This window comes from Sorex araneus, chromosome 1 (assembly GCF_027595985.1).
Source record: "Sorex araneus isolate mSorAra2 chromosome 1, mSorAra2.pri, whole genome shotgun sequence".
Classification (NCBI taxonomy): Eukaryota; Metazoa; Chordata; class Mammalia; order Eulipotyphla; family Soricidae; genus Sorex; species Sorex araneus.
Window position 1 is genome coordinate 49,058,795 of NC_073302.1, and position 288,358 is coordinate 49,347,152.

General features: G+C 38.5%; 1 protein-coding gene across 20 annotated transcripts; it reads left to right on the forward strand.

Moving 5' to 3' along the window:
- Positions 1 to 19,203: 19,203 nt before the first annotated feature.
- ELAVL2 (ELAV like RNA binding protein 2) lies at positions 19,204 to 195,749 on the forward strand. Of its 20 annotated transcripts, XM_055137408.1 has the most exons (9): positions 19,204 to 19,325; positions 19,537 to 19,879; positions 20,167 to 20,264; positions 109,849 to 110,092; positions 149,150 to 149,253; positions 179,893 to 180,046; positions 183,241 to 183,466; positions 192,418 to 192,456; positions 192,979 to 195,749. In XM_055137408.1, exons 3-9 carry the CDS (start codon positions 20,238 to 20,240, stop codon positions 193,307 to 193,309), a joined length of 1,125 nt encoding a protein of 374 aa, XP_054993383.1. In that variant the 5' UTR covers positions 19,204 to 19,325; positions 19,537 to 19,879; positions 20,167 to 20,237; the 3' UTR covers positions 193,310 to 195,749. The 20 variants fall into 20 exon arrangements, with proteins under 20 accessions (XP_054993383.1, XP_054993355.1, XP_054993359.1 ...); XM_055137380.1 differs by lacking the exons at positions 19,204 to 19,325; positions 19,537 to 19,879 and adding an exon at positions 106,997 to 107,087 and having other exon boundaries at positions 20,244 to 20,264; XM_055137384.1 differs by lacking the exons at positions 19,204 to 19,325; positions 19,537 to 19,879; positions 20,167 to 20,264 and adding exons at positions 46,081 to 46,745; positions 106,997 to 107,087 and having other exon boundaries at positions 109,852 to 110,092.
- The last annotated feature ends 92,609 nt before the right edge of the window (positions 195,750 to 288,358 follow it).

The window sequence follows — 288,358 nt, forward strand, 5'->3', positions numbered from 1 at the left end:
GGGAAATGTACAATGGTGAAGGGAAGGGTGTTGGAACATTGTATGACAGAAACCCAAACATGAATAGCTTTATAACTGTATTTCTCAAGGTGATTCAATGTAAAAAAAAAAAAAAAACACCCTGTCTTCCCACCAGTTGACTATACCTAAAGTCTCATTTTGCCCAATATGTTTCATACCTTTGTAAACTCACATAAATATATCCAGCGGGTACAATGACTGCTGTCCTGAAATTAGAAATATCTCAAAATTAGGAATCTTTTACTTGGAATATCTCTTCTATTTCACAATAACTTAAGGTCATAAAACAAGCAATAATAACCTATACTAATTTTTTTTTTTAATTTGGGAGTCAACCCCAACTAATGTTCAGGATTTACTCCTGGCTGAACGAACACTCAGGAATCACTCCTGGTGATGCTTGGAGGATCTTATGGGATACTGGAGGTTGAACCCATGTGGACCACATGCAAGGCAAACAACCTCCCCATTTAGATCTAGCAGTATGGTTTATAGTAATTTTTTAAATTAACATTTTTTTCAGTATATTATATTACATTGCATTATATTTGCATAAATTTCTATATTAAAATATTTAATATTTTGTATCTTGACTATTCTGATATATATTTGTATATATATATTTGCTTTTTGGGTCACACCTAGCAATGCACAGGGGTTACTCCTGGCTCTGCACTCAGGATCCACTCCTGGCAGTGCTCAGGGGACTATATGGGATGCTGGGAATCGAACCCGGGTTGGCCATGTGCAAGGCAAATGCCCTTACCCGCTGTGCTGTCACTCTAGCCCCTATATTTTTAAATTTTAGTCCTATTGCTCTATAACTTAGAGTTAATAGAATTTTATATTTAAAATATATTATTTTAATAAATTTTCAGTTTCCAACCACCACAATTTTAGAACAATTTAATCACCTAAATCCAATGTTAGCAGTTACCCATCTTATACTTCAGCTCTAGATAACCAATGTTTTTAATGATATATGTAACATAAATAAAAAACATGTTGGCACAAAAACTTATACTGCTGTATTTTTCATAACTAAAGGACTCTTTGAAATTTTGCATTTCACCTACTCCTTACTGAGCAAAAGAAAAAAATCCTCATTCTTTCCCTTTCACTTTCTCCAAGATATAATTAGTTTACAAAATTCTTTTTCCCTATTTTCAATTATTTCTATATTATTTTATATCCATCCGTCTTGAAATCTTCACTTACTAAGTAATAGTTTGATTAGCATTTTGAGATACACACTGTAGAAATAAGATAATAGTCTACTTTGATATCTATAAATTTAAGTACTTGAGACATATATTACATGTCATTTTGTGACTGATTTTTTTAACGTAACATAATATTCTAAAGGTCCAAGCAAGGTAGAGCATGTGAAAGAAATTACTTATTTTTAAGGGATATGTACAATTTCAGGGGTCTGAGAGATAATACAATGGTCTTAGGCAAGACCAAACTTAATTTAATCCCCAGCACCACATGTATCTTCTGAGACAGCCAGAAGGACTCGGAATAACTGGGCTAAATACACAATTCACAGAGTTCTCCACACCCAAAAAATCAAACACATATTCTTCTCCAGTGCATATATTACATTTTCTGTTATTGTATATATACTCAAACACAAACAGGTGTCATATCTAAACTCATGAGATATAAACTATTTCCAGCATCTTTTCAGATCACAATATTTTTTTTAGTTGGCCACCTATTTTGTCCATTCTAAAGTTATATTCTAGTAATCTTAGTTGTCAGCAATACTGACATAAATGCTAATTTCTTTTTTTTATAAAAAATTTTGTTTTATTGAATCACCATGTGGAAAATTACAATGCTTTCAGGTTTAAGTCTCAGTTATAACAATGCTGAAACAACTATCCCTTCACCAGTGCCCATATTCCACCACCAAAAAAAAAAAACAAACCCCAGTACATCTCCCATCCCGCCCCCCTCTCCACCCCCATAACTGATAAATTTCACTTTACTTTCTCTTTACTTTGGTTACATTCAATATTTCAACAAAAATCTCACTATTATTGTTAGGAGTTCCCCACTAGAGTCAGACCTGCTGTGAAGAGCATGCGGTTTTGGATTTCTGTACTTTAGCAACTAAGTCCAGGGAGATTTCTTCCAGATCATTGGATCATTTCTTGGATCATTGCAAGCTTGTAACTCTCACCTGTGGTCATCATAATATGGTGGTCGCCACGCCCTTCACCCCTGGCAAGGAAAGAGGCAAGAGAGAGACATACCTTTTCCCTCCTGGGCAGACATGGGGCCCGCGGCTTAGTTCTCAGTCTGGAGACATTCTGCAAGGAGGTGCCCATACCAAAAGTAGTTTAGCTGGCCTCTGGAGTCATGCTCATGCAGCTGCAGAGGGGCCACATGGGCCTCCCAGGATCACATCTTGGCGGCAGGCGGGGCCCTCAGATCACAATACTTTGAAGGCAAAAAAATTATAACTATTAAAAAAATTGTAAAAAACACAAGAGGAGACTAATCAATGTTCTGATGAATAACTGATACATTAATAAGGAAATAAAAATATATAGTAATTTCTGAAAATAAAAATAAATGAAGACACAGATTATCATAACATATAGCATAGGACTGAAGAAAGAGTAGTACAGTGGATAAGGTGCTGTCTTGCTCATGACCCACCTAGGTGTGGACCTTGGCACCATATGTGGTCCCCCAAGTCCCACCAGGAGTGATCCCTGAGCAAAAGCCAGGGTAAGTCCTAAGCACCTCTCGGTGTGGCCCAAAACCCCAAAAATAAAATCCAGAACATATGGGATATGGTAAAAGCAGTAACATGAGGAAAGTTCATAGCAATAGCACTGTAGCACTGTCGTCCCATTGTTCATTGATTTGCTCGAGCAGGCACCAGTATAGTCTCCATTGTGAGACTTGTTGTTACTGTTTTTGGCATATAGACTATGCCATGGGTAGCTTGCCAGACTGTGCCATGTGGGTGGGATATTTTCGGTAGCTTGCCAGGCTCTCCAAGAGGAACAGAGGGATCGAACCCAGGTCAGCTGCATGCAAGGCAAACACCCTACACGCTGTGCTATCACTCCAGTCCTCATAGCAGTAGAAACATACCAATAAAGGGAGAATGGGAGCTCAAACAAACAAGATAATTTACAATTTAAGGAAACAAAAATGCAGCAGTAACAAATGCCACCCAAAGTCAGAAGAAAGGAGGAAATAATAAAACTCGGAATGGAAATAAGTGAACTAGAAATAAGAATATATGAAAGATCACTAGATGATTCTTTGAAAGAATAAACATGATTTACAACCCTTATCTCAAATTATAAAGAGATAGGTATTCCTTTTTTTTTTTTCTTTTTTGGGTCACACCCGGTGATGCACGGGGTTACTCCTGTCTTAGCACTCAGGAATCACCCCTGGCGTTGCTCAGGGGACCATATGGGATGCTGGGAATCGAACCCGGGTCGGCCGCGTGCAAGGCAAACGCCCTACCCGCTGTGCTATCACTCCAGCCCCGAGATAGGTATTCCTAATAAATAGGATTATAAATATCCACAATAAATGCTTCTCAGCTATGATAAAAGATGAAAACTTGCCTTTCCTACAGTAATGGGGAACTGAGGGCGTCACATTTAAAGAAATGCCAGAAGGAGAGGACTGGAGCAATAGTACTGTAGGTAGATCACTTGCCTTGCATGCAGCTAATTTGGGTTTGATCCCCAAGACCCCATATGTGCCCCAAGTCTGTCAGGAGTCATCCCTGAGTGCAGATCCCGGAATAAGCTATGAGCACTGCCAGATGTGGTCCCCCAAACAAATAAATACATATATATGTATATACATACATGTGTATATATATATATATATATATATATATATATATATTAAAGGGCTGAAGGATGGAGTCTGTTCAGGCCTTGTGGTAAAGGGAAAAATCCAGGCCATCTCGAGTAATACTTGAAAACTCCAGCGCTACACACAGCAATGCTTGGGAGATTATGTAGCACTGGGGCTTAAACCTGGTACACTGTGTGCAAGGCATGCAGCTTACACCTTGACCTATACGTCCAGCTCTGACCCTGATCAGCCCTTGTATTAAACCACTGGACTTTATAGTTGCAGAAGGGCCTGTGGCTCTAAGCCCAAGGGATCATACAAAATGATGCTCTGTCAACTGGGAGTCAAATCCAGACCCCCACAGGCAAAGTATCCATTCAGCCTCTTGAGGTTTGAGTTGGGTTTTTTTTTTCATTTGTTTGTTTTAGGGCCACACTGCACAGTGCGCAGGGCTTAGTCCTGTCTCTGTGCTTGGAGATCACATCTGGGGAGGCTTAGGGAACCATATGGGGTGCTAGGTAACAAACCTGGGTTAGCCACGTGAAGGCAAGGGCCCTATCCACTGCACTATCTCTTTGCCTCCCCTCCCCCCTACCTACCCATTTTTATAAGATCTTTTATTTTTTCCCCATGATTTGAATTTATTATAACAAGCAAGGGTTATATTTATTAGATCAATTATGTGATTTTTCTTTGAAAAATGAGCAAGAAATATAAAAACTGTGGAGACATTTAATTTCTTTTAACAAACATGTTAAGCTCAATAAAAACAATATTAAAATTTAATTATTTGTTAGACTTAAGATTTTTTGTGCATTTGGATAAATCTCATCACCAAATTCCAGGTAAATGTTTTCTTTGGAAAATCTTTTGATTCTATAAACTGAATTTAGCATGCAGAATAAATCCTGGCACTTAAATTACTGATTTGGATGCCAAATCAAATCCATAAGTGGTATACAGGGTTGACACCAGAGGAAATGATGATGATTTAAGATTAGGATTATTGCATCTTGATAAGAGAAAAAAATCCTGTATATTTTAAGTTATATATTTATATATTTTTCTTTTTTTTATGTTTATCCTTCCACTCAGTTTAGTTGACCCTCAATTTTTGGAGGGGGTACAAATGGTTTATTCATAAAGATAGATATGTTTTCAGAAACTACAGAGGCTTGAGTGATAATACAGCTGGTAGGACATTTGCAAGACACACAACTGACATGGGTTTGATCCCTGCCATCTCATATGATCACTTAGAAGAAGCAGAAATAATTCTTGTACATAGAGCCGGGAGTAGCCTCTGGATATCACCAAGTATAGACCAAAAACAAATAAAGGAAGAAAATACAAAACTATGGAAATATGTTTTTTTAAATATGTATATTAATTATGGCAGTTGCCTTGCCATTTTTTTTCAATCTCCTTAAAATTTACATCAATTCCCTGAAGTCAAAAAGTCTGGAACATTAAAAAACAATAACAACAACAAACAAACAAAACCACAACACCCAAAAGGAGAGTAAAAGGGAATACGCCTGCCACGGGGTGGGGGCGGGGGGGCCGGGGGAAAGAGGGGGAAGGGATTCATAAGCACCAAAGTTTGTAAGTCTGTAACTGTACCTCACAGTGATTCACTAAAAAAATGAAAAATACATTTTTTTTAAAAGTCTGGCACATATTTTAAATCTTTTGTTTTCGTGGCTCCAGATACAGAATTCATTATTCTTTTTTTTGTCATGAGAAATTTGCTCATTACATAAATGTTAGGCAAAATAATGCCCCCTGCACTCTCCCACCCCACCAAAGATGCTCGTTTTCTAATTCCCAGAATTTTTAACTACCTCAAATATTTGAGTTTTAAGTGGAACTTAAAATAGCATTTGAACTGACCTTGAGATGGGGAAAGTAATCTGGAATATTCAGGTAGACCTTTGTTCTCTCCTGAACACATATCTATCTCTTTTTCTTCCTTCACACTTCTCTGAGTAAATTTCTTTCAATAAAACTAAAACAAAAATAAATGGAACCACTGTAATGAGTCTTTACACGTGGAAGAGAAAGTAAAGTCAGTTTCTGAAAGACACAGTGAAAGACCTGAGTCATCATCATGGGTTTTGAAGATACAACATGTCCAATGAAGGCATGCCACCGCTAAGAGAAGCTAAAAGGAAAGGAAACAGATTCTCCCCTAGAATAAAACTCTCACCAAACCTTCATTTAGCTCAGTCCCACTTTGAGACTGTGCCCCACTTGATCGTAAGACCCGTGTTGAACTTATAAACATCTCTTGATTTAAGTCACAAAATGTATATTTGTTACAGCATCATTAGACAAAACAGCAAAGATAAAAGTGTGACACAACTGCTCTTTAACCATACTTCTGGAATGTACGTGATGACAAAGTGGAATTTGGACAAAATACACAGTAGCTATCTTGCATAACATGTTCTCTGTCAATATCTTAATGATCTTTCTATTTACTTTTGCCTCATAGAAACAAAAAAAAATTAAATGAAAGACTTCTCCTCTAGAGAAATACGTGTGGTGCTTTATTTCTGGGACTAGGCTTAACATGAATTAAGTCATGTTTTAGTCACTTTTTCTGTCCCTCCCATTCATTTCCAAGACCTCTAAGATAGTTGATACAATTATACTACCTACATCACACAAAAATAGACTGTTGTCAACACAAAAGCAAGGCAAGAGTCTCTATATCCAAGAGTATCTATATCCTCTTGGGAAGGTAGATATCCAAAGGAAAGGTTTTCATCTGATTTTATTTTTCCTGGGGAGTCTTAAGGGGAGTGAAGTAAGGCCACACATAAAAAAGCAAGTAAATTCTATAGCAAAAAAGATAGTAGATGCTCAGACCTTGTTTTTTAAGATCGGGCAAATGTAAAATCACATATTAAGCACTGGGACAGGTGTTGAATAAGATTTCTCTGTGAGTATACAATGCCTTCTTGCAAAGAAAACAAGGAGGCAGTGGAACAAACCTGGCCATTTCTTACTAGAATACCTGGCTCAAAGTAGGAAATTAATTTGACTTAATCAATGTTAAGCTAAACACTTTAAACATAGAAGACAATATATTGCCATTATTCCCCTGTAGAAGTCATCTGATTGTAGGATTGGAGTTAAATACCCCATCAGAAAATGGTCTACAGCTCTGTGACAGCACCTAAGGTTTTTATGCTTTCTTGCATCAGGATAAATAATTTCTGAGTCCCACTTTTAGAGTCCTTCATGCATTATATTTCAGTGGGTTAGGGTAAATTTAACAAGATAAACTTAATCAAATCTGCATAACAATATAGCAATACCTATCAAACTTTGTGGTTGTTATCAAGCCCTATCCACCTGGGGACTGAAGATTACATAAACCCACCCATAACTGTAGTTTAATAGCAAAGGGTCCCATATGGAGAGAATGGTGATTAGTTCTGACTGAAAGGTGGTCTGAAAACGTCACTGAGGGTGATGTTGTTGTAAACCATCTCCTGCCCTCCCTGCACAAGCATGTAGGATCTCTCTCTGCTGAGATCTGTTGTGGTTTAAAGCCAACTTCAGGGTATCTGAAGATTTAATATATGTGTGCTGAGTCCACAAGTAATTCATTTTAGTATTCTTATAGAGTTCATGGCCCACTGCAAGATAAACATATTATACTCATTTAAAAATGAAAATTCCTAACCCAGGTCAAAACAGTTCTGAGACTGTTCAATCTCTCTCCTCTCTCTCATCTCTTTCTCTTGTTCTCTCTCTACCTGTCTCTCCCTCTCTCTCTTTCCCTCTCTCCTTTGCCTCTTCCTTTTCTCTCGCTTTATCATACTCTCCTCTTCATTCTCTGCATTCCTTTATCCCCACCCCTACCATATCTCCAATAAGAAGTGAACAATTTGTTTTATGAAGACTGAAAATTTTATGTTGTTAATCACTTTATTCATAGTATTACACTTTTTTAAAAACCAGAAAAGTAAGAAATTTAATCTGCAAAGAATTTTCTGTGATTTTCTGTGCAATAGTATGTAGATTAGCACATCCCACTCTATGTGTGAAAGACATATTATTGTAATTTCTTGTTTAGCATCTTTACATGGATGAAATTTTTATGATATCAAATTCTTTAAAAGGTGATAATATTTGCCTCATAAGGATCACTTATAGAAATAAAGAATGATTGTACTCTTTGAGGGAAATTTAAAAAATAAATTTTTTTATTTAAAAAAATTTATTTAATTTAATTTTCACATACTCAAACATAGTATGTGAATAATATCCAAAGACAGTAGAAACATGGACCAGAAAGACTGTTCCATTTATGAAATCTTGTCACAAAGGGAGAGGGTGAGTGCAGTTGTCACAGAGAAGGGGTCACTATGACAATGACAGTTGGAAAGGATCTCACTGGACACAAACTGAATACACAAACACAGCATTTTCTATGACTCATTCCTCCCATGTAGAAAAAGGAACTATAAGGTCTTTGGCACTAAAGGGGTATGAATCCCAATATCAACTCTATCACTTCTTGTGTGTCATTGAGTGAATCTTTCAAGCTGTACTATCCTCAGTTTTTTTTTTTCTGTTGATAAATCTCTTTTTTTGTGATTGTAAGAATTAGAAAAATAGATATAAATTATCTTTTAAAGTTTTAATTGAAGGAATGTGAGATGTATAGTTACAAAGATTGATGACTGAGCTTCAGCCGCACAGTGCTATAACATTCCTTCACAGTGCACATATGCAGCTACTTAGGTCTCCAGTTTCCTTCTCACACCCCCTCTTTCTCCTCCTTCCTCTTCCTCCTTTTCCTTCTTCTTTATACTCTTCTTTCTCTTTCTCCTCCTTCTTCTTCCTCTTCTTCTCTCTTACTCTCTCTTGTTTTTCTTTTAGGCACTGTGATTTGCAGTACTGTTACTGAAATGGTACCATTCATTTCACTTTACCTCCATTCAGCACTCACTTTGTGTCCAGTGAGTCCTTTCTAGCTGTCATTGTCATAGTGGCCCCTTCTCTTCCTAAATGCACTACCGCCTCTCCCTTTTGTGACAAGCTTTCTTAGCTGGTCCTTGTTTCTACTGTCTTTAGATATTATCCACATCCTATGTTTTGAGGGTTTTGTTTTTTTTAATTTCCCACAAAGAGTACAATCATTCTATGTTTCTAAAAGTGATCCTTATAAGGTAAATGTTATCACCTTTCAAAGAATTTGATACTTCATAAAAATTTTATCCATATAAAGATGCTAAATGAGAAATTACAATAATATGTATTCCATATATTGAGTGGGATGTGCTAATCTACATACTGCTGCACAGAAAATCACTGACCACTCAATGGCTAGAAACAGTAAATATTTATCATTGCACTTGTAGCTATGAATCTGCTGATATAGTTCAACTCTTGGATGACCTTATTAATGCAATAACTGTGGGTCCTATAGGCAGTACTGATTTTGGCTAGGCTATCTTATGTGTCAGGCATTAGTTTGAATGGCCTCATCTGGACAACTGGGCTCTCTGCCATGTGATCACTCATGTTTTATTAAGCTGTTATGTAGCAATTTACCTGTCAGTACAAGAGTACCAAGAGAGGAAAAGTACAATCTTGAAGCCAAGGAAGAGAAAAGGTTCACTGTCACCACTTTCACATTATGCTGGTCACAACTTCACAGAAATAATCCAGATTTCAAGGATTTGAATAGAGCCGTCTTCTCTTGGTAAAGGTACTGAAAAAAGTCACATTATAAAAGACATGTTCCCTTGTTAAGGCCTACAGTCATGGAGTTCAAATTTAAGTGCACGTTAAATCAGAATCTTTAGGAAGACTTGTTAAAAAAATTATTATAAAGCCCATCTGCATTTCTGGTCCAATAATGAAATAGGTTCACTTTTGGTATGAACTCAATAATTTGGAATTTTAATAATTCCCCACATAACAATGCTGTCTGCTGAACATACTCTGAGAGGCATTGATTTATAGTGTAGTATTTTCTATTTAAAAAATTAAATTTTCTGGGACTGGAGCAATAGCACAGCAGGTAGGGCATTTGCCTTGCACGCGGCCGACCCGGGTTCGATTCCCAACATCCCATATGGTCCCCTGAGCACCGCCAGGAGTAATTCCTGAGTGCAACGCCAGGAGTAACCCCTGAGCATCGCCAGGTGTGACCCAAAAAGCAAAAACAAAACAAAACAAAACAAAATTAAATTTTCTAAATATATGTAAATAGTTTCCTTTTCTTTCTAAATAAGATACTTATTCCTAAATTAATGCATATGTTTATTTTATTTATTTTATTAACGTGACTTTATATATTTTATATTTATTATAATATAATCTATTAATTATATTATAGTATATTACATATGATACATAATATGTTATATATAGTATCACTATATAGTTTATTAGCATATCATAATTATAATGTATTATATTTATAATTATATACATTTATAAATAAACATAAACATACAATATAGTAAGTATATTTATGAATTATAAAATATATTTATATGAAATAAACATGTTTGTTATATTTTATTAATATATTTTACATCATATTTTATTATAATATGACTCATGATATAGTTCTTTTTTGGTGAAATAATATAAATTTTAAAGTATAATTAATTTTAGAAGAGTATTATTTCCCTTTTTTTCTAAAAAATTAAAGTTTTTTGAGAACATCTCTAAAACATACCACTAGTGAATCAAAAACTACTGGAATACTTTATTTCCTTTGTGTTCTTGTCTATCTCCATCACTTGTACATTGACTGCCTGCAGGACTAATACAGTTAGGGCAGGAAAGGAAAGGTCTTGTTGTCAAATGAGGGAATTTTAGTTTCTATTTTGTTAAATTAACGAAGCAAATAATAGAAAATCCGCAAAGTATATTCATACTCCAATTCCTCATTGGATAGCAGAAGACACAGGTACAGAGGAGTTGTGTAACATATCCAAACACAGATTTTTGTTTAATCACCTCCGTTTGAAATGTCCTAAGTGAGTCTGATCTAATCAAAAGTCATCTATCTCCTATGTTCATTTTAGTTCTCTGAATAGTGAAATACTGCCAGAGAGCTGTTGTGAATTCCAATTGTGTCTTCCTGGTACCGGGAAAGTGTATGCCTTTCCTATTCTTTATTAACCTGAGAGAAAGAAGTAGACACAAGATAATAACCTATTTTTGAACTTCCTCCTGGGAAATAGGCATTAACTAAATTGTACTGAAGAAAACAAGACAGATAAGTTATGAGTTATCTAGGAACATATACTGGAGCCAGGATTGGCTTATCTAAAGGCCAAATTTCTGTCTGCCGAATCAAATAAAATAGTAGGTAATTATCTAGATTACCTTTATTAATTATCCATGATTAACTCATAATAAAGCTATTGTTCACTTCTTTATTCTGTTTTTCAAAGTGCCAAGAGAATAAAAACCCTGGATTCCATTGTTTATATATCTATTTCTTCTTCCACTTTTTCCTCTTTTAAAGGATGTTATTTTGGATAGGCACATAAAAACAGAAATCTGAGAAAAGAATCCTAGTAAAGTGTAAGTATTTTTCAGAATGTATTTAAAACTTTAAAAACTAGAGTAGAAAATAGTGGTTCTTGATAGCAGTGTCTATAGTCAACTTCTTTACATTTTAAGTACTTCAGATGTTTCTCTAGTTGGCTTACATAGTGCCAACTATGTAAGTAAAGTTTCTTGATCACCGACTCTATGTTAAATATTATATAGACAGCGTAGGTTTATTATCCTATTTAATATTAATAATTTCTCTTTAAAATAGATACTATTTTAACCTAATTTTCAAGTAAAAAATAGACTTAAATTCATAAATAATCACTCGAATCAAATAGCTAGTTATTATAAGGTTGGAGTTCAAATTGAAATTGATTCCAAATCTTACTATCTGTGAAAATACTTTATTTTGCTACTTTAAATTTTTTCTATTGAATCAACCACAGTGAAGTGATAGTACTACAAAAAATACATAGTTGGTTTCTGAATAAGGAATTTATGAAAGAGTGGGCAAAAGGTGAAAAAAAGAAGCATCTGACTTATTCAAAGAGATTATAACTGAACTTATGCATGAATCTGACAAGTTTAGCTAACCCCTGAGACCAAATACTGGAACTGTGGAGCAGTTGTCTTTTATTGGTTTGTTCTGCTTTGGGGCCACACCCAGTGGTGCTCAGGGAGTACTACTGGCTCTGCGCTCAGGGAATTACATGAGGTACCGGGAATTGAACCCAGGTCAGCCATGTGCAAGGCAAATCCCCTACCTATTGTACTCTCGCTCTGCCCCTCTTTATGCATTTTTTGGATGCACACCCAATTATATTATTTTAACAACAATAAATATATATATCTATTAGGCGGGCTGTTGTGATAGCACACCAGGTAGGGTATTTACCTTGCACACGGATGACCCAGGTTCAATTCCTCCGCTTCTCTCATAGAGCCCATCAAGCTACCGAGAGTATCTCTCCCACATGGCAGAGCTTGGCAAGCTACCTGTGGTGTATTCAATATGCCAAAAACAGTAACAACAAATCTCACAATGCAGACGTTACTGGTGCCCACTCGAGCAAATCAATGAGCAACAGGATGACAGTGATACAATGATACAGTGATCTATTATGCAGTTTGTAAGTGATTGCATAATTGACTGAAAATCTTTTTTGGATATTGTCCAAAACAAAATCAAATCTTCAAAGGACAAATTTGTTGAGATTGGCATTTTCTAACACTATAATTCAGAGTCTGAGTGTAACTGATAAAAAGAACATATTTAATTGTTTTGGCTATGACAGTGATTAAATGTGTCTAGGCTCACCAATTCATGAGGGTTAATAGTTCTCTGAGGCAAACATTCTGAAATATATTTATTATTTTTAAACTTTTAATGGATTAAAAGTAAAAGGTACATGACCATCACGAAGTTTTTCCTATCTTTCCAAACCAAATACTTTTACAAATTACATTCTTGTTAGAATTTGCTGGGGAAAAAAAAGTATGTCCTTATACACAGACAAAGACAAAGCCTGCCCAATATATACATGATCAACAATGGCATTTGATTTCAATGGAATGAATTTTACTTTTGCTTTTTAATTGAGGTATCATTTCCCTATAAGTTTTGATTATAGTACTTCAGTATAGCTGCATTCCAAGATAACTATGCCCAAATGTTTGTTTGAAACAAAAGCAGAGAAAATATATTATGAAAGAAAAGGAAAAGATAAACTTTAAGTTTAATCTACTGTTGGACAATTGTGGAACTTCCTCAGAAAAATTACTAGCTAAGGAAATTCTTTAAATGTATGGTCCTTTCCTTTTTTTTTTTTTTACTTTTTGGGTCACACCCGGTGATGTATAGGGATTACTCCTGGCTTTGCACTCGGGAATTACTCCTGGCAAGTGCTCAGGGGACCATATGGGATGCTGGGAATCGAACCTGGGTCAGCTGAGTGCAAGGCAAACGCCTCAACCGCTGTGCTATCATTCCAGCTCCATGCATGGTCCTTTTCAAATCCACTCCTAGCTCAATGATTTGAGCTGATTATCTAAGGTAGTACCAGTAATCTGGTTATGGATGCAGTCTCAAAGAAATCAGTTCCCTATAATTCTTTTAGATGATATCCAAGGTCATGTGAATAATCAAGGTAGATTTTATTTATATCTAGGAAATCACAACTGTATAAAAATTATGTCAGTTAGGAAAGCTTTATTACAGAATATTCAACTAAATATAGTTTAAATATAGAGCAGTTTAATTATTTATATTTTTGTTATTGTTTTTGTGTCACACATCTCTCTACACTCAGATTACTCCTAGCTGATTTGGGGGAATATTTGGGTGCCAGAGATTGAAGTCAGATAAGATCCATGAAAGGAAAGCATCCTACCCACTGTACTATTACTCTGGCCCTCTAATTACTGACATTTAAAATAATCTAATGGCAATGAAACCAGGAATACTTGAGTAACTCAAGGATGCCATGAGTAATCCAGGTTTTTTCCTTACTTTTGTCTTCACCATCTTTCCAGGATTAGCCTCTTACTTTATTGCTTTATAATTACAAGATGGGTGTTCCATTCCCATATATTTATAATTACAAGATGGGTGTTCCATTCCCATACATGCAGTATCTGAGGTGGGGAGACATGGTGACAGGTTTATCGCTTCATCTTGCATCAAGAAAGTGAGTTTCTCCAGAATCCCCTTGGGAAACATACCTATTTGCATGCATTTGCCAGAATTATGCCAAACTGCAAGGAAAACTGAGAAATCATGCAAGCAACTTTTCATTATTTAAATCAGAGTGATACAAGGAGGGAAGATTCCAAATTGCAATATCCATCTCAATGGGGTAGTTTACTCTTTTTAGTTTTTTTCCACTTTATATCATGAAATAATTGCAATCCAGTAGAAGTAGTTCCTTGTTCTATAAATTTTCATAAAGTCAAAGAGTAAGAGAATTATTCATTTATAAGCATTGGAATGAAATTTTATGACTCTTGGTACCCTGCTATCCACCATGAATGAAGAAAGCATAAAAGGACAAAATCTCTCTCTCTCTCTCTCTCTCTCTCTCTCACACACACACACACACACACACACACACACACACACAAGTGCATGGTGGCAGAGCTGGAGAATGGGTGGGGTGAATTCATAGCATTGCTTGGGGAGCTATGTTCCAGGGATCAAAACCAGGATCCTGTATGCAAAGAATGCCCTGCTCCATTTTGGAATTTTCCCATAATGATTCTGTTCTTACCATGTAACAAAACTTGCTTGCTAAGAAGTTCCTAAAAAGAGAGAATAAAAATCATTTGGGATTAACCACTACGGTTCACTAGTGACTGAAGCCTTACCATGACTCTCAACATTCACTCTCAAGCAGGTTGACAGAATTAGGTAAATTATCTTTTTAATGTTTAATACCTTATGCATTCCAATATTAAGTATTTGATTTGCTTTTCTTGATTATAAAGTGTCCTTTTTGTATGTCAAAAATGCTTTTTTTCCAATTTTTAAAAATTAAATCACAGTGAGATTTACAACATTTACAAAATTGTTCATGATTGGATCTCAGTCATATAATGCTCAACACCCATCCCTTCACTAGTCTACTTTTCCCACCACCAATGGTCCCAGTTTCCCTCCTGTGGCCCCCCTCCCACCACTGTGGCAGACACTTTCCTTCTCTGTCTCTGTCTGTGTCTCTCTTCGCACCCCCACCTTTCTCTCTTTCATTTTGGGCCTTATGGTTTGCAATATAGGTAATGAAAGGTCATTGCCTGTGCCCTTCACCCCCACACACTCAGTGACAAGCTTCTAACCATTGACCTGTTCTCCCGGCCCATGTTTACCCTCACCTTATATATTAGTCTCATCCCACAAATGAATGCAGTCATTCTATAGACCTGTTTCTCTCCTTCTGCCTCAATTCACTCAACATGATACTCTCCGTGTCAATCCATTTATAAGTAAATCTCATGACTTCATTCTTTCTAACAGCTGCATAGTATTCCATTACAAAGACACTATTTTGTCCTCTGGTTTTCCCTGCAACATAGATTTTTTTCTTTTTGGGGTCACACCCAGCATTTAACAAGGGTTACTCCTGGCCCATGCACTCAGGACTCAGGAATTACTCCTGACTGTGCTTGAGGGATCATATGGGATGATGGTAATCGAACCCGGGTCAGCCGCATGCAAGGCAAACGTCCTACCCACTGTGCTGTCACTCCAGCCCCTCCCTGCTACATAGAACATAGCCTGAATCAAGTCAATCCTACAGTCATATTAATAAAAAAAAGAATATAATATCTTCTTGAAATGCTAAATAAGTACCCTCTTTTCAAAGCAAATAACTCTATAATAAAGATTATTTAAAATTTTTGTAAGATAAACTTTTTTTCAGGATGGTAGATTGTTTTATAAACACACCTATAGAGAATAACAGGATGAGTCACTGTCACTGTCATCCAGTTGCCCATAGATTTGCTTGAGTGGGCACCAGTAACGTCTCCACTGTGAGACTTGTTACTGTTTTTGGCATATTGAATACACCACAGGCTGTGCTGTGCAGGTGAGATACTCTTAGTAGCTTGCCAGACTCTCCAGGAGGGGCAGAGGAATCAAACCTGGGTCAGCCATGTGCGAGGCGAACGCCCTACCCACTGTGCTATCGCTCTAGCCCACGGGGCGAGTAATATAAGGTATCTAAGTGAGGACACCTAGATTACCACTAACCCTAGATCATAAAAATAATGAGGGCAGGGAAGGAAATAAACCCAGGGGGAGGTAAGAAGAGCCAAATAGAGAGTAACAGGTATGGATGGGATCAGGGTCAGGTGCCTTGGACACATTGGTGGTACAGAGGGTGGTATAACTATACATATATATAAACCACAGAGCCTTAAAGCAGGAGATCAAAATTACAACAACCAAATTTGACAATTTTTCTGTCAAAAAGGCAGGTTGGGGGTGGGTGGAAAGTGGGGGAATCTACAGAGGGAAGTTAACTTCTGCAGAAGGATTGGTGCTGGAATACTATATGCCTGAAACTCAACTGTAAATAACTTTGTGAACCATGGTGCCTTAGTCAATATTTAATTTTAAAAATTTATACCTATATATTTGTTTTAGGCTTAATATATGCTTCCCTCAAAAGAAATATTACCTTTTTATTTAGGTTTTAGGCCATCCCCTGTTTAGGTTCAGGAGTTATTCCCTGTTCTTTTAGGGGCTAACAGGTAGCTCCTCGCAATACTCTGAAGATCATGCAGAGCTAGTTCATGTAAGCATGAACTCAGTCATTGAGCTTTTTTTCCAGGCTTCTCCCTGTAAAATTTTAATTTGCATTTAGGAATATAATTCTTGCCTATTCAGTACAAATGTGTTCCACACGAGGTTCAAGTTCTCCTCTTTAATGCTGAGTGAGTTGATGTGTCTTAATAATCTCCAACTGTGTTAACTTCTCCCAGGTGCAATCTTGTTCCATGAGGTTAATACATTTAATACACACACTTAGTGGAGTTGTTTTTATCACATCTTGAAAGTTTGATTTGTTAAAACACCCAGTTTCCAAATTTAAAAATTTTTTTCGTCTGTTTGTCACAGTTTTAGGTAAAGCAACTTTATCCCATAGTTGCCTTTCCTCCCCTTTTTATTTTTCCTCTCCTAATGGATGTAGTTCTGGTTTATAGGAACAGGACAAGTGATTAGAGAAAAGTGATCTTAATAAAAAGTTTATTTTCTAGAATACCTCACAACTGTTAAAAAATCTATAGGGGACTAAGGAAAAAAAATTTACTATGTCCGCTAATTTTGTTTTTATGTTTGTTATGAAAATTTTTAGCTAGCTGAGTATGTTAAGAACACAACAAGACACTTTAGTGTCTTGCTTAACTAAGTCTTGAGTCAATGGAGAGCTTTAGTAACAAGACAAACTTTTATTATTTTCTTATAGTTAGTAACCTACTGAAAAGTCATTCACTCTGTTTTCACTCACTTTTTCACGAACATTGTACATTATATAAAACTATTATAAAACAAGGCAATAGAAAATGTTTTTAAGCATTTAAAATACAGTTTCGTATCCTCTTTAAAAAGCCATTTAAATAGAAACAATTATTAATTATATCTTATTCTTACTCATTACAATATATCTCTAAGGATTTCTTATACACATGCTTTATTAAGTTGCTATCACTATAGTCAGTAAATTAATCAGTCAATTAGTTTATATTTTTCACTAATTCCAACTTGTCTCCCAACCCCCTTCTTCTATTTAATTATAGAAAATAAGTCAGGCACTGGCTTCAAGGAAATAAAGTTTTAAGAAGTAACTTGTTCTTGAAGGATTGTAAGATTGAAGGAACATATCAAGTGAACAACAAACACACCCTGTTGTCCTTATGTGGAGAATCTTCTGACAAGATCCCTTCTATCCACATGGAAAGTGGTAACTTACTAGAAGCAATTAAACTTTGGAGTTTTATTCCCTTTCCCTGGGATCAGAAGTTCCTTGAGTTATACCTTGAAAATCTTTAGTGCTCTCCTTTGGCCTAAAACAGGCTGCACCTATACAGACATTTCAAGAGACTAATAAATAAGTAGCTAACATAAAAAGAAAGAGATGCTTCATTTACACATAAATGTCCTGTTTTCACTCTGCTCCTTGCTCTCTCTTAGCTGTTCTATGGCACCAATGATGAAAATATAGAAGTTTGGTTACATAGCAGAGGGGAAGTGTGTTGATACATAAATTGCAATAAACATAAGTAAATTTCACCCACGCGGTTCGGGAGTTTGGAACAGGTGCTCAGTAGCCATAACACCAGTGCCCAGCATCTCAGTAAGTTAGTTGAAAGTGGAAAGTTGAATAGAAACTAAATGAAGTTGTGAAGTTGTCCACGTAGGGAACTAAAAAGTATTCAGGACGGCTTTCCTATACTTGAAAAACCCAGTGTCTGTGCAACTGGGTTTTCCCGACCATTAACAGAAGGAAAAAAAAAAAAAAAGCTGCGGGCTGATGGGCGGGGGGGGGGGGGGGGCAGGGTGGAGGGAGTACTCCAGGATTTCCCCTGGACAGTTGGGATCCGGGATGGAACGATGGAACGACACTGGGCTCTGTAGAGGAGACGGGGAGAGTCTTCACGTGCTTTCAGCTGGGGTGCAGCCGGGACCAACAGAGCAGGACCGAGTGGAGGGAGGGAGCGAGACTGCGGGAGGGTGTGCGGCTTGCAGGCAGGACCGTGGCGGAGGCGCGAGCCTGTCCGGGAAGGGAGGACCTGACTGCGCACCTGCCTGGGCTCGGCTCCCCGGGAGCGAGACAGCCCTGAACTGCTGTGCTGGGGATGTGGGCAGGAGAGGCGCCACTCGCGCGTCCCCGCTCTCACTGGGTCCCGCAACTCCGCCAACTCCCCCAACTCCCCGGCAGCCGTGCCCCCGCCCGGGAGAGGCTTAGGGGTAGGATTTGGATTCCTACCCCGACACCCTCCCGCCTTCTCCTCGCCGGCACGCCTCTTGCGTGAGATGCATTCCCGCCTTCGGGTGCTGCCGCCGCCGCCCCCAGACGGTCCGAGACCCCTGCAGGAACGCGGCCGCGCTCGGGGCAACGCGGTCCCGCGCCGCGCGCGCTGCCCGCCGAGGTGCAAGTGGCGGGGCGGGAGGGGGGGGGGGGGACGCACAGTTGCAAACTCTTGGCCCGTCCACGTGCCCCTCGCTTCCCCACCCGCACCCCCCGCGCTCTCCTCTGTCCTTTCCCCGTGTACGTTTTGATGGTAGGAGCTTCTCTTAAGTGCTAAATTCTCTTATCTATCGCCTATCCGTTGGAAGTGACCGATGGTTATCAGGCTCTTTTTGAACGCTGACAGCTGAGAACGCCATAGGGAGGTGGTGAAAGAGGAAGAAAAGTGTAAGTGTAGGTGTGTGCATGAGTGTGTGTGTGTGTGTGTGTGTGAGAGAGAGAGAGAGAGAGAGAGAGAGAGAGAGAGAGAGAGAGAGAGAGAGAGAGAGAGAGAGAGAGAGAGAGAGAGAGAGAGAGACCAGCGGGAGGGGGGAGGGCAGGGCAGGGGGCTCCCCTCTCTTTGGAGGACAGACAGAATGATACATATTGTCATTAACAGTTTTGACCCACCCAGACCCCACCCTTCGGTTGCATCCATCACACAGTCATTACAAAGGGGCTCCGCTGTCACACTGCTAGCCCTGCTCCCGGGGCTCTCGGGCTGGTTTAATGAGGTGCACCCAGCCGGGGCTATTGTGCCGCGCGAACCAGGCAGGAACGAGACGGTAACGATCCTAGCAGTTGCTCGGAGCAGCCCCGCAGCAGCAGCCCAGCCCAGACCTCAAGTGGATGGATGCCTCTGGAAGCGTTTTCCTGAACGATCCCGTCAGGCAGTGGAAGACTGTGGCGGGGCTAGTCAACTTAGACGGGGCATTCCTCTCCTGCAGTTGAGCTGGCTGGAGGCAAGTGCAGTCACTCGGGTAATCGCGGGGGTGCTAGGGGCGGCGGGGGGTGGCGAGAGATGGTGGTGGTGGTTTTAAGCCAGACCTCAGTCAAAAGGTGGCTTGGATCAATTTCCCCTCCAACCACTCAACTCTCCCTTTAACCTTTTGTTTTGTTAGCTCGGTTTTTTTCCATCCCCACCCCCTCCCTGGTGTGGTCTGAACCCTGCATCTTGCTCTTGGGGATTGTGCATTTAAATGTAATTCTGATGGGTGAATGTTCTTTCCTTTTTTGTTGTGATTACTAGAGATACTTTAGTCCTGCCTTACCAGTTCTGCGTCCTGCACAAGCAGTTTTGAAAAATTAAGTGCAAAAAGCATGACAAAGCAATATGAGGTTGCCGTGGTAAGTGAACTTTTAAAGCAAAAATTACCATTTCTTCTCATACGCTGGTCTTTGGGTGGTTTGAAGGGGAATCGTCACACACAAAGGACTGGGGGCTGGGAGGAGGGGGTGGTGAAACCAAAAACCTAAAGCAAAACAAAACCAAGAGAAAAAAAAAAAGCAAACACGGGAATTCTAATTTTATTTCTTTTCCTTAGTTTGGTCGGTGGACGAGCTCCGTGTCTATGTTTGATGCTCTTAGGATGGGCTTGATGCATTCATTTAAAAGTGATGCGAGTTGGCAGTCAGCAGGGTCGAGGTGGAGGGGAGGGAGAAGAGAACTAGGTTATTGTTTGGTTTCTAAAGACCCGAGCTGCTCTGACTTTCTGAACTCAGGAAGTCGGCACTGTAGCTGGACTATCCCTGAACAAAATCCTTAAGGAGAAAAAGCAACTGGGGTCACCCTCATTCATTCCAACCATGTCGGTCTCTCACCTGTCCTGAGAATCTCTATCTCTCACCTCTCTCAGGTAGCAATATTGGAAACCATCCTTCTTAGACAATCTTTTTTATGTTAAATGATGATCAAAGGACACATTTGGAAATGTGTGTTTTTAAAAGAGTTGAGACTGGAGAAGAATTGCCTACTGCTCTCTTTTCCTCCTCTCCCTTCTCTTCTCCATCCTAATTAAAATAAAGTGTACAAACTCATTTAAAAAGTCCTCCCCCAATTTCTTCTCTTTCCTTTATAAAATAGGAGGCAGGTTTCAGGGCAGTATTTCTGTGTTTTGGTCCTTAGTCGAGTTCATGTTCTGAAAATAGTTGTCCAGTTGAATATGTTGATGAAGTTGATTCTGAGTTTGGTATGAATCACTCTTCTGAAGATTTCCAGATTGTTTAGCCAGTCCTGCACTTAAAATATATAAACACTCAGTCATCCTAACATTTTTTTGCTTGTGGATCTAATTGCAAGAGCTGTTTCCATGGAGATGACTAGGTTGCCCTATATTGGACCTGTACCATTCTCTCATGAGGCAAGGCCCTCTTAAGTTTTTTCTCATGTGAATGATGGTATGGAAACAGCTCAAACTCCCCATAAAAGAAACTGGTGCCTTGTTTGGTTCAGCCCATTTATAACTTTCATTTATATTTGTGCAGGTACTATTACATGCTTTAAATTTCTATTCTGAAGAATTCCTAAATTTCTAAAATTCTACAGGAAACACAGAAAATAACTTTTAATTGACTGTATTGCAATAAAGATGAGTGTATTTTATTGGGCAAATATTCTGGCTCTATAACAATTGACATTTTTACTGTTTTATTTAACATTACTATAATTGATTACTAACTGCCATTGGACAGTGATGCCTTTTGCCTGTGGCTTACAAAGTCATCACTATTTCTTTCAGTCTTACTATTTGTAACCACCATCCTTAAAGAACAATTTCTTTGAGAAATTAAACACCAATTGGCTAACTGAACTATCAGTCTATTGGTATGAGACTAATCCATACAGATAAATCTTAAAGATGTATCTCAGAAGAGTTTAGCTTCAATATAGTATTTTATACATTTGTAGTAGCAAGAATTTCATTTGAGGAAGTTGTCTTTCTTCTGTATTGATATTTATGTAGCAAAGATATTCTAATGATAACAAGTGTTTTTAACTTTATAACTTACTTTAAACCAACATTTGTAGCTATATTTTTTTAGTTAATCTTGAACACTCTATGGGTTATTTTTAATAAGTATTTTGTTACATTTAAGAATACAATATAATAAAGAATTCACTGTCTTCTTTGCTGTACAGATATTTACAAATAAATTTATAGACTGTCATATGTAATTAGGTTACTTTTACACTTGGATGAAATTAAGCTTAACTAAAATGATTTTATCACATTCACAATCTCAAGCAAGTCCTTCACTCTACTGTGTCTATATACATATTGAAAATACTGTTTCAACTGGAGATATTTTTAAAATAAATTAGAACATTTGTTATTATAAATAATAATAATAATATTGGATATAGTTTAATTTCCTAGAAAAAGTACTTATACAATTAATGCTTTATATTCCTGACTCTTCCTTACAGGCAGGCTCAGATTTGCTAAATGTTCTCTATGTGGAAATTTCATGACAGAATGTAATATTGTAATAATTCATCTTTCCTCATTGTTCGAATCATATGTTATTAGCACATTAAAATATAGTAACCATGTTTTTCTTATTTCCCTAAATGTCATTCCATTAGAATAGATATTACAATAAATATTATAAATAGCAGGAAGCTTCTAATGTTCATAAGTTCAAGTTTTCAACTAAGCAAGTTTTCATAAAAATATTTATTGCTTCACTTAGCATAGACTAACTTTAAGCAAATAGATATCATAAACATAAGGACAAAATGAATGTGCTGTAAGAAGAGAGGATAGACAGTTGTAACCAGATTCATCTAACGCTATGTTGTAGTTTGTTTGTATCTTATCTAGAACATGAGAAGTGTCTGTGAGCAGAGGATTGGCTGAAATGATACTATGATTTAGAAAAAAAAACTCTTTATTTGCTATTTATAATTAGTAATTAATATATCTTATATCTGGGAAATGATCTAAAACAGCCAAGATGCTAATTTTAATAGTTAGCATTTGTGGTCTACTTGCAATGAACCAGTTGTGAATCAAGTTATATATGTAACTGCTTTACATATTTTACCTCAGTTGATCTTGAAAACACTCTAAGTTGTAGGTTTCATTCTGTCTAGTAATGAAATAGATAATATCAAGTAGCTTAGTGAGAACTTGGACTAATACTGGATTAGCTGACCATAAACTTGGATCCTAAACAAAAATAAAAATACAAAATGAGAATCAATAGAAAATCTGAGCTAATTTACTAATTTAAAGAACCATTTCATATAATAGCAACCTAATCAGCACAAACTCCAGAGAAAGGAATAATTATCTTAATACTTTCCTTGATAAAATGAGTTGTACTGTTTGATTTTTGTTTGGGGGCCATACCTTCAGGGATTGTTTCCGGGTCTGTACTCAGGAATCACACCTATCAGGGCTCAGGAGATCAAATGGGGTACCAGGAACCAAACCTAGGCTAGCTCTGTGCAAGGCAAAAGCCCTACCTATTGTACTATAGCTCCAGTCCCTGAGAAAACATTTTTTCATGGATATTCCAAACTGTATCTCAAATTTGATTTAGATCTATGGCACTGGTTTGGTGAGTTTTCTTTGGAGGCATTAGTTATAGAGAATAACTGCTTTGTGCATCTCACCCCAATGACACAGAGTTTGAGATTAAATCAGTTATAATGATAAAGGAAGCTTGAAGTAAATAGCAACAGTGCCTACTTAATTAAAGGAAAACCTAATTGTAAAGCCAGTTTTTCTTAAAAAGGGAGGAATGTAAAATCAAATAAGGTGCTTTTTAATTTTAGCAATCTAAGATTTTTGTTTTACATGCTTTAAAAGTTCAGTTATAATAGCATTTTATAAAATAATGAAGGTCTTACAAATTTATTAGATAAGTCATTTGATGATATTTTTTGTCATGCCTTTACTTTTCATGTTATAGAAACTATAAGGGAAAACTTAGACTCAATTTCTACTAAAAATTTCAGTCACTGCAGGCCCTTTTATATAATCTGCTTTTAGTTCATTAAATAGTTAATTTAGTTCCCTAAGCAGTTAAAGCTATATGGAGATACAGAAACTAAAAAATAATTCAAGGACCTTCTTTTATTATTCCATTTTAAAAAGTACTCAAATACTAAATAAGAAAATTTTAGCTATCTAAAACTCTAATTTTGCTACCTCTCATTTAGTTTATACAATTTTTGAGTGGGGAGATTGGGTCATAGGTATTATATCTACTGAGGTTTATTTTATTTATTTATTGAAACTTGTATTTGCAAAATGGAGATGTTATGACTGTATCAAGATAAATCTTTCGAGTCTCCTAAATACCAAGGGAAAAATATTAGGGGTATCATTTATGTACATTCAACAGAAACTGCTCAGTTTTGTACTTTGCCTTGCAAAGGAACGAAAGTATACAAAATATTTCCATCTGTACTTTTTTATAACAGATGCACTACTAACTCTAAGTTGTTTCGTGATAACCTTTTTTTAAAGAATTAGGTTACCTTTTTTAAGATGCAGAGAGCTCATATGTTGGGTGAAGAACTGCATTTGAATGCATGTGCTTGTTGAATAAGGAATTTTTTTTAATTTGATTTATTTGTTTCATAAGTGTCAGAGTTTAATAAAGTAAAATCACCCGAACCTCTTATGTTTAAATCCACGTACTATGAGAGTTCCCATTCATTTTAAAAAATACAATAATTTTCTGTTTTTAGGAGTCATGTCCTAAAAGGTCTGAGCCTTGTGAGCCTGGTGAGGCAAAAACTTCCCAACCCCACAGTGCCTGAGCATTCAACCTCACTTTGACCTTGGAGTGAGACCTTGTGAGACACTTGGAATTTTATCCTTCAAAAAGTAATTTTTGTTATTTGCTTCATTTTAAATAAAATTATGGCCTAGTATTTATCATGACTAATAATAAATTTGTACAATTTTCTAATAACAAATTTGTGTAACTTTCTCTTTCATCCTTTAGAAATGCACATTATAGTATATATTAAAATCACAGAAGGGTGCTCAATTTTACTTCCTATCAAATTTATCAGTTCTCAGATCTGTATCTATAATAATAAACATATAAAAATGCACATATAAAACGTTATGATTATGATAGTATGGAGCAAAAAATTTATTAAAGCTATATTTTGAAAAAAGGCTATATTTTGTTTTAAAGCTAAGGTATAATTTATGCCACAAAATATTTTTTCTATTGATAACAATTGCTGTTTTTATTGTTACCTAAAAATTTAAAATTATTTTAGGTTAGGTCTGTAGAATTTATTTTCCTCTACCTCTCCACTATTGTTTTCCTCTAACTTCATACAAAATTATATTGTGATATGAAAAATCCATGTAAAAATTTTTACTGTGTTTAAATTAGGAGGAAAATGAAAGAATCTCAATTAACTTTCTAACAGGCTCTGGAATCACTCAAACCATACACTTCCGTTAACCCTTTACATCCCTTAAAACATGAAATCTTTACATGTTACTTACAAAGTTCTGTATTAAAGATTTCTGTTGCCTCTCTGAACTTGAAAGGTTTACAGGAAAGTCCTTATACATCACCACACTTCACACTGAAAAGGACTGAGAAGGCAGTGTTAAAGGTTTCAATTTTTCAAAAATAGAAATGTCTAACTAATGAAACATGAGGTCACTATCATTAAGAGATCAGCTTTTAAAAAATGTTTCCAGTAAAAATAGGTAACCATGGAACACAATATAAGTATTTAATAAAATTTTGAAAATTACCATTATCCTCTATTTGAGAATGAAAACAAAAAACTGTTATAGAAATCAAGATTTTGAATTTTAATTTATAAGTGCTAAATTTACCTCCATTAAGTTTGATATTATTGGCAGAGAAGGTATTCAATATGTGTCTCGTTCTTATCATAGGCACCATAACATTTTGATATGTCATAGAATACAAATTAATGATATACTTCACTCAACAAACACTATTGCCTGCTTACTAGCCATGGAAACAATAATGTTACTGTCAAGCACTGCACAGTCTGTGTGGAAGGCAGATATGTCAAAAAGTGGCTATAATACGTTGGGATAATTGCTATCAGAGGTATGTGTAAAGTGATTTTAGGAGCATGAGAAAACTATAACCTATAAAACCTAAAGTTACTTTTAATGGGGATATTCAGGCAGGTTTTTCAACGTAGGAAAGTTTTACACATTGACATTTTCCCATTAAAGATGTAATTGGACATGCAAATAACATAAAGAAAGGGAACTATATACTTATTTCTAGATTTACACATTGATATGTCCCTATGATGAGGGAGAGCAAGTTTTCTGTGTAGAACGCCAAATTTTTGAGATTCATTAATGTAATTTCTCAGATACACTGCCTCTGACAAATGTGCACAGCCAGGAAAGCCTTTAATATATTGATTGTGTTAGTGTTTTCTTGCTTGTAGCATAATGGATAAAGCAAAGGCTTCATTTTTATTCTTCTATACTCTACAAAAAAAAAAGTGTCTTATAAACCACGGAAGACACACAAAAGCAAAAGTAATTAAATAACATAAATGGTTAGGGAGATTGCCTATGATCTGAGCTAGAATTAAAAAGGGAAATGTGAAAAAAGGGGTTATTTGAGAGAAAATGATATGAAAATGTTTTAAAATAGAAAACCAGTTTCTGCTTCATAACAATGGGGTATCAACTTAGGCAATTTTACTTTCCTTTGTATTGCTTTCAAATTTACAATGGAGAAGGGGAGGGAAAGTCCTATTAATCTAAAATTTTTCCCATTCATGATTAAGTTTCATCATAGATCAGGTTAAAACCACCCTATTTTCTTTTGAAATTCCCAAATGCATGAGAACTCTTCACTGCAGAGTGATTACTACTTCATGTGAATATCATTATGCATTTTGCTCTCTGATACCTTGACAATGCAGTTTAGCCCCATACCCACTGGGATTCTCTCCTGGCAACAGTTTTTTATTTCCTCGTGTTCATTTTTAGGAAAATCCTCTCAATATTGTTATATGTATTATTTTATAGGAAGGAAGCATGTAAAATACTCTTGAACTCATTTTACTTGTGAGTTTGAATAGCATTCAGATTAGAATGATTTCCCCAGAATTTTATAGGCTTGCCCAATCCAGCTGTATATTTTATATGCTAATGTAAATTCTATTTTTGTTCCCCTTGGGGGTTTAAGTGATTATAATTGTTGCTCTTCAAAAGCCAAACAGATGATGATTGCTGCTTCAGGAGTATACCAAAAGAAACTGGCTTTCATTAAACCTGCTCATCCACTTCATAATTATCTCCATTTTATCTAGCTAAGAAGCAGGAAAAAATGGCAAGTACAGTTCATTGAAGCCAGTTCAGTTATTTAAACATCGCTTTATTGAACTAGCAGGAGGTGTTAAAGTAGGGGGAATGTTTTCATTCTAACACTGATATGTAGCCAGTGGCCCAACTCAAGAGTTAGTTGAGCATCAAACGCCAGAGGCCACAGGGAATTGGAGTGGAGAGATTTTCAGCTAGTCTAAGAGGAGTCCTCTAGTGGATATAATAAATAGTACTGCAATGGCAGTTTTTTTTTTTTTTTTTTGAAACAGTCCTTTTTACTTGTTCTTCCAGTAAGCTCAAAAATGGAACTAACATGTGCACTGGTGGAGGCATGGGTGTTGGGGCACTGTATGACTGAAACCAAATTATGAACAGCTTGTAAAGATCTATCTCACAGCGATTCAATAATAAAATCCTTTTTTTTAGAGTTTAAAGGTGGAAAGAAGGTATTGATAAATTCTAAAAGAATGCTAAGACCTGAGACTGACTGACATCCAAAGTCCTTGAGGTAATCCTTTTTGATTACAAATGAACTTTGTGATGTGACTATGGATCAGAAAGCAGATTTTTATGGTGATTAGGTTTCCTCAACTAAAAAACTTTCTCTTCCATTCAGGTGACACAGAATCTTTCTGAGTTACCTATTCCCGGTCCAAGGGATGCTTGTGGTCTTGAGCTAGTTCAGACATTTATTTTTTTATAGATTGTTGTCTCTGGTACTAGAACACTTTAGGGGCCTTGAACTCTTACCCATGAGAATTAGAAAAGTTCTAAAGTCAACAGCTGTTCAAGTTTCCAGCTGTGGGAAAGCAATTCTCTGATGGTTAAATGAACAATTTCGAAAGGGATCTCTAACATTTCTAAAGATCCATGTTTTAGAAACCAATTGTCTAAGGCTAGACTTAAATAAAACATGACATTTATAAACAAAGACAATAGAAGTTCTCACATTTTCTACAGATCTTCATTTTCATGTTCTATGATAGCTCAGCAACTTTGGGGCAGTTTCACTTTTTGAAGTTTTGACATAAAATGCTTGTAATTCGATTCTGAAGTTTTGATGAATCATACTGAGAAAAGAATTTTTAAATATTTAAGTGAAAAAAAAGGGAGACATGATTCTCAGAGGCTTTTGAATAAACTGCAAAGTAGTTGTATTTTTTAACTAATAATTACCCTACGTTTCCTAAACCACAATTAAACAATTTTCTTGTTTTCATATGTATATATATATACACACACACATATATATAGGAACTTTTTGCTTCACCTTTTTACCTCATGAGTAAGAAAAGCAGTTACCGTTTTTTTCTTATAAAAATGGAAAAACAGAAATTTTTAAAACTTGAACTAGGCATACTCACTCCATCAATATCTTAAGCAACATCTTTATCTACTAATAGCTTCCCAATATTTGCAGATTGCTTGCCAATATTGAAGATATCTTTACTGCAGAGCCATTTTAAATCCCAAGAGGTAAAATATACTCAGATTATTTTACCAATTATCTCCTAACCAATATCATTTGTAGATTTATAGAGAGAATATATCAATTAGTTATTATTTTATAATTCTCGAAATTAGGGATGTGAGTAGAGGAGGTAGGGCAATTTTCTTGTATGTAGCAGGCCCTGATTTAAATCCCCAGAACTATGCATGTTCTCAGAGCACTGCTAGGGATACTTCCTGAGCACAGAGTTTGGAATAGCCCTTGGGAACCCTTTGGTCTGGCCTAACAGCACTTCCTGTGCAAAAGTTCTCTAAAATTTCTATCAGGTGGCATGGTATTCTTGGAATTGCCAAAGTATAATTGATTCACCTTTCGTACCAACAAAACCTATAAAATTTCTAAGTTTGAAACTACCCAACTGTACATAGATATCTTAGAGATTGTAGAAACTACATAGCTAGTTTTCTTAATCCCCATCTTCTATCTCTAGGGCCTGGCTGTTTTTTGTACCCCTAGGCTTGTGTTGTCCCCTTTAATGAAATGCTAAACCCCAAGGTCTACTAGGACAGTATCACTTTTCCTTTCAAGATGACAGACAATTGCTAATCTAATAAATTAATCTTCACTAATGGGAAGATATAAGGAGAGTACTTGTTTCAGTTAATATTTAAAAGTTGCTTTAAAAAATGGTTTCATTTTTGTTAACATGACCATTATAATGTGACTAGTATATTAGGTAAAAGAAAAATGTATATATTTTCTGGTAGCTGCTTTTCTTGAATGTGTTGCTTTCTTTACTGGTAGCATGCTTAGATTTTTATCACTGAGCTGATTGCATACTTATCTTAAAATAGGATAGGCTACTTAGAAATAAACTAGCTCAACAGGAAAACATAAGAGAAAAAGAAGAAACTGATTTGGTAGTATTGACTTACCTGCCAATGTTTATTAAATAGAATTATAAACCATAAGGAACCATAAACAGTAAAATATATTTATGCCAACAAAATGACATCATAATTTCTCAGGGTTATATCTTATATGTCCATTCTTTCATTTCACTAACAGGAAACTGTAGAAAATCATGCTTATTCTGTGACCTCAAAAACAAGTAAATGTAAATAAAATCTTTTAATTCTCCCAGTTAAATCTCTTTCAGCATAACATAGGGTACAAACTTGACAATTATCCAATTAATCTGCTCAACAGAAAAACCCCAACAAAATAGCTGAAGTCAGAGTTTAACTCCAAGTTAACTGAGAAACTGAAAATACTATTTTCTCTCTTTAAGCTAGTGATTTATCAGATTCATCTATATAGATTTTTCATTGTGTCTCTCTCCGGTCTCTCTGATTTTTGTTTATTTGTTTTGTTTCATTGTTTCTTGGCCAAACCGAAGCTCTCAGGACTTACTCCTACTTTGCACTCAGGTATCATTGCTGGCACTGTTGAGGGACCATTTTGGATGCCAGTGATGCAATCCAAGTTAGCCCCATGCAAGGCAAGAGCCCTACCACTGTTCTATTGTTCCAGCCTGTCTGTCTGTCTGCCTGTCTCTTTGCTCTCTTTCTCTCTCCCTCCCTGTCTTGCTCTGTCTCTCCTTTTCTCGTGTGTGTGTGTGTGTGTGTGTGTGTGCTCGAAATTTCATAGAAGGGATTGAACCCACAACCTCATAAAAAACATGGATTTGCTTTGCTATTGTCTGAGACACATCCCTAGCCCAAATGGAGGTGTTTATATGTATATATATATATATGTATATATATACTTAACTTCAGAATTCTTAGGAGATTTTTCTGGTTAGAGACCAGGAATTCTTACTTTAAATACAAAAACCTGAACAGCTGGGAGGTCTTTGATGCTCTATGAGAAGCACTGGGCTTTCTTCAATTATGCCATTTACTGAAGATGCACTCTGTGTCATGCATTCTCTAAGCACTTGAAAAAAAAAAATTTCCTCTCAATGCTCACTGTTTCCTTAAAAAGTAACTATTATTTTTATACTCATTTTGCTATTGAGGAAACTGAGACTTGAAACTATCAATGAATGACTCTAAAAATCATATACCAAGGTCACAGGAGAAACTGAACCAGATTTCCGGTCTAGTTGAAAACTTTGAATTACTAAAACCCTGAACTTGAAAAGGCCCTTTTAATACAGAGATTGAAAATGTACAGTTGTATTTTATAGCTGTAATTTCCAGCTTAAAAGCTTCCATTTTGCTGTTTTGATTACCCTAAGATTATCTGGAGCGTACAAGGATTGTTTCACTTTTATGGCCTTAAAGGAAAACCACTATATTAATGTGAAAGAAGATACAGTCCAATAGGTTAAGGATACTCTAAAATTAGAGGTAACATTTTTAGCTTTTATTTTTTTGTACAAATACCTTGAATGACTGTTTTAGTTCTTAAATCAGGAACTTAGGTGCTGCCCATAAACTACTTTTAATTCCATGACTAAAATTATTCATAAATGAGTATCACTGTATCACTGTAATCCTGTTGTTCATTGATTTACTCGAGCAGGCACCAGTAATGTCTCTATTACACTCAGCCCTGAGATTTTAGCAGCCTCTCCTTACTCGTCTTTCCCAATGATTGGAGGCCCTTTCAGGGTCAGGGGAATGAGACCTACTGTTACTGTTTTGTTACTGTATTGTTACTCATAAATGAGTAATGCTTGAAAATCATGATGTTTCCCCAGGTCAATTTATTATAAAGAATATTAGTAATTGTACAACATCGCTGCAGATAGGTGCAGTTTCATGTGTGTAGTATATGATTTTCGGGTTTGTTCTTTCTGATTTGAGGCTGACACCATTATTTAGAATAGTGATGATTCATGTCTAGCACTAAGATCTGTTTTCCGTGGGTTTATACATTTTTCCCCTTGAATTGCACCAAAAATGGTTTTTTAATTGGCCTTAACTCATGCCCAATAAATTGGACAAAAATTGATTGCTGCAGTCATGTTTGGTTTAAAATTATTCAAGATTGCGCCATGAGTCAAAGGATCTCAGGGACAAGGACAGGAGAGCTTTATACGATCTGTGACAACTTTGTTTCAAAATGGTCATAATTCATATCTAAAAGTTAGCATATGAATTCGACTTATAAAGCTTAAACGATGGTACCCGAGTGACATTAATACATCATACTAAAATGTAACTTTCTCTTATTTTGATAATGTTTTCTACTAACTTCTTTAGGTGTACTCATACCACACATTCATTTAGCCATGGTTTTTCATTAAAAATAAACAACGCCTCTACGTAGTTCTGATTAGATTATTGATCATAATAGTATCATCTTTCTAAATGGCAAAATTAAATAAGCGAGGATGTTCCAATTGTAGTATTGAAACATTCTGCAATTTCCCATTCTCTGAATAGTGATTTTTAAAGACAAAAATTAAACAGTATAAAAATTGAATTAACTCAGGTGACTGTTTAGGGCATTGAAATAGCAATTCACTAAGTGGTACCTGTCAGGAAGCCAATTTTTATTCAATCTCATTATAATTATTTACTGTACTATGGTATTTATTTATTTATTTATATTCCATAGAAATATAAGCAACTGACTTTAAACACTTTGCTAGTTGGAAATAAAGATTTGTTTTATGACATTCTCTCACAACCGTAAGAATGGGTGTAACAGGAAGAAAGAAATGATTAAAGAAAGGAAAAGGACATGATGTTCTTGCATATAATTAACATTAGTTACACTTGATATTGCAGTTTTCAAAGAAACAAATAGGGCAATTTTTGAGATTTTTTTGTCATTATGATCTATTGTGTTTATTTTCATATGTAAAAAATATTAAGGTTATTTTGTATGTAAATGATTTTGTTTATAAACTAAAGAGCTCAAGGGCTATTAATCTGACTCCCACCTGAGTCTGCTATCTTTTAGGAGGTCACTGGTTCTCACCACAAAGTATCTACCACCTGCTTCCACCTGGTTAGTGGTTACTTGGCTGAAGCTCAAGCAGCTGTAGAGTTGTTTTTCCTCAAACCCAAAATTATCTGTTTTTCTGATTTATAAAAAGGAGAGCTGCTTAGAATTTTGCGCAAAACATATAAACTCTAAGTTCACATTCTATTTCCTCAGTATAGTTATTGGTTAGTAATGTCCTTATATGACATTTAATACTCTCAACAATAGCACGGTAGCACTGTTGTCCCATTGTTCATCGATTTGCTCGAGCGAGCACCAGTAACAACTCCATTATGAGATTTGTTGTTACTGTTTTTGGCATATCAAATATGCCACGGGTAGCTTGCCAGGCTCTGCCGTGTAGACGCAATACTCTCGGTAACTTGCCAGGCTCTTTTAAAGGAATGGAGGAATTGAACCCAGATCAGCTGCGTGCAAGGCAAACGCCCTACCCGCTGTGCTATCACTCTCAACAATAGTTCATAAAAATTTTCATGTGCCATTAAATAAAGCATATATTATCCATATTATTTGTGTGTGTTATGAAGGATTGTACCCAAGGCTTCATGCATGCCTGGTATGATCTCAACCACTGAGCTATGTCACCAGTCTCCCTTTTAATAGTTTTGTAAGTGTTGACTATATGTTTATGAAAATTAAAATTTCCTCAGATCTCAAATGCTATACCTGGTAGAGAATCTAATATCTCTCAAAATCATATTATATTTTACTTTAGTAATTTAAAAGCTGGAGCAATAGCACAGCAGTAAGGCATTTGCCTTTCATGCAGCCAATCTGTGTTCCATTCCTCCACCCCTCTCGAAGAGCCCGGCAAGCTACCGAGAGTATCCTGCCCGCACGGCAGAGCCTGGCAAGCTACCCGTGGTGTATTCGATATGCCAAAAACAGGAACAATAAGTCTCACAATGAGAGACATTGCTGGTGCCCACTCAAACAAATCGATGAGTGACAGAATTTAAAAGAAACATCACTGTGCTATCACCTTTTTCTCTCTTCAATTTATGAAGACCCAGTAACATCCTAAAAGAGCAGAATTAGATGGGAATCAGGCTAATATCACTGGAGTTCTGTAGTTTATAAACAAAATAATTTACGTCCAAAATGAAATCTTAATATTTTATGCATGTGAAAATAGCTTATAAGGATATCACTAGTATTTTAATTTGAAAAATTGGAATTTTGTCATTCACTACTATTATTATTGGTATTTTCCTTATACTTTTTTCTCTTGTAAATATTAGTCATTTACAACTTCTCCTATATTTCTTTACTATTACCAGATTTAATATCTAGAAAGTAACTTAAAGTGCCTTTATTAAACAATGGTTAAAGGGGCTAGCAAGATAGTACAGTGGGTAGCATGCTTGCTTTACATGCAGAAAATCTGTGTACAGTCCCACACCCCATATGGTCCAGTATTGCCAGGAGTAACCCCTGAGCTTAGAGCCAGGAATAAAGTCTGAGCACCACTAAGTGTGCTCCCCAACTCCACAATACACAGTAAAGCAAAGTAAAACAAAAACAAAATTGCAGATAGAGACTTGGTTCCTAGAATCAGATTTCTTAAAGTCAAACTTCAATTCTGTATAGCATTGGGTAAACTATTTTGACATTCTCAGCTTCCTTGTCTTTTAAAATGTGAGGCTATTTGTGAGGACAGAATGATTAAATGCAGGCAAAATAGGAAATTAGCTAGCACAGACTATGTGCTCAATAGGTTGCCATAATCTTTAATATTCTAATCCAATCTTTTTGTGGAACTCATGAAGGCTTAGTCAGAATGGCTTGCTAAAGGGAATCAGCTTGGTAGAGGAAGAAATCACATGAGGATTCATAAAGGATTATCCACATCTGGAAATCTAGCTCAGTAGGACAACATATCCTTTCCTAGAAGCATTTTTAAAGCCCCTTCTTATGGACAAAGGGGTCTGAAATGCATTTCACGGGTGCAGGCAGGGTTCGAGACCTGACTGAGTCTGACTCCTGCTCTCACTCTCACAGCTTTCTTGGGCTTTTTGGCTCAAACATACTATTTGTTTAGAACCTGGTGTGAACTTTCCCAGTGACTGTTGCATTTTGTCCACCAAACACATTCATTATTTTCATCTAAATTTCTTTTCTGTCAGTCCTCTCACTCTGCCACCACATGGCAAGGAATCTTAGATTTGTAGAACAAAAAAAACTTTCTGCTTTAAGTCTTCATTTTGGTTCTGATATTGTTCTCTTCCTGACTGGCATATCGCAAATGTAGGTTTAGCAGCATTGATATGTTGCATTTCAGCACTTTTCTACCTGCACTTTCCTCAGTTGATTTTCAGAGTACCCCCTTGTCCCTGGCTTCACCCCCATTTATGTGACACAGAATACCTAACCAACCTGATTTTATATTGTCACAGCCCTCTTTTTTTCTTGTAATCTGCCTGGTCTCCACAAAAGTCTTGCAGTTATCTCTTCTGAACTGTACTGGGTTTTGGGTGTTTTGGGGGGGCCTCAATTGGTAGTGCTCAAGGGATCACTCCTGGTGGTACTTGGGCAATCATATGCAGTTTGTGCAGATCAAACATGTGCAATTATACAGATCAAACTGGGTAGGCCGCACATAAGGCCTTGACCCCTGTACTATCTCTGATCCCTGAACTGCACTAACTTTGAACACACACACACACACACACACACACACACTCACACTCACACATACCAGTTAAATCAGATTTACATTAATATCTGTAATGAATAATGATTAAGACATCATAATATTTTTCTTTTTTTTTATAAAATCCTAAGCAAGAGGCTCAAATTTTCATGTATCCTTTTTATATGACTAATGTGGAAACCACAGCTCTCCTTTAGTATTCATTTTACTTCTGGGAAATAGTAGTACTGTATAAAACATCAATGTTCAATGTGTTAAATAATGAGCACTGACATTAAAGAAAGGCTTTCATCTTATTGTCTGTACAAGGAATCTAAAAATATCAGTAAAAGAAAAAATAAATTTCACAGTAAATTGTGTCAAAATAATTCGAGGAAATGTCTATTTGTTACTCAAACAGCTTTAACCGTCTGTAATAACATTCATTTATGTTACTCTTCCAACTCATGTTTACAAAAACTGACATTTTAAACAACCATGTTCTCTAATTTTACATACCAGAATGACAATGACCAAAGAAGGGAACAACATCTCTATTACAGTAGTATTTTCAGTCTTCAAATATCCATACATATTGTCAATCAGAGAAGTAGATTTTCATTTGGTCAGACCAGCATAAAGGGTTAAAAAAACTGTTATAAATATAAATTGAGCAGGGTAGCTATTCTGTGAGTGTGCTTTTTATTTTTTTCTTTTGGATTTTGGAACACACCTGGCATTACTCAAAACTTACTCCAGTTTTGTGTTCAAGAATCACTCTGGTGGTGCTTCAGGGTCCATATGTGGAGTTGAGGATTTGAGTCCAGGTCAGCTGCATGTAAGGCAAACGCCTCAATCTTTGTACTATATGTCCGGCTCTTAAATTTTTTTTATTCTTGGTACTAATGAATTAGACTTCCTTAGAGAGGTCTGGCAGTCACATGGCTGTGTTTGACTTAAACTGGGTTGATCTTTTTAAATTATAAGATACATTTAAAATTGGATAGATGCATATAGAAATTTAGAATTAAAGGTTATCTCTCCACTGTAACTCTGAATTTAGATAGACAAAAATTTGCAATGAATTCATTAAGCTGCAAAAGTATTCTTTCCATTCATTTTGCTCTCACTGAAAGTTGACATCTGTAGCTGTATCTGTATTAATACGCAGAAAGTAAGCCCTGGAGAAAGCTCGGAAACTATATGCCATAAGCACATTTTAATACCTTTGATGTACTTTATGGTGTCACATGAACATTTCTGCATTCTGCTTTGTTCAAAACAAGCAAAAATGATTATTAAAAGAGATTTTCTTGCACACATTTGTTAATTAACTCTATACATTTTTTGGATGTTTCTTTTGAAAGATTTTTTTCATCATTTTGATTTTTAAAACATCCTGCTTCCCATTCTTGTTATTATTGTTGTGGTGACCAGGAGTTGCACATATGCTTACTTAAGTATAGTGCTCACACATCTTTAGCTGTGATGCTCACCAGGGCTCACACATTAGGTGACAGTACTTTAATACTCAGCCACAGTGCTCATTGGGATTTGTATACCTTCAGTTGCAGTACTTTCATATGCTCACTGGGGCTCATAACTTAAGTATTTGAATTATTGTTTTAATGTACACCAGAAGTTGCTGCAATGCTCACATATATGTTTGCCAGGAGTCATAGTTCCTTGTAATCATTGTGCTTTCATATATTTTTAGTTGCAATTTTTGATAGAGGTTGCATCATTCTATGGTGTTTGTGATATGGCCAAAAACCGCATGTGGTGAAGTATCACACATTGATTGCTGCATGTGAGAAGATGGGATCTTGAACTTGTGACCATACACTTGCAAAGCAGGTGCTCAAAGTCCCTTCACTATTCCTCCAGGCCCCTAGATGTTTTTTGAGTATAATATAAGAAACAGGAAATTAGATCAGAAAGTACTGTTAGCCTACATAAATGGAATAATCTAATAGCCTATAAAAATATATGTGGTGAGAGTGAATTAGTATGAGGAGCGGCAAGTGATAAAGAAATGGAAGCTGCTTTATTTCAAGGCCATAAATGACTACTTTTAAAATTGTTACCTTTAAAATCTTGCTTTGTGTTAAGACAGAATACAGTATATAAGAATGGGTAATGTATGTAATTCTGTGTATAATTGAATAATGGAAATATCTCCTCATAAAATCAAAATATTTTCATTTGATTAGACTATAATGGTATATATTCGACTCAACTTGATTTCAGTGAGTAATTAACTGAATTATAACCTATACTTAATGTCAAACACTAACATTTAGAGCCCAACTAAAGTAACAATGGTCATAATTAATGCTAAAGAGAGTACCGCATTGTTAAAAGAGTGACATTCAGGAAAACTGTTCTCTCTTCCTATTAATTTTAAAAACATTGCCTAAATTCCTAATGCTTCCATTATGTTCCTGAAAGTCAGAAATAATTTATGTCGCTGATTACCTCCTAGGTTATAGTGACAAATATGTAAAAGTGCATTCAGCTTCTTGTATTAACAGGTATAATAAAAAATAAGGATTTTTGTTTATTCTATCAATTAAATACAAACTAAGTTATTTTTGAACACCCACAACTTTTTAATGGATGAATCATGAAATTGTATTTGGAAATATACTGAAGTCGCATCACGGGGCAGACAGAAGAGTTTATGCACATGGGGGTCTTTTGAGCTTGGTTACAATTAGAAATGTGGCACTATAATGTGGATTGTATCAGTTCTGGCATTAATGAAAGAAAATAAAATATTGGGGGAACCTCCCAAGTAGAGCTCAGGGAACCTGAGGCCACTCCCAGGAATACTTTGCCAACTGGGTCAGAAGATTCAGTGCAAGATTCTCGGGTGCAACTTGGATTGCACAGTGCCAGGGAACAGCACTGTAACCCCAGCAGTCCCAGGGACCACCGAGGTCATACCCAGTGTGCTTGAGAGTCCACTCAATGTTAGGCACAGAACTGGGCCATAAACCCCTGTGCTGTCTTTCCAGCTCCCCAAATAAAAACATTTAAAAGACAGCGTATAAAAGCAGACATTTTAATTCTGGCTTTACTAAAGATCTGGTAAATTACCATTTCTTTTAGATAGTTATGTTTACCCCATAAGACTGCTTTTTCCATGCCAGGAAGTTAAAATAGTTTATAATTATGATTATATTTGACCTTACAGGTATCTAGTATTGGGCATTATTGTTGCTATTTTAAAGATCAGGAAATGGTGGATTAGAAAGACTAATCTGTTCAAGATTCCCCGGTGCTGTACTCACTTTCCAATCCTCTTGCTTCTGAACTGAAAATACAAGCTCTTAAAAATTTGAAAAATTGCAATAATATTACAATTTCTACTGAAATAAATAATTGTTGATAAGTCATACTACTAAAAACTTATAAATGAATACTATAACAGTTTAAGGATAAATAAAATGGAAGCTTATTATAAGATATTATACAATGTTTTATGCAACACATTGAGTTATTTTAATCACCCAAATTTCTCTTTCACTAGAATTCCCTAAAAAGTAATCTCATTTCCTTTTACCATTTATTGTCTGTAATTCTGTTACTCTGGCAGATGATGGGTACTTGAAAGATGCTTGAATTAAACTAAATTTTTTTTCTCTCAAAGATCAGGAATAAATACTTAGCAAAAAGGAGCTGATTATGTATCAGTCATTTGAGCCTCAATTGAGAATATGTATTTTCCAATTATATCTTGAAGGACACAATTTGTCATTTGATTATTTTTGGTAATAGAATTTTAATGCTTTAAAGATACTTCAACTTTTGGGTATTTCAGAGCATCTAATATTTTTGCCTTTAAATATAATAAAGTGACTACCTTAAACATCTACTACTACTATTTTTCACAGGGAGGAAATTGATCATGGAAAAATACCTTAGTTGACTTTGTGGTGCATTTTTTCATTTTTTAATTATTTCTCATCAATTCAAATGAATACTGTTGCTTTTAAAATGATATATGCCATATGCCATTTATTTATGATAAGTTAAAATCAGGTAGAAGATTGTACAATAATTTCATGCTGCAAACTTTTTCTGTTTATAGAATTTTATTCTAAAATTATTTTACTTTTGAAATGCTATGAATGAAATTTATGAATCTTCCCCTCCTATGTCAAACTTAATGAGAGTGTTTCTTGAAATACTTATGGAAAATTTTATCATTAAAAAGTCATATTATAATAAAAATGAATAAACATTCCATTGTGTACAAATATTAAATTGAATTAAGAAAATTAAAAATAAAAATCTTAGCTTAATGGGCTCATTAAGGCTGTCAGTTTAAACCTGAGAATTTGAAACAAGTAGAAAGATGTCTTATTATCTGATTATCTGAAGATAGTATACTAATATCTATAAGACCAAAGGAATACTTTATATAAAATGTATATAGATGCCATTAATAATATACATAAACATAAATTTATCTATTATTAAATAAAATATTTAGATCTTATTTCTCAGGTATAGACTATTCAACTTAAAAGTATTTGAGTTTCTATGCTTAATATTTACTTATATTACTCTGTGATTAGTCAGAAAATTTCAAAGTATAAAAGAATTGTTTTAATATATCTAAGTAGTTTAATAACTACTGAAATATATACTTGTACCTCGAAATTTTCCCATCACTATCCCTCACAAATTTATATTAAATTCATCTTTACTTTACTGTAGTTTAAGTATACCCTCTGACATAGATCCAAATTTTGGAGTTAGAGAAAGCAAAATCTGGTTTTATAAAGCCTTAATTATTCTGTTACTAGCAGAAGTTATCATTTTAGAAATGTTGCTAAAATTTAAATTATAAATGCTGTTGTGGAAAATGCAATGCATCCTCTTATACTTGGTCATGCTCACAACTGCACACCAGTGAATTTACAACCCACTCAATGACATAAAGAACAAAGTACAATGCAAAATCATTACTGAATCAAAAAACAATGTCACTGGCTATATTCGGATCATTGTACATTTAAAATTTTTGAGAAACATTTACTCAAATAGTATGTAGAATTACATGAGTTCAGATAGAAACTGTGTTTATTGGGACCAGGTGTTGTGAAGATACAAGGATAAGGTAGATTTTTTGGAGTTTCTTGAATTATTTCATACAAATGATCTGGTGAACGGTGGAGAGGTGAAGATTAACACCCATTCCTTTAAGTAACTTAGTAGATTCTTTTATGTGGTAGATAACTTCTGGGTCTATTGTAAAAGAAAAGAAAAGGAAAGAAAAATCATCTTGGGATCTTGATGGTGACTCTATCATTACTACAAAAATGTCAAGTTAACCTCAGTTTTTGGTAACTCCTTTGTATCTGGTTGGCCTGCTCTTCTTAAAATAAAAGAAGGTAAGAATGCAATTGGAATCTGTTTACAATACTCTAATTAGAGAGCTTCCTCTTCCCCATGCTCTGAAAAAGGCAGAACTCTATTTTATATCAGATTGGTCTGAAGTGTTCCTTAATCTCTACTACACCAAACTTTGCACAACTTTATACTTTTCAAATTGTTTTGGCATCATAGCTATGGCTAGGAATCCTAAGAAGCCGTGTCCTTTTGCTAATCCCCATCACAGCTTCCCCCAGCCCCCCTAATTATTTTTTGAAACCGGTGGACTTTTCTCCTTATTGGTCTCCCCCACCCCAATAACAGCAACAATATCTCATTCCAGCGGGACGCCCCCCCTCCCCTGCCTGCCTGCGGAATGCATTTTAATGACAGTTTACTTTAGCGGTCTATCAGCAGACTGCTGCCTCTGCCACCTGAATTTCAATTTCTTAATTTACAGCCCAGATAAAACAGAATGGAGCGGGGTCTGGACTGCTCTCTACATTGGGCTGGCCTTATCAAGCGTGAAGTTTGGCGCATTGCAAACCTATTCAAGTGATTATCTGTTGAGGACCTCTCGAGCCATCTCCATCTCTGCAGCGGGCTGATAAGACAGCTGTTTCTCTAGCCGCTGTGTCTCTCCGGGCCTCAGTCTTCTTCAGATACAAACTCCGCCTTTGTCACCGGGCCCCCGGTGCGGTCACTTGCTCTATGGGGCAAGGGTTTGATCTGAACACATATGTGGGGGAAAGTGTGAGTGTGGGAGAAAGCGAGGGAGGAAGGAGGACGGGGAGGCGGGGAGGAGGGGGAGAGGGTTAGAGACCGGAGGGAGGTGGGGGGCAGGGTTGGCGCCGAGCGCGGTTGATAGCTCTGATTGACTGGTTGCTCAGCCCGGCTTTATTATTTCAAATTAAACGTGCATCGCACACAAGTGGAAACATAAATCTTCAATAAGAGAAAGAGCCTCCGAGCGTCGGAAACAGAAAAACCGTTTCTTCCCAAGTCCGGGTAAAGGGGCCGGCGACAAGACTGCCACCAGCTGAGACAGATGGTTTCCTTTAACTTTGGAAACTGCTATTTTTAATTACTTGTATTAATTTTGCATGAGACGTATCGACTCCAGGAGGAAGCTTAGGGAAAGCTGTTAGCATCACTGAAAGAAACGGGCACAAAGCTCTGATTTGTCCTTTCTCACCTCCAGTTTTTCTAACAATCCCATCCTCGCCTGCTCGCCTCTCTTTGCATACTCAGGACAGATGTGAGTTTATCCTGATAAAAGTTGTTACTGAGTAGAAGAAGAACCGAAAAGAAATTCGAGGACGTTTGTGGGAGTGTTTACTTAAATGTTGATCGTCAACCCGAAGCTGCAAACATATTTTCTGAGACAGTCTGGCGCACATGCAACAGATCTCACCAGGCAAATCACCTACAGGAGAAGAAACCTCGTACAAATTTCATCCCAGGCAGAAAAACGTGGTGGTGGTGAGAATGAGGACAATCTAGGATTCTCTGCCGCGGTAGTCGATTACGTATACATTAAAATATTTTTTAAAAATAAATGCAAGCGTCTCTGAGTGTAAATAGTATAACCTTAATATTTAGGGGAAATTCTCGCTGAGTCTGTTCCCTTTACAGTACTTACGCTGGAACAGGAGTTTCAAGACAAAATGTAAAGAGAAAGGATGTTTGTGATCCAACTCTTTGCCGCCCCGGGCAGAATCCCTAATAGAAAGTGTTTGCAATATAAAGAGTCCTTTGCAAAATAGTGTCTAAGGTCACTCACCTTCGCATAAAAGCCTTGCCCCTTAGCCTGGAGATGGAGGGAACTCAGGGAATTGGGGGCGGGGAGCAAGGGTTGAGCCAGTGGGTTTTTTGTTGTAGTTGCGATTCCCGCTGGGAATTTTGAGGATTAAAAACTCAGAAGTAGCTTAGAGGACTTTTCGATGACTACCTGGATTTGCATGTATTTTGCCTGACTCCCTTGCCCTGAGAATATATGAGAAGAGGAGGAAAGTGGAGTGTGCGCGGTGAGTTCAGGGCTAACCTCTTGGCAGTTTGTGACGATAGCCAAGTCCTAGCAATAACTAACGTAATTCATCAAAACAAACGTTTGTCCATAGACTAGGTGAGCCTCTTCTTTAGTCTGTGAAACAAAACGCCTTCTCCAAGAATTGCAGTTTCCGTTTATCAGAGGGAGGGTAGAAAATACGCCTCTGCTTTGTGAAACCTCCTGTCAGGGTCGGGTCGTCTCTGTCCATGGTGCTAACTCCTGCTTCACTCTCTGGCCGGGTTGTCATGTGTAAAACTGAAGTTGCTGTCAATTTCCTTAAGAACTTTCTGCCATCCCTCCCCATCCCCCAAATCTGGTGTTTTAAACTGTGGATTGTAAGTTTATACACTTATTTCAAAAGTGAAAATAAAGGTGTAGCCATCATCAAGTTTTCTATTACCAACATTTCTTAGGCAGGCTTTAGCTTGCCACATTTCCTATACCATGAACCCCAGACCTCTCTCTCCAAGCAGCTTACCAGAGGACTATAATTGAGAAAACAAATCACATGAGGGATTATAATATTGGGAATCATGGTCAAGCATTTATCACAACTGATAAAAATCAATCGTATTCCTAAAATTAGTGTAAAGGGGTACCTCACCCTTAAACACAGTGCTCACAAAAAGTTTTCAGTACTCTTGTGAATACTATTTCTTTATAAAACTTTAGTAAAATAATCAGTTGAAATAATGACTTTTTTGACTTTGAGAAGCACTCCCTTTTCAATTGTCTTCACCTCAAACTTTTTCTCCAAGTTAAGATATCTCTCCCATCCGCATTGCAATTTACAATGCTGAGGACTTCTAAGGTGTATCAGAGTTACGACAACAATCATAGCTGAAAGTTAAAAAGGCTTCACTAATGCAAGATCTGTTGCTGTGGATAATTCTTTACCTAACTATGAGTGAAGAGAAATTACTTACAGTTGCTTGATGTGTGGAATGTGATATTACACATACTCCGTATTAAGTGTGAGATGGAATAAATTACCATTTCAGGCCATGGAAACAAGACTCAACGTGAAATCTTTATCCAAATATCATTTGTTTTAAAGTAGCTTTATTTTTTATTTTTTAAAAGCTGGAAAATTACATGTTACTATTTTAAAGCTCTTAGGTAAAAGCATCTAATGAAGAAACAAATAAGTATTTTAAGATATTTTCAATTAAAATAATGTAACACACTTATGCGAACTACACTGAAAAAGGACATGTTGGAGATGGCAACATTTTGAAACATCTTTATTCCTCTTCCCAAACTGAAAAAAAGAAAATATACCAAAGCCACAGAATATAACATTTTGCATTTGCATGTCTAATTTACTATTTTCTATGTAATTAAATACATAACACATATACTGTATTTGTATCATTCCACACTACACCCAGCTTTTAATATCTACCTTTCCACAACGCTTTAGGAAAACAAAATCATTGTAATTAATAAAATAGTTCTTGTGGATGTAAACAGGCACAAAACATAAAGCAAAATATTAAGTTTTCACCTAAGCAATCATAAATTTATGGTAAAAATACTCTCCACATGCAATTAATTCAATTGGAATTTAAGAGCATGCACACAAGACTTAAACATAATTTGCTTTATATATGTCTAATTAAAAGTATTATACTTTAACCCAAATTGTATATATTACTTTAAGAGTTATTTTTCCTGTAATGAGCTGGTGGTTAGGGGAGGGGTTGAAGGAAAATGATATCAAATCCAATCCAATCTTCTGTTTATTCATATAGTGATTAGTCTAGATGAGGTGGAGTCTCTCTATTTTTTTCCCTCAGAACCTTGACTCTATCTTCTAACTGTTTTTCTTTCTTCCCATCCATGGCACTCAGGTCTAGGGAACAATTTTAAGTAGGAATCAGTACCCACAAGCTTGTTATATAAAAAGCAAGGGTAGGGAGTAGGACACACTTCCTATAAATGTTAATTATAAGATAACACAGATTAGGGCCTTCTTTTCCAGAGTAACTTATTGTTGTGCAAAATAAAAAAAATCAGGCATATTACACTGGCTATATGAAAGATAAACAAGTTTTCTGTTTTATTCCATTAATCATTTATCAACACCCAAGGACACTCTCAAGGAACTCTGAGGAACTTCACCCTCACTTTTTAGCAATTTTACTTTGTGATTCCTTTTCCCTCCTTCCCCTACTCCACCCTCTGCTATCTTTAACTCTTATACATGCTCTTCCTTTTTGGTATTCTCCAAGATAGTGACTTGTAGTAAATAAACAGGTATAGGATTTTTTCTTTTTAAAGAAAAGGCCTGGAACTTTAAAGAAGGGATGTAATATTGTGTGAGAAAAGTCTAAAAAGTTGCAGTTCTTTACCAAGATTAAAAGAAGAAATTTAATCTGGAAAAGAAACTACATCAAAGAAAAATGTCCATCCCTGTATGTTAAGTTGATCCTTTCAGGTGCAGAAGAAATAAATACTACAAATTAAACTATTTCAATTTTCTAAGTGTTATTTAAATATGGTGTTTCCCCAAACAGTCTTCAACTGTATATAAAGCAGAATCATTGCAGTTGATTTTCTGATTAGACTTTCTAAATCCTCAAGAAAAAGAGCATTGATAAAGACTGGACTATATTTACTGTTAGCGATACATGTGCGGCCCAAGAACTGTGCTACCAGTAAGCGTATAGGAGTTGGTTGTTCTAATTATTTATACAGATGTTCTTTTCAAGAGTCATTATATGCCCCAAAGTGAAAGACCTTATCTCTGTTATACTCAGTATGTTTTTTTCCTGTACAAGACCTAACACTTTTCAATTTTTAATAAGAATTAGAAGCTAATTCAAACCTTAAGACTCTATTTAAAAGCATTTCTGACTTCATTTTTTCTTATAAAGATGCTTTAAAAAAGAAACAAGAGAACGCATTATGCATACATTAAAATTAGAGAAAGACATAAAATTGTCTAATATATAATACAGAATACTGGAACACAAATCGCAAAAGGCATGCGGGAAGTAATGGATGTACATTCATCCTTTTCACTCAGATCAAAGAGAGAGAGCTCTCAATGACTCATACATACATACCGGACTGAGTTTAATGTTATAAAGAAACGTGCCTTAGATGCGGCAGTGATGGCAAAAGAAAGGAGTCTTTCGGAAGCAGAAAGATTTAAGAGGAGAAGAGATCGTGCCTTTTCGCAAACTCTGATAGTACAGTTCCAACCCTCCCACGTTGCTCTCTCCCCATCTCTTTTTTGCTTCTTGCATTTCCCTTCGCCGCCAGTGTTAAGTGTGTACCTCCCCGCACAACTTACCTTGAAACGGGACTCCATTGAGCTCTCTAGAGTGACACAAGCCCACAACCAATCACATTGCGTAGTTTCTCCGGGGCGACCTCAATGGAAACGGATTGACCAATCAAAATCCCGGGGAGATGAGCAAGTTGCGTTGTGGCACGATTCGGCGTATACTTCCGCGCGTGCTGCCCGGGATAGGAGCCTGGCAGAGCAGCTGCACACACGGCAGTGCGGAGGCAGAGAAGGGGTTGGTGATACGGTGCTATAAATCTGTGGTCCAGTCCACCTCCCTTTTAAGACGTCCTCCCCCCTTATTTCTGTTCTCAGTTAGAGATGCAGCAGCTTACTTCTGTAGCGACCTACTAAAAAGCAACAAGGAGAAAGACATCGTCTTTTTGAAAAAACGTTCTTTCGTCTCTTTTCTTTGTTCCTTCGTTTGTTTTTCTTGCCCCTTTTTGTTTAGTTGAACGGCAATAGGAGGGTAGTCTCTCCGTCTTTTTAAACTCTGTTTTTTTTTTAAGTTTCCCCTCTCCTTTCATATAGATACAATTTTTTTTTTTTTGCCATTTCTTTTAGCGTTGGACTTTGGGGTCGAAAGCATTTCTTTTTATTTGCTTCTTTTAAGCCGAGCACAGTTTAGGTTTCGTGCTGTCTTAAGAGAACTATCCAGCAGCTTTTTGCTCATCCTTATTGGGAGAACTGCACCGTTACTTTAAAAACACACATACACAAAAACCTTAAGGGAGAAAGGTAAGTTTCGATTTGGTTTCTTTAATCATTAGTTGCAGCGATGCGCTGGCAAACCCAGAAAACCTGTAAGTGAGCGGAATACAGAATATGAAGTTAATTGCACATGTTTGTCTCATTTCAAAGCTACTGCTCTGCTTTTTTAATTCTAGAGAGCTAGACTAAAAGACAGTGGACGCATGCTTGACGTACTGAATATTCGCAAATGTCAATGGCAGAAACTTAAGTGGTAATGTGGCCAGGATAGAGCAGGGGTACAATAGGAATCTAGATGTTGAGTGAGCTTCGGGATTGAGGTTAGAAGTTCATTTTGTGGGACGAGAGGGATAACTTGGTTTGGGGAGGGGGGGGTATGCATGCCTCTACTTTATCAAAGCCACGAAGAACCAGAGAGGCTTTAGTACCATTAAGGGGAATCAAAGCTTGGACTTCCAGATCAGACCAGCAAAAACCCCAGACTTAATTGCATTAACCAGATAACATGTGTTGGGGAGATGGGATTGCCAGATGGAATTTAGATGCTGCACCAGGCAGCGAGTTATAGTTTACTGAAAAAAGTACATGCCGCCTGAGGGCTGGGGCTGGGCTGGGGTGGGTAGAAGCTGTCAAAACTCATCCTTGCTAGGTGTGCGGGCTCTAATCCACGGGTGCCAATTACTGTGATTTTTGGTATTTTTTTTTTTAAGAAAGATAGTTAATTTGAAGCCAAATTCTTAAGCCTGTGCTGGATATGAGATTCCCTTTGTTCGGAAAAGCGTAAATAAGATCTTGGAGCTGTGTCTGTGGAGTGGCGGCTGCCGGGAAGCCTGGCAGGGCTGGGGTGCTGGGAAGTGGATTCCGAGCCCTGTCCTTGGTCCTACGCGGCTGATTTCGCCTTCGGGGCGAGGGGGAGCCTCCTCGGAGCCGCGAGGCTTCGCAAGCACCCCGGGAACCAACTCGGCGACAGAGACCGCACTCCCTCCTTGCCGCCCTCCTCCCCTATCCCCCTCTCGCGAATAGCTATTGTTAAACTGACGCCGGGAGAAAGATGGTTGGGGATGAGACGCGGGCAGACACATGCTTCGCTTTAACTTTTGTGATTTCTCACGGCTCAGGAGAAACCAGCTGGTTTTCGACCGAGAAAGAGAGTCCAGGGTCGATGTGGGAAAGGGGTTAGGATGTTCCCGGGGCGGGGAGGACCGGGTGTGCGTGTAGGGGGGTGGGGGGAAGGAGGGCGCGGGGAGGGAGCATGAGGGGCGATGGTGGTGGTAAGTGAAGGAGGTGCAGTCTTTGCCTAGAGAAGTTTAAATTATTGGCACCAGGCAGTGTGGGTAAGTGTGCGTGAGAACCAGAGAGGGTGGGGAAAGGTACAAAGCCGCCTGGGCTTGTTAATTTCTCCAGGCTTTCCAAGGCCACCCACCCTCCGGGTTCGCAAGCGAGGCATGGCATGGCCACCTTTCCCCGGACGACCCTGCTTTCTCTCGGCTGGTGGGGGCTGGGAAGGACAAGGTGGCAGTGCCCACCACGGCAGCTCCGCAGAGAACACGACCTCGCGTGGCCATTGTTGCTTAATTTATGCCCAGCACGTTGCTACGTACCCACCTATTTCCACGTCTGTAAAGAATTAATATGAGAGCTATACAACTGTGGCAAATTGGAGGTTGGATACGTTCCCTGGTTTTCCATTTTCAAGTGCCGGTTAGTGAAACTGCTGTTGAGACCAGGTCTTTTCTTTGGTAATTACCAGCTGCAGAACTGGCTTTATTGTGGCGAGGGGGAGAGGAATAGTCAACCATTTAGTATTGACTCCTAACAATGCTGGACAGGGATGGGTGTTTCTGTACTTTCTTCCGGAAATGAACGGTTATCAACCCTCCCCCACTGGTGTACAAACACTCACTTCAAGGTTTTAACCCTTCAGCCCTCCCCCCACACACCCTATTGATTATACCCATCCTCTGGATGACCGGGGTGGGCGGGAGATAGAAATGGCTTACTTCTTCGGCCTACACCACAGCCTCTAAAAGGTGTGCGTAAGATGGGAAGGAGGGTAACAGAGCAGACAGTAGTAGCCAAAGACATTATTTTCCCCCCATTGAAAGTCAGTTCTTAAAGGTCAGGGGAAAGGCGTGCATATTTTAGGGACTAACTGATAGGACACTGATTTAGGTCCCTGCGATTTCTCTGGTAAGATGGCTTCTTAAATGGGACCTCTGAAAGATTTGTCCGGATCTGAATAAATGAGACTGCTGAAGAGGAGAAAACGTTGAATGTTTCAAAGTGCCTTTCTGGGGATTAAAATATATATATATATATATTTACATATATATACATACACATATATATCTGTTACTGCTGTCATTCCTTGAGTCTGTCTTACACCAGGCACCCTTCCTTTCCTTGAACCCGATTCTGGGCACCGCACTTCACGAAGTTAAACTGTCCTCGAGTTCACCAAAAGCACCAGGTTCGCAGGCAGAAGTGGTCCGCACGACTTGGGGAAGTCTGTTGGGAGAGATCTCTCCCACAACTTCAAGAACTCAGCCGCAGAAGTAGGCTCTAGGACGTTCCAAGAGTCTTAGGCTTGGCTTGGCAAATTTGGTAGGCCCGTTTTCAGCTAACGTCTGGAAAGGGCGCCCTAAACCGTCCTGCACGCTAGGGATGGGACAATGATAGGGAACTGGGTGAGAGAAGTCGCAGAGGCCCAGGCACTTTGACCGGTTTCCTCTGGAATCCGTACAAAGTCAATTAAGGTCATTTAATCGCAACTAGATTGAGGGTGACAGCAGAAAATGCCGCTATAGAATCACTTAGCGATTTAGTGCCTGGGGCCTCTCAAGTGAGGGCTGAAGTGTCTCCCTGCCGCTGGGAACCGAGCCCCCCCCACCCCCACCCCTTGCTTTGCTTTGCCCGACGCTAGGACCGGACCTCGAGGGCACACGGGCCTCCCCCGCCCCGCCCTGGGTGAGGAGGCCTCGCGCCTCTCCCCGCCCCGCCCGTCGCGTGGGGGCGGGGAGCGCCCGGCGCCCTTAGCGGACCTTGCTGCATCAAACCCGCATCATGCCCTTGAAGCTGTAACCTCGGTCACGTTCTTGCGGCGATTCCGTCGCCCACTGCTCAGTTCCTTTCTCTCACCTCTTGCGATTTCAGGTAGGTATGGCAGGTGATATTTTTCCCCCCACGTAGTTCTTTTCTTTTCTTTCTTTCTTTTCTCTTTTTTAAGGGGGGGAGGGTTAAAATGGAAGCCTTTGCAATTAAAAAAAAAAAAGCAACCCAACACGACAGGTGCTCTCCTTCTAATTAAGCGGCTCAGCAGGTGTAAAAACGTGCTCCCGCCGCGTGGCTCGGGGTCGTTTTTGACTCTCGGTCGTGGGGCAGGATTTGAGGCTCGGCACAGGTTTTTCTGGGCGAAAGTGATTGAGCCGGGCGAAGGGGCGGGCCAGGGCCTGGCGGGACACGGGACGCCCCCTCCGTGAAGAGTTGGCCTTTCCCCGGGGTCTGCGTGGGGACGTTGGAAGGATGCGGCGAGCGGCAGGCACTTGCCTACTCGAGTGCAGGATTTCCTACTTTGCCTTTGAAGCCGAGTCTAGCACCTCGCACAGGTACTCGGGGCTTATTTGACCGTCAGATGCCAGCCGCAGGCAGAGAAGGGCAGCAGCAGCAGCAGCAGCAACTAAAAAGTCTTTAGTTTTTGCGCCCGGGGTCAAGATCCTCCGGCCGTGAAGTAGGGAAGTGGGGGTTCGGGGCGGTGGGGGGTGTTGCGGGGAGAAGAACCTTCTCCCGTTTGCAGTCTGTGTGTCCGTTTCCGTACGTCTGTCGAGAGGGAGAGATACATGAGACCCAGATTTATCCAAGAAGCCCGACGCGAATCGCGCCGGCTTCCCGTTAGCGCCTGCGCCCCGAGCCTCGGGATTTGCAAACTTGCACCTGGAATCCGTCGCCCCTGGGCGCACGACGGCCTCGGGGCGGCCAGCCCGGGCGGGGGGCGGGGGTGGTGGTGGGGGGTGTGTGTGGCGCAACCCGGTGCGTGAGCTGGGCGGGCAGCGGGAGCCGAGAGGCGCGCAGCCGGCGGCCGCTGCCCCGCGCCGTCTTCGGGCAGGTACGGAGCCGCGGGGCGGCCCGCTCGGGGCACGCGCCGGCCGCAGCAGCCGCGGCGCCGCGAACTCGCCGCGGGCCCCGCCTCCTGGCGCTCTTCCAGCCCAGCCCCTCCTCCCCGCCCCGCTACAAACGGCGGGACCGCGGCGCCGGGGCGTCACTGAGGCAGCTGCCGGCCGGGGGGACGAGGCCGCTCGCCGGCGCGGCGCGGCTGGGGCGGGGGGGGTTCCGCCGGGTTCCAGTCCGCCTTCCCGCCACCGCCCGGACCGCGGACGCCGCCGCCGCCGTCACCGCCTCTCCGCGGAGCCCGTTCGGAGCGACGACTCCGCGCGGCTGTGCTGACGGCCGGCGGCGCGAGCCACGGTAGCTGCACCCACGAGTCGGAGCAGGCAAGTGCAGGGGGCGCGGGAGTGGTGGTGGTGATGGTGTGTGTGGGGGGGGGGGCGTGGGGGAGGGCGGCCGGCCGCGCCTCGCCCCCCCCCAGGTCTGTTCGGACCGCCCCGGACTCGCGGCTCTCGGGGCTGTGCGCGCCGCCGCGGCTCGGGCTCCGGCTGCGGCTCGGGGGGCGCCCGGCGTTGCTCTCTGCGTGCGGGCAGGAACGCGGGGTGGGGGGGCGCGGAGGCTGTGCACGCCAAGTTCCTAGAGCTCGGCCCCTTGGCGGCGGGCGGGCGTCGAGGGAATTGGGTGCCTCGGCGGGCGGCACCGCCCCTGGCGTGGGCACCGGCTGGCGGGGGGCGGCGGGAGCCGAGCGGGGCCGGTGGCGCTGGCCAGGCGGCGTGCACGGGCGTGGACGTGCCCGGCTACGGCCGCGTGTAGCGCGAGGAGAACTGCGCCGAGCCGCAGGTGAGTGGATTGGAGGGAAAGCTGCGGGGGTCTGTGTGTGTGTCGGGGTGGTGGTGGGGGGGACTCCGTTCGAAGGGCAGCATTCCTGGGGTGCCGGGCTCCCCCACCATGTGTGTGGCGGCCTCACCTCCCGAGCTGGGATGGATGGTGGGTGCCTGGCGGAGTGCTTACCCCCCTCCCCTTCCCCCTTCTCCAGCGCGATCCTGGGAGCTCCCGAGGCATCTCGAGACTCACCTCTGCCCCGGCTGCCTGTCTCCCCGGCGGGAAGGGGGCGGGGGGGGGGCGCGCATCTGGGGCGTCCGGGTTCGGGTTCGGGTTCGAGTGGCACGGAGGGAGGGCTTCGGGGCTGCGCCCGGGTGAGAGCGGCGCTAGTTAGGTGAGGCCGGGCGCAGCCGCGCGGGGTCGCAGCTCGCGCTCCCAGCCCCGGGGATGGCGCAACGAGGGGCGCGCTGGGCGGGAATCGGGGACCGGCTGGGCTGCTGGGTGGGCGAGGCTGGTGCGGGGCTGTGACTCGCCTGCCCGCCTGCCGGGGCTCGGGCACCGCCCGCCCCACTCGGAGGGCTGCTACCTGCGGCCCCCGTGCCGTGCCATGGACGGGGCGCTGGTGCCCTGGGGACACCGGCGGAGTCTCTCGCGCACTGGTCACCAGAAGGTGCTCCTCCAGTGGTGGTGACAGTGACCAGCAAGCTGCCTTCACACGGCGTTTCCTTCAAAGCCTTCTTGCTGTTGAAGAGGGCCAGGTTGGGAGCTCGAGTCTCTAGAGGTGACCTAGGAGCACGCAATTGTAGGTCCAGAGGGTCACTGAAGACGGCAGCTGCCCGAACCTACCTGATCTTGACCAGGAGCGGTTCAAGTGTGTTTACCATACATATCCTGAAAAAAAAAAAAAGTGAGACCAGGATTTGTCACCACGCTTCTGCTTCCTCTCCCCCAGAGAATGATGCTTAACAATTCTAAATGAAATACCTCCAGCAGGGACAAAGAGCATTTAAAAACTTATTTTGAGGAGGGGAGTGGTTCTATTTAAAAAATTGTCTTAAAGAGTAAATTCGGACCCCCAACTTAGGGCAAGTAAATTAAATTGGTCGAATACCACTTGGGGGTATAATTTTCCCATCCTCTTAAATCAAGGTGTTTCTTTGAAATTTTGTTCGCTTGCCTTTGAAGATAGTTTTCTCAGGAATGGTTTTTTTTTTTTTTTCTCCCAGAGTGGTTCGAAATTTTTATTTGTGCGAAAGTCTCTACTTACAGCGGAAGACCCGGGTTTTGGTGAACAGGTGGAAAAGCGTCTTTTTTCATATACACTCTCATCTTGGTTTTTAGGTTCAGATTTGTGACTGTTGTGCTGGGTGACTGGGATGCTTTATGTATGTGGACTGTTTTTAAAAAGTCTGCAGAAATGTTGATTGTCCCAGGTTGGGGGTGGTGTAGTTAAAGTTCCCTTGGAAATTGGGGAGGAGAGAGAAGAGGTGCCTGGAGAAGAACATCTGTAAGATGATGGCTAGGGTGAGAATGAAAAATTAGATTTCTCTGATTCTTCCGCTTTTTATTTTTCTCTCTAGAGGGACAATATATTTGTGTCTGTGATTTAAACTCACCCCTATTGCCTGTTAGGCTAACTTTGGACTGCCACTGCCTTCTGGGAAAGCAGTTTGTAAATTTCCCCTTCAAAAACAGCATCACAGACCTTTTAATACTCACCTCTCTCCTTGACTTTATGTGTTTCCCTCCTTGTGTAGCCTTTGCTCTTGGGAATGTTGCCAGGTCCGCTGTTATAAGCTACCTGTGTTCTCTCCCCAGAATTCAAAAGAATATATTAGGATATGCTCCTAGAAAAGAGCGAGTATTTCTCCGTGTTGGTTAGGCCTATGCCCGTTTCTTGACTCAGGATGCATTTTGTTACAGTTCCTTATTTGTTTTTTTGTTTTTAATTGGGTCTCCTTAAGGCGTCTTCGAAGAAACAAGGTTTTCGTCTGCAGGGTTTCTGTTCTTTTAATTTAGACTTATCTCCGGGTGTGTTGCAGAATAGTCCTCCAAGTGTCATTTTTACTCTCCCATTCCTCAATCTAGTGCTTTGGTTCTTTATACATAGAGGGTTGAATGAGTGTTACCATTTTCCCCCCACTTTCCTCCAAAAAAAAAGGATTATAATTTTTAAAATATTGTTGATCCCTTTTCTACTACTACAAGCATGTCCCAAGTTCTCTTTAAGGACACAACAAAATCATTCAGAATACTGTACTACTTTTGGGGGGGGGGGTTAGGAGGGAGGGACACTCCAGCAGTGCTCAGGGCTTTTCTTCTGGCTCTGCTTTGAAGCTGGGGGCTGAGACCATAGGGGAGCCTGGATCAAACCCGAGTCTGCAGCAGGAAGTCAAGTACTTGAAGGCCTGTCTTAATCTCTCCTGCCCCAGAATACCTTCTAAGATGAGATCGACCTTTTCTTTCTTTGAAAAAACAAACCTAAAAACAGTTATGGTGCTGTTTTCTTATGTTAGCACAGCTCAAGAGCACCACAGTGGCATATTACCCTTCATGTTCCTTTTCTCCAGAGAATTGTATACTCTGAAATAGCATCTTCTTGGGACTGACTTTACCATTCAATTTTTAAATCATTTGATCTGCTTGATAGTGTTTGTTCTTTTGCTCTTGACTAAAGTCTTGTTAACTCTAGCACAACTTCACATTCTTACTGCTGACTCTATCAACAGTAATTTTTGTTTGTTTGTTTTTTTTGGGGGGCCCACCTAGCGCTGCTCAGGGGTTGCTCCTGGCTCTACACTCAGCAATCTTTCCTGTTGGTGCTCAAGGGAACCATATGGGATGTTGGGATTGAACCTGGGTCAGTTGCGTCCAAAGTCTTGCTGTATTTTCTCTCTGGCCCAACAACAACGGTTTTTATGTGCAAGTGAAGAAGTCTTGAGAGCTGTGGAATTTTAGTCTGATTGGGTTATTTTAGATGGCATTTGGGATGAATTGTATAGATGAGGTGGTATGGACTCTGGGTGGTGTGCCACCCTGTGGAAAACCTGCCCATAGCAGTTCACCCTAGCTTTCTCATCCCTTGGTATTCTGCTGACCGGGACAATAATCATAGCCAGTGGCAACCTTTAAGGCATGTTTGCTTTTATGTTGTATTGTAGTTATGTGTTAGGTTCCTTTTATGGGCATGTGATTTGTGTAGCGATAACCTCTCATCTAAAGAGAGAATCCCATATTAAAAATGCTTTTGAGCCAAAAGCTACAGATCATGTAGTTCATTTTGCGTAGAGGCCTTCTTGGTTGATTATATTTAGCTGCCAGTATTTCTGCTTTATGGCGCTATATTTTAGAATTATTTAAAATGGAAGGCTTTACAGAGATGCCACACCCAAATCTGAGTTAGCTCTATGGACATAAAATATGTGGAAATAATCTGCTTGCTTTGAATAATTTTATTTTAAATGTATAAGCCTTCAGTAATCCTGTTACTTTCAGGAGCCACGTTATACTTTACTGCCACATCCCATTATTTTATATGTTTCTATTTTCGCATAATGTTGTCTCTGATTCTAAAGGATATTTTGCTGGGGAAAGTGATTTTTTCCCCTCAATTTCAAGTAAGACATTTACTAAGTTGCAACAGATCAGGTTTAAGCTTGAAAGGCAATAATTTGCCTTTAGGCTTTTGTATGTTCAAAGATACGAAGTTTGGTAGGGTTTAAATTGGATTGCTAACTTTTGGAGTAGAAGTCAGACAGAGTAAAATCTGATAGAGGTTTTATGGAGTATTTAAGAAAAACTTTCATCAGCATGAAGTAAGATTTTACTCTTAGCACATAGCATAAGTTTCATGATGGTGACTGTCACTGTCGTCCCGTTGCTCATCACTTTGTTTGAAAGGGCACCAGTAGCATCTCCACTGTGAGACTTGTTACTGTTTTTGGCATATCGAATACACCACGGGTAGCTTGCCAGGCTCTGCAGTGCGGGTGGGATACTCTAGGTAGCTTGCTGGGCTCTCCGAGAGAAACGGAAGAATCAAACCAGGGTCGGCCGAGTGTAAGGCAAACGCCCTACCGGCTGAGCTATCGCTAGAAGATGGTGAGTTAATTTTTTTTTCAGGGAAGATGACAAACTTTATATTTGATTGGCTGAAAAAAAATAAGGGAACTCTTGCATAACACTGTGCTTTGTGTGATTTCAGAGGCATCCTCCCTGTAATATCTATGTGTACTTTCCAGAGATAGGCCTACAGAAGTATATTTATTTTTGGTAAAGGTATTATTTTTTTCTTAGAGCTAAGAATGCTTAATGTAGCCTTTGAATGAATTAAATGCTTCCCCCCTGACCCCCCACACTGGTTGTTGGTTTTTTTTTTTTCTTTTTTTCTTTTTTTTTTTTTTTTTTTGAGCCACACCTGCCTGGTGTTACTCTTCGGTCTGCACTCAGGAATCACTCCTGGAGGTGCTCAGGGGACCATCTGGGATGCTGGGGATTGAATTGAACCCAGTCTTTTGCATGCCAGACAAGACTCTTAACTGTCTCTTGAAACCTCACGGATACTCTGTGTTCTCCTTTTTACTAGTTTTGTAGCACTGTAGCACTGTCATCCCTTAGTTTATCAATTTGCTCGAGCGGGCACCAGTAACGTCTCCATTATGAGACTTGTTACTATTCTTTTGGCATATCAAATACACCAACAGTAGCTTCCCAGGCTCTGCCGTGCAGGTGGGATACTTTCAGTAGCTTGCCGGGCTCTCTGAGAGTGACGCAGGAATCAAACCCAGGTCGGCCGCGTGCAAGGCAAACACCCTACCCGCTGTGCTATCGCTCCAGTCCAGTAGTTTGGTGTGATGACAAATTCCAGTTTTTCTTGTAAGAAATTTTCATGCAGAAAGGATCATTACTTTGGGGAACAGAAAAATGGAACACGTCACCGACAAGGTCATAGGAATAGATTGTCTGTGATTAAGACGAACCAATTTGGAGTGTCTCTGTTATTTGAAAGTAACTAAAAAAACCTTGCAGTTTCCTCCTGCATATCTATATTACTCATTTCTTACTGTCCATTTCTGACTAAAAGTGAATGGTAAATAAGGTCTGACAGACTCCCATCCCTTCAAAAATTTTATTCCTCTTACAGGAATTATTTATTTGAAAAACTTGTTTGTTTTTTTTTTTCCTCAGTCCACCAGACTATTGTGAGGTAGTTAAGGGTATATTTTTAAATTTTCAGCATGTTAGAAGTTTTTAGGGTCAGATAAGTTTTGAACCTTAGGTTAAGATTTCTGTATGCTTTTCCTTTGCCTTATTTGCTCAAGATAGGTTCATACCAATCTTTCCTCCCCCTTGACTTAAAAATTTTCCATAAAAAGGAAATTTTGTATGACTAGATTTTCTTTTCTTCAGGAATTTTTTGTTTTCCTCCACTTCTCCAGAAATTTGTTTTTTAATATCAGTTTGTGTCTCATCACTGGAGATTATTTTAGAAGTTTTAAAGAATATGTTGATTTACTATGACAAAATTTGTATTTTCGTAAATAAGAATGTTTTTTAAGAAGTGAAAGTTTTCATTTTATTTTATTTTGCTTTTTGTTAGTAGTCACCACACTCACTTTAAGGCTTCAGTGGAAACGTGTTTAATTTTATCTCTTGAAGAAAGGCAGTGGTGGGGCTGGAGCGATAGCACAGCAAGTAGGGCATTTGCCTTGCACTCAGCCGACCCGGGTTTGAATCCCAGCATCCCATATGATCCCCGAGTAATTCCTGAGTGTAGAACCAGGAGTAACCTCTGTGCATCGCCGGGTGTGACCCAAAAAGCAAAAAAAAAAAAAAAAAAAAAAAAAAAAAAAAAGGCAGTGGTTGCTTTAGAATTCTTAGCTGTTCTGTATTTTGTTATGATGGAGTCATTGTTAAAATAGAAATTTCTTATTAAAACTGAGTGTTCTGATTCTCTTTTGAAGAGATTTGTGGCCCTTCTCTCCCTAGAGGAATGCACATACACAGAAATTTGCATATAATTTTTGTTATCTTGCCTTCTGTAGTATTGAGGTTCTATTTAGGTTCTATCTGAGAAACAGGTTCTATTTGGGAAGTAGGACTTGGAAAATCAGAGCAGTCTTGTTACCTTGGCGAAAGGAGAGTAAAGCATTTCTCTACCTTTTTATGACTGGGGCCCCCTGTTCTACTGGTTGTCTCCCTAGTCTCACAACTTGGTCCCCCATTAAAGTGATTTATACCTGTGGTTCCCTTGGAAAATCCTGCAGCCCCAAGAGCCCATTTGGACACTGGTTGAGAAACTCAGGTTTTTATGAGGACTCATTTGCTGTAGTGTTAGCAATATGAGTCGTTAGCGTTCATAAGCAGCAGACTCTAGGCATCCTTGTCTCCTCGTAGTTTGTTTTAAAATCCATTTTGTTTTTGTAAACAAATATTACACATGTAAGGTCATCTTATGAGCACACTGCTGCCAGTTTAGCTGCTGAATTGTCTTGCCTCAGTAGGTTTTGTCACTTAGGTTGAAATTCTTAATTTAAGCAGAAGCAGGTGGAAAATATTAGGCTGGAAAGCTGAAGTTTCTTTCGTATGATTTTGACTCAGTTACATAATGTCCTCAGTTCCTTCACCTTTGAGTATAAAATCTCAATCCCCCCCCACCAAAGAACCAGGTTGAACGTCAGTATATAAAAGTATGAGATTTTTGATAGTGAAATTGACATTTATTTAATTGGAAAGGTATTATTAGTTGTTCCCATATAGACATATCTGGCCTTTTGTGTGTTTTTATGAACAGTTGTTTTAGTACTTCTTTTTAACATATTGTCAAATAGTGTATATTTCTACCATTGAATAAGTGAAAACTTCCAAATGCAAGGAGGTTTTGGGAGAATTGTGTCCTTGAGCATTTTAATAAGGAAACACATTTTGTCTCTGTAAACATATATTTGCATTTATTGATGCTTAGACACAATATTTATGATGGAAATCTCAAGATTTTTTTTTCTTAAAAATAGTAGTAAACAATTATTTGTGAGAGTTTCATAATTTACCTGTTCTATGAATATGATGTCTTAATTTTTCTGGTTTTTTAATGAGAAAATCTAACTTAAGCATTTTAATATTAAAATAACCACCCTCGCACCACTCCAAGTCAGAAGTCTTTGATGGATGCTCTGTCAAGTAAGGTATCGGAAATTGCTCACTTGTTCAGTTTTTAAAGGATGTGTAATGCCCTTTTTTTTTTTTATTCTTGAGACATAATTTGTGTTTATCAGAAGTACCAAAAGTATTTCTCAAAGAAAATAAATCATTGTATGTTTAAAAACTCAGTGAATTGAGTAAGGTGAGACAAAAGGTTCCTGGAGCTGATTGTATTTGGTCTTGCATTCTTTCTAAGTTACTTTTGGAAAGTAAGATTTTTCTGTTTCACCTATGCTGCATCTCTCCCGGAAGTACCTCTGGTAGCAAGAAGGTCTCACCTTTATTGCATAGCTATTGAGAATGTTTTAAATATACCAGGATTATTATAGGTTGAGCAAGGTTTTACAACCCATTTCCAGGTAAGGCCTGTTTCTATATGAGTTTCCTCAGTCCTCCAGTCTCCTGTAGTGCCACTTCCTAGTTGCTTGCTTATTTTGTTTAAATCCTTAGGGTCCATTCTAGCTTATGGCTATGAATGACTCATACTTTTCTTCCAAATAACCAGGTCATCAGTACATTTTAATTCTTCAAGGAACTTGAACTACCCACAGCGTTTCTTTTCTCTTGGTGATACCACCTGTGTAGCCCACTGTCATCTGCCTGAATGGTGGTTCTACTTCTGGTCTGGCAATTCTGGGTCATATGTAGTTTACTTATTTGTTCCTTTATCTTACTCTGCTGGAATGTTTGTGTTGACTCTGAAGCACTACATTTTTAACTCACTGAAGAACATCTTTTGTGTCCAAGCAAATTGCTATTAGAGGAAGGAAGGGGAAAATGGTGCCACTGAACAAAAGAATTTGTAGCTTCTAAATGATGGCCCTGTTCTTCATTTGTTTTGTAGATTTTTTTTTTTAACTTTCACTGTTCTTTTTTAAAAAAAATGGTGAATTAGGTGCCAAAGAGATAGTGCAGTGGTAAGGCCTTGCCTTGTACACAACCAACAACCTGGATTTGAACATTGATACCGCATATGGTCCCCTCTATGCAAAGCCACAAGTAAGTTCTGAGCATAGCTGGCTGTGACCCCAAATCAAACAAAACATAGTGAGTTATTGATGTAGGTATTGGAAATGTATAAAGATTTCTTGAGCAGGTCTTCTTAAGCTTATTTCATTTATGACCCCTTTTGCCCATGAAATTTTTATGTGCCTATGGGTAGCATATATGTATATAAATAGATACACAAAATATAAATGAAACAGTTACTGACAACAGGTCATAAAAATGTATTAAAAAAATTTTACAAAGTTTGCTGTCCCCCGAATGTGATCAAAAACCCACAATTTAAGAAGCGAGGGTTAGAAGCCATATTTCAAGTATCTTGAAAGTTAGAAGGGTGGGACAATATTGAGCTCTATCTGCCCTTTTATTTAAAAATATTGTTTAGTTGGCTGCACCTGGAAGTGTTCAGTGGTTACTCCTGAATCAGCTCTCAGAAATTAGCACTACTGGCAGTGCTTGTAGGACCGCATGGGATGCTAGGGATTGAGTCCAGGTCGACCGTATGCAAGGCAAGCATCTTCCCCATTGTACTATTACTTTATCCTGTTACATGAATTAAAAAAAAAGTACTGTTCGGGGAGCAGAGCGGTTACAAGGATACATAGTTACCCTGTTTTTATTGCTACACCAAGTATGGTATCTGGAGCATCGTCAGGAATGATCCCTGAACATGGTTGGGGACTACTCTTCTTTCCTCCCCCCAAATTCAAACACAGAATACATGACTGGGTGGACTTTGTGTATATCTGAGTTATTGAATTTATTGTTACTGAATTTCTAAAATAATGGGAATGAAAAAATATTCTCAAATACAAAAAAAAAATCCAAGCAAAACCCCAGTATTCTAAAGACTTCCCATTTTTTATTTTTTCCTTTATGTTAGAAAATAATGTTTGGCTGTGTTAGATCACTTCCTGTAAATTTAGATCTTGTAATTTGCTTTACTTTAGTTAGAAATGTCATCTCTTCGACTTCTCCTTAAAGCTCCTGCTTTTGAGAATGTTTCATCACCTTTCCCTATTTTCCCCTCGCTGCCTAGGACTTATCCCTGTTCTTCTCTACCTCTTAGTTGGGAGGAGCTTTTCCCCTCTTCATTCTGCAGGAGTGGGATACTCTTTCTCTTAGTTGTCTCTTCCATTCATCCAGATGATTTGAGACCAGCAGAAGTTACTTGGAGCTGGGAAAAGTGCGAGGAGGCTGTAAGCTTGCTGTCTCAAAGAGGACTGTGGCCCACCTGCCAACCTCATTGTTGATGGTGTCAGCTTAGAAAAGACATTTGCCACTCAGATTGTTATAAAGAGCCCATGCAAGAGGTTACCAGGTGTGAGGTTTCTATGTGTGGTTTTTCTCCTCTGTCCTTATTTTTTTCCCGTCTCCAGCCTTTTTTCCCCATCTATAGAATCAGCAGGGCAACTTTAGCAAAGCTTTCTCCCACATGTGCAGTGGAGCAAGCTGATGTGCCAGCAAGAAGTAGAAATAGGCTCCACATGTCATGTTTGGACCAATGCTGTAATTTTATTTTACAATAAGGAAGGTGGATATTATTAATCTACTCCTGAGAATAATAGCACACTTTGAATAGCAGAGAGCAACTTTGGTGTGTGTTAATGTCTAGTGAGATGAATACAGATGAATGCTAAGTAGGTAGGAAATATCAGTGTAGAGACTTCCTTTTGGTGATTTTAAGCACTTATATTTCTAGTTAACTTTTTGTTCACCCTGGCAAACAGATAGGAAGATTTATTTTATCAAACCAGAATTAATGTAGCTTCTGAGGATGGAACAATGCCTATAAAGCCCTGCTCTCCTGGCAGCCACTTGAGCTAGGACAGTCATAACGAGGAATTAGAATGTGTCCCTGTATTGAACATCTTATCTTAGCAAAACCCCTTCAGAATAATAGGAGCTTAATGCGTGCAGTTTTAAAAAAAATTGGCACAATCTCTGAGGGTTTTTTTTTTATTTGGGGTGAATAAAAGTGTATGCAATTTAAAAACTGTTTTAAAAATAACTACTAAATAATTATTATAGGTATATTTGGGAAGTAATTTTGAGAGGCACTTAAACAGATCTTGATACTAAAGATATTCCCTGATTATGATTCTTTTATATATATATTTTTCTTATTTTATTTTGCTTTTAGGGTTTTTTGTTGGTTGGTGTTGGAGAATTGAGAATTTTTTTTTAAATATGTTTTCTTTCTCAAATAATTTAGAATTGTCTTTGAGCTTCTATGTTGTGGTAATAAAGGCTTTGAGAGGCCAGATAACATAGTACAGAGGTTCAGGTGCTTGCCTTGCATGTCCCTGACTGGGTTTGATCTGGATTTTGCATATAATCTCCCAGCTCTGACAGCAGTGACCTCTGAGCACCACTGGGTATGGCTGCAAACCTTCATTTTCTCCAGAAAGGATAGGCCTTGATGCACATAGGGTGGGGAGTTCACTTGGAATCTGGTATATTTCACTGTTTATCTTAAAGGTTTTTCTTTTTTGTTTTATTGAAAACAGACGGAAACACTGAGGGTGTGTGTGTTGGGACTATACTCAGAATTCAGAAAGATTATATAGCTAAGTGCTAGGTCTTGAGAGAGTTTAGACAGTCTTATAAAGCATCCATGCCCTCATGTACCTTGGTCTGGGTCAGCATAAGGAAATGAGGCAGAAAACAGTAGTTTAAAATATTTCACACTCTCCCCTCCCTTAGTCTTTAGGGATAAGGCCAGATTGCTGCCTGCTGCTTGGGGATACGGGTGTGTGGGTTTTCTTGGTCAGTTTGTGTGTATATTTACTTACATAGGGATTTCTTTTTCCTTTTTTTTTTTTTTTTGTGGTATGAGTAACTTTTTTGGTTTGCCAAGAGTCTAGTCACAGGTGAAGAATATTTATGAAAAGCAGAACCTGCCAAGTTTTCAGTTGTGGCTGGAGAGAGATACAACTTCGACTGTCTTAATCCTGCTGTTTCCTTAGGAAGAATCGATTGTGTGTAGGTATAGAACCTCCCCGCCCCCCCAGTCTCTCCTTGTAGCTTTTTCTTCTCTGTAACTTGTTATGTTGTGCCAGCAGCCTTCTCTGCATATGACATTTCTTTTTCCAAACACCTAAGCAAAAGTCAGAAAACATGTAATATTTCTGGACTCTTTCCTCAAAATAGTTCAAACAGCAACACGCAAATAACAGGCCAGAAACTGGAATGCTTTTAAAGAGAATTGACCCATACCTTCTCCTCAGTGTCTTAATACCATGTCCGCTAGAACCTGGGCTCTCAGCTTTCTCGTGACAGCTCTTGGTGTTAGCAGAGTGTTCCCTCCTGCCCACTGTTGCTTTTTGCATTGATGTCATTACAGTATTTTTTTTCTTCTTCTGGAAGATGAACATTCTTTGTGCTGCTTCATCTCCTTGGTCGGCTAGAAATGTTTCTTCCTCCACGCCTTCAATTGGTTCTGGTTGCTAGAGAATAGTATGTGGTCTTTCTGCATTAAAAAGAAAAAGAAAGGTTTGGCTAATCTGTAGATATTAATGTTCAGTAAGGGGCAAGCTTTGAATTTATGATAAAAAACATAGTTTTTAGTCCAAGAAGAAAGTTAGTCCTCCTCCCCTTTAGTACACCACTAATATTGTGTCCAAATTATTGCCTTTTTATGCAATTAGAGTACAAAATTTTTATATTGGGCAAACAGATAATGTAAGGGAGCCACCAATCAGCTTCTTGATTTCAGTTGCTGACAAACCCAATGAATTAGACAAATGAATAGCCACCAGTAGTTAAATGATTTAAACCTCCCAAAATGATGGGTCTAGGAGATTGGAGCTTCTGTTCTTCTAGAAACTCACCACAGCTCCTTGGTGCAATCATTTTATAGATCAGCAAAATGAGACTCAGAGGTCAGGTGGTATGCCTTAAGGATTCAACTTACTGTTTAGGGTTGTAGGATCTAGCTAGGTATGTGACTTTCTTACTTCCTGACCTCCAGTTCTACCAGTTGTAATTTAAGGTGTCTGAGGCCAGAGCCACATCTTAAAAAGTAGCTCAGTAAATGCATCTCATCACCAGACCTTACTGTTTGACCCCACTCTGGTGGGGAAGTTCTTTTAAAAGCTGCACTCTGGGTCCTGTGGCCCTCTCAGCAGAATGTCCCTACTTGTTTCTCAGGACACGGATTCTGAGCTTGCATTATTTGAGGTCTGAGACTAAGGTAACTTTTGGAAGGATTCCATCACTGGCTCGTGTCTTCCTAATGCCAGCTGGCAGTCTTGAAATGAGAATTGCTTTTTTGGAACCATATGAAATATGGATTGGTATTTTCTTTAAGCGAGAGAATGAAGGGACTGTCTTCAGATTTATTTTTGGATGCTGTTAAGATCAAGAAAAATAATGAAATACTTTGATTGATTTTTTTGATGGAAAGTGACATTCAGATAACCTTAAGTCATTGTAATAGCCCATCTGTAGGGTGAATTCTTTAAGCTTGTTAAGTTTATGATACTAAGATGATGTGATTCTTTGGGTCTTTTGAAAACACCATTATTCTCAAGAAAACAGTTACAGTTCAAGTATACTGTGGAAATATGCCACCCAAACCTGAATCAACAAAATATCCAAGTAAATGTCTTGATTTTCTTACTTTAATGTCAGAAAAATTAATTTGAGCGTTGATTGGGGAAAGAATGGAGATTTAAGATGATTATTTTTTTAATTCCCTAGAAAGGGAATATCTTATTGTTTCATCTCTTGCATCTAGTGGTTTTTAAAAATTTTTTTAGTAGTTGAAATACAGAAAATATTCCTTTGGTTCACTTGAATTCAAAGTTTGGAATGAGATAATACTGTGGAAAAGTAAATGCAGTACTATCCATTGAGGGACGTACTTTTTATCTATAGGTATAGCATGAGTAATAAGTGAGTATATTACAGTTTAATCCATCTAGGGAAGTTTAGTGAAGATACTGCTTTAGCAGCACTGTCAAATTTTAGATGTGAGATTTTTAGTTTTTGAATTTGATAAATATGATCAATTAACATAGTGATTTTATTTTTCCCCAAACTTTAATGTTAGTGGTACATCTTTCAGTCTCTGCTGTTCTAGAATTGTGAAATTAAAATCGTTGTATATTAACATGTCCTTTCATTTCTATGACTGTATAAATTACTGCTTGTAGTCTATAAATAATTGTGCTCTGTGAAGCTTGTGTGTAAAACTAAAAAGTAAAAATCAACAAATCATCTACATACGTATTTTAAGCAGGTTGTCTCATGTAAAATTGTCCCAACAGCCCCTGTACACAGGTAAAGCAGCTGAGCAGGTCAGCGGGCTCTCAGAGACGGTCAGTAGTGTTCAGCCATGGTTGATGACCCACAGAATGAAGCCAGATTTAGTTGTTGACCTTTCAATTACGAACACATTTCATTTTCCATTATTTCACCTTATAAGATGCCGACATCTTAGACTTAAATGGATATGCACAACTTTAATTTCTTTGTTTTTCTTAGTTGCTCAGACTGTCAAAGATTTTGAATAAAGTACTTTCCTCCAAATTTTAGCAAAATATAGAGATCTAGAGACTTGTCAAGACTTAGGTGTCCTTACCTTATTTCAGAGTCTTTGTAAGAAGTTACATAGAACTTTATCCTTAAAGAACTTTTTTTTTATTTATAAATGACAGTTCTTTGTTATCCTCATCCCAAAGGATTATTTCTTGTTATTAAATAAAAGGGGCAAAGTTAGTGACAAGTGAAGGGAATGTTTGCTATCCCTTCTTCGAAAAGGGGCCTGGAGTGCATGACTTGTAAACAGAAAACCAGAATTCATTCCTCAGCCCCGCAAAAACAACGAAACTTAACCTTTTGGGAAAAATCTTTAGTTTTTAATCTTTTATTTTTTAATTCAGTTTTTTAGCTTTTAGTTTTAGGGCCACAACGGACAATGCTCAGCATTTATTCCTGGCAACGGACAATGCTCAGCGTTTACTCCTGGCTTTGTGCTCTGGGATCAGTCTAGCTGGACTCCAGAGACTGTATAGGCATTGGGGGATTGAATCCAGATCATCTGTGTGCAAGGCACACACTTTACCCACTATACTATCTTTCCGACCCCTCTGTTTCTATTTTATTGGTGGTTTACGTAAAACACCAACCTTTTATCTAGCTTTACTAGAACCTTTATAGAATTTAAAATTCTATGATTTTTGTTGTGCTGGTCCCTGACCTTAATAGTATTTTGTATTTTTTTTTAACTTAGTATTTGTGTTTATTCTGTTAGTCTTGTGAGTGTAAGTATTGAATATAGTATGAATGTGATTTAGTTCTTGCTGATAAAATTAAAGTTCATTGAAGAAGAGACACATGCTCACCTTCTAGAAGCTATGGGTTTTTGGTTGTGATTTGTGTTATGAAAGGAAGACTTTAAAAGGCTCCTTATTTAATGTGGGAAGGTCAGGGTAGTTCCTTCATAACTATATTTTCCTTCACTTCCATCTAACCTGCTTCCTGCCTTACATACACAAACTCAGCCTTTTTAATTTTTAATTTTACAGCTTTAGCATATTAGAAAGGATTTAAAAACTAAACTTTATTTCCCTGATACATTCATGGTAATCTTTGAATTCTGGATCAGATTCCTGCCACTTTGTTTGTATCCCAGTGTAGACTTTTCTTTTTTAACTAAGAAACTTTTTTGTGTGTGTTCTCCTAAGAACAATAATAATTTGCTTCTATGCCAAAAACTATACAATGAATGCAAAGTTCATCAAATCTTTATTATCTACAACATTTATTCTCTTCACTTATGTCTTTGAAAATGTGTTGTCTAATAGAAAGATTGCACTCATCTATGGTATATAGAATAACAGAGTGGGAGACTATCACCCAAGAACTGTAGAAATAAGTACCAGGAGGTTGACTCCATGGCTTCGAGGCTGGCCTCACGTTCCGGGGAAAGGTCAACTCAGAGAAGCGATCACCAACTACATTGTAGTCGAAGGCCATGTGGGGGAAGGGAGTTGCGGGCTGAATGAGGGCTAGAGACTGAGCACAGCGGCCACTGAACACCTTTATTGCAAACCACAACAGCTAATTAGAGAGAGAGAACAGAAGGGAATGCCTTGCCACAGTGGCAGGGTGGGGTGGGGGGGAGATGGGATTGGGGAGGGTGGGAGGGACGCTGGGTTTACGGGTGGTGGAGAATGGGCACTGGTGAAGGGATGGGTTCCCGAACTTTGTATGAGGGAAGTATAAGCACAAAAGTGTATAAATCTGTAACTGTACCCTCACGGTGATTCTCTAATTAAAAATAAATAAAATTAAAAAAAAAAAAAAAGAAAGAAAATGTGTTGTCTATCTGATTTGAAGTGTAATTTTTCCATTTCTAACACCTTTTCCCTTTTTAATAGCACTTTTTCAGTATATTGATTACGGTGGTAAAAAATAGAGAAATGTATGTTTTGCATCTCATTTGTCATAAAAGACTTCACCAGCTTAGCCAACACTGTAATTTTATTTTTAGTGAATTAGTTTGTTAGTTTATGAATAACCTTTTATTCAGCCCCTCTTTGCCAGATCTTGGCAACCCATCCCTCTGGTTTATAATACTATGTACATCCCAGTTTTCATTTAAATTTAAACTAAAAGCAAACATTGAGTTACTTTGAACTTGTTCTAAAAATATTTTTGTCTTTAAATTGCCATTAAAATGGGATGTGAGGGAAAGAAGTAAAGCAAGTTTTAGCTCTTTACCTTAATTCAGCAGTGTTACTTGCTGCATTATCAGGGATATGAGTAAGAGACTGATAAGGGAAGTTACAATTTTTTATTTTAACTCTTTTATCTTCTTTAAAAATCATCACATTTATTTCTTTACGATATTTCGGCAAAAACACGCTTCTTGGTAATTAAGGTAAATAACTGCATATAATTAAAAAACAGGCACTTGGCTTTGGAAATCTGGTCAGTAAAGCTGTGATGGGGAAGATATTTAACAAAGTGGAGTTAAAATTCTTGATGTTTTAAATGAACATTTTGACATTTCTTTTGAACATTAATAGGAACTATATAGTAATTACTGGAGCAAGGAAATTTAATATTTCAAGTCTTTTTCCCCTCCCCTCTTCAATGGCCTCCTCCCCTTGAGTTTTTTTTTTTAAACTATGACAACCCTATATGAGTTTAAGGATGAGTTGCAGTCTAATGGAAAATGACGATTGTGTCTTGAATTCATTGCTTTCCTAATAGTGATATCCCAAGCCTGTGGTCAAGTTTAGAGTAGAACTGTAATTTTACTACATCTCAAAATAACTTCTCTGTTCGTGCTATTTTCTCTCCACACCACTCTTGTAAGACTAAAATTTTACAATATTTCCCCAGCTTTGGTATAGCATTAGTGGGAAGTGTGGCACTGCAAGGCCCGAATGGTACCACATTGCCAAGTCAGAATTGAGCCATTTAACCTGGTTGAGTATTGCTGACGTGCCCCTGGGGAATCCTGATCACTTTTTAGGAGTACCCTCAGTCCCCAGAGATTTATTATACGTATTTATCGTCTCCTTTTTGGTGATTATATCAGTATTGGAAAATATCTGATGTCATGGTTCAGCCATATCCAGTAACTCAAGACTGTTCCTTTTACATGTGTTCATTGCTTGTTTCTACAGCTTCAGAACATATATATATATATATATATAAAATTATTGCTTCGGGACTAAACTGAAGTTGAAGTGTCTGCTAGGATTGAGGAAGCAGGCTGGCTGCAGCGATGGCACTTGGGCCAGTCATTTAGTAGCAGTGTGAAGTCTCTTTTTGACTATCAGAAGTGACCGCTTTCTGCTCCGAGGTCTTTCTGGGACCAGATGGAGAGGTTGAGTTCTGTGGTGAAAGGGTTGTTGGGCTAAGGATTCCTGCAGCCTGTGCTTGGGGCTCTCCACTTCATGGCCTTTCCTCCCTGCCCTCTTGCCTTCCTCTCTCCCCTCCTCCCTCCTCTCCTCTCTCTTTCTCTTTTCAGAGTTCAGCAGCAGATCCATTGGTATGTAGAAGGCCTATGGTGACATGACACTGTTTATTCTAAGGCAACTCGTTTTTAAAGTGGCAGTATGTTAAATGGGCATTTCTCCATTGAAGGCCTTGAGTATGTTGGCAGTTTATCAGCAACAAGGTTGTGATCCTGTCACTTCTTGTTAATGAAGGCTTTTATTTAGTTTAGCAAATCATATCTCCTGTTAATATCTATTCCTGCTAATGGTAAACTTGAGAAAGATATTTGACTTTTTATTAATTAATAGTCATCAGGGTGCTTGGGTCCTTGCTTGTGATAGCCATTTTAATTATATATGTTCGAGATATATTTTTTTCTTGGCCTAGGGGAAAAAGACCCTAAGTGATTTAATAATCCATGTAGGTAGTAGTTTTTAATGTCTCAACTTCACTTACACTTTTACATTTTTACAAGGTATTTATCAGAGTGTTTACTTTCCCAGTGTAGCGTTTTGAGTTACCAACCTTTTATTTCTGGGCAGCCAAAGATAATTAAATATTTGTCTTCCTATTTAATGTGTTTTCTTATACATAGTGGATTTATGGGGATACAGGCAAATGTTAGAGCTTTTAGAGTCCTTGATAGTGTTGATCAATAATCTCATTCTTTTGGTGGTGATGATGGGGTGTTGATTTCCATTTTTGCTTTGTTTTGAGGCCACACCTGGTAGTGTTCAAGGCTTAAACCTGATTTGGATCAGGAATCACTCCTGGCAGCGCTACGGGGGCCATATGTAATGCTGGGAATTAAACCTCATTTCAGCTTATTGCAGGGCAAGAGCCTTACCTACTGTACTATTTTTTTGGCCCAATATTTTATTTTTATACACAAGGAATAGATGCTAAAGATTTGTTTCCTTGGAACCAGAGCGATAGTACAGCTGGTAGGGCATTTGCCTTGCATGCGGCCTACCCGGGTTCTATCCCCAGCATCCCATATGATCCCCAGAGCACAGCCAGGGAGTAACCCCTGAGCATAGCTGGGTGTGACCCAAAAAGCAAAAAGAAAAAAAAATTGCTTCCTGATGTCTAATAGTGATAGCAGTGGTGATTCTAGACTCAGTGGTTCTGACTTGCCTTTCCTTCCTCTAAGCCTTCTCCTACCACCTTCACTGCACAATTTTGTTAATATGTGAGGAACCCTTGGTGATACTGTAAATTGCTATGATTTTAGATAACTATTTAACAATCACTGGCATAAAAAGTATAAATAAACAGTAAACCTGAATTTTCTACTTTAAATTTTAGTTTTGCTTTTCTGTGTAAATAATTTTTGTGAGCATTATTTGAATGATCAAAGTCCTAGAATGTGTATCAGTAGGAATTGGTTAAATTAATTTGGAAGTACCTCTATCGTTTTGATATCTGAAGAATTCTCTACATGCTAGTATTTGCACATAAAAAGCAAGGTTTAAGAAGAATTATAAAAAGGATCTTCGTGTATTAAAGTATTTCCCCTTTTTACTTGTGCTTATATAGGTTTTATTCAATTAAAAATGTCAGATTGGGAGCTGCACTGTCAAGCACAGTGGGCAGGGCACTTACCTGTCTTGCGTGTGACAACCTGGGTTCTATCCCCAGCACCCCAAATGGTCCCCTGAGCACCACCAGAGTGATCTGTGAGCTTAGAGCCTGGAGTAAGCTCTGAGCACCACCAGGTGTGACCCCTAAATATACAAAAATGTCATATTAAGGCTTGAGAGATAGTTCAATTGTCTGAGCACATCTTTTATATGTGGAACATGTGGGGTCTATTCCTTGCACCACATGACCCCCACTAAGTACTGCTGGAAGTAACTTCTGAGCACAGAGCCTGAAGTAGCCCCCGAGTGTCATGGGTATGTCTTCTCCACCAAAAGAGTAATATTGTTAATGAAATTGTTGATCTGGGGTGTGGGGTGGAAGAATTAAAAAGCTTTTATTTCATACAGTTTTAACAGTTGTGATGTTTTGCATCACTATGTTCATTTGCAGAAACATTACCAAAAGACCTTGGGTATGTTGGAAAAATGATAATATCCTATTAATTTTTCAGAGCATTAACATATATTTTCTGTTTTAATCTATATTTAAAGGATTATAGGCTTATAAGTGTAACATGTCTATATTGGTTTGAGTTCTATGCCAGGTCTGTGGGATATGGATACTATCATGAAAACATCTGTCCAATTTACAATCCATGCCTAGGAAATGGGATGAGTTGATTTAGTGAAGGATGCTGTACTAGTTGTGGGAAGATTTATGAAATTAGACCTGAGTGGAACTTGGGGTGATGTTTAATATAGGTAGGGAGGAGTTTTTTCCCTAGAACAGGGGAACTAAGCATGCTGAACCCCACATGTTGAGGAAATGTTCTAGATTTTTTTGGTCACATTCAGCAGCACTTGGGGGTTACTTCTGGCTCTGCACTCAGAGATCACTCCCTGTGGGGCATTGAGGGGGGATCATACAGGGTGCTGATGGCCTTGTGCAAGGCAAACACTGTACCCACCATACTGTCCCTCTGGCCTTGAGGAAATAGTTTTTATTAGTAAAAGGTTATTAGTCTTTGGGAGCCTTGAAACCCAGGAGTATTTCCATTTCTGCATGATAGGATTTGTAAAGCCTTGCAAATATGTGTTGTAGGATGAAAACTGGAGAGAAACAGATTGGGTGCAGACTAGAGTTTTTTTGGTAGGCTGGCTTGGTGTGAGGAAAACTGAAGTAAAAGATACAGATTGATATGGCAAAAACAGCTCTAGGAAGGAAAGAGAAAGGCTCTAAGAGGAAAAAGGAACATGATTTTTGTTCCTCACTGGTGGAATTCACAAAATGAAAAAAATACTTCTTGGCTTTCTGTCTTTTTTTTTTTTTTTTTTTTTGCAGAAGCTCATAAGATTTCTCAAGCATTTTCTAAGCCAAATATGTAGGCAGCACAAAATACAAGTAATAGGATGCTTTACAAAGTGTTTTTTTTTTTTCTGAAAATCAGAATGTAAAGTTATGTTTATGATTCTACGTTGAAGCGATTCAGATAATTATTAGGACATAAGTGTTTCATATCAATTTTTAAAGGCAAATAAGAGTTAATAGGAAGCCATTCTAAGGCTTACACATATGTGCCAAAGGAATTAATCATAAAACAAAACTTATTTAATAATAGTTGGGCTTCCCATTCTGAAATGTTTCTTGATCTTTGATATTTGACACTTTTAAAAAATAATCTGAAATTATTGAGAACTCCATAGATCTTTTGTATTATGCTTATTGATATTTATCATATTGGAAATTCACTGTATCACTGTCATCTTGTTGTTTGTCAATTTACTCAATTGGGCACCAGTAACTTTTTTTTACACTCAGCCCTGAGATTTTAGCAGCCTCTCCTTATATTGGAAATTAAGATGGAAAAATAAAATTTAGGTTATTTAAAAGATATACACTAGTAAAATAATATTTTTAAAAAGTTATCACTTTGTTTTAGAAAAATAACATAGTTTTTTATGTTTCATTTCTGCCTTAGTAGGAGTTGACTATTCTTATATTCTTGAAATGCAGATAAAATATCTCATAAATTTTGGAAGTTCTGCAGTATTTATGAGAGAATAAGAGTGGTCAGATATCAGAGGTCAATTTGTTTTTGACCTCTGATATCTGAAAATTTATCAAGAATCATCAGGGCTTTTCACATAACTGCTTTCACCCCCAGTGATTGGTTGGCCCCACGATTTCCTGGAGAAATAGTTGGTCCAATTGATCTTTTGAACCTTAATGGAAATTCAGAATTCTGTAGTATGCACTACTGTATAGACAGTAGTGCATAGTAATCTTTTCTGGGAAGTCATACGTAGAAGAAGGCATAAAAGTTAAGATTAATTGGAAATCAGGTGACAATGAAGATTCCAGTACTGTGACCAGGTCTGTCACTAGCATTTATTACCATGATCCAAGCTTCTATCTTATTTTCCTTATCTATTACTGAGAATGTGGGTTAGTTCTCAAAAGTCTCTTCTAGCACTAACATTAAATGATTTATTCATGTATTTTTTACAGTGCTCTCAACACTTTCTATAAATAAACACATGCCCACACATCCACATCCACATATTTGGAGCACTTTGGAAAGTCACATGAGCTAAAAATGTACCTTGGAGTAGTTCACCTAAGCATTTTTATCCTACATGGTTTTATTGTTCCAGTATTTTTTTAAATAGAAATCGACTAAATGGTATTGTGGGTGTATCTAGAATCTTAATCTCTTTTGTCAGCTGTTGAACACATCTGCACTTAAAAAAAAACACAATAAAAAAATCGTCCTCAACCTTTGCCTCCCCCCCACCACCCAACTCCCCTTAATATTAGTCATAGGATTTAGGTGAATAAAGAGAAAGGTGAGATAATTCAAACCACCTTTGTAAGACAGAGCAGTGCTTGTCAGTCCAGGTTGCTGAGTTTGTTAGAAGGTAATTCTCAGGTAGTCCTTCTTTAAATGCAAATTTATTGTCAGTGCTGAGGAGGGTGCCTCAATTTTTCTGGGTATGATTCCACATTTAATATTCTAATAATTCATTAGCTCACTAGAAGTTTCCTGCAGTATAATTTTGCTAGCAGATTCTTGTCATATATTGAGGCCTTTGTATGATATAGCCTGATCACAAAAATATACATACTGCTGCATTTAGCATTTTTAACATTGATTTCTATTAAAAACTAAGGGTTTTTTTTTTTTCACTAGGATACCACTAATCCATCATTGTGAAGATCATTGATATTTTGGTATGTCAGGTTACAAGAAACTTCTCATTCTGAAATCCTTGAGGGCAAAACGATATGTCTGTAGTTTGATAGTTCTGATAGCTCCCGTATGCACAGTTTAATGTGTTAGTAAAACGTTCTTAAGTATCATTGGTAAGATATTAATATTTTTTCAAATACAGATTTTAAGAAACATTATTCAGGGCCTGCCTTGTAGGTGGCTGGCCCAAGTTCTACGCCTGCACCACGGATGGTCCTTCGAGAACTATCAGTTATGATGCCTGAGCACAGAGCCAGGTGCACAGCTGGGTATGTCCACCCCCCACCCCCAGTAGAGTAACAAAAAAAGGATAATAATTTTTATTTTGGAAATACATTGTTGTATCAATGACGTATTTACAACTTGAGAGCATTTCTCCCATGTTTATAAGAAATAAGGCAGCAGTTTTTAAAAAAGTCTGTATTTAAGACTGCTTGTAGTCGTGCTGTTTGTATATGTCTTTTGGCCATTTATATTTGAACTTTCAGGTGTCTCCAGGTAAGTCTGTATCTAATTGGTAGAAGGGGCTGATTTGAGAAACTGGTTTGAGGGCAGCTCTATCTGTGGTACCCAGCTCCACAGTGAGATGAAAAGGAAAAATGTAAGGAAGTTCACACTATTTCATCTTGAAACTAGGCCCAGCTTTAAGTTTTATTCATCCACAATGTGTTCTTGATCTGAAAAACCCAAATGAATCACTCTTGGATAGGAAGAGCAGGAAGAGACTGTTACTCTTTTTAGTGACTTAGTGATAGTGGGATGAGGTTTAAAGTGTCTACTGTTGTAAAAGAATATCTAAATAATAATTTTAGTTTTAACTTTCATTTTAACTTCAAGTTGAGCTTTAATTTTTAATTAACATTTTTTTTTGGGGGGGATGGAGGCTCACCTGGCAAGTCATGCCCAGAGGCTACCCTGGGCTCACTGCTTGGACTTTACTCCTGGTTTGATGGTAAGGGAATTATATGTAGTGTGGTGATGAAACCCAGCCAATATGTAGGTAATTGCCCTAGTTCTTACTGATGTTCATAACCGTAAAGAAAAGCTACTTTAGATATTACAGTAAATTCTCACTGTCGGTTCTGTCATTAGGTTTTTGGAAACAGCTTTTAGAAAAGGAGTGTCTTCATATAACTGTTTTCTTTTTAATGTTGGCCTGACTTACTTACCCAAAGACTTGCTGCATTCGGTTTCAGTGAATATCAATTTAGAACATACTCATGTACTAATACAGTCAGTATAAAATACACAGCAAATTTATCCACAAATTTTAGGAAAACTCAAGTTAGGGTGTACTTATCAGGCTGGACTCTCAGGTTCCTTTAATGCTACTTTACCGGCCCCTTACCATGCCTGGAGTGGTTGCCGAACACCACGAACACCACCACGTGCCGCTCCCAAAGAGCTGCAGTCACCTTAGGCGCTGAATGAATCCAGTCTTTATTTGCTTTTCCCCATTGAGCCAGGCTTCTTGCTTTCTTACTGGCTGTGCTGTTTTCAGGTTCTGAAATGGTTCACTTGGGGTTCTGTAATCTAGCAGACAACTTGGTGACACCCAGCAGTGTTGAGTAAACTGATAGTAAGAAATAGGAAAACTGCTTTGAAACTTGTAACACATGAAGTTAAAAGCTTCTGTAGTTAACCTGTCTGTCCCAGCCTAAAAGTTTCTGATATATAAAATTAGAAAAATTGTTACCTTTATTGAAAAGCTGAGTGGGATGTTACAATAAAGCCGTCAAAAACGGCAACTATTTTCTTATTCCTGAGCTGAAATTTGTTGAAAGGCTGAATTCTCACTGTCGGTCCTATTTGGTAATGCTAATTTCAAGAAATAACTTGATTTCAAGGGTGTGTTTCTACAGTATTTGGAATTCTTTAAATATTGCATATAGACCAGATCTGCACCATGGAACCCTCAGATTACTAAATTTAAAAACAGAAAAGGCAAGAAGGACTTGTTTTGAATTTGTTGGGAAACCTTTCATCCTTTTATAGTTTTATTATTATTATTATTATTATTATTATTATTATTATTATTATTATTTTTGAAAGAGAAAGGAGGACTAAAGAGCTTAGATTTCTCTTTTTAGTGATAAATAGAATGCTTTCAGAGGTCTCTAATTCTTAATAGATTTCTTGCCCAAACTGTGTATCTCTTTTTTGGTGCATTAGGTCTACAAAGGAGCTTAGTCTAGCCAGAGGGACTTGGGTGTGGCAATGCAATTACAGACTCTCAATAGATGATCCACTAATTAGTGATCTGCATCCCTCTCAACTAGGGTGTTGGCTGCTGAGAGTAGCAAGACTTACTATTAAGCATCAGTGACTAAGAATTAATCTTACTTAGCTGGAAATGGGGATAGATATTGTAATTAGATGTGAGAGACACAGTGATCAGAATTGAAAATGAAGGTCCTCAAAATTACTTTTCCCCTATCCACATGCATGACTTGGTAAGAGTAGAACGTTTCTTTTTCTAACAGAAAAAAAAAAATCTGAGTTCAAGTGGCAGTTTAACTCATGAGTGTCACTTCTCGGGGACTCTCTAATAATTATAATGTGGGATTCACAAAAATTATCAGGTTACTATTCTCGTTAGTGATATGATTTGTTACTGTTAGAACCAGGCAAAAGAAAGGCTGGATGCTGTTACCTCTGACTTTGTGTTTTTGTTTAGAAGTAGCAGGTGAGAGTTAAATGCTGCCTTCTATTCTGTGCCTTTTTTGTGGGCAGTTATTTGGAGGCTGAGGTGAAAAAAAAATTTAAAAGCTGCTGTGAGATTGTTTTGGGTTGTGTTAGGCTCTCTGCTCTGATTATGTCTGTCATAATTGGGTAATAATTAGCACTTTAGAAGGTTATAACGATAGGGTTTTAATAGTTCTTCCGCCCTTCACTTTACATGGCCACCACCTGGGAGAAAATCTTGTGCACCTATCAAGGAAAAAAATGATCAAGTTTTGGATTTAAGAACCTAATTGTTAAGCCTTGATTAAATGGTGCCTATTAGAGTGTAATTATATCTATCCATAAAAAAGGATGATAGCAATTTTGATTGCCGAGTTTCCTAAAGCAGTCTTTTAAGATAATGAATTTTAATTGCATACATGTGCTTGGGAGCCATTTTAAGCCACTGAGAAGTAAGTGTGTGTGTGTGTGTGTGTGTGGGTTGGTTGGTTGGTTGTAGTGGTGGTGAGATGGACAAAACATTGAAAAAGAAAAATTGTTCTTGGTAGATAGATTTTAGCTTGGAAAGAGAAATAGAAAAGTCTGACCCCTTTCCCATCTCCCTTTCCACACACAGGCGTCTGCTTCTTCTTAGGCTCCAGAATCAGCAGTCCTTCATTTTATAACCTTGATCATATGGCAAAGGATTATGGCATAGAAGTGGCTGTGTCAAGCATCACATGGAAGCTTCCTTTGTTCCAGGCATGTTCTAAGCAATCTACATCTCCCCCGCCCCCCGCCACCCCCATTTCACAGATGAGAAACTGCAGGGGAGAGAGACTTATGCACATCACTCAATGTTTCAGTCAGTGATTGAACTATAATTTGTATTAATGCAATCTGGTATCAGAGTTCATGATTTTTACCTCTGAGAATTCTCTGTGCCCAGATTATACCTAAATTGTGGCTCAATTAGTGTATTATTTTGCTTTTGCAACCTTTGCTTAACATGGATTTTTAACCATCTTCTCAGATTAAAAGTAACTATTAAATTTAAACACTTAATTTAAAAGTGTATATAGGAGACAGCTAAAGAACAGTTGTCTCTTCTGCCTCTGAAACTTTGGAGACTTCCTGTGACTTGCTAATTCCTAGCACTTCCAGACATTCTACACCTGTCTGTTCAGTCTCAAATGTAATGCTCACTTTATGAAATAGTTGAATAATTTTTTCCTTCGAACATATTATGAATTTTTTATTCCCTCATATCTCATTATAGCAACCCTAAATCAACCTTTAAAAAGAAAGTCTCTGCCCTTCTTTTGTTATGAAATTAACTCCCTTCATCCCTATACTTTAATTTTGTTTTCAATTCCTAGTACCTTCCTTTGGGGGGCCACACTTAAGTCTGTATTATATGAGCATTTTGTCTTATATCATGGAAATTATTTGCACATTACTTTGTTTTCGTATTGAAACTATATTTGTAAAAATAAAGGGCTTCAAGATCATGTATTTGATTTTGGGCTGCTTGTGTTTTTAAAATTCTGTTTAGTGATTTTTAGAAAATAGTTCAGAGTATTTTTGTTGGTTGCATTTTTGGAAAACACTTTTGTCCTTTTAGTAGATGCCAGGATTCACATTGAAGTTTAAACAGGATATAGGATTCATTTGGATTTTGGTACATATTTTGTCTCAAAATCTTAAGCTATTCATACCTTATTGTTAACAGCTTCAGGACTCAGCTGGGCAGATAGTGTCCTTTGTAAAAATTAGAACATTGAAGCATAAAGATCAGGTTAATTTAACTTGTGTCCACTTAGCTAAATTGACTGCTGTCATGCTTATAGGCTGGACTCTACATCAGCCTCTTTTGCTTTCCGTAATTGCATTCCTCATTCTTTAATGGATTGCAGATGCAGTTTTACTATCTGCAATAAGGAGACCGGGAATAAAGTGAGTGGTTATATGCAAACCTAAATTCACTTCCCTTTTGTATTTCATCATCCTGTTTCAATAGAACAACCTATACAAAGACACAATCAAGTGCAGTTGTTTTCAGAATACCAATTGCATATCTGGAACATTAATCTTTGTTTTGAAGAAATTTAATGATATAACTGATAGAACACCTCCTTGCATAGGGAACCACATCTGTACATAGAGTTACAATGATAAAGTGTCAGGGCTTTCTTTACAGATGGCGAATCCTGAATAGCTAACGTATAGAAAATCATTGCTCTGTGAGGGAAATCATAGGTCTTGGACTATAATGGCTATACAAGCAGAATTATAATCTAGCAACTTTGTGGGTTTACCACTGGAGGGTGAAGTTGTTTCTGCCTTTTAGCAGTATTGTGCTTTCATCAAGATGATCTCAGCTTTCATTAAGTTTTCATCTAATTGAAAAGATTGATTTTTTTTGAGTAGGTGAGAGTCCTTTTATGTAATGTCTCAAAGGACAAAGTATGGGTCAAATCACTCTTCAAATGGATGGTAATTGTGTGGAAGAGGCTTTTAAAATGGGGATAGCAAGTTATCCAGATCTTATTGAAACTAAGAGCTTTTATATGTAATAAGTTTTCACATTTGTAAACAACTGGAACTTCGATAACCCAGTGAAAGCCCCTCAAACCAAGATCTGAACTGAAATTATGCTTTCACTTTCATCAGCCTTCTAATATTCTCATGTGGTAGACACTCCTTTTTTAGTAGATGTAGTACATCATTATTTCATGGATTGTAGTAGAAGTCTTGTATTTAATTCTTAAATAACTTTTGTTTCTTTAAAATGTAAAATCAAACAGTAGAAATCTAAGGATAAACAAATACATTTGTTTTTGGTATGATGTTCTATAGCCTGGTTGGGGAAAAAAAATATTGGATTAAGTAAGTCATTGAAGCATCCATTTTAGCGTTTTGCATTTTGTAGGGAGGTGGTAGTGCCACAGAGCAGGTTGTGGAGAGCAGTTTACATTAAAGCTATTGCTTAACTCTTGGGAATACTTTCCTGGAAACATTAAATAGCAAAATATCAGCTTTCAGGGAGGAGACACATTGCCAATAAGTGTCTTACTTTTTTGTCATCTTTGTAATGAATGAAGCACTATTCTTTGTCAAACATATGGAATCTGGAGATGCTCGATTTTAGCATAATACTAGCAATTTAAAGATTTTCTTCTATGTAAGATGTCTTGTATTTTATGAGTCTTGCTTTCTTTGAATTCGTATTCTATAAATTCAGTGGACATACTGTCCAGTGTTGTAAATGCTGTCTTTGTGCCTTTTTGGTCACTGGTAGAATATTGAACTTTTAGAGTCCACTTTGTAAAATACAAATTACATATGTAATCACAGCTTATTACTCCTGAGTTATGGAGGTAGGACCTTAATTTGTTTTCAAATTGGTTGTTTTTGAAAATACTGCTTAATTATGTGTTTTAATGTCAAGAGAGCAGTGTTATTACTCCTATGGTTTATTTTAAAGACTGTTGATTTGTATTCATATGTGTCTTTTCTCTATATATGTAAGAAAGAGAAGGAAAATTTAAAGAGAAATGTTAATTTTGGGGGGATGTTTTTTGGAGAGGGAAGTTGGTGTATGTATTTCCAGCTGTTCTTAGGACTTATTTCTGGCTCTGTGTGAGGCATCACTTCTGGTGGTGTTTGTAGTGCCAAGATTGAATTGGGGTCTGCTGCATGCAAAACAGGCACCTTAACCCCTATACCATCTCTCTGTTTTTTAGCTTTGGGGATGTTTTTAGGTCTTATTTTTCTATAAACTGTATAAGTATAATACATAGTCCTGGGTTCTTGCCTGTCATTGTAGAGGGTGGAAACATTGCTTACTCGGTTATATATACATATATATATATATATATATATATATATATATATTTTCCTGTATCCATTAATCAAGAAATCTTCCCCAGTTTTAGAGGGCACTGCAAAGTGGTTGGCGTACTGTCTCTGAAATGATCAGGTTGTTGTTTAGTCACTTGAATTAAAAAAAAAAACTTGAATTTCAAAAAGTTTTTTTTTTTTTTGGTGAACATCAGGGATTAATTATATAAGCATAGTATATTTTTAAAATAATATTTGATCCAAAAAAGGTTCTTATTTTGTAATTCTCCAATTCTTGGAATTAAAAAAAAAAAACACACAACTGAAAACCCTGAAAGGTGTCTGTCTATCTTAAGTTTTCAGTTAAGAAAGGAGGCTATTCAGAATGGATTAGAATGTATCTTTACCTCAAAAAAAAAATGTCCACAGAAGCTTTTAAAAACTCTGCAAGGACAGCTTGCTTTTTTTCTTGCAAGAGACCTGCTGTACATGTGTTTAACAGTCAATCTGTCTTAGAAGTGGGTGGTTCTTTACCCCCTTCAATGGGAAACTGATGGCCCAGCCCTATTGGGCACTTGGTGTTCCAGGATATGAAAAAAAATGGAACAGTCACTGAGGGGCTTGAATGTAATACTATTAGTTTGTTTTTGATTTTGGCCTCGATAATAGATTTACTTGTAATAAATTACTTGTGATATTTTTTCCTGTCCTTTCCTTCTGCTAAGTTAGGATGAGAAAGATAAGCACATTTTGCAATTACAGTATTCTTAGTGTGCCAGTCAGTGACAATGAATGTTTTAGAAACTACTGATTATAGTGTACTATGGTTTGGGTTGGAACATTAGAGGTATTTCTTTTAGATTTGAAATTCTTTTGTTACATTTTTTGGGTTTTGGACCATACCTGGCTGACCCTCAGGGTTTAGTGCCTTTGCACTCAGGATTCACTGCAACTATTGTTGCACTGTAGACCATGTGGGATGCTGGGAACCAAACCCAGATCAGCTGTCTACAAGGTTGACCTAACAGCTGACTCTCCCTCCAGCCCCTCTTCTAGTTTTGTAATTTTAATCTGTACTCCAGTAAGGTGAGATGACTGTTGATGAGGTCTGAAGGGATTTCCCGTGATATAGTGATGCCAAGTTTTTCAGGAAAATGTTTGAGAAGACTATTGGGAGTGGTGAGGGGAGACGGTTTGGACCACAACCAGAAGTACCCCAGACTTACTTTTGACTTGGTGCTCAGGGGTTATGTTGGTGGTGCTCAGGGTACAATATGTAATACTGTAAATCAAAGAAGACAAGCACTTCACCTGCTGCACTATTTGTGTGGCCTTTAGAGGGCTGTATTTAAAAGAGAAGGTATTATTTGAATGAAAGTTAAGTTTTTCTAGTGGTGAGCATGTGTGTGAATTGGAACTAGGAAAGGGAAGATGCCAAATGGAGAAGAAAATAGCAGTTAGGAAAGGGTGGAGACTGGAAAGGCCAGCAAGTGGGATGGAGTCTGTTTTGGAGGCATATCAAATTTAGAGGCAATTTGTGAAATCCTTTTATGTTACTTTTTTTGGGTCACCTTAATGATACAAAATCAGTTGGGACCATTGTGTAGATTGTGAAACATAGCTGTATCCTCACAAAGACAAAGTTGTTAAGGTGATAAAGTTCTTCGGAGGGCTGCTAAGAAGAAAATTGGGAAATCATGAGGCTTAGAAATTTTGCTGCAGGAGCTGCCTACGTAAACATGTTCACTCATCATCTCTTTTTTGCCTGAGAAATTATTGTACAATTCTGGGTATAAAAGTATGTAATATAGAGGGTTGGAGAGATAATACAGTGGATAAAGTGCTTGCCTTGCATACAACCCTGAGTTTGATTCCTGGTCGTGCCTCTGTTCCCCCAAGCTCTTCCGAAGGGAATGGTACCTGAGTGCGGAGCTGTAAGTTAATCCTAAGCACAGCCATGTGACTCAACATCAAAGCAAAAACAACAGCAGTGGACAATGTAAAATAGATTATCAATCAAATAATTACTCAATAAATCACAAATGTATTTTGAACTCCTTCCGTATTGTTTTACGATCACTTAATGGGGTCAGGACCCAAAGCTTAAGAAGCTAGGTCCTAGTGTCTGAGTTGTGGCTTTGGAAATAAAGGAGTAGATATCTCTAAGGAAACTAAACCCCTGACCTCTAGACTGTCCCTGAAGATAAGATATGGGGAGGGAGGGTAAGAGACTGAAACATTCTGAATTTTATTTACGTATTTATGCCCTCTGCTTCCTGTTTATAAGGGACTAAAGAATTTCTGTTCTGATAATTTCAATATTTTTTATATTTATTTATTTTTTTGCTGCTAGCCATACTTGGCCGTGCTCAGGGCTTAATCCTGGCTTTGCTCAGCAATGTTCTCTGCCAGGGGTTGGGGGACCATATGGGGTACTTGGGATTGAATCTGTGTTGGTCATGTGCTAGTCATGTGACCTACCTGCTGTATTCTCTCTCCAGATCCTCTCTTTGACTTATTGAAACTGTTGTCTGTCTTTAACACTAGTCAAAAAAGCCTTTCAGATTTTCTCCCCTCCACCATCAGAACAGATACTCTGAACATGTTTGAAATTTGTGATTTCTGTGTTTTTTTTTTTCTCTTAGCAGGTGAAATCATCTTTTGAGTTCTGTAAGAACCTGGTATGATTCTTTGGTGATGCTGAAAGCTTGAGTTAAATAGTGTGGCAATGGCATTTTGAAGTAGAAGATTTTGCTGTAGCTCCTTGTAATTGTGTAGCTTCTTCAGTAATTTCTGTCAGCTGCCAAATTGGAAAGAGGAAATGCAGCAGAAAGGATGCTGTAAATTGTTTGAATACAGTGAAAATTAAAGGGATCAGGAAAAATTCAAGAGATTCACACGATGGACATGGTTTATTTTATTTGGGGACAGTTTTTGCATAAGAAGCTGGGAGAAAAATTGAAAAGGTCCTTGGATGCAGATGTGTATGCAATTTATGGTATCAATAACGGTAAATGTTCTTGGGAATCTGAAGCTAGTAAGATAAGATTGAAGTGTATGTAGTTATTTGGGGAGACAACAGAAGGCAGTGGATATGAGTTTGCTGCCGTGAGAGGGAAACTGAAGAAAGGAGGGTGGATGCTAGTGATAGTGAAGGAAAAATGAACAGTTATGGATTCCTAAGTGACAAGATACATGATTTGGAAGAAAGATATCCCGGATTCCGATCCCAGGTGTCTGTGAAAGTTGATTACAGCATTAGAAAGAAAAGGAATACTGAGAGAAAGAATTGGTTTGGGGTTGGACGAGCCTGCTCAAGCTGCTATGAGTTGTTTAAACAAAAGAAATTTATTTCCTCACTTTTTGTGGGGGCTCGAAGTCAAGATCAAGTTGCTGATAGTTAAGTTTCTCTGGTCAGGCCTCCTTTGGGCTTGAAGATTGACTCCTCACTATGTCCTCATGTACCCTTTCCTCTGTGTGCGTGCTCCTGTGTCTCTTTCTTTATTATTGCCTTGTTGATTAGTAACCATTATGATCTCATTACGATCTCATTAATGTTAATTATCTCTTTATAGGACCTAGCTCCAAATACTGTCACGTTGGGGGTCAGGACTTCAACACGAATTTGAAGAAACACGCTCAGTTTATAGCAGAGATAGAGACATTTAATTCCTCCAGGGAAGAACAGAAATTAGCTCCTTTTTCCTGAATGTCATATATATATTTTGACATATATATGTGCATAGATATGTCATATATATATATTTCATTTTCTCTGTGTAAAAGGGAGATGCTTTTTGATCTTTACAATTTGCCCAATCTCCTCGCTCCCACTCCAGGTATTGGACATTTTCAATGTGGAGATTTTCTCTCTTTTCGTCCCATACAATGGCTTCTGACCAACTCTACCTTTTATTTATTTTTCCAACTCTACCTTTTCAAGTCGGTTTATGACAGTCGTGAAAATCAAATTATGGAATTGATTTCTTCTCTTACCACTTCAATTTTATATTTTGACCTTTTGTTACAAACAGCTTTTAAAGGCAGCTGTGCTTATGCTTTAAAAGCCACTTTAAAGAACATATATTTAGAATACACCATGCTTCTGCCCCAGTTGTCAAGAGGGTCTTCACAGTGTTTTCTTTAAATGTCTGTTGAAGAGCCCTAGCTCTCAGACCTTCTAGGCTCCTTTACCTTGGAAAGAAGAAGAAGCGAAGAGTTAATTATGGAACTCTTGATTTTTGTGTTGGAAGTGCTAAGAGATATGAGGTTCGGGTTATTTTTTGTGTCTTTTGCTTTATGTGCCTACCCAGAACACACATCTGCAAGTCACAGTTTCTTAATGATGTCCTGGTTTTTAAGAGAAAATAAGCAGTGAGTCTCAAATGCATGAAGTAAAAATTCACACTCTGACATAAATATCACCCGGTTATATTAGGTACTCAGTATGTACCTACTATATTAAGGGACTCAGTTTATACTGGCCCTGAACCTAGATTAACTCTTGTTTTTCTCTCTCTCTCTCTCTCCCCAGAGAAACCATAAGAGAGATACATGTCTTTAACTTTGTGCTCTTGGGGAAATACAGGAGATTTTTATGTGCTGAGGTTTATAGGTGGTTGTGAGAATGGGATAGCGCCTCAGATGAGTATTATTCTATCTCCTTTCATCAGGTGTTTGATGTGGCCTCATTTTGTCTGAAACTGAACTCCCAGGGCAGCTGATATGCCTGTAATTAAACCTAAGTAGAAAATGCATTCCACAGCCAAAAATTCATTTTTGATTCACCCGTGTAGACAGAATGGGGAAGAAGATGGGTGAAACTGAGAATGTGGATTCAAATGATTTGATATAAAACATCCACTCTCCATCCTTTTATGTAAACAATCATTTCTGTATGTTTTTGTACTTTCTCTTTAACTGAGAGTTGTCAGTTTCAGTATTTCTTCTGTGACCTCTCCCATATACTCATTAACATGTTAGATCTATTTTTGTTTCCAGTGTAAAACAAGAGAATAGCAGTAGGACCTTTCACTTCTTTTAGGAGAGTTTCTATAGCCTTAGCCAAAGAATCAATCATTTCTCAGTTGTTGAAAGGCTTTTTACAGCAGTTGTCATTTTTGTGTCTCATTCAAACTATTATAGCACTTTCCTTTTGAAAACTTTCATGTACTAGGATTAATAGAATTAGTTCAATCTAGAAATTTACCTCTGATACATCACCACTACAGTAAGGAGAGGGTTAAAAAAAAACAGAACTCTTTCAACAATTTAAATACTGTACTCATTTGAAAGGTTTAGTAAATATTTGAAAACTTCAGGTTAATTAAGCTTCTTTGAAACTGCAACTATTTTTATCTTGTGTTGTCCCCTTTGCCCTTTCAGCAGCATGAAATATGGTTTGTTTTTTGTTTGTTTATTTGTTCATTTATTTTGTGGAGGGAGAATGAACCTTATCATTAACTCAGGATTCCAAAAATTCTATCATGGTGTCAGATTTTAAGTTGTGTAGATTATTTTGTACAATAAAAATTCAGTGAATTATAGTGTTAAATTTGTTTCCTCAATGATACTTGATTTCAGTAATTCAGTTATGCATACGTAATGTATGATTTGGATAACATTAATTATAATGTTGACCAGTGTGAAACAACACACTTGGGGGGAGTACAGTTCACATGTAGTTTAGCAGAAATCTCTACTTTTTTCATGGCTCCATCTACTTGTGGATACTAACCTCGATTGATTTAGAGAGTAACTGAAAAGAGACTGAACAGAAAGGCCAAGCTTCATTCTACTTTTACTAGATCTTCTTAAACAAGGATATCTAATGCTATAATGGTAACAAAACAGAGTACTATTTTCTTTTCTTTTTTCTTTTTTTCTTGAATCACCATGAAATACAGTTATAAAGCTTTCATTTTTGAGTTTCAATCATACAATGATTAAACACTATCTCTCCATCAGTGCACATTTTCCACCACCAGTGTCCCCAGTATCCCCTCCATCCCACCCCTCCCCCTGCCTCTATGGCAGATAATTTCCCCCATACTCTCTCTCTCTACTTTGGGGCATTATGGTTTCCAATATAGATACTTAGAGACTATTACATTTGGTCCTTTATCTACTTTCAGCACACATCTCCCATCTCGAATGATCCCTTATTGACTTAGTGATCCCTTCTCTATTCCAGCTGTCTTCTTTCCCAGCTCATGAGGCAGACTTCCAACCGTGGAGCAATATTTCTGGCCCTTAAAACAGGATACTATTTGCATAAACTGTTCTCTTTTAGAATACAAAAGTTCTGAGTCTCTTTGACTTTTCTCTCTTATTCCTTACAATAAATCAATGATGTGATTTCTGGGGGCCGGAGTGATAGCACAGCGGGTAAGGCGTTTGCCTTGCACACGGCGGACCCGGGTTTGATCCCTGGCATCCCATATGGTCCCCCAAACACCACCAGGAGTAATTCCTGAGTGCAGAGCCAGGAGTAAACCTTGAGCATCGCTGGGTGTGACCCAAAAAGCAAAAAAAAAAAAAAAAAAAGAAGTGATTTCTCCATTTTACTTGAATTAAATAATGTCCATAACATGATTATAGCTATTAACATTTATGATATTGATGTATAAAAATTACTGTACCCCACAACCACCAAAGTACCCAAGATGCCACACTACTGTGCTTGTTTCACCTCAGTTCATTTTCTTGATGTAGAAATCAAAGCTTAGAATACTGAAAACTGGGGAGGAACACCCAGAGCTTCTGGTTGGAAGCACCGCTTCATTTGATTGTTTAACCATGCTGTTTGTTCCTTCTGCTGCTTGGCTTCAGTCAACCGTTATTCCTTTTTATCTACCTAAAAAATATTCTTTTAGTCACATCCATCATAAAAAGTCTTTTATGCTCCCATTTTTCTTAAGAATTTTAATTAGTTTTTTTTGTTTGTTTTGATTTGGGGCCATACTCGGCAGTGCTCAGGGCTTACTCTGGCACTGTGCTTAGGGATTGCTTCTGACAGGGCTCGGGGGACCATAGGGGTGTTGGGAGTTGAATATGGGTAGGCTCCGTGAAAGGTAAAAGCCCTGCCTGCTATACTATTTTTCCCCCATATAGACTCCTGATTGCCTCTGTCTCTTAAATATCCCCTCATAAATGCAGATTTTTTAACCCCAAAAGACTATTGATTGCCTATTGCCTGTCCTGTATGTCCCACTTGCTATTCCACTTGTGTTATGAAGGTCTTAGTAGTGACTTTAAGCTTTGGCTGAAATTCAGATCACATGGGCTACCTTTAAAATTCCACTGCCTAGGCCCTTTTATGAGAGAGATTATTCAAATTGGTGGGGGTGAAGTCAAGCATTGGATGTTTTTTTTTTTTTTTCAAAACCAATTGCACTTTATTTTTCACAAACAAATTTTCTCCAAACCTGTTAAGAAAGGGTCATATTTTTTGTTGTTGATTTAAATTTTAAAGACATTATCTTTATACAGGTTTATTTCATAAATTATAAGTATTTTATTTTATTTTTTTTTCGTTCATAATTCATTCACATACTTTATTATTGCAAGCATAGCATTGGATGTTTTAACTGCTTTACTGACATGGTACAAGGAGCATGCTCTCTAAGGCCTGTTAGATCTAGGAAGTTGCAAGTTTTGAGATTCTGGTACAGTTAATCTCTTCTAAGTCCATATTTTCATCTGAAAAATAAGGGTAAACTGATCTATTTGTGATTCGAAATGCATGTGGGTAGAGCCTTATCAAAGTTTCAGAGCAGTGGTTCCCAAACTTATTTGATTCTTGAAAATCTACCTTTAAGTGAAGAAAGTGGCCCCCACTTGTATTTGCAGTGCTGCTGATGGTGGGAGTTGTATAGCCCTTTTTGGGAAACACTAGTTTAGAGCAACACCTCATCTACCCAAAGTTAAACTAATAATCACTGTTGTCTTTATAGTCCCATCAAACACTGTCGTTGTTTTCCAGATGCCTGTTTCTTTGTCACATTGACTGTTAAAATATTGCTTTAAGGCTAGAGTGATAGTGTCAAGGATAGGGCATTTGCCTGGCACCCAGACTATCTGGGTTCAATCCCTGACAGCACACGTTGTCTCTCAAGTCTGCCAAGACTGATCCCTGAGCAATGCTGGATGTAGCCCCCCAAAAAAACAAAAAAATTACATATTGTCTTCTCTCATATTCTAACTTACATTTCCAATTGAAATTTGTTTAAAGGTCTAAGTTTTGTGATGTTTTAATCTGTTTGCTTAAGTTTAAAAGCATACCTTTTGCTGCTTAAAATATATTACACATGAAAAGAAACTTCCAAAGAAAAATGGCTATGAAGCATCAAAATTCTTAGAATAGAAAAGTAAACTGGGGCATGTGGGTGTCCTTTAAAAATTACAATGGCTTAAATATTTTAATTTTTTTCATCCACTACTTATTGAAAGCACTGAATGTTTTTTTCTATTTTACTTTCTTCATACTTATGACATATTTTTTGCTTGAAAAGGCTCCTAATTCTATCTTGCCCCCATCCTGTAGCTTCCTGTAGTTTCAGGATGATTCTTTGAGGAATACATTCTGTATCCTGTGAGAGAGGGCAGGTCAACACCAGTTGAGAAGGATAATATTTTTCTATTTTTAAAAGATGAGCTTTTTTAGAGTTGTATATTTTTTGAGAGAAATTCTTTCTCTTTAGAATTTCCATTCTTGTGCTTCTGATATGTGAGTTATAGCCCTTTGCATCTTATAATTTTAATAAGGTTCCTCTATGTATATGTTTTTTTCAATTCTCTGCATGAAGTAAATATTTTAAGTATTTTCCTAAAATATAGGTTGTTTAAATGTGTTGTTTTTTTTATAATCTTGGTGATATAAGGTACTAGAGTTTTAATTTTTATTAAGTATCCCCTTGATTTTTCTGGTGTGTAAAAGAAGCATGTTTTAAAACTACATTTTGTCTGTTTCATTATTAGTGCACATGCTGTGGACTTTCATGGCAGTTCTGGAAGGTGACTTTTCAGTAACAGAGATAAATGCTTTGGTATAGACAAAAATATTTCTGAGGTCCTTGGAAAGATTTAGAAATCTCTTAAGTCAGCTACCTTGAGACAGTGTCCAAAATAGAGTGAAGCGCCAGTGAGGAGCAGCTAGACGAGGCTATTCTTCAGTAAATCAGTCTGCGTCCAGGAGAATCCTCCTCAGGCTTACCTCATCTGGTGACCTTCACAACAAAAGGTCTGTAATTCACTGTTTCTTTTCAGGGACTGCAATTAAGTGAAAAGATGATTTCCAGTGTCTTACCAAATCTGTAGAATTCCATAAACTAAAGAACAACTTTCCCCTTTATGTGACTTTTCTAGTTTTAATCTAGAATGTAATAAATGTAAATGTTATTTTTTACATTTATCTACATTACATTTACTTACATAGTAATATTCATCTATATTGTTTTTTGGACAGATCTGGCAGTGCTCGAGCTTATTCCTGGCTCTGTGCTCAGGGATTACTCCTGGTAATGCTTGTGGTCTCAGGGATCGAACCTGGGTTGGCCATGTGCAAAGCAAGAGCCGTACCCACTGTACTATTCGTTTGGCCCATGTTTCCACATATTTTCTTTTTAAAGAGGTGTAAGACGCAATGTAGAAAATCTGTTATTTATTTTTTTTCTGGTTTGTAAGAGCCACTGCAGTGATTTAGAAGATTGTAAATCCTTTTTAGCACTCACAGAAATTGGTCGAACTTAACATTTTATGATATTCTTAGGCTATTTCTGGGTGCACATGTGCCCACTGTGCTACTGAAAAATACTGCTTTGTGATTCTCTGATTATCCTCATGTATTTTAAATTCATATTTCTTGATAAACATTAGTCATAACAGTGCTGCTACCTCATGGTGGTTCTCTGCATTCTTCCCATCCTCTCTGTCACAGTTATTTCTTGATGTTTGTATTTCTCAGCCTAGTAGGATAACAAAGTGTATTTGGCTGGGAGGGGACTGAAAGGTTTGCCAACTCTGTTTTGCCAAGGAAAGGCATTTACAAAAATCTGACAGTCTCTATTATCACCATCATTTCCAGGATGCATAGACACCCAGAAATAGGCTGAACATAATTTTGAAGAGAAATTGAATACATTTCACTTTATGAAAAATGCACTACACTTTTCATTTTGTGCTAAACCAGAAAAGATTATTTCACAATATCTAGTGAAGTACTTGGCACTTAAGCCCAAGTCTGCTTATTTTCTCCACAGATATTAGATGTTCTTTATACAGTATTTATTGAGTTCTGATTTTTCCAAATTTCATGATTAAAAAGTCATAAGTGGGCAATACAGAATAATGGAAATTAAAAAGGCTCAAGGTTCCACCCCTACCCCTACCTAGTTCAATGACCCTGGACCAATCTCATGGACTTCAGTTCTTCATATGTAAAAAGGAGTGTTTGAGCCAGATAGCATTCAAGAATCTTAGAGATAATGGATCTATTTTGATTATTGTGTTCCTACATTTTGCGTGTGACTGCTTTTAAAGAATGAAATACCTTGAGGTATATTTTACCTCACTCCACTCCACTATCATGTTGCATGGAATGCATATCCCTCCAAAGACCATATTAAAGATATCCAAACATATTTCTTTCTTTGGTTCTCAGTTTAAGTGTCACTAGTTTAGAACTGGACTTCTTAAATATTTTCCACTTTTGACCCTTGTTTGCATTAGAAATTTTCTCAAACCCTGGTAAAATACATATATATAATTGACACAAAATAATTTACTTAAAATAAAATACTTAAAAAATTATTTTAAACTACCCCTATATTCAGTTTAATAAGCTAGACTCTAGAGAAGCATTTTCTGATTATTTTCTCCATTTTATTTTTCTAGAGCCTCTTTTATGAGTGGCACAGCATGCAATTGTAAGCAATGTTTTTATCCTTTTTGTTTAATTTCTCTCTTCAAGTTCCCTGACTTCCTGTCTTACGGATTCATAGTAGGCATTTATTGATGGTTGATACCCTGCCTACTTCATCGCCCATTAAGTATGGCAATGTATGCTTTTAGTCTCTCCTTTGAATCTTTCTACTCCCCCGTCCACCTCCCCCATCCTCTAGGTATGAGCTCTCCTTACACTCACTGTGCTTTATGTATGTTACATTCTTCGCAAGAGTGAGTTATCTTGGGTATACATTGTATGGAATACAGCACAGTTCCCTGCCTGTTACAGGATTTGCTTATTAGAATGAATGTGGATGTCTTTGTTCTGCAAATTGTTGATATTGGAGCACATCTCTTTCTTTCATTTTTTGTTGTTGTTGTTGTTTGGGCCACACCCTTTGATGCTGTGATGCTTAGGATACTCCTGACTTTGTGCTCAGCAATTAACCCAGATGTTACTTGGGAACTATACAGGACGCTAGGAATTAAACCTAGGTCAGCCATGTGCAAAGCATATGCCCTACCTGCTGTATTATCATAGAGCTCCCCCACCCCATCCTTTTTAAAAGTGTTTTTTTCAGTTGTGACTTAAGTGCCATTTAGATATACTTACTCAAAGGATTCCTTCTGCCTGTTATTTGGTACTGAACCTCCTTCCTAACTGGTACTCCGGGACTGTGGTGCCAGAGATCTTAGGTTGTCTACATGCAAGCAAGAGCATCAACTCTGTATTCTCTCTCTCTACCCCAGCCTATTTCTGTGTCTTTTGCTGAAGCCTTTGTTTTCACATAAAGAGATTTGTTTTGTTCTGATATCTTTGATAAGGGAAAAGATGAGGCTTGGAATATATAGTTTATATATGATAAGTTTGAGTTTAGACCAATACAGTGCACTTATTTCTATGTAACCATGAAAAATTAAAAAGCTAATTTAAAAGACCAGTATAATTACTGAGTTGAGCTAATGTCTCTTCTCTGATATTTATGCATTCTACAGTTTGACTTATACAAGGGCATAGTAAGTCGACAGAATGAAAAGTGATTACACATATATATATTTCAGTCAAATTGGAGTTATTTAATGCATGGGAAGACTTTTAACAAGTTTGTCTGTCTAGAAATTTAGCTTAAGGGGTTAATTACATTTAGTTGTCCAGGGTTGTATGTAAATATTCGTATTTAAGTAAAACATGAGAATTTTTATATCTGTATTTAAAGTTTTGTTTTAGTTTTGTTTTTTGGGTCACACCCAGTGATGCTCAGGGGGTTACTCCTGGCTTTGCACTCAGGAATTACTCCTGGCAGTGCTTGGGGGACCATATGGGATGCCGGGGATCGAACCCGGGTCGGCCTCATGCAAGGCAAACACCCTACCCTCTGTGCTATCGCTCCGGCCCCTGTATTTAAAGTTTTGTTGTTGTTTTTGACCACACTCAGTGATGCTAAGGGGTTTTTCCTGACTCTTCAGTCAATAATTACTCCTGGCGGTGCTTAGGGGAACATATAGATGCCTGGTATTGACTTGGGTTGGTCGCATACATGGCATGCACCTTAGTTGCTGTTTAGCTCTGGCTCCTAAGTTCTGTATTTTGTGACCACTATATTTTTATTAAATTTTGTACATTGCATTAGTAAACATAAAATGATAACAGGCTGGAGTGATAGCACAGCGGTAGGGCATTCGCCTTTCACCGGCCGACCCGTGATCGATTCCCCTGCCCCTCTGGGAGAGCCCGGCAAGCTACCCAGAGTCTCTCACCTGCACAACAGAGCCTGGCAAGCTACCCGTGGCGTATTCAATATGCCAAAAACAGTAACAATAAGTCTCTCAATGAGAGACATTACTGGTGCCCGCTTGAGCAAATCCATGAGCAATGGGGTGATAGTGACAGTGAAAATAACAAATTGCTATTTAATGCCAAATGTTGGTCTTTGTCCATTTATTTATTTAATTTTTTGTAGTCTAGCCCTGGAAATGAAATAAAATTAGCCTAGGTTATGGCTGAGGTTTTTCAGAATAGTATACTCACTGCACATTTAGGAACCTGGATCTCTTTGACAAACTATTAGATATTGGCCTGTAAGTTAATGAGAATTTTACAAAGAAAAATATGCTATGGATTTTGGGAGGGAAATAAATAGCATTAAGGTAATACTCTGTAACTTTAAAGATTTGTATTTGATGGAGAAGAATTTAATATGGCCTATAGTACCCTCTGTTTTAAACTCTTCTAGCTTTTTATTTGCAATAGTTAATGAGAAGAGGTAAAAACTATTGTTTTCTCTTACTCAGCCTGGCATTACTAAAACTTTAAAAGCTGAAAGACAATTTTCAGGAGATTCTTGAAGAAACCATTTTTATGCAGTGAGTGGAAGTTTCCCTTGCTCTTTGTTCAGACTTCTATTTCTAGAAAATTTTATTTTCCTAGAGAATTGGGAAGAATGCTGATTTAATTATCTCAGAATTTGAGTTAATTATAATTGCTCTGATATTGCCAAATGGACTAACTAGCAGTATTGCATAACTTAGAAAACTTAAACTTGTATTTACTTACGTGTAATAAAATAGCATCTTTGGGGCATGCCTAGAACCCTAAACATTTTATCACCTTCCTCCCAGTTCCCAATTATCCTGCTATAAGTCAGGCACATCTTTAAGTAAAGCTGTGCTCTCTATCCTTCCTACTTTTAAAGACTTTGTATAGGCCATGGTCTCACCTTTTCCCAGTATGTAAATTTGAAAGAGATTTTCACGAGAATCCGTGTGTAAGCTGAAGACACAGGAAAACTAAGACCTCTTCTTTACATTCCTCTCCCATCTTACTTCTTCGCTTCCAAGATGTAGCTTATAGTTTTTTTTTCACAAGGCAATCTTTAGATTTTTGTCTTTGAAATTTTATATTCAAGGACTTCTGACATATTTCCCCCTCCAAAAGGAAAGGCGATTCTTAAAGCTTTGTTATTATTTTTTTTAATTATGAGGTTCCCCTGTAGTGCTTGGGGCCTAGTCCTTGCAGAACTCTGATAAGGTGTGCAGGCCTGATGCTTAATTGCTCAGAGTGGACAAACATTGCTGGATGCTACCAAGACCAAACCTGGAAGTGCTGTGGGTAGAGGCATGGAGGCTGCTGGACATCATATTCAGGTCCTTAAACTAGTATTGTATTTACTTTGCCCCTTTGAGTTTTATCCCTGATTTGGATAACTTAGTCTTTTATGGCCAAAATGGCTTTTGGTTTAGTTCCAGTCCAGAGTAATCTAACTTGCCCAAGTGGATGCTTATAGTAGGAATGTATGACTGTCATATTAGCAGAACAGTCCCCTGTCCCTCTCATCCCGTTGCTCATCAGTTTGCTCGAGCGGGCACCAGTAACGTGTCCAATGTGAGACTTGCTGTTACTGTTTTTGGCATATTGAATACGTGATGGGTAGCTTGCCAGGCTCTGCCATGGGGGAGCAGAACAGTAACAAAATTACCCCTTTTCTTTTGTGTCATTCTTACTCTTATTCATTGGCATATTTCATAGAGGATTAGGTCTAAACTTAAAGATTCTGAGTTTTGCATGAGCATAATATGTCAAAAGTAGTTAAGATTGAATTCACTGCTACTTCAGCTAGCATTACATAGACCTCTATGCTACATCTAGTGTGAAGTGTTCTAGCATTTCACGTTAGGGACATTTGTTTCTATCCCCTGTCCATATGCCAACCTTCTCTACCACCATGTAGAACAGCTTTCTCTTGGTGGAACCAGCAAGGGAGCAGTGCTGGTACTGGGAGAATTGCAGACAACATGACCTCTGTAGTCAAATTCTCTCTCCCTCTTGCTTCTCTCTCCTTCTTCCGCCCCACACCCGATTAAAAAAAATTTTTTTTTAATAAATGAAAAATGGGGCTGGAGTGATAGGATAGCGGGTAGGCATTTGCCTTGCATGAGGTTGATCCAGGTTTGATTCCTCCACCCCTCTCAGAGATCCTGGCAAGCTACCAAGAGTATCTCACCTACAAGGCAGAGCCTGGCAATCTCCCTGTGGCATATTCAATATGCAAAAAGCAGTAACAACAAGTTTCACAGTGGAGACGTTACTGGTGCCCGCTTGAGCAAATCGATGAGCAACAGGATGACAGTGACAGTGACAATAAATGAGAAACATATGAAAAGGTAATGTTTGAACTGTTGAACTCTAGGGTTTAAAAAAGAGTTTCAGACTACTAACTCTACTCTCTAGCTTTCATTTGGGATTGTTCTGGATATCTGTAGAAGCATTGTCACATACTGCTTCCTTTCCTTTCTGTTGGCTTCTTTCAGGATGCACACACATGCTCATATATGGTTAGCGATGCCTTGTGTGTGGGGGAAGGAGGGGGCACTTTTCTTTATCTTCTCGGCTTTATCTATTATTTCAAACGAGTCTATTGTATTCCCTCACTTCTCAGACCCTAACTATGGTCGTTGGACTTTGCTGTTCACGTTTATTTGAATGCATAATACTGGAATTAGGATGACTTTTGATTCCCTTCCTTCACTATATCCGGTGTCCTTTCCTCTCCCTGGCCTTTCTTCCTGCTAATTGGAGCTGCTGTTCAGCCTTGTTTACCAAGCATGAAGTTCAAGTGGCTACTTGATTGATCTTCTCTATTAGCCATATTTAATAGGGATTTTATTTTATTTTTTGTCTTTTGTTTATTTGGGTGTTACATCCTGCAGTGCTCAGGTATTACTCTGTGTTTAGTACTTGGGGGACTGCTGCACTGGGGAGCAAACCCAGGACTTCACATGCAAAGCATGAGTTCCAGCCTTTAAGCTACTTCCTTGATCTAATGTCATTGCTTTTGTGTAGCCAACCTTCATGGATAAATAAGAGGATTTCTTTGTATTTTTGTTCATATCTCAGTAGATGAGATCAACTATCTTTAGTTTTAGTACGTCAGAATGTGGGCTGTTTCCAGTTAGAATAGAAGTTGGGAGATTTCCACTATGTTTTGGCCAGTGACACATAGTCATTGTCTTTTCTTGGTCTGGTGCCAGTGAAATTTTGCCTCCAGTGCAGTAGAAATTTTCTTTAGTCTTAACTTACTGTCCCCTCTTCTACCTCATTGATTGCCCTTCTCAAAATAGAGCCTGAAACAGTTCCTGAACCTCTAACCTCCAGATCTTTGTTGAGACTTCTGATTTTAACTGATGTAAGGGCTAGAAAGGCATGCTCAGTTGGGCTTAGGTTATAGAAAATTATAAATGAGTTTACTTCCCTAATAGCGGTCACTTTCAAACAGAGATTGGCAGTCAAAATCAAGTCAAGGATGTTTTTAAAATTTGTCTGAAAAAGAATATGCTTTAGCAAATCTTCATTTTTTTTACGGAAAAAGGATAAACTCTGATGTGGCCGTGCCCTCAGAATAGCTTGAGGATCCCTTTTTCCCCCTTTGAACCTGGGTTAGGAGCTGCAGAGAGATGCAGTGGGTAAGGTGCTTGCCTTCCCTGCAGTTGACCGAGGTTCTCAGCACCCTGAACCTTCTGGGAGTTACCCCCGGAGTGAAGAGATGGGCTCAACCCTGAGCACTGCCAGATGTTGCCCAAAAACAAAAACAAAAGTATCCTGAGATTAAATTAGTAGATGGTACTGAAAATTGTTTTCCTTTTAGACTGTTTAAGAGAGGTTGCGGTCACAGCTGCTCTACGCTGGCATATTGCCTATTACCTACTAGTAGGTCACAGTAGGTACTTCTTTAATGTTTTGTCAAGGGTAAAGTCCTGGGTATTTACTGCCAAGAAATTTTTTGGAGTATAGTGAGGGTTATTTTGTTTTTTTAAAGAAGTTGGCTGTTTATTCTTTTTTTAAAAAAAATTAAAGTCACAACATTGTTCATGATAGGATTTCAGTCATATAATGTTCTAGCACCTGTTCCTTCACCAGTGTACGTTTCCCACCACCAGTGTCCTTAGTTTCTCTCCTCCCCCCTCCCCTCCATTGCTTTCCTCCACCCCTCTCTTTGGCAGGTTGGCTGTTATGTGGGATAAAAGTATAGTAGAAAATGAGTACCAAAAATTTCTTAGCAAGTCTTAAAAAAAAAAAAAAAACCCTGGTGTGTGCTGGGGGGTGGGGGTGGATTTCTGTCTTATAATGAGGCAGAAATTCAGTTTAAACAGTAGAGACTGTGCACTCGGTACTGTTACTCTTTAGCATTTTAAACATTAGGGGAGAAATGTTTTGTTTCTGCCCCAGTACATGTCTAAGCTTAGATGTTTAAGTTAGATCTGGCAGTTTCTATAGCAGCAACGACTCTGCACTTTTTTCTTTTTCTTGGATAGTACAACACTTAGCATAGGTCATCCAGATAGATTACTCTTCTATTTTTGGCTGTGAGTTCTTAAAGACTGCCTTTGGAGCCTTTGACTTCTCTGGGTGATAGGTATGTTCAGAGGAAGTTCCTGTAGAGACAAGAAAGCTTTCTCTTTCTGCCCTCCTTCTGGAGATTTACACTGCTTTAACAAAGGTTTGAAGCTAGAAATTAAAATAAAATAAATCAAGGCACCTGAACTAGGTGTTCAGAGTTTGGGGTCAAGGTTAGTTCAATTTGAAGCTTCAGTTTATATGAATTAGTAGGTATACATGGAAAGGACTATGTTTGTGTGTCGGTGGTGGCACATGACTGCTTATTGTAAACTTACCTTCTTCTTTATTCCCAATCTGAGGTGACTTTTCCAGGTTCCTCCTTGTATATACTGTTGTAATGGAACGTTTTCCACTTGGCAGGGCATATAAAACACATGAGAAATACTGTTCTCTCTCCCCCCACCCCCATCACCTTGAATTGCACTTAACAGCATTGAGGCTCTATGTTTCTGTTTATATTATTGCTAAAATACAAAAATGACTGTGTGGACTTAAAGGAGGAACATTGAAGAGTGGAGTAGCTAGTCCAGCCTAGCAGTTATCAGAATCCGCCCTGTAGGCAGCATTTTTCCTTCTTGTGTACTGGCAATGTTTCTGTTACAAGGATGGAAAGGCAGCTAGTTTGTTGCAGCTAGAGAAAGAAGTGTAGCATAGGATAGCCAGAATGTGGGAAGAGCCATTGGGCATTGCTTAGAATAGTGTTTGCAGTGTTGGTGGACATGTTCATGGAGCAGTTAGGTATAAACCTGGTCAGATCAATGCTGCTTCTCACCAACACTTGGAAAGATATAGGCACATACATAAATATTTTTTAAACAGAAATATCTGGGGCTAAGAAAGGCCATACTGGTCTTTTATATTAGTAATTTACTCCCTCCGGCCATCTCTGCTTCTCTCACGGTCATTTTTTTTTTTAAGCATTAACTCAATGCATTTTTTAGACAGGCAGTTAACCAGAAATTTTCTAGTGTTTCTCAAACTCGCCTCATTCTAGTCGGGAGTTCTAGGACTAAAAGTAAGTAACTCCTGTCTTGAATGCCAGTTCTTGCTCCCACATTTCATCCATTTACCTCTTTGAAATATACTAAATAACTTGGAGTTTAAATATCGAAAGACATTGCTATTAAACTTAGTGGTTTTTTTGTTTTTGTTTTTTCCTGACTGGGATATAGCTCTTAGAGGTTACATTTGGGGAGGAAGAGGAAGATGCGGACTAAAGAAACTCGGGTATCTGTTAGTGTAATTCTTGTTTTCTAAGGAGCTTCATATTAAATAACTTAGTTATTTAATATGAAGTTATTTAATAGTTATTTAATTTCCATATTAAATAACTCATTTTCCATATTAACTCATAATCATATTTCTAAATCTAAAGTCTTCTGGGACTCATAGTACCTTAAAATTAACCAAAAACTAAAATATATTTTATTGATGTATACTAGTGGGATGATGTGCATTTCAAAGGGAAGATGACCTTCTGTATTGATCAAACTCTATGTATACTTATACTCTTAGAGTCTGAAAGTAGAGTCCATCATTAATATCTACAATACAATGATACATTCTAAAATTATAAATGCTTGAAGCTAAATAAACCTATTTACAGTTTCTCTGACTTTGAATGGAAATATTTGTAACCACTTAATATTAAGGAAATACACACTGATTTATGTATATTGGTTTGTTATCTATAAATCCTGCTGAATGACAGTGAAGAATAAAATGTTAGCCTTAGAGGGCAGCTGGAGTATTCTCTCTCTTTCTAATACTTGTGAGTTAAAAATGGTATTTATAACTGTAAATTTTTCTTGTCTTTTATATTTCCTTTAAGACTAGACATACTTTGTTATGGATCTTGAATATGACAGTATTTTAGTGTCTGAATCCTATAGAGGAACAGTGTTTTTAACCTACTTACTGAAAACACACCACTACTGGGATTAATTTGAGGATTTCCAATCAGCCTTTCACAATTTGTTCTACCCTGAGGGGGTTCTGGTTAACTGTGACTTTTGTTGAAGAATGTGAAGTTAATCCAATTTCTAGGTTGATTACTGTGTTGACTGTCTTAATTTAGCAGTTCAGATTTATCTTTCTATACCAAATGAAAACTCGCCTTAAAACTGTGGGAGTATTTTATTTTATTCTTACTATACTCATATCTCTTTTCTAGGTCTATAACAAAATAATAGTATGGAAATTAATTAGGCCCACTGAGGTTGAAATGAAAGAATGAGGTTGGAATGATTCATAAATAGAAGGTAGTGTATTCCAGCCTATAACTCAGATTGAGTTAACCTATGTCTTTGCTATGGGGGTGTATTAATGGCCCCGTTGACAAATAAAGATTTTGTCTTCTCAACTATTTTGTTTTTAAACTTTTTTTTTTGGGAACTTGTGATTTTGAATTCTGACACTCTTAAGAGGATTTTCATAGGTTACCAATTTCTGACATACTGCACTCCATTGAGTAGCTACTATTCTTTCCTTGTAATTGACAGTTTATTGAATCATCTATAAAGAATCCATATATAAAATGAATAATAATATTTACAAGTTCCTATTTTCACATGTTGGAATTCCTTCAGGAGGTTTTCTTTTGTGTGTGTGTGTGTGTGTGTTTGCTTTTGTAAAGCAGCTTTGTCTAGAAGATATTCCAGTGCTTTTTATTTTTTTTTCATCTTGTATTTTTAGTGCTTGGAATTTAAATAAATGAATTGGTGATTTGTTTGAATGTGTGGGCTGGAGCGATAGCACAGTGGGTAGGGCATTCGCCTTGCACGCGGCCGACCCGGGTTCGATTCCTCCGTCCCTCTCGGAGAGCCTGGCATGCTACTGAGAGTATCCCACTTGCACTGCAGAGCCTGGCAAGCTACCCGTGTTGTATTTGATTTGCCAAAAACTCACAATGGAGACGTTACTGGTGCCTATTCGAGCAAATCGATGAGCAATGACATGACAGTAACAATGACAGTGACAGGAGTTAGAACATAAACCCATTTTTCAAGTAATGAATTTAAGAAGTTTGTTGAAGTAGTTAAAGCTGTATATTAGTAACATGTTTCCTTTTGAGTTTATCCTCTGATAGCACCTAGGTTAGAGTGACTGTTACTCCTAGACCTTGGTTATTGCGGTGGTCTCTTAAATGGTCTTCCTGTTTCCAGAGTTGTGGAGTACATTAACCACACGTGATTTATTTTCATGCTATCCAGATGCAATTCTTTTGCTGATTTTTTTTTAGGTGGGCTCTGATGGGCATTAGAACAAACTTGGTACTTTGACATGTTGGCTGTCTGAAGCCAGAGGAGTCTGGGGAAAGGGTTCCTTTTGAAACAGGAAGATCACTTTCATCTGTTTCCTTCCGCTTCACTGAAACAGACATAACACTTCCATTTGAAAGCTCTCCTCTTCCTCGTAGGAGGAAATCCTTCTTACTGAACAAACCAACCCATGAAACTGTCTTTATCTTCTTAGTTGTTTCTTCATTTACTTACTCTGAGGTAGAGCACCTTTATCTTGTGAAATTATCATAAACGTACCATTTCTTTGTCAAACTCATTAAACGGTAGCTTTGTGTAAGTTGCCTGCTTTGTACACATATTTCTGGGTGGAGGGTGCCTCCCAAGCTGGCTCAGGAGGCCCAGTGTTATCCCCTCCTGGTTATTCTTTATTACCCAGGCTGGCAGTTCATTGCAAGGTCCTGAGGATATAGTAGACGAGGGTGCTGCAGTGCTGGGGATTATGGAGTTCATTCACCCTGTGGTGCTGAGCAGCCTCCAACACTACACTGTGGCTCTCCAGGGACCAAATAGAGCTTGGTACTATCCTTTTATTTTCATTTTTCATTCTCTTTCTGGCCCCTTGTACCACTTCATTATCTTGTGAAGATGCCCAATTTCATGTGAAGCTACAGTGATATTTCTAAGCTTTTCTCCTATTAATTTTTACTGTTTAGCTTTTCAAAGCTAGCCAGGGACCCTCAGAGTTTCTTTTCCTACCATTACACCAACAAGACTCTCATGTGGTCTTGCTTTGGAACCTCCCACTTAATGTACAGCTTTGTCCTAGCTGGTTTGTCTGGAATATTCCTCTTATACAAGAATATCCTGGGGTATGTTTGTTTACTATTTCACCTATAATAAATTACCATAAACTAGCTCTGACTCAAAAGAACACCTTTCAGAAGTTAGAGTTCTGACAGTTAGAGTGCCCTAAAGTGAGCCTCACGTGTCTCAGATCCTAGGTGTTGGCCAGGCTGCAGTCCTCTGGGGCTCTAGTGCAGAATCTGTTTCCTTGACTTTTCCAGTTTCTGTAGTCTGTCAACATTCCCTTTACTTAGGTCTCCTCCTTTCTTCAAAATCAATGATGGTGGAATGTGCACATTACATTGACAGACTCTTTAGTTTTACTCTTTTAACAATAAAAGTCATAGGCTCACGTGGGTAATCCAGAATCATTTAGTCTCAACAGTTTATTGGCAATTTATAATCCCATTTATAATTTTAAATTGCCTTATACGTAGTACCGTGTTCAGATGTCAGGATTAGGGCGTGGATATGTAGGGCAGTAGGTATTCTACTTAGTAACTAACTCATTTCTCCTTGGTTTCACCAGTTAATGAAGCTTACTGTTGAATAATGGAAGCTATGTATCTACGCATTCCTAACCTTTTTAATTGTGCCCTGAATTTTCTTATTTCTACAGCACCATTTATTTCCAAAGTTACATTTTACTTCTTATCTATGTTTATCCTTGGTCTGCTGTATGTCCCATCCAAGACAAGTATACGCTCAGAATATTTATTTGTTGCTTGTATCTCAGGACCTAGAACAGTTTAGTCCATGTTAGTTGGAAATAACTTATGAATGAATGGATGAATGAACAGTCTATGTTAACTAAAGCATGTCTTTATCACCAGCTTTTTACTGTCTTCTTGCGCACATGGATGCCAGAAATAGACCTAGAGTGAAGAGAAGAATTTAGAACTCTTAAGCTCACTAACTTCATAACCTCACGTTTTTAATTCTACCAGTTTTACAACTGCAAAATCTCAGGAAGAATGGAGAAGGAAACACTGTTGTTTGTAGGAGCCATTGAAGGGCGAAGAGACAGAAATATTTGTTTCTGTTGTCAAGAATATTTCTCTTTGTGACTTCTGTTGTTGCATGACCTGTCTGTAGCAGCCTTTGGACCTTTGCTGGCCTCAAGGCTAGCCCTGAGCTGGGCTATGCTGCAGAGTCTTTAGAACGGAGTAGCTACAGTGCTGTGGAGTGAGGGTTGACAGAGATTGGGTTTTTGAATTGAGGAAATGCATGAAGTTGAAAAGCACTATTTTAGAAGCAACAATGCAGAGAAAAGAGGTTTAAAAAAATTAATGGCTCTTTGTAGCTTACACATTAGCCTGTCATTTTAGTACTCCAATAACAGTTATTGCTACAAATTTAGTAATGCTGCAAAGTATCCAGGAACTGCCATTTTAGTGATTTGAATGGGGCCCATAAAACTTTCTTTATGAATGGTGTATGCTAGATAGATGACCTCTTATTTGCTTGCCCAAGTTTTATGTAAGATCTCAGTACTCCCTTCACAGATTATTTTGAGTGTTTTAACTTTTTGACCAATGTTCCAGAAAGGTGTAAGATGCTTTGGCCAAGGTTGCAGTCTTTATTTTGATAGGTGGTGTTTGTAGGCTTTAGAGGCAAGCGGCTTCTGTTCACCTCTGTGACTTAGAATTTCGAGACTAGGCTTGATGTGGGTTGAGGACGAGTTTACACTACACTTAACTCTTTTCTGACATTTTGCTACTTCAGGTATTTGAGAACCCTCTAGCTGCAGTGTAGTATCTAGACTAAAGTCCTTCTTATTCAGAAGGTAGTTTTGTCACTATCTTTTGAATGAATACTGTCTTCCCCTAGCCACACATTCGTTTTTAGAAATTACACCTTTTAATGTTTGCTTGGACCGGAGCGATAGCACAGTGGGTAGGGCATTTGCCTTGCATGCGCCCAATGTTGGTTTGATTCTTCCGTCCCTCTCGGAGAGCCCGGCAAGCTACTGAGAGTATCCCGCCCACATGGCAGAGCCTGGCAAGCTACCCATGGCATATTTGATATGCCAAAAACAGTAATAACAAGTCTCACAATGGAGATGTTACTGGTGCCTGTTTGAGCAAATCGATGAACAGTGGCATGACAGTGCTACAGTGCTACAGTGCTTACTTAAATCTTCAGGTTACCAAATGAGAAGTCTGTCCCCCCCACCCCTTCTTCCCAGCCCCACCTGCATATGAGCACAGTTTACCTTTGCTTCTGCTTATTTTTCCCCCTAAAGGTTAGCTTCAGATTACAAACTCTACCTCTTTATAACTTTGACAGAGGTTTGTCAGGGATTTAGAATGTATCTGTACCATGCTGTCGAGTTCATCTGTACCATGTCGTCGAGCTTTTTTTTTTTTTTTTTTTAGTGTCAAGCTGGACATGTTAGGCTCTTGAAATAAAAATACACAACTGATCACACAAAATAATTTTTTAATTTAAGTGCATGAGGATAGCTTGTGGAGTACACACAAAATTGAAAATTTCCTTTTAAAAATTAATTTTTGCAATACTTAGATATACTTAGGTGGGATAGGAAAAATCCTGCATGCATTAAAGATAAATGAATGCCCTTTCTTGTTGCAGTTTTAAAAAGGAAATTTTCTTGTGCTTGCACTCATTTTTAGATACTTATTAATAGTTCTAAGATGGAGATATGGGGTAGATAGGGAACCTTTCAGGCTGATGCAATTGTATGTTAAAATTCTAGAAGAATGTATAGCTTTGACTGTACTGTGACTGAATTAGAAAATATGGTTCAGATTTGTCGGTGCTTGAATAAGTAGGGTGGTGAAACAATTTGTTACTGTTTATACTGAATTGTTTCCACTTAAGTTTATAAGAAGCAGGGGCTTACTGAGTATTGAAAAGGTTGTCTGAAGATAGTGTTAATGTGGATCAGAGTGAGGAGGAGATTTTGGGAGGTTGTAATTTAGTGATCTAGATAAACAGTGAAAACCAGGTCTGGATGGTGGCTGTTGTGGGAAAAAGGCTGGTACAGTCAGATGAATTTCATCAAGGGTTAATTCTTGTTATGACACTAACCTTACAGAGGTATGGTTTCCGTGCCAGGTGCATTATAAGTCTTACAAATGGGTTCCCCTGCATTTTTGGTTTTGTACTTAATGAGCACTCTCAGAATATACTTAAACTGGTTTAGTAGTTCATCTTGTGTGGTAGCTGTCTACAAACATTTGAAAATTGGAAAGATGATCTTTGTTTTTAGAATTTTATTTTTAGGAAGTTTGGAAGACATGGACTTTTTCTTTTTACATGTCACCAGAAAACTGCTTGTCTCAGTTGTGACAAATCAGGTAGTAGCAATGACTTCCTAAGATACTGTCTTAATTAACAACTTTATTAATTATAGAGGATCATGTAAATGATAAGGAAAGACAAGTCTGGAAATAAACTGAGAAAATGTAGAGGCCCATCCTATCCTTAGGAATCTCCATATGTTCTTCAAAAGATCATCTTATCTCTTGAAGTCCAGGGAAAGTTTTGACTATTACAGCTCTATGTAAAAGTTCATTTTTATAAATTATTTACATGTGAGAAAAAACAATTGATCTCTAAATTGAGATGAATATACATTTAAATAGTTCTTAGGCCTTAAAATTTATGGTTCTGTATAGTTGAAATATGGTCCTTTTTCCTTCTAAAGAGTTTAGAGCCAATGGAATCTATAAATAGTGCACAGTCCTGTTGTCTGGTAGATTGAGTAGAGCAGAATCTCCTGTCCTTAAGTGAAGGGGAAGTAGCTCTACATTTTTAGTAACTGAATTGTTGGCCAGCATAAAGGTAAGGGCCTTGTGAGCAACTTATTTTTAACTTCCATAAAGGTATGTGTCTGCCTCAAGCAGAGAAACTGTCTGGGGTGCTTAAAATGTAAAAGTGCGGCAGAATCATTTTCTGTATACATTCTTTCCTAGCTAGTTGGTGCAATAAAGTGATTGTTTGAATCCCCAGGGGCTTTTTGAAGAGGGGTGTCGATAGATTAGTTCATTATTGCCTGCCTCCTATATATGGAACTGAGTCCATTAAATTTAATCTATCAAATCATGTAGTGAAAATATTGAACTTCTGAGGGTTTTTAGGACACAGATAAACTGGGTTTATCCTGTTGGGTGTGTTCTTCTTACCTGTTGTTCCCATTTAGTCTAATCACAATTAGATTTTTGTCAAGATAACTTTTGGGTATTAAAATCACTTTACTTTTTTACAGATTCAGATCAACTATCAGGTTTCTTGTTTAAATGAAGAACTTATACTCAGATGGAATTATCTGGTTATAGTGGGAGAAGGGAAGAAGAATTAAGCATGTTCATGGCATCCTGTAAAGAGTATGTTAAACCTTTTTGATAGATGCCAGAAAATGGAATCCATACATTAATGCCATCACTCACATCTAAAGTTTAAATCAAAAGAAAAGACTTTTATAAGTACACAAAAGATGCTTACAGCCTTTTTTTGTTAATAATTATTTTCAAGTTTAAAAATTTTTGTTGACCATTTAAGGCACTGCATATATGGCTGAGTGTAAACTTTGGCTTTTGCCAATATCAGCTCTGTTTATTATTCAGGCAGTGGTAATAAGTGGTAAATGGGCCATTTAACTGTATTGGAGGCCTCATAGCAGCACTAATTTCAAATCGTGCTGGGTTTACAATTTACATATTAAAAAATGTTCACTTGACTTGTTCAGGGACAAAGCTGACATTCTATATAAGCAATCCTCCAAACAATCCTATTTATTGGTCCAATTATTTCAATTGAAAGATGCTGGTTTACTGCCTCTTAGTATATGTGAACAATTCTCAGTGAAACTGTTAGAGATCAGTTTGACTATAGTGGCAGAATAGCCTCATAGGGTTTCAATTCACTTTTAATTTTAAGTCCCAGAATTAAGGAACATTTCTAGTATAAGGTAACAGAGTGGGCAAATACAACTTCTCTGAATGCTCTCTGATATTTTCAGGAAAGTATACTTTTATGCAAAGTATGAACTTGTGAATTGCTTGATTGCCTTCTCTCACTATTAAATTTCATTCACATTTCCTCCCTTCTCCCACATTCTTAATAGACAGGACAGCATGCAGAGTTTTGCTTTATTTTATTATTACTTTTTTTTTTTTTGAGATGTGATTTAAAGTAGTTCTTTAGGATAGATGCCAAGGTAACTAGCTTATACTGTTTTAAAATCAGGCTCTTAATTAAAAATGCTTAATTTGTGCAAGAAAACTACATGTTAAAATGAATTTGGAAAGATTAGATTGGAATTGCCTCAAATTCAATTAAGCCACACTGCATGGACGTGCTGGGAATATCAATACAATCACTGTAAATTTTGTACAAACTGATTTGTTGCATTATCTTGCTCATCTAACATACGATACTTTTTGTGTCCATATTGCAGACGGCAACTCCAAACTAACATGGCAGTCAGACTGTGTGATGTGGCTTCTCTGCTTAGAAGTGGTTCGTGGGCAGCAGAGCCTTGGACTGGGGTCTGTGGGATTTTTATTAAATTCTGTAGGCTACCTTTTTTAGCATGTTGCAGGAGTGCTGAGGCCATACCAAACACTTGAACTTTTAATTTGGCAAACCAATTATTCTTCCATTTAGCCTCATGAGGTATGGCCATCATTAGGACATAAAGCACATTGCAATTTTAACGCTAGTGGTATATTAGCATCAGAACCATGCTTTTGTTTGTAATTTTTTATAACTTAAATTAGGATTTAGTGCAGTCTCAAAGAAAAGAGTGACACGCTTTTTTTTTGAAAAAAACAAAAGTTTTGGTATGGTCTGAATATTAAGTTTCCATAATTCTTTGCATTCTGTTTGCTATGTATTTTTTTGGTTACTAAATTTTGATGTTATTTACATTTCTTGATGCTCCAAAAAATTGTTGGAATTTTAAATCTGGCTGAAAATTATTTGCCCAGTAACTGTTGAAAGAGTTTGCATTCTGTGAACAGTTGTGTTGAGCCTATCAATGGAATATGCATTATTTGTAAAATATAGCACATTAGTATCATTTTATTCTGAGCAGATGGTCCTATGGCTGAGAGATGCTGTAATTTTCAGCACACACAGCCTACTGCAGCTGTTCACTTGAATGTTGGCTTAGGAACTCATTCTTGCCACCTGAACATGAAAATAAATGTGCAATTAAGTGAGGAGTGTTTGTTGTCCTTGCTAAATTCTGCTAATTTCAGTCAATGAACATTTTATATTTCAAATGTCGTCCCAATGAGCTTTAGTCCAAATCTTTTATATTTGGGGCCTATAAAACTTCAACACATACCCTAACTTTTGAGCAGCAGTTTGGCTTAATTAGCCTTTGACTATTGTCATCTCGCTGCTCATTATCTTCCTAATTCCTGGGCAAAGGTTAATTCGACAAGAATCTTGCTGTGGACAGAGTGACCAACAGCTAATGTTCTGCAAACTGTAACGGTTATGCCTTATTAGAGATCTGAAATCATTTTTCTCAGTTCCAGATAAATTTGTTAATTGTAATATTAAATGCATATTTCGAGTTTCAGATTTTTTCATAATTTTTGAAAGTTTTTTTTTCTTAACCCCCTTGAGTATATCCCGAGAACATTTACCTAAGAGAGGTAGCTTGTAGAATAAATACTGATTTGTTTAAAAGTAAATGGAATCTTGGAGGGGGTTAAAAGTTGTCAACATTTCATAGGAGTCTGGGTTTTGTCTCCTGGTTTTTTTGTTGTTGTTGTTGTTTTAAATCATGTTAGTGTAGATGCTTCAGGCTGACCACTCTCAATCTGGCTAATAGACCAATCACATTCTGTCCCATGCTGTCACCTTTATGAATATCTCTTGGCAGCAGAAATTTCTTTCAGTACACTTATCCACCGTGGGCCTTTTTAATTTTCTTAGGCAAGATGCTTTATAAAAGACTTTTTTCCCTCTTGCAACATTCTTTCCATCTGGTTTGTTTTTAAAAATCTTAATTTTACCTCAGTTCTTTACTTTTTATATGTTAAAACTTCCCTAAGCCTAGTATCCCATCAATTCAGAATTGTCAGTTTTGAGATTTGGTTCTTTGTAATGATGAGAGATGTATTGGATGAAATCGGAAGGATAATCCTTAAGTGGTGCTTTGATTTTTGGGCTTTCCCACAATATTTGCTGTTCAAAATAATAACTGTTTATGAAAGATGGTATTAGAAAATTTGGGGCTGTGGTTTGTGACTTTCTTGATCACAGAGCATTGCAGTATTGATTTTTAGGAAACTAAACCCAAATTTGCTTAAATAACGTGATTTTTAGGGTAGTCTAACAGTTTGAGACTCTTTTCCCCAACTATGTATTCTGAATTTAGAGGCTTATGTGCTCAAATGAAATCTTGCTCTGGTCTGTTTGCAAAAGTTCTTATATTTATATTTTTGTTTGGATGGACTGGATAGAGTATTTTTTCCTTAAAATTTGAATCAGGATCAAATACCATATTGAATTATTTGGGGATTTTATTTTGATGGTGTGTATCAGTTGCTTTGTTGGTGATTTTCATTTGCCAAGGCTGACAAGAATGGCTTATTAGAATCTACAAGGTACACAGTGTACTACTAGCTTCTTTTCCAACTTACCTATGAAATCTTTTTATTCCCTAACATACAATCTGATAATTTTCTTCTTTCCAATGGTCGAAGTATAAGATACTGTCAATTCAAACCATTTTCAATATGTAACCAAAACAGTACATGTTGACAATTTATATTTTTAAAAGTACTCTTGCTCCTTGATTTGAAATTAATGGATGTTTGTCAGTTTTAGAATATTGAACATCTTAGATTAACTGAAAATCTCTTTAGAGTTAGGTTTTCTATCTGTTTTTGTTTGTTTGCTTTTGGTAGCATGTTAAGCACTTTTATTTTCTAGTTAAATTTTCAGTTGGGGTTTAATTCTGTGCCTTTTGGTACTAAATTTGCTCATTTGTGGACATCTCAGGTGAGTAGGGTGTGAGCAGACCCAAAATACAATGTTTAAAATTTAAATTGTATATACATGCATGTATGGAAAATATCTATAAAAGTGTAATTGTTATCTTAAACTGAAGAATTTAAAATGAAGTAAAAAAAATTAGTGTTGGCATTGTACTTCTTATTGAAGCTTTATTGTAATTTCAGCAGAAATTTCACTAGTCTTGTGTTTAATGACAAGTGTTTAAATTATTGGATAGAATATAATAGTTTATGAAATATGAATTCTGACATTTCTTATTTTCTCTGTTTTTAGCAGGTAATTGCTGCCATGGAAACACAACTGTCTAATGGGCCAACTTGCAATAACACAGCCAATGGTCCAACCACCATAAACAACAACTGCTCATCACCAGTTGACTCTGGAAACACAGAAGATAGCAAGACCAACTTAATAGTCAATTACCTTCCTCAGAACATGACACAGGAAGAACTAAAGAGTCTTTTTGGAAGCATTGGTGAGATAGAGTCCTGTAAGCTTGTAAGAGACAAAATCACAGGTACGCAGTTTTATATAGGTTGCTGATATTTCAGTGGTTATACTTAAATTGTAAGAAAATTGGTTTGCCACTAGTAAATTATTTAATCCACTAGTTTTACACATATATATATTTCTTACTACCTAAGTTGTTTGAAGGTAATTTTTTGTTTTGATGTATAAAATATTTTTTATGGACAACATATATGTTATTGGATACTCTGAACTGTATAATAAAATGTTTGAAAATGTTTCAAATATGTGTTTATTTCAGGGATATCAAGTGTCATGTTAAATCTAGTTTTTAGTTGCCTATGCTTATTATATGACTTTTACTTAAACAATTTAATATAAGAAATATTCTGAGTTTTGAAGAGGGGGAAAAAACTGACAATGCCCTTTTCCTATCTCTCTGTAGTTCTCTATGCACACAATACATGTGACAGGATAAATGGTCATAGTCACATAGTTAGTGAGCGTTGCAATATCTTAAGTTTCATTAACAAGGGAAGGGAAAAGTGGTTTGGGTTTGTGACATTCTTGTTCAAAGAGCATACAACTGAATTTTGAGTATGAGTTATTTTCACTGCTTAAGAAAGGACAGGTTTTTAAGTCAGTTGGAAGACCACATATCGAATATGTGGGAGTCCGTGATTAATTGCTGATAACATACATATCCCCTCCAAGTCCTGCAGGTGTATTCTCTAAAAGAAAGATAAGAATAGAAGAATGGCAAGTTGGGCTTTAATGATGATATGTTTTGCATACTAGATAGTGGAAAACTCTCATGAGTTCGTTAGCGTTAAGTAAATTTTTACAGCAAGTCAAACTTAATTTGGGATTTATAGAAAGGTTAATGCTTCCTGCAGGAACTGTTTTCAAGTACTAAAATTTATAAAGTGTAGACAAAACTCTGTTGTGTTTTTATGTTAGTATTTAATTTGAATGATGGCATTTATTAAAAGTGGTTTTATTAAATGGTTCATAATGAGAAATACAAAACTACATGTTGAATGTGGGTTAAAGATACTGTGGGCTAAAGCTACAGTAAAGTAGCTGTGCAGAACCAGGACTAGTAGTAGTCATGTGGCCTTGGACAAGTAAATTCTTTGTTCCAGATTTTCCTTGGTGAAATGAGGTGGCATGTCATAGGGAAGGGATCACACTTGATCAATATTTTTTTCCTTTATCTGACTTTTACCTGTTTTTTCTCAAGAAAACAGGACTATTCTCTTTAAGGTGAGTGGAGTCTTAGATCTATCACTTGGTGTGAGCCCTAACATCATTGGCCTCTTACTTCATTTAGCTACAGATTCAGGTTTATAGACCTTGAAACAAAACCTGGTTGTTACCAATCCATAGTGAATATTTACATTGTAATATTTTTTACTGGAGCAATAGCACAGCGGGTAGGGCGTTTTCCTTGCGCCAGACTGGCTGAGGTTCGATTCCTCCTCCCCTCTTGGAGAGCCCGACAAGCTACCAAGAGTATCTCACCCGCACGGCAGAGCCTGGCAAGCTACCCGTGGCATATTCGAAATGCTAAAAACAGTAACAAGTCTCACAATGGAGACATTACTGGTGCCTGCTTGAGCCACTCGATGAGCAACGGTGATACAGTAATATAGTGAATTTTTTTACTTATATGTTCATAATGATATTAGGGAGATTTTTCTTTTGTTTTGGAATAATGATGAAAGGATGAATTTTTTGCTTTGTTTTTGGTTTTTGGGCCACAGCTGGCAATGCTCAGGACTTGCTCCTAACTCTGTGCTCAGAAATCAGTTCTCGTGTGCTGTGGGAGACCAGATGGGGTGCCAGGGATTGAACTCCATTGAAGCCCCATGTTGGCTGCATGCAAGGCAAATGCCCTACCCACTGTACCATCTCTACAGCCTACAAATGGATGAAGATTTTCCAGTTTTTTTTTCTAAAATCAGTGTCACTAGCAATTGTGAAATTTATAAAGAAAGAGTTTTTGAGGGACTGGAGCGATAGTACAGCGGGTAGGGCATTTGCCTTGCACACAGCCAACCCAGGTTTGATTCCCAGCATCTCATATATTCCCCCGAGCACTGCCAGGAGTAATTTCTGAGTGCAAAGCCAGGAGTAACCCCTGAGCATGGCTGTGTGTGGCCCAAAAAGCAAAAAAAAAAAAGTTTTAAAAGTTGGATAGGAAGAGTGCAGATTTATCCTAAATGTATCTGTCTTGAATCTGAATTATTAATTAAACAGAATCTTTTATATGTGAAGTTTATAGCTTCTTCATTACAAATTACAGTGGTAATAAGTGTCTTGTTTAATTAGAGCTATTCCTACCTTGGAAATGAAAATAATGTGAACAAAGCATAAAAGTTAAGTTTTTTTAGGAGAGACTAAACTATTGAGCTTGGTTTGTTTATATATTTGCAGTACTTGTGTTACTGGGTTTAGTGTGCACCACAGGGGGTGAGTAATCTGAAATACATGGCTATATACTAGCACACATTAATAATAATAGTAATAATAATATGCCCTTAGTTACTCGCCTCATGCCATTGTCTTTTCAGTGAGGGGAGATAAGCAAGTAAAGTGCCCAAGAAAATCCATGGTGAGTACGGTGGTCATAAGATGGTTTATAATCTTTGCTTCCTGAGATACAATCTTAACTATTCCTCAAAACAGCTGTTTTTGTTTGTTTGGGGGCCATATCTTTGCTGTGCTTATTCCTGTCTTTCTGCTCAGGGGACATTCCTGACAGGACTTGGGGAACCATATATACGGTGCTGGTGATCAAGCCTGCTTGTAAGGCGAGCACTATCGCTATGGCCCTATAGAAAAATTTTTAAGGAATGTTGCACCTCACAGTTTCCATTTAAGATCTAAAAAACCTGCAATAAAAGTCTTTGTAAAGTACCCAATTGAGTTATAATTCCCTAGCCTTATTTGATCACAGGTCTTATTGATGAGATATTTCCTCAGCACTACTGAACATGTTGCTATAAACACTTCTGAAGTCATACAGATTATTAGGTGATCTGATATTAAGTGATCTCTGCAACTTGTTCATATCAATAAGATACTTGAAATTTTATAAAATGAAAATACATGATAGTGATCTGTACATTAAAATCTGAATAAATTTTAATACTAAGGACTGTTGCATGTAGCTCTGTTTTTATTTGGTCCTATGCAATCTTAGTATGGGTGAAAATGACATTCAAAAATGGATTTAATCTTTTAGCTTCAAACATCAAACACCTTAAAGAATATTGAATCACTGTATCACTGTCATCCTGTTGCTCATCAATTTGCTCGAGCGGGAACCAGTAACGTCTCCATGTGAGACTTGTTACTGTTTTTGACACATTGGATACACCACGGGTAGCTTGCTAGGCTCTGCTGTGTGGGCGAGATACTCTTGGTAGCTTGCAGGGCTCTCCGAGAGGGGCAGAAGAATCGAACCCAGGTCGTCTGCATGCAAGGCAAATAAATGCCCTACCTGCTGTGCTATCGCTCTAGCCCAATGTTGAATAGGAAATCCTATTTCAGCTACTAGATAGATGATCTAGTTAGCAAAGTACTTCTTTTATAGTCCTAAGACTATATGAATTTTTGGTTGTATCAGCGTTAGCAAATAGTTGCCACAGTTTTGTTTGATGGCTAGGGAAATTCATCAATAAATTTCTTCAGGTAACAAACATAACATTCTCTTTAGCCAGGAATCTGTTTATGTTTGTCAGGCCCTTTTTTTGAACTGGTGCCCACGAAAAGGGCTCTTTGTGCTTCACCCTGTTTCCTATCTAAAACCATTCCATGTAAGGAGCTATTGGCTGCCTGTACAGTTTAACTAATATAAAATAATACCTTCAAGTTCTTATAGGAACTTCAGAATTCTTCAAACATGCTGATGCTATATCTTAGAGGAGAGAAATAAATTTTATAATGCAAGGAATAAAAAATAGAAGAGGACCAAGTGATAAATTAGAAAAATAATTTAGGGTCATTGATATATTCATAATATGTATCAGAACATCCACGATTCTCTAGACACTTTATAATTTATGTTTATATTTATAGTTACAGATTGTCTAACCCAAATTCGACTGCATATCTTTTCCAAAGAATTTTTTTCTTTTTGTATCACATCCAGCGATGCTCAGGGGTTACTCCTGGCTTTGCACTCAGGAATTACTCCTGGCAGTGCTCAGCAGACCATATGGGATGCTGGGAATCGAACCTGGGTTGGCCACATGCAAGGCAAACGCCCTACCGACTATGCTATCGCTCCAGCCACTTTTCCAAAGAATTTAAAATTTTTTTTAAAAAATTAAGTCTGAAGTCCTTACCAGTATGTTGTTAGGCTATTTGCCAGGTGGTTTTGAAACCGTAACAAGCAATTTTGGATTTATTGTAGTTTGAAATATGATTAGTAAGGTATCTATGTTGGGTCACTTGCGGTAACTGCCAGAAGTGTAGGTTTCTAAGCTTCCTGACCATAACACTGAATCACAGTTCCTGCAAGTAGAACCCAGAATTTCTAGGTATGTATGAATTGTCCATTCTTCCCTGAACATTTTGCAGGAAAAGGACCCTGGCATTTACAACTTGGCCTGAATTCTGTCTGGAAAGGGGTGAAAGAGGCATCAATAACTATAGTACCTAGTTCTGTGGCAAACTGAGTGTCTAATTTTTTACTTCGAAGTGTTTGTCTCCTGGTATTGGTCTGTGATGAGTTAGTCCTTGGGTTTCAGAGCTAGAGACATCAGGTTAAAAAGTCACTAGACTGTTTGTGCTTTGAGGGCCCTGCCTGTCTCTGAAAAGTATGTGTATGTGTAAGCATGTATGTGTAAGCTTTTTGAACTCTAGAATTGCTTATTCTGATAGTGGCACTTTTTTCTTTTAAAAGGACTAGAGAATTAAAGAAAGATCTCAGGAAATTTATTACTCTTTTATGCAGTGTGGCAGTTTTCCTGTTTCTAGGAATTTTTTGAGCTGTTTCCTATGCTCATACCATCAGCTGCAACTTGAAACTTTTAGATGAAAACAAAATACACAAATTTCAGGAAACTGGTGAATAAACTTTGTAAATGTTGATTAGTTGTGCACAGGTCCCTACCCCATTCTTAAAAACACAGAACACATGCAGTAAAACCATTTTATATGAGAATTTTTAGATTTTACTTAAGTCTGTTGTTTCCTGAAATTTTGAAGTCAGTTTTGATCCTGATGTTTGATTAGAATATAGTTATGTTTTTATTAATTTGTGGTATGTAAAATTACATGTCCAGGGAAATGGTAGATCACGAAGGTGGACAGATCACTGTTTCTGTAGATCACAGAAACAGTGCAAAGAAAAGAGAAATGGAAGGTGGGGAGAAAGCAAGACTTCTGTTTTTTTGTTTGTTTGTTTGTTTTTTACTTTTTTGGTCACACCCAGCAATGCTCAGGGATTACTCCTGGCTCTACATTCAGGAATTACTCCTGGCAGTGCTTGGGGGACCATATGGGATGATGGGGATTGAACCTGGGTGAGCTGCGTGTGAGGCAAATGCCCTACCTGCTGTACTATCGCTCCGACCCAAAGACTTAGTAATGTATTTGAAGCAATGTTCAGGCCATGTATGAGTCCTTTATGGAACAGAGGTGAAATATCTAAACTACTGTACACAACTTACTGCATTTATGGGACCAAGACTATAAGAGTTAGACTTCAAAGGGTAATAGTAAAGGAGTCAAGTTGGGGGTTGGGTGGTGGTGGGGGGTGGGAATCTGGAGTAAGCAATGGAGGAATAGGAACCCAGGGCAGTGGGATTGAAGGTGAGAAAAGTATTTGCCTGAATACCTTTCATAAACAACGATATAAATCATGATATTTAATTCAAAAAAAAAATGATATTTAATTCAAATTTAATTCAAATTAAAAAACAATTTTAATAGTATGGTAGTCTCTCCTTTTGTACTCTGGATAACATGATTGCAATAGTATTAACTTTTATGGTTTGACGTACAGAGTTACAGCACCTCTACCACTACTGAAGTACCCAAGGCCTTCCATTACTTTCTATTACTTCTACTCTATTCCATTCCTCTCCCTAAGCACTCCTGTCCCTTGGTGATCTTGGTTTTGCGAGACCAAGGGTTTGTCATCATTTGATATTGTTTATTCCCTTGTCTTGTTTCTCTTTGTAGCAAAGATGAATGACATCATCTGATATTGTTCTCCCTCTGACTTCATGTAACAGGATGCCCTCTAGTTCTGTATAAATTGCAGCAAACTGCAAGTTTTAATCTTCTCTTATGGCTGTGTATGTACACTTAACGATGTATGTGTATATACACACTCACAATTCTTTATTCATTGTATTGGACATTTGGGTTGTATTCATATCATGACCATTGTATTTTGTACTGCGTGAACATAGGTGTGTTCTGTTTTTGAATTAATATTTTTGTATTCTTGGGCTATATTGAGAAGTGGAGAATTGGGATTCCTGGATCATATGGAAAATCTTAAGGTTTTATCTAAGTAGTCTCTGTATTTCCCAATAAGGAGCTGAATTGGAAAACATTCTCATCAGTGGTGAAAGAGGGTTCCTTTTTCACTACACGCTTGTGTACACTGGTTATTTCCAGTTTTTTTTTTGATATGTTATTCTCATTGTGTGATTTCTCATTGTTTTGACTTGCTTTTCCTTGATAATGATGATAAACAGTTTTATATGCTTACTAGTCTCTTCTGGGAAGTGCATGTTTGTCATTTCTTCTTGGTTTTGGATGGGATTGTTACTGAATTATTGGATCATATGAAAAGTCAAGTACTAGTTTTTTGAGAAATGATTGTATTGATTTCCCCAAGGCTGGACCAGTTGATATTCCTACCAGCAGTGGAGTGAGCCCCACTTCCCCGAACCCTCCCCCCACACCCACACTGACACTCTTTTTCATTTTTGATGTGTGCCAGTGTCTGTTGTGAGATGATATCTCATTGTTTTGATTTGTATTTCCCTGATGCTTAGTGATGCAGAGCATTTTTTACACGCCTTTTGATCATTTGTATGTTGTATTTGAGGAAAAATCTGTTTATTTCTTCTCCCCATTTTTTATGGGGCTGGATAATATTTTCATATACATTTCTACCATTGCTTTATTAGGATATTAACTGTTTATCAGATAAGTAGTTAGAAAATATTTTCTTTCAGATTGTGGGGAGTTATTATATTCTGGGCATCATTTACTTTGGAGTGCAGATGCTTCTTAATTTAATGTAGTCTGTTTATTTATCTTTATTTTTGCTTGCTTTGCCAGTAGTGTTGATCCCTTAATGATGCCTCTAGCTTCAGTGTCATTGAAATTTTGGCGGACAGGGTTAGCTGTCTATACACCTGAGGATATTTCTCTAGATTCTCAATTCTATTTTATTGGTCTGAGAGTCCTTTCTTACTCCAATACCATGCTCTTTTGATTCTTATGGCTTTATAGTATAGTTTGAAGTTGGGGAAAGCAGTGTTTCCCATCTTTAACAAAAAAAAAAAAACTGGCAGAAATTTATTTGTGCATTAAAAATTCTTGCCTAAAGGCATATAACTATCAGTTTTAGAAACAGAAACATCTGTGTACCTGCCAGCTTTTTGACTTTAGAATTCCCCTTACTCCCATGGGCAATTCTCTCTGGAATAAGGACTTCTAAATGTAACCTCTTCACCTAGGTGTTTAATTTTAGCTTGCTCTTATTATGAGTATTTGAGAGGGGTGGTATTTTTTTTTTTTTGCTTTTTGGGTCACACCTGGTGATGCACAGGGGTCACTCCTGGCTCATGCACTCAGGAATCACCCCTGGCAGTGCTCAGGGGACCATATGGGATGCTGGGATTCAAACCCCGGTTGGCCGCGTGCAAGACAAACGCCCTACCTGCTGTGCTATCACTCCAGCCACCAGGGGTGGTAATTTTTTTAAAAATTATTTTTAAAATTGAATTTCCATGAGATACATAGTTAGAAGATTTCATAGTGTTCTAATACTATCCCTTCACCAGTGTACATTTCCCACCACCAGTGTCCCAGTTTCTATCCTGCCATCATCCCCTTTTCTCCCCTACAACTCCCTCCCCCTCCCAGTCTGCCTCAATGGCAGGCACTTTTTCTTTTTTCTCTCTTTCCTTCTGGGTATTATGGTTTGCAATATGGGTACAGAGCTTATTATGTATATTCCTTTGCTGACTTTCCGCACTCAATTCTTCTCCAAATTATTTCCAATTATCATTGTCTCACTGGTCCCTTCTATATCCTAACTGCCTTCTCCCTGCCCTTCCACTTGTTGCAAGCTTCCACCCGTGGACCAGTCCTCCTGACCTATTTTTCCTGTCTGTGGATATTAGTCTCATATTATGCTTTCTTCTATTCCACAAATGAGTGCAATCATTATCTATCTCTTTTGACTCATTTCACTCATCATGATACTCTCCATGTCCATCCATTTATAAGCAAATTTCATTAGTTCATTTTTCCTGGTGTCTACATTGTATTCCATTGTGTAGATGTACTTGTCTGTCTGTCTTGTTCTTGGGCACTCAGTTATTTCCAGATTCTGGCTATTGTAAATAGTCCTGCAATGAACATAGAAGTGCAGATGGTGTTTCTGCTGTTTATGTGTGGATCAGTGCTCTCATTATATTGTCCTTGGACTTTTGTTGCTACTTTGCTATTTTATCTTTAGGTCCCACATAGGAGAGAGATAATTTGTCATGTTTCCTTATGACTGACTTGCTCACATGGTATCCCCTGGTTCCATATATGTTGCAGTATACTGCATGAGTTTTATTCTTAGAGCTGCCTAGTAGTCCATTCTGTGTATGTAACACAACTTCTTGATCCATTCGTCCATATTTGGGTACTTGGGTTGTTTTTATATATTCGCTATTCTAAGTGTGGTAACGAACGTAGGTTTGCATATATCCTTTCAAATGAATGTGCATTTTTGGGTTAGATGCTGAGAAGTGGTATGGCCAGGTCAGATGGCAGTTACATTCCTGTATTTTGGATAGATCTCTAGATTACTTTCCATAAAGACTAAACCAGGGGACATTCCCATGAACAGTGGATGAGTGTTCGTTTCTCACCACAACCCTGCCAACACTGGCTATTTCCAGGCATTTTGGTATGTGCTATTCTTATCAGCATGAGATTATAAGTATGATCCTTTTAATATGTTGTTGGATCCAATTCATTAGTATTTTGTTGAGGGATTTTTGCATCTGTGTTTGTCAGGGACATGGGTCTATAGTTTTCCTTTTTGGGGTATCCTCTCTGGTTTTGGTGTCAGGATGTTTGCCTCATGGAAACTATACGGGAGTATTTCTGTTTCTTCAGCTTCCCCAAAGGTACTGAAAAGAATTGGCCATATTTTCACTAATAAAGATTTGGAAGAACTCACTAGTGAATCCATCTGGACCTGGGCTTTAATTTTGGGGGAGACTTCTAATTACACTTTTGATTTCTTCTATGGTAGTTGGTTTGTTCAGGTGTTCTATTTTGTGCAAGTGGTGCTCAACGGTCCTGGGGATTTTGGGGTCCAGCATGAGGTTCAGCCAACTGGACTGGCAGGTCAGTGCTAGTGCATGGGATGTACTGTGATATGGTGTACAGGCCCTGCCATGCCAGGGACCCCAGGGGACACCCTGCTCTCCAGAAGCAGGTATGGCCAGGAATTTTTATTCTGTGCTTTCTTGGCTCTTGTCACTGTGCCTTCTGGAATGACCATAATTTTTTTGACTCAGGAAAATACTGTTTAGTGCTTTTGAGTTTACTATTAGTGTGATACAAAAATGTTAAATTTTGTATCAAAATATATCACTAATTTTGTTAGTACATTCAAATTCATAATAAAATACAGTTCAAATTTTCCTGAAAGATTTCTTCCCTTGAAATCTAGCTGGTAAGGTATGAGTTCTTGGCTACTTTTTGTTATTCCAAACCTTTGGGTCATTCCAGTCTTTTCTGTATCTCATATCAGAAGATTTGTGGAAATGGTTCCTGAAATATCTTAGAAAATTTGTCATTTATTATCTAGTGGTTTTCATGTAATAATGGAAAAATTATCTAGTGGTTGTCACGTAATAATGAAAAATGTAGGGGCTGGAGCAATAGCACAGTGGGTAGGGCGTTTGCCTTGCACGCGGCCGACCCGGGTTCGATTCCCAGCCTCCTATATGGTCCCCTGAGCACCGCCAGGGGTAATTCCTGAGTGTAGAGCCAGGAGTAACCCCTGTGTATCGCCGGGTGTGATCCAAAAAGCAAAAAAAAAAAAATGAAAAACGTAGGTTGAAAAAAGGTGATATACTGAGTGGGAAAACATAAAGAACAAATAAGATCTGGTTATTTTATGATTAATAAAATGTTAATTTCTAGTTTTCCAAAAGTGTGAACTTGATGTCTTCAGTATGAAAATCCTCCCTTCTCATGAAGTAGTATAAACTGGGAAAACCCAGAGGTGCTCAGGGCTTACTCCAAGTTCTGTGCTTAGGGGTTACTCCAGATGGTGCTTGGGGGACGTTATGTTTTGCTGCAGTGGATTGAACTACAGTGCAGTGCACAGCCCTTCCTGCTTATGCTGTCTGTCTCTGGCACAACCTGATTTCCTTTTGGTAGTTTTTATTCTATTTCATTACCTTTGATCAGTCTATATTTTGTTTGCTTTGGGTGCTAACCTTGGCAGTGCTCAGGACCTACTCCTGACTTGTTACTCGGGAGTTGTTTCAGGCATTTCTCAGATTGTCATATAGTGTAAGAGATTGAGAAGGGTCTCCTGCATACAAAACTTGCACTCAAGCCACCTCAGCGGTCCTTACTTTTGTATTTAAATGTTTTTTCAAAATGAATAAATAGAGAAAACCATTTTTGCCTTACACCCATTGGAACATTTTCTTCTAGGTTCTTTTGAACAGAATTGATCATTGAAGCTAAAGCTGTGCTTCAGAATTTACCACTTTCTTTTGAGCTTCTTCTGAGTTAATTGACTTCTAGTGTAGTAAGTACCGGTTGTGCTACTGAAGTTTGAGAGTTGTGGAAATCCTCAGAGCATGCCTTTCCAACTATGAAAGGTCAACTTTTAAAAATATTTTCTGGCATTTCACGTGTGAGTGTCATTTGATTTGTCAGACCTATATTCAGTAGCTTATTTTGCACATTTAGCTCCTTAAATGTATTTGGTTTCACTTTTTAAAGTTTCAGAATGTCAATATTTTGACACCAGCGGGTGTCCGTTTTATTGGTGATGGTATCAGTCCTTAAATATTTTTTGAGGGACTTTAAGCTGTAAAGCAGCATTGGCAGTTCTTCCATTTATTGTGAAGAAACGGATCCTCAGTTGAAAGTATCTTTTTGAGATCAAACAGCTTTGTAATCTCTAACATCACACATCACCTTTAGCTCTTTGAAGGGTGATTGTTCCACATAGTTCTAAAGTAGAATAAAGGTTCTCACTCTGCCTCCTTCAATGAACAGAAAATGCAAGATGGCGGTATTTAATTGAAATCGTGTTTGAGCATTTCTTCACAACTCTCCATGTTAAATGGATTTATATACAGTTGAAATAGGATTGTCAAACCCCAAGGTTGACAAGAGTAATTTGCCTACCTTGGAATCAAGTATTTGGATAATCACTGAAACACAGTATCTGCTACCTTCTAGTTCCTACTACAGAGGTAACCTAATGAATATAAGTAATAGATATTCAAAGCCTAGAAAACATTATAGTTCAATAAAAATCTTGACTGAGCCACTTATGTGCAATATATTCGTGAGATATTTTACTGCAGACTTCTGTTTCTTCTATAAAGTTCCTCTTCTGTTTACTTCTTACCACTTAAGTACACGTACATTTTCAGAAACAGTTGCAGATGACTGTTATTCCCCATAGGTAAGCCAACATTTGAAAAAAAGAGTCCACATAGACCTGTTATCTTAGATTTCTTGTAATATCTCATGATGTTGGAAGAATGAAAGCGTCTTTGTTCCAGCAGTGCTCAGGGTCTCCTTTTGGCTTTGAGTTCAGGGATCACCAACTACTGGCTATGTTTGGCACATGCAGTGCCAGGGACGGAAGCAGGATAGACTGTGATCAAGTCAGCCTCCTTAACCCCTCTACTATCTCTCAGGCCTTAAGACCTATTTTCCTTTGCTTTAAGATGATGAATCAACATAATTGATTTGCTAGGAGTGACAAAGTGGGACTTGGTAATAGAAGGCAGGACTCAGGCTCCCAGAAAAATGTTTAATAATACTACCCTAGTCTCTGTGAATGAGAGCTTTTGGTGTGTGGGGCTCCTGCATTGTGGTATTGTATGAAAGCTATCCAGAGTGAATTAGCTTGATTTGAAAGATAAAAGGATTCTGAAGCTGTGCTTCCTCAACAGACAATTGGGCTGGAATGTCTGAGAGTTGTTAAATTGAGCCATAGGCATAGGTTAAGATAAAAAGTATCTAAGACTTGTTTTCGCCTTTATTGCCATCTTCTGTAAGATTAATAGCACTTTTATACAAATCGTAAATACTATTACTAAATATTTTGATTTCATCATACAAAAGTTTCAAGTTGAGAAATACAAAGATCTTTGTGTTTGGATGCTAAGAAATCCAATATTCCTGCAGTGTTAGCAGATCAGAGGATTTAGGGGTGGAAAAAGTGCTATCCTTTTGTTTTTTCTCTGTTGAAATATTCATTGAAAACATTTAAAGCACTGCTTTGTTCAGTCATCACAGACTTTACAGATTTCAGTTTGTGTAGGGGGGGTGGCAATTTCCATAAGGGTATGGTTAACTTAGCAGATGCAGTTTTACATCTTGTTTTCCTTTTATTTTGTAAAATCCGCACACATATTGTGAATTGGAATTTATTTTTAGCTTGTAATGAGTTCTTTTCTAATCATTGTACTTCTTGTTGGAATTTTGTTTTCTACATAATGCTTTGAATTTGAAGGGGGAGTGTATATGGCTCACAAATCATTGTATTGCTGCACTCTCGCACTCTTTTCCCTCTACATCTCTAGCTCCCTGAAAATTAGTTTTTTTTTTTTTTTTGGTTTGAGGTGATATATTGGCTTATCGATCAGCTTGCAGAGTAGATGTGGTGATGTCCTTGAGTCATCAAAACCTGTTTGACCTCTGGACTTTATTCTGAAAAAGTCAAATTCTCCCTATAAAGTAAGGTGTAAAGGAGAACATAGCTTCATATCATCAGGTAAATCAGAATTATTTCATTGGATTCCTAGTCATTGGAATCTGCGGAAACAGTTTGATGCTTTAAATCCAGGCCTCAGGGGTCAAGGGATCATTATTGCACAGTGGCCTGACAGGCACCGTCTTCAGGATACTATCAAGCCTGATGCTGTGAGCTTTCATCATGTTACAAAAATGAAGTATAATTTATTCCTTGCCCATTTTAAAGTGTGTCTAAATAGACTGGTAATGGGATATCAGGTCAGTTGACACCTCTCTTTCTAAAAGATGATTTCCTAAATAATCTCCAAAGAAAATAATCTCCAAAGACTTATTTACATCTAGAATTCTGTAACTCCTTTCTTTTGTGAACCTCACTAAGTTATCACTTCTTCATAACGTGCCATGAGATCCTAGTTTAACGATGTATACAGAATATTAATTTCTTGAGCAGAGTTATTTGAAATCTATCTCTAACTGCAACAGTTAAACCAGGATTGCATTTTTCTCATCAGTTCTTGGACCCCATATTTCAGAGGTAAATCCTCCATTCATGTTCCAGTTGGATTAAAATGCAGTAGACCTGCTTGATCCAGAGGAGTTGTGTTCCAACACCCCTAGTGGATGCTTCAGATCATAGACAGTAGTAAACCCTTTTAATTCCTCAAGTTGATTCCTCAAGTTAAATTTTAATTTATAAGTTAAAATTTGAGCAAAAATAACAGAAATCATATGAATATGGCCTCTTATTCAAATCAAGTATCACATGTAATACTTGGTGTGGGGCCACTCCAGGTGGTGCTGGGTATGGGATACTTGTCTGTGCAGAGAGGCAGAAAGAGTTGCCTTCGTAGTTCTTGTGGACCATGGCGCACTTGGAGTCAAACCTGCTGCTCAGCCCATTGAGCTATCACTCCACACCCTACACAATATTTTTGGACTCTGGTTGTCTGCTGGTAGCCAAACTTCGGAAAATAGAACTGTGGCATGGGTCTACTCTACACATGACAATGATTTTATCTTTTTACTTGATTTTTAAATTTTATCTTTTTTATTTTTTATTTTATTTTATCTTTTTTATTTTTTAATCTTTTATATTTTTATTTTTTTTATTTTATGTGTCTTTTATCATTTGATTTCATTTTAAATGCCAGAAATCTTTGCAAAAAATGAGGCATGATAACTGAAGTATTATAACTCCAGTTTCAAAATCTAAAGCTTTAAGAATAAGACCTATTTGACACTTTAAATAATGAGCTATTTAAAAGCAGAAATCTGGAATTGGTCTTAGCAAATATAGGGGAGCAAAGATCTGTTACCCTAAAATAGTCTTTGGCAAAAGACTATTTTGCTAAGTAACTATTTTGCCAAAAGACTATTTTTTCCCCTCCAAGACTATTCATGGAGGGGACATTGAGAGGAGAATGAAAGTTTTTCATGAAAAAGTTGTTTGTGAACTGTCTGTATTTAAGGACATCTTCCTTATGGGGAAGACTTTCTAGTGGAGAAGATTGTGTTAAAGTTTTTATTTTTATATTTCCCAGCCCTACCCTGACAATTACTCAAACTGATCTTTTTTTTTTTTTCAGTAGTTCCTATTCTAGCTAAGTTATTTAAAGATAGCCAGGTGGGTGAGACACTTCGCTTTTATGGATCTCTTTTATGTATACATGTTTTTAATATTCTTTTTACTTTTTGTGTCTTAACAATATACTGATGCTTGTTGGATTTTATCTCCAGCCATTCAACTCTCTAAGGGGTATAGGATGATTTCTTTTGCATTGGAGCATCCTTTTCTCTCTGTTATTTGAGATTTCAGATTAGAATGTTTAAGGAAAAACACAGAGGTTATCATCCATGTGTGAAAACTAATACTCTTTCCTGATTTCTAGAGCTGAACAAGTGTTTGTGTGTGTGTGTGCGTGTGTGTGTGTGTGTGTGTGTTTTGGCCATAGGTGGTGGTGTTCAGGGCTTACTCCTGGTTTTATGTTAAGGGATCATTCCTGGCAGAGTTTGGGGGATGCTGTGTGGTGCCTGGGTCAGTATAAGGCAGTGCTTACTCACTGTACTATCTCCCCACCCCATCTTATTGTAATATGAACAACCACAAATGGTGTATGTATATATTAGTACATAACAGTTCCTAGGTAATTTTGAATAGATGAAAGTAGATACTGAGGAGGGAGGAGTGCTATTTAGCTGCTATTCAAGACCATATTGTGCATTTGTACATTTAGAAGTAGGCCAAAGTGAATCCTAACAAAACTCTTCATATAAAGCTTCAAACATGCTGATGTGAAAGGTTCACATTGAGTCTCACAGCGTTGTAGAGACAGGGAATCTATACCTTCTGCATCTTGTAAAAAATAAAAAAAAATAAAAATCAATGCTTGGAATCCAAGCATTTCATATATAGGAATTTTGTCGATTTTTTTAAAAGTTTTCTCAGCCACACCAGGTGGTGTTTAGGGCTTACTACTTGTTCTGTGGTTCGGGGGTCACTCTTGGTGATACTTTAGGGAACCATAGATAGTGCCAGGGGTGGAATTGAGGTTGCATGCTTGCAAGGCAAATACCTTAATACCTGTGCTCTCTCACTGAGTCCTAGAATTTACTTATTTATTTTCATCGAATCACTAAGATACACAGTTACGAAGTTGTTCATGTTTGGGTTTCAGTCATACACTGTTCCAACACTGTTCCCTTCACCAGAGTATATTTCCCACTACCACTGTGTCCATTTCCCTCCCACCACACCCCTGCCCCACGAAATTCTATGGCAGGCATGTTTCTTTTTCTCCTTCCCCTCCCTCTCCTCCCCCTCTCTCCCCCTCTCCCTCCCCCTCTCCTTCCTCCTCCCCCTTCTCCCACTCCATTTTCCTCCTGCCCTGCTTCTGACCATTATGATTTTCAGTAAAGGTGGTTTGGAAGAACTTGACAGGCTGGGGTGGAGTGGGGGCTGGGGATGGAGAGGGAATCTGGGAACACTGGTGGAAGGAAGTTGACATTGGTGGAGGGGTGGTATGGAATTATTGTGTGCCTAAAACTTAACTATCAATAACTTTGTATATCCTTCACCACAATTATTTTTGTAGTGTGTAAAATAAATTGCATTTTCCCCAGTAGGTTTTTGTTTGTCTTTAGCTGGCTGGTTACTTTTGGTGGATGGGTGGAAGGAGTGTTGTGGAAGCAGGAGACAAAGGAAAACTAAAATCATGCACTGGAAAACTGATGCTTATGTAGGTCGAATTTAGAGGGTGGTGGTCTCTGACTTATTTCTGCCTTTACGTTACTTCAGACTCTGTGTTACTCCAGAAGACTTTTAAATTTTAGGTCTTGTATCTTGGGCCTTTCTTTTTTTTTTGGCATCAGTTGAATGTCTGCTGGTTGCAAGGAGCATCATTTCAAGTGTAGTGACTATTTATTCTCAAATGTCTATCAACATCTGAAGAACAATTCTGTGAGTTGAGTCTTAGTATAAAGTCTCTCCCAGATTGGGAGAAATAAAAACATGAAGAAGGTAACTAATGCTAATAAAGATTTAAGATCTTAATTCGAGCTTCCTATAAAAGTTTTTCTTGCTCTCTTTTTCCTACTTTGCACTTTTCTTTGTGGAGACCTGAAGGCTTCTTATTGGGGTAAGGAAGATTTCTCTCTGGAGTTGTAAAGTTTTTCTTTGGTGGTCAAGTGGATGTGACACAAGCACAAAACAGTTTTCATTCTTAGTCATGCTGGATAACATCATCAGCCAGTTGCTGGGTACTTGATTTCAAGGCGATAAACATCGACCCGGATTCAATTCCTCTGCCCCTCTCGAAGAGCCCGGCAAGCTACTGAGAGTATCTAGCCTGCACGGCTGAGCCTGGCAAGCTACCCGTGGCGTATTCAATATGCGAAAATCAGTAACAACAAGTCTCACAATGGAGATGTTACTGGTGCCTCTGCTCAAGCAAATCAATGAGCAACGGGATGACAGTAACAGTGAAACATCTCTTGAAAGAGACACTAAGTCTTGAAGTACTCTAATAGTGTTAACTTCTTATAGTACATTTTGTTGTTGTTGTTGAAGGGAATTGAGGTGGAAGATAGTGGTCATATTTTGGAGGGGTAGAGGATGCAGATTTATCTAAGCAGAAGACTGTTGAGCTAGGATGAAGAAGCAGTGTTATACATATGTAGGAATGGTTTAGCCTATTAAGATCTGCCCATTAATTCTATTTGATAGTTAATCTTTTATGCCATGTTTCTTTTGAACAAAAATGGGAGAGGTATTTTTCAGTGTATCTAAGAAATTGCAAGGGCCTTCAGTAATCCAAGAGAAAATTGTCTCTTTCATTTTTAAAATACGATGGAAAGGTGAGGTAGTAGCCTATTTCATCAAGCTCTATCTGCTAGTTCTGTGATGGTGGTAGTTCTTCCTACTTTTTCCGCCATTGAAGCCAGGTTCCTAGCTTAGTTTATTGATTTTTGAGAACCATTTTTGCCACTGTCATCAAATTCCCTTCATAGAATTGTCTAGAGTTTTGTTTGTTTGGGTCATACCTAGCAATGCTCTAGGCTTATTCCTGCCTCTGCACTCACACCACACCTGGCAGGTGTGAGAGGTCACATGGAATTCTGGGATCAAATCTGGAAGAGCTACCTGTGAAAAGAAAGCACCCTACCTGTAGTACTATTACTCTGGCCCCGAAGAGTCAATTTGTATGAGTGGTAATTTGGAATTACAGTGAAACAGTTTCTGTAGAATTCACATTTTTCTCTTTGTGTCAGAACTTTTAGCATCTCAAAAATAAACCTACTGACTTGAGAACAATATTTTGATCTACAAAAGAGTAACTTTTGTAATTGTTTAATTTTTAGGTTGTCTTCGTTCTAGCCAGAGTTGTCAGCTAGCGTTGGCAGTCTCTGGTTTAGAGTTTTCCACTAGGATGGTTACTTGAATCAGGATATTGTATTGAGATCTTTATTGGTTTGTGGATACTCTTTTTTCCACATATTTATCATTCTAATCTCAACTTTTAGATGCTTAAAATTTATCTTGTATACTTAACTGGGCTGGAGTGATAGCACAGCAGGTAGGCATTTGCCTTGCACGCAGCCAACCCAGGTTCGATTCCTCCATCCTCTCAGAGAGCCTGCCAAGCTACCAAGAGTATCCCTCCCGCACGGCAGAACCTGGCAGACTACCTGTGGCATATTCGATATGCCAAAAACAGTAACAACAAGTCTCACAATGGAGACATTATTGGTGCCCCCTCGAGCAAATCGATGGACGACAGTGTTACAGTGCTACATACTTAACTGATTCTCTAAAACAGTGGTTTTCTTTTTCTTTAAATTTTTATTAAAGAGCCATTATTTGCAAAGTTATTGATAGTTTTAGGCATATAATAATTCCACACCAATCCCTTCACCAGTGTCAACTTCCTTCCGCCAGTGTTCCCAGATTCCCTCTCCATCCAGCCCCCTGTCCACCCCTGGCAGTCAACCTGACAAACACATTACAGAGTTTCAGCATTTGCTGCTTAAATCTCATTGTTTAGCTCTATTGAATCTGTGTTTTGGATATATGGCCATAGCCCTCACTCATATCACGGTATAATTGAAGCCCTGATGCCTGGTCACCCATTAATTTGCATTGATTTCTTTTCTTTTTTGTTCATCTCATTTCTAAGCACTGGTGTCAGTGGTGATCTAGGCACCCCCTTTGTATGTATTTTACGAGAATACATTACCTCATCCAGTATTATATATTCCACAGATAATTGAGATCATCCTCTGATTTTCATTCTTCTTTTGGCTTACTTCACTCAACATGATGTCTTCCAGTTCCGACCAGTGTTGCTGCAGATTGGATTTCATTGTTTCTTGCAGCTGCATTGTATTCTATTGAATATATATATCATTGGGTCATTGGACACCTAGATTGATTCCATATCTTAGCTATTGTACTGAGTTCAGCAATGAATATTGGTGTGCATATGGCCTTTTGAGAGAGGTGTTTTTTTAATTAATATATACATATGTCTTGCAGATAGATGCCCCAAAGTGGAATTGCTGGTTCCTATGGTAGTTCAGTTTTAAATTTTCTGATACCATTTTCTGCAGGGGTTGCACCAGACAACATTCCCACTGGTAGTTGATGAGAGTTCCTTTTTCACCACATCTCCACCAATATAGATTAAAACAATGGTTTTCGGTCAGTGGTCCACGAATTGGTGCAGTCTGCAGAAATTGCCTGCTATTCCTCAAAAAAGTTTTTGCCACGTAACTAACAGTGGTTTTCAGTGCTGGTCAAGTCAGCAGTTATAGAAAGGTTAAAATTCACTGCTCCACAGTATCTATCTTATGAAAGAAGTTAAAGTGCAATTTCGAATCATCAGATTATTAGATATATAACTGCATGTTAGGGAAAGGTGTGCTTTTTGTTTGAAATAGTCTTTAACTTCTACTGATGTAATCTAAGGGTGTTTAAGGATCCAACATTTATCACAAAACTCTCATCTCTTTTGTACTTTTCATTTCAAGTCTCCAAGATGGGAATAATTCTGGCCATTTTCCCAGAGTCTGTAGGGTCATAGACTTTCCTCTTTTGAACCTGTTATGTTTGTCATAGTTGTAATAGAAGAACTGCCTGGGCAGGTTACTCATTTGCCCTGAGAATTTTAGCTTTGAGAAAAACTGAGCTAGTGGTAAAAGAGTTTGTCTCCTTTATGTATGTGTCAGTGTGTGATAGTCATTTGTTTCTTCTGAATAACTGATTCATATTTGATTCTCATTGTCAGTGTGTTTGGGAGGGATCAAGAATTGGATGCAGTTATGCAAATACAGCTGCTATGAGGATTCCAATATTCCTTTCTGAGACTAACATCTTAGAAAATTTCCCCCGTTACTCTGTTTTCCTGACACTGCTTTTCTCTCTGAGTAAGTTTTTTCTTTCAATCCAGAATCAACCAGAAGAAAGGTTGAGATGATCAGCAAAAGTGGCATGGTCTGTGCTCAATCACAACTCTTTTCATCTCTTTTGGATATTTTCATTTCTAGTTTTTGATGCTCAGAGGTCAATAAATCAGGTGACTCTAGTGCTTACAGCAGCTGATGACAGACTTTAAATGTAGAAAAAGTCTTGCTTGTGAATGAACTTTATACTCTCTGCCTTCTTAGCCATCATCATTTAATTAAAATCTTTTGGTGTACAGCTCTGTATACATAGGTATACTTATAGGCACTATATTGTCAGTGACTTAGTTTGTTTTCTTCATTTCTTTTTTCTTGTTGGGTCACACCGAGCAATGCACAGGGGTTACTCCTGGCTCATGCACTCAGGAATTACTCCTAGTGGTGCACGGGGGACGATGTGGGATGCCGGGAAGCAAAGCCTGTTCGGCCGTGTGCAAGGCAAATGCCCTACCCACTGTGCTATCACTCCAGCCCCTTGTTTTCTTCATTTTATCTTTGAAAAGAGAAAATTTAGTTCTATGTTTACGGTACTTTTATTCCTACCCAAAATCACTGATAGAATCATAACTAAATTTGTTTTTTTGGAGAACTAAAAGAGTTTTAAAATGAGTGCCTATATTTGTGTGTGTACCTGTCTATATATACAAAATCTTAAGTGAGTAGAATAAGATATCAGCTCATATAGCTAAATAAGTTCATATATTTGTATTCTGGATATTTAAAAACATCTATATGCCTTCTGTTTAGGGTTAATGTTACAGCTCAGTAGTAGAGTGGTTGCTTTACATATACTAGAGTGCTTGCTTTGCATATGCATGAAAGGCTGTGTTTGATCCTTTGTATCCTACAGACAGACAGAGACACACACACACACAAACACACACACACAATAACTGTTTAGTATTTATGATACTCAAGAAAAGAAATACATAGGTTTAGGGGAGAGGTGTATAACCAGGATTCCCACAAGATCTAAAGATAAAGAAAGCCATTGAGCAAAAATTTAATTAAGATTAAGATGATTCCTTTGGGAATTGTAAAAATCTACTTAGTTCTTGGTCATTTTATTTGAGTTACTTTAGAAACCCTGCTTTTTAAAAATCCTAGATAGAAATGACACTGATTGAAAATGAAGGAACAAGTTAACTTTATAAGAAGTAATTGGCTCTAAGGGTTTTAGGGGCAGTAATTGAGGTAGGGTAGTACTGAAGGTCCTAATTATGTTTTGTTCAGCATCATTTCCTTGTCAATTTGATAAGGAAATAAGAATACCAGATGACCTTAAAATAAAAAATTATTTGAAGGCTTGATAGATTTTTTTATGTTGGCTTCCCTAAAGTCACAGATTTGAAAAGCATCAGAACTTTTTGTAATTTTTAAAACTTATTTTAAAATATTAGTTAACTAATATAGTCATGACTGAGATCTATTTAAGTTTTTTTTTTCCTTTGAATTTTCAGCTGACATTATCCAGGAAAAGAATTCTGGGTCAATTTTATATTTCAAGAGTGGTAGGACTGAAATTAGAATAGCAAATAGCATAGAATAGTTACTCTAATTTTAAAATCATACATTTAATTTACATTTAACGTAGTACTTAAAAATACCTACATCACTGCTGTTTTGTGTTGGGGTAAATAGTTTAGTAGAATGCTTGCTTTGCATATACGTAAAAGGCTGGATTTGTTCCTTAGCGCTACACACACACACACACACACACACACACACACACACACACACACACACACACACACACACACACACACACACACACACACACCACACACATTTTTGCTATTAAACCCAAGAAAATAACCTAATAACCCTTTAGGATTATTGAACAAACAAACTTTGGTATTAATATAATGAGTGCTTCTTAACTACAGAATTTTGCCATTTGTAACAACATGGATGAAGCATTGAGGTGATTTTGCTGAATGAAATGATATTGTTAGAAAGTGAGAATTAATACAGTTTCTAATGTAAAATATAAATTAAGCAAATAGGTCACAGCAAAAATAACAGATTCTTTAGAAAATCCCTTTCTTTTCTGAAAGTATAGCGTGGCAGTCTATACTACCATCAGTCAGACTTTGATGGTAGTTTAGTGAAATATGAGGCTGTTTTTCTGAAATTTGTATGGTATTCCAAACCAGTAGTTAACCAATAAAATTGATTTTAAGTTTTTTATACATATGACAGGTTCTGCTTCCTTTAGTCTTGGGTCTAATTATTTCCACAGGGAATTCAAGAGTCCAAATATAGAAAATTAGGCTCCTGGGTTAAGAAGATGCATTTCTGTATATAATTGTTTCCTTGCTGTGAAATACTCTTGCTAGGGGAAAATAAGATGGGTGATCTAGGTATAAATGGAATACCATGCTGTTATTTATTAGGAAAACCAGAGAAGCAACTGATTTATAGATTGTTTCATATTTGTGGGAATAGGGTTTGACCAGTAGGTGATCTGGAAGTATTCCTAACTTCTTAAGGTGGTTTTCTCAAAAGTGAAGGATATTTATTTGTAATATATAGCTGTTCAGTCCCCTGCTACTTTATAAGTGGCAAGAAATTGCTAGCAACAAAATAAAAAATAATTTTATGACCCTAAAGTCTATAGGAATAAGAAGAAAGACTATTGTTAGTGAAATCTTCCTTTATGTGGTGTGTTTAAAATTCAGTAGCATTTTATATAACACCCCACAGTCTAGGAGGCTCTTTAATGTGATTTATTCTAGTGCACAGGTCTGCATTTATTTGTGAAAATGACAAGGGCAAAGAGGCTAGATAGTGGAGTCATAGGGCCAAGTATTATAGAGTATCTTTCCCCCAGCTTTTTTCACACATGAGTTGTCCTTGAACAGATCTAGGTCTTAGGGTCATAAGGCTGCTTCGCAGGAAGCCGTAAACTCCTTATCTTCTTTTCTTTAGGCAACATTGTGGTAAAAGGATGAGTTTTTTCTCAATGAGAGATCTACTTCAGTTGTCTTTGCCCTAATTTTGAAGTGTTGTCAAAGTTGTAACATGGCTTTCATTAGATACTTTTATCAATAGAACTTAGTTCCCATTGTCAGATAATGATCTTTAATATCATTTGGTGAGTGATACTTGGATATATACATTATGGCATCATTTAAAAGATTAAATTATATATATAGTTTTACTTGAAATTTTTTCCTGATTTGATGCATAATATACATTATGAATTTGCTTCTGGACCTGCAGATAAAAATAATCATTTAAAAAGTTTTAAAAATGAAAAGTTTTAAAAATAAAAAGTTTAGGATGCCTTTCTTGGATAAGATTATTTTACTTTCATCATGCTGTATGATCATCACGTTTTTGAGATGGTAAAAGGATAAATATAAAAGATGCTTGTGTATTTCTTTTTCTCTTTTTCTGTTTTTAAGTCTGGGGAAAACTGTCCAGAGTTAGCAGTGGCAGTCAAGATATACTCCCTTGTGGAGTATATGATTTGAATATTTATTTTTTTGAGGTACTTTCTAGTCTGTAGTAAGATTAGCCTCAGTGCTTTTCTGGTTAGTTCTGATGCCACATTTACTCAGTGCTTCTGTGGACAGCCATTGTGCGCTAATGAAATATTGTCTAGTCAGATCTTGAGGATTTGTCTCTTAATCAAGGTGTATATGTGAATTTTAGCTTTAGAGAATTACAGTGACTCATATCTTCAGCTTTTCAACTGGATTATTTTGGAAGAAAAGCTCAAATGTGATATAAATGTGATAATCCTGGAGCTAGACAATTTTGTATTTTTCTTTAGAAGACATCTGTTAATTAGTGGGCAAATAATAGCCTTGTGGTTTCAGCATGATTTGTTATAACATAGCTTTCCCTTAGCAAAAACATAATGGGTATTTATTCTGTCCGGCTGCCACTTTGATGTAATTTGTAGCCAGGGTTCCCGTTTGACCCACAGTCTTTAAATTTTAGCATGTATATACCTTGGCTTCTGTTGTAGATTGTGTTCCATTGGGATTCTTTCTTTATTTCTTTAGAGGCTTTCTTTATGTCCTTGAAGCTGTGTCTGCAGTATTTAAATAGGTTTCTTTCATAGTCAGCATTTGTGCCCTAACCTGCCTGAACACAATTGGTCCATGTGGGTATTTCTCTTAAGTTTAAAAATCAGTGCTTTTGTGCAACTATTTTAAATTTTGGGAGAGGGATAAAAACAACTTTCATACACTCTTTGGAAAACGTAATGACTTTTCTTTTACTATAAACTAGAGAAAATGTACTGTGCTAAGAGAAGAAAAGCCACATGTTATTTATACCTAAATTTTGGTATCACTTGGGAATAATAAATGTTCTCAAAGTGTTCTTCACTTTATCTTTTCTTAAAACGCCACAGATTCTGGGTTTTATGAAATAAAATGAACCAGACAGTTGTCACATTGGTGGAAGAAATATATATTTGGTGTATAGTTTGTCAGTGATTATAGATGAAACAAGAGGTTAGAGAGAGAATAAAGAGTGATGGAGTGTGTGCTCAGTTTGATGCCCTTCTCCATTTTGGCCCACTGAGCACCTGCAGTGTAACCCTGGGGATGCGTCAGGATGTCCCTAGTGGACCCTAGAATCACAGAGCCTGAACAGCAGTACTGCCTCGCCATGCTCAAGCACTGGACCTTCAGACTGACATAGACAGACTGAGTATCTCTGATTGTGACCTCTGGGTCCCTGATCACTGCTGGGGTAGTACCCCCAAATAAATTAAAAGATTAAATGATATATATAGTTTTACTTGAAATTTTTTCCTGATTTGATGCATTCCACTGTCACTTTCTTGAAGGAACCATTACCCACCCTTAATCCTTGCCTCCTCTTTTGAGTTGGCTATTACCATATTATACACATAAGACTTAAGTATGTGTGCTCATTCAGAAGTCATGTATAGCCTTTAACTCCTGTGCAAAATGTTAAAATAAGTTTTAGCACTTTGTGCCCATTTATAGTAGTACTTTTTTAATAAAAAATATACTTTCCATTCAATAGAAGCATAATTGTAAACAAAAGATACCATATATAAAATATGCTGCTTGCTTCTTGCTCTGCACAGTGATCACTTCTTGCAGGGTTCGGGAGACTATAGGATTTCTCTGAGGTTGAACCCATGTCGGGCACATTCAGAAAAAGTGCTTTTCCCACTAAACTATTACTCCAGCCCTGTATTTTGTAATGACTGGGATTATTCATAACCATTGGGGAATGAATGTACAGGTTGAGTTGAGCTTGTCATCTCTGTGTTCAAAAGGTTCCTTACCTTTGTTACTCATAAAGGTGAAAATTTATCATGCAAACTAAATACAGATTTCTTTGATTCTTTTAGTGGGACTGTCTTTGATTCCAGTTTGACCCTAACCTTCAAGGCCCATCAAAGGAAAAGAGTACCTGATCTGAACATTTTGTTTTGCAGGGAAAAAGAGATTAGGACTGAGTTCATCTTACTCCTTCTAGGCCAAAAGTGCAGGAAAAGTATTGTGGAATAGGAGATTAGAGACTAAGGAATAGAAGATTTATGCTCAGTTTTGTTGAGATGAGAATTTATCCATTTATGATTGGGACAGTAAGTAGAGAACTCTTTATTTTTTTTAAAAAAATTATTTATGTTTTAATTAGTGTATCACCGTGAGAGTACAGTTACAGATTTATACATTTTTGTGCTCATGTTTCCCTCATACAAAGTTCGAGAACCCATTCCTTCACCAGTGCCCATTCTCCACCACAAATAAACCCAGCATCCCTCCCACCCCCCAATCCCATCTCCCCCCACCCCATCCTGCCACTGTGGTAGGGTATTCCCTTTTGCTCTCTCTCTCTCTCTCTCTCTCTCTCTATCTCTCTCTAATTAGGTGTTGTGGTTTGCAATAAAGGCGTTGAGAGGCCATTGTGTTCAGTCTCTAGTCTACATTCAGCACGCATCACCCTTCCCTGCGTGGCCTCCAACCACATTTTACTTGGTGTTCCCTTCTAGTAGAGAACTCTTTAAAACTTAAAAAAGATTGTGTGGTTTTGTTTTTAATTTTTAAAAAGGTGATCTAGGGGCTTTGTTGAAAGGGATTTGCGTTAGAGTCCCTTTTTGGGCTGTTGCAGCTTTACCTCCTGAGTTCAAAATTTTCATGTCCTTAGTTTACCACAGTAAACTTCTTTCAATTGCTTTCTTCATTTTTCCTCACTACTTGGTCCAGTGTGGCTTCTACTAATCTTCATGAGGGGCGTGCCTGTCCTGAGTGAACGTCCTTATAGCTATGGAGATCATTTGCTGTTCAGTGTACCCGCGATCTTTCATCTCCATACTTCTCTACAAACAAACTCATTGCCATGTGTCTGTTTCCTAATTTCTCTGTCAGGAAACTCCTAGATTTTGTCACGATATCAACCAACAGAAGACTTCGTTTTTTTTTTTCAGTTTTCCCTGGTTAAGCATGACACCCCAGTGACTGATTATAGGCCTTCTCTTTTCATGAAGTAGCTGCATCTCTTTGCTTATCATTAAACTTTTAATTTGTAAGGCAAACTCATAGAGAACAAACACTATGAAGTATTGATCCCACTTGCATTTCTAGAGTTTGGAAATCATACTTTGAGTATGAAAGCATTTTAATGAGATCTGCTGACAAGAGAAGTGTCTGTAGTGGGAGACAATTTTGGCAATGGCAAAGATGCTTGGTTTTGGCCATAAAATTGCTGAGTTTTTGGGAATGGAGTATGCAAATCTAGTTCTGTTTTAAAGAATCTTTTCTGGGGATCTTTAATCTTTTTGTTTCATAATGATAGATTTGTTTTGAAGTTTTAAGTGGTTTATTCCCCTACAGAAACCTGTTTCTTCTCTTTGGTTTTCTGTGATTTTATTTGTTTGTTTGCTTGCTTAATAAATAAAGTCTTGATGGCTCTGAAAAAAGTGAAGAAGCTCAATTGATTACAAGACAATGAAGAAAAATAATGTGGCTGTGTTTGGAAATTGCGACCTCTTGTTTAAAGTGGTGGTGCAGGGCCAGAGAGCTAGTGCAGCTGGTAAGGTGCTTGCCTTGCACCCAGCAGACCTGGGTTCAAGCCCCTGCACTACATGTGGTCCCCTGAGCCCACTAAGAGTGGTCCCTGACCACTGAGCCAGGGATTTAAGCATTTCCATGTAATGCTTAGGCCTTTATTTCAAAATAATTTCCAAACTTGACCAGTAGCAGTGAAATACAAGTTTGATAGTTTTGGCTTTGAAAATGTACCATTTAGACCATTTAATTACTTGGTTGGATGTCTTTAAGGAAGTTAATTAGCATCTGTGGACCTTCAAATTTGGATCTGTAAAATGGTACAGATCTATCCGCACAGTTTCTTTGTGAGAATTAAGTATGATGGCTGTGTGTTATATAAGACTTATAAATTGGTGTATTCAGTGTTTATAATTAGTGAGTGATACTTTTTGCTCCTAGAGACCTAGAAATCAGCATTTATAGGGCTGTGGGAACAGATTTTTCCCACAGATTTAACAAATTTTCATATTAGATGGTTTGGGCTAGTGAACTTTTTAACTGTTGAATGAGAATTTTTAAAAAATTCCGCTGTGTATTTAATAGGATATTTTATCTCTAACAATTTTTCTTTAAATCGGATGAATTAGTGAGACATGCATAATCTGACAAATGCTCTGCATTCTTTTGGACAAAAGAAGGAGCTCTGTGCAGTGATTGCAAGATTCTTTGATACAACTTTCAAAAAAGGGCATGGTGCTAATTGTGGTGCTTAAAGCTTTAATTTTTTTTTTTAAGAGTAAAAAGTAGTTTCTTGTGAAGAGGACAATAATCACTAAAAGCTGTAATGCTTTTTCCTCTTCGTCTTCCCCCCCCCCCCCCCGTATTTGGGGCAAACCTGGCAGTGCTCAGTGCTTATTCCTGGCTTTGTGCTCAGAGATTACTCCTTGCAGGGCTCAGGGGATATGAGGTGGCCTGGATGGAACTGGGATCAGCTGCATGCAAGGAAAGCACTCTTGCCTATAAGCTCTACAGCTTTGTAACACAGTATTTCTGTGTGTGTTCATGTGTGTTGACATCAGGGTTTTTTTTTGGGGGGGGTCACACCCTGGCAGTGCTCAGGGGTTACTCCTGGCTCTGCACTCAGGAATTACTCCTCTTGGTGCTTGGGGGACTGTATGGGATGCCGTGGATTGAATTCAGATGAGCCGCATGCAAGGCAGACACCCTACCAGCTGTACTCTAACTCCAGCCCTGACATCAGTTTTTTAACTGGACTTCTTACTGTGTGTATAGATTGACACCAGCTGGTATTGCAAGCAACAGCAGATATACTTTTTAGTACTATAGTTGTTAACAGTTCCTTTTATTCACTAAAATAGTATATACATAATACATGGGGTGATAGCACAGCAGGTAGGGTGTTTTTCTTGTATGCAGCCGACCAGAGGGGTTCCATTCCTCCATCCTTCTCAGAGAGCCCGGCAAGCTACCAAGAGTATTCCGCCCGCACAGTAGAGCCTGGCAAGCTACCTGTGGCGTATTCAATATGCCAAAAATAGTAACAACAAGTCTCACAATGGAGATGTTACTGGTGCCCGCTCAAGCAAATCAATGAACAATGGGATGACAGTGCTATACAGTGCTATATGTGTGTATATATGTGTATATATAAGTTCTTTTGCTTCAATATCAATTTTCAATTCATTCAGCCTACACCTGGCAGTCCTCAAGAGACAGTATATGGTGCCAGAAATTGAATCTTGATGAGCAAGGCAAGACCCTACCACAATAGTATTTTGAAGAATTTAGTACCTTTTCCCTCATGTATTTATTTCAACACCATTGTCTTTAAGGACAACATGACATAAATAATACAAGCCCTCGTGTATGTGCATGAATGAGATCTATATAGAATCATAGTTAATCAATTTGAACATTGCAGCAGAGACTGAGGTCTTTAGTAGAAACTGTATTTTGCCTAAGTTCAGACTTGTTAATGTCTTAACAGTTTTTTGGGGGATGTGGGGGTGGGTTAGTGCTTTTTCTTTTTTTTGTGTGGGAGCCACACCCAACTGTAATCAGGGCACACTCCTGGCTCTGTGCTTAGGGATGACTCTTGCTGGGCCCAGTGGACAATTTGGGGTGCCCAGAATCTAACCCAGATCGGCCACATGCAAGGCAAGTGTTCTGATGCCCTATCTCTCTGGTTTTCTAAACACCAAAGCAAAGAAAACACCACAGAAGGTTTATTTAATTTTCTTGCCAACTGAGAGTTTGGGGCCATTAAGACTTTTGCTCTCATTACTAGGGCATCTCCAGTATTTGAAGGTAGAATTGCTGATTGCTCTTTTAGAACAACTCACTAAATCAATAAGTAATGAGAACTGGCTTTTGGCTTAACTGGTTTTGAGATGCTGAAATGCCACACGCTTATCTGAAGCTGGAGAACCTGCTTGATGTTAATGTCTTATCCTGTGATATCGATACTAGATGAATTGGTTTACTTTCCCGCCTTAGATAAAGGTCGTTTTTCCTAATGTTCCTACTCTTGGACAGTACTTGAGAATTTAGAGAATTTAATATGCTGTTGCTGTTCTCGATTGCCTAAGACTGAATTGTGTGGGAGTTCTTAATGTTGTCTGAAAATGTGATGTATTAAGAACCCACAGTTTCGCCAACTTAAGCAAGGTCACGCTGCATTGCCAGCAGATTCAGAATTGCTGGGATTGAAACTATAGGAAAATAGAGCTCTACCAGTTGCATAATCAGAGATAGATATGGCCATTAAAATTAACTTGAAAAGAAAATGCCCTGCTGCTGAGCATATTAACTGTTCTTTCTGGAATTAGGCTGCTTAGGTAATATTTACCAAATGATCAATATTTGCGACTTTGTTTTTGACAGATGTATTCCAATTCAGACTCTCATATTATCTCAATATATCTGTGAAATCCTGAAAATCATTTTAAAGTATTAGGGCATGTTCGTTTGGGGCCAGCTTTATTAACATTTGGGTGGAAGATGAGTCCTTGAGTGAGCCATCTGTTATCTGTATTATGTGAGTGTCTAGGTTGAATTCCTCATCCTTGCGATAATCCCTAGTAATGTCCTTTGGGAAGCCAGTAAAAATACTCCAGCTTTCAGAGAAACTGAATTGGTCTGTCGTAGTATGTTACCATTGTGTCTGCCTCATAATTTGATCTTACTCATTAGAAGGTGGTGATGAGGCCAGGTTTAATTCAACCTGAATGAGTTGAGCATTTAAATGAAAGAATCTGTTATATCTGACTTGCTGGATCTTAGGAGACTCAAGCTGAAAATGAAGTTGATATTTGGAGATAAATGGGATATAGTATACTTCTGTTATAAGATTTTCTTAAACCTTTCCCCATATGTGTGGTGTTTGCATGGTTTTGTTACATATCAGATCTGTGATGTTAAGCTCCTTTGTAAAGTCTGGTGCATGTTGTTTGGTGCCAGGGTTGTAGTACACAGCCTGTCTGAACAGACACATAATGAATACCCAGGAACAGAAAGTCCATCTTAAAAAAACTGGCAACTTGTATTTGGGGAGGAGACAAGAGGTTGTTAAATGAGGGAAAATGTTGGATCTGTCTTAGAAACAAAAATTACCACCCACCCTCATTTATAATTTGAATTATTTGCTTTTATTGTTGAGACAGAATTTTATATAGGGGTATATTTGGAGACTAAATCCCGACAGTACGCCTTAACCAACTCCCCAACTCACCCACATGAGTAAATTATTAGACCTCCGATTTCAAGTAGACCTGTCATGGAGGGCGATGCTGACCTGTTTCTGCTAACTGGGATTTAAAAACGATTCATGCCACTTCATCTTTTTTTATTTCGTAAAATATTTCTACTGCTGTAAATGAAATAATAGATACACATCAATCAGCGTAGTCACCTTTTATTGTTGATTCAACTACCAGGTTTTTACAGAATTCATTCTGCATTTTATTTGACTTGCACATGAATAGTCTCAGCAGACTTAATTATATTAGTGAAAAAAGCACTTTCAACAAAATTATATGCTGACATCCCATAATTTATACTTCGAGATTTGTAAAACAGATTTATGTAAATCTATCAAATTACTCTAGATGACATTATTTTTAAAATTGAGATTTCATTTAAATGATATTTGTAGAAAATTTTTATGAAAAATTTTACTCAAAACTATTTAAAATATATCTTACATCATTTCCTTATGCAGACAGACTATTGTAACATTTGAGCATCTTTGTCTCCATTTGTTCTGTAATCCATCTGTTACATTGTAGGGACATGGAAAGTATGGTTATAAGGACATGTCTCTTCTTAACCATAAGCTCTTGAAAACAAAAGTTTATTTTTTTTCATTTGTTCAGTTTGTTCATTAGCTCATTTGTTTATTTAGTAAATAAATGTGCAATTAATAATCTCTGTCAGGGGTTCTTCTGTGTTAGGAAGTATACTCAACTTGCCCTTGCTTAGCAGTCTAAAGGTGGCAGTCTAAATTGACTCAATACTCTAACTACAGAGGGTATAATATTAGGTATATAATAAAGGTATGATATTATGATATTAGGATAAAGATATGATATATGCCCCTGGCGCCATGTAATCCCATCAATGGCCAACATCCAGAGACTGTAAAACCAAGCTCCCAGAAGCTTATAGCCTAGTTCTCCCTCTTGGAGAACCTGGCAAGCTACCGAGAGTTTCCTGCCCGCATGGTAGAGCCTGGCAAGCTCCCCATGGCGTACTCATATGTCAAAAACACTAACAATGATGGGTCTAATTCCCCTGACCCTGAAAGAGCCTCCAATGCTGCGCCGTTGGGAAGGATGATACAGAGAGGCTTCTAAAATCCCAGGGCTAGGATGAATGGAGACATTACTGAGGCCACTCGAGAAAATAAATGATCAATGGGATGATGATTATGATAATAGGTATAAAGTTATACCCAAAAGGAATGACCTCAGTGTACAGTGGCCCTATGTGCATTGGGAGTAGGACACATTGTGTTAGAAAATAATCTCAGAGAAAGTCTGAACCTTTGTGTGGGGATGACCAGTTGAATAGATATATCTCTGGCACAGGGAATAATGTACATTTTAGGTATATTTTGTAGGAGTATGGAATGGAAGAAAGAAACTGATGATAACCTTGGGAAATAGAGTTTTATCAGGTTTGTCTTTCAGGTAGATTATTTGGGGAATATTATGACGAAGGATGACTCATTTTGGAGTTCAACAGAAGACTTGGGAAGAAGTTGAATTATTTGGAATATCGTAGTAATCCAAATAAGAATTCATGAAGATCTGTCATAATTCAGAGAGGGAGAAGAAAGGAAGAACAGATTTAGTTGGTATATTTAGCTGGTAGAACTGGCAGGATGTATCTGTACTGATATAAGACTGCTTTTATTTATTTAGTTTCAAAAGTTGGGTGGAGAAGGTTGGGCCATACCCTGTGATGCTCAGGGTGTACTCCTGGTCCTGCACTTAGAAATTCCTTCTGGCCGTGCTTGGGGGACTAAATGGGAGCAGGAGATCAACTCTGATTGACAGCATGGAAGGCAATAGCCCTACTGCTGCACTATTGCTCCAGCCCAGAAATAAGTCTACTTTTAAAGCTTCTTTATTAAATTGAGTTGTTCCCTCCTCATTCTAGATGAAATATGATCTTAGGAGAACACTCATTCTGACCAAAATATTAAGACAGCAGCCTTTATTCCTCAAAATGTATGCTCATGGGGCTGGAGTGATAGCACAGTGGGTAGGGTGTTTGCCTTGCATGTGGCCAACCCGGGTTCGATTCCCAGCATCCCATATGGTCCCCCAGCACCGCCAGGAGTAATAAGTAATAACTGAGTCTAGAGCCAGGGGTAAACCCTGTGCATCGCTAGGTGTGACCCAAATAGCATATATATATATATATATATATATATATATATATATATATATGCTCATTTGTCATTTTCATTTTGTCATTTATTTTATTTTCTTTTAACTGTTCTTTTTATACATGTAGAACTTATTTACTTCTACCTGGAGTTTGGGGAAGAACTTTGTCTTTTGTTGTATCCTCAGGGTCTAGTAAAAAATGTAGACTTGTTGAGAAATGTTCACCAACATTTCACTAAATATTGGTGAAAAATCTATAGGATGACTTATTTTTAAAAACAGTTTTACTATGCACAATTCCATGTTGAGGGTTTCACTTAATGTTGGTAGGATAAAGTTAGACTAATGTACTTGGTTTATAATGAAGAATTATGCTTGTCTGTTGCCTTTACCTCTAAACCTGAGGGGGTAATTTGATATTCTGAACATTGGTAGTAATTTGAAATAGAAAAGACTAAATAAAGTGACCTTTGAATTAAATGGGTCCAGAAGATTGTGTATTTTTAATTAAAATATGCAATTAAAATTTTAATTAAAGTATGCTATTAAAAGCAATGTAGGTGGCAAGGGTATGACTGCTGCTTTGAATTACTCACAGTTTGGGTTTAATTGGAGTTTACTGTGTTTCCCACTAGCTCCTTGTCACTGAAAAGATTCTCTTCATGTTTTCCTCTTCCTGCTTCTTTCTCTCCCTCTCTTCCTCTCTCCCTCTCTCCCTTCTGCGCTGCTTGTTCCCATTTAGTGGCTTATGGAGAGTTTCAGTTCTGTGCTTTATGTCACTTTACCATGATTCTAAGCAGCCTGTTCTTATGCCAGAAGCAGTTTGTGTTTTTTTTTCTCTATTTTGTGTGAAGAAGAGATTCATTTCTCTGTGTACATGGCAAATTAAAAAGGAATGTGCACAGTACATTAGATATATTCTGGCTGATATCCAGGATCTATAAGTCCCTCACAAAATTCAACAACAAAAAATTCAGCGACCCCATCTACAAATGGGATGAGGAGATGAACAGACACTTTACTAAAAAAGACATACATATGTCTAGCAGGCACATGAAAAAGTGATCATTGTCATTCATGATTAGGGAAACACAGACAAAAACAGCAATGTGTTATAATCTCATGCCAGTGAAAATAGCCATATCAAAAAGTCTGGAAATAGCCAGTGTTCTCAGGGCTATGGTGGTGAGAAAGGAACCCTCATTCACTCTTGTCTGGTTCAACCTCTGTGGAAAGCAGTGTGGAGATCTATTCATAAAATAGGAATAGAGCTCCCATATGGCCTAGCAATACCAGTTCTTGGCATCTATTCCCAAAACACAAACACAGTAATTTGAAAGGATCTATGTGCACACATACGTATATCCATTGTCACACTTAGTACAATAGTCAAGATACAGAAACCACCCAAATGCCCAACTACGGATGAGTGGATCAAGATGTTGTGTTAAATGTACAGTGGAATGTTATGCAGCTCTACGAACAAAGCCATGCAATTGCAAAAGCATGGATAGAAGATATGTTGAGTGAAGTAAGTCAGAAGGAAAGGGATAAATACAGAATAATCTCTTTTATATGCGGAATTAAAGATAGCAACAAGATAGCAACAAAGGCCCAAAGGCAACACAAAGAGATCTGATCTACCCAAGTGAGTTGGTGGGGGAAGGGGTTGAAAGGAGAGTTTTGGGGTCTTTGGAGGAGGGACAGATGTACACAGATGAGGGATGTGGTATTGTAATTATGTGCATGGGAAACGATCATCAGCAATATTGGAAATAGCAATGTCAGTCAATAAAAACAAGATATTAAAAATGAGCAAAACTGAAGGCATTCACATATGTGATGTACAGAATGCATGTACTGCTAAACTGCAGTTTTCAGTTCTTGCATGAAGGTCTTCAGTCATAAGTCAGCTGTTCAGATAGCTTCCCTCATAGTGAAGTTCTAGAATCCCTTGTGTGGCTATTAGGTCCAAGGCTTAGATTAATAGTTTAAAAGTGTTCTCAAATCCTTCAGAACAAGGAACCATGGGTAGCTTATAAGAGTTTGGACAATTGGTGTGATTCTAATATTCACTTACCATGGATGTTTTGATGTCTAAAGAATTGATCTTGAATGCTTCCTGACGAAATCCTAATGCTCTCATTTCGTTATGAATTTTCTTTTAATCATGTTGGTTTCCACAATGGTTATTATACTTTAAATCTCTAGAGCCTTATATATTTATTGAAGAAGTGGTTCTTAGCTTTGAGATTGTCATTATGCACATTCTAAATTCAGAATGATTTTAAAAATTGATCTGGATAATATGGATGAAGGATATGTTGTTTTGAAGCCTTCGCTGATGTTTTATGACTATTACTGATTAATGTGGAAAATTGTGGAACTAGTCTAAATATTTTTCCTGATGCTTGACTCTTTAACTGCTTTTTTAAAATGTCCTTATTTATTATAACATTTTTTAAAAATAATGAAACAAGTTATTACATAAGCAAGAATTAATCTGCATTTTTATAAGATGAGTAACTGTCTCAAAATATGGTGAAGTTGTTTTAGAAAGTACCTGGGTACTTCACACTAAAGTGTATTGACTGTGATCTAGGTTCAGATGTAAGTTTATAACTTTGTTTTGTATTCGGTGAAGGAAAAGCATCTCTTTTACCAGTCCAGGATTTAAGTCCTGATTAGTACTTCCTTCCTACTTTTCTAATTTGAAAAAGCTGTAAAATTGTATCTTTCCCAAAAATAGGTACTGTTTCTACCTTACAGGAAAATATCTGTGTCTCACATCATTAATATGAGACTAAAATTAAATATTAAAACACCAGATAGCTAAACACTGAGTTATGGAGGATCAGATGCTCTTGACAGCTCACATAATGTTTTTATAATTTTAGTTATCTATTGAAAGCTTAGATCAATAAATACTTAAATATTTGCTGACTTGACTCATTTTAAAATGAAAATCTGAGTTTCTTAACTTGTTTATATTCTAGTACCAACAGTTTAGTACATCTGTAACAGGATTTGGAATGCAGTCTTTCAGGAGATACATTTTTTTTTATATCATTTTGCTTAGCAAGATAGAAAAATTGTGCCTATCTCATACACATTCTAATTATGGGTGATGCTGCTTCTGATAATGCCAATAAGCAGATTAGAAACTTAGTTTGGGGAGGAGAGGTCATTTGGGGATAAACATTGTCCAAGTACACTCTGCTTACAGGTAGTAGAAATTTGGCTGACTCCTCATTATTCTAATTATCCGTGATTGAAGAGGGTCATGTTAAAGTTCTGATGACTGGAGGGCCAGCTCTCTGATGAGGATGCTTATAATTTAAACACATAATACTAGTACACTTCTATGTCTCCCTCTCCCTCTCCTATTTTTGGGCCACACCCGGCAGTGCTCAGAGCTTACATCTGGCTCTGCACTCAGGAATCACTCCTGGTGGGCTTGGGTGATCATGTGGGATGCCCGGAATTGAACCCAGGTCAGCCTTGTGCAAGGCAAGTGCCTTACCTGCTCTTAGTCCATGCTTATCATTTCTTCAGCACACTTTTATGGGCCTACATTGTGTTAGGAACAAGCCCAAAGAAGAAATTGATGTAGGTAATTTGTTCACTTTATCTGCTAAACCAACTCCAGCAGGCACTGCTTTGCCTGGTGTGTGACCTCATGAAGCTAATAAACTTTGCTCTGAGATAATAGATACCCACTGATAATCTCAGAAATGCATCTCTAAAGGTACTCATTCCTACAGGTGCACTTTAAAGAGCCTAGACTGTCAGCCCTTGGTGCTTCTCACAGCTCCTAGAAGCCTCAGTGGTTTACTAGATTATCTCACTATAAAATTGACTATCAAACTTTGACTTGCATATTATTAGAATCACCAGGAAAAAAAATAGAGCAGTGTTTTATAAGACTACTAAAATCAAAAGTCCTTGAATTAGTTCTACTTTGTCAAAATTAATTTTAGGTAATTTTAAAGAATGACTGTAGAATCGAGGTTGAGAAACCACTTTGATTAAAAACTACAAAAATGCAGAGTAGTGCCAGTAGATAGGAGTAGTATATTCTAAATTGGTGGTGCCATTGGTAATTTAATTTTGTCATGAAATATCAGTTTGACAAAACATTATTTAGCTTACCTTTACTTTTCCCATTATATATTTTTAGCACCTGACATAATTTTAAATGAATACACTTAAATGCTTAACATGTAGTAGATTTATAGCATTTTTTTCTTGATTTTTTTTTACCAGAATGCTGTACTTTTCTTGGTAGAGAATGTTCTCATGACTTCCCCAGCAACTTTGTTAGGTAGGAATTATTACTCTCACTTTAGAAATAAGGAAGTTAAGAGTCAGATTAAATAGTGTCTTCTGAGTCACACTGTCGATAAATAGCAGAGGCAAGGTTGGAACTTAAGTATGTCTTTGCCCAAATCTCATATTCTTTTCTTCTTAAATTGCTTTCTGCTCAAGCAGAATGTCTAGCCAGTTTTAATATTATTCTGTAACATAGAGCTGTAACTCATTTGCGCAGTAAGAGGGCACAATGTATATGCAGTACACACATGCTAAATGTTTAATTAGAAAAATGCTAAATGTTAAAAAAAAGCAGTGGTTTCATATGCAGCTTTATATAATAAGGATATAAAATTACCTTTTTTGATAGGTGTAAGAAAAAATGATTGCTTTTGCTTACTCCTTTTGAGTAGAAAGAAATAAAAATATAATATGAGAGCATATGTTAGCACTGATAAGTCCAAATATGCTCCCAAATATAGCCAGAACATTAACATGGTTAGAAGGTACAATATTTAGTCACCTCACTGCTGTTTCTTATAAAAATTGTATGTTACTTATAGATACAAGGGACTACATCAGAACCTTAGGATAAACAGTAGATGTACAAAATTCATGTATAATCACTTTGACCTAAGGTATACTGTCCCATCCAAAAAATTCTTCCATTTTGCATGAAATAGATTTAAAAATCTATCACTTAGGAAAAAGCATTTGGACTTTAATAGAAAATACGATAGGAAAACTTTAGTTTCATTTGATTTTTATGAGTAACTCTTTTGTGTCCATTTATCACCTAGTCTATATTGTTTCTCACCTTTTTAAAACTGAAATGCTGTCTCTGAAATTAAAAATTGAGACCTTCAGGACTGGTTACTTAATTTGTACATTCCATTGATTATAACATCTTGATACGTCCTTTCTTTGCAAGCCAAGACATCATTGAACTAGAAATGAGAGGACTCAGATAAGGAATAACAACAGAAGATTAATTTTGAAGCAGTTCTTATTCCAGAATTCTATTTGTTTTTCTTGTATTCCCCACACTGACAAAGACATCTTTACCATAAAGTTTTGTGTTCATATTTGCCAGTATTCCTTACCTATTTTATCAGGACCCACTTTGAAATTAGGTTCAGTTTGAAAAGGTTCTCCTGCAAATGCATAAATACATATACCTGCATATATACATATATGTATATACCTATACATAATATGATTCTTCGTTTTAAGAATCTTAACAATTGTATTGGGAAATACTGTAAATTTCTCTGTATAACGTACAAAACACTGACAGATTCTTGGTTGATGCTTAACGCCTTTCCATTTTGTGGATAAGGAAACAAAAGCTGACAAAGTCGTGTCATAAAACCCACTCAGCTGCTCGGCAGAGACTTGCACCCACAGTTTCTGAAGATGAATGCTGCCTTGTTGCTGAGTGTTCTGGCTCAGGCAGGACATAGATGATGGAATACTTTGGATATGTATTCTTTTCTTAATATCTTTCTGAGTTCTGATGTTTACACTTTCAAATGTAATGAACAGGAGATAAAAAAAAGATTACATGTGATTTGTAGAAGAATAAATGTAGGATTCTTGTTATTATCGAAAATATGCTGGAGTTAATAAGACCATATGCCAAAGTGAAAGTGAATCTGTTGTCAGCAGTGTAGAACTAATTTCTGCCTTTTTCCTCTTCCCTTTCATTAGGGCAGAGCTTGGGATATGGCTTTGTGAACTACATTGACCCTAAGGACGCAGAGAAAGCTATCAACACTCTGAATGGATTGAGACTTCAAACCAAAACAATAAAAGTATGTTCATACATTTTTTTTAAATCTTCTTGAACAGAATTTAAAAATAATATGATCTACTTAGAATTTTTCTATGCATATCATGCTCAGAGTGACACTTTTCAAGATGGCATAAGCTTAATTTGTGAGTACTTTATATAACACTCCTGTATTAACAAAGGGACATCAGCAACATTCCTTAAATGCTTTATGAAGCCAGCCTAATTAAAACTACTTCCTTTGTAGAATTACTTGCCCAGTAAATTGAGGAATCGTTTGACTATTATTTCTAACACAGAGTTATGCAGATTTGTTCTGTAATGGGCCATATAATAAAGATGTAGGATTTTTATCAATATTCTTTCCTCTCTCCTGGTTTCTTAAAAAGTCATTGTCACTCCTGGACACTCAAGTAAGAGTGACTATAATCCAACATAGCTTCATTTATGGACACTGAGACTTGAATTTTATAATATTTGTGTGTCGCAGAAAACTGTTTAATATTTGGCTCAGTTTTGAAAAATGTAACAAACTCATTATTGCCTAATGGATTATACAAAACCAAGTGACAGACTTAGCCTAGGTTATTCAGTTTACTTGGAAGTATTGACGAGAATGTACAAGCCACAATTATTATTTTTTTACTATTATATGTACTTTCAGGACAAGTACTAAATTTGTGTATATTTTTTCACTTTGGTGAAATTTTAAAATTATTTTTATTTTCCCTGTATCTGAAGTTAACCCAATTTGCTGTCTAGGCTTCTTTTCCTTAGAAAATAAAAGAGATGTTGCTTCTGGCAGACTCTTAGTACACGTGTCATCAATTTTCTCTCCTGCCCAGTACAAACATTGCCAATCAATCATGGCTGTCATTCTAACTGAGTCTAGATGGAGTTCCCAAATATTTTTCAAAATAGTGCTCCAGACAACCTCTATCAATCGACTCAAGTTGGAACTACTTTTCTACCCTTGATTTAAGAAGTCAGCTGAGAAAGTAGCCTGAAGAGGTGAGGGGAAGTTAGTCAAGGCTGGCTGTTGCATCCATCTTGCTTAGAGACTTGTCTATAAGATTTCAGCTCATTTTTCCAAGTGTCTGGTAATGCAGTGTCATCTTTGTGCTTAAAACTTACTTCTCTTAGAATTGTCAGATAAGGTAATTTGTTAGCCCTGGATAGTTTTGACATCTCATTCTTTATTTTTATTGGCCCATAGGAAAAATGATTCTTATGGCTCATCTAAAGGAAACTGTACTCAGTGATTCCCAAATGTACTTGGTTATAAGATTAGACTTGTTTCCTGATCAAGAAAATGCCCTGTGAAGGATTCACCTCTGAATCAGAAAATGTTAAAAAAGAAAATTTTAAGGGAAAATGTTAACTTTTCCATGATAAGATATGGAAAAGTTCTTCCATGATAAGATCACAAAGACATGTTTGCTTTGACGTTGGCTTTTCAATAGACTTTTTCAAATAATCCATACTTCTCTGTGTACATGTCTCAGTGTCACAGTACTATTATCAGGCTGTTAATAGCACTATTAAGCTGTTAAGTAATAATCAAGTGTTCTTTAAAAGACATTTAAATTTTGTGTTCTCTGGATCCCACGACAAATTTTTGTGGGATGTCCTCAATGTAAGATTCCTCGGACTGCTGCTAATGTCTATTATTTTTTTATATCCCAAGTTATATTTTAGAAAATGGAATGGATGGTTACGATGGTTTGTTCCAGGAAGTCAGAAAGTGCTGTTTTTTTTTTTCATTCCAGAAATAACTATGCTCTTTATTTTGAATAGTTTTTTCTTTTTTAAGTCCTTTCTTTTGCAGTAAGGTACACAAGAAATGCCGGGGAAACCATAGAAGTAGGGTTTATGGCATGTTGATGGCAAATGCTTCCTCACTATCCATTGCTTGGTCTTCTCTTTGGGGCCCATATGTCAACAGAATACATGGAAGAAAGGATAGTAATGCCTTGTGGCTTTTATACTGTGGCATATGCTAATTCTAGGCTGATTTTCTGAAATGGGGGGAGGGGGAATAGGTAAACAGCAGATTACTCCTTTTCCCTCTCTTTCTCTCTTTGTGCCTGTAAAGGTAGCAGATACCAACTGGTACCCTTATCTTGCCCCAGATTTCCCTTAACAACACCCAAACATCACATAGTATCACTTTTGTCTGCCCTTCCTGCATATGTTTGCTTGCTAACTAACTTCAATTAGACATATTTATGTTCATATACAGATCTTGATCTGGGATATTTTAGAGTTCACGGCATCAAGTGCCGTTTGGAAGCTACATTTAAATTTTTCTGCTCCCTGGGATATTATTCCATAAATCCTTTTCTTTATTCCATCCTGTGATTCAACCTGTGATAGAGGCTGTTGAACTGATCTTTCAAAACAACATTTCCCCTTGCATTTATTCTCACTCAGAATTTTCTTGTACCTTCCTTGTCTTTCTGTATATTGCTGGGCTTAATTTAGGACTGGTGAGTATTAATATTGTTCTCCATAGTAGTCAAACTGGCCTTGAACTTGCAAGCCAATGTTTAGTCTTAGGCATTATACATATATTCTCATGGATCACTCCTCTTGATGTACCCTTTCTCAAATAGTGGTCAGCCCATCTTTCAGAGCTCATCTAAAGCCTTTCCTTCAAGCACTGGCTTTCTGCATTGTTCCACCTCGGGTTGGTTTTCCCCTTCTTGAAACATACATTCTTTCCTTAAAACTTATTTGTAATCAAGCCACTTTCATTTAAAAAGCTGTTCATAAAAGAGTTTCAGGAATACCTTACCACAAGGAACTACAGATGTATATGTATGTAAAAAACACATGTAGAAGGGGTTGATGAGCTCTCTCTCTCTCTCTCTCTCCCTCCCTCCCTCCCCCCTCCCCCCTCCCTCCCCTTTTTGTGCTCTGCTTCTGTGTGTTCTCTCTTGCTTCTGTGTCTTTTCCCCACTTCTGTATCTTCTTTCCGCTTCTGTGTCTTCCCCTTTCTTCTGCTCTACTTCTGTGTCTTCTCCTTGCTTCTGGGTCCATTTCTGTGCTCTTCTTCTGTGTCTTCTCCCCTACTTTGCCCACAGACTTAGTTTATATAGCAATCACATAGGGTCGTGACACAAAGCTGGGTTGAACATTAATAAATCAACAAAGAGGGGTAAAACCACTCCTCCAGGAGATTAACAAAATCTCATCTAAGGATATTACTCCAGATTACGAGGAGATCCGCTCAAAGGTGGGATCCAAACAAGGGTGTGTCACTTTATTCTTTCCTCTGCTACTAATCCACTTAAATAGTTGTAGTAAATCTACTTCAAATATTTCTAGCAATGTCATTCTGTATGAGGACAGTAAGAGATATATCAGACTTAAAGTTTGATTCTTCCTGAGGACATTCACTATATACTCCAGACCACAGTCCTCAGGCCAGGTTAGTCTTCCTAACTCCCCAGCAGGGTCCTAGTCTCATCGTTACTTTTGGATCATGACAGCATTTATCTATGACCATGCTCTCAACTTGTAGTTGAGTATTGTGGAGCTTTGGCCTGGCCCATTTTGATGCCAGGGTAGCTCACAGCTTGCCCTGAGTCCATTTCGTTCCTCATCGGAACCCTGCTTTTGGGGTGCTAGGAACTAAGGGCAGCTAAGTTGAGAAAGCAGATGCCCAGGAGTAAATATTATTGGAGTCAATCAGCTCCCAAGTTACAAAGCATAATATTAACTGTCTTCCTGTGTCCATACAGAAAGGACATTGCTTTAACGTAAACTAAGTTCCCTGCGGCAAGGCTAAATGGACAAATCCAGTGTTATCCTACATATGTAATTTAGGCCTCATCACTGTCCTCAGTTCCCAAAGAATTGACACTTTAGTGGTTACATAGCTTAGCTAAGATCAAGCCATTAAAGACAGTGCTGTGATGTCAATCTCTTTAAGTCTGATACCTGTGTTAAAATTCTTGCCACGATGATGTGTTCTACTTTAGAACACTGCAGTAAATGAATAAATATATTGTAAACATGTACCAGGTTTCTGTTATGTTATTCAAGCTACCTAGGATAGGTTTAATGGAATTCCTATTTATTGAGAAATTGAAGCAATAAATTAAGTGCTGTGAAAGGTAGTTTATTTAGCACTTTTTTCTGAGGCTTGGTACTTTATTAGGGTTTGTGCAGTAGATGAATGGTTTGTTGAATAAACGGCAGAAATAAAGTATTACAGTTATACATATATACAGTAAAAGAGTATTTTTTTATTGTATATGTATAACATATATATGCAAACATTTTTTTGCAGTAAACGAAGCAAAGTCTTTCAGACTCTGAGAAACTGTTTGCATAGAAGTCAGTAGGAGAGTGGGTTAGAAAAAAATGTTCTGGGACAAGAGATATAAGGAGGCTAATGCACTTATTTGCATGTGTCAGACCCTGGTTTGGTCTCTGGTGCCCTTAACACCATCAGGAGTGATTTCTGAGCACAAATCTGGGAGTAAGCCCTTAGCAACTCAATGAGTGATACTCTAACCAAAAATAGATAGGACAAAAATTAATAAGTAAAGATTCTGGGACCTATTTCAGATCTGTTTGATTAGTATTCAAATGTGCAACTTGTGAATCTGTGTTTTAACTAAAGGTCTTCATAGTTAACTTGTGAAAGTAATATAGTACTTAGTGACCACCAAATAGATCCTTTTGAGTATATTGGTTCTCTAAATATTAGACATTTTGGTGTGCAATGTTAAGTCGTTTAATCTCTTACCTGTAGGTTCCTATCTCTTACAGATAATTTTGTTTATCAAAAGATTAACCATGCTTTTTGAGTCTGGCAAATGATGATTTAGCATTCAAATGAAGAGTAGTCCAGTATACACTTTTTAGAAGTATTATAAATTAGAAAAAAAAGACTTAATCTATTAACTTTATGTTCGATTTTTAAAAAAGTACTAACGCATATAAGTTAATGGACTTGAGGTGGTTATTCTTTTAAGAATCACTTTTGCTCTGACGAAGGTGATGTCCTAGCAGCTAATGATTCCCCAGATATAAAGAGGTAGGGGCAGGGAAGGGATCAAAGAGGTGAGAGTTGTGAAGACCTGATGACATTATTTCTAATATTGAGATGGTAAATGAAATGTAACTTTTATAAGATTTTTAAGAACCTCTGGTCTTAGAGAATTTAAAACGTAGTATTTGTATGATTCCGGAATCTTGAGGAGAGAAACCTCACGACAGTGTCAAGTATACACTGGTTGGTGAGGGTTTTCATTGTTGGCAAATAGGGAACAATTTCCTATTCTGTTGGATTTTTTTCTGACAGAAATATATTGACAACAACAGATTCATCAGAGAAACAAAATAATCACATATTAAGATAATTCACATCACAGTAAGTTAATACTAAACTCTCTTTAATGGAATTTTTTTATGTCTAGATTAATGGTACCATATGTATTACTGTGTTACTGTCATCCTGTTGCTCATTGATTTGCTCGAGCAGGCATCATTAACGTCTCCATTGTGAGACTTGTTACTGTTTTGGCCTATTGAATACACCATGGGTAGCTTGCCAGGCTCTGCCGTGTGGGCGGGATACTCTCGGGCGGGATACTATCGGTAGTAGCTTACTGGGCTCTTCGAGAGAGCCAGAGGAATCGAACTTGGGTCGGCTGCATGCAAGGCACACACCCTACCCACTGTGCTATCAGCCTGGTACTATATGTAAATTCATAAAATGAACACATTGATTTAATTTGTTTTGCTTTTGGGGCCACTAGTTGTGCTGAGGGCATATTCCTATCTCTCAGGGGTCTTTTCTGGTTGTCCTCAGGGGAGGGTGCTGGGGATTGAAGCAGCAACTAGGGTCAGCAATAGGCAAGGCGTGCAGCCTACCCACTGTACTGTCTGTCTGACCCCTGAAATCTTACTCATCTTTAAAATACACATAGACTTTGCTCTTTCAAATATGATGAGTAGAATATTATTACATCTACAGTGACCATTACTGTGATTATTACATCTACAGGCTGATTTGATGCCTGGCATCTCATATAGATCCTGGCATCATAGTAGAAGTTTCATTATTCATAAAGATAGGCTTGTTTTATCTTAAATGTAGGCATCATCATCTCAAACTATAAAACTTTAAATTTTTACTGATAAGTTTTCCCCACTCTAAGAGGGAAATAATCTGTCTGGGGAAAACAGCATGCCCCAAATATTCCTAATTTTTTTTTTTTTCTTTTTGGGTCACACCTGGCGATACACAGGGGTTACTCCTGGCTCTGCACTCAGGAATTACCCCTGGCGGTGCTCAGGGGACCATATGGGATGCTGGGAATCGAACCCGGGTCGGCCGCGTGCAAGGCAAAAGCCCTACCTGCTGTACTATTGCTCCAGCCCCATATTCCTGTTTGATTTTGATAAAATTGAACTTTCTTTTTTCTGTTTTTTTTTTTTTTTTTTTTTTTTTTTTTTAATTTTGGAGGTGGACTGAACCCTCTAGTGTTCATGGGCTTCTCAGGTAGATTTTTCCGTGGTTGCTCATGTGACAATCATGGATTGTCAGAATCAAACTCAAGCCTCTTCAGTCAAGGCATGAGCTCCACCCTATTCAGCTGTCTCTAAATGCAGCTGACACCCTACATTGAACTTATTCTTTAATCATCCAAAGACCGATATAATTTATCTTTACTTAAAAATTATAGATATACATTAATTTCAAATTTCCTACATTAAGAGAATTAAATTATCACTTAAGTACATTTGGAGTTTTATAATAAAAATGTTAATGTAAATTATAAGTAGTAATATCTGTTTCATAAAGTGTTCAGTTTGTTAGAGAACAATTAAATCTAATAAACCTTTAACTCTCTATTGCTTTTAATTTTTTATTAATGAATAATACCTTCTAACCCGAGGATACTTTTCTCAATTAGTAAGTTAGTAATTTTCTCAATTAGCTTGTATGCAGGCTATTTTTGTTGTTCTTTTGTTAAATTTTGGACAAACCTTTCTTGTGTGGTGGTGGTGGTGTTTTCTGCCATATTTAGTAGTGCTCAGGGACTCTTCTTACTCTGTGCTCACAAGTGACCAGTGGCATGCCCAGGGGACCTTATGTGGTACCAGGGATTCATACCAAGGTTGGCAGGATTGAAGTCAGTTTACTTAACTTCTGCATTCTCTCACCCCATCTTGAACACAATAAAGTGCATGAGTCTTTTAAAAAATTAAATTAAAAAAAATTTAAGTTATATATTGTATTGTAGTTGTCACAGCAGAGCCTGGCAAACTCCTCATGACGTATTCGATATGCCAAAAGCAATAACAAGTCTCACAATGGAGACGTTACTGGTGCCCGCTCGAGCAAATTGATGAACAATGGGATGACAGTGCTACAGTGCTACCATTAATCTCAGGGCTAGGACAAATGGACACGTTATTGGTGCCCACTCAAGTAAATCAATGAACAATGGGATGACAGTGATACAGTGATACAGTGATAAAAATACAGGGATCTTTAGACACACAATCACACAGTCACAGTATCCCGTTAATCACCGATTTCTCGGGCGGGCTCAGTAACATCTCATTTCGTCCTTTCCCTGAGATCTTAGAAGTCTGTTTCGACTTAGCCCTTCTAAAGATGTTGCACAGGGGGCTCTTCAGGGTCAGGGGAATGAGATCCAGCTTGTTACTCGATTTTGCATATGAATACACTATGGGAAGCTTGCAAGGCTGTCCCATGGGGGCAGGAAACTCTCAGAAGATTGCCAGTTTCTCCTAGAGGGAGAAGTAGGCTAAAGATATCTTCTGAGAGCTTGCTTTTAAGTCTCTCTCTGGATGTTGGGCATTGATGGGATCACACACACCTGGGTTCCTCTGCCAGTACCTTCATACATGAGGCCTGTCCGAGTGTGTAGAGAGGAGGCTCCAGCATGGCTGCAGCTAGGTTCCAGTGGTCTTCGGTCGCTGGGAACTCTGCTTGGGGTGGGGAGGGAAGCTGGAGCCCATCCCCTCCAAGGGGCCCCGGAGAAGACAGCCAGGTGTGCGGGCAAGAGACTGCATCACTCTTCTGAGAGCTTGCTTTTAAGTCTCTCTCTGGATGTTGGCCATTGATGGGATCACACACACCTGGGTTCCTCTGCCGGTACCTTCATGCATGAGGCCTGTCTGAACATGTAGAGAGGAGGCTCCAGCATGGCTGCAGCTAGGTTCCAGTGGTCTTTGGCCGCCGGGATCTCTGTTCGGGGTGGGGAGGGAAGCTGGAGCAGAGAGTCTCTTGCCCACATGCCTGGATGTCTTCCCTGGGATCTTTAGACAAATATAATAAAACACAAGTGAAATCTTCTAGGATACAGACTTCAGAGGTGTTTTCAGTGATCCCACTCCACTGACACAGAGAGCAAAGACAAAAATAAATAATTAGGAGTGTATGAAACAAAGAAGTAAATAATTAGGAGTGTATGAAACGAACAAGTTTTGAAGAGAAAAAGAAACTAGGGCTAAAATTAGAAGGCATCCTAAGGAGAAAGACTCATGCTACATATACCCGATAAAGGGCTAATATTTAAAAAAATGTATAAAGCACTAACAAAGTTCAACAACAAAATAAACAAACCCTTCAAAATCAAGGAGGGGAGATAGACAATCCTCCAAAGATAACATATGGATGACCAATTGAAATATTAAAAAGTACATCACCAGATGTGATCCAAAAAGCACAAAAAAATTAAAATATCAGCTCCTACCAGTGAGAATGGTCTTTATCAAAAAAGACCAGAAATAGTGTTGCAGAGATGCAAGAAAAAGGAACCCTCATTCACTTTTGGTGGGAATGTAAACAGATCCAGCCTCTGGATTATAATCTGGAGATGTCTCCAAAAATTATAAATAAAAAAACCCAAAAATTAAAAATAAAACTTTTTTATAACCCAATTTTAATCCTTAGTATTTTTCCTAAGGACACAAAAACATTAACTTGAATAAACTGCATGTTATTACAACTACATTCACTGTCACTGTATCACTGTCTTCCCGTTGCTCATTGATTTGCTCAAGCAGGCACTAGTAACATCTCCATTTGTCCCAGCCCTGAGATTTTAGCAGCCTCTCCTTACTCGTCCTTACAAATGGTGCCGTATTGGAGGCTCTTTCAGGGTCAGGGGAATAAGACCCATTATTGTTACTGTGTTTAGCATATCAAATATGCCACAGGGAGTTGCCAGGCTCTGCAGAGGGAGATTCTGCAGTATCTTTAATTCCTCCAGTATCTAATCCATTTTAAATTAACTTTTCTGTATGGTCTGAGATATGGTTCCAAATTTTTCTTAAATTGGCTATTCAGTTTTCCCACTTTTTTTTTTTTTTTTTACATAATGCATTTACCTCCTTTGCCACTAATTAACTGTCCTTTTACCTGACATTGTACTTTTATGCTCTCTGTTCTTTTTCATTTATTCCAGCTTCCTACTGGTTATAGTTATCCTATGATAACTATAGCTTTATAGTATAGTTTGAGAATGCAGTGCCTCTTATTTTTCTTAGAATTGTTTAGACTTTGGGGGGAATTTATGGTTTCATACACGTTTTAGCAGCATTTCCTCTATATCCTTAAGGAATATTATTGGAATTTTGATAGAGGTTACTTTGACTCTGTAAAACTTAGCATTCTGTGAGCATCTTTTCTCTAGATATTTTCCACATTTGCTGGAGTACAGAGAGAAGGGCTGGAGAAGGGTAGAAAGGCGTTGGGTCACAGCAACCCAGCAGGCTTCCTGCCATATTGGTCCTACTCCCTGGACAACTATGGTGGTTATGGTGGCAGCGGTTGTAGCAGCAGGAGACGTCAGTTGACTCAACCCAACTTCCTTAGGAGGTTAATTTATGCACCATTATCTCATCCAAGCATGCTGCATGGGAAGGGGTTTGTGGCCAGGCAGGCGTTTATGTTATATGAAGAGAGATCAGTATGAGCCACTGTGTTTGATTTCTGCAACCAGAATCCTAAGTCTCATAAGCAACTGGATTGGTGTTAGAAAAATAACTCCTTTGTTGGGAGTATACTTGTGTGAAAACTGGAAGGAAGACCATGAAAATAGCACTTGTATGTATTTAGGAAATGGTTGCAGTTTTTGTTTGTTTTTTGCTAGAAGTTTTTCTTTGCAATGGTTAATTTACTATTAACCAGAACCTCGAATCATTCATCCTGAGCCCTTATAATAACTTGATTAGAGAAAAACCTTTTGCAGGTTTAAAATATTAAGTATAAAATTAGTTTGTAATGGTAATGAGGTTAAGGAAAAGATTAAAACAAATAGATTGTATCTTGGCATAGGAGATAATAAAAATAGCAGAATCATGTTTTCAGACATGCGTAGGTTGTAAATTAACAGTCAGATGAAATACATTGTAATTTATCTGAATAAGAAGAGACCTCGAACTGAGCATCTCACCACCGCACTTGTACTTCTCATGTCTGTTTCATAAACCAAAATAATGACTTCAAGATTATAGTCATTATTTGCTTAGAATTCTTAATCTTGGTAATTTAAGGGTAAACTAGAGCAGGGCTTGTTAAATTTTTTGCTCATGACCTCTTTCTCCCAAGAAACTTGTTTGCGGCTGCTAATACGTGAAAAGACATAAAAAGCCAACATTCATCGATTGAAAATCGTAAATTTATTCAAGATCTTTTGTATGGTTATGGCACACTGTTTAGGAAGCATTTGGGAATAGAGTAGGGCTTGGGTTCTTTAGGAAGAAAGTAGTGCCACATCATTTGGTTCCAGTATGTTGCATTAAGCTAATTTGAGAGGCAAGGTGGGTGTGCATATTACTTCTGAAGAGGTTCTTAATTTCATGTCGTATCTGCTGTTTACAGTGTTTTCATAGGATTTTCCTGCTTTTTATTTTTCTGGACAGTAAGGTCTGAGAAGCAAATATTACTTTTGATGAATGAAGAAGTGAGCCTCAGGGTAAAGGACCTGTTCAAAAACTACACCACTGATAGTGCCATTGGAATTAGAAATGTAACCTTATATTGGCTATACTGTTAATTTTAATTTGGTTTCCCTCCCCCCATCTCCTCTTGGTTATATTTAGAGGCTTTGCTTGGAATCTGATCTTTGTTAGGGGCCAGTTAGTGGAATCCTTCTATGGAAAACAACCATACCTCAGTTTTGAAAAGAAAATTCATTTTTTCAGAGGTCATATTTAATGAAAAGGTGAAGTAACAGTGATTTAGGTGTATCTATGGTTAATTGGACATTAAGAGGGTTATTAATTAACTTAATTCATCTTTGTCTTATAGGAAACCACTCATTTTGTGAAGGTGTTTCTGGTTGGTTGATTCTTGTAAGCCTAGATATGTGTTAGAAAGTGCAGAAATGTGTTTGTTTCTTCTTTATTTATTTATTGGGGGGATGTTGGGACCACACTGCCAGTGTGCAGGATGTACTCATGGCTCTGTGCTGAGAGATCACTCCTGACAGTGCTCAGGGGTCCATATGGGGTGCTGGGAATCAAATTTGAGTTGGCTGCATGCAAGGCAAGTGCCTAAATCCCCGTGCTCTCTATCCTTTAAATTTTTATAAACTCTTAACCAAGGAGAGAGTACAAGGGTAAGGTGCTACCCTTGCATGTGTCCATCCCTAGTTTGATCTCCAGCAGCACGTGGGGTCCCCTAAGGACTGTCAAGAGTGATCTCTGTGCACAGAGCCAGGAATAAGCCCTGAGGTCCAAGACCAAAAAAGGTGTCATGGGAACTCTCAAAGCATATGCAGTATATTTGCTTTTTATTTCCATCTCTAATATTTACTTCATCTTAATAATTCATTAATACTCTCCCAAGCACCCTATCAGAACTATTTGTGTAGGTTTTGCTTCAGGAAGTTTCTTGAAAATCCTGCATATGGGAAAGTGTAGAGAGGGCTTATTTTTAAAATTCTATGGGAGGGGCCGGAGAGTACAGTGGTGTACTTGCAGTACCATAGGGTCTATTCATAATTGCATCGTCTGGTCCTTGCATTGAACCCCTTGACTGATTGGGGCTCCAGGGACTCTTGCTTATCGCTTGGGAGAACCACCCACTGCCACAACAACAACAACAACAACAACTACCCTAGCTATGGGAAGTCTCCTCCTTTTTCTCCCTTAAACCCCTGGGGTCAAGCACTCAGCAGAAGGTCGTAGTAGGATTTTAAGTTATATTCCTTTTATTTTGTTCATTTCCTGCTCTCTTACTCTAGTTTTCTAATTTATAAAGTGGTGAAGATGATAGTGGATAATAGATATTTTTGAAATTTTTATGCTTAATTTCTAAGGTAGATACCACTTTAGCTAGTTTGTTACTTAGAGAAAGCAAAGATCAAGAATGTTTAATTTTCCTATATTCTGTGATAGTTTTTTTTAAGAGTCTCAGTTGTGGAGTTCCAAAAGTTGCTTTTTTTTTTTTTTTTTTTTTTGCTTTTTGGGTCACACCCAGCGATGCTCAGGGGTTACTCCTGGTTCTGCACTCAGGAATTACTCCTGGCAGTGCTTGGGGGAGCATATGGGATGCCGGGGATCGAACCCGGGTCGGCCGCGTGCAAGGCAAACGCCCTACCCGCTGTGCTATCGCTCCGGCCCCCCAAAAGTTGCTTTCACTTTAAGAATAGAAGTCATGGTGCTCAGATTTTTAAAAATTAGTTTTGTTGGATATTAGAAAAAAAAATTAAGGGCCAGAGAAATAGTCCAAAGGTACATGTTAGCCATGTAGCAGACATGATTTAGTCACCAGTTCCTCAGGGTCTCCTAAGCACTGTCAATATCCCGTATATTCGCCAGTACTTTCCAAGTAGCACTGCTTCTGGCCCTCCTGGCACAGTTGGCAGAGAATGATCAGGAGGGTCCCCGAGTCTCCTGAGCACTTGCCTGGAAGGCTATGTCACCTCCCCACCCACCCCCCTAATGCAGTTACCTTGTTATGGAGTAGTGGACTTTCAGGGAGGGATGGGGATTAATAAATCAGGGTCAGAGAGGTAGTGCATTAGACACTTGTGGCTGATCCAGGTTTAATCCTGGGTACCTCAAATGGTCCCCTGAGCCCACTGAGACTAAACCCTGAGCACATCCTGATGTAGCCAACAAGAAAATCATGTTAATAACCCCCCCTTTTTTTTGCAATTAGTATAAGGTTACTTCTTCCCATAGGAAAGAGAAGCTTAATCCTTCCTGCTAAATAATTCTTAACAAGGACCCCGGGACCTCTGTTAGGCAGAAAGGGCAAAGAAAACCAGAATACTAGCATAGCTCTAGAAACAGATCATTCAGGACAAGCTTTGTTATCTGCAAGTGGTGTTTTTTGTTTGTTTGTTTTAATGCTTAGAAATTTGCTTATTTCTGGGTTAGAATGATGGGATAGTGGGTAGGGCCTTGGTCTTGTATGCAGCCAACCCATTTTGATCCCAATTCCTGGCATCCTATATGGGTCCCTGAGCACTGCCAGGAATAATTCCTCAGTATAAAGCTAGTAGTAATCCCTGAGCATCATTAGGCCCCCCAAAAGGAAAAAAAGTGGGGCGGGGGAAGAAATTTTATTACTTTGTCATTCACCCACTTATTTTTTGGGTCACACCCCAAAGTGTTCAGGGGCTATTCCCAACTCAGTACTCAGGGGTTTCTCCCAGATTTCCTGGGAGACCATTAACTGCCAGAGATGGAACCCACGCCTCTGCAGAGCACACCTTATGTGTGTCTCTAGCCCTTTGAGTTATTTCCCCAGATCTTGATTTTTTTTTTAAGCTCAAAAACTCTGTTCATAATTCAGCAAAGATACTAGTCTCACTAAGAGAGGCTCTGATTTTACAGACCGAAGCATGTCAACCTTCACTGATACTGACCTTATCTGAATAGAACACTCCTAGAAGTCCCTTTGAAATGAATTTTATGGACTTTGTTTTGCTTTCAAATTTTTCTTTGTTGCTACCTAGGAATTCATCTTATTTAGAAACATAAGTAAGATGAATGGTGGGGGCTGGAGAGAGTACAGCAGGCAAAACACTATCCTTGCACTCAGCTGACCCGGCTTAGATCCCCAGCACTCTGATGGCCCCCTGAGTACCTCTGGGCATGGCCCCCAAACCAAAATGAAAACACTGATAAATGGGAGAGAGGAGAGATTGACATCTCACATTTTTGTATGTTCTCCAAGAGACTCATTATATTTTATAGTAGAGGTTCCCAAACGTTATGTGTATGTGTCTAATACCCACTTTTCAGAAAACCCAAAAATACCCACTGAGAACCTATTGATTCTCTTCTCAATTGATCAAACAGAAAGGAAGCACGCACACACGCAATGGCACCTGAGCTCAGCTCCTACTGCACCAAGGTCATTCAAGATTCTCCCTTCCTCTAGGAGGCCTTGCAATCACTTGTGTAAACACAGTCTTGTAGTTTGAGGACTACCTATTAAAAGACCCCATTACATATGAGATTTCAAGACTATTATTAAATTTATCAAAATCATTCAAATCTTGTTGAATCTGGTTATTCATGGATAATCTTGTTGAATCTTGTTGAAACTGGTTATTCATAGATAATCAAGGAATTTTAGTCTCAGGACTACCACAAGTGATTTTTAATAGGTGGTTATTTGACCGTAGCCGAGCAATTGTTCATTGGCCTTTACTGATTTGCATTCAAGTAGGTCTGTGGTGCTTGTTTCAAAAACAAAGCTGCATGCAAACAATATTTTCACTTGTGGGTTATTTCCTCAGCTATCTGGAATGCTTGTGGCCAATAGATACATTTTCTTTCTATGCTCAAGAAACATCATATTTTTGTTTAAAACCTAGTATTCTGAATTCTAATAATTTAAATTTCAATTTAATAATTATTATACTGAACTTTCTGTATACGTTACTTATTTCAGAACATTTGAATATTATTACATGCTTTTAGCATTATAGATACATGAGTTTCTGAGAATAGTATTTTTGATTAGATTTTTCTTGGGCCCCTTAATTTTATTTATTTTTTTTTTTATTTTTTTTTTATTTTTATTTTTATTTTTTTTTTATTTATTTATTTTTTTTTTATTTTTTTTTTTATAGTTTATTTTTAATTAGTGAGTCAACGTGAGGGTACAGTTACAGATTTATACATTTTTGTGCTCATGTTTCTCCCTTACAGAGTTTGATAACCTATCCCTTCACCAGTGCCCATTCTCCACCACCAGTAAACCCAACATCCCACCCCCCCTTCCCAGTCCCGTCTCCCCCCACCCCACCCTGCCACTATGGCAGGGAATTCCCTTTTGTTCTCTCTCTCTGGTTAGGTGTTGTGGTTTGCAATAAAGGTGTTGAGTGGCCATTGCGTTCAGTCTCTAGTCTATATTTGGCCCGCATCATCTTTCCCCCGCATGACCAACAACCACATTTTACTTGCTGTTCCCTTCTCTGAGTTGCCCAGAGTGAGAGAACAGCCTCCAAGCCATGGTGACAACCTCCTGGTACTTATTTCTACTATTCTTGGGTGTTCGTCTTATAGTCTATTATTCTATATTCCACAGATGAGTGCAATCTTTCTATGTCTGTCTCTCTCTTTCTGACTCATTTCACTTAGCATGATACTTTCCATGTAGATCCACTTATATGCAAACGTCATGACCTCATTTTTTCTAACAGCTGCATAGTATTCCATTGTATATATGTACCAGAGTTTCTTCAACCAGTCATCTGTTCTAGGGCACTCGGGTTTTTTCCAGATTCTGGCTATTGTAAACAGTGCTGCGGTGAACATATAAGTGCATATGTCACTTCGACTATACTTTTTGGCTTTTCTGGGATATATTCCCAGCAGTGGTATTGCTGGGTCAAATGGGAGCTCAACCTCAAGTTTTTTGAGAGTCGTCCATACTGTTTTCCAAAAGGGCTGAACTAGCCGGCATTCCCACCAGCAGTGTAGAGGGCCCCTTAATTTTAAATGGGTATTTCACACTACTGAAAATGGGTCTTATGTGATTTAAGATGGTTGTTGTTTTAAACTTTTAAAGTTGCTCTTACAATGCAATAAAAAATTATCTCACTTATAAGTTCTAAACCACACCTTACTTCCCAGTATCAGGATGTTTTAGAACTTGTTTAATTAGGAAATTTGCATCTTATTTTAAGAACTCTTCCATATAGCTTGCTTAGTTTTTAAAATAGGATATGCTGGGGTTGTAAGGTGTTACAGGAATTTAGGCATTTGCCTTGAATGTGGTCCATCCCGGTCCAATCTCTGGCACTGCACAGTTCCATACACTAAATTGTTTTGGTACCCATACATTAAATTTAGACACAAGGCTGTGTGCATAATCCAAACCAGAGTATTTGGAAGGTTTCCATCCTGCCCAAATTTGCAAAAACGGATTAATAAGTAATCATCACCAACTTGCATGAGTTTGCGCATTACGATGTTCTTTATTAACCAGTGTCTTGGGGGAACTGTGAAATAATGCATTGTCTGCAGACTATTCTGGCTTACAAAGTCAAATGAACTGTGAAGGTGAAGGCTAAAAACACCATCTCACCTTTGTACTTTGTTCTTTGAGTATTAAAGAACATTGATCTACCAAGTGGCAAAGGATACTATTTGATGGTTTAATTACAGCCAGTGAATGTTATTGATGCTATCAATCAGCTAGACTGAGGGAAAGGGCACAGTGCCAGATCATTCCATGCTCCCGACAGTGTAATTAAATGCCGTAAGAATAGGTTCTCAAGGTGTGTGTAAAGCGAGGTACTTCTGAACATCTGAAGCAGAACACTTGTCTTGCAACAAAGATAAAGGGGTTATCTATCCCCTTCTTACTGCCTCTCTTTAAATTCCTGGAAGAGTGATGTAAGAGACAGTAATATTTTCTCTTCATTGTATACAGTTAAATTTGTCAGTGTTTTTCTTAAAAGCACTCTTATAAAATTGTCACAACTGTCATGTGAAAGACTTTAAGCACACATTAATTACTTTTTGTTAATGCTGTTTGGGGGAATATATAGCTCAGGTGTCTAATAGATATTTGGAGAATGAGGAATTGCTTTGAATGAGACTGTAAGTCCTGCAAATCACTTGACTTCAAAAAGCTTTCCTGGTGATTATTCTCTAATGACTAATCATGGTCAGAGAAAATATCTTTGTAGCTTTCAAATTCTAAAATATTCAATAGTATTTCAGGGGATAGCCCTGTGAAACTATCTGTTATAGATGATATAGAGATGATGCAGACGTTTTTAGGCTCTGATGAGAATTATAGCATCTGTGTTATCCTTTTTACTCTTTATCCTGTGTGTGGATCTCTATATATGTTTTCAGACACAAAATTTCATTAGGCCTATTTGAAAGATAAATGCTATTGACAATCCAAAGTGTTTCCGATTACTACCTAAAAAAAACAAAGTAGTAACAAAACTAATATATAGTTTGTATGGATTGAGACTTGTCAAAGATTGCCTTGACAGATGTTTTCCTAACTTTCATTTAATGCATGTTTGTGCACATGCATATACTTGATTCTAACTAGGGTTTGACACTTGAATCTTATCAGATCTGAAAAAATGAAATACTGGATATTGTTATTTACTTTTTAAAATAGAATAGATTGCAGAGTGTTTTGTCGTCAAAACAGGTGTTTGCAGGCGGATTGTTGAATTTTTTTAATTAAAATAATTTTTTAAAGGAGAAAATTTTGTGTTAGAAATCTTTCTTTGGAAGTTGAGTATCATGTTTTCAAAGTAAACTTAAGGTTTAGGTAGTGATTATTTTATCTTTGTCCAGAATGTGGCTCAGTGGTATAGAACACTTACCTCGCATGTGTCAGGCCTTTGCATGGACTCCTGAGCACTGCAGGATTCACATTTCTCCCTGTCTCTTTGTCTCTGTCTTTCTCTTCTATGTCTGTCTCTTCTCTCTCTCTCTCCTCTCTCTCTCTCTCTCTCTCTCTCTCTCTCACACACACACACACACACACACACAGTAGCTATTTTATCTCCATCTTTTTATTCCCTTAGGACGTTATTCCATTATACAATTGGAAGATAAGAGACCTGTGGTCTTTCCCCCAAGCTTGTTGTCAGGGTCACTGCCTACACTGGTAAGGGTGTCAGGTGTTAGAAAATTGTGAGACTGAAACCCAATCATGGACAACATTGTAACTGCGGATCTCCTGGTGATTTAATGAAATAATTTAAAAAACACACACCAAGACTTTCCTAAAAAAAAGTTACTAATGTCTATTCACAGATGTGCTTTATTTCATCCATTCTATTCTTCCAGCAACAGCAAATGCTTAATAGCACCATTAAATGTAATATTAAAAAATAATGTTACCACTCCTCATCAGCCCCTCCAGAAATCATGGCTGGTCCTCCCAGAAGAGAGCATAACATGAGGCCCCCTATAACCATGCCATCGGACTCCATGCCAGGCTGATTTCACTCAGGGTGCCCCAGAGGTGGGCAGGTGAGAGCCCTCCCTGCCCCAAGGGACCCAGGCCCGGCAGCCGACCTCCACTACCCAACCACCGTTGCGCTCCAGGCCTCTTTCTACATGCTCGGGCCGAGCCTCACACATGAGTGAACGTATTCCTGGACATATCATCACAGAGAGAATTAAACATATATACCTCTCTGAGAGCCCGGCAAGCACTGAGAGTATCCCGCCTGCACGGCAGGGGCTGGTAAACTCCCTGTGGCATGTTTGATATGCCAAAAACAATAACGATTACAGATCTCTTTCCCCTGACCCTGAAAGAAGCCTCCAGTCATTGGGAAAGATGAGTAAGGAGAAGCTGCTAAAATCTCAGGGCTGGGACGAATGGTGATGTTACTGGCACCCACTCAAGTAAATTGATGAACAATGAGATGACAGTGATACAGTGATACCAATCTTAAAATAATATCAAATAGGAAATATTTATAATTAACTCAGTAGTTAATTCTGCATGCCTTTTGAATGTCTGCATTTTATGGAAAAGTGTATATTGAATATTGTATATTGAAAAAGTTAAAATAGGGGCTGGAGTGATAGCATAGCGGGTAGGGCGTTTGCCTTGCACGCGGCCGACCCGGGTTCAAATCCCAGCATCCCATATGGTCCCCTGAGCATCGCCAGGAGTAATTCCTGAGTGCAGAGCCAGGAGTAACCCCTGTGCATCGCCAGGTGTGACCCAAAAACCAAAAAAAAAAAAAAAAAAAAAGAAAAAGTTAAAATATGACAAAAGGTAATCTTATTCTTAATGTCACTGTGTAGTATGAGAAGTGACATTTATTTCAGAGGGCCATTATTTGAAATGTGACTGCAAACTACCATGGAATTAGATATGTCATTAGCTGTGGAGAAGCCTCTGATATGGTTTTCAGTGGTGATAGACTATCACAACATAGGTTTTTATCAGATAAGAAAAAAGATTATTATATGTGAGACAGTGTCATCCAAAGTCACCTACGTCTTTATGTACCATGTAGTTTGGGGGAAGAAACTTATAGTTGAAGGCTAGAAGATATATTTGTCCTATGAAATAATAACCTTCTACAGAAATGGTTGGTAGGTAACTTTTCTTGAAACCTTGTTTTGTATTTTACATTTATACTCGTTTTAAGTGCCTGGACAGTCAGAACAGGAACTTAAGGGCAGTTGGCCACTTAGTTTTGGGTGCTGAAGAGTGTTTGCACAGGGACTGGCTAATTATGAGGCTTTTGCTTTGCACGCAGCCATTCCTCCGTCCCTCTCGGAGAGCCCGGCAGGCTGCCGAGAGTGTCCTGCCCACACTGCAGAGCCTGGCAAGCTACCCATGGTGTATTTGATATGCCAATAACAGTAACAACAAGTCTCACGATGGAGACGTTATGTTACTGGTGCCCGCTTGAGCAAATTGATGAACAGCGGGACGACAGTGCTACCGTGCTTCTCTTTTAAGTGAAGACCTAACTTATGAAAGAAATCATATGGCTGAATTCTGGAAAGATTAATTCATTCGTTCATGGACACATTATTTGTCTTATTTCACAAAGATCAAAGGTGATCCCTAAGTCTAATTTGAGATATTCACAAGCACTACCAATTTTAAATTTCTGTGGCATATATAGTGTATACACAGATGGAATCATTATATTTTTATTGTTGTATGTATAAGTAGGTCAAAGACAACTGAAATATATGACTTAAACTTTTGGAAAAGAGTCTGTCTTTTATAGAACAGAAGAAAACTTACAAATCATAATTAAATTAGCTTTTTAATTGCTCCACACTGATTTTAACTGTTTTCTTCACCTAGCATATAGGAAAGCATATGTTTGTCACTGCACATACACATTTCTGCAAATCTCTACTCATTGCTCATAAAAACTTCACCCCGGACACTAGAATCCTCTGCATATAGTGTTTTCAGACTCCAAAAGAAATGTTTATTTCAGTTCAGATGGGTTCTTCATTCTATAATATGCAAATAATACTTATATCTTGTCTGGAATAGAGAAGGGATCACTAAAAAAATGATGGCTGGAGGAACCAGTTGGGATGGGAGATGCATGTCAAAAGTAGATAATGGAACAAACACAATGGCCTCTTCGTGTCTGTATTGCAAGTCATAATGCTCAAAAGTAGAGAGTATGGGGAATATTGTCTGCCAAGGAGGCAGGGGGAGGGTGGGAAAGGAGGGTTATACCCGGGATATTGGTTGTGGGGAATGTGCACTGGTGGAGCGATGGATATTTGATCATTGTGTGATTGTAAACCAAACATGAAAGCTTGTAACTATCTCACAGTGATTCAATAAAATTAAAAATAAATAAATAAGGAAAAAAACATGTCTTGGATATTCAAGTATAATTCATTTTACATCTATGTTGCTTTATAGGCTGCATTTCAGAAATTTGATTGAGCTATTAAGGCACTTATTTTTCACTGCGTATTACCTTCCTATTCTGTTGGGTGTTGTGCTTTATGAAGGTAGTGATCTTATTCCATAGAGCACCTCAATGAGTACTTGTCCTTTTATTTCTGAATTAAGAGATTTCTATGTCTTGCTTATGAGAAGTAATAAAAGTCTTTTCTTTGTTCTAAAAATTGAAAAATCAGCAATTTCAATTGTGACTTCCCAGCAGGTGATACTTTCATTAAAGATATGGTTGAGTGATGTGTAAGTGATTTACCTGCTTCTGTTTCTTTTCTACAAAAATGAAACTATAACTTCTTAGATTTTTATGTAAAATTTTCTCTATAATATCCATTAGCTTGTGTTTTTGCATATGATTGTCTTTCTATAATTTCTCTTTCTCCCCTCTTGGAGAATATTAAATTCCCAGAAAATATAAACCATCAGCATTAGCTTTAGGAGAGTCTTCATTTTCCCATATATTGTTAATGAGTAGTAGTTGGCTTCTGTTCTTAAACAGCTCTGAGTTACTTACACCAGATTTAACCTTTTAACTCAGCATTAAATCTTTTGATGGTGACATATCTACTAGGTCATTAGAAGAAGAGTGTGTATGTGTGTGTGTGTGTGTGTGTGTGTGTGTGTGTGTGTTTTGGGGAGGGGAGAGGGGCAGGGTTGGGCATACCCACGGCTGCTTAGGAGCTACTTTCTGCACTGTGCTGGGCGGCCACTCTCAGTAGTGCTCAGAACTGGAACCGTGCAGCGCTGGTGAGCAAACTGAAGTTGGCCACGTGCAAGACAAGCACCTTAACTCCTCTGCTGTCTTTCTGGCCCCGCATATATGTTTTTGAAGGTCAAGTTAGGGTACATATTTTGCTCATCTGACATCTGTTGATGTTATCTAATAAAGTTCCAAAATCTTGAAAGCAACCTTAGGATGTCATTTCAAGGAAAAAATGACTTTCTCAGAAATGGATGAGTAGTACATCTGTATGCCAATTTACTTTGTAACGTTTCCAGTGAAGCATGAAAAAGCCAACAGGTTGTTAGAGCAGACATCACACCTCATAATCCTCTTGCCTGAGAAGTATTTCCCTGTGGAGGCCATTGAATATACTCACTCAATACATATTGAAGTGTCCGCTTGGCAGGTGCAACTCTATAGTAGGGATGTGTGTACGTGTGTACATACGTGCATGCACATACACACACAGAGACAGGTACTTGAGCCCTCCAGGAGCTTATAGCCTAATAATATAAAATATTGTAGGAAAATTCGAGTACAATTGCCCTTTGAGGAGCCTTTGAAGCAATCTGCTTCTCTGACAGTATGGAAGAAGCCCAGACATCTTGAGGATTGATTGCTATATCCTGGAATCTCCTTCTTTTATTATAACGTCCTCCTAGTATACATAATGATAGTATTCAGGTTTTGAATATCTTCTTGAATGCATTAATGCATTTAATAGAACTCAGGACTTTATGAATGTAAGGAATATGCTCTCTATGGAGCTTTAGATCAGGCCCTCTGTGACTGTATAAAACAAAAAATTTAGTGCTCTCTGTTAGTGGAGTTTAATTTGTATCTTTTTTTTTAATGCTAGGAAATCACATTGGATTATTAAGTGCTCCTTTCATGCATTATTTGCAACCCACCCCATATTCATAAACACACGTGTCCCTAATCTAAAATTAGACATAATTCCATGAAGTTCATTTATCATTCTATTACTGCCTTACAGAAGAAATATCCTGTGCTATTTATTGTGCATCTCACTTTAGTCTCATAGTAGATCACTGTGAAAGAGGATGAGGTGATGGGAGTGTTCATTGTGTTTGATTATAGAATATAATTAAGTAGTTCTTTTGTGTCAACTAATTTAAAGATGCTTGGGTTTTGGAAAGAACAACGATCCCTGTACCTCCTGGTCCCCCTCTCACTGCACCCAACAGCTTAACCTATAAGTGGCACTTGATCATCATTATATGTGATCCAACACCAAAGAAATTGGAGGTAGGAGAGCCCACAAGCAGTGCCTAGGGGCCCCATCAGTGATTCTTGACCAAACAGCCAGAGGTTCTGTGCAGGAGCCCAAGGATGAGATGCTGCGTGGAACCTGCAGTGGTGTGGATACTTGGGCCACCTGATGGTATTGACGGGTAGGGCCAAAGGCCACATCTGGTAGAACTCAGGGTCACGTCGTAGTCGTATCAGAAGTGAACATAACTCAGGTATGAAGCAGAAGTGTGCCTCAACCTTTGTACAATCTCCTCTTCTTCAAAAATAAATTTGGGTATAAAATATAGAGCAGACACAAATAGAAAAACTATATTTGAGTTTTTTTATTCTTAAATTTGAAATGCTAATATAGGCCTTAGTACTTGGGGCCTATAGGGGTCAGCCCTGGCCACTCCTCTGCTCACCCCAACCCTTGCTAAGAATACACCCCAAATCATCTTCATTATAGTGAATATGTGGTAGGCACCTTGATTTACAAAGTACGATAAAGATAAAGTTCTAATTTTAGGGGTTAAACCAATTGCAGGTTGTTAGGGTATAAAGTGAGTATATCTTGGCGTTTAAGAGAATAAGAACACCAGTCAGGAACTCACAGTTTATAAAACCAATGACTAGGTGTTACCATGTAGTTTGAAATGACCGAAGTATAGATGAACAGAAGGAAAACGCTTATAATAGCAAAGGAATTAAGAGAGCAGGCAGGAAGCTTTCTGAACTACTGGTTTGGGAGCCACACCAAACTATACTGGAGGGATCACAGGGATCTATAATACCTTTTCCTTTTCCTGTAGAGGTGGGAGGGGGACTATATGTCATCTAGGTAATAGAACCTGGGACGGCTGCTTGCAAGGAATGCACCTTACCAGCTCTTTGATCTCCCTGGACCCGTGTGCTTATATAGCAAAGGCAGACAAGTTCCCGAACATGCAACTAAGACATTTGAAAGCAATCTTAAAAGACTAGGGAGCCCTGAAAAATTTTAAGCAGAGAATAGTACCATCAAGTGTTTCCTGTGGCATCATTCAACTTCTCTTATTAGAATGGTGTTTATATGGACAGCATTCAACAAATCTGGTGTCAGTAAAATTTGCGGTTCTTCATGCATTTTCCATTGATGAAGAATTCTAAATTCTTGGGCTTGGACATACCTATTAAAGGTAACCTCACCATTCTGTAATACCTTTTCCTGAACCTTCTGGTTAGGTGTGATTATTCCTTCAGCTTAAACACCTTTGCTAGCACTAATCTTGCTCAAGCTAATCTTTAATTTTTAATAAAAGATTTATTTCTGTCAGCTTTGTTCTCTCAGGTTTTACATTTTTGTGAAATGCCTTTGCCCCTACACAATACTTAATCTTGAAGTCTGATATATATGTAAATTCCTTATTCGTGACCTTTTCCTGGCTAGAGTTTTGCATTTACAATTGAATCAAAATACATTCCTTCCTTTCCAGTGAATTTTGAGATCTATGACTGAAATATGTTTCAAGATCATGACCTCCTATGTTCTTCTGGGCTCTTTTGGAGGGTCAGTGTTGCCACCAGTTTATAAAGACAGGTGCTGCCATAAGACTTTCACAACTGCTTCACAGTTAGCGCTTTCATTTTGCAATAGTGTCATTTTCAGTCAATCCCATCAAAGCTCCATTTTTAAAATATGAACAGTAATGCTCAGTTTGAATAGACATAACTATGACCTTGTTCACTCCTTTCAGACAGGAAGATTGAATGGCGCTTTTAAAAACTATGAAGTTTTAAGTGCCTAATTTTTTCAGTTTAATGTTTTAACTTCTAAATCAGTACTTGACAAGGGATAAAAGTTGTTCACGGGATGATTTTTCCAATGAGATATTTTTCAAATGTCCATAGTTATGTGAAGAAGGAATATCTATCTTCATTTATGTAATTTCAGACTTTAACCTATTGTTATTAATGTTTGCTGTCACTGATGTATCAGAAATGAGAGCAGTTGAAATTTTGGACAAATCATTTAAATTGTATACTATTGAAAATACAGTATTGGAAATAAAAACTTCATTGTGTGTAATAAATTCTTACAGACATTTTTAAGCCCTTATGCTTTGATTAACTTAAGTTTTAATAGCTCGTTTTTAGTTTATGTGTTGTTATTGAATTTTGAATGTGTAATTAGTTTTAGTTACTGATGAAGAACTGAGTTTTTAATTATGAAGAATATACTGTCTTTCAAACTATTCTGTTTTTGAGACCTAATTACATTGATAATTTTATTTTTTAATTCTATTTTTAGGTCTTATTTATACAGAACATTTTGAGAAACTATTGACTAGAGCATTTATTTGACGGATAATTCTTACTGCCTCCTTTCTTTTTCCATATAGTAATTTAAGTATTGCTTGTCTTTGTTTATTATATCATTTTCAGGGTTGTGAGAAGTTTGAGAATAAACCTGAATTTTAAATTGCTATCTTTGGAATAGATTGGTGTTCAGAGTTGTACTCCCTTGTATCATCTTTAAATATTTAAATTGCAGACTCTCTGGCTGCCTCTTAAATTAGATCCTTCACTTAGTAGTTTTGACATGTCATAACCTTGCTTTTGAGGCATTAAATATTCACCTATTTAAATGGCAGTGAAAATTTAAAATCTGAGTCTATATGTTATTTCAGTGAATATATATTGGAAAACAGCTTTCGCTTGGTTAAGAAGCTATTTTGACCTCAAAGAGGATATATACTAAATGTTTTTTTGTAATAAAGTATTTCTAATACAGAGCTTTCCATAAAACACAACCGTTTCTTAGGTCCCCTCCAAGGAATTTTAGTCTTGAAAAACCACAAAGACTTACACTTTGGTGTTTAAGAAAGCTTTAAGTGGTTCTCTCATGGGAATTTAAATACAATATTTACACAAGCTTCAGATTCATTGAAATATCAGAATGGAGAAGGTCACTGATCACCAGATACAAAATTGGTCTGTGGAAATGGATTTGAACCTTCAAAGTATAAATTGTCACCCACTACTAGTTTTCTTCCTCATTTTTTTCTGAATGTGCATTTTGTTACTTATAGTATTTTGAGATTGAAAAAAGAAGTAATTTTTTTTCTTGCGAAGAGCTTAATGCCAAGTATATTCCTAATCGAGTAGGTGAAGTGGGGTGAGCGGGACTACTCCACTTCCATGACAATAATGGATTAAAGTGATGCAACGTTGTTTTTACTAGTATGGGAGTAGGTCAGTTGTCCTTGTAGATGTGTTTTCTGGAAGTTGGTGGTAGGGTGCTACTTGTATCTCTTAATTATATTCTAAGAATTAGAAAGTAATTTATTGGTGCATATATGTGACAAAGTACAGTTTCTACAGTTAATCTCAATTAGAGAACCACTCATCTTTTTTTATTACAGGGAGGTGAGATAGAGTCACATTATTAAAAAAAACAAACATAGAAAATAAAATTAAATAACTTAATGATAATTTCTAATGGCATTATTCTATTTTCTGCTCTCTGTGCTCAAAATTAGTGTGTCTTTGTTTAAGAAACAACCAAGAATAACTTTTCCAAGCCTTTAGAGCAAGTGCACCAGCAAGCTTGCTCTAAAGGCTCTGCAGCAAGTTACTGCAGTGTAGTGCTTAGATTGAAAAAGTGGGCATGAATACAAAGAAATGGGGTCAGAAGACAGAATATGGATCCAGAATTCACACTTGTGCATGAGTTTAGGTGTGTTCTCTGTCTTTACCCATTTATAAAACATAGTGATATACTCTGCTTACTTTCAGGGTTGCAGTGAAGTACAAACAAAATACTGTATTAGAAAATGCTTAGAAAATGGTGATTTATTATTAGTTTCTGAATGTAAATTCAATGCAAATATTGTTTTGTTTCCAACATGAGTTTGTAATCTGTATAACAGCTAGTCACCTCTTTCTGCCTGTGGCGATGGAAACCAGTTCTTTGAGTAACTTTGTGAATACTGATTTGTTTTTAATTTTGGAGGGGCTGGCACATCTGGTTCTGTTGGTGCTGTCAGGGTGAGGAGTGGGGGTGGTGTGGGGTGGTGTGGATGGGTTGACATGCAGATCCGGGCAGTGTAGGGGTTGACTGTGAATCTCCCATATGTGAAATATGCTCACCCTGTTGGGCAATCTGTCCAGCTCTGGAAAATACCTTAATTTTTTTTTTAAATTTTAGGCATTGTGGTTGCAGTACAGGGCTTTATTCATAACACATTCCAGGGTTTGTTATAATCAGGTAGGATATGATATAATGACATGGAAGTAACTTTTACAGAAATAACTTTTACCTACGACGTTGATAGTCATAGATAGAAATCTGAGCAAACCTGTCATGTAGACCCACATGGGGAACCATCAGAGATAGTCGTGAAGCCAATGGGAGAGGGTAGGACATGCCTCAGAGTTAATATTGGGGTCTTAGGAGCAAAGAAAAGGTGAAAGTACTTAAGTCTGCTGAATAGTATGAATAACTTCTGAGAGCGGTGGGCTGTAGGAGTGGTCCCTGATGATCTGGCTCCTGGTTAGGTGGAATACAGGTTTGGTGTGAGTGTTATTGAAAGGAGATAGTAGGGAATGTCTCTGGGTTGATTTGCTTGAATGTCAAATGCAAGCTTTTAAGGAAGTCATTTACTGCTTCTAGGAAATACCTTTGGGAGAGAGAGTCTTTTCTGGATCAAGGTCCTAAATGCTGGAGAACATCAAGAATCCAGAAAATAAGGAGATGCAGTCTTTGCAGACTATGAACTAACACTGATGACCAGACATTGGAGAAAAGTGGTGGTGGTGGGGGGGGCATTGTGGGGGCGTGCAGGGGTGGGGTGACGTGGAGGCAGATAACATAACTGACCTAAGTATGTTTTCAAACCTTTTATATAAGCCCTAAATATAAACCCATTTTCCTAAATATATTTTAGGATGACTTCTAAAACACTCCACCCACACGCCTCTGAAATGCACAAAGCATTGAATGTCACTGCATGAGTCAATTATTCTGGAGCACGGCAATGGACTCGGGTTACTCTTGACTTTGATGGTTTGTGTTTTTACCTACACTCTCAGATGCATGTGGAAGTAAATAATATTTATTACATAGTCGCCTAGCCTGCTAATTAAGCATTTTGGTTGGATTAGGGATTAATTATTCCTAATAACCACACAAAACAAGGTGCAATTATGTGGCAATAGACTTACAGTCTATCCAGCTTCACAGAGACTTTAATGAACTGAATCTAATTTTGAAGCCACACACCTTTTAGCCACTGTTGGCTTGCCTCACACCTTGATCTCATGGAGAAGCTCCCTGCATTTGCTGCCTGCTCTATCAGTCACTGGTAGTTAACTTTGAGAATGTGTAGATACTTAGTCTATTGCCCACAGGCAGTGATATTTAATGAAGGAAACTCTTCCGTCACACATTTTGGAGCAGACTAAACAACTGAGTGGCTCAGAGCTTCCTGTCACAGAAATAAAGCCCTGGAGTCCTAGATACCAAGGGAACCCAAGTGATGGGACTTATAGCTTGCCCAGATAATTGAGTATTGTACTCGCAAAAAGAAATTGCACCTTCATTTGTTTGTATTTTATGGAATGCATATATATAACAAGTGACTGCTTTTTCAGTTGAGAGCAGTCCCCAAGCTAGGTTGCTGCTTAATGTTTTGTTTGGTGCCTTCCCAGCATTGCTGGGGCCACAGGGTTATACTTAGAGTACTTGGAAGCTAATGCAGTGTCAAGGATTGAACCCTGGGCCTTCTGCATACCAGGCAAAGGATTCCACTTCTTTGAGCTAGCTCTCCAGCCCCAAGAGGTTCTGTTTAAATTATTTTTCCTTCAAATTTCCCTTTATTTCTTACTCTTCACTTGTATTATTCACCAGTTATTCACCTGTCACCACTAATCTTAAAGATTAGGCATAATTTCTCTTTTCCCCATCATATTCCAAATATCTGTATCTGTGGACAGTACAATAGTAATGTAACTTCCAAATAATAGCTTTTGGAAAAGCAGGCAGAGTTTCACTTGCTAATGAGCAAATTTGTGTATTAAAGTATATCAGTATTAAGTGCTAATGCGACTAGGGCAGGAGTGAATGACCTTTATAAAGTAGTATAAAGCTCGGCCATTAAAAGTGTGATAAGAGAGCTCTGGGCATGATTCAACCATGGGGAGAATTTGATATTCTTTGTAAAAGCTGTTTTTTGCAATAGAGGTGAATTTGTTTAAAGATGGATGCTAATGAACAAAATTTTCAGTTTTTATGATTATCATGGAGAAAGGGATATGTGATGTTCTCATACCCTTTGTTAGCTCAAAAGAACTTAGAATTCAGCCAGAAGGAATGTGGTGAGAAATGGTGCGTGAAGCTCAGATAATCTGAAAATCATAACCAGCTGTTAATTAGGTTATTAGACAAAGAGCTATCATAACTTGAACAATACCTGGTTCTGTGGTTTTCAACTTTTTTCACACTTGAAAATATTACTGGTGTGTGGACCAGGTTGAAAACTGCTGATGCAAACGACTTGATGAACCATGCTTTAAATTCTGTGGTCTGCTAAACTCTTGGGAAAATGAAGAAGAGCAACAAGGTGTAGTGTTTGGTTGGTTTTATTCAGTAGTATTCTGGCATCTAAATCTTGCCAAAATATTGAGGATATAGTGACAAAAGAGAACAGAAATTCTTTCCTTCATGAAGTTTTATGTGAAGACTGTTGATAATAAATTCACTCAGACCTATGCTGTCTACAGTTCTTACAGAATTTTGAATACTGTGTCTCAAAGATATATAGCTTTTCAAAAAGGTGTAGAAAATGATAGGTAAAGTCAATAAATGGACTTAAAACCTTGGAAAACTAAGGTTAAGAAGATTTGTGGGAAACTTGCTTGCTTTTTTTAAGCCCATGTTCTCTCTTGAACATGTATCTCTCTTTCCTCTGCTGTTTTCTTCCCAGCCCATGTTCTCTCTTGAACACATTTCTCCCCCTTCATCCCTCACCCCTCCATCCCCTCAACCTATCTCTAAATTTCTTTCAGTAAAAAATTTTTCTTTACATAAAAAGAAAACAAAAGATATGTGAAAAAGTCACAAGAGATGACAACAGATAATAGTTTGTTTGCGTTTAAGTGTCTAGAATTCGAGGATGGGAGAAAATTGTTTTGGAAGAAATCAAAGCAGCACATATTGATGTATGATAGGATATTTTACAGAAACGTATCACCATCCCTAGAGATAGTTGTGGCCTGAAAAATGTCACAGAAGTGTGTGAGATGAACTTAACGTTGCCAAGTTTAGTCATTAGATTGAGCATATATGGGGTTTGGCTTATGAAAACTGTCTATTACTGAAAGTAGTTGATTGTATATCACTGCTCTGCTTTGAAAACTAGTTTTTGTGCCACACATGGTAGTGCTTGGTGGTTAGTCACCCACCCAGTGCTCATGGTACTCAGGGGATGGTGTGGACTAGACTCTTGACCCCAGTATGCATATGATCAGGCTCAAGACCTTTGAAGCATCTTGTTTCAAAAAGTTATTGACCTCCTACTGTTAAACACTCTCAATCCAGAGACACAATATTTCTTATTTGTTCAGATATAAAACAGCTAAAACGGGACTTGCATCAACACCAGTGTTATATGCTCCTTATAGAAAAGCTGCTCAATCACTTTAGGCTATCTTTGCATTTTTAAAGGGGGGTAACTAAGTCTGTGTATATATTTCTTCCTCCCCTCACCTCCCCTCAACCCTGACCCACACAGGTTTCCTATGCTCGCCCAAGTTCAGCTTCTATCAGAGATGCAAATTTGTATGTCAGTGGGCTTCCGAAAACAATGACCCAGAAGGAATTGGAGCAGCTTTTTTCACAGTATGGACGCATCATTACTTCTCGTATTCTTGTTGACCAGGTCACTGGTAAGTAGACAACTGCCCTGGACAGTTTTTATGCTTTCTGACTGGCAGATTGTAAAATAATTCTCCCTTCGATTCTAGAACACAGTTAAGGTATATGTGGGCCAGGAAATGCAATTTTCTGCTGGAATTGTTCATAAATATGCATGGATAAAAATAGATTTTGGAGTGTAGAGAGCAAATTTGCGTCACTTCTACCCTGAAGGTGCAGGTTCGAAGCCTGTTTCATGGCTTATAATAAATTTACAGATGCTATAATCTTCATTTCCAAGCTGCTGCGTGATAAAAAACCCCATCCTGCTTATAAAGTATTAATAAACAATCTTATTTTTGTAAAAGCATAGTTTAATGCAGCAGTATGCAGCTCATCCTCCCAGGAAGAATTACATTACATAGACACTGATAATTGCTGTTAAGGCTATTTTCCAGTTCCATGCTGTGTTGTATAAGTAAGGATTTTGAGATTTTGAATGTTAAAGATGCATTTTCTGCCTAATATAACTTTTAACAGAACTGAAATAAAGACTACTATGATCATTATTAAAGCTTTTTTGTGTAAAGAAGCTCTTTTATCAAACACTATGAAAAAAGGCTAATATTGATTTGATTATGGATTTTTAAAAAGGCATACATTTCTATTATGAAAGTAATACCTTTTTTTAAAATTATTGAACAAAAGAAAAACATGGCAAGAGGGGAAATTCACCTACAGTGACATATATTCAGGTTTCATTAGGATTTTTCTGATTAAAATAGGCTATTTTTTATTCTTCTCTTTCCCTTACTCCTGTTCTCTTCTTTCCTCCCATCCTGCAAGTCCCTCCCTCCTCCAGTCAGGTATAATGGTAATATCTCGCAGATACATTGTGTATCATTTGCCTCCCCCACCCACCTCGCAGAATGTGGTGTATTAAACATGGAATGAACTCGGGCTGAATTTTAGTTTTTAATTTTTCAAGTGATAATTGGCTTTCGAGGAAGCTTTAGCCCTTGAGTTCTAGGGAAGAGAGATCTGCTATTCTATCCATGCTTGTAAGTATGGCCTGCAGACTCTGCTTTGTGAAAATACATATACAACATACAGAAAACACAGTATACAAAAATAAGGTTTTGTTCTTAGCAGCATTCATAATGTTCCCTATACATCCTCTGGGTATGTGTAGTTTCACATAACACTTTCGGTGGGACTAAATAGAAATCTCGGGCTAGCCGTCAGAGGAAACGGGTATCTTTGTTGCTATCAGAAAATATATTTTGTTTATATCACTCATGTTTTTTGTCAACTGAGTCATTCTTAAGGAGGGCAGATGAAATTTCAGCTGTAATACAGGAAACCCATCTCCTTTGTTTTTGTGTTGGGGCCGTACTTGGTAGTAGCTATTCCTGGAGCCTTAAGGGAATGGAGGTTCCTGGTGGGTGCTTAGGGACCATGCAGTGCTGAGGCTTCCAGCATGCACAACATGTACTCCAGCCTTTAAGCCATCTCCCTGGCTCCCTTTTTGTTTTGGTTTTTGTTTTGTAGAGTTCTTTCTCCTGCCCTGGAAATCTATCTCTGAATTATACGTCTTACAGTGATTCTCAGTGTGGTCCTGTACCTGCGTGTCAGCATCATTCCAGAGTCTGGCAAAATATGCTAATTCTTAGATTCCATCCAAAACCTAATGAATAAAAACACCGAGGGTGGACATTTTGCTAGGCGATTCCAGTTGTTCTAATACATGCCCAAGTTTGAAGACCACTAGTTTTAGTAATGCTTTCTCATGGAACAGTTAAATCCCAGGAGTTATTCTTTGTTGGAGTTAGTGGATAATTTAAAAGGATATATTTGCTATTATATCACATTGCACATGTATACTTTAGGGATTTCCAGGTAAAAGTCATTCACTTTCCTTAAATGAAAATCACAACCCTGTAATTCTGTCATTCATCCATCAGGTGGTAATAATGTGCAACAGATATATTTAAATAGAAAGGTACAGAGATGGGTGCTCTTTGAGATGACCGTTACAGATGATAAGGTTCATTTAGTATGATAAGGTTCACAGAATTTGCACCAGTATTCAAATAGCCCATCCTTTCTTTGAAGGTTCAAAAGAATCATTATGGTTTGGTGTATTTCCTCAGTTTATCTTTCTCAGTAATATCTCATTCTTTTTTTTTTCCACAATTATATTCTTGGAATCATGTAGACTTTTCTAGCTACTTGCTCCAAGCTGCTACTTCAAGTACCAGTTTGCAAGAAAACATTTACATGCAGCTACTCATCATGCATTCAAACTTAATGAATGAGTTGGGTTACCTTCTTCTTTTTTTCAAAAGCTGCCGTTATTTGGCCATTTTTATGTTTTCCCGTTCTTGTCTCTCAGAGTAGAAGCCACGAGAGAAAGAATGGCATTCCATAGTTTGGAGCAGTGCTGCAAAAGCTGAAAAGCTTTGAGGATTTACTCTCATTTTGTTGATTTTTCAAATATGGGTCTTTTTTTCCTCATCCCCCCCCCCATATAAATGTTATTTCTATATTTAAGTATAGTCAGTTAGAAGTAGTAAAGAAGATTCAGGGAACTAGAAAGGCCTCTTTTTCTGATTCCCTGAATGTTCTGAAAAAAAAAAAAAAGGACACATTCTTAAAAGGGGTACTATCCTGTATAATATTTAAATTTGAATAAGAAATAGTATACTGCATATTTTTAAGTTGAATTTATTACTTAAAAACTTAGCTTGAATACATCTTTCTACCATTATTGCATGTATTTTTAATATAGCCTTTTATCAAATGCTTAACTCAGTTCTCTTTGTTACAAAAAAAAGTACTCTTCGTTTCTATTTCTTGTTCAACTGCCTAATTTGAAAAATAGAACTCAGATAAAATGCAGACATTACTAAAGAGAGAGTATGGTAGGGAGGGATGAAAGCAAGAGAGAGAAAATATGGACATTCTTATGTATTTTCTCTTCTTGACTTACTGGTTGGCATGTGATAATAAGCGTTTAACTTTGTATAGCTGACTTAATGCATTAAAAAGATTAAAAATTGAAATTCTAACCTAAATGATGCTAACTTAGGATGAATCTTTTCCTTCTGTATAAATTTGCAGCAGATGTTTTATATGGATGAAAATGTGTTCCTGAAAAGGGGAAAAATCATTTTCTTTTCTTCTCCCCTTCCTTTTCACTTCCTCTTTCCCACTCCTACTATAGGCATATCAAGGGGTGTAGGGTTCATTCGATTTGACAAGCGGATTGAGGCAGAAGAAGCTATCAAAGGCCTAAATGGCCAGAAACCTCCCGGTGCCACTGAGCCAATCACTGTAAAGTTTGCTAATAATCCAAGCCAAAAAACAAATCAGGCCATCCTTTCCCAGCTGTACCAGTCTCCAAACAGAAGGTATCCAGGACCTCTAGCTCAGCAGGCACAGCGTTTTAGGTAAGTCTGATCTGGTTCTTATGCCCAGCTACTGAATTCAGAATTGTTAGGTTCCCTATCCTGTACTCTTATTGACAGACTTTCCAGTTTGCTGTTTATCGTTCCTATTGTTTTTCATACCAACAGAGAAAAACCACTTGGGGAATGATGTCTTAATCTCCTATTGAAAGTGGGACCAAAAGGATAGAGCCCTGCAGCAGTGGGTTTTCAACTGGGGTCATTTTGCCCCTTGGGGACATTAGGTCACTTTTTCTGCAGGCATTTATGGGGGTATTACTTGGGTGGAAGGTACTACGAGCTTTCAGTGAGTAGAGTTTAGCAACACCACTAAATATCCTGACGTGTACAACATAGCTGCACCAGCGGCCAGTCTTGGGCATAGAAGCCCTGATGTTGAGAAACTTGGATAGATTCACAACCTTACCTGTTTCCAGTGCTTCTGATTTCCCCTTGCTTGTTCTGTTTTTTAGATTTTTTTTCATGATAGGATTTTTCACCCCATTTTTTGGGTCAAATATCTTTGGTTACTTTGTTTTTATAATATGTGGACCATTAAGGGTATATATAATTTCTGCAATAAGTTGTTTCTACAAATGGGTCCTTTTCTCTGAAAAAAAATTATTTTCCTTATAATTTAGAGTATAGTAGAAAGGCCCAGATAGTAACGACTTTAGGCTTTGTATGACACAGTCTGTTGCATAGAGATGCCTTTAAAATTAATGAGACATCTTAAAAATGGCAAAACCATTCTTAGCTTCTAGGCTATTCAGATAGTTTAGATTTGGCTGTGGGTGGTGTTTTCTGATTTCTATATAGTTCCAAAGAATAGCCTTATATCTTTAGCTCAGAAGCATTCTATCTCATAGAGAAGTGAATCCCAATCTTTGAAATTTCATTCTAATCCTGGGATAGTAACCAGACCCAAGAATGATTTAAAAAAAATGATCCCAATTTGCAAGTGAGAATAGTGACTTTGTACAATAGAGCTTTTGGTTTTATAAACAGTCACTCAGTTTTTATTTTCCAGAGCACTTTTGTATTCTTTTCTTGCCATATGGTATATACAACAGTCATAACGCTGTCTAACTCCTTTGGTATTTTTTTTACAAATGTATGTATATTAGTTTTATTTTCTTACTAGAGCAGGCTAGTTAATTAGCAGAAATAGAGTCACAGGGGAAAATGAATAAGGAGTAAAATGCTTTCTACTTTAAGTCACATACATTTTTTTAATCAGGACGTTAATGTTCTGAAAAGCATATAGATAGGAATAGTCAAATACTTTAAAAATATCAGTTACAGGGGCTGGAGCGATAGCACAGCGGGTAGGGCATTTGCCTTGCATGCGGCAGACCCGGATTCGATTCCCAGTATCCCATATGTGGGATGGTGTCCCCTGGGCACAACTAGGAGTAGTTCCTGAGTGAAGAGCTAGCAGTAACCCCTGAGCATCGCCGGGTGTGACCCAAAAAAAGAAAAATCAATTGCATTACTTGAGGTATGAGAGAAACATTTGTCACTGACATGACATTCTGAATGATGGACTTAGTCCCGGAAAAAGAAAACGTGGCACTCTCAGTAGACCACATTTGAAATTAGAGATTTTGGTTGGTTTGGGGACTACACCCACAAGTTTTCAGGAGTCACTCCACACTTTGGGGCTTTATGCAGTGCAGACTTATGAGCCAGGGTTGGTTGCATGTAAGGCAAAGCACACTAATCCCTGCACTGTTTTTCTAGCCTTGAAACTAAATTTGGAAGTACCTGTCTAGGTACCCAGCTGATGAATCTTTTGCTCACTTCACCATTGCTTTATCTTTGCCAGGAAAAATACCAGCAGAAAAGAAACCCCATCACTTTTCACTCTGTAGAGTGGTTATGGTGTTTGAACTGGAGGGGAGAAATGCTTCAGGCTGCTTGTTTACTGGCCCTGATGGAGTAAAAAGTAGAGCTTACAACTCTATATTTAGTACACCTATATGTCAGGTTTCCCGTATGGCATATTCTTAAGTAAATTACATAAACACAGTTGCATGCACACACACTTAGTAACTTTAGAACTTTTTGAAGCCTAGCAAAATATATATTATTTAAATATGTTTATACTAATAACTTTAGGACTTTTTGAAACAGGAAAAATACTGAGCTTAGAAGCAAGCTTAAAAGTACTAATTTAAACAGTTTAAAACTATAAAAAAATTTAAAGTTAGCAGGTAGCTAGCTGCCTTTAAGTTGTTAGATTTTTTTTGTTTGTTTTCTGATGTAAGCTCTGTCTTATGGTAGTTATTAAGGAAACTTCTATTCTTAGAATCAAGATTGAATTCAAAGGAAGATTGGGCAAGAGGACTAAACTGGACTAAACTTCAGAATACCCTATTATTGAAATGGCAAGGAATGTAGGTGACTCAAATATTAGAGTCTTTGATAACTTGTATTGTCTTTCAATTCCTTCTAGCTCTTTCTATTGGTGGTGGTGGTGGTGTGTACAAATCTATAGGATGTTGTGGTCAAATGTAATTTAAAAATATCTACTGCCTTCATCTTATCATTAACTTCAAAATTCCTCCTTCACTATTCCAGAAAGAAATTCTGGGAAAAAGAAATAAGTTGTCCGGGCTGGAGTGATAGTTCAGTGGATAAGGTGCTTATCTTCCACACAGTCTCCCTATGTCATTCCCTGAGCCCAGGAGGGATTCCACCAGGAGAGATCCCACCAGGAGTGATCACTGAGTCTAGAGCCAGGAGTAAGCCCTGAGCACCACTGGATGTGGCCCCCAAATAAACAAGCAAAAATAAATGAGTTGTATTTTATAAGGGAATTCTGGTTTCAGAAACTGAGGGATGATTTTAATTTGTTTTTCCTTCAGATTCCTAACTAGTCTCAGCTCCTCACTCCCCACCTAAAATAGAACCTAAGCATTGAACTTAGTGAAGAAGGTAGTTAATCGGCACTGGAGTGATAGCACAGCGGGTAGGGCATTTGCCTTGCACTTGGCCAACCGGGGTTGATTCCCAGCATCCCATATGATCCCTCGAGCACCACCAGGAGTGATTCCTTAGTGCAGAGCCAGGAGTAACCCCGAGCATCGCTGGGTGTGACCCAAAAAGCAAAAACTAACTAAATAAATTTAAAAAGGTAGTTGATCTGGAATTGAATTTTAGAAGAAATTGAGAACCTTAATTCTTAAGGTTCTCTAGACTTATTAAGTAAAATTTGAGGTCTCTTTGATTGAGTTTCTCTAATATCTTTAAAACATTGACTTTCATAAGCCTGGGGTGGCGGTAGGGGCTGGGGGAAACTCAAAGACCTAGTGTCTGTGCTCGGCATGTGGGAAGCCTGGGGTCAGTCATAGATCAGAGCGCCTCTGAGAATGAACCTATGCGTTGGCCAGAGTAACCTCTGAGCATTGCTGGGTGAGACCCCAAATCAAACAAACAAAACCTAGATTTTATTAATTGTTTCTTTGCTCTTGCATAGTTTAGGTCTATTTTACTACACAAATATTTTGTTTAATGATTTTGTGCTAATGCTTTCAGCTTTGGGCTGATCACTTTCCAACTCTTAAACTTTTAACTCTACATTTCTATATTAGTATCTTAGGATTTGACAGATATTGAAGAATGGTTTATAAATATAATGCTAGTCAAGGATATTTTTAATATTCATGACATCCACCAAATCTTTCAAGATTTAAAATGTAGCGTATTATAAGGGTTAATTTCAAAAGTAGGTTTGAGGCTTATGACTCAGTCAACCCATGTGAATAATTAGAGTTATTTAAATATAAGTGCTGCTGATCTAAAATGCTTATTTAATAGACTACAGCTTTCAAAAAAGGAGGTCAATCTTATTTATTTGGATGGATAGTGTATTTGAAGCCCCTTTTGCATATTCTTGGAATGTGGTATCTGGATTAAATTTTTAACCAGATTTTTTGGTGTATTTTCTTCTGCTGTAGCAGCTTTAATTTTACTGTGATCAAGTCTAATGGCTTGTGTGCCTGCTTTTGTAAGTTTTTACTCATTTTTAATGGAAATCTTTAGGTCAACATTTATTTATTAAATTTAAATTGATACTGGTTGCACATTTACAAATCTTTCTGGAAGAAACTAGTAATAATTACTCTTGAATAGTACTACTTTTTCTCAGAGGGTAGGTGATACCATCTAATTGAATAAGTTCAAGTATGTATATTATGGTTTAACTTCAAAGCATATCTTGAATGGTGCTTAAAGTGTTTTGAGGACGTTTATTTTTAGGCTTCAGAACTTTATTTTGATATCAACTAATCTTTACTTTTTAAACTTAATTTACTTCACATATTTACATATGGGCACTTATATATTATTGTCAGTTAGATTTTGTGGAAATCAGGCAAGTATTTTCTTTTTATTCTCATAAACAGCTATGAGAATAAAATGAGAAAACTTTACTTAATATATACTTCTACTCCAAATATAAAAGTTAATAGTATGATGGGGCTGGAGTGATAGCACAGCGGGTAGGGCATTTGCCTTGCACGCGGCTGACCTGGGTTCGAATCCCAGCATCCCATATCGTCCCCTGAGCACCGCAAGGGGTGATTCCTGAGTGCATGAGCCAGGAGTGACCCCTGTGCATCGCCGGGTGTGACCCAAAAAAAAGAAAAAAAAAGTTAATAGTATGAGTTGTATTTCTCATAACAGTAAAATATTGCATATGTATTTTAATAAATTTTATGCGTTAGAGTTGTATTATTATACTCACTACCTTAAAAACCATAATCAAATGGAGAAAAAAAAGAATAAAGATAAAATAAATGTTAACATTTAAGGTTGAAATCAGCATGTTAAACATCCTGTTAATTATGATGCTGATTGGCTTGATATTTAGCCAGAAAGATTCTTTATAGCTCATATGCCTTTAAAGGGCCAGAGACACAGTATAAGAGTTAAGGCACTTGCTTTGCATACAGCCCGCCCCAGTGTATTGCCGTCATTGCATAGTTCCCTGAGCACTTCCAGGAATGACCCCTGAGCAGAGAGCAGGGAGTAGACCGCAGGGTATGGCCCAGATACCCCCTCACAGTATGTACCTCTAAATCAAGATTTAGAAATGTAGATTTTTATAGTTTTAATTTGTCTGATTCCATGTGAGACCTATGGATTGTTTTGTGTTTAGCTTCATAATGTGTCTTATACTAATAATCCACTATCCGTCCTTTATCTGGTCTTCTTTTACCAGTGCTAGCTTCACTTTGCTGCAGACAACAGTATTTGTGATGAACTCATCATTTCTGCAGGAATCATTTTGAAACTAGTACTTCTTTGAAGATTATTTTAATAAAATCTAGATTTCCCAATTTAATTCTCCAAATCCACTTCCTGTGTCTCTTATGAAAATGGATCTCTTCTAACCTAAACAGAGGTGACAGAGGCACTATCCTTTTGAGAATTGCCTGGTGTAGGCGACAGAGCGATGGTCCAGGGGTCATGGCTGCATGCCTTGCAAGCTGCCAACCCGCTTTCATCCCCAGCACTGCGTGGCCACAGCAGTGAATGCTGTCTCATAAACTGCCAAGCCCTCTCGGAGCAGTACAGGTGGTTCCTGTGTGCTTCAAGGGCCCACACAGCATCTCAGTTCCTTTTGCATTGTTAGGTGAGAAGCTGGGAGGGGTCAGCTGGACAAGGCCAGCTGGAAGAGAAGCTGGGAGGGGCTCTGGGATCCCTGAGCACCACGTGGAAAGCACCCTCCTCCCCAAAAGAGAACCGCTCAGTGTTTCTTCAGCAGAGTACATGGCACATAGATACGGAGTGATGAAGAAATGGGTGTGAGGCATAGATTAAATCACGGTAAAGGACTTTTGTTTTTTACGAAGCAAGGTAGTTTTTACTGAAACTCATTTAGGAAGATATGGGGGGAGAAAGGGAGAAGTACATGTTCCAGAGTGGAAATAAGCAAAGCAACAGAGACATGCAAGCAAGAAATGTTGTCAGGAGAGAACATGGCTTGGACAGCAATCCTTCAGTAAAGTTCTTTAATTTTAAAATATATTTGAGAGACCTTGACATTTGCTGGACTATAGTACATCCTTATGTACCCATGCCCCTGGGTCATTCTGAAGGTTATTAACTTGGTCACCTGTAAAAATTGGCATGCATTTTTATATGACCACAAGTGAAAGGTGACTGTCTTTAACTCTGGGTCAACCTAGTAAGGATGTGTCATCCTGGACAGATCCTGGACAGTACTGGTCCTCCTGCCTGAGCTCAGACTAACCACTGACATCAGCTAAAGCAAAATACATCAGTTTTCTTTTATCACTTTCACCTAGTTCATAGTTTTCCAACTGCTTTAAGGTGCATGGGGACTGGAGAGATAGTACAGCAGGTTAAAACTCTTGCCTTCCATAAGGCGGACCCGAGTTGACCCCCCTAGTACTCCACATCATCCCCCAAGCACCATTAGGAGTTATCTGAGTAAAGAGCCAGAAGTAAGCCCTTAACACTTCTGGTGTGGCCCCCCAAACAAATAGGCACTTGGAGCACATAGTTTCCATTAGCACCTTCTGCCTAGTCCCCGTTCTTGTGTGAAACCCATGTTATGAGGCAGTGAGAGCAGGGGAATCTTCTAGGATCACCTCCCTGCAAGCTCAGGGTTTTTAGCACTGCCTGGACCCTGTTTCTTGGGTCTGATTCTCTTCCTTCCTCTCTTTACAGTTGAAGGAGAGATCATTTGGAATTATTTCCAAGTATTTTGATTTTCACTAAAATAAGAAATGAATGGTTCACCATGGACTCAGTTTCAATTGAGGATAAATCCATGGACTCACAAGGGATTTCACAAGTAGACAGGCATAAAGCACACTGGAGCACCTTCAGAAATATAGTAAAAAAGTACAAGTCCTACGGCTATTCTAGGATGAAGGGGAGGATGAGATATGTCTCCCATAATACTCTAATGAAGAGTGCAATTCACTTCTGAAGCAGGGGTGGTTTTCCATCTAATCTTGAAAATGCTGCAAAAATTGTGAGATTCTGCGGAACATTGTTTAGTTGTCCTACATTGCTGGTGTTGGAGTGTGAGAGTATTTCCCAGTACCCATTAATGGACACAGGTAGTTGAACTCTTTTGAGTTCATCAGTAATATACCTATGCCTATGTGTCTTTCAGCCGCTTCAGAAGGAGACATCAGTATATACTATTATCTTCTGTAGGTGTAATATGCCATATGCTGACCTGTCCAGAAATTGTATGAAATACTCTCTATCACATTGCATAATGGTTAGTGATACTGATAGTGTAGAGCCTTTATTTATGTTATAGCCTTTATTTTTTTAACCATCAAAACATCCATGGCTATACTTCTCAGTGCTGCAAAAAAACAAAATTCTCCCTCCTCCTCTTTTCACCCATATGCTCTCAGAGGTGCCATCCTGACGAGGCAGTGGAAGTTTGAGGACTTCTTGTCATTTCGATTTGTTTTTTTCCTTACACTTTGCATGCTATTAGCTTAGTTCTTCATCTTATTTCAAATTTTTAAAAAAAATATACAATAATACCAGAAGTGGTTGGAAGCAGGAAGATTGTTATTCAGATTCCAGAAGACCAGGAAGAGTTGGTTCTTAGCTTGTATAAAACCAGGAGTTGCTTTTTTGATGTGTATTCAAAAAGAGCCTTACTTGTTGCCACAGATGAGCCCACCTGGTTGAGTTAGTTTTCAAACATACTTTTCAGAGGTGCTAAGAGAAAAGAAAAAATGGTTTCTCTCTGACTCAGAGATTGACGTGGATCGTGCTGACCCAAGGTTGTGGCACTTGAAGGTAGTTATGAGGCAAGTGTATTAAATTGCGCCCCCCTCCTCTAAACAAATGTAAGTAATTGGTATGCACTGTGATATGACGTCTGGGTAATCTCTATGAGACACATTGAGCAGGAAGAATAGACTACCATCAAATCATTTAAACTTTTGAAATAAAGAGGTGGAGAATTTTAAGGGATACGATCCTGGCCCCAGTTATTTTGTTGTTGTTTTGTTTAGGAGACACACTCTCCAGTGCTTAGAGACTGCTACCAGTTTTATACTCAGAGTTGTTCTGGGTCATGCTGGGGGACCATGTGACAAAATTGAACCCAGGCCTCTCATATGCAAAGCAGGTGCTCAGTGAGTTAATCTGTGTCTCTAGCCCCCAAGGACTTTGAGAACTTTTTTTTCCTTTCAAAGCTCCAGAGAGAAGCTTACAGAGAAGCTACAGAGAGAAGCTTTCTGACTTTGTCGACTTTGAGTAGGGTTTCACTTCTTATAGTATAACCTAAATACATCAGCAGGTTTGGGGTCTGACCTCACTTTGTCGCACTTATAGCAGTGAGAATATCTATGGCCCTTCCTCAAGTATGTTAAGAGGTTTAGCTGAAGCAGGTAATCTGTAACTTTCTATCTGTAATAGGATCGTCATGATTTAAGAAATAAAAGTCCTTAAAAGTCAGGAAAGTTAAATTTAAATAGATGAAAAATTTTGCGTAGTTTTACTATTGCTGTCACAGTTTTGTAAACTAAATTTGTGTGCCTTAGTATGTTTAGGAACCAATAGAGTTAAGAAAGTTCAAAGTTGTAATGAAATACATGTAGATACAGGCAGAACACTTAGAAATCAGCCTGGCAGAAGGAAAGGACCCAGGATTCATACATAAACTATTCCAAAGGCTCTCTGATGGCATCTCTGAACATTTTTCTCTGATAGCCACCAGTTTTTCACCTGCATTGACACCAAGTCTTAGAGAGGTCCATGGTACCATCGAAGAGCTAGTGCCCTCTGATGATGGATACCAACTCTCAGTAATATGAGAAAAGACTTGATGTTTTGAGTGAATATACAGATATCCCCTTGGAAGATGGCAGTAACAAGCCCAACTTTCTTGAACATAAAGGGGAAAATTAAGAACTGAAGTTTGCTAAATGTGTGTTTTGCAGGTTGGACAATCTGCTCAATATGGCTTATGGAGTAAAGAGGTAATGATAGAGGTTCATAATACTCATAATCCCTTCCCATAATTAGTTTCTTTGATTTGGGGGAGTGACATCCCTCTTAAGTTTTTGTTGGGTTTTCTTTTGCATGTACAGACCTAATGAAAAACTGCTTTTGGAAGCACGATTTATTTGAGAAATATTTTATACCACTGGATGCCACCTGGTCTTAAAAAGATCTTTTTTTGTTTTATATCACATTGAGACATTTGTAGCATGTTTATGTATGTGTTGGTCTCCCCACCCCAGATTCTGCTTAATTTATGAAGCCAGCCCTCAATATAGTTCTGATATAGCAGAGTATGACCATTTCATAACATTATTACTATGATAGCATAGCATGTGACTGCAAAACACAGACTTGGGTTGAAACATCAAGTAGATTATCTGTGGCGGGAGGGTAGTTGATAAAATCCTTGGGATGAGAAAAAGAGATACTCCATTGCTATAACCAGCCTCTATTTCTGTTGTGTGTGTGTGTGTCTGTGTTTTTCCTATTCTGTTTAGTAGGTTTTCTCCAATGACCATTGATGGAATGACCAGTTTGGCTGGAATTAATATCCCCGGGCACCCCGGAACAGGGTGGTGTATTTTTGTGTACAACCTGGCTCCCGATGCAGATGAGAGTATCCTGTGGCAAATGTTTGGGCCTTTTGGAGCTGTCACCAACGTGAAGGTCATCCGTGACTTTAACACCAATAAATGCAAAGGTTTTGGATTTGTGACTATGACAAACTATGACGAGGCAGCTATGGCGATAGCTAGCCTCAATGGATACCGTCTGGGGGACAGAGTCCTGCAGGTCTCCTTTAAGACAAACAAAACGCACAAAGCCTAATGAGCTCTTGTCCTCAGTCCATTTCTATATGAAAACTATACAACAAAGGCAAGTTAAGAGAAACTTTATACATTAGTAAATGTCTTTGTAAGTCAGTGTTGAGATGGGGATAAAACGACTACTTAGCATCCTAAGAAATATGTGAGATTTTTTATTGCTAGTATTTGAATTAAAACTTCTTAAATATCTTTTATGTTTGAATATGGACAAGAGGTACAGGGTTTTTACCTGTCACATTGCATTCTATTGCCTTCTTTGAAGAAGGTGGACCTTTTAAAGTGTTTCAGCTAAGGGAAGACATTTCTTTTCTTTTTACATAACTGCCTTGAACCTGTGAGTAAATATTGAGGCTTTGTGTTGTAATTCTTCAGTTGGTTGTGTCTTTCCCCCCCACCCCCCCTTTTTTTTTCTTTTTCTGATTAGCTTTGTGTTTGGTTTACATTTAAACATTGTTGTTATGTATAAGAAAAGTATTTTGAAGTTTACATTTTTATTTATGAAGTTAAAAACAATATTTATTTTGTAATTATGATTTGGGTTTGGGGAAGGGGGGGGCTACATTATAAACGCTTATTGTAAGAATACTGGAGAACTTTTCGTAAAGCAGTACCTTGCCAAAGAGATAAGAGCCTCTTTGATGTGGGTTTAAAAAAAGCATCTATTTTTATAAAAAAGAAAATTTGGAGAAACTTTTTACTGGTCCTGGAACAAATATTTTGACTTGAATACTTTGAGAAATCTCTTCATATGACACCTAGTGAGCTTTTAAAATTTACCAGGAAATTTGCAGCGGTTGGAAAATTTAGAAAGATTTATGATGTAGAAATGCTTTTGAGATCTTTGTATGAAAGGAATAGAATCAATGGTGAAACACTGCTGGTTTCATTTTTGTAATCACCAGTGGAGTGTCTGATCATCCTGGTTATTATGTGATAGGCGGCTCACATTGATTTGTGATTTTGAAACAAAAAAAAATTTACAAAAGAATATATAAGAGCAGGCAAGAAATTTAAATTACCAAGAGATGGGGGAAAATCTGTTCTTCCTAAAGAAATCCCTTCAGATAGAGCTCATGGTGTTTAGTGATGTACTTGCAGTATTGTTTGAAGAATTGTTTTGTCTTAAGGATAAAAAGATGTTGCACATGATTTGTACTGCAGCAAATCGGCAAAAAATGATCTGAGTTGGATATATTTGAAGGTTTTTTGAAAGTTATGTTCAAGGCTAACACCTGAGCTTTGTGTAATGTAAATAAGACCTTGTGTTTATGAACCTTTCAGCTAATTTGATTTTTTTTTCCCTTACATGCCAAGTGATGTTCAGGTTTTGAATGTTTTTGTATCAGTTTTTTCCTTTGTAAATGGCATTAACATTGTTACTTGAGGTCTTGCTTAATCACTTTCGTTGTCCTGAGGACTTGAATTTACAGTGCATCAGATTTGTTGCTAATTTTGTCTGTAGATAGTCTAGCTTCAGCTGTTTATGGTGATGCTACATTTTCATTTATAAATATGTTTGTGGTAAAAAAATGAGTATAACCATAGGTTTTGAACAAATTTCCTTACATTTTTCATACAAAAATCATAAATATCTGTATGCTATTGAAATTTAACTTTGTATGATGCTTAAACCACTATTTGGGGAAATAATAAAATAAGTCTTTACCATGTATGAAAGAAATTTTAAAAAATACAAAATATTTTCTGATTAGCATCTAGCTTATATTAAATTTTCAAAAAAGCTGAAGGTAAAAATACCTTCATCAGGATGCACTGAGAACTATATAGTTACGTCCTGCTTTTTGTATAAACTGAGATGCTCACATGCTTCCCCTTAGAACAGGCAGTGTGCTATGCATAACATAGTTGTACATTATCTTTGCGGTTGCGTTGAGTTTATTTTTTATTATTTAAAATTGTAGTTATAAAAATTTTCAGTATAGTACAGTACATATACTGTGAGGCGCGTGCTAAAGTGAATAAGCGAGTTTTCATGCTGACCCACTCAATGCTATTCAGAAATCAATTGGCTTAGCACTTTCTCATATCCTTAGGTGCATTTAGATTGTCAGTTAACCTTCTGCGTTTAAAAAAAAAAAAAGCTAAAAAACAAAATACATGTATATACTTAAAAAAAATAAGGTTTCCCTCATGGGAAAACAGCAGCTACATGCTTCTTTCCTATACTACTGTAGCAAACCAAGGCATTGATGAGAGGGCATGCAAATTGTGCTTCACTTTACAGTGTTTATCAGAGCACTTAATAAAATGTAAGGCTGGTATTTATTTGAAGTTGTACAGTAAGACTTAATTCACATCTGTTGGAATAGAAAATATATTCTGTTGAGTATTTAAGAGGCTGTACATGTTTTCTTTTGTGTTTGGATTCTTTGTACTTTTTCATGTTCAGTACATCAATAAACAAAGTTGAAGGGAAAGAACAGTGTGGTGAGTAGGTCTTTATACACAATTTGGGGGCTCCTGTACCCAGTCTAGTAAACTTGACTTCTTGAACTAAAAAGTTCCCTCCGAGCTTTAGTTGAAAGCCATGTTATCGTAAGTAAAAAATCCCCCAAAAGCATGTCAACTCAAGTAGAATGGGCACAGAAAATTTTTGGATGACAACTTTTGATTAGTTAGCTTTCAAATATTACTTTCTTTTTTGATGAGTAAGTTTTATAGGAATACTTGCTTTTATCTGCACTTTTGGTATTTGCATAATTTGATATTGAAATCATTCTTTAGTCTTGATTTAATAAGCTTTGACCCTTTTTTCAAGTGGGAATTTTCCTTACACATTTACTTGAGCTGAAAAAAAAAATGGAGGATAACTTACCTGCTTCCCATTTTGGCACAATTTAATTCACTTACTGGGTTGTTGGTATGTGAGGCCAATTTTTTGCCCAACTGCCAGGTATCAGAACTCTTCTTTAAAACTGTAAAATACATTTTTCTTAGGTTTGAGTTGATACATATAGTAGTAGTACATGTGTATAAACCATACATTGTACCTATCTTATGTTTTACTTTCCTGTGGAGTTCATTTTTTACACTTGGCTCAGTTTTTGTGTAACATAGGACAGCTCTGTGGCGGGAGAAAAATATTTCTTGCAATCTTTTATTTTAACAAGAATTCTATTTCTGTGAACTTAAGAAAATTTGATATAATGATGAAGTTACTTTTTTCTTTTAAACAAAGTATACTAAGTGGCTTTTTCTAATTTGATTTTATCTGTCAACTTTTTTATTTTTTTGCTAAAAAGCCATTTCAAAAGCAATTTTCCTGAATTCACAGCTTAGTAGTCAAGAGCTTAACTGAGTGAAAGACAATTCCTTTCTTCCAACATGCAATTAATCTCAGATCTCCATGCTCCCTTCTTTATTATGTGAATTTAATACTCTAATTTCTGGTGTTGGAACATCCTCCCCACTACCTCTCTCCTCTTGCATGCTTATCAGTATTTTGACTGGCTTGCTTGTCAGCAGTTCTTTTATATTTGAGCACTTGGTGGGAAAATTTGCAGTAAAAGAGATGTGAAACTGCTGCTCTGCCTTTTTCCTTCTAATATTTTCTCACTTTATACTTGCAAGTAATCTAAACCATATCAAAATCAAGTGTGAGAGTGACCAACCAAAAAATGTAAGCATAAAATCACTTAATGTTACTTTAACTTCAGGAAAAGTACTGTAACTTTAATTTTTAAAAGTAAACATTGCCAGATTCCTTATTAAGAGCATCTAAAATAAATTGTAGTAGAAACTTATGACTTCCTTGCTCCAAGATTTACCTAGAGTATGAAAATGCACATATCTTAACAATAAATGCATTGACATTTTAACACGCTTTCAGGAGAATGCATACTTTAACTGCGTAAGCAATATCCTATGCTCTCCCCTCCAAAATTTACAGTTTTTATCCTTGTGCCACTGTTCCCACACTGGAAGAAATAGGGGAGGAAAACAGAAATAAAAATCATAACAAAAATCATAACAAAAGTATTATTTGAAGAGCACTTAGAGCCTTAGTTGTTCCAGTGATCGGCTCCTTTTTCTCTCACAGTATGCTTTGCACTCTTGTGAAAATTCTAAAAGTAGGCTCAATTTTCTTCAAATTGGTAGTTTTCGATAACTGTATTTTTATACAGGCAGCCTGTTCATATAGGGATATTAAAATTAACCTTTCCAGAATTCTGTTTTGTAGTTTATTTGGTAGTTTAATACAGACGTATTGGTTATGTATATACTATATTCAGACTCTGTCAGACTAGCAAGACATGGCTTTTATTTTGTGGAAAACTGTCACCTAGAAAGGAGAGCAGACCAAACACCAGATTCTGCTATAAAGTCCCAGCTTTGGCAAAAGTCAAGAAGCGGACCCCAGCCTAACGTGGGCCACTTTTATCAGACACAGTTTGCAAAAGTGAACCTGCTCTGCTCGTCAAATAGATTCTTCTTTGCTTTTTCTGATTATTAACTCATTTATGTAAAATTCAATCTGACATCAGTATCATTTAATTAGGTAAAACTTCAGATGCTCTCAATACTCATTAAGCTGTTAATATCTTTTCTAAAGCAGTGTAAAAATTATTATGCGCAATATGACACTATCTGAATAGTTGAAGTAAAGGAACAATTCGCCTGGATGTCTCTAAACATAATATATGAGGTGACAATTTGCTAAGCACCAATATGTTCAAAATAACCTGAATATTAACAATATGCTGACTAGCTTTATTCTACTTTAAAATAAGACATATCACTTGGGGGCTCAAGCTTTATTTTTAGTTTTAATAATTTAGGAGTAGTGGATGTTTACTAATTCCCAGAAATACTCATGGGTGTTATTTTTTAAAATACCTCTAATAACCAAGTATGAACCCCTACTGAGTATAGTATTTCAGAGGAGCACACACAAATGCATGAAAGACTTGAGACTCTCTGTTCTAAGTCTGCCTTGCACCCAGAAAGATTTTTTCCAAATCCCGAAGTAACTGAAAACATCGAGAGCTGAGAACAGAGTTTAAAAGGAAACGGAGTAAGAGAGTCACCTTTGAGTGTGTATATGTCTGTGTGCAAGTGTGTTTGGAGGAGGCTTGATGGTCATGGGAGACCAGAAATAAGTGGTAGCTTTAGCCTAGTAAGAATAGATGGGATTTGGGTACAAGAGAGGTAGTACGGTAGGTAAGGTACTTGTTTGACACATGGCCAACCCCATTTCCATTCCAGCACCACATATATTCCCTAGAGACTCTCTAAGTCTAGAGCTCCAGCAGCAATATCTAAGCCTAGAGCCAGGAGTAAGCCTCGAGCACACCACTTACAGCCCAAAGATGGAAAGAAAAAGAAATAGGTACAATTTAAAACATGTTGAAGAGAGAAAATGGAAGAAGAAAACATTGGTCAAGGACAAGTCGGTAAGCTTCTGTCCACTCGTAATATTTTCTCTGCAGGTAAGACCAATATGGATTTACAGGTTAATAAACAAATTTTTGTGACGAACAAGGTAAATTTCAGATTAGTCAGAAGTTTGGCTTGAAAGAAATAAAAGAACTTTGTTCTTGCTCCCTTGTTGGTTTTTATAGTAACAGTAAATATTTGCTATGATAAATACACACAATTTTAAGAATTCTATAGGACACGCTAGTGTGGATGTTGCCTTCCTTGAAAATAGGCATTAGTGGGGCTGGAGTGATAATGCAGGTTCAACCCTCAGCACCCCGTATGGTCAGGAGCCCCACCCGGAGTGACCCCTGAGTGCAGAGCCAGAAGTAAGCTCTGAGTACCACCAGGTATGGCCCCCAAACAAAACCCAAAGAGGCTTTTACATCTGAAAAGATAGTGCAGTAGGTAAGGCACTTGACTTGCACAAAGCTGATTTGAGATTGACCTCCGGCACCCAATGGGGGTGGTCCTCCAAACCTACCTGGGAGTAATTCCTGAGCACCCCTGTGTATGGTCACCCTCCGTCCTCACCTCCAAATTAAAAAGCAAAAGAGGCGTTTATGTGTAGTATGTTGTTTAGTGTATACAAAAAGGCAAAGCAAAATCTCCCCACTAATATTACTGGCCCAATCAGAATACATACCCTTTGCATGGACTGATTGATTTGATTAAATAATGAAGTTCTTTAGCATTTATATCATTTCTAGTTCAGTCTTACATTGGGTATCTATATTTTTCTTTTCCAGGCTACTCAAGTAGCACCCTCATTGCAAAAGAGACGGAAAATTATAAAATCCAAATGTTTCTCAGGTATTTCCAAAATAATATTTTAGTTTGATAACTTCTCTTTTGCTATTCTGGAGTGTAGCTAATAGCCATGGTTTGTCTTTAATGAAGAGCTCCAGGGACGAAAGCAGACTATTTGAATAGCCTTCAGTAGAAAGGACTCTCTTTATACCAAAGGTGGTTGGTAGTCATTTACTGTCTCTAATTCTGTTTTCGTTGTGCCCTTTTTCCGAGAATCCTCCCTTGCACAGTTTCAGAAGAAACCAGGCTCTCTGTGGACCTGCTCATAGATGTGCCGAAAGCAACAGCCATCTTTAGGGACCCAGCATTTGGAATGAAGCCCAGTTGGCAAGGTACCTTTGTTACCTGGAATGCTCTGCAAGAGATACAAGAATTGCGGTGAGAAATGAGTGTAATATGCTGTAGGACCTAAATATGGCTGGTCAGGCGTCCAAAAGATAGTTTTTATTTCTTGGATCCTAAAAAAATTGCAATCTATTGGGAAGTAAGTAGCACCATGTTAAGAGCTACTATATATTTACAGGCATGGTACATCTCTTTTCCCTCAAAGAAGTGTTTCTTGTGAAGTTCAGTGTAATAATTTCAAAAAAGTTCATGTTTGCACTGAAGTCTTGAGGTCCCTATCAAAAATGGTAAGTAGCTGTTGCTGTAAGTGTTGCATCAGAATGACCTATTTTATTTAAACATTCCCTTTTTTAGCTGTTTTTTTTTTTAATTTTATTTTAGCTCTGTAGCCCTGTTGTCCCGTTGTTCATCGATTTGTTCGAGTGGGCACCAGTAATGTCTCCATTGTGAGACTTGTTGTTATTGTTTTTGGCATATCAAATATGCCACGGGTAGCTTGCCAGGCTCTGCCTGTGAAGGCGGGATACTCTCAGTAGCTTGCCAGGCTCTCCAAAAGGGATGGAGGAATCAAACCCGGGTCGGCCGCATGCAAGGCAAATGCCCTACCCTCTGTGCTATTGCTCCAGTCCAAATTTTATTTTTATTAAAAATTTTTATTAAAAATTACTGTTATTAATTTTTTTATTTTTAATAAATATATTTAATTTTTAAATGTTACTTAGTATTGATTTACAATACTATAAAAAAATTCTGGAGTACAGCTTCACACTTCACACCTCTACTTGTATGCACCTTATGGCACCACCAGCACCAACTTCTGTCTTACCACACTTGCCCTCCTCTTCTCCCCATCCCTTCCCAGCCCCCTTTCTGCTTTCCCTCTGGCAGTCACCTTAGTTTTCAAAGTTGGGGTTATTTTTGTTATGTTTTGCTAGTTCGTTTTCTCGGACTTAATACTCTTGATCAGAGTTTCATCTTTCGATAATGGTTGCTACTCTTGTGTTCTCTGTATATGTTGGAAGTATTCTGGCTTTCAGGAAGATGCTCCTCCCCCACTCCAAATATAGCCATTTTACATCCATTGATGTGTAAAAAAAAAAAAAGCATCTGTTTGGGCTCTTTAAGTAAACGTTCACTCAAAATGTTGCGGGAAGGAAGCGGGAGAGAGCATTGAGCCCCCGCACTCTGTAGTGTTCAGGCGAGACTCTCAGCAGTGCTTGGGAGACCACAGGGTGTCAGGGGTGGAACCTGGTCTTCATGCAGAGCATCCTCTCCAGCCCCTGGAATCATCGCCCTGGCCCGGCATTCTGTTTTAATACTAAATGGCCTAGTACAAGATAATAAAGCAGATATTCTGGTTTTTTTTTTTTCCTATGTAGAACAGTAGTGTGGTCTTTTTATATTTATCATCTGAAACTTTTCTGAATAAGATTAACTTTTGCTGTAAAGATAGTAGGTTTTCTTAAAAAGGTGTGCCAAGCTTTTTTTCATTTCCTGGACTTCAGTCCTGAGGAGATAAATGTCTCATCACCTTTTATAGATACTTTGTAGCTCCTTTATGGTGCTGCAGAATGCCGTTACCCTCGCACGCAGGTCGGGAGACTCGGGTTTAAGTAATTTTTGAAACTTCCCTTCTGGTAATTCTTTTATTAAATACACACATTGTGCACCTGCTCTATGCCAGTTGCTGTGCTATGTGTTGGGATTGAAGATTTATTTTATTTCTATTTTCACTCTAGTTTTAAACTGGAAGTAACTTCAGGAATCTTGTTCAGTGTCATTGCAATGTAAGACAGGCCCAGAGAAGTTAAGGTTTTCCAAGATTCTTTACCTAGCCTGAGAATGGGCACTTGAACCCAGCTCTTATAAATCCTTTAACTGTTCCCTTTACTAAAACACGTGCTGATTTGACTTTTTAATAAACTGAGTATTTTTCTGGGATCAGATTTCTTAAATTCTATAGGACATGTAAGGAGTCTAGAATTTGAACTTAAGATGAGTGAATATGCAGTTTTTATTATCATGCAGTCAATATGGGTTACATCCTCATAGGTAATTTCCATCAGTAACAAGGTAGACCCTATAGAAAATGAATATAGTCTAAAATGCCCTCCTCCTGGAAAGGTAATTTGTGTATCCTTTGGCTCTTACTTTTTTCAAGTAGTGATTATATGCATATTTTTTCCATAATCATTTTAAACTTCAGTATACTTTTGCTGTTGTTTTGGAATCACACCCGGCTGCGTTCTGGAGCTTTTCCCAGCTCAGTGCCTGAAAGTGATTCCCAGGATACTCCAGGACCATGGGATGTCAGAGATCAAACCTCCCATATGCAAATCACACTCAGCTGGTTCAGCTATCTATCTCTCCGCTCTGGTTTTCCCTTAAGATGTAGTTCCCTGTTTTTTTGTTCTATTCCATGAGCTTAGGAGGAAGAATTTTTTAACTGATGTAAATAATGCCTCTCTGGTATTAAGGCATGACACATGAGAGCACTTGTCTGGCTTTTGTTGTATTGATTCTTGCTGTCATTGTGTCAAAGAGGTGTGAAATTCAGGGATTCTATTTGATTCTCCTTTATAATTGTTTATTAAAACTGTTTTCAAACTTAGACTTGGTTAAGAAAAGAAGGTTTTCAATTTATCCACTGAAGTCTAGAAACTGGAGTGTGAATGTGTTGAACCTCTGGTTAGGGAACTGATTCTCTGCTGTCGGGGTGGGTGGGTGGGGTGCGTGGTGGGGGCAGGGGAGTGTGGAGGGGAGGGGAGGGAGTCATTCAGTTACAAGGTTCACCTGAGTAGCAAGAGCCTTGATGGGGAGACGATTGAAGCTATACTTTTTTCTCCTTAGGGATAGAGGACACATACATGTGCCAAGATACTGATAAATCAACTGCTTTTATCCTTTCTTTCCTTAGCAAAAGAAAATGCTCCCTTCTCTAATAAGGGTGAGGAGGAGAGGATGAGGATGAACCCAATTGTGGGTGAGTAATTTTTCCTCCTCCTTCCTTGGGTCTGATTGCAGCAATCCTCTCTGGCAAGGGTCCGGGTAAAGACTGTCTCCTTATTGCATGTGCTCAGAGAAGCAACTGATGGTAGAAGAGCACTTTTAGAAGGATTGAGGAGGCTGAAAGACGCTCGTTAGAATGCACCTGGATCCTGCCATGACTTCACAGGCGGACCATAAACGGCTCTCCAGAAAGCACGACAGCCTTTTTTTCCATCCCTTTCTTAACAATGAGACGTAGATTGGGCTTGTTCTCTATTCAAGCATCCTTATGAGTAAATGTCTATTTTTACGGTGAAGCTGCACTTTAAAAATAGCTCCAATCAGTGCTACTCTTTTCCCCCATATGTTAAAAAGTTATACATGAGTTAAAATATCTCCGATTGCTTTAATTCTTCCAGACACAAGGCACTTTCCTTTTTCATTTTTTTATTGGAGGGAGTCGAAGGGGGTGGGGAATGATTAAATTTTAAAAAAGGACTTTTTTTTAAGGGCCTCCTCAACCCTGTTTTTTTGGGTTTTTTTTTTCAAGTTTTTTTTTATCAGTAGTAAGACTGTTAAAAAATTCATTAATATTTGGCGGATATAGTTTTCTTCCTGGAGTGATTGTTTATTTTTGTTGCTGAGAGCAATTAGCTAGAACAGTCACAGTTGCAGCTGTTAGCTACTATAAGCTCCAGTGGAGATCACAAAAGGCCTTATGCACATTTAGAGTCTGTATTTGTATTGTTTTTAATGGGTGATTCTTCTGAAGTCTACTCCATGAGCAAATTCAATTGGGTGATCCTGAGCCAAATCAAATGTACAGTGGGACCATAAGCATGCTGTGTGGATCACAGTCACTTAAATACCTTACATTGTGGAAACCACGATACTTCTGTGTGCCCGAAGAACCTACACCATTCCTTTCCCTCTCAATCCTCCCCGTGCACTACTGAACGGGGCTCATCTCAATACACTATGTTGTCTTCTCAGGAATTGGTTCTTTTACGTTTACTCCATTTGTATAAGGACTGGAGTGATAGCACAGTAGGTAGGGCGTTTGCAATCTACCCGTGGCGCATTTGATATGACAAAGATAGTAACAAGTCTCACAATGGAGATGTTACTGATGCCCGCTCAAGCAAATTGATATTTACTCCGTATTTCTTACTGATTTGCTGGGACTTTTGAGCAACAAATCAAAGGGACAAGACTGCCTCTGTAAATGTGAGAAAGAGATACAAAGGTCCTACTTGATGCTGGTTGAATTTTTTTCCTTCAGGAAAGACTGCCTACTTAGAGGGGCTTGTGTCCAGCATGACTCGATCAACAGCTCCCAACATGAGCTTATTGCACTATTTTTATAGTATCTGCACCTCGGGCTTTGATAGAGTTTATACACTACCTGCATAGATGTATACATATACATGCATACGTAGACCACGCACATATTTCTAGTGCTCAAACTATAAGGTTTTTAATAGGCCGTTATAATTATATCTTTTCATACCTCAATAAATCTAAGAGCCAGGGAATTCTGCATTGTCCGCATTTTACAGAGGAGCCTCAGAGATGGTGAATCTCAGCCCATCCGCTTCCTTCTCTGGAATGCAGCATTTTAATGTGAACATAAAAATACGCTTCTTTTGTGGATTTTACAGCTTGCATCTTGAGCTGAGTAGGTCAATGGGCTTCCTTTATTTCATTGTAGGTTTGAATGTGAAGTGTTCCTCACTGGAGTGACTCTTCTTCTTGCGCGGGATTTTGGGGCTACTCCCATTTCTGTGCTGGGGTGGGAATAGAGGTGGCTGCTTGGCGGAGTAGTGCCCATAAGCAGATCCGCCTCCTATTTGTAGAACATGTGCTCTAATCCTCCGAACCATCTCCCCAGCCTGATGTTTGTAATTTTCCTTTCTCGGGAAACTCTTCCTGGCAGTGTCAGGAATACCAGGACCCCTCAGTGCTCGGGAGATCAAGTGATACGAGGGTTCAACTCAGGACCCTCTCTGTGCCAGGTATGCGCTCCAACTCTTTGAGCCATCTCCCAGCCCTTCACTAGTAGGAATTCCTATAACTATAGGGTAAATTTTTCATCAGTATCTCTACACGTATATAGGATTCATCACATCCATCACCAAAGTTCTAGAGTTATTCCACCACCAAAAAGATCCACTCTTTCCACCCACACATAACACTCCACTTTCCGGTAGCCATCATAGATTTCACAAAGTCTAAATATTAGTTTTGTTGGATTTTTCCAGTTCCTCTTATTCATTTGTATTTCATTTAAGAGTAAGACATCTGGTAATTGCCTTTTACATCTTTATTTCACTTAGAATAATCACCTTGAATATCATCCAGTTTTGTTACAAAGGGCACAATTTCTCTTTTAAGTAGAATAGTATTTCTTTGAGTATGTATGCCATAAATGCCACGTCCAGTCATTTGTTGATGGACATTTAGTCAGACACCAATTTGACTATTGTTACCAATGCTGCTATGAAATATAGGGGTACAAGTATCTTTTTGAGGTGGTATAGTCTTGTCCTTCATTTATGCCTCAGTGTACAATCCTACCACCCTGAATATGCCAAATTCATTTACTCTTAGAAGTGAGAAAGGTCAGATCTGGTTAGTACTTATACAGGAGTCATCTTTATTTTAAAAACTGCTAGAAACTGCTCTAATGCACAATACTGGTTTTGAGTAACTTTTCAAGAGAATTGGGGTACGTTATCTCATCTATGTTTGGGGAGATAATTTTGTGAACATTATACAATTTTGATAATTTTAAGTGGACATTAAAGTGCATTAAAATGTACAGTGAAAGTTTTTTGTTAGCCAGCATAAATTTAATTAGAAGTCATTACAGTTTGATGAGATTTAGACACTGACATGAAGGTATTTTTAGTGCAACTTTTCAAATGGCAATTGATTGACCAGATGGCAGTCTGTTTGATCAGCCAACTATTACCAAGTCAAGTGAAGTAGTTCTTTAAAGATGGTTTTCATATAATTGTTTGCATATATAAGTTTTCATATAATTGAATGACACTAGTAAACTAAAAATACTTTGGATGGAATATTCAAAATTTTCGGCAACTGGGTCAGAGAGATAGCTCAGGGGGCTGGAGTATATGCTTTGCCTAAAAGGGGCCCAGGTTTAATCCCTGGCAGCTCATAGTTTCCTGAGCACCACAAGGTGTGGCCCCAAACCAAATAAATTCAGCTGTATCACTATCACTGTCATCCCATTGCTCATCGATTTGCTCGAGCTGGCACAAGTAACGTCTCCATTGTGAGACTTGTTGTTACTGTTTTGGGCATATAGAATACACCACTGGTAGCTTGCCAGGCTCTGCCTGTGTGGGCGGGATACTCTTGGTAGCTTGCTGGGCTCTCCGACAGGGATGGAGGAATTGAAACCAGGTTGGCCATGTGCAGGGCAAACTCCCTACCCACTGTGACGAGGCCAACCTGGGTTTGATTCCCACCGTCTTATATGGTTCCCTGAGCACAGCCTGAAGTAATTCCTGAGTGCTATGCCAGGAGTAACCCCTTTGCATCACTAGGTGTGACCCAAAAAGAAAAAAAAAAATAGTCAACAGGTAGTAATCAAAACAGTGAGATACGGGAATAAGGAAGACTCTTAAACCAATAGACTAGAATTGGAAGTCCAGAGATAGATCTTCAAGTGTGTATACAGCTAATCTTTGATAAAGGAGCAAAAAAAAATTTCAGCAAGTTTTAATATATTATTCCCTTTGGGAGGTAATGTAGTAATATAAATTGTTGATGACTTGTTCATTCAGACTCTTGAGACAATTTTTTATGGTTTTAAATCTTTTGACATCTACTCAGTATATTAAATATGTGTCCACTAGACAGTTTTCTAATACTCACATTTGATTGTAGGCATATCTTTGAAGATAGGACAGCTTCAGCTCCCAACCACACAGTAAAGTAAATACAGCAATGAACCAAGTCACATTGTTTCCTAGTGCATGTGAAAGTTAGGTTTATGCTATAATGTAGACTGTCAAGTGTGCAATAGCATTATCTCTTTTAAAGAGAAATTTACATAACAACTAAAATGTGGCACAGAGATAAGAGATGAGTGTACAGCTGGGAAAATGCTAGTCATAGACTTGCTCAACACAGGATTGCCACAAAGCTTCAATTTATTTCTTATAAATGCATTATATGTAAAAAGCAATAAAGCAATGTGCAATAAAAATAAAATGAGGTAGGTCTATATAAATATATTTAGAAGTAATGTGGCAGCAGTCTCTTGGATAAATTAGTTATGAACTCAGCTGTGTTAGATGAGAGGGGTGTGGAAACATAAATGAGGGTAGAAGGATTGGCTTGAAACACTGCATAGAGCGTTGAGGACTTACTATGTGATGCTCTCCTTTCCGTGATGATGAGTGAAAACCTGGGTGCAGAAGGTGCTGATAAATAGTGTTTTGTTCAGAAGACTTGAAAATGGAATTTTAGATACTGATGCTGAGACTTTGAGAATTAAACAGACATTTCAGGCGTAATGCATTCATCTGATCTTAGCTGAATGGAGTAAAAAAATTATTGTAATTTTTTTAACTCCAGTTTAATATTCATGGTTGCTATAGTATTAAAGTTGATGGTGTTGATGTACAAAATTCGAGTATCCTTCCACCACCTAAGTGGCCATCCTCAATTTGTGGCTCATTGTTAAATGTCTTATCTTCCGCAGTGGCTCTCACACTTCGGTGTACATGATCTCATCATTAGATCCTGCTAAAATAGATCCTTGAGGCTCATTTCTAGATTTTGATTTAGAGGTTTCAGGTGAGTCCCAGACAAATTTGTGCAGCCAATGTAGAAACATTTGAGTTCCAACAGTTGGAATGAACCTTAAAGAGTATAGAAATCCAAGGTGCCTCTTTTTCCTCTTCTCCTCCGTTGTGTTCTTTTCGGTATCTATAAGTCTGTGGCTCCTATTTCTACCTTAGGCATCATCTGAAAAATTTACATGTGACTGCATATTTGAGGTTAAGCAACCTGTAAGTGCTTTATATTTGTAGTATTGCAGCCTTAACATCACAAAAGTGTTATCCTAATAACCCCTTTTGTAATAGAGGAGTAAAATGAGACTTAACAGAGATTAAACCTCTTTGTAAGGACCAAACAGGTGAATACCGGAGTGGGGAACAGTGGATGACCTGTTGGAAACATTTGTCTTTACTCTAAAATGAGAGTGTGTGGTTTTCCTTTTGCAGCTGCATCTCCTGTTGGCAAAGAGCTCAGCTGTTTGTTGTTGTTGTCACCAATGAGATCTGGATACATAGATATGTTTGTGTTTAGCCCACTTTTCAGACAAATCCCTTAGGTTAGGATATTTCTGTGACTAGCATGGCTTTTCTTCCCCCTTTTGCTCACTATCTTAGTATATTATGAGCCCTCAGAATATTTATCACTATCACGGTCACTGTCATCCCATTGCTCATTGATTTGCTCGAATGGGCACCACTAACATCTCTCATTGTGAGACTTACTGTTTTTGGCATATCAATTACACCACGGGTAGCTTGCCAGAATATTTATAAAATACATAATAAGGAAAAGAAGGAATTTGAGAAACTATTACTTAGGATTAGTTTATTATTCTTAAATGTATTTTCTCTGATAGAAAATACATGTTGATAATAATTTGCTGTGTTTCTTTAATGTTACGTGTTTGATTGTTATTAGAATGATTTTGAACTGAAAAAAAGCTAAATCAGAAAATGATAATTCCAGGACAATATAGGAAAAAAATTGCTGTCCTTCTGAAGAAAGTTATACATCAAGAACTTAGAGACATTTGTTACACATTCTGTTTCCATTTTCCTTGAATGGGAAGGGTTTCTGTGTGAATTTTAGAAATTTGAAGAGTTGATTTTTTAAGTGTTTAAGCTGGTACTGTTATGCCTGAGTAGCATGTGTACCTGTAAGAATGAAGCTGAAAGGTAAAGGAATGTTGAATGTCTTCCGTTTGTTTCGCCAGGGTCCCAAGGGTCCTGGTATTCAGTCCTTAAGTATAAATCCAAGGTTTCATAGCATTTTCTTTTTTTCAATGGAAGTATTTTGATCTATGAAAGTCAGAAAGTAATTTGGCCTTTTAAAATCTATTCTTGGTATACAGAACATCAGGCTCTTGCCTTGCACATGACTGACATAGGTTCAGTCCCTGGCAACCAACATGGTCCCCTGAGCACCATCACAACTGATACCTGAACATAGAACTTACTCTTGAGTAAGCCCCAGGCACCACCCAGTGTGGCTCCCAAACCAGAAGAAAAATAGAATAAATTCTAAATAATAAAATATCCCTGCTTACAGAGGATAACTTACTAAAAGCATTTGAAATGGGGTTGGGGGGGGTGGGAGCAGTGGGAGTGGACATTGTGCCACACACAGAGCTTTCTCCTGTCTCGGTGCTCAGGGACCACTGCTGGCAATGCTTGGCCAGAGACCATAAACTCTTCTGGAAATTGAATTGGGGTCAGCTGTGTGTAGAGTAAGTACCTTACCTTTGTACTATTTCTCTAACTCACTAAAGGAGATCTCTTGATCAAATCTAAGTCCTCGACAAGAGTCATATACAAGAAATGAGGCTGTTTAGATTTTTTTTGGTTTAGGCTGCTCTATTAGAATACTATACACTTGTAAGTAATATAAGATTGTTTCTCACTGTTTCAGAAGATGGAAGTCCAAAATCATAGTGTCTGCATGACACAGTTTTGCAGAGCTCTTTATTATAGACTGCAACATCTTATTGTGACTTTATAAAGTGGGAAGATACCAGGTCAGCTTTCTGAAGTTTGCATATAACTGATTGCATTTATAGGAGTCACCTCATGATCTAAGTAACTTCTAAAGGTAGAATAAACACTATCTAGATTTTATCTCCATATTACATCACACTGGGAGTTAAAGTTAGATATAAATTTTTGAGGGAGGACACAAACATTTAGTCTGTATTGTAGAGTGGAATTTTAAGATATATTTGGGAAGATATCTCTCTAGCTTGCTATCAGACTCATATAAAACTAGTCATTCTCTTTTGTTGAATACTAGCTGTAACCCAGGCGTGAAGCTGGATATTTTACCCATTTTTTTTTTGCTAATTTTCTTTGTAATGGTGAATGGTACATAATACTATCCCAACTTTATTGTAAAATCAGAGACTTGAGGAAAAAATAATAGTCCCTGATGAAATTTTTTGCCTTCTGTCACTATTGCTAAATAAAGTGAAAGGAGGAGAGCATTTTTTCCATGTAGATTGGTAGTCAAATATATAATTGGTAGCTACAGTATGGTTTGGTGAACAAATTTTGGAATTAAAACTGATACTGTGTTGGTTGTGACCTGTGGCACACTTACCTCCAAGAAATGATAAAACTTGTGAGCGTCAGTGGAACCTAGTATGTGTTAAAATACTAATTCATCTGCTTTCAGGCAACACAACATTGTCCTTTTGATTCTAAGATAATTTAGTTGTCTGTTTACAGGATGTAGACAATTCTTCAACTCAGAAGCAGTTGTCACTGATTGTGTTGCTTCTGTTTTCAGTGTTTCACATTGGTCATGCATATTATTGTACCAGGTTGCAATACATGTGGATTAGTGGGTATAAATGCCTTCATTTGGCAGGTAAGGAACTCGGGTAAAGAGTAATGTTGATCACTCTTGAATGATTAGAATAAGATCCCCAAGGCTGGAGAAATAGTACAGTGAGTAGGGTTCTTGCCTTGCTCACGACTGACCTGGCTTCGATCCCCAGCACCCCACATGGCTCCTCAGTTACTTGCAGGAGTGATTTCTTAGTACAGAACTAGGAGTAAGCCCTGACCACTGCCGGGCGTGGCCCCTAAACAAAAGGTCCCCAAAATACAGAAACACAGACATCTGTGTGCCAGAGTGATTTAATAGAGCAGAATCATTTGAAATGTCACATGGAAATATATTTTGCAGTAGCACTCACTATCTAAATTGAAGTATAGGAAAATGGAAGGTCAGGACTTTTCTAAAATAAGATGCACAGCAATTCAGAAACAGTGGTATTGTGACTTAGTGCTAAGTCACACTTATCTCGCACTTGAACATCGCATAAGCTTGGTTCCTAAATCACATTGCTAATAAAGTATCAGTATACATTAAGAAATAGCTATTCTTTGTGTTCTGTGGATTATAGCAACATGTAGCTATATGGGAACGTAGAAACGCAGACTCACTTAGTTTCTGGTCCCTGACCCAGAACCATAATCAGTTGAGCAGAATTTCCAGGTTGTTCCAAGTGCACATTAAATTTGAAAAGTGCTCGTGCCCGCTTAAAGTCGGACTTGGACTGCTTATTAAAACACAGGTTTCTTATCGACAGCCATTCCACTATGAACCAAGCCTGTCTTGTTTGAAACACAGGTTCTGGAGCCAGCGATAGACTGAGTAGTTTGGAGTGCACATAATGGGAGCAGGGCTATCTCTGGGCACTTTGCAGCATCAGATGAGTGTCTCCTACCTCCTCCTGGTACTGGAACAGTCCAAGTATCAGTGTGCAGCCAATTCTGAGTACCTTCAACAAAGGCAGAAAAGGTGGGTCCACACTGATTTATTGAAAAGTTACCCTGCAAAAGACTGAGGTGGATGGGAAACTGTTCTGTGGTCACTGTAAGATCGATCTATCTGTATAAAAACAGAGGAATAATGTAACACTTTCCAGTAAACCTTTTAATGGATTAGACAGAAGCATCGGCCACTGTCAATCAAGAAGCAAATGTGCACAAATGACTTCTGAGATTCAACTTCCTCTTAAGAACTCAGATTTCCTTTTGCCACTCCCTTCCCAAGTACAGCACAGCCCAGAATCAGAAGTTCATATGGCCATATAGTGTTTTCCCTTTTAAGTGGGTTTAATGTCAGTTCTGAGGACTCTGACTATAAATGCCAAGCCTGTTTTATATGAAGCCTTTTTATGGGTTTGCCCTTTGACAGCATAAGTACCTCTGAGGTTTATACATGAGTGTGTTGATTGTTGTGGTCAGGAAGTAATAAACCCCATCCTTGTAGTCTACAAAATATTTAAGGATTTATGTTTTTGATTGGTTTTAATGAGTACCTTTGTTTTCTTATCAAAATGAAAACTTAGAATAAAAAATGAAGTTTAAAAGTTTGGGGTCATGAAATTTCAAAACAATGACTTTAAAAAATTTATAGTCTCGGGGCTGGAGTGATAGCACAGCAGGTAGGGTGTTTGCCTTGCACACAGGAGACCCGGGTTCGATTTCCAGCATCCCGTATGGTCCTCTGAGTACCTCCAGGAGTAATTCCTGAGCACAGAGCCACACTGGGTGTGACCCAAAAAAAATTATAGTCGCTTAAAGTTCTATATTGTTTTTTCCTCTTCATTTGAACTAATTTAAGTTTTTTCGAAGAATAAAAGGAAGCACTGTTGCTTCATTAATTATTATGGTGTAATTATCAGTAAACTTTGCTTTAGTTTGTATATGAAGTTTTCATATAGAGAGTTTTACTTATTTACCCTTAATTTTTTAATCCTCTCCTCAAAAAATGAGTAAAAAATAAACAAAAGGTGAGGGATGGATAGTATAAGGGCTAAGTCGATTTCCTTGCATGTGGCTGGCACTAGTTGTATTCCCAGCACCACACTTTGTCTCCGACCCCTGCCAAGAGTGATTCTTGAGTGCGCCCTGAGTACTGTTGGGTATGACCCCCAAACAGTACAAAATGAAGTCACATATTCATAGATAGATACAGTGGCTGTTTCAAAGGGAAATTTTTTTCTGTGACTAATACCAGAATTTTAAAAATTAGTCTCCATAAATTTCATTTCTACAATTTTTATCATAATAAAAGCAGTTGGAAAGGTCAGAAGAATGTTTTCTAGAATGTGTCCAAAGGGCAAAGAGATAGTACAGGGGTTTAAGGCACTTGCCTTACACTCGACTGGCCCTGTTCAGTCCCTAGCACCACATACGACCCACCGCCCTCACTGTCAGTGCCAGAAGTGATAGCTGAACACAGAGCAATCTGAATGCTGCCAAGTGTGGCCCATAAGCCTGTCCCCCGACAGAAAATAGAGTGTCCTAGAAAAAAGTTGAGTATTGTGTTGAGATATCGTTTGGGTATCCCCTCTGTGTGTGTGTGCATGTACATATGTGTGCATGTGTATGCATATGTGTGCATGTGTATATAAGTGTGTGTGTGTGTGTACACATTATAAGATTGTAAAATGTGGTAGTAGAAAGTCATCAGATAATTCCAGAAATTTTAGTTGGAAGAGACCACAGATGTAGGAGATAAAAACTAGTATTTCATGGAATGATCCACTGTTGCCGTAGCAATGTGTGAGGCATCTCACAATTATGTTAAAATGGAGAATTACACCTTGTAGTCTTATCCAAGGAAACATGCCCTTAAGTTAATCACCAAGGTTATTTGCAGAGCTGAGATTCAAATTTAGATTTGAATTTGGATTCTGGATCTCATTCTTAAGATGTACTTTTTAAAAAATGAACATTATGTTGAGTGGATTTTAATCCATTCAGCTATTAACAATGGAAATGCCTGATGCATACTTCAAGGTTTTAAAGTTTTAAAGAAGTGCTTGATTATTATTATCTCATTGTGAAATAAATAGGGCAGGTGATAATACGCTCAGTTACACAGGTGAAATAGGGCAGGGTAGATAGGAATTCAAAGTCTGAGAGATTGATGGATCTAGTGAATTTAACAAGGTGGTAAATGGCAGGAACTCTGATCAGACGTTCATGTTAACTCCTAATCTGATATGCTTTCTCATGCTTGCCCTTTCATTTCTTTTTTAAATTTTTGCTCAAGAAGGGCTGGGAATGTTACAGAGCAGTATATCTAACGATTCATTCATTAAAGGGCTTATAAATTACATTTTCCATTTCTCTTCTTCCCCCTGCACCCATTATAAGCTGACAATAGTAGAAATATGGGGGCTGCTGAGAGCTACCTGCATGAAATATGTTACTGGCTAGGAATTTAATCCAGCACTGTTCCATACCTGTGTCTTCAAAGTGTAACATTTTTTTAGGAAATAGTTTTGTGTGATTTTTAAATTGGGGCTGGAGCGATAGCACAGTGGTAGGGCGTTCGCCTTTCACACGGCTGACCCGTGTTCAACTCCTCCACCTCTCTTGGAGATCCCCACAAGCTACCGAGAGTATCGCGCCCGCACAGCAGAGCCTGGCAAGCTACCCGTGGCATATTGGATATGCCAAAACCAGTAATAATAAGTCTCACAATGAGAGATGTTACTGGTGCCCACTTGAACAAATCGATGAGCAACGGGATGACAGTGACAGTTTTTTAAAAATAAATAGCCCTGCCCTTTTTGAAGTTATGGAGTTTTATCTCTCTAGTAGGTCATTTAACTATATAAAAGTTTGTGATATTTTAGCTTATATTGCACCTTAATTTTGATAGCATGTTTTTTTTTTTTGGAAAAAAAAAAGGAAAACTAAAAAGATTCCTGTGACAATACTTTTGGCCTCTTTTCTGGAGAGACATTTGTAATTTGTAGGTGGTGTTCAGTGTGAACTTCTGTGGCCCCAGTGAGGGATGTTTCAGGGGGAGGTTTCCTTGCTCCTCACAAGGGTTACTTTGCTTGCACTGTGACTCCTCGAAGACCTGTATGTCTGGTTCTGTTCAGTCATGTGTGTGGGTCTCTTCTTCCTGTCTGGTCAACCCCGGTGTGAAAAGTGATTTATCAGCCCTGCCCAGAGAGGGAGTGTATGAGAAGGTTGGCAAACTCCCCTTGTCTCGCTGTGAATCCCTCAGGCTTGTGAAGGACGACAGATGGTTGAGCTAAACTTAGAGCTACCTCTCTCTACAGAATGCTGAAAAAACGATCAGCCTTTCGGTAAGTGGAAATCAGGACTCACACACCTTTAAAATCTGATAAGCAGGACCTCGAAACAAACACCAAGTGAAGCGGGAAGAAAACCATTACGTGGTTCCATTTTGGGTGACCAGCCTGTCTTTGCATTAACAGGAGGAAGAGAAAGGATTTGGGGCCAGGGGTGGGGGAGGGGGGGCGGAGGAGATGTCTCCTGAGCAGTGCTCTGAGTGCTGGGGCCACTCCTGCTGATTGATACTCAGCCAACTAAGTTGGCAGTTCAGTGCCAGAGCCCGAGGATGCAGTGCTGCTCAGACCTCTGTCCTCGACACCGCAGCACTGGCACGCCTCCAGGGTTACACCCAGGAGGAGAAGGAGGAGGAGGGCATGTGGTGCCCGGGATAGAACCCAGGTCAGGCATAAGCAGGGAATCTCTGAGTATTTTTTAATTATTATTTTATTTTTTTTTATTGAATCACTGTGAGATAGACCCTTACAAAGCTGTCCATGATTAGATTTCAGTCATCCCGTGTTCCAGCGCCCAGCCCTCCACCAGAGTACATTTCCCAGCACCAGTGTCCCCAGGTTCCCTCCCATCACCCCCTAACCCTTATCCCCAAAACCGCCTCCATGGCAAGGGCTTTTCTTCTCTTGCTGTCTCCGTCTGGCATAATGCCTACACTTGGACCACGGGGACTAGGAAACAGCCCTGCACGCCCTTTAGATAGCAATAATTCGTAAATGCCAGATATCTGGACAAGGTCCTAGTAAGGTGACAGAATTGCCTCTCTACAGCTAGAAGAGTCTGGGGCCATGATGGCCGTAAACCTCTCTTTACGTTTCCTATACCTCATCCTGAAGGAAAGTTTCTGAGCCCCCTTGTGGGCAAAGCTTTCACTAATTGGACTATTGGCACCTGACTCAAGACTGTATACTAGCCAGGAGGGACGTGGGCTTGTTACAAAGTAGAAGTGAGTTGGTAGAGGCCACAGAGACAGATTGAAAAACAACTGAGTCCTACTAATAGTGGCATTTAAGAGTGAAGATTCTTGAACTTGGGCTGTCTGGAGCCCCGAGTTATTGGAGCCCTCTACTTGCCTTGTCTCCGTTTAATTAATCTCCACAAAGCATACGGACTCGTACGAGATCCGTGTCTTTTTCATTACCCACAGTTACCGTCATGTTGATGCTCCCTTATTTAAAGACATCCACGAGGCTTTTTGGTGTAGTGGTGAGTGTAGTCAGCCGGCCAGGCTGGCTTTAATGCCAGCTCAGCCTATCCCGAGCTTCCTGAGGGAAGGTCTTTAACGTCTGTAAGCAGCAGTTTTTACCTTTTGTAAAATGAGATGAAAGTACTTCCTCAAAGTACTGGGAAAGTTAGGCATGTAAAGGAAATTGTGAGCAGAGTGCACGGACATGGCCTGGAATCAGAAGATATCATCTGCTGGTGATAGCATTATTATTGCTATAATTATTACCACTCAAGGAGAAAAATGAATGTACTTTCTTTTGCTGAGAAAGTATGACGTCCTGGGGCTATCTTTGTCCAGTTCTTGGCCACTAGTATGATTGTTTGGGGACCTTTAACAGTAGCATTAAATCATACTAGATTTTCCTTTCCTATGTCCCTTGGAACTATGACTGTCAGTTTGATCTTTGTCTAAGAACCTGAGGCTGTTTTTCTCTGTTCCTCCTTGAAAGAGAAACCTCTAACATACAAAGAAGCCTCCAATTCTGAGTGTCTCACATTACTTTATTATCACAGACAATAAAATCATATTTATGATTTTCTCAAGTAAATATGTACCTTAAGGGCTCTCTTCCAACCAAATGTAAAAAAAAGGAAGGCATTTGAATAGCATCCTTGGATTTATGGCTAAATTACTGCTGTTGCTCACTAAACTGGAAATGAGCTACAAGCTTTTAAAAAAATTATTGAGTAACGTGCTATGCAGTTACAAAGATTTCATGATCATGGAGCTCTTTAGGTTCCCTTCCTGTTGGTGCTTGAACCAGGAAAAGCAGGAAAGCAGAAATGGTCTTTTTTTGGTTTGTTTTCCTTTGTTCTTTGGGACCCCTACAGCGGTGGTCAGTGCTTACTCCTGGCTCTGAGCGCAAGACCACTCCTGGTGGGCTAAGGGGGACCAGATGGAGTGCCTGGGATCAAACTTGGTTCCGCCCTATCCACTGTACTATCTCTCTGGCCCCAGAGATGATCATCTTTCTCTGACCACTCACTTCTAGCTCAGCGCCTTACTGTGTAGTTTGCAGGAAAGAGCAGCAAAAAGTAATTACTGAAGAGAACTTCCCGCCTTTCAGCCTGTGACCTCCTTCTGTGGCAGCCAACTTTTTAAACAAGGATCTTAATATTTCAGCAGATGGTGTTAAGGTTTGTTAAAGGAGCCTACAGTATTCCCAGTTCATTCCCACATTTCTGAATTCTTTGTAATTAGCTCACAACATGGGTGGAAGTGAGCTCAGATGTAACCTAAACCCGTGGAGCTGGGGGGGGGGGGTGCGGAGGGGGGGGGAAGAAGCATCTGGCAAGGAGAGCGGGGATAATCTCTGTTTTGCTTTCAGGGAGTCGCCCCAGAGGTGAGGGCTCTGAGATTAACGGCTGCTAGATGTCACTGCAGCTGTTTGCTGGAGTCTGTCCTTGCTGCCCGGTTCCTTCCAAATCGAATTCACGAATTGATTTTCATTTGTAAAGCCTTTCATTGTTTTTTTTTTTCCCCCCCAGCTTGATTTTCTTGCTTCTTGGCCTATTGTTTGTTCATTGTTTCTATTCCTCCATTTTTGTACAGGAGATTTAGACATCTTGTGAAGAAAATGCTAAACTTTCTAGCAGAATACTGATATTTTGTAAACAAGCCTGCTTTTAGAAAATCTTATAAGGGGGCCAGAGAGAGTACAAAGGTTAAAGCTCGTCCCAAGCATGTGGCTGCTTCCTTAGTGCTGGTTTGAATCCCAGCACCACACAGTGTGGCCCATAAATGAAACAAAATCTAAGGCTATTTGAACTCAGGGCTTTACCACTTCAAATGATTTTCTTTGAGCTACGTACTATTTCTTTGTAGAATGTACTAGCCCTTCCAAAACCACTCACCCCCAAATAATGTTAAATGTGTTTCTATTTCATTTTATGTGACATAGTATCATTTATGGAGATTTCCAGTAATTTGAGGTGGTATCTTCTTCCCTTGTGATGTTGAATCCTGGGTGAGACTATGTAAAATGGCCTGTAAGATTCACAATCCCATAAAAGTTTTGGGGGATTCAAGAAGACTTGAAAGGTGGGGGTAATTTAATGATTCTGAGTATAGTAGTAATAGATATAGAATTTAATAATAACATTTTTGTCTTAGAAGTGAAATGGGGTCCCTCAATGCCTGTTTAGCTATTGTCTTCATCCTGATAGTTATTTTTCTTGTTATAATTAAGGTATCTGTCTCAAGGGCAAAGTTGGAAGTAACGCTCTTTTTGACATTTTGACAAAGCAAATACCAGAGGTTCTAGACTTGATCCCTAGGATTCCTCTTCTGCATGTTGAGCAAATTCAAATATCAAAGGTACTCCTAAAGGAATCCTTCTTAACCAGATGGATCAGGATACATTTCCAAAATTAGTGCTGCACAGAGAATTCTATCTCATGGACTAATTCTTCTCCCCTCTCAGAGGACCATCTGTCTCCTGGGCAGAAGGAAAATAGGCATCTGCTCAGATCTGCAGGGTTGCCACCTGGACCCATTCCTGTAGTGTTTCCAGTGGAGGGTTGGATTGTTGTAAGGTCAACCCAAAGCCTTAGAACTGAGTGTTAAATAAGGAACTACAGAACTAAGAGACTAAGAATGATCTAGATCCTGGTTTTATAGATCAAGCATAGGTGAATGATGCATCTTCAAATTTCAGCAAATGTTTTCTACATAGAGCAAGATAAAGCAGCTTTGCAGGCCATAGGGTCACAACACAAAAACAGCCTTTGATAATATACAGACACGTAGTCAGGGCTGTGTTCCACTATAACTTTGTTTACAATAAGAGGTAGACAGAAAGATTCAGCCTGCAGGCCACAGTTTGTTAAACCTTGATCCAGACCACAAGAATTCAATAAATGTGGGTGACTTCTCCATCAAACATGATTTGGGTTTAGGCGGTATACTTGTCAAGGCTAATGTGAAATCTGTACCCTTAGATTTGTAAATTTGGTTTAAGGTAGTTTTATTCTCAACCTCCCTAGGGTTTAGTATTTATTCATATTTCTGGTCTTGCATCGCCAGCACAAGGAGACCCAGAAATTTTTATGCTGATTTTGACTCTCAAGAACCATCAGATGCCTTTTTATATCATTCAGAAGTTGTCCACTTAGATATAATGCTTCTGAACTGAGTGCAGCTGGCTCAGTCTTGGACATCATTGGCATATATTGACTGAAGTCAACCATTTTTTTCCCCTTTCCTTTCCTTCTAGACTTTGTCTCTGTAAGACTTGGATTTCTTCATCATTAAACTAATAGCTTCCTCCTAAAGATGCTTTGGATGTTTTAGGTTTATCATAATCAGAGTGATAGCTTTAGGCCCAGTAACTTTTCCCTTCCTCATTCTGGCTCTGAAAGGATAGATTGAGGGGGGAAAGCTGCAGATGTGAGCTACCAAAATAAACACACTTATGGCAGAAATGACGCTTCCTGTCTCTTGGTCGGGCTTAAATCCTTTATATCCAGACTGATGGCTAACTGTCTAAGTAAGTGAGTTAGAAATTACATGCTAGATTGTGAATGCCAGTCAAATACTTCTGCATTATTTTGCCTCATTTCCTGTCTTCATTCTCCATAGGAAGGGGTAGGAATGTATGAAAGTTCTTTGCTTTCTGAGATAATGCCTTGTTAGACTTGTGCAGTGTTGCAGTTTTCTCTTTACCATTGGTCAATTGTGATCCAAAATATTGCACATATTTCTAAGAGTTTCCAAAAGACTGTTCACAGTATTTTCTTTAGAAAGAGTTGGAACTCTTTCGTTGTAGTGGTGGTTGGTTTAATCTCTTACTGTACCAGTTTACAAATTGTCTTGTAGGTATGTAGGAAAAGATGTGTGAGAAAAAAGTTGACATAGGGTTTAGTACTAATTGTGTTTTCAGACATCTACTAGGGCTCTTGAGAGTGTGAGGAGACTGCTGTGCTCAGGACCAGGAATATGTGATCTAAGTACTAGTACCTTCACTAGATGATTGGAAGTTAATATTTACATTTAAGTGTCAGCTTTAAGATAATTCTGGTTGATTGAATGAGTGCTGGTCAATTCCTTGAATCCAACCTAAAATGTATAATTTGCTATTGGATATACATGGAGATCTCAAATGTTAACAGGGTCTTGTGTATGCCACAGCTTGCTTTTGGTAGGATAATTCACTACCAAACAAATGAAAAACAAAAGAATTGAAGTGAGACACAGTAATTAATATTGACTTATTTTCTTCATTTTTCCCCTAGTCCTATAGCTATATGTATCTAGACACCATTAACTGATGTTAATAGGGGTTATTTAGTTATCTGATGATAAATGTTGCATGAAGTTGTCATTGTAGCGCTTATAGTCTACAGTTCATGCACCAGTCACACTATACCTCTCATGTACTCCCCATACTTTATCATCGTACCACTCATACTATACATTAACCCATCTCTCATGATGACAGATGTTTGTAAAATTTTTTAAGGGACCAAGAGCTTGGGTTGGAAAGATAGTACATTGGATAGGGCACTTACCTTGCCCATGACTGACCCATGTTCAGTCCCCAGCATCCCATATAATTCGGGAATAATTCCTGAGTGCAAAGCTAGGAGTTATCCCTGAACATTGCTGGGTATGGCCCCAAAATAAAATAAAGCCAAAAATAAAAGGACTGGTAGGTAAGAGCAACCTTAGCTCGGAGTAGAGGAACTTAAGGGAGGAAAATACAGATTAAATAGATTATGTGAAAACATGATTTATTTTCTTGGGTATTTTCTCTGGAATTGGAATAGAAGTTGTGAGAAAATATATTCATAGTATATAAACATAAATAAATGCAGTATTAATGACTTCTTGTGGAAAGGACTGCATTTTTTCATGTGTAAGATGTAAATATTTAATGAGTTGATTCACCACAGCTTCTTAAGATAATGAGAAAGACAAATAAAATGACAACTGCAATACAGAATACAGAGGGTGAGACAAATATATCTTGCTAGTAGCAGTAATGTTAAGACTCAGAGATGAAGGAAAATTAGCAAGGTCCCTGTGGAAAGCAGGAAGAAGTATGCCATGTGCGGAACTGGACCTGGTGAGAGGTGAGAAAAACTGGATGTAACTGGATGTGAACTGAGGAACTTTTCCTAGCTCATTTTATCTGCGGAAGATGTGAGGCAACCAGAGAGAATAGTGAGCGTCAGGTTTACTGCTCCAATCGGGAGTCAAATTTTGATGGACATCATGTTAAAAACCAGGTCCTCCCACCCACAGCCAGTAGAATCTCCTGAAGAGTTTTAAGGCTTATAGTGATGCAGTTAAATGTAGTCCTCTGGGAAAATATGGGTGATGGAAGTGGGAAGAGGAGAAGATGGGAAACAGGGAATCAGACCATAGATATAAATATCCAGTTCTAAAATCCAGCCAGTTAGAAATGTGATTGCAGTGTTTCAGTTTTTTTTTTTTTTAATTCAGGAGCTGGAAAGATAGTACAAGGATTAAGGCTCTTGCACACAACCATCTCAGCAACACATGTCATTCCTCAAATACCACCAGAGATGGATCCTGAGCAATAGGGCTGGGAGTGAATCTTGAAAACAGCCAGCTGTGACCCCAAAGAATCAAAAGAAGAAAATGATACTAGAAATCACAGCAACGGAAAGGCAGGGAAGATGGGAAGGTGGTGAGGTTTCTAACAGTCTGGCTCTGTTCACTGGCTCCTTCCTTGAGCCAGAGAGCAGTTGCGGGAGAAGCGATCAGGCTGTGTGGAGGACATGGCCTCAGCCTTTTGTAAAAAAAATTCCAGTTACTTAGGAGGAGGCCAGAATTTGACAACTGAGGTTCAAAGAGCAGTAAATGAGAGCGGGGACAAAGTTAAGAGATCCATGAACTAATGGAGACAGGTCACAGAATCTGAACTGTATTAGCATTCAAAGGAGATGGGAGAGGACTAGAAGACAAATGTCCTTTGCTCTAGCCCAAGTTGGAGGAAGAGGGCGGTTTGGGGAGTGAAAGTCAGAGACTCACAAGAAAAGGCAAGAGCCCTGGGAACCTGGGAAGACATCCCGGTGGCTCTGGAAGCACTCCAGACAAGTGTGGGGCCCAAGCTTCATCATCCCCGTGCTGAGTGCATATGCTGGGAGGTCCTCAGTGAAGGAGGAAGATAAAGACAGGATGCCAGGGGAGATATTGAGGAAATTAGGCGGTGATGTGGAAGGAAGAGTTAAACACAATTCCAAGACCGAGTAATCCTGTCTTTGTAGTCTTACCTTACATTTCCACTCGAAATCTCAACCACCCTGGATAGTTCGCAGTTTGTTGGGGGGGGATGGGGGAGGGGAAGCTTTATTTTTTCATTTTTTAACCTACATATCTCCATCTTTTTTTAGCTTACTTTTGGAGAGGGGTGCACACACACACACAAGCCACTCAGGGGGCCATGCCAGGACTCGCTCTCCAGGCTCCTGCTTGCAACCATCAGCTATTTCCCCTTCTCATTTTTTCTTAAATGCCTTGGTCACCTTTATCAAACCTCTGTAAGCCTTGGTGGGGAAAGTAGGATTTCCCCTCCCTCGGCGTCTCCTCAGACACCACGTGCTTCCTCGGCTCTCCCTAGCCCTAAAATCTGCTGCAACAGATTATGGTTCCCAGTTCTTACAGCTGGCTCGGTTAAACTTTAAGATTCTTTTTGGCACATGTCTTCATTTATTCAGGTCTGTTTTCCCTCTCTGCACTAGTTTCTTAGTGCAATGCTCCACAGGCTTATTGAAGTGAAAGAGAGTGGGACCGAGCCTGTGTTACAACACTGAGTGGCTGTATGTAAGCTGGAGATCAACTCCTTTTACCCTTTGAACCTCAACTATTTCATTGGTAAAATGATCACACTATGGGGGCTGGAGTGATAACAGCGGGTAGGGCGTTTGCCTTGCACGTGGCTGACCACGTTCGATTCCCAGCATCCCTTATGGACCCCTCAGCACTGCCAGGAGTAATTCCTGAGTGCAAAGCCAGGAATAACCCCTGTGCACCTCCCAGTATGACCCCCCACCTCCCCCCAAAAAACTGATCACACCAAAACCTGCCTAAGAATTGTGAGATGGGCCTAGAGGGAGAGAGTCCAAAAGGTAAAGCCTCCTATGTGGCTTCCTCTGTTCTGACTCTGGTTCAAATCCTGGACACCACTTATGGGCCCTTTTAAAAATTGCCTGGCTGGTCCCTGAGCCTGAAATACACCCCTGAGCACTGCCAGGAGTCACCCAGATACCAAAGGGGGAAACGAGCTGTTGGGAGAGATAGGTTGGCACATGCATGCTCAGTCCCAAACATTGTATTTTAAGTACTACAGCTTCCATTATGGAGTGTAGCTGATGGCAGTGGGGATGCTAAGTTCTCAGGGGGAACTTCACGTAATTTCTTGTAAATGAGAGGGACACCCTACTCTAGTGGACGTCCCAGAGCATGAAAATTAGCATATTTAGAACTGCTCTTAGGACTGGAAAAAATAGTTCCATGTCTAAAGTATCTTGATTTACATGTTGAAATGCCAGGATTCCTCTGAAACTATCTTGCAGTGCCCTCTATAAGTAATAATTTAAAAAATATATAGCAAACCTGACAGTTTATCTGAATTTATTTTATTTAAATATTTTGTTTAAATCATTCCTCCTCTACTCATGCATAACTATCCTGATTCTTAAAGGTTTCTTAATATTTTCCCCCTTCTCCTTTAGATGAGTTATATTATAAAAATGTGAGATGTTATTTGGGCAGATTTCATCTATTATTTTATTACAAAAGGTGAACATGATCCTCGGATAGAGACTTAAGCAGTTGTAGGATCCAGATTTACAGAATCCCAAATCCCCTTGTCCGTCCATTAAATTTAGGGCAAAAATCATGGATCTAATTAGTGAGTCAACCACTGGTATTTTCCTCATCTTCCCCATGGAATTTTGTATTTTGCAGCACATGATCTATAGATATTCTCCACAGCCTGAAAGTTTGTATCCAACACAATTATCTTGAAGTGAAATCTGTTTGTTTTCTAATCCACACAGGCAGTTTCCCATTATAATAAAGCTTTCACAGTTGACTACTACTGATCTCTTGTGTTCTTGAAAATGATTGGTGATTAAAATCACCCTTTTTGCAAACAGCTACCCACTGCCGCTCTCCACAGAGAATAACATGCTACTATACACAGAAATATTAAGATACCACTTAAACTATTAGAATTTTAACCACTTCATGTGGTTTAGGCCCAGTGGCTTATACAGCTCCAATGCTAGTTATCTCAAAATTGGTAGTGGGCCTAGCTTAACTCCTTGCTTCCCTGGGGCTCAGGCTGCCTCCTGCGGTGTGGTGTGAAACTTAACTGTAATTTGTTGTGACTGATCCCTAATGCAAGTGTTAACAGTGGCTACTTGCCATGAGTAGGAAAGTGAGAGTAAGTGTTGTTTATCCAGACAAGAAGTGATACCAAAATGAGACTGGAGGTGTGATTCTAATTTGCACCTCCATTTCATTTGCCCGGAGGAACTACATTTCTTTGTCATTATTTCTGAATACATATAGTGACAGGAGAAGGCTTACCAAATGCACTGCTAACAGATGTGTCAGTTACACTTCTGTGTAGCCCCTCGTTTTGTTCATTCATGCTTTCTTCAAAGCACTGTGTGCACTGGAGAAAGAGCCCATACCTGAATTACCCAGAATACCAGCCAACTAGAGAATGTGAGTAATAATGCCCAGTGAGAATTTCTGAAAGAAATCCATTGTTGTATCTTTTGTAGTCTTCTATTTTACATTGCACTCAAGAATATTCTTTGGATACAAAGGCAGGAAATAATGAAGAGTACATGTATAATAGGAAAGATAAAAATATTTATGACACTAAGTAGCCTGTTTGAGAGCTTCTAAAAGTTTATTTGGTGGAATACTAACCTTTTAAAATATTGCACTTTATAATAAAAGAACTCAGTCTAAGGAAATAAGAAAACATGCAGAATATTAAGGGCTGAGGACTTCTTCAGAGAGGCTGGAGCAATAGTTCAGTAGCTAGGGCATTTTCCTTGCATGAAGCTGACCCTGATTCGGTTCCCAGCATCCTGTTTGGTTCCCTGAGCACCACCAGGAGTGATACCTGAGTGCAGGGCCAGGAATAGTATCTGAGCATCACTAGGTATGACCCAAAAAGTAAAAATAAAAGAGAAATTCTTCAGAAATATATCTCAATTAACTTTTTAGTCAGTACTTTGCATACTACAGAAAGAGAGAGAGAGAGAGAGAAAGAGAAAGAAAAGAGAGCGCTTCTACACCTCCCCCAATTAAAATTATACCTGTGGAAATGCCAGCTTGTTCTGATTGTTAGGATAGGCATTTCTTAGGACATTAACTGATTTTTGTGGTCCTGCATTTTGGGTAGACCAGTAGTATATTAAAGTGACCTTGGAGATGCAGCTGTTTCCCCCCCCCCCGCCCAGGAGTGTTAACACACACACACACACACACACACACACACACACACACACACACACACTTTCTCTTTTTATTTTTTACTCTTGCAATGGACTTTAAACAACTCTATTTTAAAGAAAACATAAGTATAAGTTAAGGAACAAATTATAGTTGGAGTCACGCTGAGTCCATTGTATTTCTAATTCTTTCAGTTGAGGAAAGAGGGGGAGAGCCCTGTCAGAAACCTTATCTCAGCAGCTGTGGGAGTCTGCCCTAGTCAAATCCCCACGAATGCTTTTACCCTGTGGTCTTACTTATAGAAAGCCTTGTTGGGGGATTTCAGGCAAATTGAGATATTTGTTCATTTCTAACATTTACTGTGGAAAAATAAAGCTTTAGGAGATCCACCTAAATAAAGCTTTAGGTGGATCATTTAATATCCACCTTCCCTTGGTAACTTTTAGCCCTGTCTCACAAATACAGACTTTAAGTCACATAAAAAAAAGTATTACACGAAAAGTATGGCAATACAAACTGAACTGCCGGCTCGCCTCATAAAAATGCAGGACTCGAAGATGTATTTCTAGTAAATCAAATGCAACTGTGGATTTGCCGGCCAACACTTAATCACTTTAAAGTGTGACCCACATAATTGGTTTTCTACTGTCATAGGACAGACATATCACCCCAACATCGTATCAGAGAACTGAAAAATAAACAGTCTGCACGGTGATATCCAGAGCCAGGGAAGCATAATACCTGCGGTTTCGCTTTGGTTGCTGTTTTGAAGTTTACACCTCAAGGTGCTGCTTTGTGAAGAGAATTAACTTCAAAGGGGAAGAGCCCAGATGTAAGTCACTGTTAAATCAAGGATCTTTGAAAAGAGATTCCAGGGAGGCATTGCCACTATATTCCCATCTGCCTGTGTGAAGAGAAAACTGGGCAGGTATAAAAATAACTGTCTTCTTTTTTCCCCAAAATTTAGCCCTTTGTAGCATGAAATTCACACTGGAAAAGTGAAAGGATTAAGCCTCTTTCCATAGAATCATTACAAGGAGATCTTACTTGGAAAGAAATTTGTGCAGGCAATGAACACATTCTATATTCCAGTCACGTATTCTACATAAAAACTTTGCTGAGCATAGAGTCATCCCAGACACACATAAGGCCACAGAATTTTAGGGCCTGTGACTTTCCCTGTGATAAAGTGGCTCTAGCAAACCTTCCCAGCGTTCAGTTGCGGGACTTGCTGGCAGGTTTCAGATAACTGTGTGTTACCTCATTGGAGGACTTTGATGTAGGGAGATAGACCAACATAACTAGTGCCGACAGGTTATTTTATCTTCAATTAGGTTGCAGTATGCTCTGAGATCAGATTGTTCTTCCTAAATTAAAGATGCCTTCGGTTGCAGTTGGTAAGGAGGAAAAGAGGCAGGTGGCAGACTCAGTGTTGACCAACAATAGTTAGAAGCTCATCAGCTTTACCACTAACCAACCACAAACTAATCAGTGATTACTCGTCCTATTTTCACTTTGCATTGTGTGCTTTGTGGAAGTAGGAGCATCCTTCCGGGCCAGTGTAAGAATAGAAAGCTGGGTTGCAACTGCCAACTCAGGTTCATTTTTCAGCATTGCATGTTTGAGGGGGGGAGGTGGGCACTGCATAATCCCCGAACACTGCCGAAGTGACCTCCGAACACACTCCCAGCGGTAGCCCCTGAGCACCACCCATTTTAGCCACAACCCTCGCTCCCCACAAAAAGTGAAGGGTAGGAAACAAGGGTAGATAAAGGAATGAAAGATAAAGGACACAAGCAGTTTTTCAAAGCTGATAGTGAACCAGTGAATTTCTCAAATCCTACTTTTCAGAGCAAGGATTCCTCTCATTAATCCTTGTGCTCATTAAGTTTCTTCCAATACGCTGTTACTTCCATGTCCTGGCAGTTTAGCAGAAGTCACTAAATGAATGAGGACATCAGCGCAGTAAGTTGATTCATTCATAAATCTTTTACATACCTACCATGTGCTGGTAATTAGGTATTCACATTCTCTGGCTCCATAACAGCTGGCTAGTGAGAAAAACTGTGGGATGGTCAGTTAATTGTTAAACCTAATTACCAGTGTGACTACCCAGGTAATAGTAAAATGGGCCTTTCTGAGATTAGTTTCTGTTATAGTAATGTACTCAGAGGCCTCAGACAGCAAAAATGATGACTGAGAACTTTATAGTGGCATAGAGTAATAAGTATTTTTTGGAGAGGAATTTTATCATCATCAAGGATCCCTTTATTCATGCAAGATTATTTTCTAAGACTGATTTAGGTTGTGCAAACAAGAGCTGAAAGGACATAGCTTTTAGCTTTTCATGTGTACTATAATATTGATGGAAAGAATATATTAATCTCTGCCCTGGCGCCTGAGGATACAGTGAAGAGTACAGATACCGTGTCTACCCAAATGAACAGGATCTGAATAGATAATCACCAAGAGACTGAGAGAGAAAATCATTGGCAGAAAAGGTGAGAAGCTATTTTTCAAGGAATATTGGGGGAGGAGACATTTAAGCTGAGACTTGAACGAGAAGATAATTGTGGAAGAAGTGTGAAGAACATTCCAGAATAAGGAAATATGCGAAGGCCCAAATATGGAAAGAACACCCTATGTTTGAGGAAGTGAGAGAAGTGTGACTCTTTCCATTCATGGTGCTGTTAGTCAGGGCTCTCCAGAGAAGCAGAACTGAGTGAGTGTGCAGGCAAGAAGCTTTCACGAATGCTTCAAAGGTGGTTGGACGAGAGGAATTCCCCCCTACTTGTTGTTCAGGTAAACGCTCACCTAATAGGGTCAACTTCACCCTCATGGAGGAGGATATAATGGGTCAATAGTGTATGTAAGTTTCTCTAGACCAAAGGATGTCTGAATTATTTGGTGGGGGGGTGGTGTTGGGGCACCATACCCAGTGATACTCAGGGTTTACTCCTGGCTCTGCACTCAGGAATCGCTCCTGGTGATGCTCTAGGGATCGTATGGGATGCACGGGTTCTAACCCTGGTTGGCCACCTGCAAGCCAGATGCCCTACCCACTCTACTATTGTTCCACCCCCATTATGCCTGAATATTTAATTTTTTTCTTACTATATCTCTGTATGTGATCTGGAAGATACTAGCGTTTGAATAGGTGCACAAAGTAAAACAGATTTCCCTTCCTGATGTAGGTGGGTACCATCCAACCACTGAGCCTAGATTGGACCAAAAAATAAAATAAAAGGATCAAATTTTAATTCCCTTTCTCTTTCTGACTGTTGCTTGGGAAAAGGGATGTGTTCATCCCTTCATCTGCTTTTGGACCAGGATTTAGATCATCGAGACCCCTGGTCTTCATAATCCTGCTAACCAGTTCTTCATAGTGAATCTCATTTTATTTTTATATATGTGTACACACATATATATGACATAATACTATATAATACACACAATGTATATTATATTTTATTTTCTGTTTTACTGGAGATCCCAAATGAAGAAGGCAGTCTGCTTTATTCCTTGACTACTGACTCAAATGTTAATCTTATGCACAAACAAATCAGTCTCCTTCACAAACATACCCAGAGCCCTCCTTGGCCAAATTATCTGGATTATTATGACCAGTCAAATTGTTATAACATTAGCCATCAAATAGGACTAATGACAGAGAAGCACAAATGTGGTTGGAGAGAGAGTCAGGCGTAGTCTTGTGTGTCCTGGTAGCATTTGGAATTTATTCTGATTGTATTGAAGAGCTAATGATAGAGCTTAAATGAGCCCATCGCCACTCTGGGTGCTAGGAGGAGGCTGCTTTGAAAATGGACCAGATTCTTCTGAGGATAACTGGGAGATGAAGTAGAGGCAAGATGATGGTTGCAGACCAGGGATGTGGAGGCAGTATTTTAAAGGATTGGGTTTGCGAGGTGGAAGGGATCAATCAAGTGTGACCCAGACTGTGAGCAAGGCTCTTCCTTTTGTTTTCATATTCGCATTGTGAGAATTAATATGACACTTGTCTTGCTCTCTGCCAGGAGTCAGCAAACTGTAGCCCACATATTTTTGTGAAGCCTGCAAGCTAAGAACGGCCTTGATGTTTTTCTCTGCATGATAAAAGCAAAACACTATTTTTGCTCCGTAAAAATTCTATGAAGTTCGAATGGGAGGGCCAAAGTTTAAGGGGAAACAGCCACTCTCATTTGTTTCTGGAGTGCCTGTAAGTGCCTTTGCCCTAGATTAGAGTGTTGAATACTTATACAAGACATTATGTGGCCTGTAAAAACCTCGACTGCTTTTTGGCTCTTTACAGGAGATGTTTGCCCACCTCTGCACTAGTCTAGTCAGTAGTCTCTGACAGTTAGCACTGACACTGATAGACCTGTGTCCTTTAACCCAAACCCAGCACTTCTCAGCTGGAGGCCATATTCCCCCCATGTGGGCCCCCAGGATATTCCAAGAGAACCATAAGTGAGAATTGTATAAATGTGGGGGCCCAAAGCTTGAAGCCCAAATAAACAAGATTGGATGCGAGTCATGGCTGGGGAAAGGTTGAACAACATGTGTCTCACTGTTAGGTATCAGTTGACAAGGATTTTTGCTAGAGGTGTGACTTTTCGTCTGTAAAGGGCAAGCCAGCATTCAGGGGGCATATTGCTTGCCTTGAATGATTCCCAATTAAGATATCTCTGAAATCAAAGAGATTATAGAGGTGATGATCCTGAATACAGCCTCCCGCCCTTCTGGGCCTTGAAGTGTTTCCCCTGTCCTGCAAAGGGACCATCTGGACAATTGGTGTCTCAGAGGTCTTTGGCTACCATGAAAAGAGAAACAAGTGATCAAGAGTCAAGGAAGAAAGTTAGGCATCACACTCTAGCTCAGGCCAAATCTGTTTTTAAAGACTGAGTTAAAATTGACACATAACATTTCGCTAGTTTCAGACCTATAACAGAAAGACTGTTGTGAAATGATATTCACAATGTCTCATAAGTATTTTGTATACTCTGTTCTTTCAGCAGCTTTCTAATGTGCACTACATTATTATTAACTTTTATAATCACTAAGCTATATACTTCATTGCCATGACTGTCGTGGTTTATCATTGCAATTGTATCTTATTTGATTTTTGTTTGTTTGGGGGGTTACACCTATTGGTGCTCAAAGCTTTCTCTGTGCTTGGGGACCATATGCAGTGCCAGGCCTGAACTAGAGTCAGCTACATGCAAGGCAAGTGCCTACCACTATACCTCTAGCCCTCTAACTAGAAGTCTTTTTCAACTCCTTCTGCCCATACGCTTTTCTTTATTATGTTATTTTTAATTAAAAATTTCCAAGATTGGATTGGAGTGATAGCACAGCGAGTAGGGCATTTGTCTTGCAGGCAGGCAACCTGGGTTTGATTCCTTCATCCCTCTCAGAGAACCCAGCAAGCTACCGAGAATATCCCGCCTGCATGACAGAGCCTGGCTAGCTACCCGTGGCATATTAAATATGCCAAAAACTAACAAGTCTCACAATGCCTGGTGCCTGCTTGAGCAAATCGATGAACAATGGTGCCTGCTCGAGCAAATCGATGAACAATGGGATGACAGTGCTACAGTGTTCTGGTTCAGTTCAGCCATTTTGGTTCTAAGAGAGGAAGTGCTTCCAAGGTTCATACAAGACCTTAGATCATTCTACAAGTGATTCCTACACATCCTTCAGGGACCACCATAAAATAGGGGCAAGCCCTTTTCAGCCTGCTTTCCAGATGCAAATGCTAGTTTCTCTCTCCCCGCCCAGCCTTTTGTACATAACCTCTAATAGTTATAAATTGGATAATTTTAAGATTTTTCTCATTTGGGGGCCAAATGACTTAGGCGTTTGTGACAGAGGCAGTTTTCTAAAACGGACATTGTTTAACATTTAGGAGAGTGTATTTATATAAATGTCAATGCCTCCTCATGAAATAAGATCATAAACATCAAGAGTAGCTCTTCGTTGTGTGTGAGTGTGTTTGCTGGGGTGCAGGGGGCAGCTGGGAGAGAGGTGGGATAACTAGGGTTTGTTTTTTTCTTGGTTTGGGGGCCACACTCTACAGTGCTCAGGGTTTACTCCTGGCTCTGTGCTCAGGGAGCTTTCCTCGAAGGGCTTGGAGAACCATATGGGGTGCTGGGGATCAAACTTAGACTGGCCATGTACAAGGCAAATGCCCCACCCACTGTACTATTTTTCACTTAAGTTCATGTGCAGGGCGGCACCCCAGTTTGTGAAGAAACTGAACGTGGGGCCACTGGTGTGTCCTTGGCTCCGTGTAAGTTCTGGTGATTCACATTTTGTGCTGTGGAAGTGAGAGTCCCCCTGTCAGAGAATCGCATTATAGCTTTTGATGGCTGAGATTTCGTAAGTGAGACGCAGGCTTAACATTTGAAGCTTGAGATGGGTGTTTCCCAGTGCGGCTCTCTCACTTTGGTACGAAGATTCTCTCTTGGACTGAGTGAAATTTTTAAAGCAGTGCCATGTCTTCAGTAAAGAGTATTTTCTGTTCCTTTCTTATCTTTGTTTACTTCCTGTTGCTATTTTCTTGATCTGGTGTTTCATTTTGCCTTCACTTATACCTCACAAGAAGTCTTAAAAGGATACCGAACAGGAAGCATTTTTTAAAAAAATTCTGCTGTTCCAGCATTATTTTTTCATACTATGCTAATCATTTTTGAATACATTGTACAGATGGTAGGTTGTATTTTTGTGGAGGGGTTTTTTCAAGCCAAGTTCATAGACATGATCTTGAATTTGTAATGCTGTGTTCCTAAGTGTCTTTTTTGGCTGTCAAAATAGAGCTGTCTTTTAAAACTGCAATGTAGATTCTCTTGGTAAGATGAATTATTTCTGCTTTTTTTCTTTATAAATAAGTAAATCTTCATCATTCCAAAAGTAGCATAGACAATAAATTGATTTAAATATCATCCTCATAAACTACCGCCTTTTCTTACACCTCCCTTCTACTCCCCAACCTCACCCTGGGGCAGTCATTTTTTTTTTTATTACCATAGACTGAGCATTAAGATATTAGTTCCATCTTCTCTGTTATGTGTAAGACTCACAGGGAAAGAAATATGTAGCTGGAGATCAGATTGATAGATGGCTTAATTGTATGGAGTATTCATGTAGGTTGAAGGACCATAGGCTTGGGGTACTTAAAGATACAGATTTTAATTCAAGAATTGGAGCAAGATGTCTGTTCTTATAAAGTTACTTGCCTACATTTTAATGTAAATTAAACAAGCATGTTAGGGTGAAGGGGGTGTTCCATAAAGACTCTAAGGTAACTCAGCTATTAATTCCCCACACAATTACTGTATCACTGTTATCCCATTGATCAGTGTTACAGTGATTGTGTGGGGAATTGATAGCTGTGTCACCTTAGAGTCACACAATGGCTTAGATCACCCATTATGGTGTAGGCACAGTGACATATTTCTATGGCATGTGGACCTAGTTAATGGCATACCAAATAGTAAATATTTTAAACTTTTGGGGCCAAAATAAAAAAATCAAATATATATATTGAAAGTAAAGTAACTATGTAGTCATTTAAAACAAACGTTCAGGAATAAGGGCTGGAGCAATAGCACAGCAGGTAGGGCATTTGCCTTGCATGCTTCCAACCCAGGTTCGATTCCTCCGTCCCTCTCAGAGAGTCCGGCAAGCTACCAAGAGTATCTCTCCTGCACGGAACAGCCTGGCACGCTACCCACGGTGTATTCCATATGCCAAAAACAGTAACAACAAGTCTCACAGTGGAGATGTTACTGGTGCCCACTCGAGCTAGTCGATGAGCCATGGGATGACAGTGACTTAGGCATAAATATTCTTAGGTGGGTCACAGCCTCAAAAGCCAGTCATTGAGCCTCTTCCCAGGTTGTCTTCACACACTTTGTTTAATCCTCCCAGCCATGTGTGGTGGTCACTTCATATAATTTGTGGATCCCAGATGGAAACTCGGGCAGTCAGCACGCAGGGCTCACCTCATTCTGCACCCGTCCTTTCTGAGGTTGGTCATATAATTTATACCACCCCGTTGCCATCATTCTACACCCTCTACATTGTCTTGGGCTCTGCTAACTCCACCCTCTTCTTCCCCCCTCAAGTCTGCTTCCTGCATCTCTGATCCCTTTCTAGAAAGCCCTGCCCAGGTATTTGGCTGACTTCAAATGTTACCTGACTTGGAGAACCCTTCCTGAAATACTTGTCCCTGTGCCCTAAGCATTCTTTCATGAGTCTTTTACTGAGATTCCCTCCTCCCCTCTCAGCATATATTACATTTTTCAGTCAGACTGGTATTTGTTTCCGTATCTATCACTTTCCAGTAAGACGGTAAGGTGTTGCTCAAGGATAGAGCAAGAACTCCCTCATTTTCACCAATACATCTCTAGGACTAGAACACTGGAACATGGTAGGTGCTTAGCAAATATTTGGCATCTATGTTAATTTGTTTGTCTTAACTTTCCAGTAGTCAGCTTAGATTTTTAGTGTGGGCTTTTCTGATCGTTGGTCCAGGTAGGTTATTTTTATGGCATCTCATGATTCTCTCTTATGCAACCTACATAGTAAGCCTAGCACCTCAGAAAGAGACTCAGTGTCTCTCTCTTGGAAACAGGCATGGAAGTACAAACCTTGGGAGCACACAGTCCTCAGGATTGTTGCATGAGGTAGAATCTCATCCACAGGCAGAGAAATGAATCATTCCCTCTACAGTTATCCTACCTGATTTCAGGTGGAGGAACTGGGAGGTGGTATTTCACAAACATAGAAGCTGCTGGTCAGAGGACGATATGTGTAATAACAGAGGCCCCCTGGTTGGGTACTATGGCTTTTGGGGACCAAAGTATTATTTCCCTGGGGGGATGTTGTGCTGGACTGTCATGTGCATTGGATAATGTCTAGTATCATCCTTCCCTTCTACCCCTTAGCACTCTGAATTGCAACATCCAAAAGTGCTCTCAGGTATCACCATGTGTCCCAAAGTGCTGGAGGTAAATACATTAGGAATCAGTGGCCTAAGTACTATGTTACTCTGTCCTTAGTTTGTGTCTTGGAACTCTCTAAGCCATTGAATTTTCTGTGCTTAAGCTAGTTCAGTTGAAGGTTTATAAATCTGTTATTGGATGAATGAATTTCCCCTGTGCTTGCAGTGCGGTGAATTTTAATGAAGGAAATATTTGCAGTGAATTTCCGCTTTACTTAAGTTAGTTCAGTTGAAGGCTTATAAATCTGTTATTGGATCCTACAACTTACATACATGTAAGTAATTATTTGGATGATTTATATATGGATATATTTTGCATATGCCACCAACCTCGGTAAACGTACATGCTCTGCATCTTAATTGTAGTCCTTAGCTTCAAATTTCCTGTCTGTTGGAGATCATAATTACTAAGTGAATGGAATTCTGTAAGGTGAGGTACCTTGGAGCTCTCTTTCTTTTGAGTGATACAATATTAAAAATGTTTCCAAGAAATATAATACATATATTGTAAGAAGCACACATAGTATCCAGCTTACTGAATTGAGTGCTCCAATGTCACAGGACCTCAGATAAGGAGCAGGCTAGGATCAGCATCTCAGGCTTTCCCTTCACAATCTTTTAAAAGCATCTTCCTTTGCAGCAGTGAAAGGAATTTGTGTTCACTGTTAAATTTTTTAGAAGTACAGAGAAGCAAGAGGAAAAAGGCATTATGCAATCTTTTAGTATGTAATGCATGTTAATGTTTTAATGTATATCCTTTCAGTCTTTTCACTATTTTATGTACACAACAATGTAACTTTTTGTATATTTGTATTTGGGCCATATGGGCCATGCTTAGGGCTTACTCCTGACTCCACATTCTTGGTCCTTATTGGGTGCTGGGGATCAAACCTGGATTTGGCCATGTGCAAAGCGAGTGCCCTATATGCAGTGCTATCACTCCAGCTCTTGAGGATGTATTTTTAAAACTAAAATGGGATCACAAGATTCCTATTATAAATATCTGGCTCTTCTCACTTTATGCCCCATTTTGAATGTTGTTTCCAGGTGAATAAATGTGTATCTAAGTCATTGTTCTGATGATAGTTTGGAGTTTCAGTGAATATACCACAATTTAAATGTACTGTCTTCTTTTCCTTTTTTCTTTATTTTTCTTTTCGTTTCTTTTTCTTAATTGAATCATAGCTAGATACACAGCTATAAGGGTTGTTCATGATTGGATTCCAGTTATATAATGTTTAACACGTTCCCTTCACCAGTGTACATTTCCCACTACCACTGTCCCCAGTTTCTTCTCCACCACTCTGTCTCTCTCTGTCTCTGTCTCTGTCTCTGTCTCTGTCTCTCTCTCTCACTCTCACTATCTTCCTTTTTCTTGGTCATTTCTTGGCTTCTTGGAAGACTGAAAATAGTATTCACTTCTATAAGCTTTTAAAATAATTATTGTCTTTCCGATGATTTCTTTAGAGTGCTGGAAAAGTTGACGGCAGATAAGCTGCTTGCCTCATTTGATCCCCAGCACCGCAGAGGATCCTCCATGCACCAAGGCAGGCGCCCTGAGCAGCACCAGGCATGACCCAGAACCAAAACAGCAAAAAAGATTATTTTTTTACCATTACCATAAAATACAGAGAAATAAAATGACCCTAATAGAATTTTGAATCTAAATAAATTTGGTCTTTGGAGCCATCTTTAATAGAAACATGGTCCATGCGTATATATTTTTCTTCTTCTTAAGATATATATATATATATATATATATATATATATATATATATATATATATATTGGAAAACTAGAAATTGAGCTGAACATGTACTTTCTGGAAGTTTAATTCGGGGATGCCAGGGATTGAACCTAGGACCTCGTATGTAAAGCATGTGTTGTACCACTGCGCTTCAACCCCTGGCCTTTTAGCACATGTTCCTGACAAAAGAGTCAAAATGCTAACAAGATTGGGAAGTTTCTGTTCAGACAAGGTTCCAGTCCCTCTCCTCAAAGCAAGTACCATCTTCAATTTTATTAGGGGTACAAGGATATTGACATTAGTGGTCAGATAGGGCTTTTAAAAAAGAGTTAGTGGAGCTGTCCTTTAAAACCTTTGGTTTCCAAACGACTACAGAAAGATTTGTTTACTGACTGAACCAACACTCAATCAGGGGCTGGCAAACTTCTTCTTTGTAAAGAGCCAGATAGTAAACACTTTATATTTTACAAGCTTTATCATCTCTGCTACAACTGATCAAACTTGTGGTACTGCTAAAATAACCTTAAGGACTTTGGCCATGTTCTGATAGAACTTTATAATAATAAACTGGATTTGGACTGTACATTCTATTTTGCCATTACTTATCTGCTCTTATCATTAAGATGTGCTATCAGTATTACAGGATCATTACTCACAATAATATTACAATTCAGAGCACGGGGTTTGATTTGAATTTTCAGCAGTGGTGGGACAACCTTTTGTTTGCGGGAGGGAATCTATCTGGTTATCCCTTTGGTGTTCTGCTGACTGTCCTTTCACTGTTATCCCTCACTGCAAGATGTTTTAGGGATCATTTTTCACTACATACCTTTTTGCAGTCTCCTCTAATGAAATTTAGCAGTTCTTCCCTCAGATGAAGTTTCAGGTGTTGGCTAGTAGTTTGATTGCAGTTTTCATCCAAAAAGAAAGAAAGTCGTTGATTGCCAACAAGCCAACTTCTCTGCGTGCTTTGGTATGTGCAGCTGCACCTGCTTCAGGCTGATTCCCTGCCCCTCTTTTCCAGCCTGTAAAGAGGTCAGGTTCTCCCCCGTTCTGTGGGAAAACTCCCTCCCTACTCAAAGTACAAACTAAAAATTCTTAGGCACAGAGACCCAGAGACTGAATTATTAAGAACTTTAACAGCAGAAGCTAAAGGATTTAATTCTATTTTTTCTTCAAAGGACTGAGAATTTAAAAGTGGATTCCTTCTGAACTGTTTCTGTGTCTGGGTTTACCCAGGCTGTATATAGAAAAAAAAATTTTTTTAAACTCTCAAACCTCATTGGTTTAAATGGCAAAAATTTCTGGCCACGCTTTCTTTCTTGTGCTTCAGAGTTACGGTGGGTCAGCTGAGGGCTCTGCCCCTTGCCGCCCTGATGTGATGCGGAGTCTAGGTGTCCCCTATATGCTCTGGTTCTTTCCCACTCAGAGCTAATGAGACACTGAATCTTTCTGATAGGAAAGTATTTTTCTTCTTCTTCGCAATAAGTCATTAAAAAATCACTCTTGGAAGTGCTCGGGAGAAAGCTCAAAGGACTGGAATACATGCTTTGCATACAGCAGCCCCAGATTTGATAATTGACATTACATTTCCTCAGCCACTACCAAGAGTGGCCTTTGAGCACTGAATGGCCTCCCCATTAAACAACTATCACCTCACGAAAAGACTTACCATTGAACTATAATAATCAGATCTGGAGATACAGTGTAGGTGATAGAACTCTTACCTCACACATGGACAACCATAGTTTGATCCTAGCACTGCATATGATCCCCTGAGAAATATCAGGAGTAATCCATGAGCACAGAATCAGGAGTAAGCCCTGTGCTTGGCTCAGTGTTGCCCAAAAACTAAAAGTGAAAGACTGAGTTCTATTCCACTAAAATTTAGAACTTTCCTAGGGATACTGTGGGAAATGAAAAGACAAGGCACAGAACAGGGGAAAAACAAATCTTTCATAAGTCTATGTCAGATAAAAGACTTGTGTCCAAAACTATGTCTGATACAAGACTTGTATCCAGAATGAGCAAGAACTTTTCAAACTAAGCACTAATTAAACAAAGAAACCAATTAAAGAATGGTCTAAAGATCTGAGCAGATATTTTATCAAAGAAGATACACAGATGGAAAATAAGCATATGAAAAGGTGTTCAACATCTCTTGTCATTTGGGAATTGCAAATTGGAGAAAGACAAGATAGCGCCACACACCTATAGAATATCTTAAATCTTTTAATAACAAACATTGAGAACATAGAGCAACAGAAATTCATTGCTGTTGGGAATACAAAATAGCAAAGCCTCTTGGGAAGATGATTTGGTAGCTTCTTTCAAAGCTAAATGTAGCCATATCATACAATCCAGCAATCACAATCCTTATTTATCCAAATAAGTTGAAAATATACCCATGCATAAACCTGCGTGTAAATATATATGGCAGCTTTATTCATAATTGGCAAAAGTTGGATGCAACCAAGATGTCCTTCAGAAGGTAAATGAATAAAACTGGTCCATCTGTAACATGGAAAATTATTAAGTGATAAGAAGAAATAGCTTTTGAGCCATGAACAAGATATAAAAGAACCTTAAGTATATATTATTAAATGGAGAAAAGTAGTCTCACGAACTATCTACTATATGATTCCAAATATATTACATTCTGGATAAGATAAACACTATCAATATAGTAAAAAGATTAGTGGTTACCAGAGTTTCAGAGTGGGAGATAAAAGAATGTTAAATTGGGGCACTGGGGAATTTTAGGACAGTGAAATGCTTCTGTTTGATACTATAATGTTGGATACATGATACTTTGCATTTAACAAAACCCATAGAACTACACAACACAAAGACTCATCCCTAATGTAAACTATGGAGTTGTAATCATATAATATACTTGTAGTGGCTCTTAATTTCACTAAATATACCACCATTAATGCAGTATGCTAAATAGTGTGCGGGTTAGGTTAAAAAATGTGAGAGAATTGTATGTAAAACTAATTTCTACATAATTATTCCAAAATGTTAAAACTGCTTTAAATAATAAAGTCTGAAAGGTAAGGACATTGGCAAATGGTCATGGGAACATTGGTGGTGGTGTGCCATCATTTTGTACACCAGTACTATAAACTGATCCCTCAAACACTATGCGAGCTCTCTTTGACTACCATAGAAACCTCCAGTGACTTTGCCTTGCCTTAAGAATTAAGTTCAGGGGGATGGAGCGATAACACAGCAGGTAGGGCGTTTGCCTTGCACGAAGCCGACCCGGGTTTGATTCCCATTATCCTATATGGTCCCCTGAGCACCGCCAGGGGTGATTCCTGAGTGCAGAGCCAAGAGTAACCCATGATCATCCTCGGGTGTGACCCAAAAAGAAAAAAAAAAGAATAAAGTTCAGTTTTACTTAACATTGATGTTCATACTCTTTGTGAGTGAGTGGGACCAATAACGTAAGGCTACTGTGAAGAAGTGCCTATCATTTCTCTGCCTGTATGTGTGATCAATTACTACTTGCCTCCATTCCATTCTTCATCAAACCCACAATTTCTGGCAACTCACAGCTTTTGTAAATGCTCCCAATGATTTCAAAAGTTACTTCCATAGCTGTACTTCTGGATCATTTTGGGAATCATGGACCCAAGCCCCACCCATAGCACCTCTTTTATGTTTTCACAGAAACTTCCAGGACAGGGCATATATTTTATTCTTCAAGTTCTAGATGACTTCATTGCAATCCTCACTCCCAACCGTGAGAGATTTCTTCCTCCTAGATAATTGACCGCAATTTTTCAGTAAAAGAAAAAAGAACTGGTTGACTGGTTTTTGTTGTTTAATTTTCATCACTCCTTTGACACATCAGGCAGCAGCCTTCTTTTAATGTATTTAAGGTGGTTGTCAGGTTGGCTTCAGTTTTCTGTTGATGAAATACTCTTTGTGAACTTATTTGTTATCAGTTTCTGGTACAGTATGCAATCTGGCTTTATACTTTCTGATTTCACACTTCCAATAAGTTTGATCACAGAAATTTTAATAATGCTATGAATGAACAAAAGACTTCAAAGATAAATGCTTAGGTACAGTCCATAAAAAGAAAATTCAATCCTTTGTACATGGTTTTAATCACTTCAAATGCTTCCCATTTTATAATTTAAACTTCTATTTCTCATTTTGTGGTGTTCATTTGAATGTCTCTCATTTATGTTTTATTTTTTTTGGAAAAAGTCATTTTATGTTTCATTATGTCCTTTTAAATTTCTTCCTGATGTTTATTATGGCATAATTGCCTCATGGCCAATGAGCTTTGCCTGAAAACGGTTGCTCTAAAACTCCGTACAGAAAAGATACTGTGTACATTTATAGCCCTAGCATAGTGAACCACTGGATCTTTGCTTGCTTGTGTTCTTTCCTTGATTGCTGATTTTTTAGGTTGTATTATTTGTTTATTTTCTGGCATATGTGGAGTGAGTAACCAATGTATTTTTGTTGTAGTGAAATCAATTTCAAGTAAATAAGTGAAGCCAAATCATTATATTAAACTAATGCCTAACTGCTTCAAGAAATACATCACTGTATTACTGTATCTCTATCATTCCATTGCTCATGGATTTGATCAAGTGAGCACTAGTAACATCTTCATTGTGAGACTTGTTATTGTTTTTGGCATATTGAATACGCCACGGGTAGCTTCCCAGGCTCTGCTGTGTGGGTGAGATGCTCTTGGTAGCTTGCCGGGCTCTCTGAGAGGGGCATAGGAATCGAACCTGGGTCAGCTTCGTGCAAGGCAAACGCCCTACCCACTGTGCTATCGCTCCAGCCCAAGAGGTACATGCCAGTATTTTATTCTTTCAGATACCTTCTGTTTTGAGCCTCTCTGAGTCTTTAACTCATGCTCCTAAGGCTGATGCTAAAGGATATGAAAGGTGGGAGATCATCTAGCTCCTTGGAAATTAATGGGCCAGGTCTGGAAGTGAAACACGTTCCTCTACCTGCATTGGATGGGTGTGATCTTAATCCTCTCTTCAGTACTTCACTGCAGGCTGGCTGGGAAATCTGGTCTACCTAGACTTCCTGAGAAAGACAAAATGATTTGTGAACAGCTAGCAAGTCTCTGCTTTTCACTTTTATTTAGAGTCGATCTACATTGAGACTTGGATTCCCTTTATGCTTTTTTTTTTTTGAGATAGTTTTATGTAGTCTGGTATATAGAATGAAGTGTAAAGTGAGTTGTTTGGATATCTCAGCATTGTAGCTCTATAATTTTTCATATTTGATTATGCTGACATGCTTTATTATTTTGTAAGGGTAGATTTTCTTGAAGACCACATGCGGGGAAAAGCACCCTGCTACTTGTACATAGTACCAATGCTTTACCACCATGTGACAATAAAGCTGCCTCATTCAATTAAATGTTGTATAAATTACATTATTTGGGGGGGATTAAGGAGTTTCTGTAAGTGTAGTATGTCTCTCAGTGGTACTAATATTTGAAGGAAATGGCTTTCTAGAATTCAACATGGTTAGAGAATTAGAATTCAATCAGTAAGATAAATCATTGAAGTTGCTGTTGAAGGGCCTACATTTAAATTAAACCTTTAGAAGCAATAACCTCTTTTCAATTTTGGTACTACTTGGAAATAATGGAGCTCTTAAGTGGAATGAATTTGATTTACAAGTATAGCAATTCTTTCTTCAATTGCAGATGTTTTCAACAGTATATGTTTTATTCTTTCAAAGTTTAATCAATAACTAGGGCAAGTAAAATGTCTTCCCCACCTGTTTCCTCTTTTAAAGCCTTCTCTTATATCTTGATTTATTGAACTTTTAGTTTCACATCAGAATTATAGGTACTGTAATTAACTGGTATATGTTTTAATACTTTTTTGATCAGAGAGATGGTTTTAAACATAAACCAAAAATTATAAAATAATGTATTCAGTAATAAATGCACATCACTTCAGATAGCATTCACATGATTAGGGACATCTTTGAAAATCGACTCACACCAGAGTATGTGAATCAAAGTTTCAGTTCCTAATGCTTGCAAACTGTTCCCATGCTCATCATCCCCCCGTCAGTTGACCCTGCTAAAAAAGAGATAATTTGGAAGAAAAGGCACTTGCCTTGCACATTGCTAATCCAGACTCAATCCCTGGCATTCCAAAAGGCCCCTTGAACCTGCCAGGAGTGATTCCTAGCACAGAGCCAACCAAGAGTAAGCCCTGAGTAAGCCAAGTGTGGTCCCAAAATGAATTAAAAACAAAAATATTTTATAAAGTATTTGTAAAATTCCAGGTATTAGTATGTGGATATTTTTGGGGGAGGAATGCATTAATTCAATCATGTAAGTACTCCAGAAGTGACTGTAAATTACCTACAGGTAATTCATTGTAATGCTGATTTTTTTTCTTTATTATCTTTAGTTTTTTGGGCCATACTGCAGTTCCCAGAACTTACTCCTGGCTCTGTACTCAGGGATAACTCCTGGTCATGTTCAGTGGACCACATAGGATGCCAGGGTTTGAACCCAGGTAGGTTGAATGGAAAGCTGGCATCCTCTCCACTGTATTATAGCTGCAGTTCGGAATTTTTCTTTAAAATCTTTAATCTTGAGTTCTTCAGATGGTATGCGGTTTATCTCTTGTAAAAGTAAAGATTTTCCTTTCTGTTGAGTTTCAGGCCCTATAAAGAGGGTCCCCAGAGACTGCTCCACTCCGTGCTTGGGAGGTCTCCTCTGGTGCTCTAGTCACTAACCCCGGGCCTTCCAAACGCTAAACACGAGCTCTGACCATTTGATCCATCTCCCAGCCCTGTGTCCTCCTTTCTTAAGAAGGACTCATCTGCCATGACAGGAAATAAAGGCTAGTTTATCTACACTGTGATCATTTATCATGTTTGTTTTCGTTTCTGATCTAGGTTTCCTATATTTTTCTGTTGGCTATGAAGATGAAAATGATGACACTGTAATAAATATTTGTTACAAAAAGGTCCCCTGAGAGGCAGATACATTAACTTGTAAAATGTTATTCCCATCAATTTTCTGATTAGAAAACTATAACTCATAGGATTTGTAAAAGCCCAAAACAGCATGAAGAATATACACACCAAAGATAAAAACAATTACACACAAACACACACACACACACACACACACACACACACACTCCTCAAATCTAGCAACCTGGAAATGGAGACTTGATATTTTAGATTCTGTTATTACATTAGTTCTCCCTAGAGTGTTTTGCAGTGGTGATATTATTTGATCACACCATCATCATTACGCAAACTAGTATTTTTTGAATATTGAAAAGCTGGAGCTTATACTACTATTTTCCTGCAGTTGAGGAATTGGCCTTTCTTTCCTGAAATTTGATTTGGGTACAGAGAGCCTGGTATTTGTAAGCACTGCCTTACATGGAGCCCATTGGTTATGAGGTTATGTCTTTTTAGATGAGTCTTTAATCCAGTTTCTAGGATCTCTTAATAAAAAGGGTCTAGTACAAACTTTAAAGGTACTCTTGGGAAAACAAAAGTTGTTCTTGAACAAGTTTTTTTGGGAAACAGTACATCATAGCACCTAATGCTCATGTGCATTTTAACAGTCACAGTGCATAATAATGTAATAAAAGCCCAGAGGCTCTTTAGAGTAAAGAAACATATTTAATCTTAAAGATACATGTTTAATCTTAATCACTACCAGCTGATTGATTTTTTTAGCATATCCTAAAATAACTTTCTGGATCATAATTTGAAACACAGTAATAGTGAATTTACATAAGGAATAGCTCAATGTTTTGGGTGTTGATCAAAAAGACATGTGTGTGTACATGTGTGTGCTAAAAGGGTTTGTATAATTCCAGAACCAAATGAGGCATTTAAAAAAAATTCTGATTCTCGTGAAGATAACAATAATATTTTATATACAAATACACATATACATTCATGCTTGTACATATATATGTGTGCTCACACATTACAAATAAGTGCCTGTATATAAGTGATTAACTCATATTGTGTGGTGGTATGATTGAAGACTTTACCCTTTGGAAAATTAGGAAAATCTAGGAATAGTATCACGCAGAGTGAAAGTTCAAAGGAAGAGTAAAAGAAATTTGTATGCTCTAAAAAAGTTTCGTGTGAATGCTTCCCAACCTCTCCCACCCAGTGTCATTTTGGCCTGAAGCTGAATTAGTTCTCATCTGATTAAATCAGAACTGAATTCTGCTGTTTCCTAACTGCTGTGAAGTGCAGATTTTTAAAATGTGTCAAAAAAGCAAGAATTTAGTCCTAGTAGGAAACAACTCTTTTCAAAGAGAATAATTAGCATTTCATTTATATCATCATTTTATAACTTTTCAACATACAAAATTATTCATTGTTTATGTAACACGTGATTATTAAGTGCCTGGTCCAAATACCAGCATTCATATTAAAAATGAGTTTTCTGAATTTTGATCCTTGAAGGCTCCAGAAATTTCAAAAACTGCACCAACTGTGTTTTAGTGTCTACGTCTGTCAAATGAAAATAGTAATCTCAACACTGTAACCAAACTTTTGATGTTATACTTATGGCATCAAGAAGAAAATAGGGTAGCATAAACAAATGGGTAATTCAGAAACTGCTTATTTGACATTTAGAAAGCAGGCATAGATGTACAATTTTACACAGTCTCTTTACACATATATGCTTAAATGTTTGGAGAGTAAAGCCCTAATTTCTTTGTTTGATTAAAAATAAAAAGGTCTGTGATAAAAAAGAATGGAAAACCCTTCATGACTAGATGATATTCTTTTTTTCCCCATTTATCTTCACCACAGTACTGTATTAGTTGGCTCTAAAAAGAGGACCAGGATGCCAGCATCAGCTGATATAAGGGTTAGTCTGAGGTGTCAACTTGTCTGTAGTTGTGGATGGCCAGCTGTTTGGTCAAACATCAGCCTAGAGGTTTCCAGAAGTATATTTTAGATATGAATAACATGTAAATCAGAATTTGACTAAAACTGATTAGGCTCCATAATCTGACGGGGCCTCATCTATCAGTTGAAGATTTTCACGAGAAAGGTTGAGATCTCCAGAAGAGGGAGGGATACTTTCCCGTAAGGCCTTCATTTAGTCTCAGCTTTGCAACGTGGGTTGACTACATTCACTGCGGCTCTTGGAATGTCCAACCTGTGTGCCTGCCCTGTCCATGCAACATTTGCCACGTTATGGAATTACTAGAGTCAGTTCCTTCAAACAAAATTGAACACAGACATACACACAATTGTTTCTTTTTTTTTTTTTTTTTGTCTGGAGAGCCACTAATATATCTGGTGCTTGTTAGAAATGTAAACTCGAGACTGGGAAGTAGCATAAAGGCTACTGTGCATACTTTGAAGGGAGGAGTCCCGGATTTAGTCCCTGAGGCCTCGTGCTCTGTGAGCGACTCAGTATACTGCACTCAGACCCAAGCACTGCACTGGAATAGCCCCTGAGCAACTCCAGGCCAAAATCCACCCCCCCCAGCCGCAAAAAAAAAAAAATAGAATTGCAATTTTTCATTAAGCCTAAACCTGATAAATCAGAAACAACAGGGGTGAAACTCAGTAATATGCCTTTATCAGCCATCCAGCCAGTGCTAAGAAATCCCACATTTGAGCCTTTGCAAACAAATGGCAAGAACCACGTTTTTCTGATGTAGAAAGCAGATTCAGAAAGGTCAGGTAGTGTGCCCAAAGTCATCCAGCCTTGCTGTGGCCAAAGTTTATTCTTGATGCTTCAAAAAAGATAAGATAATACTTAAGGGTAGACTAACAATCTTTTAATCTGCTTTTATAAGGCACTGTTGGGACTCCCAATTTTGGAGGATAAGGAAAATAACATGCAGGGAACCAACTGTGCATATGTAATATATTAAAGCGCTGAGTCCATATCTCTGTGCCACCAGGTAAAAAAGCTGTGCATTCAAGTAGTAGTTATTTGTCGTAGTAGCTGCACACAGCTCCTGACTGACACCGAGATGGCCAGTACTGCTACACCGAGGTGACATCCCAGGCAAAAGCAGAGAGACAGTTGATGTTTTAATTACCATGCAAGCATAAATGTGAATTTCTCTCAAGCAGTCCCACTAGTAGAAATAGGGACTTTCATTACTATATTAGTTTTTCAAAATATAGTCCTATCCCCTTGTCCGATATTTTTATGCGAAGGAGATTTTGAGATACAGTTCTTAACTGCTGCCAAGAACTAGGATATATTGGCAGGGTACATAGTAAATAAGCTCCTCTTAAAGATAAATGTTAACATCTTTGTGTATCACTTTGCTAGTCTGTAAATGCATATGGATACAGCTCTCCTACAGGCCGTAGACCCCTGGTCTCCAGTCAGCCACAGTCACCATCACCCAGTGGCTTCTCAGGTTGATTTGTAAAGGGAAGAATTTGGAGGTTTCCATGGCGCAGCCTGCAAAGTTAGTTGGGTTCACCATTTCCATTCCCGTTCTAAGCTGGCTGGAACTCAGTCTCCTGGTCACTTAACTGCAAGGGAGGCTAGTCTCTGTGTGCGCCTGGAAATAAAGAAAACGGAGTTTGTAATCAGCCAGAAAACTCTGCCACCTGGGCTCCAAGGTTCTGATGTTGGTAATTTGTGCTTGTGCCCTTGATGGATTTATGATCGCTGCTGGTGTGATTGTTGGTATGAGGGATGAGAGCAGATCGAATCATTATTGAGGCCACCTGACTCTCTCCAAGTGCTTACTAGCCTGTGGGGACAGATGGAGTGCCACAAAAATAATATCTCAAATTGCACTGATTCTAGACCACTTTCCCACAGTTATCTTTGCCTGCGTGTAACCTTTCATCCCGTGATATTTTCCAGGCCCAGTCTTTTAGTTTATCCCCCATATACCATCGTCCCTTCCTCACCCCCACCCTACCTCACTCCTTGTGCATTCTGTCCCTTGTATTTTTGCTTGGTTTTTGGACCACACCCAGCTGGTGTTCAGAGCTTACTCCTGGCTCAGGGATCACTCCTGGTAGGGCATTGGGAACTATATCGGGTGCTGAAGATCAATCCATTGTACTAAAACTCCCCTCTCTGCAAGTCTTACCACTGGTTTATTTCCTATTGGCCACTTGTTCACTTTCATGTGCTGTCACTGTGCCAGAATGCAGTATTCAGGATCCGTAAATCCCCATCCCCTAAGGCAGCTGTATGCTATGGTTTTAGGCACAAAGTGGACATTTCTTTCTTTGTTTTCTGTTACTGTCAAACAAGTTTTTGTTTTCTCTTCATCTTCTTTTCCTAAAAAGCTTTGGGTTGGGTTGATTGAACCTCACTGGACCTTAATTTTGCTCCATGTGCTAGTGGGCAGGGCTGGAGCTGCATTCAGAGATGAAGCCCACCTCTATGTAAAGTGGATTCAAGTGCCATTGACCAGGACTGTCGCGTAGACATGAGCTAATGAAGGTTGGGCTACAGGGAAAATGAAAATAATAACCATCAAAGGCAAAAAAAAAACGCAGTGAAATTGATTTAGAGAGAGAGGAGGCAGGAGGAGCACAGTGAGGCAGGGTGCAGTGAACTATTTGCTTCTACACAATACTTTTTTGAAATGCTGTTAATGGAGAAGTTCATGCTAACCACAAAACTCTAGAATCAGAAATAGGAGATTTAGCACAGTGGGTAGGACATTTGCCTTGCACGCAGCCGACCAGGGTTCAATTCCTCCATCCCTCTCGGAGAGCCCAGCAAGCTACCGAGAGTTTTCCGCCCACACAGCAGAGCCTGGCAAGCTTCCTGTTGCATATTTGATATGCCAAAAACAGTAACAACAAGTCTCACAATGGAGATGTTACTGGTACCCGCTCGAACAAATCGATGAACAATGACAGGACAGTGCTACAGACAGTGATACTTAAATGTTGGTTTGGTATTATTGGGAGGGTGGACTAGAAGTAAAAGTTAATCTGTCAGCTAGTTTAGAATTGGTTTCTGCTTTGGTACGAGCTTCAACAGTCTATGATAACTCAAGATTGATTTCTTACTCAGTGTATGGGATCTTGTAAGTCAGCTCACAAATACTTCACATCATCTCCATATTATGACATAAGCAACAGTCTACTGAGAACATTCCTATCTTAGAGTAGAGGAAAAATAAAAATTGGGAGAACATGATAGCTTTCAAGGTATCTACTGGGAATTACATGTTTTCATTCCATATTTTGTTTTATCTTTATTTTCTCAGTGAAAACAAATGACATGGTCAAGCCTGATGTCTGAGGGCACAGGAATTTACTTCTCTAACAAGAAGATGCACCCAAAAAAGGGTCTCTTGGTAGGGACAGCAATATTTTAAAATAAGTAATGCAATCAGCTATGGTAACCGCATTTCTTCTAATTGCACAAATAATGACATATAGGGCCTCAAAGATAATAAAGGAGGTAAGGTTCTTGCTTTGCATGTGGCAAACCCTGGTTTATTTCTTGGCACCACATGTGGTCCCTCAAACATTGCTAGGTGTCACTCAATCTCAAAAATAATCATAGTAAAGATGCTAAGGTACATGACAGATGTTTCCAATCATCCCCAATTTTTCTCACTAAGAAAGAAACTGCTACTATTAATATTTTATGTACATGCCTTCCTATGGACTGGAGCTATAGCACAGCGGGTAGGGCATTTGCCTAGTACGTGGCTGACCTAGGTTCAATTCCTCCATCCCTCTCAGAGAGCCCAACAAGCTACCAAGAGTATCCTGTCCTCACAGCAGAGCCTGGTAAGCTACCCGTGGCGTATTCGATTTGCCAAAAACAGTAACAAGGCTCACAATGGAGATGTTACTGGTGCCTCTCAAGCAAATCGATGAACAACAGGACAACAGTGCTACAGTGCTTTCCTATATTTTCCCTAGAGGATATTTTAAATGAAAGCAAATGCTGTATGCTGTCCTGGAACTTGTGCACTGAGTTCTAGATATTCAGTGAACACATAACATCTTAGTAAGTAGATATCTAAATCCTGTCTGCTGATGGCTCTTTGGCATTCTACTGTATAAATAAAGTATAATCTAATAGTTGGACATTTATATTTTTTCAATTTTATCCTATAATAAAATGCTATCATAAAAGTCATTGTGTACACCTTTGTCCATTTATCAGATGATTTCTCTAGGATACATTCTGAGTAATAAAATTTTATCTTAAAAAATCTTTAAGTCCTTTTTGATACATCATCAACAAATTGTATAGCTTCCATTTCCGTCTCCTAAAATGGAATAGTGTTACCATAGCAATTTTTTTAAAAAAAGTATTCTCGTGGAAGTGCATAATTTATCTTTGGCTCTGTTTTAACTCAGAAAGTTATATTTTGTACCAAGATCAAGACATAAAATGCCTCTCTGGAACCTCTCAGGGCTTAAGAGGTCATTTCTCTGCTAAAAGATGATCTCGGCCATCTCTGGTTATCCTGCTTCTTAAATTGACCTCCCTGTTACTTGCTGGGTAAAAATGCTTTGTCCAGCTGGTCGTGTAACTTGCTCTATATTGGAGATTCAGAGACTGAGACTTTTTGGTGGGAGGCAGTGCTCAGAGGGCCATGGGGCCCCTCCCAACAATACTCCCAGCAATTCAGTGCAAGGATGTGGTGCCGTTTGGGTCCTGCCAGATCAGCAACCACCAGGCCATCCTGGGTTCTTAGTATCCTGGACAACTCTCAGTGTTGCTCGTAAGGGCATGCAGTGCCAGGATCAAACTGGGTAGGCATGCACCCCACTCTGTATCTTCTCTCCACCTACAACCTGTAATTTTGAATGTGATCTGTGATAAATAAGGTTTTAGTTTATGTAAAAACTGTTCATGTCAAATATATCAATCATTGTGGTAGATTTATTTTGGGGATCTGGTGAATTTTGTGTGATGGTTGGAAGATAGGATACAAGTGACATGTCCTCTGGATGCTCTTGATCAGAGGAAGACAGTGAAGGAACATGAAATGATTAATTGCATGCTTTTTCCTTTCACCGACTTTTTTGGCAGGGTATACTGTTTAGAAAAGTAGGTCAGAAATCTGGATTCTGAGACTGGTGATAAAATTAAGGATGGTCCAAGAAAGCACATTCGTAAGTTCAGAGGCATCCATGTGAGGTGAGTGGGATATTCGTGGGAGGAAAGGCAAAACACTCTTCTTGGAAAGGTGAGGAGCAGGAAAACATCTTTTCATTATGTATCTGCCAAGAGTGGGCTGGGACCCATGAAGGTAGATCTAAACGAGTCCATAGTGGCACTAACTAAAATACCGGGCTGCTGCTTCTGTAGGGCAGAGTATCTGCTCACATTTTCATTGTGAACTGCAGCCTTGCATGAAGCAAGAGCCAATCTTATCTTTCTTGTTTTTGTTTCTTTAAAATAAGAGAACAGTTAAGGCATAGGCCAAACTATATTTTAGGACTTGAGTTCCTGCTGTGCTTCTTTCTAACTGTGATCTGGCTTTTGCTTTTTTTTTTTAACCTTTCTTGGGCCTAAGCGTTCCTTTTTTATAAAATGAGGTATAGTAGCAGCGTCCACCTTTCGAGCCATTTATGAGATTAAAATACATAAAACATATAGTATGATCCCCCTGCCTACCACAATGAAAAAAGTCCCTAGATGGTGGCTAAGTTTTAATATCATTAATGGTGGCCATAAGCAATGATAGACTTTGAGGTTTGAGCCATGGACTCAAGGACAGTTCCACAGTGCTCGGTATACAGGCAGATAGCTTTAACTGGAAACTTACATCCTTTGTTGGCATTAAAAAACTGCAAAAAAAAAAGTAAAAACAAACTGCAAACATCCTTGTCTAACCACTGCCGCCATATAAGCTCATCTACCGGGCCTGTTCTGGAGACTAATAATTAAATTTCAAAAGAGATCAATTAGTCACAAAAATTTCTCTGATAAACAGTCCTAGATAAGACCTCTGGGACAACCACGGGAGGGGGACAGGCCAAGAGAGTCCCAGCAGCCACATGCACATCCCAAAGCTGCCGCCATGCCTCCTTCAGGACTACCCAAATTAAGTATTCAGGATTTTCTGGAGCTACATCTCCAAACTCTACAATGCTAACATTCCAGTAGGGACACACAGATTGGATGGCAATGTAACACGAAGACATCGAACCTTGACTAACAGGAACATTAACACAGAAGGCTTGACTCGTAACAGCTTAGTAAACCCCCAGAAGTAGAGTTAAGGGCAACACTGCATATAGAAATGCATATATCTCATCCCCATGCTGAGATACAAAAATTTTCATAATTATTTTACTGAAGTATTTTATCATCATTCCATTAGTCATTTAATGATAACAAGCAATATCACTGTCACTGCCATCCCATTGCTCATCGATTTGTTCGAGCGGGCACTAGTAACATCTCTCATTGAGAGACTTATTGTTACTGTTTTTGGCATATCCAATACGCCACGGGTAGCTGGCCAGGCTCTGTCGCGTGGGCTCGATACTCTCGGTAGCTTGCTGGGCTCTCCGAGAGGGACGGAAGAATTGAACATGGGTCTGCCTCGTGAAAGGCAAACACCCAACTGCTGTGCTATCACTCCAGCCATATAAAATAACTTATTGTGGGTCTGCTATGGGGGACACAGGGTTGAGAGGTGGTTGGGAAAATGGAGACAGTGATAGAGGGAAGATAACAGTAGTGATGGAATTGGTGTTGGGACATTGAATACCTGTAACAAATCATCATGAACAATTTTGTAAACCATGGTGTTAAAGTGGGGGAAAAAATAAACTGCATATTTCAGGGGCATAATAAAGTAAAAAAATGAATGTATCAGCTAATTGGAAGGCTGCTGAATTTTCTTCACGTAATTGTTGATAACATTGACTTCTTTCCTTTTGCTGCTCTGCCATCCCTTGGACCTCCAGTGTTATGCTGCCAGCAGAAAACAGGGGCTTCTAGAGCATCAGTTGGAGGAAGCTTTCCATCAGCGGGGCCTTTTCCCATTCCATGATTCAAAACTAACTTTGCTAAACATTCACTGTAAGAAGTGGGGCTGGGAAATAAAACCTAAGCCTGAACAGCCACTTCCCAGCATGATTCTCTTCTGCAGACAAGAGGATATGAATTCCAGAGAACAGCTAGCTACCTCTACCATACGCTCTGTTCCAGAGCATGGCTGAGAAAAGGTTCAGGCAGTTTTTCTCCCCTGATATTTTCATGGAAGGAGTGGTGAGGTTTCTGGTGAAGGAAGAAATTAATACAAGCCGCCAAGACCAGTTTGAACATTTTAACTAGTAGATCTGCCTAGATAGAAAGCTTTGGAGCAGGTAAGTATATTATAGAGAAGATCAATAAAGGGTCTAAAGGGCATGTGTGAACTAAATTGTAGAAACTTTCCTTAGACACAGGGAAAGCATGCAGTGCTTCAACGTAGGATCTTTCTTCAATGAGCAAAGATGTTAAAGACTTTGAAATGTATTGCTCTGAATGCCTACAGCAAACATGAAAAGGCAAATAGTCCAGTGGACTTGGAGCATGGATATTTGGTGAAACTCACCTGGAAAGGAAACTGGCTCAGTAAACAGGAACCACAGCTGGGGGCCCCATCCTGCTGGGTGGGAAGTTTGGCTCTTATGTTTAGGATGTTGGGGAACTGCCACTGGGTATTCAGATTGGGAATAACTTCTGTGTTTTAGGAAGATCACTGTGGCAGAGTACGAAGGACAAACTTAGAAATGCATGGTATATTTCTGGGCCTCAGAAGTTGGAACATTTATTTCCATGGGTTTCAACTATCAAACATCTTTTGAGGATCACTCTGACTCAGAAATGTATTTATGAGAAAGTGTGGGAGAGACATGGATTCCTTTACTCAGCAGCTCTGCTTTAGACTTTGACCTAAAGAAGTTTGAGATCAGCAGCCATTTCATCCGAGACTGCTTACACCCGCGGGGGCAAGGCCTATGACTGAGCTTCACTGAATGCTGCCTTCAAGGCCTCCTGCACTGACCTTAGACCTCCAACGGGTGCAACTTCAGTAAGGCGAGTGCTGGCCCAAGAACGGTGGACACACCTGTTCTTAGAGATGTTTGAGCGAGGCGTTTCATCTTTCTGAGTCAGTTTTCTTATCAGGAACTTCGGGGCTGAAACAACCTCACCTACAGGGTATAGTGAATTCTGTCTATATAGATCACATGATTCCCACCAGGTCTTATTAATAGCAGAGGCGTGTGGCTGACTATTCTCTTTAGTTTTATGTAAGTAAACTCCATGATGTTTGTGTCATGACAAAATTGCTTAATGGCACATTTCCCAGAATGCTCCCCCATTTATTAAGTGATGCATGTCTGCAATCAGTTCTGCTATAATTATATTGAAGTCATTAACTTGTTCTAATATGATCAATATGCTGGGATGCAACTGTGCAAATTTTGGTAGACAAGAAACATCAGGCTGTTGCAGAAAGCTGAACCTATGTGATGGGAAGTGCTTAGGAATACACTAATACCAACCCACACCTCCAAAGTCAGCTGCCTCTCGTTCACTCCATGGCATGTGAGGCACTCTCATTCATGATAGGTGTGACATCTGCTTCTGTCATATCCGATCACTCTTCCACCGCATCTCAAAACCTTTCAAACTACAGCTTGTTTCATGCGCACTTCCACAAGCAAACTGACTTTCATTAAAGTAAATGCCATATAATTCCAGAATTTTGTATTTAGTACTCATTTAACATAAGCTTCCGTTTTGTGTATATATATGCATATATATATATACATATGTATATGTATTCTCATCAGGAATTTCGGGGCTGAAATGACCTCACCTACAGGGTATAGTGAATTCTGTCTATGTATATCACATGATTCCCACGAGGTCTTATTTATAGCAGAGGCGTGTAAATATTTTAACTGTTCTGTTGTTCGCTGTTGTTGGGGTTAGGGCCACACCTGGCAGCACTTAAGGATGGCTCCTGGAAGTGCCTGGGGAACCACATGTAGTACTGCAAGTTGGAACCAGGGTTGGCTATGTGCAACACAAGTGCCTTGCCCATTGTACTATCTCTCCTGTCCACCTGTGCTGCTGTTTTTATTAGAACAGCAGAAGTTTGTGAGTATTGTACCCTAGCCTTACATTTTACTTTAGCCCTGTGGTTTTTATGATGTGATTTTGCATAGCATGGTGATTTTTAAGAATGCTTATGCTGCATTATAGCGGAAGTGACTGTTCTTTAAAGATTGAATGTTAGGATGCATGTGACAAAATTCTCAGCACAGCATTTCAGTATTGTGGGCATCAACACAAACTGATTTTCTTCCATTCCCCAGGCTATTCAGTTGAGGCCAGACCAATGGTTTTGGATTCACATTTCATCTGGTAGGGATATAAGATTCAGCAGTGTGAGCCCTGAGCTCGCTCTACTCCATTGACAAACACTTTTTCTTATGACAGGTGTTACAAGGTTACATTTGAAGCAAACATTTACTAATGAGGAACCTGAATCCCCAAGTAGATGAACTATATGCTTTAGGATATGTGGCTAATAAATGACAGAGCTCAGATTAGCAGGTCTTTTTTATTCTATTTTCATAAGCGTCAGGGGGCGCAGTTGGGGCCATACCCAGTAGTGCTTTGGGGGCTATTCCTAGCTCTGTGCTTGGGCGTTGCACCCAGTGGCACTCACTGGATCATGTGGTATCAAGGATTAAACCAGGGTCAACCCCATGCAAGGCAAGTGCTTAACCCCTGTGTAAGAGCTCTAGAGGGTCATTTTAAAATGTGAGACTTAATATATATTTCTTAAAAGGAAAATGCAAAAAGAATTGACTTAAAATGAGCAAGGGTATTTTGCAAGCCCTTTGAAGAACCACACACTCAGGAATTAGGTTTATATGTGAGAATATTCAGCTTTAGTGTTTTGCATTCTGCCTTTAAAGAAAAAAAATAAAAAGGACAATATAGATAAAGTTGAATTTGTGATTGTGGCTGAATTACAAGTCTGACAGGAGGGTGATCTGCAGGAAGCCTGCTCGTTAATTTGTCTCCATGGCATGATTTGAATTTCTAAGCCAGGCCTTCTTTGTCCGGCTGCAAGGATTTTAGTATATGTCATTTTTCAGTTGCTGGCCCAGGGCTGTTAAATGTAAGAATTGCTGGTTATGAGGATGAGGGTGATGTTGCTGTGTGATACCACTTTTTCTTCTATCCACATGTGGCTTAAATTTAATAAATATTTTTTTCTCCCTCTCAATAAAGAAACTCTACTTAGTTCTTTCTTTAAAAGCTCCTGGCAGAGGGAGTGGTACAGGTTTTAAAATACAAGAATTCATCTACCAAAAATAAAAGCCTCCATTTTGGTACTTAAATAATGAGCTGCCTTCTGCATGTAAACATATCTAGATAATCTATTTATTGAAAGTTTGCTTTTGGTAGGCAGTGTTGAAAGGTGCCTGAATCAGATCACTGTAGATATTAAATAGCTCTGCCCTTGTGGATTGTACAATCATTTGAGTGGAAATAGGCCACCAGTATTGTGTCTAATATATTCATATATTCATAGACATATAGAAAAATTAATGCAATTCTATGGATGAGATAGGAGAATAAGGTAAAGGATGTTGAAATGTCATATCATTAAATATAGTAGTCAAAAGAAATAGATTTCCACAAACTTACACTGAACATGACTAAAAGTATACAGTATACAGCAGCATAGAAAATGTGCTCAGTGCTAGGTTTAGGTATTTTACCTGTAACTCCTGATTATGATAGTGAAAACAGATAATGCCAATGCAGTTTCATTGTTTTATGTCAGAAATATGCCCATCTTGTTTTCCTTCTGTCTGTGACAATCCATGGAAATTATCTGGCACAATTTCTTCCCAGATATGTTAGCTGTAGGAATAAACAATAATTTTTGTAATATATTGTGATTTATTCAGCTTCTGATTTAATACATGCAATTAATTAGAAAGATTTGGAATAAATTTACTAATGTGCTCGCTATAATGCTATCTAGCACATGTACTAATGAATTGTTCTTCATAAATTAATGGTTGGTTGTTTATTTTTATTATTTCTCAAATCAATTTTCTAGAGACAGTTTTTTAAGAGACTAACACATAACTCTCATTTTAATGGTGGGCAGGAATTAAATTTATATTTGGCCAAATGTAGGTAAGCAGCTGTGGGATTAAGTTTGCAAATTTAATTTGAAATCAATTTCTCTACTTCTCTCTCACCTGCATTGCTAAAGGGACCCGTTTCCAACAACCTTTGTGAAAATCCTGGCATTCATTATTCAACTAATGTTAGAATTTATTCATCAAATACATGTTTGGAGCACTTTATTCATTCCACAAAACTTATTTTTGCATTGGAAAAATTTATCATTTAACTTTTTCGACAGTTACCAGCCCATATAAATCAAAGCCCAATTATAGTAATACCATTTCAAAGGATTCTGTTGAACACATTTACTCTTTTTTTTAAGTTTCTTCTTATGGAAATAGGAAGTTTTTTGTTTTGCCTATGAAATGTTCCCTATGAAATAATATAGGACAGCAAATACATTCCAAAGTTCCCTTCTTCTGGTACATTGGTGTGTACATTTTCACTGTATAGTACTTCCTTATCAATGTACACATTTTCACTCTACAATATTTTCCAGTATTTGCAATTTAACCCTCCCAGAGTTTTGTTCCTATGGTCAGCCTTGGTCCAAAATGACTACCTCCAGTAAGATATTTGGAAAAAGAAACCAGATTCATGGAACTTTCATTTTTATTACAACTGATTGCTATTATTTTATTTTGCTACAGATGTCTGTCACTATCTGTGTCTAACTCTATGTCTAATTCAGCTCTATCATAGGAAGATGTGTATAGGAAGAAAATAGTGTGTCCAGGGCTCAGTGATATCCATGGTGTTAGTCATCTACTTCAGGGGACTGAGGGTGTGCTGACATAGAAGGCATAGAAGGTATTCCCTTAGGGAATAAGGGGACTTAATATAAAAAGAAGAGAAGAGATGTTGCTTTTTGCTGAGTTGAAGTTCTCCCTTTTTTCCCTCTTAGCCCCGGCATCTCTCTGATACAACACGTTCCTTATAGAAGAACTCTGCATTTGTCTAAGCACTTAATGTCATCACACTGAAGGAGAGAAGAGCAAAGGAACTTTTACTAGGAACACTTGAGACAGATACTGTGCTGGGTCCAGTGAGAATAGTGATTACAACTGATGTGGAGTCAACTCTGTTCTGACCTCTCTGCATACAGATTGCATTATAGTCACGTGCCAGCCATATTTAATCCCTTGAAGTGAATGGCTAAAATGTTTCCCACTCTGAGGCTGGAGAGATAGTGTGACAGATCCATGCACGCAGTCAACCCGGATTGGATCCCTGGCACCATTTATTGTCCCCTGATCCCACCATGAGTGCTCCCTGAGCACATGGCCAGGAATAAGCCCTGACCGATGCCAGATGTGCACCCTCCCGTACAAAATAAAAAATAAGTATTACTACTTTATAAATGAGAAAACTGAAGTCTCTGAGTTGTGACTCATTGGGGTTTCAAAGTCTGCTTTTTTCCCTATAGGAAGCAAGGAGAATCCTTATTTTTCCCTGTGTCTAGGAATTGCCCCGTGATTGTAGAGAAAAACTCTGAAGCTGCCCTATCATGACTCATTTCTTCTTTCCTTTCTCTCATGCAACATTCAGCACTGTTTGACATTATAATACACACTTGGTTGCTTATTTGTGTATTTGTTTAGAGTTTGCTTTTAATGGGGGCAGAAGCTTTAATTTGATGCTGATTTTCTGCAACTAGAAAATACCTGACTTGCAGGAGGTATTATATAAGTGTGTGCCGAATAGTTTTGTGAAATTATTCCATTCTACTTGAGCTTCAGTCTGCTTAAGTGTGTGCTCTGCATTGATGGAGACTGGGAAAGCAAACGGCTTCCACCCCTTTTGTCCAACATGGGGACAGTCCCTTTTCAATCCCTTGCCCATTGACTGCCTACTTCACAGAAACAGCTCAGTGGCTGTGAAACCCTTATCAGGTTTCTAATGTGATTTCTAGCCCTGGACTCCTTTTGCTCACCATGAAATTCAGCTGGGATGTCCTGGTATAATGAAATTGTTCTTACAGTTCCCTGAAATGCTGAGAAAGCGAGGTTTAAAAAACCCTCATTTTGTCAAGAAAACCAGTGGGGAGACTCAGATCATTCAGTCCTAATATCTGTGACTGTAAGTCATCTGAGAATCACAGAACAGCCAAACAAGCAGATGTATTTCAATAAAAAAGACTGAGTCTAGAGGCTCAGTGCAAACTCTTTGATACTACCACATGCTCCCCAAACATTTCAAATAACAAAATACGGTGGCCCCTTTTACATCCCGTCCTTGGAAGTCTTGAACACAACAGTAAGTTGACTTTGAGAAAAGAAAAGAAAATATAAAAGGCATTTCCATCCAAAGCCAGCTGGCGCGCTCCTCCAGCCCTTCTGCGATAGAGGAGCATGATTCGGGTGCCTGAGCGCTCGCAGGGCTTCTGTTTGCTGTACTTTCTGCGACTGAGACAATCTCCAAACTCTTGCTTTAACGTTTGATCAGCTGATAAAACTGTTGGTTCCCCCCCCCCCAATCTGCACCAGGTCTGTTTTGTGGAATATGCTTTACTTCCTTCATCAACATTTCAAAACAGAAGGGGTTCCCATTCAGACTTGGATTTTCAGTTGTTTGGAAATAATAGCAGAGGATTTGACTGTACTATTCTGGCAAAGCCCTAGACTAGCGTTGAATGTTGGCAGTTGCCCCTTTGCAAACCCTGTGCTAGATAGAGCTGGAACTCTCCAGTATATCATTGTCCCCTCTGCTTCTCCACACACTTGCCTTTATTACTCGTCAGGATCCTTCACAATTTAGACAGCAACAGATTCAAGGTGGGCTTAGAGAAACAAAACTTTTGGTCATTGCCTTTGCTCGCTCTGCAAAGTTTTCTGTCCTCCCTGGCGACTGTTCTTTCTGCAGAGAGGCCCAGGTTTCACAGAGTGGTCAGTGTGATCAGATGCCTCTGGGCAAGGCTCAAAGAGCAGATTTGAGGGCTGGCTTGCTTCTCTTGTCCTGAGAAGAGAATATGCATTGCAGTGTCTGAGATCAAAGAGGGATTGTAGCCTTCACCTCCTTCCTGAGCTTTTTCCCATCAGGAGGAGGCTCAGTGGAAACCCTCAGTAAACCTTCAACCCACTGTGCTAATAACTAGAGCCAGCACCCGCTCCCGTGTCTCTGCAGCAGGCTGAGCACGCTGACAGTCCTCTTCATGCCCTCCCACTCTTTTTGATTTTCAACACTCCTCCTTTTGCAGCCCATTTTAGTTGGCTTTTATGTGACCCACTGGATAGAAACCTTAATGTCAGTGCTATTAAATCAGTCCCTACAAAAAAATCTGGAAATGCTAAACCCTGGCAGGAAGTATGTTCCAATTAGTACTGATAAAAAGTACAGTGAGCTAAAAACTAAAAGTGACTTCAGCAAAGAGGAAAGACAAAAGGACAGCTCTTCTGGCTCACTCGGAATATGAAAGGAGCCCCAGGAATTAATCTTCCTTGTTAAGTGTCTTTGCAATTATTTTTAGAAGTGTCCCTTGTGTTTTACTTTAGTTTACTGACTAGAAGATGCAGGCGTGTCCCTTTGCAAGAATAGGGCTTTAAGGGACAGAATTATAGTAATGAGGCTTGTAAGTCATTTGCCTTTCATGTGGCCCACCCCAGTTCAGTCCCCAGCAGCAAGGGGAGTGATCCCTAAGCACAGAACCAGGAGTAAACCCTGGCAACCACCAAGCAAAAAGAGTAAAAATTTAAGATTCTGGGATTATTAGTAATTGTGTATATTGTTTGCATTAACATATTAAGGAAGTGTCATAATGGAGAGGAAAGGGGAGAATGAGAAGAGATGAAAAGTGTGTGTGTGTGTGTCCTGTGATCCAACTCAGCCTTACACAGGCAAGGCATGCAATCTCCCATGGAAGCACATCTCCTGCCTTTGAATGAGAATATTCTGCTACTATCTTCTAGCTGGATTTTCTTGTGCTATAGAGCTGGCACTAGCTGTCCTCTGTGCCATCAGAGGAACCACTGAAACTCAGGTGAGGAAAAATTCTGCCAACTTTCTTTGAGTTTCAGGACGTTTGATTGGATGGACTCAGATAAGATCTTAGTCTTTTGTGGGTACAGTGCACTTGGAAAAAAATCATATATACTAGAAATATATTTAGAATTTATGTGCTAAAATACTGTTTACTCTTAATAAGAGTTCAGTATAAGATGACCAAATAAGTGAATGCGTGGATAATTGGATGAATGTTTATAATTAGTTGAATTAGTGTATGTTTTTTCAGTGATTGCTGAGTCAGTATCACTTTCAAGTTTTATATATGATGGGACAAAATCATATCTTCAATTGCATCTTTACTTGTCATTTTACGTTCATTTTATGAGTTTGCACATCCTGACTTTAGGTTGTCATCTGTGATATGTTTTACTTCAACATAAACATGGGACCTTTTTTTTCCAAATTGGTAACTGGAGTGTTCCATGAAAAATATGCAGTGTTGAAAGAACTTGGCCTTAAAGGAAGTGACTGTAAAATGGAAAAATTTGTGAAAATATTGACAGGTTTGGCTACAACAGTTCTGAGGAACCTGATAGAAATTATTCTTTTACCTCCCGGCCACTTTTCCTGCAATTTGTGTTGAGGCCTGCCAGCTTCTTCACTGATTAAGAACATTAGAAACGCAGGCTCCAAATCCTTGAGCTTAATACACCTCGTGAACATATTTTTCTATTTCATTTTTCAAAATGCAAGTTGGAATGCCTGTAAGGTGGCATAGCCCTCTTTTCTGATAAAAGTCCAAAACTTGAAGACATATACACCTCACCCCAGACTCCAGGGCTGCTTTCTCCCTTTACATTCCACTTTCACTACTTCTGCTGCAGAGGTCACAGAACTTGTCTAAGGTGACAAAGTTCAAATTTCACCTTACTACAGCCCCATCTTTTCTGTAGGCATTTGAGTGATACTGAGGTCTACAAGTAATGATATTTTTTTAAAAACATCATTTAAAATATGATCTTTAGAATGAAAAAGTCCCAGAAAGCAAAGACCTTTTCTGTAAGGCGAACATTTATTGAAGTGAAACTTTAAAGACAGCACGTTGCTTTTGTTGACAGCCTCATACATCAGAGCTTTGTTTTCTGTGTTACTCCAAAAGCCAAGGAGCTTAAACCCAAGCCTTAAATGTGTTCAATGCTGGAGCCCTGGCTCTGGAGGCTATAGAGATAAAATAGTTTCAAAAACCCACCACACCTCTAACAATACTCCAGAAGGTAAAACCTTGTTAGAAGTTTGCCTTTAGCTTTCAGCACTTACTGGACACAATGAGGATCTAAATTAGCTGTAAATCTTCCTTTACATGTGAGCTATCACTGTGGAATTTTAACTGAACAAAATTGACATAGCTAGGTAAAACAATTTTAAAAACAGTAGGATGCTCAATTATTTTTTAGAAAAAACAGTGGACTGGCATCTGGATACTGTTCATGAAGCTCAGTAACTCATCAAGAAAACTCAGCCAGCCAAAAATAAATATTAAAAAAATATATAATCCAGCTTGATGATGCATTCAGACTTGCAGATACCCCAAAAATCCTGCTGTGCCTTTGGCAAGGCCCCAACAACTTGGGCCCAAGTTTACCAAGAATTAAACAGCCAAAAGTTAGGTATGTGGGAGACACACCCACAAACCACCTCCAGCTCAGCTACATAAGCTCATTTATTGGCCTCATTTTGATCAAAGAGATCAAAAGATGTAGTCAGGGCCTGTAGTGCAGAGGTAGATGGGAACCCATGACTGAGAGCCCCGGGCTCGCTTGGATCAGGACTCGACCTTCTCCTCTAGATCCTCAGTTTTCCAGTAACTTGGCAGTGACACCCACAAACTGCCTCTGGCGCCATGTAATCTCATCAATGGCAAAGGCCCAGAGACTATAAACTATAGCTCCCAGAAGAAAATGACACAGAATTTCCTGGACATTATATTCTATCCATAACAAACAATACAAAACAAATTGTCTAGCATTGCCTTTCGGCAGGTTTCAGTGGTGGTGAGACTGGTGTCGAGATATTGAATGTAACCAAAGTAGAGAGAGAGTATGGGGGAAATTGTCTGCCATGCAAGCAAGAGAAGGGTTGGAACGGTGTGTGTGGGGAGAGGGAATACTGGAGATTTTGGTGGTGGAAAGTGTGCACTGGTAAAGGAATGGGTGTTTGATGATTATATGACTGAAGCTCAAACATGAAAACTCTGTAACTGTATCTCATGGTGAATCAAAAAAGGGGGTGGGATAATAATAAAATAAAGTTAACATTCAGAATAAAATAAAAAAAAGTAATGTGGAGTTCATGCCCAATTCAATCAGCTTAATCAAAGGCTGAATAAATAGCAGTACTCCTACATTATTTAAGAAAAAATACATATTTTTTTCCTGCATTTTGAAAGTATGGAAAGATGGAGAACTCATCACCTTTCAAAGCTTCATGGATTTTGAAATTATGGAAATATGGAGAACTCACCACCTTTCATTACATAAAAAACTGTACTTACCTGGCAGATCTACCATAACAATTTTCTTCATCAGGCTGAAGAGATAGTTCATCAGGTAGGGTATGTTCATTGCATGCCCAGTTTTATCCCCAGCACATCCTATGGTCCCCTGAGCACTACGAGGAGTGATCCCTGAGTGCAGAGACAGGAGTAAGCCCTGAGGTGGGCTCTACCCTGACCCTCACCATTTTTCCCCCATTGCGTCTTCTGGAGATGAAATTCTAAAAAGAACTTTTTTTTTTTTCAGATTATTGGTTAATTTGTTTTTGGAGGGGCAGGTCCTCATAAGCAGTGCTAGGATTCCTGGGGCCACTGCCAGAGAACTTTGCCCAACAGGACCACAGTTCCGTACAATGGCTGGCAGATGTGATGTTGCTCCGCCCCAAGGTCCAGGCCATCCAAGTGATGCTGGGGCCTCTAGGGCTCTGCCCAGACATGCTCAGGGGACTATTCAGGATGGGGAATCCACCTGGGTCAGGCACATGCTATGCGTATGCACTAACTGCTGTATTTGCTCCTGACTCTGGGATTTAGGTCAGTTTTTACAGCACACTCTACCATCAACGTGTTTGATGAAAATTAGGACAGATAACCATTTGTATTGCTATCAACAAAATTAACTTTCCAGTATCCATTGAGCTTTGTACTGCTTTGACTCTGGCAAACTCTCTGCCTGTTTATGTAGAGGATCTGTAGCTTACCAGGTTATCTAAATCAGTAGTTCCTACCAAAAACATAGAAGTAGAGAAGTATATCTGAAATGCCCAGAATTCCCTTGTATGTCATTGAATGTTCATAAGAATGGTGGGATAGGAAGGTAAGAACTTGGAGGAGGAGTATAAGAAAATGAGTATCTCTCATTCAGACACAAATCTATAGATTTCAAAGGGGAGAGAGAGAGAGAATATAAGAGTATAAAAGTTGAGGGAATAAATAACTCAATCAAAGGGGTAAAATGATATAACCACCATAATGCTAGATACAGACTATGACCTAAATTAAAATATTTTATTTTATTTTATTTGGTTTGTGGGCTATACCCAGCTTAGCTCAGGCCTTATTCTGGCTTCCTGGAAGGGCTGGAGGACCCAGGTCTGTGCATACAAGCCCAGCACCTTACCCACTTGTCTATCTCTCTAGCCTCAGTTGTAAATCTAACAGTGATTGGACTAAGGAACTTGGTTATGTGACTACCTGCTATAGTTTGAATTACTTCCCTATAAATAGAGCTTATGATGTCCCATTCATTTTGCATTAAGTATCCAGTGGTCAGAATAAACAGTCGTGTTTATTAGTGGGAAGAGTTATAATAATCTCTCTTAACCAGACAAGATTTTAAGCTAAATATAGAAATATTTAAGAGAATCAAAGCAAACACAAAATGCTGTGTGCGAAAAAAGAATTGTGTTTACTTGGTATTTAAGGTTTTTGTAGTGCTTAACAAATTTTTTTGGTAGCATAACAGATCCGCTTCATAATTCCAATTGAAAATGCATAATTCAGTAATTGATTTAGACTTGCGGTTTTAGGTTGAAATATTATTAAATTGATCTATAGAGTTGGAATATTTAAAAGACCTTGATTCAGTACATTTATAAATTTAATTTATTTGATTTCAGACATTTATTTAATTAGTCAGGAAGGTTTTAAATCAGACAATTGAAGTACTTAAAGGAAATAAAATACATTACATTTATAAATGAATTTTTAAATGTTTGAGGAACATTAATTAACTGTTTATAAATGGAGCTAAATAGTCTTCTAAGTCCCCTTAAAAGCAATTGCTAAAATTCACTAGATTATAAACAGAATTAAATTTGTAAGCTGAAATGAGAAGCTTAGAGGAAAAAGGGTTTAAATCGATTACTTGAATAAATCAAGTGTTGATATTGAAAAACATCAGGATCCTGTTCTCTAAGCAGAGAGGTCACCATGCTCAAGGACTCTTAGCCCCCTCCCTGTTTCACTCAGAATAAAGAAAGAGTCAGATCCGTCTTGACTCTCACAAGAAGTTGAAATTCCTTTTTAGTTTAGAATCTTGCATACTCAGGATAGTCTATATTTTCCCATTTTTGATAGACATATTTTTGCCGGGAAAGGAAAAATCATTGCAAATGTGATGTTTGGGGAACAATAAAGAGTGATGGGGTGCTGGTAATCTAAATAATGTGTACCCTTTGGCAGTTTTGTTGCTTAGGTGATTTTCCCAGTGCATAATAACTTCTGATTTTCCCCCAGAAGTTGGAAATTTAATGTGAAATACTTTATATGAAAAATGTTGGCAACAATTGAGAAAATCTTGGTTCAGGAAGAAGAAATCTCTATCTCAGCCTGCAAGTCATGTTTGAAAAATGTGGTGTGTAGATGCTCTGAACAGAAATGTCATTTGTCACCTTGTCAACAACCTCTGTCACAGAGAGATGCAGAACTCTGTGACACTTGGAACACCTCAGGAATCAAGTCATACACAGTTTGTACCAAAGATTTTGAAGGAAGCAAGAGAGCACTTATTGTCTGTATGTATCGTCATGCCACTGCTCTTTCCTCCAGACTTTTCTAAGCCTTCCTCTGCTTAGAGTGGAGAACAGAGAATGTCTGATTTGCATAATAATTTTTTTCTCTTCTCCAACCTTCACACACCATTCCATATTCTAGGTTTCTGCCCCCTTCCCTGATATTCTTAAGGGACAGTCGATTCTTCTGTCATCCCGCAAAGTTGTCCACTTTTGTCCTTCACCTGAGCATCTCAGCATCTACAGCTTTAGTCGTAGCTGTAGCTGTCATTGAGGGGGTTTGGGGAATGTTGTTTTATTTGTTAGAAACCCATAAATGTCAATGTCTAAATGTGGGATACTCAACAGTCCTAGTTTCATAGATCCTTTTCATCTAACTCCAGGTCCCGGCAATGTCTTGTTTAGTTGTCTATTTATTTATATCTTGGGAGTCTCCCAGATAATATTAGGATACTGTTAGCTCTAGAAGCAGGGTGGGGGCAATCCTGGCCATGCTCCACCAATCAGGACAGATGCAGTGCAATAGGCCAATGATCCAAGGCTGTTGGGGTCCTGTAGTGCCAGAGACCACTAGGTCTACACTGGTCAGTGCTACAGGGCACCAGGTTTGAAATTCAGGTCCCTTATTGAGCCACCCTCCCTGCCCCACTGCTTTTTTTTCTCTTTGTTTTCATTCTTTTTATTATTATTATTTCGTTTCATCTTGGGCTATAGTGATGCTCAGAGCTCTGCATTCAGGGATCACTCATGGCTGGTTTGGGGACCATATGGCAGTGCTGAATAAAGATCAAACCCCATTTGGTCTTGCACAAGACAAGCACCCTACCCACTGCACTATTTTCCCGGGTTTCCTCATTTTTTTTTTAAATGTTGGAGCACTCTAGCTCTGCTCGCAGGGTTTTCTCCTGGCTCTGTGCCCAGGGGTCTCTCCTGTCAGTGCTCGGGTAACCATATGGAGGGGGGGTTGGAGATTGAACAGGGGTCAGCCATGTGCATGGCAAGCCCCCTGCCAGCTGTAGGATCTTTCTAGCCTTTCACAGTCTCCTTTTGGACTTTGCTTCCTGTAGCAGCAGCTGCTACAGGAGCTGCCTTTCCTACACTCCCCAGGCCTTTGCCATTTCAGCATATGCGGCCTGACTTCCAGCGTCAGCACTGCTTCTCTGCTTCTCTCTCTCAACAGCAGGGCTCAGCAGGCCCTGCCCTGGGTGTCTGCTTCCGCCCCAGCCCTTCTAGCCCTGCCCCTTTCTGTCTGACGTCTCCCAGGTAATGACATTCTGAAGGTTGAAAGTGCTGGGCATTTGGCGTTCCTTCTGCCCATCCTCTGGCCGTCCTCGTGGGAGCTGGTGGATTTAAATGCCAGTATTGCTTTCCTGGCCCTAGGTGGATGCAGGTAAATGTCAGGTTTATGTGCTGGGCTGCTTCCCAGAATTCCTCCATAGGGTTCTGCTCCAATCGCCCATTTGGATTATTTACTGATAATGAACACTTTAACTTTATCCTCATTTCTTGAATTCGTGATGTTACTGGTAATTCCCTGAATCACCTCCCGTTTATATTTTCAGATCTACTGCTGCAGCAACCTATACTAGAACTCATCATCAAATCAAATGACTGTTAAAGGAAATTAACTAGGTGTGGAATTTAGACCTTAGAAGTCTTTTTTTTTTTGGAGGGGAGTGAGTGTTGTTTGGACCACAGCCATGAATACTCAGGGGCTACTCCCTGGTAGGTGATGCCCCCAGCCCAACTAGGACTGGTTGTATGCAAGGCAAGTGCCTTACTCCCTACACTGTCTCTCTAGCTTAACATTAGCAATTGCTATTTATGCATTTTCTGCACAGCTATCCTGAATCCGATATGCAGGCAAGCCTTTTACTACAAACGAAAACATGCTTTTGAGAGCAGGCTGGCCTTTGTAAGGAACCCTGAGAAAAGAACCGTCTCCTCTGGAAATTTTGATTCGACAATTTGAATTTTAATAAATCGTGCTGACCCCCGTTTTCTGACAAAAATCAATTCCCAGGAATCCCATCCCAACATAAGGTAGAGAATAATGATGATTCCAGTGAGGAGAGGGTTTCTGCTTTAAGCCCGTCCCCAGTTGTCTTCATGCAGCTTCAAAATGTGGCAACACTAATGGTTTTCTGCTCAACTCTGTTTGGAGCCCAAGTATACTCCTGGGCCTAATGGGATGCTTACGAAGTAGTTCATTATTCCTCTGCAAAAGGTTTTCTGTCTGCCTTTAAATCACCTTTTTGGTGACTCAACAGCCCCCAGGAAGTTTGCTTCAAGGAAGACATTTAACATTTCTAACCACGGACCAGGGAGTGGCTTACTCACCCAAAGGGTGCAATCTATTCATGCTGACATAGGCTCTCTAATGCAAACATTATAAAGTATTCATGAGCCTCCCCTTTGCCTCAAAATAGAACCCTTTTCTCCATGTGGGTAAAGTATTAGAGCTTTAAATTCCTCCCCGCCATGAATCCGCTCACTTCTGGTTTCTAATTGTTTTCTCCTTCTTCCTTGGAGGGGACTGCGCTGCTCTGCTTTTCTTAGCCATCTGTCCTTTTGCATTTGCTCTCGCCTCATCTCCCAGTCTCACTTCTCCCTTCAGCCTTGTTTACAGTTCTTTTTCTAGAGGGGTGGTTGTGGAGTTGACTTCCCAGGGGAAAAAATTAAATATTCATGAGAAAGATAGTGTGGGCTTCTGGGATCTGGAAGAAGGCACACTGAATATATAGTAAAAGGGGAAAAAAAACTTAAACATGTTCATTTTAATACTTTAACAAGCACTGGCATGTCTGTAGCCCCTCACAAGATGTAGTCTTCTTGAAGCTGGATAGCCTGTGTTACAGTTATTTTAGTCACGCATGATTTTTTTCCCCCCTCTGTCATTAAATTAGAATATGATTACCTCCCACAGCCAAAATAGCACCCTTGGGTACTAAGTAATACAATTTATTTCATAAATGGGATCAAAATACCTTTATTAGATGGTCATGGCTGAGGGGAAACAGCATTTTATTAGCATGTAGGTATTGACTCTGTTTTATTGCATGTAATCAGAATGGGGTTTTGACAGCAACCCAGAGGTATCTTCTAAACTTTTATCCATGCTTCAGCTACTGCACTTGAAGAACTCTTGCTTTGTTTCTCTTTTAAAGTAGAGAGCAAACCGTTTGCCATCTATTCTTTTGAAAACCACAAGGGCTACGTTTCGTTTTGAGATCCGGAGTCCTAGAGGATTCTTTTTTTCTTGGTAAGTTCCAATGGACAGGACTGTGAAAAGCTTCATGTGCAAAGACCAGAGATGCAGATCCCTGAAAATATTTCCGCCCCCACCCTGCAATGTCTTTCTTTTCTATTTCAACAGATGTTTAACACCTAAAGATGTAACAATCAGCAACACATAGTTACTTTGTTTGTACATCTGGAGTTTGGGAGGAGATAAGCAATTAAAATAAAGAAATCCGGGTTTCGTCAGGAGCGAGTCCTTTGTTCTGCACAGGATTTCTGGCTTTTCTGTGCCAGTACTCTGTGTGCTATGTTCCACCTACAGTCTCAACCTCCATGGTGTCGGGCGGTCACACTTGAAAATTCTGTGATGCTTTTCCCGAGGGTTGATAAAAATAGAATATCAGCTCATTCCTAGTTGAGGCATAAAAAAGAACTACTGAGAAATGTAGACGCCAGATTAAGGATGGTCTTTGGAAAGGCTGATGCTGCCCCTCATTGACAGGTGATCGTCATGTTATTTGTCTCCAACGCTTCAGTTGGATCAGCGTGAAATGATGTGCCCAGCCCCTGCCTTCTCAGGTGGTGGTTGTAAGGATGAGGTGAGTTCCTATTTGCTGTGCACCTGGACCAGTGCTCCTGGCATCCAGTTAGTGACACATATTAGTCACTTGATCTGCTCGCCGGCCTGAGACTTAAACGTTTCATCTTTGGCAGATCAGGCAGCCAGCTTCTGCCAGGACAGCTGTGCTATAGGCAGCATTGGGGCTGCTCGAGGACCTTCTGAATTGTTGCGATTGCTTTTCCTGTCATCTCCTTTGTGCGGAGCTGAAAACTCTCTGTCTTCTGTATTCTTGATCGGGATCAGTTCAGAATGATTCCAGGCTTTCTGCATGAGGCCTCCAGATTTCTGTTCCTTGCTACACCAGGAGATGGTCAGGGGACTGTGTGGTGCCCAGTGACCCAACCTGGGTCTCCTACACGCAAAGCCTGTACTTCAGTCCTTCAGGAGTTTGTAAACACTACTTACCACTGGACAGTACTTTTCTCTGAGTAAATTATCCCAGTTTCTACAGTTTTTCTCTACAAAAAATGAATTCTCAGGTTCTAGTTTTATCTCAAGATATTGGAAAGATACCCCCTGGTTTTCCCATCAGAGATATGGCTCAAGTAGCCTACCCATCTCAGGTGCCTGCCTCTGGCCAATTTTCTCCTCATCTGTTTATAAGATAGAATACCCAAGTGTGAAGATATAGTCTAGCTGTCCTAGCACTGCTGTGTGCAAATAGCCTGGGGGAAGAGATCAACTGTTGATAGAGCATATGATCAAGTAATAAAGACACAATAATCAAGTAAAGGGATAGTAAAACTCCAGATCATGCAGTTTGGGTTTAGATGGACTGGGAAGGCTTCTCTAAGAAATTGCTAGAAGTTGATGAGACCTCTAAGTTGAGAAGGAGCAACATTGAATTTGGGAATGGAGTATTCCAGGCAGAGGAAGAGCATGTGTTAATGCCCTGAGGTAGCACACGTCTGGCTGCAGGATAAAGCAGTGGATAGATGAGGGGGAGGAAAAAAGTGGTGTACAAAAGATAAAGTTCTTGGTCTCTGCTGATTCTCTAGTAACCTGGTTGTAATTCCTCTTCCACCTCGAAAATTTCAGCAGATTCTCACAGTTTTGACTGAACATGATCCATATTAAACCATCTCTCCAGCTTTTCCACACTTTTTTTAGTACCTTCTCTGGAGAAGTCTTTAAAACAAAAACAAAAACAAACACACACAAAAAAATCAACAAAATAAAACCCCACAAACATTCCAGGTGCCTAGATTTGCTTTCTAATGCAGAAGAACAAAATTAGTGGTTGCTTTTCCAGAATTTTCATGCCATGTTCTATCTTTCATACCTTGTTTTACCCCTTAGAACACACACACTTTTTTTTTTTCGCCATTTGGAATTCCTTAATCTAACTTTAATTGTGCAGTCTACAAAACCAAACTTTTTGTTCTCGTCTCCAATCCTGACACCTTTGAGTGGCCAATATGCCTTAATAGATTAGAAGAATATTTTCCATAGTGGGTAATACCCCCAGGGGATAGTGGAATGATAGAAGTAGTAGCCTTTGGTACAATTTGGAGGACTTGGCTTGGAGAAGGTAGAATTCCAGGATGATGTTTAAAGATGTCTTTGCTTCCCCCCAACCCAAATGGGAACGATAGGCCAATTAATTTTGAAGCAGGGAACCCTCTGCTCTTTCAGCATTTGTTCACAATAGGTTAGATTGTAAATAGATGAGCATGGCCCTTAAAATTGTTTCTTACTTTCTGAGCTCTGTGGTTTGGTTTTGAATCTCTCACAAGTAGCTTCACATTTTATGCAGCTAACTTGAGTTTAACAGCATGCTTGAAACAGACCTGTTCAGCATACACTTCATGCATGATTGATTATTGAACATTGACTGAAACATCACTCTCTCCTGGATTTGTCCAGCTCACTATTACTCATGGGAGTACAATTTCCATTTTGGGTCAGAGAGTTATCTGTTGTTTGGAGGAGACACCTTAAATTGTTTACATCCTTGTCCTGGTGTAATGCATTTCCAAAAACATCCTAGGTGGCAATAGTAATGACAGTTGGGAACTTTTGCCAGTCCATTCATTTACTGATTTATGTAAAAACTTTAAGTCACTAACTACCTAGCCTGTTAGGGAACCTACATGTTTGAGTAACACTGTAGCAGCAGTTTACTACTTCTTATCCATCTTGAGTCATCTCTGTTGCACAATTCCTCCTCATTATATCACACAGTCTCTCAGTAACATCTAAACATTGATTCTTGTAATATTGTTTCCCACAATATAGAACATATCCAGTTCTTTTCTTTGGTGATTGCCTTTCAACTATTGAAGACATTTTTATTGCCCTCTGTGCACCTACAATTTTCCCTTTTTCAATGTGACACATGACTGATTTTTTTCCCCCCGGGGTGAGGGAAACAATGAATTATGACATGAATTGGAATGATCTCACGTCTTTGTTACGGGGTAGAGATGTGTCAGTATGCATTCACTTTGAGTGTCACACCATAATATTTTTACTTTGCTTTCATGTTTCGCATTTTCCCCATTGTTTACAACTCAGGCCATGATAGATCCGCCAGGTTTTTGTGTGCGGGAGTATTTTTAAATGGATCAGGTCACATCTCTGTAGCCATAGCGAAGTCTTCTTTGTGATATGATTGCCTCTTTCCAGGCTTCTAGAAAAGTGGCTGAATGTTCAGCACCTCCTGTGTTTGTAATGCTATGTTGAACAGCACAGACGACAAAGAGAAATGTGAAATAGCCCTATTGTCAACGAGCCAGGAACTCATTGGAGCAGCTTATAAACGTGAAAAAGGTAAAAGTTGGTGGTGTGCTAGTAAATGCTTAAAACTGGCTTTGTGGGCATGGAGTTGAAGGAGAGCCCTGATTCCTGACTTTTGTCACATAAATCCCCCTACCATGACTGATTTCAAGCTACCAACAAGTCACTATATATAGAGTATGTAGATTTGAAAAGAGATCCAAAGTATCCCTCTATTACATTACATTTCTTCTTTTTACATTTAATAGAATCAATAACCTCAAGAGCATAGATGGTAGCTAAATGTGTAATAAAAACTGATCAGGAAGTGTGATATTTTGAGTGTTCATTGCCTTTGTTTTTAATACACTTTATTAAGTTCTAGTCTTCCCTAATTCAATTTTAAATAATGACTTTGTATAGCAACTACTTCTCAAAACTTCTAAAAAAATGTAACAGTTGGCTTTCCATGAGTGGATGTGACATGACTTTAGTAATGAAAATTCGGTTTATGACACATAAATATAGGGCATTAAACACATGTATAGGTTAATTAGTTTAAAAATTCTGGTGGGAAAAGACTAATTTTCATTATGTATTGAAGTAATCAAGTAGGATTTTCCTAGAAAGAGGACATGGTGCTTCTTGAAGAAAAATGGGATTTGTGTTAAGGAAAAGAAGCAATGTGCTGTGAATGAAATGAATAGCATCTTAATAATAGCAGCAACTGGTAATTTTTAAAGGGCCTACTCTGTTTCAGCCTTTGCGCCAAGTACTAAAGTGTATAGTTTAACAGTCCAAAAAGTGGATACTACGATTAGTCTAGTTACAAAATGAAAAACTTAAGACCACCTTGCCTAAAGTTAAGTGCAGAAATCACTCCTGGTGGTGCTTGGGGGACCATATGGGATGCTGGGGATCGAACTCAGGTTGGCCACATGCAAGGCAACGCCCTCCCCGCTGTTCTATCATTCTGGCCCCCTTGTGTTCCTTTTAACTAATTTCAGATTGCAGTCTTGTATCACTTACGACATTTCACTCATTGATGTGCCACATATAGTGGCTCCAATTAAATATGTAATTTAGCTGAGGTGTGTATTAATCTGTTCAATCTAATTTTGTCTAATTACAATATCTGATATTTATATAATGATGCAATATATATTTATGTATTCAATACATCCTGCCTGCACAACCACGTCTGGCTAGCTCTCCGTGGCATATTCGATATGCCAAATACAGTAACAGTGATAGGTCTCATTCACCTTACCCTGAAAGAGTCTCCAATGTGGCAGTGCTGGGAAGAACAAGTAAAGAGAGGCTGCTAAAATCTCAGGGCTAGGATGAATGGGGACGTTACTGGAGCTCGCTTGAGCAAATCCATGATCAACGGGATAACAGTGATACAGTGATATTTAGTACATGCAATATATATACAATGATGCAATCACTGAAATAATACTGATCTTAGAATGTCTATTTATTGTTCAGTGAAGAATTACTCTATATACACAGGCCTGTGAACATTCTCTGGTTTGTTAAATCATCCATCATGCCAATGTTCATAATTGTGAAAGTCAAAACTAGTGACTTGAAGTATCCTTAGAACTGGTATATTCCCATCCATCTTCCATGGATAGAGAAACTGCAAAATAATTCTTTCCCAGGAATCTCACTATGTATTTCTTAGGAGAGATGGGGAGGTGGCAAGTAACTCAGATGAATTGATTTAATGAAAAGTGAAATTGATTGGCCACAAAACTGGAAAAACAAAGATGCATTTAACTTCAGACACATCTGGACGCAAGGATTTACATGTTATTGCTCCATCTCTCTTCTGAATTAGTTCCATTCTAGGCAGCTTTCCCTTGATGGTACCAGATGTCTGTCTGAACCACTCATTCTGGCTCAGAGGCGCTTCTGTTCCAGCCAAAGGAAAGTCAAGTGTTTTTCCCCCATCCCGAGATGCAGGTGCTGATGGGACAGTGTTAGGGAAGGTATTTCTCAGAAGGAAAAAGTTGTTCCAGATTCCATTATATGTATTAAGAAAAGAAATATAGGACAGAGGAATAAACCATCAAAGACAATATGGTGAACACAGAATTAGGACAAAATGTTTCATAAAGACTAATGCAGAATGTGTATCACCCAAATCCTTTTGAATTATTACAAATATAGAACACAGCTATATATACATGCATAGAACACATAGAACAAGAACTTCAATATGGGTAGGCAGGCTGTTCCTGTGAGAGTTCATTTATTTTTGGAGGCACCTGCTGTCTGGTAGGCACTGTGACCGTTTTCCATTCATATTTTTTCACCTTTATATTTAATGGAAGAATAATAAGCTGCACATATTTTAAGTGGATAATTTAGATTTGACATATTTATACACCTGTAAAACCATCCCATTTAGAAACAAAACATGCTATCAAATATTTCCCAATGTCCATCCTTCATTTTCTTCCCAGGCAACCCCGTTGATCTTCTTGCTTTCATAATAGCTTAAAAATTGGTATTTTTCTAATACTTTACATGAATAGGAGCATATGTGATACACTCTTTTGTATGACTTCTTTCATATAATGTAGTGACATTGAGACTCATAGTCCATGTTGCATATGTAAGTAATTGATTCTTTTTATTTGGCAGTTTCATTTCAACAGAATAGATACCTTATGACTCATCCCATCATTTGTTGATAGATACTTGGGTTGTTTCTAGTTTGGGTCTATTAAAATAAAATTGTCAGTAAACATATCTGCATGCATTTTGTGACTATGTATTTTATTTTCTTTGCAGTAAATACCTAAGCATGGACTGTTTGGGAAATTTAGGGCAGAAGTGATAGTACAGCAGGTAAGGCACTCTCCTTGCATGTGGCCGACTTGGGTTCAATCCCTGGTATCCCAGATGGTCCCCCAAGTACTACCAGAAATAATTCCTGAGTACAGAGACAGGAGTAAACCCAGAGCACTGCCAGATGTGGTCCAGTTCACCCCTACTCTGCAAAAAAAAAAAAAAGAAAACAAAAGAAAGAAAACAAAAGAAAAGAAAACAAAAAAAAAGAAAGAAAAAAAGAAAAAAAGAAATATGGCAGGTATATAGTAAGGAGGAATTACTCCCTTACTTGAGAGAAAAAGCAGTCCCTGAGACTGAACTTGGGAATGTGTATGCAAATCCTGTGCTCTAACACTTTTATAAATCCCATCCTCCCTATATCTCACAATCTCATTTTTGATATTTCTTGTGTAGATACATTGAAGTTTTATTTCCATTAAAATTCACTTTATAACTATTGGTAAAGTTGTTATTTCTGTATGAAATAAAGGTAATTCATTCAACATATCACTTAAGGTTATATCCATGAACCATTCTCTAAAAAAAGTTGTGATTCTTTTTTAAGACAGAATGAAAAACACTGATGCTTTTAATGTATGTAGGGTTATATTCATAAATATTTATAGATGGTATATTTTTAAAAATCAAGGAAATAGACAATAGCAAATGGTAAGAAAACACTGGACTTGACCCAACTGAGGGTACCAAGCTGGAACACAGAAAGAGGTAGACTAGAAGTGACACAGAACAGTAGTAGAGGGTGATTGGCACTTCGTAATGAGGAAGCACAGTAACTTTATATGCAAAAGCAAAAATTTTAACACAACCTTATTACCTAAACTATGTGGGTTTTTTTTAAATAATCAAAAGAAAATAATGAAATGTTAGCTCTAGCTGGTCTAATTTTTCTTTGCGATTCTGAATTTGCACATAGAATTGATTAGGAAGTCAATCTTTAGAAATAGTCAAGACAAACATCTTTTTTCAACCGTCTTCTTTGGAAAAATTCTGGACTCATAGCCAGAGACAAAGTGACATAGTAAGGGATAGAAAATTTGCATTACTGGCAAATGGTGCAATTATCTTTCTTTCTAGAATTGCTTATATAGACACATCTGCAATATTGAGCATTGTCATGAGGTTGGACTTTTTGGAAATAACCACTTGATTACTGTGCTTGCTTTAGTCCTAATGCTGCATTTTACTTTTCTAATCTTAATTGAATGCTTCTCATTAAGTCAGTGTTTTCTGGTGCACATGCATGCACACAAAGCTTTAATTTGAAGGAGGAAATCGGATTATTTATCTTTGTTTTCTGGTTTCCAACTTTCTGGCATTCAAGTTAAAGGCTTTCCCCTTAAATGGGGTTCCTGAGTTTCTGAGGAGATTATCACCCAGTATTCTACCTAGAAATCTCTCTGCTAAAATAAGCAGCAGTCCTGTTGTTGCTGTCTAAATTGTGTAACGAAAGAGGAAGAGAGAGGATGAGTAAAGCAAGAGCTTGAGAAAAGATTCCAGGGCTGTACTGTGATTCATATTAAAGAGCCCTATCCAAGTTATAAGACTCACTTTTAACACATATTAAGCATTTTGTGTGTGACCAGAGCTGTGCCAAGTTGTTACCGGCATTCACTGATTTAATGAGCCTAAGCAGTGTCATTATCCTCACATTTGTGGATATAGAAACAGGTTCAGAGAATTTAAATAGGTTGCTGAAGTTCATTGTAGATATTTGGCAGAGTTTATGTTTGAATCTAGTCCTTTGTAGCCTAGAACACATTTTAATGTCTTCCTTATACTGGCTTGATTGAGACCAAAAGTTTATTGATTAAAGAGAAAGTATGGTAGAAGGTAGAGGGAAAATTTTGGGCATGTATGTGTGTATGTGTGTGGGGGGTCACAAGCCACAGTGCTCAGGGCTTATTCCTGGCTCTGTGCTCAGAGATCACTTCTGGCAGTGCTCAGTGGACCGAATGTGGTACTGGGGATTAAACTCAGGCTGAGTTCATGCGAGGCAAGTGTCCTACCAGTTGTATTGTCTCTTCAGTCCTAGAAGAACAAATTTTTATAGCTTTGCAATTGTTTTTTAACCATTCCTGTTCTTTAAAAGCTTGTGTTATGGGCCAAGAGCAAGAATAAATGGTATGGTACATGCCCTTGAGTTTTATCTGTGACAATGCATGATCCTCTGAGCACTGCAGAGTATAGTCTCTACTTGAAACAAAAAAGAAAGATAAGAAGCAAAGCAGGAGGCCTGTTTTATGCTGGTGAATAATGAAAATTTGTCTCCAATAAGTAGGCTGATCACTTATGCTATACTTAGATGCTTATCTGAGGATAAAAGGACTGGCCACACTAAGTATTCCCCGAAAGAACCATCAGCTGACAGCAAGAGTAGGGAAATATAAACGTTAATAAATTGGATCACTACTTTCTTGTTTTATCATGTTTTGGGTAACTATACACTCTGTAATCTTAAATTTAGGAAATGATCTTCATTGTTATCTCAACAAGACATTGTTAAATATTTTGTGTCACTTTGATTTGGTGATGATGTGCCCAGATGACTGTCGGTCCTGATGTATCTGGGGTCTTTGTGGGTGAGATTTACATGGGTAGACTGAGTAAAGTAGATTACCTTCTCGGATATGAACAGGCTTGAATAGAATGAAAGAACTAGTACTTCCCTGAGTATGAAAATTCTTCCAGTCTAACTACCTTGAAACTGGGAAATGGAACTTTTTCCTGCCTTTACATTCAAACTCAAGTGTCTTCTATATTCAGATCTCAAACTTGCTGACTTTGAATAGGAAACACAGATGCTCAGCAGATACTGGAATTTGTCATTCTCCATATTAGCATGAGCTAATTCTCTGTCTTTCTTATTCTCTCCTCTCCCTCCCCCTCTCCATCTTTCTCTCTGCATGCACACATATATGTATAAGCATAATATCTGTTTAGTCACATATATGCACATTCTCTTGCTTCTCTTTCTTTGGAGAACTCTATTATGGATCCCTAATGTGATTCCCTCCTCATGAACCCATTCCAAGTAACAGTTCACTTGGTACTCGGGGGACTATATGGAGTGCCAGATCGAACCAGGGTAGGTTGCATGCAAGGCAAGGCAAGCACCTTATCCATTTAGCTATTAATCCTACCCCATTAGTTTTATTAAATGCTTTTCATTCCCCAAAGTTTCTAGGCTTTTGGAATATAGACTGTGGTGAGGTTTGCCCTATGCAAGGATTATTTTCATCTTTCTCTCCTTTCTGCTAGCCCCTTCCTTGAGGCAGTGAGCACTGACAGCTTGGAAGAGAGGAAAAGGAAACTTTTAAAGGTAAATAGAAGGAGTCCATCAACATTTTAGAAAATACCATCATTATATTTGTTTTACTATTTTCATGGGTAGAGAAATAGCAAACTCCTTTTCATTCTCATAATGCAGGGAGGACCCGTTCCATCTGCAGGCTATTTTTAGCATGAATTATGTTTCTGCTCATTTGACCTTCTTTCCTTCCTTCCTTCCTTCCTTCCTTCCTTCCTTCCTTTCTTCCTTCCTTCCTTCCTTCCTTCCTTCCTTCCTTCCTTCTTCCATCCCTCCTCCCCCTCCCTCCCTCCCTCCCTCTTTTCCTTCCTTCCTTCCTCCCTCCTCCCTCCTTCCTCCCTCCTTCCCTCCTTCCCTCCCTCTTTTCCTCCCTTTCTCTCTTCTTCCCTCCTTGTCCTGCTTGCTTTCTTAGAATCTGCTCCAGAATTCTTTTAGGTTTTGTGAATGGGACAGAGTGCCACCTGTGGTCTCCCTGGGCACTCGCTTTATTCTAGTGAACTTTATTCCATTTTAGTAATGAAACCACCCAAACCTTGAAGTGCAGATGTGCAAGTGTGTAGATGCTTAATTTTGTGCCGGTACCAAGTCACTTTGGGTTTTGACTTTCATCATTATTCAGGAAGAAGTAAAACAAATCTCTGTGCTTACTTCTATTTGAGGGGATATTTTCCAACTTTAAGCCTGCTGGTTGTTGAATCAGAATGTGTCAGAGGGTTCCATCCTCACTCTCCATCCTCACTCGGGGGATAGGTAGCCAAGTGTATAAGTCTCTCAGTGGCATCTCACTTTTCCTGTAGCTTTCCTGTGCTCTGGAACATCCATTTATTCATGGCACCGAACGGCACATGATTGTACGTTAGTTGTGGCTTCACTGGACTGAGGTGAGGTTTGCCCTATGCAGTAGTGGAGCTGAGTCTGCCGTACAGTGAGCTCCAGATTGAAAACTGTTTTCTTCTATTTTCCCCACCCTTTATCCTTTAATGCACTGGGTTTAAGAACATAAAATTTCTGTTTAAGTTTTGCCAGAGGAATATAGACTTGGAAAGATCATGTCTTGTCAGTGTGAAGGATAATCCACATGGAATAATAGCACAGGAGAATCTGAGCATGCAAAGGAATGATTATCAGACTGTCTCGGACTAGACCTCTGATGTGCAAGTCCCCTAGCAATTAGCCCATTAAGTTAGGACTCGGTCATTGATTTCCTGCCCCCCTATTTATGCCCCCACTTCTAATTCAAAATCAAGGAACTTCAAATATGCTTCTCAAACTAATCAAGATGCTCTGCTTCTAGTTAGCCTGAGCTTCTATCAATTTCTGATCAAAGCTCATACCTGCAAGAGCACCCCCTTGTATTATTTCTTATTGTAAAGTCACCGCTGCCTGCATCTCTGCCTCCTCTCTCTCTCCACCTGCTTTAGACAGAGAAAGTATCTGGCCCTTTGGTCTAGAAAATCCACATTCTCATTTGAACCTTTATATACATTCATCTTTCAGACTTCATAAAACTGTGACTTAAGTATTATTGTTATTTCTATTTTGCCAGTAAGGCCTAGACAAATAAGATATCGGCACAACGTCACACACTGGTAAGTGATAGACACTGGGGTTTAAATATAGTTTCACCAGCCTGTTAAGAGTATGGATTGGATGCGTTGGTTTGTTGGTTTCGGTTGGGTCTGGTTCATGCCCAGCAGTGCTCATTCAGGGCTTTTCTGGCTCCGTGTTCTGTGGGGTCTCCTGCCTGTTGGTGCTTGTTCCCTTGCAGCACTGAAAATCAGGCACAGCTCTTTGGCTTGAAGATGCATTCGCTCCATCTGTTGAGCTCTCTCCAGTCTATAAACCCGTATTTTTTAACTGGTACCTCCCACTCCCAGTGATCACCCCAAGGTGATATGCCCTGTGTTGACATCTGCCATAGCATTGGTAGGAGTTGAGGTTTAGTAGGATATTATCTGATCTTTTAACATCCGTTCATCTTCAGTACTGTCCAGAGACAGCTAGCTCAATGCTCCCCTTCCATAAGGTAGACTCATGAAATTGACTTTACATACCTCGTTTGTATCAAGCTAAGACCATGTGGCCTATTTCTTAGCCTATTGCTGGCTAATGGATGTAAACCTATGTGATGGGTATTTTGGTGCTGTTTGAGAGGAAGTGGGCAGAACCTTATAAAACCTATTCTCAGTGGACCCAGGGACCTCTCCCAGCAGAACTCAGCCAGCTCACCTGCTGGCTCAGTGCTAGGATCCAAGGATGTTATGCTTTTTGTGCCCTGCAGTGCTGATGATCACCAGGGCCACACTCTGTGGTGCGTGGGAATCTCCAGGGCTATGCCCACTAATGCTCAGAATGACATGTGGTGCCGGGGACTCAAACTCAGGTTGGGGACATATACACTCTTACCTCTATACTATCTCCCTGAGTGCTTCTACTTTTAAAGAGGTGGTGGAAGTTCTGATAGACCATGCCCACATTCTCGTAAGGTTCCAAAAAATTGTGGTGCATCATGAAGATCCAAATAGCAAAAGTTGGGAGAAATCTGGGTTGTAGGAGAAACACCCAGTTGCTAGAGTATATGATCCCCTTTGGATTGGGGGATAAATGTGAAATAAATGTTTATTATGTTGTCATTAAATTTTGAGTTTCTTTTCACAGTTAGACCTTTAATACATTGCCTCCCTGACCATTTTCTAGAAACAATTGGATTTTACCTGCATAAGGAAAATGCACATGTGAGTGTTTTCTTACAAGCCTTTGTAAACTTTAAGTCTTGTAGCACTGGAGATGCAGGCATGGTAGATAGCTGTATTAGGAGCTGACATAAAATGTAATTGATTAGGGGGCTGGAGGAATAGCACAGCGGGTAGGGCGTTTGCCTTCCACGCAGCCGACCCAGGTTCGAATCCCAGCATCCCATATGGTCCCCTGAGCACCGCCGGGGGTAATTCCTGAGTGCAGAGCCAGGAGTAACCCCTGTGCATCGCCGGGTGTGACCCAAAAAGCAAAAAAAAAAAAAAAAAAAATGTAATTGATTATAGCTACACCGGAAGCAAGACAGACAAGGTAAATAAATTATGAATACCAGGGGAAAGGAACATGCAATAGCCGCTGTTTCATTTCCCTCTTTACCCCCTGTGACTATAAACACGCTTATAGATATATTTTATCATTCATTGTTTTGATGTATTTGGATTTTGAAAGTGGCTATTGTAGCTAAGGGATTTCTGGACACCCCTCTAGCTAATCAGATTAGGAACATGAATGCTGTGGTGACAATCTAGTGTGTATATGAAAGACAAATAGGAAAGCTCCCCCTTACCAGCACTTGTAACTAGCTGTTTGCTTAAAATAACAGCCTCAGAACTCTTCCAACTGTGCTGTCCTCGCTTCTGTCTACAAATCACGGTCCTTAGACTGAAATTGCTTGAGAGATACTTAACAAATAGATGTCTTTCAAGGTACATCATCAGAATAAAACACTTCAGATTTCACTCTATGCTCTTCAGAGAGGGATAGCATTGATAGACTATACTGAACGAGCAGTAAGTGCTAGAACTTTAAAGAACTTTCCTTGTTATAGAGGTAAGACAAAGCATACATATCATTAATGGTACAGCAGCCTGGTGCCCTTAAAGTTACAAATTTTAAAAGGCTAAAATAGATTTTGCATCAGTTCCAAACTTACAGAGAGAGAGAATACGTATGTGTACTCATGTACTCCTAGTTTACTTACTTCATTGAGTAACTGCTAACTAGTCTCTGACTTTGATTCCTTGTGAAAATAACTCTCAGTGTCGTCTGACCTAATTCTCTGTCACCACCAGATTCCAGAAATCTGTCGAGATTGTTTGTCATTTGTCACTTTCATCCTAATTAGTAATTATATAGTAGTACCTCTTTTCATGGGCTGGAGTGATAGCACAGCGGTAGGGTGTTTGCCTTGCACACAGCCATCCTAGGTTTGATTCCTCCTCCCCTCTTGGAGAGCCTGGCAAGCTACCAAGAGCATCCCGCCTGCATGGCAGAGTCTAGCAAGCTACCTGCATATTAGATATGCCAAAAAGAGTAACAGCAAGTCTCACAATGGAGAGGTTACTGGTGCCCACTTGAGCAAATCAGTGAGCAACGGGATGACAGTGACAGTGACCTCTTTTCATAGAAATACCTTTCTTGTTATGGGCTTTTTTTGCTCTGCTTCTTTTACCACTTATCTGATTTGTTCACTGTTATAGCTCAATTCCCAGCACTGTACCTACCATTTTTTTTTTCCTTTTTCTGGTTTCGGTTTTTGGACCATTTCCTGTAGTACTTGAAGGCTACTTCCAGCTCCAAACTCAAGGGTTGTTCACAGCAGTGCTTGGAGGAAATCTGTGGTGCTGGGATCAAAGCTAGGGTTCCTGCATTCATGCACAGCATGCTCCTTAGCCCTTTGAGCACTCTCATTGACCCCTAGCTTGGCACATTGAACACATTCAGTATTTGTGGAGTATCTAGTAGTAAGCAAGGAGACTAGAGATGACTGAAATTATGGAACTCTTGCCACTTAAATGTAACTAGTAACTTGGAATAAAATGGGAAAGTTGGGTAAGTTCTGGCTATATAAAGAGAAGGAAAAGCATTCCATTTGGAAAACAAAATCCACTATAGAATAAATCCAGGAGTAATGAATGAGTTCCAAATGTTTTCAGAACAGGAAGTAGACAGTTGGGAAGACAGTATGGCAAAATAGAAAGTTTCGTGGTTAAGCACTGCATTAGACTGCCAATCATGAATAAAGTATAGAAAACTCAAAATTGTGAATTTTAAGATAGTCTTGTTTTAACTTTAAAGTTGTTGTAAAATGTCTCTACAAGCTAATTTTACCAGTTAAAACCACCTGCTTTAATTCTTATTGGGCTGGTGGGGGGGCTTCATCTGCACAGCACAAACTTAAAATGAGAATATAAAAGTATTTCTTGTTTTCATGTTACCCAAGGAAGGAATAGAAATTTGTTTGTCACTTAAACATCGTGCTCCCATTTCTGGTTCCAAAATAGAAAACTCTTAAGGGCCAAGAATATTTCCTGGGAGTTGGAGAAATAGTGCAGGCATTAAGGCTCTTGCCTTGCTTGCAGTTGTTGTTAGTTTGATCTCTGGCACCACATGTCTCCCCAAGTATTGCTGAGTGCAGTGCTGGAGGCCCCCTGAGTACTACCATGTGTAGCCCTGGGGGCCCGTGAGCACCACTGGGTGGCTTGGGTAATCCCTGGCACCACTGAACTCTAGCATCCAGTGACTCTTGAACTGCTCACCTTGTTGGCCAAAACTCATTGAGTGGGGCTCCCCATGTCTCTTGAGCACTACTTAGGAATCTTTCCCCCAGTTCCCCTCCACCAAAGTATTTCCTGGAATGAACACGGTTACATCAAATACAACATGTGTTTCTTCATGGACCCTAGCTCAACCTTTATTTTTTTTGCTTTTGGGGTCACACCTGGCGATGCTCAGGGGTTACTCCTGGCTTTGCACTCAGGAATTACTCCTGGAGGTGCTCAGGGGACCATCTGGGATGCTGGGAATCGAACCCAGGTTGGACACGTGCAAGGCAAATGCCCTACCTGCTGTGCTATTGCTCTAGCCCCTAGCTCAGCTTCTTAAGTCACTTAAGTGTTCAGTCCTGGCAGTACTATATCTGGTGCATCACTCCGATAAATAGAAAGTCAGTGGCAGCAGCCCTGTCGGTTTATTCTCATCTGCCTGCTGCCCACCAGCTACTGATGTGGAGAGAAAAGCATGAATCTCATGGGTCCCTTGTGCTTGCCTGAAAATCCTTACTGTGAGGCTAGGGTCATCTGTTGAACTCATTCCTTCTTATACTGAGGTAAAGTAATAAGTAGTCCAAGTACCTTCATTGAGCTATCACTTAGGAAATGAATAAAATTAAACATTCTTCTGGGTCAGCCCTGTTTTCTAGCAACAATAATAACAGTGGCTATTACTCAGATGTAGCCATTACGAAGTACTTAGAACTATACTGACTGCCTTACCTATTCTATTTAATGTCTTTTCCATGAAGCAGCTTTTATGTATGATCTTTATTTTAAAGATTAAGAGGCAGCCCTGAGCATTTCGGGAAGGTCCCCAATATTATACAAACATCCGGTACTGTGGTTCCATATTCCAATATAGAGTCACTAATGTTAGCCTTTGGCTCAGTTTTTAAGAGGAACAAGTCTCATATTTAGGCTAAATTCTTCTCAGTTGTTCTCTCAACCTCTACTGTTAAGCAACAGAGACATAACTTTAAAAAAATCCTTTGCAGGGATTATCCAGGCAAAAGGAAGAACACTCCAAAAGTGCTGTGATCTCAATACCGGCTTAGCCAGTCTCCTGGACTCGGCTCCCAGTGTACTGTGTCCTGGCTGTGTGACCTAGTCCTTTTCTCTCATCTGCAAAGTTGTGATCATTACTTCTTAAGAGATGTGAGGCTTAATTAATATACGCTGTGTAAATGACTTAGTACTGCACCTGCACACATGCCAGAGCTTTGTAGGTGCTATTAATAATCTCTTCCAAGGTGTACACAGTTTGAAGTGATAATGGTAGAGCCACCTTCCTCATTCAAGGGCATGCTCTGTCCCCCTTTCTTTCAGAAAACTGTGTTGGAATGCCTAACGTTCTGCAAAATGAGGAATGAAGCGGAGTGGGCAGGTGGGCTGCTGACGAGATGTCAGAACCGATTCATGTGGCATCATCTATATTTTGTGTGAGAAAATGAAAACCTGAATTTTGTTTGGAAATTGAAAAGAATTATCATAAGTTGCTGAGAGAACTCCCACTGAAAGCCAAACATTCTCTGGCAAATATCTCAAAGTCACAGGGTCACAGACCAATGGATGATTGTTGGAAAACTGGGAGCATCTCCTTCCAAATACATATACTTGCAAAATTATGCACCCAGTGTGGGGCTCATAGCAACATCTCTGTGTTTGCTCTCTGGCTGAAAGTAACTGCCTGTTACAAAGGCTGGGGGACCTCTAATGATTCTTCTCCATCCTGAACTTTCTTCAGAGAACCTAGAGGCAGTATACTGAAGAGGGGTTTCTTATGTTGAAAAGAGGGAAGGACTAGCAGTAAAGGGGATTTCATGGGGAAGCTTGAACAGCAGTGAGAGCAAGGTTTGGAATGCTTTCTGGAGAAAAACAAATAGTCTAAATTATATCAGTTTCTCTCCTGGTGCCTGATACCACCCCTGAGAGTGCTGGAATGACCCAGGGGGGGATGTAGTAGTCTTGTGTGTGGTTGAGGGTACTTTATATTTGTTTAACTGAAAGTAGGTATGTTTCCAGAGGGTACTGAGAAATTGTTTTCTGAATAGGATGTAGTAAGCCAAATAAACTAGGGGAAGTCTGAATTATGTGAATGCTTTTTTCATTAAGCCAATTATTATGATCTTTATAGATTAAAAGTCTTCAAAGTACTAAAGATCTGATATGGGGCAAACTGAGTGGTCTCAACGCCTTAAGAGCTGCAATTGGAGAAATTGCTTTATGTTTGTTGGTTATGGGGTAACTCCCAGCAGTGCTTAGGAATTCATCCTGTCTCTTTGCTCGAGATCAAGTTCCGAGTATAACTTGGGGAACCATATGGAGTGCTGAGGATCAAACCTGGGTTGGCTGCATACAAGGAGAGTGCCTTACCCACAGTACTATCCCTCCAGTCCCAGAAATGACATTTTATGATTTAAAGATAAGAGTTGGTTTGAATGAAGACTTTTATTGCTTAAGATATTGAAAGAAATATTTTACTGAAAGGCAAGAAGGATCACAGAACATTTATACTAGTAAGGACTTAATGTGAGCTAGTCAGTGTTTGAAAAGAAAATGATCGTCACCATGCTTCAATAAAGACACCGCTCAGGAGGCCAGCAAAGTCTGGTCACTGGACCAACACTGTCCCATGGCATTTTCTGCATGGTTAGAGATGTCCAGTAAAGGCACAGCCAACACCTATGACTGCCAAACACATAAAATGTGCTGAGAGTGTGGAGGACCTGGAATTTTAATTCCACTTAACTGTAATTAATTTAAATTTAATGGTTATATTTGGCTTATGGCTGTCATAGAACTCATGGTCTTCTGATTCCACAAAATAATGCATACCTCCCTACACCATGATTTTAGTGTAGGTATTGTGTCAGACTTGAGACTATGCAATTTTAAGACACTAAATCTGTATTTTAGGCCACCAAATTTGTGGAAATTTAGTATGTCAGAGATAGAAAAATAATAGTTGTAAACCCCAGGAGAGGCTGGAGAGTAGTACAGTGGGCAAGGCACTCTCCTTCTGTGCGGCCAAACCAGGTTCCACCCTAGCACCACATGTGGTCACTCAAGTAGCATCAGGTATGATCCCTGAGCACAGAGCCAGGAGGAGAGCTTTAAGCCCTGCTGGGCGTGGCCACCAACTAAACAAATAGTTTTAAACCTCAAATGACATCACTAAAGGGCTTTCAGACAAGCATTATTTGAGCCTGAGTGTCACCAAGTTTGCTTTTTCTTTTAGAAACTTACACTTTATGATTAACCCAGATAGTCTGTTCATTACACAAAGGAAGAAAGCACAGAACTTTATCAAGAAAATTAGGTAACCATACCTCCCTTTCCAGAGATAAGTACTAATAATATCTGCATATATTCCATGATAGATTTTCATTCATATTATATTATGGTTTTAGATGGTAATGAGTCGAGATTTATTCAACAATTATTGTGTGCTAGATTCTATTTTAAACACTTTACTCCCAACTCATTTCATTACCATAAATGAGACTGTTGCCCACATAAGGAAACTGAAGCAACAAGATGCTGTTTCAGAGCAGCGAGTCTCTCTCAAGCACTAAGTTTCTGGGTAAAACTTAATCCTGATATACTACCTGCATTCTGGCTGGATTATTTTGTCTGTTTTTGTTTGGAGCCCCCACCTGGTAGTGCTACAGAATTACTCTTGGTGTATATGGGGACCATATGAGGTTACCAGGTATTGAACTTGGGCTGACCACATGCTTGGCAAGTACTCTTCTCTCTTGGTTGTACTATTTTTAATCTTAAATTTCCCACCCCACCCCCATATTCCTTACCAACCCTTTAAACATAAGATTCTCTTACAACATTAACAACTCCAAACTGAAAACATAGCACTTTTCTCTTTATTTTCTCCAATTTTGGGCCATATTCAGTAGTGCTTTGGGTTTACTCCTGCTTCTGTGCTCAGGGATCAGTCATGGTGGTGCTTGGGGGTTACCTGTCATGCCAGGGATTAAACCAAGGCCAACTGTGTTCAAGGCAAGTGACTTACCTGTAGGAAGACATTACTTTGTCCTTTCCCCTCTTGCCACAAGGAGCTTGTCCTGGTTTTTCCCGGAGTTTAGGCTTACCCCAGTCACACCCATCAAGGTTTTCCCGAATCACTCCCATCCCTTTGTTCAGCTGTAATCACTTCTCTATGCTCTCTTTCCCCCAAACAGTTAATCAGTTTTCCCCTAATCTGACTCTGATAATTTGTAAAGTCAGACCTTCCTAGGACACTGAACTTGTAAGTTGATATTGCCTTTCGCCTCTCCTTATGCCTTTTGAGTAATTTACTTTAAAGCAATGTCCTTTTTGTATAGACACAAGACGACAATATTATGCTTTTGTAACTTGGGACTTAATTGGCTTCGAATATTATTCATTCCTGGATATCTGCTTTCTCCACTTAAGCCTCAGTTGCCCTCAGTTCCTAGCCCCCCAAAAGCAGGGTCCCAACGAGGGACTGAAAGGACCCAGGGCAAGCTGTGAGCTATCTTGGCATCGATATGGGCCAAGTCAAAGCGCCACGATTCTTAACTATAAATTAAGACCTTGATCATGGACAAATGTTGTCATGATCCAAAAGTAATGATGAGACTAGGACCCTGCTAGGGATAAGAAAGACTGATCTGGCCTGAGCACTGTCTGAGATCGAGATGGCCCCAGGAGAGCAATTCTATAAGCTTTAATGCATTTCTTATTGTGGCCACACAAAATGATTAATATTATGAATACTTGGGAGCCCCTCAGCATATCTTTTCCCCTACACACTTCCCCCAAATAAAAGCAATAAGAGATCCTGGACCTATAAAATGCTACCACACAATAACGATGCCTATGTCAGGAAGTTCTCAGTTTTCCCTGAATGGA

What these genes read in the sequence shown, in the direction of transcription:
- ELAVL2 (XM_055137325.1), top strand. Translation starts at nt 50,241, where the DNA reads ATGCGGCGAGCGGCAGGCACTTGCCTACTCGAGTGCAGGATTTCCTAC. An exon ending in CAGCAGAGCCTTGGACTGGG is followed by an intron (nt 107,088 to 109,848) that starts GTCTGTGGGATT and finishes CTCTGTTTTTAG; the next exon opens with CAGGTAATTGCTGCCATGGA. An exon ending in TCTTGTTGACCAGGTCACTG is followed by an intron (nt 180,047 to 183,240) that starts GTAAGTAGACAA and finishes CTCCTACTATAG; the next exon opens with GCATATCAAGGGGTGTAGGG.